The following is a 248,263-nucleotide window of genomic DNA, read 5'->3' on the forward strand; positions in this document are numbered from 1 at the left end:
AGAACAGAGGTACCCTCAGATTGAACGTGAAGCCTTAGCACTTGTTTTCGCAGTAAAGAAGTTTCATACATTCCTGTATGGTAGACATTTCTTGATGGTTACAGATCATAGACCACTCACGTACCTGTTAGGTCCGACCAAGAACATACCAACTCTGGCTGCCGCCCGTGTACAACGTTGGGCTATTATTTTATCAACATACAACTACGACTTGGTGTATAAAAAAGGCTCCGAGATACCCAATGCGGATGCGCTTTCACGGCTTCCATGTGGGAATAATTCATGTGATGACGACGAGGGTGAAGTAAATTTTTTTGCGGCCACGGATGAACTTCCGATCACTTACAAGGAAATCAGCACTGCGACTCGTTATGATCCCATTCTATCTAAGGTGTTGGACTTCACAATGCATGGTTGGCCAAACTCCACTAACGATGCACAATTGACGCCATATATCACCAGATCATCGGAACTCTCAGTGGACCGAGACTGTTTACTTTGGGGAAGGAGGGTGATAGTTCCTGAGCCGTATCGGAAAGAAATAATGATGCTTCTACATAAGGAACACCCAGGCGAAACCCGCATGAAATCTCTTGCCAGAAGCTATGTGTGGTGGCCTAATTTGGACCGTGACTTGGAAGGTGTGGTAAAAACGTGTAAAATATGTCAGACTACCCGGAACAGCTCTTCCCTAACACCTCTACAGCAATGGTCTTGGACGAAGCATTGTTGGCAAAGGATCCATGTAGACTTTGCGACCTTTGACACTAAGGACTTCCTTATTGTGGTTGACAGCTACTCCAAATGGCTTGAGGTTTTCCACATGAAGACAACCACCTCTAGCAAGACTATTGAAAAACTTAGGTCATGTTTCTCAGCCTATGGGTTGCCTTGTACCTTAGTGAGTGACGGAGGCCCGCAACTGACCTCTCAGGAATTCAACGATTTCTTAAGGGCCAATGGAATTCTTCATGTTGTCACCCCACCATACCATCCCGCCTCCAACGGTTTGGCGGAAAGAGCCGTGCAAACCACAAAGAGATCGTTCCTTCGTCAATTACTTGAAGATGACCAATCGAACAAATCTAGAACCCTTCAGCACCGTATAGACAGTTTCCTTTTTACTTATCGTAACACACCCCACACGATTACTGGAAGTACGCCAGCAGAACTTTTTCTAAGATTCAAGCCCAGAAATCACTTGAGTCTGTTAAAACCCCACCTACCATCCGATCTCAACAAAAAAATCATCAAGATTGAAAACACTTCAAACAAAAGAAGAGGTAGTGCACGTTTTTTTTGTGTGGGCGAGAAGGTGTTTGTGCGAAGCGTCAGGCAGGAGAAAGTTAATTGGCTTCCTGGGACAATAGTGGAGATAGTTAGTCCAGTGACATACATGGCCCAGGTGGACGGGCGGATACGTTTTGTGCATGCGGATCACCTGCGTCCGAATCTATGCAGAACAGAAGAAGAAGATGTAACTATTATACCCCTGCCTCAACCACAAATCCACCAAGAAGTCCTATCTAGCCCGGTCCATGACAGATCTCCCCAGAACAGACAGTCACTATTGAAATCCCCAGTGACTGATGTCATTAACCATCAAATCCAGAAGGAAGTTCAGCCTGAGAAAGGGAAGCTTATAGGCCCTCGTTCACCTACTGAGACGGTGCGTCGATCACAACGTGAGCGGCGTCCTCCAGTAAAATTTGATTTGTAATTAGAAGAAGAGCTCCTCCCATGTATATAGAAATATTTATTTTGGTTACTGTTTGAAGAAGAATTTTTGGTTACTGTTTGAAGAAGAATTTTTAGTTACTGTTTGAAGAAGAATTTTTGGAAATTATTTTAAAGTTAGTGGGGAGGAGTGTTATAGATCAAGAAGTTATTTATGTTAGTTATGATTTTGTTATATACGTCTTACATCCAAATGTTGCGAAGTAACTATATTTAGAAGGCCTAGAACCATGACGTCACCAATGGGACTGAACGAGGAGATCGACAGTTCAAGTAATGCAGCAGGTTAGTAAGCAAGTTGTTAAGTGTCTTCTCTTGTCTAAGTATAACTGCAATATTACTAACATTCAAGTAATACAAGTGTTAAGTGCTTAAGTGTTTAAATTACTATGTACTAACCAAAACTGAGTTTTCTAAATCAACTTACTTTTAATATTACAACTACGTACAACTCATTATCTTTCTATTAAATTAAAAATATTGTTCCTAATATTAACTATGGTTGGTAAAATAATACACCATTAGTACAAAGTTTTTTTATTATTTTTATTGTAGAGCGTTCTACCCTAAAGCTACAGTACACTATCACCGAACATTCACTCGACGGACAACTACGACTCCTAGTTCATTATGGAAAATAAATACTTTGTTTTTTTCATAACACACTGAAGATTTTTTTTAAGTACCTAATTATTTTTATATTATAAAAGAATAAAAACAGAATTGTCCTGATTTAAACATTGGTAGTAGTTTCTACGACCATCTGTTGTGGATGCTGTTGCTTTTGTTCCTTATCCATTTAAATAATTTATAAAACAGAATTTTGACATCTCGTGGTGAAATGATATTATTGATACTATTTTTTGCTTGTTTAAAGACCAGTCACATGTCTGTATGACAACAATATGTTTATTAATTGATATTGTAAGGTCTTACCTTAACAATCCTATTTCGTTGATCCAAAACTAATTTCGGACCCAAAGTATCGGAAGGTCCTTTTTTATCAGTTGGAGTCTAGGTTGACCGAATTTCTATTGTAGAATCCACCCGTTGTGTTCCGTATAAAGTTGTACAGTGGAACCTTGATAAGAAGACCCTCGATAACAAGTCACTCTTGATAAAAAGTGTCATTTTCAAATCCCCTCAAAATTATTATACCCCTAATCACATGTTATCACAAAAATTGATAAGAAGTCAACTTTGATAACAAGTCTTATTTTAAAATCCCCATGAGAGTCTTATTATCAAGGTTCTACTGTATTACATTTAACACATTAGAAATTATAGTCGACACAAAAATAGTACAACAATTAGGAAAAAAAACAATCCACAGGCTCAAATGATGAATATATATTTATCAAACTAATTAATAATTAAAGTTCTATAACTTCTAATTATTTTGCTTATTTCATATGGTGATTCAATGGCGTCTTTATCATTGCTTATCTCTGTGGATTGCTTAATGAACGCATTGCACTAATTTTACTTAATTATTTTAGATAGAACCTTCATTATTAATGTGGAGCATATTTTTGATATGTTTCTTGAATACAGTTTAATAGTGTAGAAACTTCATATAAAACTATTTAAGGAAGCTTTGAGCCTTGTATTTTCTTATTTGTATAGGCATGGGGCCTTTGTTATGAACATATCTAACGAAGCCAGCGCTAAGCCGTATTAGGATATTAGTTAACTACATCGATAGAATTTAGTGACAGGCATCAGATCGCAACCTAAGACCGGAAAAACTAATGTCGACAATGTTATCGGCTCACTGAACTAATTCGGCCATGAACATATAATTAGATAAAACATATATGTACTGTCAAAAAATGAATATATGTCTACTTTTTCGTTTGACATTTCATAATGTAGATTTATAAATGTTTCGCCTTAAGGACGTATTTAAATCCCAAGGTATCTAAATTTTTACAGTCATATAGGTTGTATTATATGATACCAGCGTTAAAAATTGTATTTATATTTTATGTCATTCCGGCAAGTTTCAGGAAAAAAATGTGACAAAAAATATATCAATATATGTATTGCGTTATATTGATTATGTTAGTCCATCAATTAGAGTACAATACCTCTTCTCAGAACAGCCCCAGTCCTTACCTACTTAGCGATGGAACTTGTTCTTGTAAGAAAAGTATTTTGTATTGCAGTTATAAAGGGAACTTTACAAAACTTACTATAAAACTGAATATTTATATTATTAATCCTGTAAGCGATATTTATAAATCAACATTTTGTGAGTTTGACAGCTCGCAGGGTGGTGGGAGAGGGCCCAAATTAAATGTCTTGGTCCCAGGGGTCGGGAAAAATAGCAGACTATGTCCAAATATACCAGAAAATGAGAAATGACGAAAAACATCTTCCATTAAAAATGCATTGGTATTGAAAAAAGTCTGCTTCGTTAACATTAAACGCGTGATTACAATTAATGTATTATCATAAATAGTAATTCTTCCAAAAATAAAACTAAATAATAATTAATAAGAATATGCCATTTTCCTTCAACATAACTCAATTTCCTTTGATAAAATCGGAATCTGTTTGGGAAATCTTGTTTTCGGTCATGGAAAATTATATTGTGTAGCCTTCAGTAGGGCAAGAGCAATCCCAAGAATAAAGGTATAAATTGAAGCACACAAGGGAAAATAAACACTTATTGAAAGAGTTACACAAAAATATTGTTTACAATGAAATTTTAGCGTAAAATGTTGTCTATTCCAATATCATAATTGATATTATTATGAATGTGTAAAAAGTGTGAGTTTAATATCAACTTGTTTGCATTAATGAAAAACAGCAACTACTGCTATGGAGCCACTAGTTTTTAAATTAAAAACATTTAGGTATTTTAAATAAATCTTAGGGAAACATTGGTATCACAGAAGAGCAAGAAAAAGCTACATGTCAGCGGTTGCAGGACAACGGTCGAGTAAGTAATCAGATTGTCGATACACGTTTAATTGGATTTCCGTTACTTGCCGTTTTCGAAGCCTAAATCGTTTTGAGTCTTTACCACTTGTGCTATAAAAGTGTTTCTGTGCGTTTAAAACTAAATGTTTTTATTGCAACTATATACACGATGGTGGTTATTTTATTTCAGTAAATTTCAAAATATCAAACTTACGTCTTTAAAAGAATTTGGAAAAAACTGTAATCTTGATCGTACTGATATCTTTATAATATTATGGAAATATTTTGCTATATTTCACATAATGTAAAAATAGATTTTAATAAATAAACTTTTATAATTTATTGTTTAGGATAATCCGAATGATGTTGCCACTGATGTTTATAGCGTTAAGTCAGTTTATTAAGTATCAATGTTGTATTAATGGGAAAGGTGATAGTCCAAGGTAATATGTGATTACTACAGCAGTGGGTTATCAATTTATAATACTTGCTGGCTCAAGAGACATATATTGTTGTCTATTGCTGACGCTTTTTTTTGAGAACGAGATATATCCTTCATACCTCATTGATTTATTATACCGACAAAATTAAACTAGCAATACCGATACTGATATACATAAATCCCACTAATAAATAATGCTAGGATATAAAATCTCAAGGCTGTGTTAGTAATTTCTTTCCCTCTAATTGGTTCCCGTTAATTAAATATATAATTTGTTGACATACAAATATTTTGCTTTGTCAATTTTATTATTTCTTGTTCTAGGAGAGGATTTATTTAAATGATATAAGGAACTACATTTGTTGACTACGTGTATTCGGTAACAATTTTAACCTTTAAAATCGCTATTTAAGAATATGTTATAGGATAGGCCATCCTTGGTACTGAAAAATGTATTCTAGTAAACGGTTTTAGCAATCAGACACATACTTTCTCCCATTATACAAAAGACAATAGACAGCAGACAATAGAAAATAGAAAATAGACAATAGACAAATTCTTTATTGAAATATTTCTAGAGAACATTCATGCGTCAGGTACAATTATTACAATTATTGTCAATAACAATTAGCAATTTCTGTACAGTAGCTTATTGTTTAGGAATTGATTTCCTGAGTAGAACGGCCCATAAACCATGTTGTCAGGTGCTTCTTGAACAGACTGGGGTGTTCTCTCTTAAGGTGCTCTGGTAGGTTGTTACCGTAAAGAGCACCTTTGTAGGATGGTTTCTGCTCGTACAGACTCAGATGGTGTTGTGGCAGGGAAGTATTGGCCGCATTTCGTGTGTTGTGCTGGTGTATGTCCCTGTGCCTTGGCCGCGCTGTTGTAGTGGTGTTGATAATGACTTCTCTTGTGGAGTGAAACTGGTGTGAGGATTTTACAGTTTTTGAAAGCATCTCGGCAACTGTCTCTGTAGTTTAGGTCGGCCAGGCATCTAATAGGTGTTTTTTGCTTTAGGAGTACTCTTTCCAGGTTGCCTTTTGATTTTCCACCCCAAGTTGCAATGCGATATCTGAGGTGGGACCCAAATAGAGAAAAAAAGACAATTCTGGCTACTTCTGGGCTGCAAGCTTGTTGATCCTACGTATGACGGAGAGACTTGAGCATAGCTTTTTGCAGAGCTGGTCTACGTGGGGTTTCCATGATAGCTTAGAGTGTTTTTTTTTTTTTTTTTGTAGTCCCGGTATTGTAATGTCTGTGTTGTTGCGTTTGGGGGTGAAACCCATTCAAACGGCTTTGCTTTCGTTTAGAACTAGGCCATTGGAGGCATAGTATTGCTTTGTTCTCTGGAGTTGTGTGTTGGTTTTCTCTTCCAGATTTTACATTGTTCTGTCCGCAAACGTGAAAAGCGTGTCGACTGCGTACATAGTGCCATGTCCATCTTCCCCAATCCATCTAGGTAGATCATTTGTGAGAAGAAGGAAGAGGACTGGACCAAGTACTGATCCAAGCTATTTCAACAGATATTTAAACCCATAACGGGGATTTAAAAATGATGAAAAAACAAATACTTTTTCAACAAAGAGAGTTAAATCGTCATTAGATGTCCATGAAGAGACTTATAACAATATAAATTTAATATCCTGATTTTTCTAAATTTATTATTTTGTATTGAAGCCCTCACTTTTTGTCATAAGCTAAAGATAAACGGTGAACCTCAATAAGATAGTTAGTATTTTTTTTATTTCAAATAAATATTTACTGGACATTTGATTAGCATAGACTTGAAAAGTATTTTTGAATTTGTTGTAACTGACTGTTCCATAAAGATGGAATACCTCTTGAAATATCACATTATCATGATTTCTTACATCAGGACCCTTCTGTCACAAGTTCTATGACCGTTATATTCGTTCATCCAAATATGAACCAGTGAAATGTGATACCATGTGTCACTTGAATGGTCACTGACTTCGTCCCTTCTAAAAATAAAAGGGATCAGCAAACTGAAACATACTTTCACCCATCTGCTTGAAATTAAAATTGTGTGTGGATGTGTTCTGCAAACCTCTAGTCAGATTTTGATGATTGTTTTGCGAGTACTATTCCATGAGATCTCCGTAGCGTATTTTAAATTCAGGTTTAATCAAATGTAAAATATTTTAGGTTGATCAGGATTAATAAAAAAATAATCTTTGATATTTTACCAAGCCATACATGAACATACATGTCTTTTTATAAAAGACATTTTTGTCCGTTTGATCCTTCTGGTTTGTTATTCCTCCGCGCAGATATGTGGTCTTTGAAGCAGTTAACGAAGTTCACAGTCTGTCCAATTAAAGGTAGAAGCTATCACAATCGTTCCAATTGATTTTGTAGATACCATACACATCTTAATAATAGCTTATGGAACAAGAATAATTATAACTGTGTCTAGCTCCAGCTATTGGAACATTAATTTCACATTTGATCCATTGCTATGCCAAAAAACTAGAAAGCAATATCATTCATAGTAATGGTCACTATAAACTATTTAAATGCACGCTTGGGGGTTTAAGTGACGAATATATGAAACCCAATTAGTAATTATTTTTGTCAGTTCCTGTTAATACTGTAGTACATCAGACGCTCAGGTGTCTTTGCTGATCGGTTTTCTCATCAAGAGTCGCTTTGTCTTCGTCTTTTACTCTTACTCCATCTCTGTCTTTCTTGTAATTACAACAGTAATTACCTAATTTCTGAGACTTACAGATTAAGCTGTTAGTTAAAATACATAGCTTACTAATCGCCTAAGTTCCAAGATACACAATTATGGTTCTTTTTAGGAAGGACTAATCCTTATATATAAAACTTAATTAAAATCTGTAATCGGTGTAAAATTCCATTTGCCGGAATCCGTAACAAACAGATAGTTAATAACCAATTTTATAAAAAGAAACTACGTTTTCAACATGAATTATATATAAAAATGTTATCCTATAATCACTAGCTCATGTTCTTAAAGTTAATGTTGTATTATTATTATTTATATCATTTGCTTATTGTTCAAATTGAACAGATTGTAAATTAAATAAAGTAAAAAAAAAATCTTTTTGACATGTGATGGACGTATGGTAGAGCTAGAGCTAATAAATACGCATTATTGACACAACCACGAAAAATAAGTATTAATATAAAAAAATCTGCATTTAAAAACGGCATGCCAATAGCATTTTATTTTACTAAGGCATAATGCAAACCTTAATATGATACTAGTTATAAGCTAATAGCATATAAATTATTTATATACTGTTAAAATGCGAACATCTTTCATAACCACCAAATAAATAAACTGTAATGGAATACAAACTTCATAATATACCTAAGCAGTTGTACAATCCCCCACCTTTCAATGCATAACAAGTATCTACTAAGTAAGGTTTTGTATAAATATATTTTTATTTTATTTTAAATGATTCTGATAACTAAAAATTACGCTTATAGCTTATAGGGGATGTTTTAATATACAGTAAACTAATAATGCTACTAAGAGACAGAAATATTTACTTTCATTAAAAATCTCAGCTTTCTTCACTATAAGAAACATTTTGCTTTAAAGTACTTCATAAAAACATACTACTTACTTGACTTCTCATCTAGATTCATAAGGCATAATAAATTGCCTTAAATTTTTTCATTTAGCACCGTGGAATTGGAAATATATAGTTCAGATATTAGTTACTTTAAATTCAAAATTACTGTGCTATTTATTAATGCGTAAATAAATATTACGACTTAGAACACAGTCAGGTGTGTCTTTAAAAATATTCGAGAACATGCAATCATCGAGAAATCGGATACGGATATAGAATATATTGAAGCGGAAATTTGGCTCACGGAGAAGTGCAAGCTTCTTGAATCAGAATGTGAATTAAATAAATATATATATATATATAAATGGATAGAACAATTTAAGTATATAAGATGATTGCTAAGGAAATTGATGTTTTTTTTATAAATGTATTATCATGCCTATAAATCTTTTACTTTACAGAGTTCTACAGTACAGAAACAATGTCACTATGAAACATCTACTGTCCTGAGACACATAACAAGTGGAGGCATTTGTAAACATAATGTACACATTATGATTAACTCAGTTGCGTTATATTTCAGATATTTTATGACCTATAATACGACTTTTATAATTAATTGACCATTAAATTTACGTTTTTGGTAAGTGATTGCTAATATTTGTACTGTATCTATTATCTATGTTTAATACACAATGAACAGAAGTTACAAAATTATACTGTATAGTGTAAGTAATATCCGTATAGCTTCAAACCTAATTTTTTGTTATTTATTTCGAGTAATTCGATTTTTTTCATCATGTTAAGAATCTAAGAAGGTTTTATCATGTTTAGGATTTCTTAAAGACTAACTGTTAACATTGGTTTCAATAAAATTTAAAACAAACCACACCAATATGTTTTAGATTTTTATTCTTATGATGTCTTTTGCCAGGTATGCTGGCATCATCAGACACATCAAGAAAACTGAAGGTTATGTTTACAATAATAAATTTTAAAACTGTCAAACAATATAAATGGTGGTTAAAATATAAAAATGTTTTTTTACATTTAGCAACAAATTTTTTTAAATTATACATGCATAAAAGTAATATCTGAAGTAAGTTCAACTACTTATAATTAGTAAATTTTGAATTGGGCCATTATCATTATTTACTAGATTGTCCATTTCATTTATGAATAATGATTCCCATGCGTTAAGTTCATTGGGCTCAGTTACATTGTTCAGTAGTTTAGTATTTTTAATGGAAATTGTGTGTCCGTTTCTGAACAATGATTTGCTATTGCGGATTTTTCGGGTCTCATTTTTATATGTTTTATGTGAGAGGTATTTTCTTTGAATTTAGTTATATTAATAAATTAGAATAATTAAGAAATGAAAAAAGAAAGAAACGTTTTGCCTTTTGAAGCAATGAATGGTCAAAAGCCTTCCTTCATATTGCGTGGCTTTAAAATAAGCCTGTTAAAATATGCCTACAATTTGAACACTTATTTTGCTATAAAAAAGTGTTTATACATATGGATACCGTCGTATAGCTCACTCAAAGTAAAAACAAAACGATACCTTGTACGTATTAAAGTAAGATTAGTCATGTTTTATACACGAGCAAATAATAGGTCAATTTTATACATATTAACTTATAGTTTAGGGTCTACAACGAAAGACATGGTAAAAAAATGTAAATTAGTAAAAGTATAATTTTACTTTGCATTGACAAAGCTATCAACTACCTGAACATTGGCTTGCTACCGCATACATGAATCCCTGTTTATAGTATATGCTATTAATTAGATGCAAACAGTTTGAATGATAATGAGTTGTCTAGCCAGGCTATAAGTCTTTAGTTATCATATACATGTTTACATAGGCCACCTCAGGATCCATAGGTAGGATTTGCTCAACAAGTTAAAATCTTTGAAATATTTTGTCATACCAAATACCATTGTGAAATAGGAATATAATAAATCCTAAGTCAAAAGCCTTCAACATTTTTGCCATTGAATAAAAATGTAATTTATAGTACGGCTAAACATAAAAAATTTTATTAGTTCAGAAAACAATACATTTAGTATTTTTATATAAGGCTATAACTCTTATGTAAAATGATGAATACAAGTATTATTTTATTCCTTAATTTGTAAAGACGTAACGTTAGCTTTGATGAAACTATAATATTGGCTGATTAGTTTAAACCAAATGAAACTACTTATTTCTCTAGAAGAGGGTTTCATGTCTCAAGCTATTGCAGGCTCTTGTTTACATTGTAACGCCAGTATCTCATATCGCCAAGTACGTTGGACTTTCTTTCAGACTACTGTTTTCATAAGCTTCATAAGTGCAAAACCGGATGTGTAAATACTATTGTCAAGTTTCTTATTGTACAAAAATTATTTGTATATTGGACTGTTATTAGCATAAAAATGGGATTTCCCTAAGATCAAACTTCTCAGGGGGTTTAAAGCGGGTATTTGGTAGTATACAATAACCCCTAATTGATAGGCCACTATGAGTGGATGGGTCACATTTTAGAATACAAATAATTATAAGAACATCATGGTGTTCCTACCATAAATTGATTGACTATTGGAAAATAAGGAACATACATTTCTAGATTATGATATAGTAGATATGAGTCAACGGCATAGTTCATGCATAAATATTTATACAATATTTTTGTTTTAGAGGTTGGCACCCTTTTAGCGAATTTCCCTATAGGGAAGTAGCTATTACCGTAGGTGGCACGTTAAGAACTAGACCCGGGACCGATTTACTTTTTTATACATATATAGATTTATATATATATATATATATATATATATATATACGTCCGTGAACGCGATAACTTGAGTAATTTTTGTCCGATTTTAATGAAATTTGGTTTAAAGGTGTAAAGCGGGATAAACTTGAATGAGTTCGCGAACCAGCATGATCGGACCATGGACACGGGGCTTTACGGGGGGTTTTATGGGGTAAAAATAGGTTTTTCTCACTTTTGACCCTCAAAACACAAAATTTCCCAATTTTCTTTAGACCTTTTTAAAGAGCTTAAAAAAACAAGTAATTTAGTATGTAAAGTATTTTTGTTCGGTTATTAGTAACGGAGAAAATAAAAAAAAATTGTTAATTTAAAATTCCCATGTTATTCTTATGGAGAATATTGTCAAATGTTGTAGTTTGCTTGTTTATGGATATATTTTGATCAAACTTGGCAAATTTTTTTTTTATTTTGTACTAAGCTATCAATATTTTACTCAAAAACACACTTTATTAGTTTCCTTGTAGCAGCAAACCTAGGTACTCGTTAAACCTAATGTTATTAAAATATATTTACCTACGACCGGTTTTTAAAGTAGCCATTTCAGTCCAGTTCTTAGAATTGAAAAGTTCCACTTTACAGCTGTTTACTTTCATATCCGCATAGTTTCATTTCATATCCGCATAGTTTTCTCATATCCACACAGGTAACGGACCAATGAGGTTCAAGTATTGAGAGAAAAGAATTAAAATTGTAATGCTTCGAACGTCAACTAATCAGCTGATCAGCTGATCAGTTGACCAATTTAATTGTTGATCCGACTTGTTCATGTTGATACTCGCGTATTCTTAATTAAGTTGGTGGAAGTCCAAAAATAAATGAAATATTTGCCGAATTGTACCTGATACAATATTATTTATGGTAAGAATGCTGCTAGCAATGTAATATTTAACGAAGTTTAACAAACACGTTATTACAGGAAATCAGCTGATTATACAACAAGTCGTTGCATCACTTTCAGTGGCAATGACAATACACGAAAACATAACCTCTCTAAAAAGTTATCAGTAGTGATTGTTAGTAATTAAATCCAGATTGATAGGTCTAGTAATTAAAAAACGGTCGTAGGGAAAGTAGTGTACGCAACTCGCGTTAATAGTCTTTACGACACTCGTAGAAGTTTTTAAGGCACTCGCCAAGGCTCGTGCTTTAAATTTTCTACTCGTGTCGTAAAGACTCACTTAACGCAATCGTTGCGTAAACTACTATTAACTGAATCAATTCAGATAAATAATGTGAATTCGCTTATTTGGCAGGTTTGCTGCGGCGGGGGTATTTTACTCTTGCATTTGCCCGTCCACATAGAATACAGATCTGTGCGTGGAACGTATCCAGCAAAGCAAGGGGTGAGCCGGTACAGTACAAAGGTGAACTGTACCGATAAAATGTTTTCGGCAATGACCAGGATCCGACCCACGACATCGCTGCCTTGGGCCCGAAGTCCGTGACGCTACCGACTGGGCCACCGACTCACCAAATTGCAATGATGTAATGTAATGCAATGATGTATTGAAATGATTGAGCAACACCAAAAATTCTAATTGTAAAATTAATTTCATTCCCAAATCAAAGATACATTTTTTAAATATCACTATGATGCGTAACTATACTACAAAACATAAAACATCTGTATTTTTTACCAAACTAGAAACACGCACAAAAACATAATTGCTGAACCTACTAACATATTGTGTTCAGGTTTTGTTTTTGTTTTTTGTTTTTTTACCATCCCATGTTACTGAGCTTTATAAAAACAAACAAACAAACATAAAAATAAAAAAAAACCTTTCTTAGAGTCATTGTTAGAAACTGGATTACTCTAAGGGATAGTAGGTTTTCCTTGCGGTAAAATATTTCAAATCTTTAAATTACCACTGTATTGTACTTTTACTTATTTTGGCCCTAGAGGACAACAAACTTTTCTCCGCTGTAATGTTGAATAATGTTACATTTCCAAGGAATACAACAGGTGAAACTTTTTATCTAAAGGTCCATAAAGGCAAGGAAATTTAATTGGCAACGATCCTTGTGATAAAAAAGGTTTTAGTCCTTTTTTTCTTTACAAATATGACAATGTAATTAATTGTTGTACAAAATTTTATTATAATCCAGCTTAACCTATCACAAAACTAACGTAATTCACAGACTCTATGATTTTCTTAATGTTTTAACTTAGTGCTATGTGTAGTGTATAGTCCAACAATGAATATCAGTTCATTATGATGGGTCATAATACATACTTAATATAGGTGGTCCAAATACCTAGTTTGCTGGAATATGGTAACACGAGAAAAAGTTTCTGTATATTATTGAAACATTTTAATCGTATAATTAACCTAGTTTATATACATAGAACATAGAGCTAGTGTCTTCCGTGTAGTTTCCCGGGTTGGAAAGGTCTTGCAGGCTTCCTAAGCTTTTCGTTAGCAGGGGTTTGAAGATACGTTACGCTAGTGTATGCCACATTGTGTACGCTACATTATTAATCAATCATACTACTGTTTTGCAGTAAAAGGCTAAAGTCCCATGTTTTCAACTTTTGCTAAAATAAAAATGAATATATATTATATACTTAATAGCTTAGGTCGAGTTGTTTTTAGTAATATGAACTAGAGTTGTATCACTGAGGGAGAAAGTTCAAGATCCACTGATGGTATTTGATATCGGGAACCGGAAATGAAATTCACAAGGGTGTGAAAACTAGCGGAATCGGAATATGAATTAATTATGACATCGTTAATTATGTAATGCAAGTTGTTTGACTTTATGATTAAAAAGATGATTACTTAGTTATCTGTTACACCAAAAATGCAATATAAACACGAGAAGTTTAATAGTTTTTAGCTGTTTTATAAATGAATTCTCTATAAGACAAAATGTTATACTTACCAAATTAAACTAACATTCAAAATATGCTTTCAATAACCTGAAAATATTTTTTAAATAACCTTTTTGAAACAATATTTGCAAAGAAGTTACCACCAAATGTGGTTGATTGTGTGTCCACGCACGGGGGGGGGGGGAGAAGATTTAACAAAGGAAGGCCAAGTCGAGAATTGATTACCGGAATGGTCTACTACTGGTCAGCAATAACCAATTGCTAAAAACCGAATTTAGACTGGACTTAGTGGATAACTGCGGAGAGGGAAAGATAGCGTAAATTTGTAAAACACGGCCGTGAGCTCAAAATTTACACTCTTCGCGCCCTTCTATCCTGACTGCCAACCCCACGAAACACGAAATGATCACACCGCTTGTCAGCAGACCAATCAGGCCACACATTCCATGCTATGACCAAACCCTCGAACATAATTTAGGAATTGATCTATGAAATACTTTGTGACATTCAACAAATATCCAATTAAATTGCATGAAATTTAGAAAATAAGTTGTAACACTCCTCTCATGTCCAATTGCCGATAGTAGTGGTATGTCTGAAAATTTACCAGAACTGTGTTTTGGTCTAATATTTAGGGAACTTTAAATTCATCAATGAAAAATTTCAGATTGCCTTACATATTGATGTATGTAAGCATTAGCAAAAACTGAAGACAGTGTCAATGACAAAATCTGCCTAAACTTAGTATCCCTTTACCACTTTACCAATAAAACCTTTGCAAATTGTAAATCGTCAACTACGTAGATTAGTTAGTTTATAAGCCAATATCGAACTATATTAAATAAACGACCAATTAATACATCAAAGTTTCAATGAAAAGTAGATCTGCAATTGCAACAATAAATAGATACATAAATAAACTGCAAAAACCTAGACTTAGTTTGGCGTTTGAAAGCAATGATAAATCATCCCCCGCTTATCACACTTCTGCAGGTTCTTTGGGCTTAAACAACATGTCCCTCTCGAATGTTTCTATCCTCTTTAAATGATAACCTAATCATCTTAGATAACCTTTTTTGTAAAATTTGAACTGCAAAACTATACAATTCAGTTATTATAAAACTTTCTTTGGAATTGGTGTGGTGTATTAATTGGAATCCTACTTGTTTAATCACATACTTAACACACAATAAAATAATATATACCTAACTATAATCGTCTAGCTAACGACTATAATTGTGTATGAAAGAGAATAATATTATTATATGCTTAGTTTCAATGCAATATAGTCCACAACGTTATTTTCTTTAACTATTCCAGAATGTTGAACTATAATTTGTTGGTCACCTTATTGTAAGTTAAAATAGAATATAACTATACATGATTTCTTACAAACAAAACATTCTATGATTTTCTAGCCATAATAAATCAAGCTATAAACTGTGCAAGAAAATGTCATGGCCAATCAAAACTATTAAAAAAATTTAATAGGAATGTTTTCAATCATAGCATTTACAGATATAACTAGAAATATTCAAAAATGTTTTTCTTAAACCTAAATGTCTACGTTTAAAGAGTAAAATTTTTTGTATTAGCTTTATAAGTTGGAAATTTATATAAATGGGTTGATTTGGCTTATTATGCTATCAGTTTCTAATCAATTACTTAAAGTTGGCCTGTAAGTTACTGTATTGCAAAAGCTATATGATGTACGTGCGTTAAAACGACATAGGGAAATACTTTGGTCGATTCAATTATTTACCATCACTTATGTGCTTGGCAGCTAATGTGTTGAGGGTTTGCAACCAACATTACAGTACATGGTTATTAATTAGTACCTTTTTAAAAGTTTTTTTATAGATTTATTATACTGGTTTAAGATAAATATATGTTTGCAAATGCGTGTTTTAATCATGCTAGTAAAGATATAGCATGTAGCTAGTTGCATGTTGTTGTATAATTTCCAAAGCTTAAGAGTGTCAATAATTTTTATTTTTAGAAAGTTGAGATATCAAATGTTGATATTGTTATTAAAATCTCATACTTTAAATAAAAGGTGATGTCAACTCTAGAGAGGTAAAAAAATAATTAAAATGATATAGGCCTAACTCAATAATAGTAGTTATAAAATCAGACAGGCATCTAGTTCTGAGCTCGATCTCTGATCTACAATACATGAAGAAAAATTCCTTTATTCACACATCAATTTAGAAAGATGTACATTCACACAAACTTATAGATCGCAATATTACAAACTTTATATAAAAATCATAACTATATTTTAGTTGTAAGTTAGTCTCACTTTTTATTCTTACACTTTGTGTTATGTTTTGTAGCTAAAAATATGTTGTTTTGATAAATTCATAAAACAATTATTTGCAAATACTTGTAGTTCAAGAAAAAATACACCTGTACTAGAAATGTTATATCATTATATTAAAATACTAAACCATAAATAAGGATGTACTTTAATCATGCTCAACACAAAGACTCTTGGAATCAAAGATGAATGCTGAAAGACTTGTTTCACATGGGTTAGCATAGGTCTACTTGTAGTGAATATTCTTTGAACTGGAATTGTATCGAAGTTCCCGAAGCACTTGGAAGCATTATCGGCTTCCCTCTAACCCTAACCATAAGATAATCTCAGAAGTCTTTTTTCAACGCCAAACTGTTCCTAGAAAACAATTCCACCCATAAACTTTTTACTTGTGTTTGTGTTTATGTGGGAGTTAGATGTTGTGCAAATTAAGGTTTATTTAACAAATTAGATAATTTTAAGTCAAAAAGGGTTAAATAGCTTTGTATGGTTCCAGGGTCAAGTAAACACAGACTTTACAATTTTTTTTATAATGAGTTTTATATTTTTTAGTCATTTTCTTGATAGTTTAAGTTATTGACTATACTTTAATAGGCTAACATTACATGCTTAAACAATGCCTGGATGGAAAGTTAGCAAACTTCCTTCAAAGAGCAAATTGAATAGAACTTATCTTGACTCCTAAAAATTTAATTCCTTAAATCCTAATTATCATTTCCGGTATTACCGTATGGTATAAATTATGGGTTTAGACCTATCATACTTGTTTTTAACTGCTTCCTCATACATTAGGTTTTTTTGTTTCTGTTTTGAAATACGTTATATTTATTTCAAAGATTATTTACAAGTTTAGGAGTTTGGCCAATAAAGTACGATGCAGTAATATTAATCAAATTGTAGTCAATTTATAACAGCAAGATCTGGCTTAGCTTCGATCTGACTGTTGAGACAGACTAAATGGCGGTTAAACGAAATACCCCTGCCGCAGCAATCCTGCAGACTACTTGGGATTTAATTTGTCTAATTGGATTTTTATTAAAATATTTACGTATGCCAAGCAATCATTACGTAAGCAATCATTAAATCTAATGTTATTAAAATGGGGAACCATTTTAATAACATTAGATTGCTTAGGTTTGCTGCTAACATTGTACTTTTAAGCTTACGGGGAAAGTATCGTCAATAAAAAAAGAAGAAATCCAAAACAATATTATTTTAACCAATATAAAACATAACACTGATTTTTAAAACTCAGTATTCCAAAATCATGTTCAATCCACACTAAATACTATAATATAAGTGGGCCTACACAGTACATTTGAAAAATATTATTTTATTCTTATACACAATAAAAACTTTTATGCCTCACAAAAAATTAAAAAAAGATTCTATAGTATAAACACATTAGATATTTTTGTAGAGACAAGACATTTTTTTTACAATTTAAGAATTTATTTTCCCCCATTTCATGTCAAAGGCAGTGACGAGAACTAAAGTAACTGACACTTAAGCCGTTGGAGAAACGTTTTTCATCACAACAACGGAAGTTTGATAAGATCAACAACAACGATTGCAGTGGTGATTCTTGCCTGCGTGATTTGCTTGCGTCGTAGTTCGAGTTGTATGCATGTTTTTTTTATCTTCTAAACGAGAATAACTTGATTGCTTCTCTTGTATTTTGTAGTTAACCAAATTGTTATTTTTGTACCCTTGGATAAATAAAATAGCCTTCTCTAGTCAAGACATACTTACAAACAATTGTCTGTACAAAACTTTGCATATGGAATAAACATGTAACTCACCAATAAACAGATTTGTGATTTTGTTAGGATACCCATAAATATAGCTTGAGAGAATATGAACCGGATTCGTTCTACAATAAGATTATCTGGACAAGAAATTACACTCACTTTGAACGTTAAACGGTGTTATGTAGGAAAAACAACATTTTATGAAAATGCTTATATTATGGTGTATTGACCTATAGACTTCAAACGAAATCAATGAAAATTATATTTATTATTAAAATAAAAAAGTTTAAAATTGAAAATTCACCTTTTTCCTTGCTACACAATCACAAAATCGTCATCACTATGATACCGTCAAGATTTTTTATAGCATAAACAGCCAGACATTTCAACATGAAGGGCATTAAATTTTACTGTCAAGAAATAACTATACTTATAAAAATATATATTTACACAAAAAATATCTTTCCAAAAGTAACGCCTGTAGGTAAACTGAGCCTTTGTATATATGGTAAAACTCCAAGAATAGAATTAGGCTAACCCTCAAAATTTTTCCTTTATTATTTCTTTTTCAACACATTATTATTTCTTTTTTCACATTTTGCTTCCTCGCTAATTTCAATTAGGTTAAATGTTATTGAAAATAGTTATAGCATAATAAAAATAATGTTGTATAAAATATTTGTACAACTCTATGCATTCCCTACACCAAACAAAACTTTTCTTTTGGAATTTTGAGTGACGGCAACACATCAGCATTTTCGTAGACTTAAGACATGTTTTACCACAAGGGCTTTGTTAGTGTCCCCAGGGTATCACAAGTTTTATGCTCATATATCTTTCATTGAGCTATTTCGCCCAGACAAAAAGATTACAAAGTATAAACTTTGACGTAAAATATTTTTCCTTTGCCAATGACAAAATTCTTTGAAAAGGTATATCATAAAATCCTAAATTTTTACATATTTTGAATTGCACAACGATAGTTCTTCTAACTAAGAACACAAGATCAATGACTACAAGCATTTTTGCTTCGTGAGGGTAATTAAAAGACTGTTTTAAAGTTCTAAATATATATAGTTTTACTAAATAATTACGTAGTATTATTTGCCAACATAGTGTGTATATTCATCGATGTTATGTGTAGGTAAAAACTAATACTTGTAAACTCAACTAGTAAGTAAATATTACTTGGCTTTAAAAACTCGTATAGTTATATGAAAAAAGAGCTTTACAAAATGTATATAATATAATAAATTGTTTACGACGGAAGAGTAAGATATCAAACCAAAAGCCCGAGGTTGCTTTGACAACCGGTCTAGTAATTTAATTGTTGAAGCGGTGTCTAATAATTGCATTTCCGATACTTGACATTTTCGAAGCTATCGTTTCGTCATTTTTGGAAACCCACTGTTCATTTCTGGTTAATTAATATTATTGAACTACAATAGGTGTTTAGGTTACCGGTATAAGGTCAAATGCAATTTGTTTTCGTAAGCTGTTAGGACAGATCCATTTGCAGACACTGTCATTAAGTCAAATACAATAGCAGCCTTTGAGTCGAGTTTAAATAAATATCTAGGCTTATTTATGTATTATAAGTTTAAGCTTTATTTTTCAATTCTTTGACAAACGTGAATGATATTAGGCTTTCGTTTGTATATAAAACTACGCAGAGCCCTCCTACCACCTATGAAAACCAGCCGCTGCTGTTTTAAACCACTAAGTAATGATGAAAAAATGGCACCAATCGATCTCTTTCAATATCCTCACAGTTTGAGAATAGCAGAAAAGTTAGGTTTTTCCAAAAGATTTGCCATTGCTCGGATAAATTAACCATAATTGCTTTTAAAATTGGGTTTTAAATTTATCGTACAATAATCTTCACAATCCTCATTAAATTTCCAAAGATTGACATTAAAAATGAACATCAGTGAATGTCATGTTTATAAATCATTGCTATAACCTAAACATTCTTATTTTCCTCAAAGTCAAATGAATTATTGGTAAATGGACAACGATGTTATAGGATTTAATATTTTTTAGCGATATAGGCCTATATAATATTACCTTCGCGAAATTTATTTTCTTGTATCAATAGTTACGTTTGGATGTTTTAAAGGTTTTAATTTGGAAGATTATTAATTTTAAATGTCATATTTAAGTACAAGTAATGGCTTTATCTCTAATAAATTGTAGCCAATAGCTTTTTTTCATATTTCATTAAGTCCTTTATTACAGATAAGATGTTTGAGAATATATTGCTTAACAATTGGAGGATGACAAATCAAGTTATTCCTTTTAACTTTTATTAACTAAGTTTGTAGAAATGTATTTCGTATATTAAGATCCACCAGCCACTAATACTATACATTTATTTTGATTCTTTCGCATAAACTATGCTAACTTTGATTTGTTAAATAGCCATACCGTACTTTATTTACTTAATAATAGTGTAAAAGGTGGTTTGAGACAAGAAACATTAGTAATTGGAATCTTCCTTAAGCAATATTTAAGGTTTTATCAAATTTACAAGGGAAGCCACTGCTCATGTATTGAAGTAGTTTAGTGCAAAAATGTAAAAAGTCCTGAGAAATGGTTTGTTTGAGCATATCGTAGCTTCTTTAGCACTGTGAGGTGTATTGAAATATTTCATTCGCTTCTGGCACAGGTTGATTTACTGAGAGATCTGAAATTGTTAAATTATGTTTGGTAATGCATTATTTTTATTTTTTGGCTATTTCTAAACCAATCTTAAATGAACTCGTACATTTAAGAATGGTTTAAACGCTTTAATATATAAAATTTTCTTTTAGAAGAAATATACAATTCCACTCTATGTGCTGGGTTTTGTCGCTTCTAGATTGTATTTCAATCTTATCCTTGTTGAAAAATGTATCTTTGTAATAACCATCTTAAGATGCGTATATTGTAAGTTTCTAACCATTGACGAGATTGTACTCATCGAGAAATTCAATATATACAAAAATATATTGCCCTAATCTTTATGCTTTTAAATCTTTTGTCAGAATTACGTTGATAAAATTAATCAAATTTACATATTCAACCCAAAACTTTGCAAACTCTGGGGACTCCAATTCTTTGCGGTAAAACATTTTTTTAGTCCACAAAACGAGTGATTTATTCGTAAAAGCATCCGAATATACGTTTAAAATGTTTTTGTATATCATAAAAACTTAGGGGTAACATAATACGCCAATAAACTGAAAAATTAAAAAAATATAATACCGCTGTAATGTTAAATTATACCTACTTTACTGGGAACTAGTGAACCTCCGGTTTTGATACAACCTGTATTTCAAAAATATTTTACGTGGCTCCTTCGGATTGGTTTAGTAGGGAAACATTTTTATTGTAGGACAAACGGTTTGTCTGAATTAGATTTTTACTGCTGTAATTGGCTTTCGGACCTTTTATGCCAACAAATAGAACAAGATTTGTTTTATAGCATAAATTTTTTTATTTATTTAAATTGCTATATTTAGTAGTTGTGAACAAAACTCATATTAAAAACTTGTAAAGAAAAATGTCACTTCGTTCCTTAATTTTATAAAACAAAACGAGCTTTTAAAAAACAATTTTACTGTTTGAAGAATTTAAACTAAATAAAGCTACTTCTTTCTCTGGAGGAGGATTGTGTGTCTCCAGTTATTGCATTCTCTTGTTTACATTGAAACACCTGGATCTAATATAACCTTGTACACTTGACTCTCTTTTACACTATCTCTTTAGAAGCTTTGAGGTGCAAATAGTGAGATATAAATACAAAAATTGAGAAATGTTACTTCATGAATAAATTAATCAAAATGTTATTGCCATATAAAAATATATATCTAATCAAATTAGTTGTTTAAATTATATTAACACTTACTTGTTTTAGGTATTAACTAACATGTACCTTTGACTACAGTATTAGGAACAGGTTCACCGACAAAGTTTGAAATCCACTTCGGATATTAGAGTTTGGGAACAGGAAATTTGACTTGAGAAGATGTGAGAACCCGTAGAATTAGAATGTGAATTATAAGGGAAATCGAATTGAACATCGAGTAATGCAGCTCGATTGATCTTATAATTTATCTTAATAAATAACAAACCTATTCGTTACAATGAATATTCATTAATATGATTCATTTAATAATTAATATTGATTTTTTAATTTAATATTGATTGTAAGTAAAGCAATAGATTTAGTAAATTGAATTTAGGTGAAGCTTGGACAGAATTGGGTAACATAAAACGTTAAATTGTGTCTTAAGGAATAATCCATGAAATTGAAGTTCATGTTGCTACATCCTTCTTATAATTGATTTTTTTATATTAAAACCCCATCTCTTCCTCGCATTAAATGACGCTTTAAAGCATTTATGAGCTTTTGCAGTATGATCAGTTAAGTACTAAAAGATGGTTAGTTGTTATAGTGATCTATGCAAGCTTATGAAACCAAATATAACAAATACAAATGGATAACATAAAGTTTAAGAAATGCCTTTTCACCCTACTTTTTCACTACACTTATTTTAATGAAATGAACGTGAACTCGTAGGACCACTCTAAGGAAAAGTTTGCTTAAAATGTGCAATGATAATATTACAATATGTAAAATAATGTTGCTAAACATTATTTCAGATCTAAATAGAGTTAGTAAGGGTAGCTGGTTGATCTAGTGGTTGAGCGTGGAGTTTCGGTCCCTGAGGTATATAGTTCAATTCCCGCCAAATAATCAATGGATTTAATCTAAGTGATAATGCCAACACCTATGCTAGCATAGAGTAATCTAAAACATAATCCAAGGCTATAGACTAGCGTCCTGGGGCAAGATAAAAACATGAGGGAGTAATAGTGTTTGGATTAATATTATTCAGATGAACACATACACATAGACAAGTAGAAACCTGAGCAAGCTGTTGCATTAAAGAGTTTAAGTGTTCTGTTTTAGGATCGCATATAAGTAGATAAATAAACTTTACAAGTTTGGCGTTTGAAAACAATTGTAAAAAGTTACACGCATATCACACTTCTGCAGGTCCTATGGTCCTAAAAACTGACTCTATATTGATCTAAAAATGTAGCATGTTTAAATGACAAATCTACTTATGTTCCTTTTTTTTAAGGAAAATCATCTCTAAATATATACATTCCAGTTTTGTATGATTCGTAGCATGCATTTAATAATAGAATGTTGTATTTACATACGTGTTGAATTCTTATTTCTGTGGATTGCGTGGTTAGACCCTTAATTCGTCATAAACTACTCGTAACGTTAGGTTTCTACAATATATGACTTGTCTGCGTTGGTATTGTAGCATATGCGTAATTTATTTTGTACATATTTAATTTTCATACGAATATTTGGACCCCACTCAGATGACCGTTAAGGACAAATAAATACGTGCTCACGTATTAGAGGGCTTTTGGTCACACGTAGATGGGGTAGATGCATGGTCCAACATCGGAGCTGCTCTTAATTGTGTTCGGCCGGTAAAATTTTAGTGTACTTATAAATAATTACTTTATATCTTGTTCAAATGCCTATGTGGCATATATCTTAACTATGATAATTCTCAATACAAAAGTAAAAATATAGTTGTATACTGTTATATGTTTTTTAATATATAATGTTTCTTAATCCTTCATTTTTATTGGTTACGGTTTAAGTTTGTGCAGCCTCTTATTAGAAACTAACATTATATTCTATTATTATACTATGCATAGGAATGAATACTCACCATAAAACACACAGATTCTTGAAAACCAAGACGCAAGTTGTAAGAAGTGTCTTCCATGATTTTATACAATTGTAAAGTTTCCTCTAGTGGAATTGTATCGTCGTTCCCAAGCACTTCAAAACATTATCGGCTTCCGTTATCCATAAAATCTTTCCAGATGTCTTGCTTAACACCAAATGTTTTTATCAAAAGATGTCACCCATAGCACCGTTGCATGAGAATTTTTATGGAACAGTTTAAGTATATGTTAATAACTTTAAAGTAATTAATTATGTAGTTTTAAATATATAATTTTCATTACATAAAAAAATTTAATTTTCATTCTATTTATTGAACATTTCTGTAAATAATCTTGAAATTTGTAATTATCTTGAAACCTCTTCAATCTTAAATTTGACCTTTTTAGATAAACATGTATTAATTTGTAAAGTAACAAACAGTGACCATTAGGCCATTAGGTTGACATTCTTAGGTTTCGTTAAAAACGTGGTCCAAGGATTAAGTTTGCATGTCTTACTAAGTTGTTTCATGTTCAAAACTTTGAACATTGAATGAAAATTAAGTTTACATTACTGAGCGAAATTGTTCACATGTTAACAAGAGCATACAATACACGTAAACTAAACGGTAGCTTAGTTTTTGCATAATATTTCCTACATGTCTATGAAGTTCCTCTTTATGTGAACAAACTTCAATCGGACACTTTAATTACCGTTACTTACTAAATGTATCATACATAATATTGTTTCAAAAGCCCACTTTTCCTTGCGCTTGATTCTCATTTACGAGCAAGGACGCTACTTTAGAATAATTAATCTTTAGGAACTATAAAAAAAACTTTGAACTGTTAGTTTTAAGTACAGCGAATTAAGTTTTACTCTATAGTTATTTTTTCACTTTCTAAGATAGCTTTGGTCAGTTAATTATTCACTACATTTGGTAGTTTCACTTCCTCGGTGGTTACAAAACTCTAAACACAATTTAATACTACGACCATTTAAGACTTGTACAGCAAAATACAACAAGACTCTCGCAAAGTCCTTAATCCCTTGAGTTAGAAACATGGTCCAAGGATTTTGTACACAATACACCCAACCCTTGTTTGGTTTAACAAAAGAGTAACTTTGTCTCTATACGATCTTCCGTATTCATGTTCATTCTCATTTCCCACATTATAATCTCATCCTAATTATAAATTAACCAGTCAAACATTTATTTATATAATAATATGTTCGAACATATTATATTTTTGATTTGTAAAATCGATAATTAAACTCTAAAGTTGCAATGCGTCTCTTTTTTTGTTAACACTTGGTATATATAGGCCTAACTGTTATAAGCAAACACAAATCACATTGTGTTTGAACCTTTTTTATATAAATAAAACATTTGCCAGGATATCTAATTGAATAAAATATATATTCAAAACCATAGGGAGGATGATTTAAGTGTTGTGTTTGATAACTTGAAATCCCCGGAGAGTGGCCTTGTCCAATGGTAGAACGAAGGGCTTGGGTTCTAAAGTCTGAGTTCGAATCGCGAAAATCCACATTGGCTTTACCTATGTATATGTAGTAAATCCCATGTCCCTATAGACTTAGCCGAATAAATGTGTAAGGTTTTGGGGTAGAGCTTAGGATTATCTTATGTATCCAAATGGGCATTATAAAAACAAAACTTAAAACTCCAAATAAAATAAAATAGGCAGGTGTATACGTTTCCTTCCTCATCATTTATTGAGATCAAATAAAGATTGTCTTAGGCAAATATTGCTAGAGCTACAACCAAAATTATTATTTAAAACTAAATACGAAAAGTTTTTAAACTTAGTTTACAGGATAAATGGCATTTGGTTTAATGCATTATAACCGAGATTAACAAGGCTAAATATTTACTACTTTTGATTAAAAACTAGACAAAATTAAATAGATATGTTTTTTAATAATTTAGCTACCAGAATTACTGAATTATATTTTTATTAAGGTTATGCACCTTCAGTCCTTTAAATTTATTGTCGGGTCACTGTGGTGTGGTGTTAGTTTACTACTTTCATTAAGAGGACTTTTTCAATTTATCCATAAAACACAATCAAATGGATTGTGTATACTACCTTTGCTTCGTATTTAACACTGGAATAAGGTCATCCAATTTCAAATTTTTAGTTCATTTAAAACACTTCACATTTATAATATTCCATTCTTCCTTAATTAACTCACGCTCGCCCGTCTATGGGCTTTGGCAGTTTCTGCTTGTGAGTTTTTACTAATATCAAAGATTACATATGCTAACGCAAAATAGATATTGCACCTTACGGCAAAATTGTGCCAAGTCGTTTTTGGATGGGGCCACCTTCACGTAGTTGGGTGGTCCCTCAACAGAGGCGCTGTGTCAAGTCTCGATCTGCATTACCATTCAAGTTCGGGTGAGTTCGGTAATGTTCGCGTGCTCGGGATTAACTTTTCTGTACCATTGCCTATTGACTCTGTACGCAACGCGCTCGCCGACCCGTCGTCATCGTATCTCTTGTTGAAAGCGCACAGCTATCATTAATGTACCATACTTAACTTTATCTTTTTACAAAAATGGCAGTTATTTAATTTAAAATTAAAGTGACCGCGTAACAAAGAGCTAAAGGATACTAAAGGTTTACTGATTTAAACATGAATTAATAAAAATCTTCAAAAATTGCATTCAGAGTGATATAATAAGCTTACAATGTTATATTAGTTTTTCTGCATTGAATTTTACGTTAGAGAACTCTTAACAATTTAGAAATTTATAAATCTTGCAAGTTTTAATAATTAGTGACAATTTGTGAGTTCGTCGACTTTTCTGTTTTCGGAATTTTGACCCACAAAGTTTGCTTCCGGATTTCTAGACTCACGCAATATCTTACTACTAACTCACGATGAGGAATGTATGGTTAGTCAACTACTACCTAACCATTCACTGGCTACTTGATCTTTTGAAACATAGCAAATATACACATAGTTTGTAGGAAGAACATTTATCTACAAAGATCGGCATTTGTTTTCAAACTAAGTATTATCTCGTCACATTATCTGGTGTTTTTTAAGTGCCGTTTGCAACAGAGCTTTGAAGAAAATGTAGAGCATAAGATATAAAATATAGATTTTAGATTTGGATTTTTTTTATACAACAAATCTTTCAACTGACGACTATATAAAATAAATTTAAGAACACATAGTTTTAACAACAGCGGAATATTAGTTGTACATAAATTAAAGAGGTTATCTTTACCACGTAAACACGATATTTAGGTTGGAAATTGGAAGTCAGTCTCAGTCAGTCACACTCTCGCAATCACACGAAAGTGAACTAACCCGAGTGACCCGACATCCCAATTTATTGGTATGGCCTGTTTTAAACATTATATTAAACAATAGGTCAAATACTTTGTACCGGAAGCCTGTAACTACATTTTACAACAACCATTCATGGTAAGTTCCTGAATCAACATTAAGGCATTGTATTGGCGTAGCCAGGTTTGGATTGGAGCGCCTTGGAGCAGAAATTGCCTAACCACCCCTCTCCAAATTTGAACCCCATAAATATATAGGCTAGGATACTCTATTTCCCTATTAGCGGTCTTCGTTTATAAACACTTAAACCACGATGTTCAACGTACGTCTATTTTCAATTGACAAAAAATTACAAATTATTGCATAACAGTGTTATGAAGGTAGTTAATAATATATTTCGGAACTCTATCATAACTGTTATCATAAGGCAGACTCTAAAGATAATGAGACATTGACAGTAGCAATACTGGTTAATTTATCGCTATGTGATGAAGGGGCTGCCGCGAGACGGTGGTGATCGTCTGTAGAGGCAGACTTAATGAGTGCAGACTGCTGAGTGACAACTGGTGTACATCCATAGTCTGTTAGTACTTAACTAGTGATGTTGGTACAGCTTCCTTTTTACTTCTCATATTATTTATAAAGCAGTTAGGTTCAAAATGCGGTTCACACACTAAACGTGAATGTAAAGCAGTGTCGGGAAGGCCTTGCCGTTTTTTGATTGCCGTGTTTGCCATTTATTACATAGGCAGCTACACTCGTCTTAAATACCTGGTATTGTTCATGAAAATATCCACATCATAATACAATTGTAATTCACAACACATAATACTAACACTTCTTCACTCTTGCTAATCCATCTAACAAACCTCCTGTTACTTACATAAGCAAAAGCAAACAACCAAAAATAAAGGTTAACCATAACAATAAATAACAACAACAAATACGTAAATAACAGCTGGTCGTGTCGGCAATGAAGTCTTAGGTTGTGAAGACATTCGCTAGGCTTCGCATGGAAATTGATATCACAAAAATGGCTTGGCTGCAATATCTATTTTGCGTTAGCATATGTAATCTTTGCTAATATCAACACGTCTAATCGTCCATGATAAGGCACTTTTGTTGTAATTATAAGTAAGAATGTTGTCAATGTAAGATAAATAGGGTTTTGACTTCTCTCGGTTTTATGAATTTATCATTTTCAATTATATAAATTTACTACGATGTTTGATCAATATTTTACAAATTAACACAATTCACAATGGTAGATGAACTATCGATGTATACTGTGAGCAAAATACGCATAATCCATCAAAGTCTTAGTAAGTGATTGGTAGGATATTAACATAAGACTTATAGCCGAATTTTAAGTGAGCCCCCAAGCCTTTAACACTGGTTTAGTTTGCGAAGAGTTAAAAGAGATAGATGTATACGGGATGCGGAGCGAGTGCCGTCCTATTCTTTGCCGTGGGGGTCATTAACTATCAAAACCGTAATTTAGGCACGAGTTTCGTTTGCCTGCATAGAGCGTAAGAGTGATTCAGGGGAGGGGTATTAGTGGAAGGGGGTGTAGTGGGCAGGATGTAACGGAGACCGGATACAGTTTCTTAACCGGGCTACCCTAAATCGATTAAAATATCTATTTGATTAGTAAAGCTTCATTGAATTTTCCCATAATCATCAAGTTTAATTAGGTGCGGTTAGGTTATAACAGTTTTATTCCATTCCTCAAGAAAGTTTTGCTCAACCTGTCCCCCTCCCCGGTAAATCTTTCCACCCCCATACGTGGAACCGCTCACTGATACCTGGCCGGCACTCACCCTGCCAAGCCTCAGGCTGTAAAATAACCGGTAATAAATGATATAATAAACAATGTATAGTAATATAATGTAATAATATAATGTATAATGTAATAATAAAAAAACCTGTAAAATAAACCTCGTCAAAGTTTTTAGGCAGACAATGCTCGGCCCTGCACTCGATGTCTACACACTAAGATCAGCTCTAAATCACCTACTTAATGTTAAAACTATACATCCTCCGCTCTACTTTAACTTTTTTATGTTTATAACATTTTTACTGCCAATATTAATAATGATAACTATAGTAATTAGTTATTTATTTATTTGTTAGAATTAGGATAATTAGATTGCTTTAAACATGGAATTCACATTTAATGGTGGTCTTAACTATGTTTTAACCATCCCTAACTTGGTGGTTGAAATTAATTTCTGGAGAAGAATTATATAATTTATTTTTATAAATAATATACTTTGTTTGAGTTAGTACTGATCATTCATTACGTAATGCGTGTGTGTTAACATGTTCTCATAGTTTGTAATAAATGTATGTTGATGTCATAGTTTTCATTCTTCATTAGACAGTATTTTTAAAACTACTACTTATCATACTATCATTTATTTATCCTACAAGAAAACTAAATTTCATGTTTTTCTTACTCTCTCAGTTTAACGCTCAAGTATAACCATTTTCCATAATATGACATAATATATTTAATATTGAATATTTTACCCAGGTAAAATGTCTCGGGTGGAATAAAGGTTTAGGAAATGGCAATTCCAACAATCCAATTAAACGCCGCATTGACAATCTAATTTCTTACTCGACTGTTGTCCTGTAACCACGCACGTTCTTTATGTCTTACTAGTGAGCGATAACAATGCTTTTAGAATAACACAATATTCTTGTTAAAACATCATCGTCCTTAATAATATTAGGCCTATATATTTTCTCTCGATATAAATGGTTTGTAACGACATTATTTTACTGTATACTTTGCTTTATACACATATAAAAACAGTAATTAAAGATTATGTCCTGTAAAGTTTTTTTTGTAAATAATTTTTAAGGCCTTAGTGAACGTATTTTGCCCAGGGAACAAAGACAACTAGTGACAACCTTAGGGACCCTCACGGTAAAACCGTTCTTAAGTTCATGAAGAGAGCGTATGTATGCGTAAGTTCATGAAGCGTAGAGGCGTATGTGTTGTCATGTACAAATACTTTATTTGAGTTAATGGTTGACTCTTATAATTTCATCAAGTTCTGTAAACCCTACATATTTGATCAATAAATTATCATAAAATTACATTTTCGAAAGTTGTTCATTTAAAGTTATGATACTTTTTATTAAAATAATTAATGAAATAATACTTTAATTTTGATTCAAAGCTGTAATATATCTTTAAGAGTATAAACTTAAAAGCGTGTTCTTTGTCAAGAAGAGAATTGGGTGTCGGGAGTACGGTAATTGCATTCTCTTGTTTACATTGTAACACCTGGATCTTGTACCTCCAAGTACATTCAAGTTTATTTTAACTACTTAGGTAATATTGTTTTATTCGCTCTGTAAACAGCATTCCGACATAAGAATTAGAGAAATTAAACTATAGATAGGTTAAATAAGACAATTATGTTTACATACGGTTTGACCCATTTTTTTATATAATACGACGTACAACAACCTCTAATGAGTTTTATTTCTCAATCTAACAATATGTGTTCAGTTCAAATAAAGAACATTCGCTCACTAGCTAATTGGTTTATTGTTAAGGCTACAGGCTAGAGTATTATATATCAATTCTGAGTGATTATGGTATTATAAAGATAAAAAAGTATCTGCATATAGAAAATATTTACTAGAATGGAAAAAGTTGTCTACAATTCTTATTAATAAAATATGTATAAGGGATTTGAATAAGACTTGACAATTTAAAAACTAATTTTATTTAGATTAGGTTTCTTTAAGTATGAAGTACATATGTAATTTAAAAACTAATTTTATTTAGATAAGGTTTCCTTAAGTATAAAGTACATATTGACTGGGACGGGTGGCGTCGTCCTGTAATCCAGCTACTAGTAGGTCACAAATTGTGGATATTTATAGGGATGCACTGTGGATGCGATGCTCCCTGGTGTGGATTAACGTCCGCACTAGTGAGTACTACGACTATCCGCAGTACTATCCTGATAATTAGACAAATTCGTAAACTACAAGGAAAAATGTGGTTCGGATTCCACTATAAACTGTAGGTCCCTTAGTTGTCATTAGCTGTATGGGCTATTAATTAACAGCTGTGTCTAAGGAACATGTCGGCCTTAGTCACTAACAAGACTACAAGATCGCGCCACTCATCCTACACTCATCCTTCAATCATATTTGGGTTAAAATACGCACATAGTGGCGTCCCCATCTAAAATAATTGATTGATTGATTGATTGATATAGATTATATAAATATTAGGGAATGATGTAACTATTTTGATTTTTAAATGCACATTATGCTATATGCATTTAAATAACATATTTACAATATCAAACTTGAGACAACATTAAAAACTACTCTGATGGTATTTCATTTTATTCAATTTATAAGTATCCTGCTTTTTAATAATAAATATCTTTCAACGACTAGTAAAACGTGTCAATTATCAATGTAGTACAAGAGAAATATTCTGATCAAAACTGAATATTTTCCGTTCACAAGAGGACCCCTCAGCCGGCAAGTCGAATTTCCTGTTCTAGATATCCAATATGCTTGGCATACTTCCCAGTGATTGCGAGTTACAGTAATATGGTTTTATTCTTACGTACCTAGCTAATTTTATAAATAAATAAATTCATATTTTAAACTTTATTTTCATACCTTGAACTTGTGATAGTATTTGCGACAAATTTGAATATGGTTATGTTTTATCAGTATTGAATACGTATAGTGGTTGTATTACGATTCAAAAATATTTCCAATACTATTCCCACGATTGGACTGTAAAATTTGGCAGGCCATTATTAATAATAATTTATTTTTATTTTTACGATGAATTATCAAAGAATTTCGAGTTTAAAAATTGTATCGTTCATGTTTTATAGTCAAACATGGTTTTAAAAAACCCCAAGCCGCAGCAAACCTGCAGAATTAGTCAATTTCCATTTGCCTGATTGCATTTTGCCTAGGGTTTCTGCTAAATGTAGGGTAATTAAGTGTTTATTTAGTAAAATGCCAATAGCATATTAATAATAAATACATTAGGCAATTTGATCAAATTATATCTATAAACAAGCTAACTACAACAGTTTACTTATTCTCCATATGAATAATATTAGAGTTTTACTTTTATTTTTTTATAATTTTATCCGTAATTGATTATTGTAAATAAAATCAATTTTATATTTGACCTTTTTTTCTCTTTAAAATAGTTTACAGATAAATTGACAATATTTATGCTTTGAAGGTCAAAGATTTGAAAAACCAAATGCTACACTATAATGCCTGTACCCATGATCTGATCAAACTAGTTCCTAAACTCATTCAACTTTATTCCGCCTTACATTTTTTTTAAATCGACGTATACAAATTTGAACGAATAGTGTTTTTGGCCTCTATGGACATCAAACTGTAAAAGAATATCGGTCCCGGGTCTAGTTCTTACCGTGCCCGAAAATAACTACTTATCTATAGGGGAATTCACTAACAAAATAATGTTTGTACAAAAAAGATTTAGACAATTTTTTAAAATTTTAAATCATCGAGAAAGCGATGATTGAGGACCCATTTATCACAAACATTGTCATAATAAAATTCTCAAGCAGGCTCCTTGCCATGGTGTACTTCTTTGAGAGTACACAGCTGGTTAGTTTTATGCAGGGATATCGATTGAAAACTAATGTTCAACTAGTAATAGTTTGTGCAATGGGCATGTTTGACACAAAATTAAAAATAAAGTCATCTCAAAGTGTTGATGCAAGATACTAGGAAAACAATTAATGCCAATTCAAGCTAGAGGTTTTATTACCATACAAGACCACTTATTATAGCTGGAGCTTTAAGTTTAGTTGATCTGCAGTTTGTACGAATAAATAAACTGTAGGTACAAGCTTAGTCTTAGTTTGCCGGTTGAAAGCAATGATAAATCATCGGTGCTTATCACACCTCTGCAGGTCTCTCTTTTCTAGTCCTAATCAATTATTACTTAATATGTATATAATCTTTACCTACGACGGTTTTTTTTACTAGCTCATATTAAATTTGAGTATATTATACTCCTTTAGCTCTGAACAAGATGGTAAAACCTGATTCCTGTAACAATTATGGTTCAAAAGTTATTGTAACCTTTGTGATTTTCCCCCAATAAACTATCAAAGTTACTCTCATCGCTTACCCATGTGCCGGGTTGATGACAAGTGTAAGCTTTCTTTAAGAATTGGTAATTAATTTAATTTGTTAGAGCTCGCTTGACATGAGTTTGAGGTACACAAACAATAAAACACTGACATTCTGTTACAAGAGGAATGTAATAAAGCAATTAAGAGAAAATAACAATTACAGAAACACTGAGTACAAATTGAGCTAACAAACCTTTGTAAAAACAATAATTAAAAATGGCAAAGGACCAGCAAAGAAAGGGTGTTTTAAAAGAAAGAACTAAACCCAATATCAAAAGATTGAAGTCAAAAGACTAGGGAGATGGAGTGTTTTAAAAAAAATGAGATAATAAATGAAAAGTATGAATTAGAAATATAAAAGTATATTGTTAAAATGAAATAAAATTTAAAGGAAAACTAATAAAACAAAACTAAGTTTAAACTTGAACAAACTCTCTCTAGGGAGAGAGATACAAAGGTTTAAAACATTCTCTTTTAATTATTTTGTGAGTGAGCAAGCAGAATTAGAATTCAAATAAATTATGATTACAATGGATTTAAAATGATACATACATATTTCATTTGATGTTACACAACCTAACTTCTGCCACTGAAGTGACAACAGGCCATGGGATCTAAATTTCACATTCAAACACTACACACGCGCGCGACACTTCAACGGAACATATTACGATTTTGGAGACTGGAGACTAACTCTAGAATTCTAGGAGACTGCCCAACTCTTCTTCAGGTAATTTAGAGGGTCGTGAAGATGCCGGAACCTCTCCGCCTATCGGGTGGTGATACGTCATACAGTCAGGGTCTTCTTACCGCTGATTGGTTTCTGTGAGTCCACGTGATTAGCACACGTGTCGATGCTTCCAGAAGTTTATTGACTTCTTTTCTGTCTCTGTCACAGGAAAACGGATGCGTAGCTTGCACTTACTTTAGGGAACAAGCCCAAACTGTCTGATCATTGGAAAAGTACAGTAAACAGGAAATGATGATTAAGAATGACAGCTACAGCGATTGGGTATTGAAAACAGGAAATAATGGGTTGAATTACAAAGTTCGGGAAGCTTGAGAAATATGAACTGAAATATGTTTTAGGGTTTCAGGAATGGTAAAGCAATGAAATGAAATTTTTAATTAAACTAACGGGAGAAAGTATGTATCAAATTGCTGATACCATTTATTTCATAAGGTAATTTTAAATTATTGTAAAACATGGTGTTTGCAACAAGATATAAAAGAACAAGAATCAATTCCTGTCTAATAACGATTTTAAATAATATCGACCCCTACTATCTTATCTGAGTAATATTATAAATGTGAAAGTTTGTGTGTTTGTTTGTTTGTTTGTTTGTTTGTTTGAAGTTCAATCACGCATAAACCACTGGACGGATTGGGCTGAAATTTGGCATGATGATAGCTCACATTCCCGATTAACATAAAGGCATATTCTTTTCTCAAAAATCCTTTCGGGCTCCGCCCCAGTGGCTCTGTATTTCCCCATGTTAACCTTATAAGTATTCATATTTAGAGGGAATTAAAGAATTTAGTCAGCTGTTTCAACTAAGAAAGTTTGTTCTATGATATACAAAAGCATAAAAAAGTTATAAGATTGACCACCAGGGTGCAGCACTATATTTTTTTTTGCATTGATGTAAACTGCTTATTTGAACTAAGCAGCAACAAAAAACTGTGATACGCAATGGGAACTGTCAAAGTAGGATTGTTTACAGTTATGTTATGTTTTTAAAGTCATGAATAATTTGTGATTTTTTTTGTGTATTTTTGATGATTTTTTTTTTTATTGTTTAGGTGAATTGGTATAACATTATGGCTATGGTAGATGTGTAATACTATTAGTATACCGTCAATTTAAAGAAGAAAACTGTATCAAACTCTGTCCTCCCCCATTGCAAATGCAAAGCTTGAGTATAACTGCAATAAGCATTTTAAACTTATATGCCAACCCCGTACGAAGGACGGGTACTCTGCTAGTAAATCTATATTTATAAAAGAGGAAGTTTGTTTATATATATATATATATATTTGAACGTTATGGACTCCAAAACCACTCGACAGATTGTAATGAAACGTTCAGGCATTATTAAACATTATTCAAGGATGGTTTGTGTAAAGTTTGGTGCAGATCCGTCAAAAGGGCTCCGCCCTAGAGGGTTTTGAGGGGTCCAATGTCAGACTTTTGGAACTACAATGTTTACAAATAACTATAATTTAAAAGCAAATGTTTACTTTCACCAACTGTTGGTTTGAATGGTCACAACATTCTGTATTAGTCATGATTTGGAATAGCGCCACAATATTTCCACGGAATGCATCACAGAAAACTATTTTACTTTTAGATAAATCCAAATATATTAAACCCCAATCGCAGCACACCTGTGCACTCAACAACGTTTAAATTCTCCCCTACTGTATTAAATATGTAAACATAAAAAGTAAAAACCTTTATCAAAGTAAAAACCTATATATTCATACACCTAATAAATATATAAGTATATAGATTGTAAGGAACAAATTTACCATTTAAAATAATAGTTGTTAGCGCAACAACGCGCGCCGGCTAACTGCTAGTTACATACTATATTGAGATGTAAATATTGTTTGACATTTTGATATAAAATTTAGTAGATACCATGATTGTTGTAAATCATATAGTAGAATTCTTTATACATTGTTTTCTATACGTATACACAGAAGGATTGAGGTTTACTCCAAGAGGAATTGTATCGTCGTTCCCTCAGCACCTAAAAGCATTATCGGCTTCCGTTAACCAAAAAATCATTCCAGATGTCTTTTTTCGCGTGAAACCTTTTTATCAAAATATATTAGCCACAAAAGCTGGGAATAAAAGAAGTTCAGTTCTTCATAATTTGTATTAATATTATTGTTAAAATTCTAATCAAACTATCACCCAAACAAGTTTTCTTAGTTGATTTTAAGCCTATATAATTGTAATGAATATTTCGAACAGAAGTTTGAACAAATTACTCAATGCTATGCGTTAAATGGATCATTTCACTAAAACCGCTGAACTTCTTGGTTCTGAAAATTACAAAAATACCTAACTATACCTAACTATTTGATTGGATTGTCGAAGCTGCCTTTAATACGATTTCCGTAACTCGACATATTTTGAAGCCACGTTTCACCTTGTAACGTGAATTACAAGTTTAAATTAAACAAATTATGTTAGTAAATGGAACAACACGGAATTTTAACGATTAGCTCAGACGTTTTCCTCAAATAATAATTTCCTTGGACCTTAAGCTTATTTATTATAACAATTTCCTTTCCACTAAAAACATTACCTTTGAGAACAAGATTCGAATAAGTATTTTGTTATTTTTTTAATATATTATTAATTATGTTGGTTTCCAGCAACAATAGGCCGTCACCCTTATTTTAAATTTGTTCATAGCATCACGTAGTATAAAACAGTACCTACTATTTTAGAGTGAAAACGGTTATTAAAGGGGAAATTGAATACAATAACACATATATATTGGGGTTTGGGCCATATTAATTGGGGTTTCAATTAGTTGTTGTAAGTGCATTAAAACAAGATTATAAAAAAGTTCGGTAAAATTAATATTATCTATATATATAAAATCCAATGTATGTTTGTTTGTATGTATGTTTGTTTGTTTGTCCTTTATGGACTCCAAAACCGCTCGACAGATTGTAAAGAAACTTTCAGGCATTATTAAGCATTATTCAAGGATGGTTTGTGTGAAGTTTGGTGAAGATCCGTCAAAAGGACTCCGCCCCAGTGGCTCTGGAGTTTCCCATGTTAACCTTATGAGTACTCATATTGAAATGGAATTAAAGAATCTTAACAGCTGGTTCAACTAAACAATTTGATTCCGTGATGTACAATAGCATTGAAAAGGTAATAGGTTTACCAACAGGGTGCAGCAATATATTTTTCTTAATTTATGACAACAGCTACTGTAATTTGCAACCAAAAGGTGAGTGAGCGTAGCGAACGAACTTCAACCTGGAGGCGAGTTAGCGTAGCGAACGAGCTAACCTGAAGGCAAGGGAGCGCAGCTAACGAGCTCCAACCTAAAGGTGAGTGAGCGTAGCGAACGAACTTCAACCAGGACGTGATTGCTATGCGAACGAGCTCATCTTGGAAATGAACAAGCATTGACATAAAAACACTTTAGGACAGGACGACGTCTGTCGGGCCAGCTAGTTACTTATAAAAATTATATTATGACCTTAAAAGATAGTGAGAATCGTAGGGTCTCTTCGAGAAGGTTCCTGACGCCATTTCCTACGAATCTTTTTGAAAACTTTGCCCATTTATAACTTTTTATATCACCATTATTAAGAAAACAAACAACTGTTGAGTTTTTGCAAATATTTCAAAAAAGCATTTTACTATTATTAGACTTGTCTTTGGGATATTAGTTTAACATCTGTTTCAATTACAATAATGATGCTATAAAACAAACTAAACAATATTATTTGAGATTTTATTTTTTTTTTCACGAATAGTAGGGTTGAAACGGTTGCGGTGATGTTGTATTTTCATGCAAAGCATTTAATTTATCTAATGACTTAATACAACTATTTACCAACAGATTTTGGAATAGATACAGTTTTACAAACACGACTAAAAACTACAATAGTATTTTTATAGCCTATTAAAGAATAATCTATATATATAAATGTATAACTATTATATTCGAGTTCTTGTATTAAGCTTACTTTTTCTTTGGTGTTAGTAAAACCTCAGAGAAATAAAACAAAAGTAAAACGTATGGACTCTAACATATTGCCGATTAAAGATATTCTTTACAAAGTGTCTTCTTCCTAGTGTAATTTCCTGTTTCAAATATGTTATATCCTTGTAGACTTTTAGATTACTATAATGAAATTTAACCCTTTATTCGCTTTATAATAGGCGAATATGAATAATTCTAAATGAAATATCAATTAAAAATATCCATGATTTTCAATCTCGTTCACCCGATAATACTCTATATCCATATTAAAAAAACAATTTTGACAAATACATTAAAATTTTATTTTTACTCTTTTCTATTTAAATATATATATTTAGTTTACGAAGATTCAGAGATAAAAAGTTTTAATTAAACAAGTAAAAATCTGTTTATGATTTTTTTTTTCAAAATTTAACATTTAATTATTAATTTTACTCTCTAAGAACTAAACAAGAGGTGGAAATTCAAATTGGATTGTCACCCCAACACTAATGCTCCGATACGTAGAGGTATAATGGCCTCTTCTCGAGTCCTCAACGATTATTGGAATCCGTTAACCACAGAATCGTGTCACATTCTCAAGGAAACCAGGTATTGGCTTAGGTTGTGTATAACGAAATTGGTAAGATTATTCCGTTATACAATTTTAATTTGTTAGAAATCATTATAAAGAAAAATCAATTCACCCTTTTATTTTTAGTTGCTTTTGAAGCCATGGAGCTGTACCTCTTTTATTCGGTTGATGTTAAAAATGTCAGGGCCTCAGTTCAGTCGTGGAAGACTATTAATGTGTCTTGGTCTTCGTCCTGACTAAAAGTATTAATCATTAACTAGCTTGTTAGCAATATTTCGAACATTGTATTTTTAGCCACAAATTCCCTCTCATTTGATGTCATTTGTAAACACTTTGATGAAAGTGTGTAGCTTGCGTTTACTCACACGGTACAGGGAAATGCTTTGGATCGTCAATTATTTACCAGCACTTAGCTGCTTAGTTGCCAATGTGTGCACCCTAGAGAACTAACAATGTTGTGCTTGTATGTTAATTACCCTTAGCTTAGCAGCTAGATAATAAATCTATAATATTGTATCACTTTCCTGTACGTGTATACTCATTTAAATGTTAAGAGTTACTCTAGGTAAGTTATAAGTGAAATTAAACAATGACCAACTCGCATTGTTCACATGTTTAACTCGCTTTCTAATAGTATATTAGACGTGATCGTCCTCTCAAAGAATTACATTACATTTTATTACAAAAGTATTATTTATATAAAGATGTTGTCAGGCTCTTTAAGATTTGCACTTGTCCATTCAAATAAATTATATTTTATTCTACATATTTTAAACAATACGATGTTCGTAACTAAAGATAAATGAGAAGTTCTTTGGTTAAAAGATATTTCATGTATTAGACATTTACTAAAAGAAAACACTTAAAAATGATGAAAATGTTTGTTATCTAGCTATCCAACCCGATCGATGGCCAAGCCACTTTCTAAATTTTCTACATTTAATTTGTGTATAAATAATCGAATATATTCAAATTCTACCGCCAAGAGATCTCACATTATGTGATATTTCATGTTCTTGATAGCCAATATGCTTAGCGGATATATCGGTGACACACATACAAAATAGTATGTAACATAACAAATTAATGAAATACAAAAAGGAAGTTCAAAAGAAGGATACATTCAATGTCTTAGAACTTTACTATCATAATATAGCTTTATAAACAATAATCATGTTTTTATATTATTATAGAAAAACATAGCTTCTAATGTTGAATGAATGTTGAATGAACGATGATTGTAACAAAGGTTAGATCTTTATTCTGTGCTACAAGACCCCATTCTGTAGAATGGGCACACTGATTATCTTATTTATAAATTTATTCCTTAAAAGAGCACACAATCTTCCTAGCAACTCTATTTTGGAGTACAAATTGAATTTTATAATAATATGTATTAATATTAGGGGCAACACAATTTTGTTTTCTCTTTTTTAACTAGAAGCATTTTGTAGGTCACCAGATATATTCAATAGTTTCAATAACGTAGCTGTGATTAAAACTTATTTGCACTTCATTACTGTAATAGGTCTGTAAAATATCTTTATTTAAATTTAAGATCAACCCACGTTTGGTTATGAAAGTAATTTGCCAGTTCCACAGTTTGAGCCCCTAAGAGTTACTTTAACACATTAGCTACCAACTATACTCATCCCTCAGTTACTGAGAAGTGTGACGGTCGGTAGGGAACGTGTTTGTGTTCCCCATCAACTATCATAAAATGAAAAACAAAAAAAAGAATGGAAATACGGCATACACTTTTGTGCATTCAATAATTTCCGAGGAAAGAAGGATAGCATTGTGCCATATTGAAATTACTTTTATTTCAGTGTCCAAAGTTAATTTTTGTATTTGATTTATTTTTTTATAATATTTCAAACTTTTAGCTCAGAGGTGTATATTTTTTTAGCATTGACAGCATAAGGATCCATATTTTAACAATAATCATTGCAATGATACATGGATAAGCACAATGCTTCTGTACGGTCTATTGATAGCATGTTAAACTACGTTTACTGTGATAATAACTATTCAAGAGATAAACAGATTTAAGTGCATTTAAATATGTATTAAATGTGTAGTAATACTATTTACTGACTGTGACTTTGCTAATACAGATTTTGATTAATTTCAAACACTAGAACTTAAGATTTAATATAATACTTTTTCTCTTTGTTTACTTGTACAGTCTTTTCTCATTTAGTATACATCATTTTACATTCATGACCCTCCTGTTTAGTAACAATGCTTACTAAACATATTCGATTAAACACTCAACTATTTAATAATGTCATGTTGTGATATAATAAATCTAAAGAATACGGTCCTTCTGCGTTTTTCATTAGAAAAGATTGTATGGTCAAATAAACAATTTATACAAACTATGATCTTTTTTCCGTTGCTGAAACTTTTAGCTGCATACTGTTCGATTACTAGACTTAGAATAACTTAGGGCTAACCTAATATTTTAAGGCATTTTAAGGCACTACTATATATTAGTGGGATGTTATAAAAAACTTACGTTAAAATGTTAGAGGGTTCTTACCAAATACGTATATTTGGAGGTAGAATCTAAGACGCTTATATTTTTCCTTTATATCTCTAACCATGCGTGGTGGTTACCGAGATGCAAAAAATATTATTTACTTAACCCCTTAAAAAATATAAAAAATAACCACTATATGCCAACTAAGCTAAGAAATATGTATCATATTATTTTATAGTTCTATTTGAACAAAATATTGCGTGTAAACTACATAGGCGATCTTTTTTATGGGCAAGCGTAGGGGTTTTCTTTTTCTTTAACTTAAACCGAACAATATTTAAAAATAAAAGAGCAGTGTAACTTGTTCACGTAAAATTTGAAGGAGGAATGGAAAAGTTACAAACGAGGAAAGTTTTCTTGTAATAATACTTTTAAAGTTCTTAACACCACGCTGTTACTAAAATGTTTCATATAACAGTTGGGTAATTTTGCCCTGAGAGGAAAAACTAAGACGAAGTATTTGGGATTAACATTTACAGACCAAATCCTCCTAGTTGAAATACGAAATATGCAAAAAGAAGATTTTCCTTTAGGGTATATTATTTTGTATCAAACGTTTACTGTTGTGTGGTACAGTAGAGCGTATTAGGTAAGCAATATAATTAGTTAACGCATACAAATAGAAAAGTAAATACCGTCTTGTGATTAAACAGTATAAGTGTAAAAATATTATAACTACTGTTATTTTAAGTTTTTTTGTGCTTTCACATAATTTGATAACACGTAGGATTCTGATAAAGAGGTTAAATAGAAAAGGTCAACCCTCGGAATCGCTGAAAGACACCATCGTTAATCATCATTAATGTAGTCATGTGTGTCATCGTTAATGTAGCAAATGCAAGTAATGATTTTAGTATTCTTCTACTTCTAAGGGTTTTTTAAAGACCTTTTAATTTATATAATTCCTTAATTCTTTAAAAATATGGTTACAAATTATGAATAAAATAAAAAGATAAAGAAAAAATAAATTAAAATAATAAGGACATCTCTTAAATGTTTTGCCCTTGTCAAACTTTTGCTTGAATAAAAACCATATACTAATGATTTCTTTGTGTTTTTTTACATAGAAGTGAAATGTATAAGAGTAATAAAACATATGTATGGCTATTTTACTCTATGAAATACAAAGACTGGAAAATGGCCGCGCTTGTAAAGGAAGCTCTTCCAGTCAGTAGTTACCAACAATGTTCATTTCCGCTTCACGAAGTCAGGATGCGATTTTATCCTGAACCCCTGTCACTTTCGGTTTCGTAGAGTATCCCAAGGGGATATTGAGAATATATTGGGTATGTTCTGTTGATATTGTTTTTTACGCCTTTACAAATAAATCTGTATTGACACTTCTAGAGCAGAGTGAATTTCCCGTGGCAAAACTATGAATGTTATCATATTGAATTATGTACTTAATGATAACACGTTGCATTATTATTGTACTTGAATGAGAATAATCTTCTAAATTGGTGCAAGGCCTATATTTGTTGCAGTTAACGGTCCCCGCAGTATCAGCTGTAAGCTTTTTCTCATTAAGACTCAAATGAGATTATTAATTGAATATTTTTATAGCAATGAATGAAGTTTGCATTTCATTGTCAGTTCGAGATGTTTACAATTAGATCACAGGAGGATTCAGTTGTTACTTAAAAATTATAAAATTTATCTATTTGAGGAACATTGTAATAACATTGTCAAGTTTTTCAATGAATACTAGGCCTAATTTGTCTGCCTCAAATTAGTGGAAAACTTCCAAATCATAGATAAAATATGGTCAATTGAGTAATAATCTTAAAACATAAGAATCATTATAGCCATGCGAAACGTTGGGTTACATGAAATATAAACTTGCTTTTATTTAGGTGTGATCCAAAATACTACATGAACTAAATATAGTATAAAATAATTAACATACTGAGCTTTTAACTGCAATGATTGATAATAATTATGAGCTTCTAGATTAATTAATTATTAATGCTTTGATTTTCTTATTGTTCATTCCAAAACTTAAAATTAAACTTGATAAAAATTTCTCAATCAAACTATTTATACACAAACTTGAACTTTATATTTCCATTATCAAGTTTAAAAATGATTTTTTTCAATTTCGGATTCATAAAAAATTATTATTTACGAGAAATATGGTTGAACAGTTTACGTTTAAATCTGTAATATGTAAATTATTCTATTTATACTTGATAATTTCTAGTTTTATTTTGGTTAGTATTTGGTTAAACTATACTCGTATTCAGCTCCCCTTCGACATTCGTATACTTATCCTGTATTTTTCTTTGCTAGTATAAAAAATCTATCAGAAATCATCATTACAATTATTTATTTGTCTATAATTTACTAATAGATATCAGTAAAAAGAATTATTAAATACACTTAAATTACCTATATAAATTGCACTGTTTATTTATTGATTATTATATAACACAATCATGTATTTAAAAACATTTCCTATATTTCAACATAACGTTATTTCAAGTCAAATCCTAATAGGTTTTTCATGTTTTGTCGCAAATATCTTTACGAAGGTTATTTTATTTAGTCAGTGCTTCTCTGTTGCAATGGCTGGAAATAGACTAGAGCTTCATGAAATGTTAAAAGTATAAAACCCTCTATTCCCCTAGGGAGCTTTAAAGGTTCCCTTGCTGTACACATGTCGTGCGTCCCGAATGGTCATACTCTATAGACTCTAAATATTGAATTGAAAGACCAAGTCATAGTTACTTATAACCTTGCTGTTTTATCAATCAAATAAAATATTGATACATGCAATAAATAGTTGTTGGATATATATGAGTATCTCAATCTTAATTGAACAATAAAGAAAGATTATTGGGCCTGGTTTCTAAGAAGAGAGTGAGAAGATTTGATTGGGAAACGAAATATAATATAAGATTTAAAATTACAATACACATCTTGAAATAGGGGAACTTGTCAGAGTAATACCAATAAACCAGATAAGCCTACAGTTACTTGACATTTGGGTGTGTTGTTGATATGGTGTAGATGTCTGGCGGCAGAGTAAAAAGCCCCTCACGTCAAATCAAGAAAAATATAGAATTAATTCTAAAATTTTATATTATACAATTTTAATTTTTTTTTTACTAATTGTACAATTTTTTATCATAATATTAAACTGTAATCACCTAACACAACCAATCAAACTTACTGATGATATAAAACAGGTATATAAGATAAAAATCTACTGAAGGCTTACTTATAATTTTTAATTATAAATTTACTTTGGAAATGTTTTACTATAAAATCAAACTGTCATAACCTAACCTTACAAACCAAACTTGTTGATATTAAATATAAAAAAAACATATAACATAATTGTTCTTTAGTTGACGTGAGGAGCTCTCGCACAGTGCCTGACTTCTTCGCAGAAGAGGCTTACATTGGCTTCTGACCAGGTGCCTGAGACGCCAGTCTAGGCACACGGTGTGACATTTTTGATGTTGACTCCACTCGGACAATTGAAAACTCGGACACTTGATATTTCGATACTTTTTTAATAATTTAATAAACTCGGACAAATGAAAACTCGGACAACTGATTTTTCTAATATTTTGTAATTTTTAACAAACTCGGACAGTTGAAAACTCGGACAAATGATGTGATACCGAATATGGTTTAAAAGAACTTTTATTATCAGAGTGAGTACTTCCTAATGATAGTTAATATTTTGAAAAGTCTTATCTAATATTATAAAAAATATTATTGTTGGATCTATTCATTTCAAATTCATTGCGTTATGAAATAACTCCACATCAACTTAAGAATTAATTACGCAATTTCGAGCAACTGGTACGCTATTTAATATATGAATGTGAACGAATAGTGTATTTGGCCCCTTGAGACATAAAAATGAAAAAGTAAATAGGTCCAGAGTCGATGTCTTACCGTGACATCAACCTTAATACCTACTACCCTATAGGCAAATCTACTTGGTTGTTTACAATGTAATATAAACTGCTTGGTTTAGAAAACAAGCTTTTGTATCTTTGAGATATAAACCTAATAGAACGATGAAAGGAGGATCTAGGTGTTACAATGTAAACAAAAGAATCCAATAACTCCCAAAGAACAATTCTCTTCAGACAGAACTCTGTTTTATTCGACTCAAATTCTATGAGAAACGTCACTGTTTTGTACAAACTGATACTACTTTTTAACGATTAAAAATAGTATTTTTACTTTTTTATTTAAGTGTTAATATTACCCAATATTGCTAAAAAAGTTTTCTCACAAATACAAATCACTTTTGAAACACCCTAATTACAAAAATATTTATATTATTTGAGATAATTAATCCCTTACTTTCATAAAGATTCTTTGTACTTAGACTTCTGACTTTAATGCCATTGAAAAGGGCCACATATAATAGTTAGAACAAAGCCAAATTTTGGAATAAAATGTAGCAGTACAAATAAAATAAGATGTAGCACTATACCCAAGACGAAATTCGTTCCTAGAAAATATTTTATATTTCGCTTGATATAAAAAATTGTTTTTGTAACATCATCGTTGTTTACATTTTTAGTTTGAAAACTAAGCTAAAACGTTAAGCTGTATTTAGTTTTACTGACGTAATACACATAAGTAATTTGGATTATAGTGTCATAATCAGAACAGTTTTCCTCTCGAGTATGTGCTTAAGCTTTATAAATTCAACTGCCATTTTTCAAGTTGGGGTAAATTTAATTTTTTTTATTTTTTTGTCCTAAGTGTGCTATTGACCGTGCTATATGACCGTTGTGGTATATTAGGTCGTGTCATATTGCATAGAGACTATAGTACGGATACTGTTTGATAAACATATACATATATATATGATAAATATATATATATTGATAAATCAAATACTTGGGGTTTTGTAGAGTCCTACTCTTTTAAAACGATTTGGCTCTTTAATACTTGGTGAATGTTCCGACTATCGCTCTGCGATTCCCTCCTCTAACACTGCGTCAAGGGGATGTAAAGCATACGTGCAATGTGTAGGCCAAACCAGATTTCGTCTGCAGGAATAGCATAGTATAGTAAATAGGCATAATTACTTTGATTTTAGATTTAATATAGGCCAACATATCACTTAAAAAGAAAAACGTATTTTAGCTAATTATAACTAAGCAAAATCTACCCTTGATACAGATGAAAATATGACCTTGAAAGGATAGAATTGTTTATTTCTAGGAACATCAAAACAAAGTAAAATCGTTAGGTCCAGGCCTTACCATGATACCTACAGTAATAGCTTTTCCATTTATGGGAAAAACGCTCAAATAAACCACCAATCATCACCTTTGCAAGCTAGAACCACGTAATATATGTCTCATTTTACTCTGTGCTGAAATAACTATTAAGCTCAATTCAAAATACTTCAAAATAAGTTATAAGTAAATAAATAAGTTAAAAAATAAGTTTCATTAATATGGCTCCTGGCACCATTTTTGATCAACCTTTTTTTTTGAAACACTACCCATTTCCATGTCATACTCATGTCTTCATTTGTAAAAAAAACACAACTGTTGAGAGTTTTTGTCCACCAACACAAAAGGTTAAAGGAATTGCCATTTTGATCAATATTTGGCAATACAATTTTAAACCTCACCTTTAAATTTTACTACTGTCTAATTACAGTAGCAAAATTTTAAAACAAATAAAATCTTGGGTTAATTTCTTTATTTGTTAATTTACTTGCGAATAATAAAGGCTAGTTTGTAACAGTTTTGATGGTATTATTTTATACCCAAACTCTTAGTCTCAATCATCTAATTACTTTATGCAAATATTTACTACATCACTTTTTGTAAAGTTCAGTTGTGTGAATAATATATACAATATAAATACTTTAACCTGTTATGAACACCAGTAAAAGAATTATGCAATGATTCAAGTAAAATGTCATTATCTTGGGATTTTGTCAGTGGTTAGCTTTTTTAACGACGAATAAGATTAATCAAAGTTTTAAAATTACATGAGTTTATACGAACAATTCAACCTAGATTCTTCCTTCCATATTTACATTTTGCATTTCTGGGCGAAGTCTTGGTCGTGTTAGCCAAACCCTTGGTTATTTCCACAAGTTTTATATAGCCTCAACTAAAACTGCCAAGAGCCTTATCTAAGAATAGTTAGGAGTGGGAAACTGAAATATTTAAGAACGTTTATATTAGGTATGGTATATTTAAAATATATATTTTATGTATGTGTGTTACATAAGTTAAGGCATGGCTGAATAAAGTAAAACTCAATTTAAACATCTTTGCTGTTTTGCAATACAATATGACTTTGGATTAAATAAGCCAAATATTGATACTGGTAAATATTCTTGCCCCCAGAGGGGAGGTAACTGCCCGGTGTTGGAACCGTCACTTCAGGAAGGCCACAGTTATGGACGACTAGGACTCCCAGCCCTTAGAGGAGCCCCCAGTGACATTCCTCCATCCAGGATGGTGGGGTATTTAGCCCTCAGAGAGTAATTCTCTCACCTACCTGTGGCTGTGGTTATATGGGCTTGCCCTGCCTGTTGTGTACGACTAACATTTTGTGAGGCAAATCCTCGGCTCTGGAAGTAGCCTCTTCCTGGGAGGTGAAAGACGGGAAATTGCTAAGCCCCCAAAGGGGAGGTAACTGTTCGGTGTTGGAATCAACATTTCAAGTAGACCATAGTCATGGACGTCTGGGAAGCGCCAGCCCCTTAGGGGGAGCCCCCAGTGACATTCCTCCATCCAGGTTGGTGGGGTGTTTAGCTCTCGGAGAGGTGAAAGTGCGCCTTCAATTCTCCTACCTGTGACTATGGTCCTATGGGTTTCGGCCTGCTTGCTTTGTGCGACCAACATTTTGTGTGGCAAATCCTCAAATTTGGAAGTAGCCTTTCCTGGAGGTAAAATCGGGCGAGTACCCGTAAGCTCACGGGGACTTTCCGCAGTGTGAGGGCAACGGCTGGGCTCACTCCATCAGCCAATCCCTGTCTCTGAGCCCAGAAGGTATGGTTATCTAGAGTGTGGGGGGTTCTCCATGGAACCTCAATTGAGTTAAGGATGTCGCCACCTTTGGTGGATAGGTTCATCCGGGTAGGTCCCACTTCTATACCTGCCTCCTTTTGGGAAACCCTGATGGCCCGGCAGTGATGTTGGGTTAGATGGGCAAATGAAGTAGATCGGTTGCGCTGGAATCAAGCCCGCTGGGGGTTTCTGGGGATCTATCGCCCTAGTTATCTCTGGTTTTCCAGTGAATGGGATGGCCTTGATCGGGTAGTGGTGTAAATAGGGGTTGGGGTTCCCCCGTCAGCTTGCTGACGGTCCCCTTCCTCCTGGCTTTGATGGCGGGTTCTGACCTGTCAGGGATTAAATAGGTCACGAGTGACGCTTGCACTATGTTGCGTCCATGGACTCCATCATGGTCTGTCGGGGTTTTGGCCCTGGGGGAACCCAGTTGGAGGCACGTAAGACCAAGTAACCGGTATCCCTGGTTAGGATTGAGGGGCAACCCTCTGTCTGAAGGGTTGCTTCGGCAGCCTGTGAGCCAGATGACCTTAAGTGTCATCCATGTCCATGGCGTGTCTAAGGTTGGTGCGTAAGCTCCGGCCCACACCATGGGGCCCGGGTTATGTTTAATTATAGGTACCAGGTTGCAGTTGGGGAGCTTTGGCTCTTTTGACACAAACGAACGAACGAACGAACGAACGAATGGTAAATATTCATAAGGAAATCATATGCATAGATTCGAGAATTACTTGAACGAAAGCCACTTGACTTGTATATTCTAAATAAAAAAACATGGGCTGTTTTGTATATATACGTTACATGATCATTTTCAAAAGGTTGTTGTAATAAAATAATTAAACCAGTTTATAATTTTTGTCTCAGATTGCAGAATAAGAACAATTAATTAATAGACTCGGGCCTCTTTCCCTTACGAGCGTAGTATCCTTTATTTAAAAAGACGTAGCGTAGTTTTAATAAAAGTACATATGTATCTACGTTTTTGTAGAGTACACAAAAATCCCAAATTACAGGTTCATTTCTATATAATCTATAACACTTCTGCGATAAAGAAATGTTTTATTTTGTTGTTACCAAAATAAGATGTAATTACTAGTTTGACACAAACAATTACACTCTTAAAACTCCTAGAGTTAAACAAGAGGTGGAAATTCAAATTGGATTGTCACCCCAACACTAATGCTCCGATACGTAGAGGTATAATGGCCTCTTCTCGAGTCCTCAACGATTATTGGAATCCGTTAACCACAGAATCGTGTCACATTCTCAAGGAAACCAGGTATTGGCTTAACATTTAAATATATATTACATCATTACAATGTGTGAAGTCAAAAATATTTTGTAATATTAAGATACTTTGAAAGTATTTTGTAAATAATAATTGAAAATTGTACATGCAAGCATGTTAAGAACAATAGATATAAATTGAAAGTAAAAATTAAACGTGGAAAAAAGGATCCAACTCTTGGAGTTACAAAATTGTTATACAGTTTTAAATCCTTGGTATTTAAGAGTCGTAGATGATTTAAGATTATTGGTTTAAACTTAATATAAGTATAACTTTATCTTAGGACTAATCTAACCATACCCCTTACATCCTTACCATGCTGCCTCTAGGACGACCCATCCACGTTTTCTATGAAGTTTTCCCATTGCTAATACAGACTTCCCTAAATCTACAGTGACATTTTCGAACAGCATATAAACACAAAATACTAATTATGTGTTGGCAAGTTAAAATATTTTTCTTTTCCTAATTAATTTAATTTGACAATATTATTACTGCCGTTTTGCTAAGAACTTTTGCCATTTAAATTGGAATAAGGTAATTACAATAAATCAACTATACAAAAATGTTTTTTTCCATTTTCCTTTAAGAGATTATGGGATTTATAAGCCACACTTCCTATATAGCTTGACAAGTGGCAACAAACCTACAGCCGCACTTCAGCTTACTTTTTCTACATTATGGTTAGGACGTGGTTGTATGAACAAATAACCCATACTTCTAACTATTCTTTGGTAAGCAAAGGCCAAAGACCTTACCAAACTTTATCAAGGTAAGGTTTTTATTCTGTGGCATGACTACTTGAATATGGATTTACATGTTAATCTTGGATAACGAACTAAAACAGAGCCATTTGTAATATAATAATGTGTAGGCATTTAAGTGATCAGTGGTAAACACATTTTAAATCAATTAGGAACAATATTAATGACATTAAACATTTACTTAAAAAAAACTGTTGACATACTTACCATTAAAATCTATTGAATATTTGATGACATTATACAGTATACACTATACAGCATTAGGTAGAATTTACTATTTTAAACAGCTGAGCATTGTGTTATAATTTCTTTTGTTGATTTTTGTACTAGTTTTTGAAACAGCTAAATTAATATTTATTATCTTTGGTTTGCAACTTCAAACCATAGGATGATCAAACTAAACAAATGATTGAGAACGGTTAAATTGAAAGAGTAATTCCCGCGAAACATCCATTATACGTAATGAATATCAGACAACTAGTTTCATCAATTAGATAAAAATTTAGTACAAAAAGTAAAAACAACAAACTTTAAAAATTAAGTTGTTTTGAAATCATGTTTAATTAATAAATTGATTCATATTGTCAGTTGTTTCATGATAGTTGTTTGTTTGTTCTAAGTACCTATTCCATAATAGCTATCTTAAGGTACGTTGTTTCGTTAATCACTACATGTTTTAAGTTAATTTAAACCATTTTAGTTTGGTTGGAGTATTTGGTATTTCATAAAAGGCTCCTAAGCCACTGCTACTTTCTCTAAGATTTAATTATAAGGCAGGAATTAATCTACATTCAATTTATATCTTAAAATGAATCAATATTCACAATCCAAATCTAGGTGATCTCACATCTCCGTAGGTTAAATTTCCTGTTCCAGATATCCAATTTCCTTGACAGATTTTTCAGCAATTTTATAATATAAAATATAAAAATTACTTCTACTCCAGAATATGATTTATTTATGGTTTAACATAACCTTAAAATGTTTACTAAAACAGTGTCGACTTCAGGTGCATATGTTAATTTATTTTGTAATCATGTTATACGTTTAAAACCAAATAGCAAAAGAAGAAAATGTACTTCTTCCCTAAGTCACAAAGCAGATTCAAATACAATAATAATAGATTTTATTGATTGTATGCATAGTTCTATGAATCAGACGCGTAGTTTAACTTTGAATGGTTGGAAGAACTTCATTAACACGTATGACCAACTCATACCTGAAATGTATAATTAGAGTCTATAATATTTCTTCAAAGAGTAAAATAATATAGCAATCAAAATTGTTTTGTTAGTAATATGTGATTTAAAGCTAAAACTTATTTAGATTTAGCATGTGTTTTAAATTTAGGAATAATAAATACGAGTTTAATTATCTTTTATATTCCAGAATAAGCCGTTTTGCTTCAATACAATTTTAATAATCATCATAATGCAGCTGAAATCACAGTTTTTTATAAATCCATTGCACGTCTAAAGTTGCTCTTTCACCCTCTTGTGAGTAATAAGCATTTTTATTCCCTAGGAAATAAGTGAGCTGTTATAATATGTTATAATGCTAAGTTATAATGAGCTCAGTAGTAAACTTTAAATGTAACCAATCTCATATATCGAAATTGATTGAAACATACACGATTGTAATAGACAACATGATTGAATCCCTTCCTAAAAAGCAGCTAATTTGCATTGACAAAATCAATAACCGGTTGCAAGTTGTCTTGAGAGGTTATCTTTACATGAAAAGTATTTTCGTTTTCTAGCTTGATTTGTTAAATCATGTTGCAATATGACTAAAATATAGTTCATCACACGGGCAAAAGGCGACTTTTCAACCCTCGCTCGTTTTCCCACCTCGGATTCGCCTCGATCGTCAAACTTAAATTCGAGTGGAAGAGTTACTTTACGCTCTAGTGACGAAATATTCTTTAACATTTTAGGGAAACAATTAGTTTTTGGTCACAACATGTATTCCAAACTTTCAATAATCTAGTCGTAATAATTATTTTGTAAATTTTTATTCCGTTATTTACAGGGAATTTAAGTTCATCCATTTTAGCGTGGATGTAATTTGCCAGTTTAAACTTATAAGTGGTATTTGAACTGAGGTCTTTCTGACTTACAGGTCTTACTGTCAGCAATGAAGTTATTTATGTTATAATTACAAGTAAAATAGACGTTCAATTGTATGCAGGTTTGCTACTAAACTCATATAAAAAAAATTAATAACTAATATTAATACACTGGTTCGATCTTGCTTATGGAGAGATAAAAACCCAACGATATTTTTTCAGAAATACCACTAACATTTTTTACATCGAAAATTGGAAGGGAGAATGGAAAAGTTGTAAACGAGGAAAGTTTCTTGTAATAATACTTTTAAAGTTCTTAACGCCGCTGTTACTGAAATGTTTCAAATAACAGTTGGGTCATTTTGCTCAGAGATGGTAAAACTAAGACGAGGAATTCGGAAGCTAAATGGATCGAACCATACTCATAAAGCCAAGCTCCATAAAACAACGGAATTGAGTACGTTCTTCAGACATATTAATTGGTTTAAGATAGGCACTCAGAAATTCTCGGTAAAATACCACGAGTTTTTTGAACCGAAATAATTATTAATTTATTTAAATTTGAAAATGTAAACATTTTAGCTTGTTAAAGCTAATGTTTGAACCTGCAGTAATTTTGACCGAATTGATCTGTATTGAACACGTTTCACCCATTGTCATTACCGAATAATATTTAAGAATAACTATTATTGTTAATGTAAAAAAGTAACTGAAAGGTTAATTCGACGAACTTTTTTAGAGGTTAATATTACGAAATATTGGTCACGCGATGTTCAATGTGTTGTGGAGAACATGAGGCGAAACTAGTCACCTCTTTTAGTGAAGGCTGGTGTGAAGCAAGGATGTTTGGTTTCTACCCTTCTTTTCACGATCGTCATGGACTATGTAATGAGAAAAGTGGAAGCAGTAAAAAGTACACAATTGCAGAAGGACATTAACGCCCGTTTGGGTAACCTCGGTTTTGCAGACGATATATGTATACTCTCCTAAAGAAACCAAGATGCCACTGGTAAACTTCATTATTATTGTAGTAAAAATGCATTTTACTTTATGAGATAAATACCATTAGAAAAGTGACATCTCCTCTAGAAAGCTCTAAAGCTATTTTTGCAGTTTCATGTCCTGTGTTTCTAAATAGTCTTAAACTTGTATTTGCATTTTATTCAACTTAATTTTGAATGTATTTTGGATGTATTATCAATTTTAACAACACAAGCATCCAAATTGACTTTTCTTGTAAAAGTATGTTAATCCATTGACAAAAGGAATTCAGCAAAAATTAGTGGTACTGTATAATGTAACCAAACCGTTGTTTGCTTGGTCTTCCCCTCTAAACGTGAGCTTTAATGCAACTCCGAACTATACTGTATATGTGGGTTTCCATATTTCAGCAAAAAGTACCATAGAAATTGTGTATGGGATGTCTAGTAGCAACAATACTTTTTTAATGGGCAAACTAATTGAGACATTTAAAAGTGCAGTTAAATATATTTCAGAGAATATACCGCAATGATATGGTTAAATTAAACTACAGGGTAAAAATTTTAGATAGCTATTTCGGAACTAATATGATTTGCTTATTACATCTATAATAATAAGCAAAATATCTTCTGATTACAATGATTTTGTTGATTGTATATTGTATGTGAGACGTCGGTTTTCGTAAAAAGTCAATAACGGGTTTCAACGATTAGAGAGAAAAAAAAATAATGTTTATCCCACAATTTATTTTATTACACATTATTACAATACAGATTTATTACTATTTTAGTGACTACATTAATAATTAATTATGATTTGTATTGAAATCAGTTTTTGTCTATTTTTGAATTATTTTTAACTACTACAAACAAGGCTTGTCCCCCGAGTTACTTTATGTTATATTTTACATTACAGGTAATAATACATTAAATTACAAACTTATCTTAAAAACAGACTTTCTCCCGGTGGATAAAATGTTTAGTAAATTAAAAGATACTTGTCATCTCTTGAATGACACTTGCTGGTAAAAGCAAAAGTTTTCTGTTCCTAAAAGTTCCAAATAAAGTATGTTTATAACGCAAACGAACGTGCACGTTAAGAGTTATAATATGATACGTTTTACCAACTTAATGCCTCCAATTTATTGAGCTTTTTAGATTTATTAACCACTTAATAGTTAGTAGTACAACACTAAATTATGATATTAAAAGTAATTATACTAAATTACGCAGTTTATATAGGTCCATTTACGCTGATTATTTGATCCAATGCTTTAGGTTTTATATTAAAGTAGGCCTATATTTTGCCTCGCAATATTAATCAGAGTTTAGCAAGTTAAAATACTTTATATTAATATAAATAAATAACCAACAAGAGGACAATACATTTTAGATAAACTTGTAGCAATACCCCTAAGAGGTAAATAGGTAAAAGTACAATGTTGTTTTCAATTATTTTCTATGTTTGTCTCTAATTGGTTTGTTCCTTTAAAAATAGTTATTTGTGCAACTAGTGAGAAAAGTGAGCAATTGACTCACTCGAGAGAAATCCTTACTCACGAGCCGTAGGCGAGTGAGGAATGGTTTCTCGAGTGAGGCAATTGTACTTTGAACTCGAGTTGCACATTATACTTTTCCTACAGTTACCATAAAACAAAAAAAATTGTGAAGAAACATAACCTATTTTTACACAGAAGTGAACTTTTAATATAACATTTAATGTGAAGTGACAAATACAACAGTACAACAGCTGACCAGCTGATTTACAGCCAGTGCTGCCAACGTATTTCGCGCGCATACGACGTTGCATGCATGTTACGCGCTCACTATTTCGTGCCTTCACGTTGCAAATCTGGAGTGAGACAAAGTAATTAGAGTGAGACAATGTTAACATTGTCTCACTGATGAGCGAATTGGCCACTTTGCTTTCTCAAATCAGTGAGAGAACATGTACATTGTTAGGTAACTGTAGGAAAACATATTTTTGCTACTTTGGTACAACATTTGTATGGTACAATCATACTCACATGCTGCTTAGTCACTTGTAGACCATATGTTAAGCTTGCTTACAATAAATAGAATAAAATGATGAAATAAACATAAAATAAATTAATGTTTTTAACTTGGTAAGAGTTAGCGTTTATAGGTCAGTGTTTTTTATAGATTGCAAAAATGATAATCCTTACATATTATAGTGATAAAGTTACACTCTTAATCATATAGTGATCTTTATGTGAAGAATTATTCTTAAGCATAGAAATCAGTGTACCCAACACATAAATGTGTTTGTACAATGAATTGGATTTGCAAGATTTAATGAAAGCAGTTGAAGACCAGCACTGTTTATATAAAGAATAGTTTTTGTTTCACTTTATCTCAAATGTTTGTTTGCGTTCTCCTAATGGCTCGGTGATACTGACAAAGTAGTCTTTGTTTATTGGAACAGAGAAGCGACTTAACCTAAATATATCTCTAACGTCCAAATAACAACAAATCATTGCTAATGTTGTTTATGGTGTTAACCATTACCCACAAGAACCTGTAATTTGCTAACTAATGTGCTTCGTACAAGGACTGATCAACGTTTTTAAGCATAAATAAATACATTATTAAATTGTAAAAAGTATACGTTTAGTGCTAATAAAAAATTTAAATACCCCCTTCAACTTTTGAATGTACATGATTACTTGAACAAATCTTAAGACACCTTGCAGTGTAGTGGAAATAAAATATGTTTTACTAAAAAGAAAGTTGGCTTATTATCTAAAGATTTGGCGTATTGTATTGAGAGGGAATTGTTGGAAGACAGGATACAAACTACTGGAAAAAGACTACTGCAATAACTACTGGCAGCATACAAACCGACAAGACGTTATTTTAGTTAGGCTATAAAATAAGGGAGTCAACAAAAACTATATTTGTACACCTTTGATGAGACCAAGAAAATGTTTAAGCTCATAATCAAACTATTGCTGTACTAAAAGATTATAGAACCTGCTATCCTTAAGGAATAACTAGTTAAATTCCTTTGTCAGCACCGAAGCTCTTTTAATACACCTCAAACTTAATTTTTGAGGTCTACTTGATTTTATTTATCATTATTGTTGTTATTGTTCAGAAAGGTGTGGTATACTTGTTTCACTAGATTGGATATATTTGTTCAAATAATGTAACGGGTAACTAGATTTCTATAAATACTATACATAGTATAGACATGTCTCTCTATAGTATGAACATGTGAATCTTATAATTGTACGTTATAATATAATCTAACAGGCTAGTTTTCATTTTTCAATGTGTCTTAATTAGATAATTTATTAGTGTTCAATATATGTTAACTTATCAGTTGAATTACAAAAAAATATCGTAATCTAAGCATTATTAAAACTATCACAAGTGTGCTTTATTTGTTTAATCAGTTATTTTTGATTGTAAGAATTATCTTTCACCCAACAACTAATTAAAAAAACACACAAATCACTCTAATACATAACTAAAAAGCACAATACCAGACCGATATTACCCAAAGGGACAGAGTGCATAATATTATTATAATATAATAGCCAATATAAACGTTTGGAAATGTTTTTGTTCAAGGATGTTGAGAAATGTTTTCTTTGAACATAAAGTAGCTTCTGCAGAAGTGTTTGAAAATATCTTATTCACTTCTGACACAAGTGGAGTTACTGAGAAATCGTAAAATCTAAACATAGTTTTGTTTTCAATTATTTACATAATATTTGGTAAAATAGCTCTTCATACATAGACTACTTAAATATATTATGTAAACCAAGTGAATAATTTTGCTTAGATTGGTTACAGTTTAAAACCAGTTACCAGTTACCAAATAACATCTACATTTAAACAGTTTATGCCAAACTTAAAAATTTAATATTGTCTCTAGAAATAAATATTTAATACAGCTTAACGTGAAATGTTTTCTTCATCAGCCTAATTACATAATTTAGTTATAGTAAAATGTAAAAAAGTGCTAGAAAAAGAAAATCACATAAGGAAACAACCAAAAAGTGGGTAATGTATATCCAGGATGATCGCTAAGTAAAGTATGCACGTGGAAAGGCAGGGTTTACTTAAGCCTTAGTAAGCCCTTACTTAGGGTTCCTTTACGATAAAACATCCTTTGCATGATAGAGTTGTTTGATTTCAGCATGCATACATAAAATATTTATTACTGATTGTCGCCAGAAGGAAATGCACTAGTAACTAAACGATGACACTATTTCGAACAACTCAAATTATGAAAATAAACCTGTAACCAATTATAAGTACTATGTAACTTTACTTAAAATATCGTCATATAATATAACATGTTTTCGTATATTTAATCTGAAGTTGGGTCAATTATTTCAGGTGACATGCCCTAGTCTTTATTTTATTTCTATTATTCTTTTGCTTCATATAAAATTTGAGGATTCTATATTACTAACTATATGAACTATAGCAATATGAACCATTATAAATGTAATCAACGAGCTGGTATTTATTTTTTTTTTATATTGATAGTCACATCTGTAGATAGGCCTACTACTTTATATTTCATAAATTATAATCCTTGCTTGATACTAGTTTTTCCAGTTTTTTATTGTTTTTTGTATATCATCTAAATATTGCACAATGAATTATTATAGAATAGATTCGAAAAAATCCGTAATATTTCGGTATCATTTAACGTAAACATACTTTTAAACTAAGATAGTTTATAGACAAACATAATTCGATATTTTGTTATGAAGTTTGATATAGTTTTAAAATGAGAATAAAGAACGTAGGTTATTTAGTTGAAGATTTGTAATAATAATTTCTTTGAACGGTTTATTTCTGCAAAGAGACCGTTGAATGGTTCTAACCGGGAAATAATTTAGAAGTAAGATCAAAGTAAGCTACTTGGATGATTCGTTCTTACTGGTTCTTACATTCTAAAATAAGGCTTAGGAAATCTTTGCATTTTTACTTATATCAAAGCCTCTTACTTTTGAAAATACAGCATAACATTGCAGTGTTTTAACATTGTATGCGTACTTTACGTAAGCTTACGTAGATTTATCTTTAGGTTAAGCTTGTTATATTGAAAATCTCAATGTCAAGCGTGCATAAAAACCTATCCATTTGTATCCTACATGAAAACATAATATGTGCATTCTTATTTTATGTAAAATTTACATTTTTGGACTTGTTTATGAACATTCAAAATTATTCTAGTTTTTCACTGTATGGACAGAAAAGAAAAAATCATAATGAGTAGCTTCACACTTAGGAATGCGTATCCGGTACTTTAATATGAGTACGTTTGCGTGTACAAACTGCTCCACCACTTTCCTCTAAATATTGTTTGTAAAATCTTAGTTTTAAGTAAAAAAAAATATATTTTATATAGGGTCTGTTCTTAAAGAGTCAGTTTTTGTTTAAAAATTTCAATAATTTTGTCGTCACACTGCAGCAAAATCAGCCGTCTTCGAAGTTCAAAGCATTACAATTTTATTTAAACTCTCTCAATCCTTGATACTCATTGGTCCACTACCCGTGTTGTTAAGTAAAACTATGCTGTTGTGCGAGTAAACAATGCTGTTAAGTGAAATTTTTCAACTCTAAGAACTGAACTGAAACGGCTACTTTAAAAAACAGCTGTAGGTAAACTTATTAATTTAACCGTCTTGACCTACAGATATAAAATCATGAAACTGTGTATATACTTTTATATTTAATCCTTTTTGTTTAAGATTTTATTTTATCATTGTATTAACTATAGTTCAGTTTAAAAGACGAATATATGACGAAATAACTAACCACGCGTTATACTTCAATGACATCGAGTAACAAAAAAGAAAATAAAATAGAGTCAAGAATAGGCTTAAATAGGTAAATGTAATCCTACTTGATGAAGATATAAACATGCCAAAACTAGCTTATACACATACAGATCTATAAAAGTATACGCCTATTTTAAACTCCGAGTCCCCAAGTAATTACTTAATGCAATTTATGAAATAAAACAGCCAGAGAAACTCTTTTTGTAGATTCAGTTGTTTTAGTAAAAGATCTAAACAGACACATTAAAATAAATTACCTAGACTGTTTTACTGTAATTTCTCGTAAAGCCTTAAAAGTTGAACGTCTCTGATGGATAAAGAATGAAAAACTTGCTAATGGATGAAGTTGTTGAGTAATAATACTTTGACAACTCCGTGACTTTGGTGTGTTTTGAACTTTTTAGACTTGTGACAACAATCCTTAGTTTGATCCTCTAAGTTGACAAAAAGTAAAGAGTTTATTGACGTTTCAATGTTTTCAATTTCACTAAGGATTTCCATTTCACCTTAAACCACCTATACATTTTCTTTATTTAGTAAACTTACTTATATATTTGAATTTGAATAGTGAGGTATCCATTCCGTTATTTTAAGTATCAGAGCCTAAAGTAAGAGTTGGACAGAGTTGGACAAGCGTTGGTTTGATGGTTGGAAACTGGACCCATATAGTCATTTATTATTGAGGATTTAATTGGTCCTGGCTAAATAAATGTCTGATTTTCATCAATAACAAGTCTACACAAATCATTTCATTTCATTCCACAAACACCTTTCATATATATTCAGCTTTAAATATTTAGCTAATTAATTATTATAGCTTTGTATATTTACTTTGATGTGCGTGGCTCTCTCAATGCTCAATGCTCAATGATGATATTTAAGTTTGATTTACCTATTCAGTTTAGCACAGAATGGATGCTCTTTACTCTTTACTTTCAGCAAATGTCTTCTGTATAAAAACCTATTATTTTAGGTGGTGTGGGCTCGACCTGGAATAACTTTACTTTTTGCTTTTCCAGGGGAGAATCCCTAAACCCAAAAATTCCATTTATTTAAATATTTTAGGACAGTTCAATAAGACAAATACGTCATGTATATTCAGTGTGTACATGTATACAGGGTGTTTTTTTTAAAACTTGCATCTTTATTTATGTAAAAACCGCAACAGATAGAAATATGCAGTTTGCGGGAATCATCTATTGACGTAGGGGGCCCAATTGTTTTGAATTCTACGTTACAATCACATTCCCCCCCTTTCCCCCCTGCCCCCAACCTAATTTTTAAAAATAGCAAGGTACCCCTTGTGACATATCAAATGAAAGAGCATGAAAAAAGAAAATGTTTGATGAAAAAAAATTGAAAATCGGTTCATAAATTTGCGAGATATTTCCCCGTCCCCCTCCCCGGAACTTAATTTTTTTTTTAATAGCAAGGTACCCCTTGTGAGATAAAAAATTAAAGAGCATGAAAAAAGAAAATGTTTGGTGAAATTTATTTTTCATTTGATATGTCACAAGGGCGGGTACCTTGCTATCAAAGAACAACTTATGGGTAGGGGAAAAGGGGGGGGGGGAATATCTCACAAATTTATGAACCGATTTTCAATTTTTTTCATCAAACATTTTCTTTTTTCATGCTCTTTTATTTGATATGTCACAAGGGAAACCTTGCTATTTAAAAAAATTAAGTTTGGGGCAGGGGGGAAGAGGGGGGGAATGTGAATGTAACGTTGAATTCAAAAACATTGTGCCCCCTACGTCAATAGATGATTCCCACCAACTGCATATTTCTATCTATTGCGGTTTTTACATAAATAAAGATGCAAGTTTTTAAAAAAACACCCTGTGTAAGTTCGTACATTCAACATGTTTGCTGCAGCGAGAGGGTTTTGTATTGTTAAATTTGATCCGAAAAAAAATTGAATATACTGGATTTTTTGCCCTTTTAGTTTATATAAGGTTTAGAGGGCGAGAAGGATACAGTACATTAATTTAAAACATCAAGACCTAATGGTGACCTAATGTTTTAATTTGAAATATTGAAATATTACTTATACTATTACATTATAAATTTGAATAGAGAGTGTAATTATTTAGAGTCGTGTTGCGTAAATGCATACAATCACAGATTCCAGGCAAAATGGAACTAAAGAACAAATAAATAGTATTAATAAAATTGATATGTTTTGTTATTAAATAATTGTTAAAAGTTTTATTTTGTTTTGCTACGGTTACTTAGTAGTTCATTCTGTTTAAAACTGGCATATCTTATTGTTAATATACAGAATTTTTTGATTGTTTACTTAAATATAAAATGGCCACAAAATATGGTATGCAAAATATAAATTAGTAGGCTATTTTTGGTACTTAATTAACGAAGTGATTATTGATCAGACTAATGCTAGATTAATGATTGAATGCTTAGATTTGACACTGAAATTCAAGATTTCCAAAAGGGTTTGTTTCGTTCTATATTTAACCCTTGCAATATGAAGTTGCAATATTGCTCGCTAGAGTGTAGCACTAACCAATGACATGATACTCCATGTAGTTTCATGCATCTCCGTAAGGTGCACCACTTTATTGTTTAACATTTATAAACATGTGTTAATCCCATGCTACTCCAAGAGGACATGTTTTCGGTACATTTTAACATGTACAAAATATAAATGCCAATTAATGTAAAAATATCAAAGTAAAACAATGGCCTGTTTGGAATTCTTCGCCGAAGATGGTTGGTTTCTTCACCTGGTTGGTTTCAGTTTGATAAATAAAAAAATAAGTATTTTATTAGTTTCTTAGATTGAACACTATTAACTAGCAATCTAGGGATTAACTAATTACCTAAACATTGAATAGTTTTGAAAAATGTTTTTCCAACAGATTTGGAAACAAATCAACTAAACAACAAAAGCAAGATGGCTTCCAAAAGTTAGAGTAGATTTAACAGTTCAACCTGTGAGAATAAGAATAACATGGACTTTAATGAGGAGGGAATATTTCAATTTTTACTAATTTATCACGGAGGTGAGGTGATTTTAAGTACTGTTAATTATAATAAGACTAGCAACAGTGCCCGTTGTGGTTAAATACAACGGTCTCTAGTAAAATAATGGTTATGAAATCCATACACCACTTTACTCACTAATATTAATTGTACAGTTTAAGCACATAACATTAGAATCACACAATTAACATAAGGAACACACTTTAAACACAAATGCAAATGGTTAACAACAACATTTAATCAAAGAAAAATTAATTAGAAACACCGAGTCGTGTTAGCTCTTCTACCCGACTGATTTTCATAATTTTGGCCTTAAAAAGGTATGGACGTACCGCAAATTTGCCATCAAGCATCGGCATTCATTTTGACGTATATTTCGAGTTATGCACAAACTGCCTCCCTGTACATTTCTTATGGGAGTTAAATTTGGTTTTTTCGAGTTCAATGTTTCGCAGGCTGGCGATGGTTTACAGGAGGGCTCTTCTACCCTCCCGATTTTCATAATTTTTTTCTTAAAGCTATGCAAGCACATATTTGTCATCAAGCATCATCATTAATTTATCTAATGTATTACTCGACGAAAGAATTTTTTCACTTCAATTAACGATGTATTCCAGCAGTTCTAATTACATTATACATTTTGGTCTAAAAACCTTAAGTGAAATACCAGCTCTCATTTTAGCTATTGATTATTAAGATTGGACTACCTAAAGCACACTGCTGAATCACGAATCAACAATAATTACAATGGTTTTAGTACCTATCTGCAATCAATGATACGTAACTCTATTTTTATTTAAGTTATTTTATATGTCTTTGTCCTAAAATACTTCAAAGGCTTTCACTTGAGGTATTGATAGTTTTAATCAGTTAAGTTCAAGATACTGTATCGCTCAATCAGAAAATATAAATTTGATTATATATTGAATATGGAATTAAGTTTTATAGATATATTTACTTAATTCTAATTACGTTATTCTTGTTTTGACCTAAGAACCTTCATTGAAATACCAGCTTCCATTTCATTAAAGCACACAGATAAATCACGACCAACGAAAATTGTAAAAAAAATGGAGTTATTTATCATCGATTTATAGCCAAACGATCTTGCTTGCAACCTCAACAGTACTTTCATAATTATTTGAAAATCTTCACAAATTAGGCTATCCAATGACCTATTAATTAATAAAATTGGTTCAGTAGAACTGTAGATTTAATTGTACAAAGCTTAACAACAACATCTTTAATTCAGTATTTTCTCACTACTATAAATTTGGAGGTTGCTTAACGTTTTTGCAAATAACTTTGAAATCTTGAGGAAATCGACAAAAGTGGAAGGTGATATTCTGAAAGAGAATAAAATTTCCTACAAATTACTATCATGTACTTCTTGAAAATATTCAATAAAGGCAGCCTAAAGTTGGCTACAAATATAAAATTAGAAATATAAACTTGGAAAAAAGTAGTTTTAAATGTATTATTTTTTTTTTTTTTTTCACCTCAAATATCTAATAAAATTAAACTTTCATAATTATTTGCAAATCTACACAAATTAGGCTTTCCAACGACCCATTAAGTAACAAAATCGGTCCGGTAGAAGTCTAGATTTAGTTGTACAAAGTTTAACAAAAATATATCTAATTCAGTATTTTCTCACCACTATAAATTTGGAGATCACTTAGTTTATTGCCAATATCTTTTAAATGGAGAGAAAATCGACCAAACTTAATGTGATATTCTGAAAGAGAATAAAATTTACTTTAAATAACTACTATGCATTTCTTTAAAATACTTAATAAAGGCAGCCAAAATCTGGCTACAAATAGAATCTTGAAAACAGAAACTTTAAAAAAGCAGTTTTTAATGTATCTTTGTTATTTTTTCTTTTTCACCACAAATATTTTATAAAATCACAATTTTATAATTATTTGCAAATTTACATGAGTTAGGCTTTCTAATGACTCATTAATTAACAAAATCGGTCCAGTAGAAGTCTAGATTTAGTTGTACAAAGTTTAACAAAAATATCCCAAACTCAATATTTTCTCATTACTAAAAATTCGGAGGTTGCTTAGATTTTTTGCAAATACCTTTTAAATGGTGAGGAAATCGACCAAAGTGGAGTTTAATATTCTGAAAGAGAATAAAGTTTCCTACAAATTGATACCATGCACTTCTTGGAAATATTAAAAAATGACAGCTAAAAGTCGCACGCAAATAAAAAGTGTGAAAAACACCGTTTTCAATGTATTTCTCATGGAAAACATGTTTTTTTTTTAACTTTTCACCATAAATCATAACAAAAACAAACTTTCATAATTATTTGCAAATCTACACGACTTAACCTTTCCAACGACCCATTAATTAATAAAATCGGTCCAGTAGAACTCTAGATTTAGTTGTACAAAGATTTTTAAAACTGAATTATATATAGATAGATATCTTGATAATGACACTACATTATGCCTATTCTCTGAAAGTCCTAATACTTACCTATAACAATTTTTGTTTTACTTTTTTTAATCTTAAACTCAAATGGTAATAAAACCAGTTAACAGAGGTGAGGATTAGTAACTTTGTCTTCTATGAAATCCTGAGAAAATTATGAGAATTTATTTTTTCTGATTGATTATGTCTAGATCAGTTGTTATGCAACATTTTAATATGAATCCAATTAAAAAACAACACTTCATAAAAAAAGCTTAAACTTAAAATTGTCAATTTCTGTAGGATGAATCATTTTTTTTTGTTAACAGACTTTACTTTGTTACCTAACTTATATTTTTTCTCTGGTAAGCATTAGTGATTGTTACAATAAAATAGTAAAATAAGTGTTTGTCTAGTAAGCATTAGTGAGATTGTTAAATTAAAATAGTTTAATTTAGATAAGGCTTGACAGAAAAGTTTGAAAAAAACTTTGTTCCACATTTTTGTATATAATAGATTATAGTTTCAAGAGGCCAAACAATTGTCATAGTGTAAACTGAAACCTGTCTTACTATGACCACTTTTTGTCATGTTATTGTACTTTACTTCATTATGCAATTAATTACTTTTTCATTCATAATTTCCTCATGTAAATTTTAACTTTAAAAACACCAGTTCAGTTTTTAAATTTTGTTCCTCATTTATGTATATAACAACCATTACCATATTGTTCACAGAAACCTGTCTTGCTATGACTAATTTTTCACATTATGGTAACTTTACTTCATTATGCAATTAATTTTTCATTCAGAATTTCTTAATGTAATTTTGTATCACTTTGTTTTTCACCATACAATGAATTTTAGTATTATTTCAGAATGTCCCATAACTTATTATTTACAACCCTAAGTACTTGTAACATGTTGTTAATTTACATAAAAATATTATTATATATTAAAAATTGACTTTAAACAAATATTAAATAATTTTGAGAAAAAATAATGGTGATTAATTTTATATTAATAAAATACTATTCCTTTATGAAAGCTTTCCTTGTTACTTACGGCACTCTATCTACAAATAAATACGTATATTACTTATATAACCGCCGTATGTACGACATGTCTTTTTATCATCATTTTATTTACTTACTAGTGTACCTGTTGCTTGAATTCGAGCAATTTCTAAGTATTACAGGTCTTATTTTAAAACAAATAACAGCCATAATTTCTGATGACTTAAAAAAAGAGTCGACTCAAAGATTATGAAAATACTCAAGATGTACATAAAAGATCAAGATAATCAACATTTCTTGTAAATATCATTTTTCAAAAGCTGATCTTGTTTTTCAGTGTTTTCTACAAATAGCCTTACTCATAGCCGCATTAAGTTGTCCATAATAACGAAAAAAACATTATTTCTGTTTCTTCTCGTTGGTGGTGTTCTATGACTTTCCTATGTTTCCATAGTTTGCAAATCGGTTCTTTTAACGATTACTAAGAAATGCAGCACAGTGTTAATTCAGTTTTCTTTTTTGTATATCAAGGCTCTCTCGCTTTTTTCCATTGTACTATTTATGCCAACCCAAATTCAAATAGTAAATATTTCATTTCAACTAACTCAGTAAATAACTCAGTAAGTTTGTACTTTGTAGCAAACTTTTAAATTAGCAAACTTATTGACTGTTTACAATTACGTTACAATACTATGTTCTTCTTCTCACTTTTAATATCTGAAAACAGCTGGAGTTTCATAACAATTTTTGTTTCCCATGTTAAGATCTTATGTATCTTATCGAGAAATACGAAACTTTAAAGGGCCCCAGGGCCTCACTCTCTAATTATTTCCCTAAAAATAAAGTTTCCTGCACAACTTCACGTTACGCCTTTTCCAATGACACCAAAAACATGTCAATCGGTTCAGTAGTTTTGGAGGAGTAATTGTCACAAAAAACCTGCTTGCGTATTAAATCTATACTAGTGTACATGTTGCTCTAAATCGAGCAATTGCAAATAAGTTATTTAAAAACAAATAACTTATTTAAGAAGAAATATAAGTCATAAATTTAGATGAGTTTAAAAGAGTCAACTCAAAGATTACGTTACTAATGATAATACTCATAACATACTTAACAGTTCAATATATCAACATTTCATGTAAATATTTTATCATTTCCAAAAGCTGATTTGGTTTTCAGTGTATTGTAGAAATGTTTTCCACTTATAGCCGCAATAGGTTGTCCATGTTGGTCTTTGTCAATGATAATGTAGGCTGCATGGTACCACTCATTGTCACCAGTAGGTTTGCAAATTTCAGTCTTTATTTTAGTAGCACCAAATAACCATAAGCTACCCCACCTGATTTTCTGCATAACCTCTCTGTCATAATTTTACAATTGACATATGTTCTTCTCACTTTTAATTTCTGACAACAGCTGGAGTTTCATAACAATGTTTGTTTCCCATGTTAATCTTATGGAGGAATACAAAAATTAAAGACCCCCAGGGCCTCACTCTTTAATTATTTCCCTAGAAAGAAAGTTTCCTGCACAACTTCACGTTACGCTCTTTCCAATGACACCAAAAACATGTCAATCTGTTCAGTAGTTTCGGAGGAGTAATTGTCACAAAAAACCTGCTTGCGTATTAAATAAGTAATAGATTTAATATCAAGAACAATCAAATTAACTTGCCACATTTATTTAACATGAATGTATCTATCATTTGGTAAAAATAAAAGTAAAATAGTACTAGAGGGGGAAAATTCAGCAATATAGTGAACTTTGAATTGAGTTTTCTCAAAATCCACTTTTTGTTAATTACGACACTTTGGGTTAGCTGGGCAGTGTAGGTCCCCAGTTTCCATTCGTTGTATGGGCTTGTAATTAATATCTGTGTATGGAACATGTCGGCCTTAGTCACTAACAAGATCACGCCACTCATCCTACACCCATCTCCATCCATAAAATACCTACATTTGTATGGTCGCCATTCCAGAAATTCAGACCAGTCAAGTTTGTTTACTTTCAAACACTTTCCATTTATAGAAAAAGATATAGTTGTACTCTAGCCATTTTGGATATCTCTAGTTTGAATATAAAAATAATGTCTCTGTAGTATCAAATACTGAATGAAGCCAAACTATCCTATACCTATTGGAGAATTCTAGAGGTTCTAGTTGTAACAGTATTGAAGATATCTTACCTTGTGGCATTTTATACTCCTTTCACATTCATCAGCAAACCCTTATCCGTCTCAAATCAGTCACATCAGGCTGACAGTGGATCTAGCCTATGTAACTGGTTGGTCACATCAGGCTGACAGTGGATCTAGCCTAAGTAATAACTGGTGGGTCACATCAGGCTGACAGTGGATCTAGCCTAAGTAATAACTGGTGGGTCACATCAGGCTGACAGTGGATCTAGCCTAAGTAATAACTGGTGGGTCACATCATGCTGACAGTGGATCTAGCCTAAGTAATAACTGGTGGGTCACATCATGCTGACAGTGGATCTAGCCTAAGTAATAACTGGTGGGTCACATCAGGCTGACAGTGGATCTAGCCTAAGTAATAACTGGCGGGTCACATCAGGCTGACAGTGGATCTAGCCTAAGTAATAACTGGTGGGTCACATCAGGCTGACAGTAGATCTAGCCTAAGTAATAACTGGCGGGTCACATCAGGCTGACAGTGGATCTAGCCTAAGTAGTAACTGGTGGGTCACATCAGGCTGACAGTAGATCTAGCCTAAGTAATAACTGGCGGGTCACATCAGGCTGACAGTGGATCTAGCCTAAGTAGTAACTGGTGGGTCACATCAGGCTGACAGTGGATCTAGCCTAAGTAGTAACTGGTGGGTCACATCAGGCTGACAGTGGATCTAGCCTAAGTAATAACTGGTGGGTCACATCAGGCTGACAGTGGATCTAGCCTAAGTAGTAACTGGTGGGTCACATCAGGCTGACAGTAGATCTAGCCTAAGTAATAACTGGTGGGTCACATCAGGCTGACAGTGGATCTAGCCTAAGTAATAACTGGTGGGTCACATCAGGCTGACAGTGGATCTAGCCTAAGTAGTAACTGGTGGGTCACATCAGGCTGACAGTAGATCTAGCCTAAGTAATAACTGGTGGGTCACATCAGGCTGACAGTAGATCTAGCCTAAGTAATAACTGGTGGGTCACATCAGGCTGACAGTGGATCTAGCCTAAGTAGTAACTGGTGGGTCACATCAGGCTGACAGTAGATCTAGCCTAAGTAATAACTGGTGGGTCACATCAGGCTGACAGTGGATCTAGCCTAAGTAATAACTGGTGGGTCACATCAGGCTGACAGTGGTTCTAGCCTAAGTAATAACTGGTGGGTCACATCAGGCTGACAGTGGATCTAGCCTAAGTAATAACTGGTGGGTCACATCAGGCTGACAGTGGATCTAGCCTAAGTAATAACTGGTGGGTCCTAACTGGTGGGTCACATCAGGCTGACAGTAGATCTAGCCTAAGTAATAACTGGTGGGTCACATCAGGCTGACAGTGGATCTAGCCTAAGTAATAACTGGTGGGTCACATCAGGCTGACAGTGTATCTAGCCTAAGTAGTAACTGGTGGGTCACATCAGGCTGACAGTGGATCTAGCCTAAAAAATAACTGGTGGGTCACATCAGGCTGACAGTGGATCTAGCCTAAGTAATAACTGCTAGGTTGACACAGCGAAACCTCATGATGGTTTAAGACTTGATCCGGCTGTCTTAGGAGTATCAAGCTCCTAATCTCTTTTGCGATAGTAGGTAAAGAACCAGCGGAGCTCAGTCATTAACAAAACTGTCACCTTTCACTTATCTTTACTTTGAAATACCCTATCTCTTGTATAGTATCTCAGTATAGTATAAATCTAAAATAATCAAGTTATTTTCACAAATTATACCCACCATTTTAATGCTAATAAACAGGGTGTGAAATTTAAAACCATCCATTTCTGTTGTTTACAAAGGTAAGGCTTTTAACACTTGTTCGTTCTCATTTCCCCGTAGGTTGGCCTTGCCAAATCCAATAAACACATTTAAAATATAGAAAAATGTCCCAAAAGAGCACAACTTGTGGGGTATGAACGCTTTTTGAGATATTTTCAAATGTAAACATAGGTTGTGTGATACATCAATTTAGGATATACTTTGGGGTGTATCAATTAAGGACTAATCACCCCGATAATTTTTGTATAAAAAAAGTTCATCTTTAACCATATTTACAGGGTGGGTCAACACGTTTAAAAAAAAAGACTATGAAGTTGTTTAACATATTATCCTAACCACTGATCGGAAAAGCACTAAATCTTTTTCAAGCTTATTGTTGACCTACTATTTAAAATAACTTGTAGTAAGTGAATTTTTCGTGTTATTTTGCAATTAAAAAAGCCGAAAATTCAAGACCTTTAAACAGAAATATATAATACATTTTATATGATTTGAAAAGTTCTTTTTAAACAAATATTTTACGTGTTTAAGTTTTCTTTCTATCTCCTACCATTAAACAATTGCAGTAGAAAAGCGTAATTTTGTATGGTAAAATTAACTACATTTCTGTGAAAACACTTTGCCATTTTCGCAACGATGTATTAGGATTCATTACAAATTGACCAACTACTTCTACTTGTGTCAGTTAAAAGCCTTACACAACATTTTATATGGAACGTTTTCAAATGAACACCCCTATAGCTGCTTTCTTTTAACACTTTTCATTTACTTACTTTACTTTACTTTTTTTCTAAACAATTTTGTAGAGCTTAAAAAAACAAATAATTTAGTATATTGAAGCGTTATTATGCGCCTAATTGTTACGAATAAAATTCAAAAAAAATTTAATTTTAAAATACCCATGTTATTCTTATGGAGAATAAGTCAACTGTTGTAGTTTGCTTGTTTATAAACACATTTTGATAAAATTTTGAAAATACATTAATTTCTTACTAAACTACAGTACCTTTAACATTTTAAATTAAAAAAAAAACTTTTTTACCCTCCCTGTTGCAGCAAACCTAAGTACTCGTTAAACTAATTACGATTAAATAGGGAACAAATGTGATATTTTTAAGGAGACATTTTAGTGTAAATCCAATCAGGAAAATGGAAATTCGCTAAGTCTGCAGGTTAGCTGTGGCGGGGGTATTTATCTATCGTTATTCAAAATTTGATTCTAAGGTGGATGTTATCAAAGCTAACAACAAATATTAATGAACCAACTACTGAATGGGTGTTAAATAAAAGAACAACAAGATCTTTTAATTATATTAAACAATGACGCTGAAGTATAAACTTCGGACAGTACATTCGATCCGCCATCTTGCATCAGCATAAAATATCAATCCTAAAACGCAGTAACGGAGATCTATGTGTTCATCAGAGGCGTATCTTGGGTTTTCACCAGTCATTAATGGCTTTAGGTGGCAGTGTGAGATGTTAACAAGATCAGAATTGTTTAATCTAAAGTTAACATTTTGAAACCCCTTACATTTAGCTGCAAATATCTTCAACTTTGTGTTTTAATACAAACTTTACATGTAATAGTTTAACAAAAGCAATGTGAAATAAATATTTTATTATATGGCCAGGTTAATAACAGCCCAAAATTAAAAATAAAGCATTTAATTAAGAAACTTTGTTCAAAAAAGTAACCTAAACCGGAGACAAAATCCCCAAGGGCTGGAACGAAATGGAGTGAAGAAAGAAAAGGAGAAAACTAACTTAGAAATTTAAAAAAACTAGACCTATAAAGGAATTAGTTAAACAATTTAACCATTGCCGAGCTTTTTCATCTCCGGGGGCTCAGCGTGAATAAATAATAGTTTTAAATATTTAAAAATGTTCCTCACACACTACCACCGTACAAGGTAAGACAACCACAGTTCACCTACTTCACTCTACATGCATACACCTGCTACACATACAGCCCGTACTATATACATAGAAACATCAACACTGGCCAAGGCCGCTAACTAACATGGGTTTCTACGAATCTACAGTAGACATTAAGCATATTCCTTCTTTCCAGCTAACCTTCGGACGATGTAACAAATACGCACTACCTTGAATAGAAATAGATTGATTATTCTAAGTGATCGCGAGCTTAAGTATTACAAGTCAGTATTACAAAATATTTGTAACATTTCTTGTTATAGACTCTGGCATCAACATCATTAATAGTTTCTTCACTATAAAACTATATTCACGTGACAACAATGGGGATTCTTCCTCCGTATTATTTAACAACCATTTTATTAAGTGGGTATTGTTTAGTTGAATATTCAAGATTGGTATTGATTATGTCGTTTATTTAAGAGTTAGTGTCTTAAGTTTATTACTGAAGCAATCTACTAGTACCATCGCGTACTTGGTGGAATGTACACGTTCTGTGTCATAAGTTTTTTTCCCTCGTACTGTTACCGGGATGAAAATATTCTTCTGAAAACTAATATATAAAATTCTTAACTCTGTTAAGTTTATTTTGTTGAATATAACAGTGAATGAATATATTTTCCTAATAATTAGATATTTTTCATCAACAATAATCTATTGGTATCATCAAATTCGAACGAACAAACAAACCAACCAATACTAACTAACATTACAAAACGTATCGTTTAACGTATCAAAGTCATTACTTACTAAAGTAATTAATTTACAAATATGTATCTTATCGGGCTAAGAAAACATTTGCTGTGGAAGCAAGATCTTACAAATCTCTTAACCTAGTTTGTAAACTAATTAAAAAATGCTGTATAAAGCTAAATAAATAAATGGCACCAATGGAGCCAACCGTTCCTAACTCTGGGCTATGACAATAACAACAGCAACATATTCATATCATGCAATCAATAATATACACTAATTCCACTCAACATTTCAGTTGATATTGTTACAAAAACTGCATTTAATATATTTGTACGCGAGTATTAATATTATGAACACAGTAATATATTAGAATTCCCTGAAATAATATGATCGCACATAATAAGAGAACGAATCTCGTAAAAAAATAAACTGTGAAACATACTTGTTAACTAATGTAATTAAAATTAACAACGACTATATTTTACCTCAAAATATCAATACTTAAAATGATTATTGACAGCTATATCCGTATCAAATTGAAACCAATATTAATTTAGCTTAGATAGATTTTACTAAGAATTACACAAATTCCAATAACCGCTCATATTACTGAGGGTATAAGGATACATGATTGGCTGATCTCCTTGCTAAACAAACATTTATTGAGAACACTTATTTTAATTGTGAGCAGGTAAGCGTAACTAATAATATTTCAGATGTCTTTATAAATGCACATTTAAATTCTAATTAAAGGCTATCTACATTGGAAACATTGTTTAGTGGGATGCTTTTAACTTAATGAAAAGACCACCGTAAATTTAGAAAATATTCTTAAACGAAATAGCCAAATTAAGGTTATTAACGGTCTACTGAAGATATCAATGTTTAACTCGTTAACGAATTTTATACAATTAAGTTTAAGAAGAGTATCATATTTGTGAAAACTGTATGCATATGTACAACATGGTGTAGTATTTCAACCAATGCCTATTTATCATCTGAATATGGTGTGATAATTTCAAATATTTATTGTTATAACTCACTGTACTATCGTTACTTTTATTAAATAATGCTGCCTATTAAATCAAAATTAAATGATAAGTGTTTAATGAAGTGAATTGCTGCATAGTTTTCTTTGTGAGTTTGACTAGCTCCTTTCTTAACCATTACTATTTGTCTATACATCCAGTGTTTGTTTTCTTGAATATCCATTAGAGAAATACAAATAGATTTACAAATAGATTTACAATTTGTTATATTTATAAGTACCTGCTCACAATATGCGTTAACACAACAATACATACATCGGTAACATATATTATATAAACTAGCTTTTCTAACACTGAACATCCTTCTTGCCAGTTTCTTTAGACTGGGTTATTATCTATGTACAAATTAAAAACATAATCAAACAAACATAACTAAATCAAAATGATGTGAACAAACGTGGTAAGATTTACACTGTGGTGGTTTTTATTTTTATTTTGATTAACTAGGCCTCGTGTTCTAAGGCAAGTAGCAATAAATAATTGTGGCTTTACATGTGACGAAATAATTTAAGCTCAAGATGGAAAAGAATGTGTGAGGTGATCACTTTAGTAAATATTCCTGATGAGGATAAAAGTTTAAAGATCTATTGTTTTATATTCGTGAACAAATTCTAAGCACTAACCGATAAATTAAATTAAACTATAATGATTGTATTAAACTTTTCTGGTTCAGGGAACTACATTAAATTTCGATTCTTGTTTTAACATAATCCATAGCTAATCAACATTTAGAGTCAGATTTTCTGTCGGTGTACTTTAATTAGTAAATTTTCTTTTCTCTACTATGCATATTTAGCAAGCTTCAAAAATTAAAAATTTATGTTTTCATTGTTATCGTCTAGATCCAATCCTTAATGATTATGGCATGCCTTTGTTAATGGCATCCAAAAGAAATGGTGGAATGTAAAATAAATTTGTTTCATTTAAACTGTTCATCCCTTTACGTGAATTTTATGTCATTTACTTCACTCACTACTAAGGGCATATCCGGGAAGGTTTATTTTGTAGTTAAACCAAAACTGTATTTTTGAAATCCAAGACTACCCTAACACAACCTATTCATCGATTGTTTCAGTTCGAATAGTAAAATTTAAAATAACCATTATTGTAATTGTATACAAAATTTAAACCATTAATATGATTGTACAGTAAAATAATCTATGATTTTCATAACGATAGCTAAATTTAACTGCGCAGTAAGATCTTTATCGCTTTTAAAGTTTATTTTGCCAACGTGCTCATAGCTAAATTCATGGGAATCGATCGTTCAGCTGCTGTGAAAACTCCATTGGTTATGTTTTTTCAAACTTGTAAATCTTACTACGCAGTTTTGCTATTAAAATACGTCTAAAAAAGCTAAATTATTCCTTCAAATGTCATTCAATATAAAAATATGTTTGTAATCTCCTTATTATCATTCTACTTCGGATACAAAATACTTACAGAAATTATATACAAATTATACTACGATTAAAGTACTCTCCTGGAGAAAAATATTAATAGCAAAGTAATATTTATTGTATAAGTAGAATAAAATGAAATTTTAAAACTGGTTGAAAATAATTATCGATGGGGATGCGCGCGCATCGCATAGTGGACGTGTAGTTAGTGGTTTCTCCGCTAGAATGCAGAGACGTCTTCAGTCTACCTTCCTAGCGTTTATTTTTTTGATGTCAGAATCGTTACAAACTCTGAAACAAATCGTGAATATTTTACCTTTAGTTGTTACTGTAAAAAGAGCGAGTTTTACTCCCACCTTTACCGTGTCAATATGTCAACGTTCTGTAAACGTGTGCCTGATGATTTGATCATAAAATTAATCAGTATTATGAACTCGTATTTAGCTGTAAAAGCAAACCATCAACTCTAAATATTTTAATAAAACACAATGAATTCTCCAGAAAATTGCGACTTGTAAAGTTGAATTTACAAATGTGAATTTCATAATATTTCAGATTAAATCGTGTTACCACAAGTGATGTTTCAAACAACAATGTTTTAATTTCACGAGAACTGTCAAACACGATATTGTTATTTCAGGACTTTCTGGTTAATATATTAAAAACCCATACCTTGATAGGTTAACCTTTTTTGGCAAATTTTAATCACATCGCTTGGATAATAAAAAAATACCATAATGCATGAAACTAGCTCTTCAGCAAAGCCTTTTTTGTTTTCTTTTACTGCCTATATTATAGCACAAAGTTAACGCTTTTAAATTCAATAAATAATACAAAAATAGCAAAATAGAATATTTATTCTGTGTGTTATTTAAAAACAAAACATGTTCGCTATACTTCCACACGATCATAATTCGTCCATCCAATTCAAATAAATTGAGTGAATATTTTACTGGTACATAGTTACTGGAATAGTTACACATTTGTACATCCGGAGGCTAAACAAGGAATTTTTATATCCACATATTTAAGCGTAATATCTACACTTTATATGCATGGTTATTTTTTTAAGTTGCAAAGACATTTCTCTATTTAACAAAGTACGTTTTCAAATACCGTACCTTTATATACACCTAAAATTATTTCAAACTGCTGAGAATAAAATAACAGGAGTGTTAATCTATGTATAAAAAATTGCATTTAAGCGTTCGATTCAATTCTTACAGGTCACTTCATTAAGCCCAGTCAAACAGAATAAAAAAGTAGTTCTTATATCTACCATAATCTATACATCTGTAAGATTTATGAAAGTATTAGCATATGAATTAAATATTGGATGGAGCATTTTTATATTTTAACATGAAGCCGCAATTACATAAAATACTTATATAGAAGTTATTTATTAAGTCAGGTCAGTTGATAGAATGAATGTTGGATATCTCCCCGGCTTCTGCTATGACAGGCAAGGGTACCTGATATACACTGTGTATAGTATAATTACCGTCGTAATTGACCATGCCGTCGCCGTCGAGGTCAGCCTCCTTGATCATATCGTCAACTTCCTCGTCTGTTAGCTTCTCTCCCAGGTTTGTCATCACGTGACGCAGCTCTGTCGACGAGATCAAGCCGTCATTGTTCTTGTCAAAAACCCTGATAAACGAATCGACTTTGTATTAATAAATGATAATAATGATACAACAGCGTATAGCGTTAAATCACAATCAATACATACTCTCATAGGCCTTTACGGATTCATATTACAATACAAAAAATTGTCTTTTTGAACATTTTAAGGGTAGAATTTTCTTGTTTGAAATCCTGACATAAAAATCTATTTTGAACTTCTAAGCATATCGATGGCTCAATAACTAATTGAAAATTTCTCCATTTGGGACCTTACGTCAAACACAGTAATCGAAAAAAATCGAAATCACTTTTATTATTTTTTAGCGAATTTCCCATATAGGGAATAAGCTATTACCGTAGTACTCATGGTAAGACCTGGACCCGGGACCGATTTATTTTTTCGTTTTGAGGTCCCTAGAGGCCAAAAACACCATCCGTTCAAATTCATATATATATATATCATATATATATATATATGTGTGTGTCCGTCAGTACGATAACTCAAGCAAAAATGATCCGATTTTGATGAAATTTGGTACAAACGTGTAAACCTACAATTATTCGATCGAGTTCGCGAACCAGCATGATCGGACTATGGGAACGGGGGTTTATGGGGGGTTTTATGGGGTAAAAATAGGTTTTCCCATTTTTTACCCTAAAATCACAAAAATTTACAATTTATTTCCAAACCATTTTGTAGAGCTTAAAAAAACAAATAATTTAGTATATTGAAGCGTTATTGTGTGCCTAATGGTTACAGAGAAAATTCCAAAAAATTGTAAATTTAAAATCCCCATGTTATTCTTATGGAGAATAAGTCAACTGTTGTAGTTTACTTGTTTATGAACATATTTTGATCGAATTTGGAAAATACATTTATTTCTAACTAAACTATTAACATAAAAAAAACACCTTTTTACCCTCCCTGTTGCAGCAAACCTAAGTACTCGTTAAACTAATTCTATTTAAATAGGGAATAAATATGATATTTTTAAGGAAGCATTTTAATGTGAAATCCTATCAGGCTAATGGAAATTCGCTTAGTCTGCAGGTTTGCTGCGGCGGGGGTATATTTACTGATATACTAGATTTACTTTTTTACTACGTCATTCATATTTTTGGACCACTAAAAATAAAAATAGTGATATCGTAAATGATCGAGACTTCCCCTAACCCTTGTGAGTAAAGTATACAATCCAAGAATAAATGGTTTTGATTAATATTGTTGGTAGCATATGAAAGCAAACTCAAGAAATTGTTACCTTAGCTTCTCAGTGTCGAGCTACTAAGTGAGTTACGGACTCGCCCAATTTGATGAAGATATCTATCTGGAAGACCTCCTTAAAGCGTTCCCTAAGCGTGTACATGCCCTATTTTCCTTTTATATCTCTAGAGGCATAAGATAAAAATAAATAATACTATACTTATCAATTATAACCCCTAAAGATTCTTATTGAGATCGAGTTTCCACTCTTGTTCTCCCACATATTCTTGTAGATAAAGTATTAAGTAAGTAAATAGAAGTGTAATCAAAACCAACCTAAAAGCCTCTCTAAGCTCGTCTTCACCTTCTGCTCCCTTCATCTTCTTGGACATCATTTGAAGGAACTCGTTGAACTCTATAGTTCCATTGCCATCCTGGTCTACTTCGTTCACCATGTCTCTCAGCTCAGTTTCTGTTAAAGTTTCATTATATTGATTAAATAAAGATGAGATACTGTAGGCCATTGTCACCATAGGCGGTCAAATTGTGGCCATAATCAGCTCATCAACGTAAAACGAGATACAAATATCCCTAAGATTAAATTAAAATATTTCTTAATATCTTAATATATCAAAATATATTACATTTAAATATTTGATCCGTAATAAAAGTATTCTATTTCATAAAAAATATACCATAACAATATGGTTACTTTTTAAATGTTATATTTTAATAATCTAAAAGGTACTGAAAGATTGCTCTGTAAGTAATAAACGAAGCTAAAATTACATATCATTTAAATTATTTAAGAGGATAGTCGTTGGTACAGATTTTTACTTAACTACCAACCACAAACCCTATCACCCAAAATTTTATTTTATAGGGGAAACAAAAAACCTAGGAGACATTATTTATTATAGTATTGTTATTTACCTTATATTAGCTGTACCATGATATCTCACCTCGTTGTAATAAAATATATTTTCTTAAAACACACAACAAGGAAGTTACTTTAAACACCTTTAACATCATGCAATCCCAATCAGGCTCAACAGTGTGTTGGTAAATGATAGAGGTAAATCAGACCTAAACAGTTTACCAAATAAGAGAACAAAGGGGCTTGCCTATTACAGCGGGAATAATATATTCCATGCATTACTAATGGCCATCAGTCACGAGCCAGAGTGTAGTGGCTCTACCATCTAGGTGCCATCTATCATTGGACGAGGTGTATGTCATTACCACCCAAACCACGGTTTGGAATTAATTATGTGTTCTATAAATAATGGGTGGGCATTAAAAGCTTGATAGTATTTAGTTATATTTACATTTAAAAGCCTTCTCTTGTATGTAAAGTGGTTGATGCAAACACTACATCACCTTTTATAATAGATAACTAACAATATTTTTGGGTTGAAGAAGAAGATCAACCAGTTAGAGCTTAACTATTTAGCATTCCTTCTTCTCTTTTTCGCACTCATTTACACACCGCGGTGTGTTAATTGCGCTTCTAAAACATTTAAATATTTTCCCTGAAAAGCCATACCCCTAATGTCTAACCAGTGACCATTCATACTTTCAGCCTGTCACTCAAATAACGATTATTCGTTTTTTTTTTTACTTGTCTACCTGTTGTCCTGCGAAGTATTATCCTATCTACCTTTTGGTAAGCATCCAAAATATGTAGCATTGCCGATCAACTTTGATTAATCCCTTTAGTCATCACCAGGTTCAATTTGAGACACAAACTTAAACAAGTGCAAATCCCATAGTGTTCCTTTTCATACCAAATTAGGCCTGATGAAAATTGGAGTGACTGTTTCAAATTGATCACCATTTTACTATATTTTTAGTGCATTTACTAACAATCTTTTTTAACTAGCCTTTTTAATTCAAATTTTGAAATCGAAAAGATTCATTTTACTGGGTTGTTTAGTTACTTTACATATTTAGTGGGGTAAAGTAACTGACCAAAGGAGTTAAAGAATCAAGAGATAATAAGTAAAATTGTAATGCTTCGAACGCCAGTTTATCAGGTGGTTACGACAAAGATGTCGACCTCCAATGAAAACTCACTCATTCTTCCTTAACCTAAATGCTGATTGCAGTACCTATTCCATGAAAAAGTAACCGAAAGAGTACGGTTAATGAAGCTTCAAAACCTTAATTTAAAAAATGGTCGTAGGTAAATTAGTTTAAGCAACTCACTTAATTAGACTTTACGACACTCGCCAAAGCTCGTTCCTTAAATTACTACTTGTGTCGTAAAAACTATCTTTACGAGATCGTTGCGTAAACTACGACTACCATCTTAAGTGTTATTAGAACGTTAATTAAAAAGTGTTAAAGGCGTGTTTTATTATATGCCTAAATTACATGAATAAACGGCTGACATATTTTGCTACTACTGTATAACTAATATTTGTAAAATGTAGTTTATTATTTTATTTTATTTTATTTTATTTTATTTTATTTTATTTTGCTTCCAACGGTCCAAACAAACCAATTTACAATTATTTTTTTTATATAATGCTTTCTCAATGTCCCTATAACTAAGGGTCAAGCCAAACATGCAAAGGGGCTTAAGAATCTACTTAATGAGAGAACTTGACAAGACAACAAGAACAACAACTAAAACCTGAGCAATGTTGACTAACAATGATAAATCTCTGATATTATGCAGTAATTTTGACGAAACATAATAAATCTTTGCATAATCTATCTGGTATACTACCTGAAGGTCGCTGCCCCAATGATCGCATGACCACTCCGAGCTCTGCCATCGTGATAGTCCCATCCTCGTCTTTATCAAACAGCATGAATGCCTCCTTGAACTCTGCGTGAAAATGAATCATTAAGAAAAATAGTTCCACCTTTGATCATACTACTACCGTTAAAAAAGTCTCATTCCCATATTAAATTCCAAAAGACATTTATAAATTACTGTATTTGCTATTTAGTATACAAGATACTATGGACACTTAAAAAACACTTAAACACTCAACAGATGGTAGAATAATCAATTATAATAAATTTTTTTACAGGTATGATTCGAACTTAATTTATAAAAAGTCCTATTAATTAAACCTCCACTCTGTCATTTGGAAATCACACAAGTACACTATGAGCACTATTTCTAAATTGACAGAGGTTTACATTATTTTTAAGCAAGAACTAACAATGTTTTGCATACATTTTTGACATGTTCCTCCAATGCCAGCCGATTTAAATACATGTCCAATACCTTAACTGGTTTAAAAAGGTCTTCCCATTAAAAATGTTGTTATTTAAAGCAAATAAGTGAAAAAATAAACTTGAATTCGTTCTACAAAAGAACCTACAAGATATTTCTAGTTTTATTTTTGCAAGGGACTTAGAAATCAAGCTACTGAGAAAGTGTTCTGTTTTAAATACTGTTTACCTAATTTTACACTTAAATATCTAACCGTTTCAAATCGAAAGAGCAAAGTATTTAAAGCGTTGCTTCTCTTAACGTCCTTATCAACCATCACAACGTGAAAAAGTAAAAGAGGAATTTAACTCAATTGCAGCAAACTTTATGACAGATTCTTGCAGCTTTTTTAATTTGAAAACTGTTCTGTTAAGATAAAACAGGATGAGTAACCAAATTTAACTGTACCACTACCAATAAATGAATTGTAATCATCCTATAATGTCCATCTTCTACGCCATAATATGAACTGACTATTTTTCATTTCACAAAATATTTATCTAAAGGATATGATTCAATCGGTCTTCCAATAGGATTTGTAATTGCGTCAGAAAAAGACAATAAGATGTATTCTTTATTTAACTTAAGATGTTTTCGTATATTTGTTTCAGCCATAAGCACTGGAATATTGTATTTTTAAATTGTTACATTTACAACTCAGATATTAAGTAAAATGTGTCTATATTGTGTTTTTATAAATTGAAATTGTTTACCCTACAACCCTAATCCAAATGTGAAAGTTCAATTATTTTAGACATCGTTGCTTTGGCACGATAAATAATCTATTATTATTAATCTTATATTATTTTATTATTTAACATCTTGTACACGAGCCAGGAAACATGTTGCAGCTTGCTAAACGAAAAGCATGATTTAATTTAAGACTGCATATGGCATTATTACATGTAGTAGAATATTGACACACTGTTCAGTGTAAATGTAAGATCCGCTAGAATATATCAAGCTACACTGAATACTTAGAGTACATACTGAACACTTTGCACTGAATACTCTAAGAATTATACTCTTTCCTTTGTTGTAAAAAGCAGAAAGAAATATGCTATATAGAAGAGTTTAAAAAACATTTTTACTAGTTTCTTTCAAACTAAAACTACTCCTTTTTATCTTTTCTGTTACATTTTTGTACTTACCGGCAACCTGGTCTTCACAAAGTCCATACTCCGACTGTAAAAAAGAAAACAAAATTAGAGTTGAACTAAAAACTTTATTTCATGTTTCAACTTGATCAATAAAATCCACTGGATGTTCATAACCAGCATTTGTTAACTATCGCATAAAGATATTTGGAGAAACAATTTGTAATAATGTACTGCTTAATTTGTAATAAACATTGTTGAAACCATTGGTATTGTTTCCGTTCGTTAAGGTTTAAAGGATTGTTATATAGAATTTTCTTTTTAATTAAGGCATATGGATCCGAACGGTTATCCCCCTCAGAAAAAATCGTTTGTGTATCTTTAGTTCATCATCCTTTGCATAAAACGTTTCTAATAGCCTAGTGATTTAGGATGTTAACGAAAAACTTTTACACTGTTTTATTTCCTTTTCTCTAGGTTCGTAACAATTTTGCTGGGAGACTGGATCGCGTGCATTTTCTCTATTCCGCCGCAAACGGTAATACCCGCCGTCCTGCAGCCGGCTCTTATCTATTATATGTCAACACAAGTATAAATATTTCATTTCGAAAACATTGATGGCGTGCGGGCTGGAAATGCGGTAAACATTGCGCCAGTTGCTATTGTATTGGCGTCCCACGATATCTGATCGTTATAATATAATCAACTGTCAAAACAAGAAATATTATTAAAATTGTGTAATACTCCCTTTTTGTATTGTTGAAAGGAAAACCTGAAGCATGTGCAAAACAAGAAATACACATCTTAACGACTGGACAGTTTTGAATGAACAAGAAGTTTTATGTTTCGAAAGAACCTACACTTTCACTTTCGTATGTGCATTTTGTGTTGGTTGCAGTTTATTTGAAACATCTTAAAACTAGTCCGTGTTACTAGTATACACATTTACTATGTTCCTAATAAATGACCTTGGCAAAAGAAAAAGGCAGTTACAGTCATCGAAAGACTCTTACTGATATCTAAACTCCTTCACAATAATAGTCATACATAGAATTGTGTTCACGTATCAAAATAATAATGGTAATGATAACACTCAAGAAATATCCTATTTTTTTTCATAAAACTTCTAATAAGGATTAAAACTGAGGTGTGAATGTTGGCATTGTATGCTTTAAAAAGCAAATAAAAATACACATAATAATAATAGTTAATATTTAAATTAAAAGGCTTTATTATGTTTATCATATTTGGTTACATTTCAGGGGGGCTAAATAGTAGTTGATATAATAAAGACTGTTTCATACAGTACTCCTTGAACTTGGTTATAGTCTAGTAGTTTAGTTAAGTGAGTTTAGACTTATTAAAATATATTAACAGAATGTTTTCTTCAATCAAATGTATTTTACAGGTCAACAAAATATGTTTTCTTTATTATCAAAGATACAAAGGGAATGAACAAACAGCTCATTATGGCACTACACTTATATCGTCCGGCCTTAGTGTAGTACTTTTAGCGTATCATTTAACAATATAAAGTATACAGTACTAGCTTATTTACAAACTTAATTTAATATGCTACGTGGTAATTTAACTGTTAGTGGTTTCGAAAAAGATAGTTCTTGATAGGCCATGTTTATAATGAAATGGTTCATGGAATCGGTTATTGCAAATCCAACCAAATATTCTACAAAACACAAAAGATCACAGCTAAATGTTATGAAAGCTTTAGAGGCTATGAACTTAGAAAATCTCTCTAAATGTCCATATAATTCCATGATATAAATAAGTTTTAAGTGTAATCATTTACTTTATAATGAAACATTTTTATTAGCCAGAAGAATGGTAATTTTCACTGTAGTTACAATCTTATCTATCAAGTCAAAAACATACCGAAATCTTCTTCTCTATATTGCTAGTAATTCTTCTCAGCCTTCTGTATTCTTTCTTGTAGTTCACAGACAGTTTGCAGTCCCCCATTGTTACACTTAAAGTTGAACAACCACAATTGTTTTGGATTATATCACAGTTTTTGAATCACTAATTTATTCTGTATGTTTTCTCGCATCAAGCTGCACCGACAATGACAACGAACATTCCGAAATATCACAGTTTGCGAAGGCGTGGCCCCCACTCGGCTCTTCGTCGTCTAAGAATAATACTTGATGATGAGACTCGGTTATTTATAGGCCGTTTGTCATCGTGTCAGATGTAGTGTGGTAGCCTCTACGGAATTACATATTGAAAAGGGAAACTTAACTATGGTAAACAAGAGGAAACATAATTTTCCTCTTTACTTTATGAGAAAATTGAGTATATAATATTTTTTATATGTTTTCAATCCATTAAAAATTTATACCCAGAATCAACATCTAAAACATTTGTAATTTATCTGGCCTGTTTGATAATTAATCGGTACTTTGTAGTTAGTGACTACTGCTGTTTACGTATAGAAATAGTAAATCTTCAAATCCTTGGGATTAGCGATAGATGACGAAAAAACTGCAGTCACTGTAAGTAGCATAGGTAGAATTGATTGATTTGTTACGTAGTAACTTATATTTCATTTTCTTAAACATACACGAGACATTGCCATTATTTACTGCATTTGTGTTTAAACTCTACTCACTGTTATAATAATATGTTGAATCAATATGATGTGATGACTGTAAATAAAAATATAGAAACGCGCCATTTTTGCTTTGAGGTGATTGTCAAATTGATACTCGAAAAGAATGTGTTGGCAAACAACGAAAAGATATCATGTTGCATTGCAAGCCACACACCAGACAAAAGGGCCGACATTTCTTTTGATTATCGAGGTAGAAAGAGACTAACGAGTTGGTGGTGTCAGAGATGATGAGAAAATCAAAAGCAAAACATTTAAACTTTGTATGAATAGTGAAAAGTAACTTTAAAATACTACTATATACCACATCTTTATCTTTTCCCTTTCAATGATGCCTTATGCATGTATAAATGCCTAGTTTCATTTTTTTGTATCTCCAAACAGGGTATGTTCTTTTTTCAATAAAATCTTCTAAATATTGTAAATCTTATAAGTATTTTTCACTTACGTAGAATTTACATAGCACGTGTTAGTAAATGATATGGGTTTTCATTCAATTGGATTATTTTGCAATATTTCTGCATAAAAGACCATTTCAAGTAACTATGTCTTATATTATAATTTATAATGACTAATTCTTATTAATAAATCCACAAACATTTAGGTCTGGTAAAGTGATTATACTAATCTAATAATCAAAATACTCGTACACAAAAAAAAAGGTTTTTTCCTTGAGATAAAAAAAAATTCTTTGTATTTATTTACAGACTTACATGTTATTGCATATACTGTATGTTCATGATGGAGATTTTAAGTAAAGTTGACATAGGGTTATGAGATTTAGGCTAAACTTTGATTATGCGATACGGAAAAGCCGTTATGAAAGGCTCATGCAATTCCTCTTTCTTAGTTCCTCTTTGAGCAAACAAAATTTCCAAAGTGAGATGGTCCAAGTAGATGAGAATCATTATGTTAGAGATTAACGAAGTATTGTAATATTAGGTACGTAACAAAATCAATAATTAGTAAACCGTCTGAGAAAAAACAGAGAGCTTAATCCGTGCTTACAAACATTCCTATTGTCCTAGAATTCAAGAGCGAATCTTACTCACGAAAATGGGATGAATGGAACAAGGGGAAGAGGAAGTTTAAGAGTCGTTACGCTAATTGCTAACGCCAAGAGTTACAAAATGGAGGCATGTTCATGACAAGGGTCTGCGCTAAACGGATGCGTCACGAAAAGGTAGACAGATAAAATAAACCCTCTGCTAACATAACTTGATAATTTTGATTTTTTTTAGAGGTTGGTGGCCTCTTTTAACCTTGCATTTGCCCGTCCACATATCTGTGCGTGGAACGTATCCAGCAAAGCAAGGGGTGAGCCAGTACAGTACAAAGGTGAACTGTAGTGATAAATTTTAGTGGCAGTGACCAGGATCCGAACTCACGACATCGCTGCCTTGGGCCCGAAGTTCGTGACACTACCAACTGAGCCACCAAATCACCAAAGTTTAAGATTTTACTATTAATATGTTCGAGATGGTAAATATATACAAAAATATTACATTTTAAATTAATATTCAGACATACTGGTCTGTCCCTATACTGAGAGAGCTAAACTAGCTTGCTATATTTCATTTTTTAAACATACACGAGACATTGCCATTATTTAATGCATTTGTGTTTAAACTCTACTCACTGTTATAATAATATGTTGAATCAATATGATGTGATGACAGTAAATAAACATATAAAAACGCGCCATTTTTGCTTTGAGGTGATTGTCAAATTGATACTCGAAAAGAATGTGTTGGCAAACAACGAAAAGATATCATGTTGCATTACAAGCCACAAACCAGACAAAAGGGCTGACATTTCTTTTGATTATCGAGGTAGAAAGAGACTAACGAGTTGGTGGTGTCAGAGATGATGAGAAAATCAAAACAACACATTTAAACTTTGTATGAATAGTGGAAAGTAACTTTAAAATACTACTATATAACACATCTTTATGTTTTCTATTTCAATGATGCCTTATGCATGTATAAATGCCTAGTTTCATTTTTTTATCTCCAAACAGGGTATGTTACACTAGTTGTTTTTTTTTCAATAAAATCTTCTAAAGATTGTAATTCTTATAAGTACTTTTCTTTTACGTAGAACTTACATAGCACGTGTTAGTAAATGATATGGGTTTTCATTCAATTGGATTATTTTGCAATATTTCTGCATAAAAGACCATTTCAAGTAACTATGTCTTTATAATTTATAATGACCAATTCTTATTAATAAATCCACAAACATTTAGGTCTGGTATAGTGATTATACTAATCTAATAATCAAATTACTCGTACACAAAATAAAACAAGTTTTTTTCTTGAGATAAAAAAAATTCTTTGTATTTATTTATTGCATATACTGTATGTTCACGATAGAGATTTTAAGTAAAGTTGACAAAGGGTTATGAGATTTACGCTAAACTTTGATTATGCGATACGGAAAAGCCGCTATGAAAGGCTCATGCAATTCCTCTTTCTTAGTTCCTCTTTCAGCAAACAAAATTTCCAAAGTGAGATGGTACAAGTAGATGAAAATCATTATGTTAGAGATTAACGAAGTATTGTAATATTAGGTACGTAACAAAATCAATAATTAGTAAACCTCCTGAGAAAAAACAGAGAGCTTAATCCGTGCTTACAAACATTCCTATTGTCCTAGAATTCAAGAGCGAATCTTACTCACGAAAATGGGATGAATGGAACAAGGGGAAGAGGAAGTTAAGGAGTCGTTACGCTAATTGCTAACGCCAAGAGTTACAAAATGGAGGCATGTTCATGACAAGGGTCTGCGCTAAACGGATGCGTCACGAAAAGGTAGTCAGATAAAATAAACCCTCTGCTAACATAACTTGATAATTTTGATTTTTTTAAGAAGTTGGCGACCTCTTTTAACCTTGCATTTGCCCGTCCACATATCTGTGCGTGGAATGTATCCAGCAAAGCAAGGGGTGAGCCAGTACAGTACAAAGGTGAACTGTAGTGATAAATTTTAGTGGCAGTGACCAGGATCCGAACTCACGACATCGCTGCCTTGGGCCCGAAGTTCGTGACACTACCAACTGAGCCACCAACTCACCAAAGTTTAAGATTTTACTATTAATATGTTCGAGATGGTAAATATATGCAAAAATATTACATTTTAAATTGATATTCAGACATACTGGTCTGTCCCTATACTGAGAGAGCTAAACTAGCTTGCTATTCTAAATCTGATTTATTATATTGTGCATGGCAATGAAAAATATTGAATAACGTGAAATGTTAAGCCCTGAGGATTACCTATAAGAATATGCTATATGGTCTCAAAAAGTCTAGGAAAGAGATTTTTTTACCATCGCAGAATACAAATAAGAGTTGTAGGCCTACTTAAAGATATACCTTTTGAAGCAAATATAAATAAGAATTTTTATTTGGATCATCACAAAGAAAAACACAGCCCCAAAACGATACCTCAGATGGTTAATCTCTTAGTCAACACGACGGCAGTTTAAAATCGCAAACTTGGACTCTAAACAAAACAAAAATGGTATTATTTGTAATTTCAAACGGCAACGATAGCGTAGCTATATTCAACAAGCTACAATCTCCCGTGTTTTGGCAAGGAATGACCTTTTGGGGTTGGGTTTGTGTCACTGTGTCCTCCTAATAGAGACGCTTAATTTAATCTACTCCTCGACTTATGCTCTCATTTAAGAACTCATCCTGCATCCTTGTATAAATTTCACATGTGGCGTGAAAATACATATAGACAGTTGTTAAAATATCTTTATGTTATAGTGCTTTTTGCATAGCTTCATCACGTCATCTGCAATGCTTGAACAATATAATGCCTTATCCAAATCAAGACTCTGTTTAGTCTTTCAACATTTCCTCATAACTCTTGCATTGCATGCTTTTCAAAGATTCATTTATTTTGCAATGCTATTTATACTTGAACTCTTCAGGGGGCGCCCACTAAAAGTGGGAAGAAAATCATAAACTTATGCATAGGTCAATATGCACATCAAAGTAAAGGTCTTATTAAGAAAATGCAATGCCGTAAATTTGAGCTCAAAAGAACAACTGAGTAAAAAATTGCAACCACTCAGTTGTATTTTTGAGTTCAAATTTTAGGCATTAAATTCTACTATTAAAGTTATTTCTAAATTCTTATTCAAGTTCTTACTTTGATGTGCATATCAACAAATCTTACATTTAAGATTTTCTTCTAACTCCTAGCAGGCCGACCCCCTGAAAAGGCAGCGTATCATTGAATAATGTGTAGGAATAATTTAAATATCTATTATTTGTGTAGTGTGTGCTAAGTTTTAAAGCTCTATCTTTATTACTTTTTGGAATATTTGACTGTCACGGGACGTTTTTCCACTCTGTATGGACAAGCCTGAAAATTTCACCTTCTATTTAAATATTTATTCATGCGTAGACCAATTGAATGTAAACTTGCATATGTGTAACTAGAAAAAAAACATGTATACCACTACGTAAAGAAATGCTATTTATCAAACTCAACAATATTTTTTAATTTTCATACTTGTAATAACTTACACAATGCTATAGTGGTATAGCAATCATAAACATGAAAAAAATCATATAATTGTAAAAACCTGTCCTTGTACAGGCCAATGTAAGTTTCCAATTAAACCCAGCTACATTTACACATTTATAGAGAATGTATTGCATGCTGTTGGCGCCGTTTACAATCCTGGAGATGCTTGTTTGCCAAACATAGTTGGTCAGTGGCCAATTTTTAACATTTGGGCCGATATTGTAAGCAGGGCTGTTCTGGACGCACTGTATCATTTGAATCACTTTGTTATGGTTTTATTATGGAGCATAAAAGCCTTGCCAAGCTGTATTGTTGTAAAACAATTAAAGGGATTTGTTGTAACCAAGGTTTTTAATAATAGTAAAATTTAATGGTTAATTTAGCATATTTCGTAGCTAGAGCCTAAAGTGACTCTTGGTTGAAAAGACACTTTTTGCTTGTGTGATGAACTATATTTTTCGTCACATTGCATCACTTTTTAACAAACTAAGCTATGCAATTAAAATACTTTTCTAAATATAACTATTCAAAATAACTTCTAGCTCTTCTTTAATTCTGCTTATGTAAATAAGCAGTTGTTTAGCAAGTGATTCAATAATTTCGTCTATTTCGATTTTGTTTCTGAACATTATACCGTCGGTATGTCGAACTATTAACAAGAATGCAACAATAAGCTAAAATCTTACCTAATAAATGAATCGATAAATAATTTTGATCCGTGTAATTGTTGAATTTGAAATTTACAACTGTTTACAGCAGCTGACTTTTACTGCCTAGGGACTAAAAAGGCTATTTACTCCCTAGAGAGTACAAATGCTACATTAGGCTTGCAACGCATATATAAAACGGCTTTGTTTGCAGCAGTATAAAACAAATATTTTCCATAACAGTTTAAAACCGTCTTACTCGATAAATATTTCTGATTAAAATTACCCTTAAATTTTTTTTAAGTAGGTTGTAAAGGTTATACATTTAAGGTTAAATAATTTCTCTAACATTATTTTTTCCTTTTTTTAATTTTTTTCTTTTGACAACTGTAGGCCTATACAGGGTGGCTGAAAAGTAACTTACATCCCCCCCCCCATAACTTTTCAACCATTTGAGATATTTGAAATCTGTTTGTGGCAACCTTCTTAGGTATGAGCGGCTACAATAATTACTGTCAATTTTGAAAATTTTGCTCTTAGGGGTAGTGGGGATAGGGGGTAGCTCAAAATTGTCAAATGACAAGTATAGTAGAATTTGGTATCATTTTACAGGTCTTGACGAAACATAATAAATAACATAAATAAAATAGAAATTGGACCATTAGTAACAAAATGGCAGCTAAAAATGATTAAGACAATGGTTATTAAAAGTGATTTTGTTATTAACGGTCCGATTTCTATTTTCTTTATGTAAATTGTTATGTTTCGTCAAGACCTGCAAAATGATATCAAATTCGACTATACTTGCTATTTGAAAAATTCGAGCTACCCCCTACCCCTGCTGCTCAGGGAATTTTTTTTTTAAACTGACCATTATTATTGTAACCCTTCATATCTAAACAAGTTGCTGCAAACCGATTTCAAATATCTCAAATAATTAAAAAGTTAAAGGGGGTGCAAGTTAACTTTTTGCCACCCTCATGATTATTTAGATTTGGAACGTTTTGCTATTTTGTTATAAGTGGGCCGATTTTGGGTTTCTTTATGTCAATGTTTATGTTTCGTCATTACCTGTAAAACGATACCAAAGACGAATATACTTGTCTTTTGAAAATTTTGTGCTACCCCTAAGGGCAAAATTTTCAAAATTTACCATAATTTTTGTAGCCCCTCATATCTAAGAGGGTTGCCGCAAATAGATTTCAAATATATCAAATGGTTGACAAGTTAAGGGGGGGGGGGTGTAAGTTACATTTCAGCCATCCTGTATATTCAATGAGTACGTATTTCCTTTGAAGGAAACAGTTTTTAAACTTTGATGTCAAGCAAAAAGTAGGTATTGTTTACCTTTCCCCTATGTTTGTACCAATTTTTTTCTGATCAAAAGTAAGAATATGAATAAGAAGATGCATTTTCGTGAACAAATAGATGAAAACCGTTTAATCTTTTTATCTACATTGCCACATTATATATGTTGCTTTTATATAGGTTGACTGTACAAATAAAATACATAATAATCTAAGAAGATTATATTGGTATTACTGACTCAGACAAACGAAAAGTAATTTATTGAAGATTATTTATTTAGTTAAATAAGTACAAGATGTACGTTTATGTGACTAGATATTGTGATAAATCAGATTTTCAAACCAACAACATTTATGATTTAATACCGTAAGTTATTAAATATTTAACTTATTCGTCAGTTTAGGCCTACATTCCGTATACAACATCGTAGAAACAATATTAAGATTTTACCAACATTCCCTATATTTAATTGAGTGACATAATCTTTTCTAAATGAATCTACATATTACTCTGCAAATATTTTATTCACATAAGCTAAATAAATATTAATTGACCACGTTAACATGGTACACCAGTTAAATCGTGTAGAACTTTGACATTCCATTTGAATCGAGGATGGTCTAATGTGGTTTTGACAGAAAGTTTTATTTTTGCATTTATAGAAAGTTCGTTCAGGCTGTAATAGAAATTCGAGGCTTTATGTATCAAATACCTGTCTAACTCGTCGCCCTATATACTAGCATGACAGGATCACACCGGATATTAAATATGATATTGATATATTATTTATGGTCTGTCAAATATTTACCATATTTCAATTCAAGTCTTCTTTATAAAAGGAATATATAAGGATGAGTTTGACATTTTAGTATATAATTATTGTATTATTATATAATTATTATGCATAATATATTTACATTTGTTTTTTACAACCAACATGATCCAGAATTCCATATAATCATTGGATCAATGAAATGTTATCAAAGAGTTGTACAAATTTATGTTGGGTTAGGCTAGAGTTAATTTGAGTACTGTGGAGATAATTTTTTTTTACCAAATAAATTAAGATGATATTACGAAAAATATATTTCTGCCTTCAAGAGCATTCCTAGGATTATTAGTTAATCTCTAAACTATTTAATTTCCTTTTTGCATAAGGTAATTGACTTTGGTGTTTGGAAATCAAATTTTAAGGAATTTGACAAATATTTCACACGTTTTTTATTGTAAAGGTTATGAATTAGGATACGGCATTTTAGTGCTTAAAAAACAGAAATATTAAATTTGCTAAAGCATTTAGCACAACCTGTCTGAGGATCAACTAGGTTGTCCAGTTATGGAAATGGTTAGCTTCGCTCAATTTGAATTGTTAAAAAAAATTACAATCAAAGTTGAAATTTATAAAAAAAAACTCCTTACACTTTTTAGCCAATATAAACATCAAATAGCATAGGTAACTTCTAAACAACAGTAATTAAGATGTTTTCTTCTATTCGAAGAAAGTGTATAGGAACTGATAGGGAATTTTAGACCAACAGTAAGTTAATACGAGTATATATAGTTACTCTAGCTTATTTAAATAGCCTACATAATATGCCAAAAGCTAATTTCTTAATTGAATATATAGGCCTAGCTAATTTAAGAAATTCACAAATGTTCCATTAGATAACTACTATTCGGTTGGTAATTTAATTTTTCACATATATTTTAAATTAATCAATTAGAAAATGAAATACTTATCACATTTTTATCGGAACGATTTCCTGAAAAACAAAAACTTAATCAAACTCAAAACAACCGTAATTTCTATGTAATTTCGAATCAAAAATCTTTTCAATTTACAAATAAGCTTGCATTACTACCCAAAGTAATTCACACTTTTTTATTTATCAAACCCACAGACGTAGTGATCAGAAAGCTAAGGAGAAGAAGGTCATTGAAAGGTTGTTGACGAGTCTTCACAAGTCACAAGTGCTTTTGTGAGGGCTTTATAATTGGGGACAGGAAATGCACGATTCACCTTCAATTTGCTACAAACATTCCACTTAAAATATTCCAATTAGAATGTTTCCCTTGGTCAAAAGAAGAGTCAGCCGATTTTAATTGAATTTATTCCCTAATCACATTTCAATATTGCAAGTTTGTATACTTCTAGATATGCAAGAAAATCTGTTATAGGTACACATAACCGTCACACATATCTGTCAGGTTAATGGAAAACAAAATATCTCACAAAGAAATATCTTGTGGTCATATATTTTTTAGACTATATTTTGATATCGAAACTAAAACAGCAGCCTTATGGATCTTTGAGGCAAAAACTGAAAGCTACTTTCCAAACTGGTTACAAGTGTTGGTACTTGACCTCACCATTTCACACTATATACCAGTTGACATATTCATTAACAATGGTGCTCTCGTCTTTTATGTGAATCGCTGACAAATAAAGAGGGATTGGGTTACCATGTACCATGTTTTTTCCAATACTGATCCTATGTTGTCATAAGTATTAATAAATAGCACAATGTGGATTTTCTCTGTTACCTCCCATTTTCAACCGTCCAATTTATCTCCAATCTTTACGATTGAGGTGTCATTTTATAGAACAAACAAGTTACAAGAAAGGTAAAGTCTTTTAGGATTCGTTCCTCAGCTTTAATTTGGTTCTAGAGTCCTCTAAGGCGAATCCAGTTCAACTGAATGACTTTCCTTTTAACGGAATTATATGTAAATGTGGATTGTATTAATAGCAGATCATTCAGTTAAAAATGTTTAACCGCAGTCATATTATAAACAAGAGATGAAACGTTTTATAAATGGTTTTTAAAATTTCCTACCTTTGGGAATAATAGTAAACCGATTGGGGAAGGTAATCACTATTTATGGTTTATATCTAAAATCTACGTAATAATTTACTGTAAATTAGTATTTTTATTCACCTAATGTCTTAGCCTAACATAACAAATAAAGGTAGAAGGGTATTGAATGATTATTTTGGCTTCCGAAACAATCATACAAATCTGTTAAAATGCCCAATTTTTTTAAAAAGGCGTGCATTATCATTTGATTAACGAGACTACAAACACTTGATCGACCAAACGGCAATAACGTCAATATAAAAAAAAATCTTTTAATTTGTGATGAACATTTTCGAAAAACTACACTAAAAACATTGTGCAAGTGATAGTTTTAAAGCTTAAAAACTGTGTTACGCTCTCTGTATTACATGTTGTCGGGACATAAAATCAGGACTTCAACCCAAGTTTATAAGTCATGTATAACAGACACTGCCAGTATTAGCCATGCTAAGTGAATATAAGCACCGTATGTCATTGTTTGGCAAATGATCAAACTTGACTAGCCAAACATGTGGCTTTTAGGGAAGATGTTATGACTTTACTCTAATATTATTCCAGAAAACACTGCCAAATGACACATATTGCATCTGATAAAGAACAGTACATGTACTAAGAAAGTCGTTTTTTAAGCGCTCTACTTGTGAGAGGTGTAAACCTAAGGCTCATATTGGTTGGTTGCTCAGTTTGTAGCCATTTGAAGCCAAGGATTTGATGCCACAGGCTCGGATCTTATCAGTAGGCCTACTACAGTTCAAATATTGTAAGTTACCAGATCATCCCTTACTTTGCTGAATACGGACAAACGCAAGGCTAAAGAGCCTACCTCTCGGAAAAACACATTTGCTTAGGGCTTCACAAACTACGGATTAAAAAAATACGTTAACATTTAACTGCATTCTGACGATAGCCATGAATCAGCACCAGCTGGTCTTCAATAGTAGTTACCTCCTACTGCTTGTATTGCTGCTTTCTTGTTTTCAGCCCTATGCATTAAGCATTGAATCATGTTGTGCAGTGATTAGTCATTGGCTTCGGCTACTGAACTAGCAGAATTTCCTACGTAGAAGTAAAACTTAATATTACATTTAAAAATGTGTATTCAAACTTACTAGATTGATGGTGACTGCCAGATCATGTTGTTGATGTCTCTGCCCCTTCTTGTTCTTTTGTTTTCCACTAGCTGCTTTGACTGGAGGGGGCGCTGGCTTCGGCTGAGTTTTGACTTGTCCCTTCTGTGCAGTTGGAGGTTTCTTGACCGGTGTTTGAGAGGATTTGGCCTGCGGCGTAGTCGCTGACTTCTGTCCGGCTGTTCCCTTTTGGTTGACATGACCCCCTCCGTCTGCAGGCTTGTTGCGTGCCTGCACAATAAATACTGATTAGTAATACATTAATCCTCTATTTTTATTTATTACGTTCCACGGTTGTTCAAGTACATACACGTTGTGCAATTTACTGTCAAAACAAGGAAGCAGCTGTCTTCAATTTGCCAAATCCTAAAATTAAATAGTGTAGTTCTTCCCTCGTACAATATTGGCTCAACCCTTGATTTACGTGTCCTATGTACATGTCTTCATGGCAAATGTGAACAGGTAAATGCAAAGACAGCAGCTGGATGTTAAAGACCAATTAAACCATATTTGATCAATCTTACGATTTTTTTCCAGTAACTTAATTTGAATAAATCGTGATCACCTAAGAGTAAAGAAAAAATATAAAAACAACACCACTTCCCATTGTAAAGTAAACGAGTCACATAATTTTTAGCCAACAATAAGCAGACTCATGTGATACTACACAGTTAGTTTTGGATTGGTTTTTTTTTTATTTATCGGTACGTAAATGTGAGTTTCTACGCTTACTATCAATTATACATGACTGCCTAGAATGCAAAAGCTGGAAAAAATGTATATAGCACGTAAGCATTGCTACAGTTACTATAAACTAACAAGATCCATGCGAGAATGTTTTCTTATTCTGTTACATAACCTAATATTTTTTTTAATCATTTGTATCTAATAACGGTTGAAAAATGTAATAATAAAGACGCGCGTTCATTAGGATTGAGTTGAGAGTTTAACTACAAATGGAACAGTTAAACTCTACTTCAGTGAAATAATGGTCAACCTATTCCACTTGAAACGTCTTTCTCGACTTAATCTTAAACTTAATTATTGTTGTTTTTTTTTCAAACAGCGTTCTAGACTACTTATAAGAGCCCGTGTATAAGCCTACTTATGTGTTGATTATATTGAGGGTACCATTATTGTACATTTTGAAAGGATGAATCTTTTGACTGATGTGGTAAGGAATTATTTGGAAGGGGAGCCCAATTCCCAAACATATTGGAAAATGTCAAGCGGGATCTTTGCCTAGCCCGCCCATCACAACAATGTTATTGATATCACAAATATTGTAATAGGAGAATCTGTCAGTATATCAATACTGATTAAAGAATAAAAACAGTATTAATGTAATATTATTCAATTAATTATTGGCCATGTAAAAATTAATTTCAATAATTTATATTGTTTCGCTAATGTTATATACAAAATAGGAATCTGCCAAAATATTTTAATTTTAAATTAATTTAAACGAATAGTATTTAGGCTTTTAGTGAGTTCATTTTTTATTAATCCAGTTATAAATTCAAATCTTGTCAAATTTACTTTTTAAATACTATATAAAATGCTAAAAAAATAATTTTTGGTCGTTGCACTATAATAATAGAAGGTTTTGAGTGTGTAACATTAAAGATTCATTCAAATTGGTTTAGACGATACAGTTTTTCAAACGTAGTAATTTTAAATACCACATCAAATTTTGGAAGTATTTAACAAACCTATAACATAAAATCTTATTGGGGTTTCTACTCTAGATTACGGCACATAGCCAATATTATTCTTTTACCCCACAAGAAGTAAACATAACCATCAGTCTGGCTTAAGCGTTACCTTACATTGAAGAACTGTCAGATCTTAGGTTTATAGAGTCCAAATCTAATGTCTTTTAACGTCTTATCAGAACACTTTTAACTTATACACTTTGTGTGTGTACCAGATCGAAGTAATGGTCTAAGTTACGTCTAATGCAAAGCCCTTTGACGTTGTGACTACCAACTATCAAACTTGGGCTATATCAAGTTTGAAACAGCTTGGAGAGTTTGGACACCAAACTTTAAGAACAGCACAACTTAAATGAATTAATTGTAGAACCTTAAATAACTAATAGGCTCTAAAATGATGAGGATCCTGGTTTTATTTTGTATTTATTATAACTGAATTTATATTTTTTTTCATTTCTCAATTTCAACTATGTCACTTTAATTTTTTTTTTTTATGCTGACTGTTTTACACAAAAAATTAACCTTTTACCTCTGCGACCTGTAAGGCCTTATTTACAGGTCGCAGAGGTAAAAGGTTAATTTTTTGTGTAAAACAGTCAGCATACAAAAAAAAATGAAAGTGACATAGTTGATTTAGAACTGACCCCCGCAAAGATTTAGAATATATACTTGAATTATGTTTACAATAAAATATTTTTCCTTCACAATATGATTTTTACTTATGTATCTTCTCGACACAGCAAGACATTAATATTCCAACATCAAAAGAGTTCGTGTTATAACAAGTCCAATCATTAACAGCCTTTATGTAGTATATCTTGCAATATTTTAAAAGTATAATAACATCGCTATTCCATAAATAATAAAATTATCTGTAGTTAACAACATTAACCAGCATAAACTTTAACCTACAAATATTTTTGTAATATTTTTGCTTGAAAACAATTTGTACATACAGCTATACAACGTTTTATGCTACGCTACAGCAGCTTTAAATTAGTAACCTTAGAAAGTTTTTATCTATTACTAAAACTAAATGTATGGATACAATAATACAACATGAATTTTAAAAGTGGTTTGTTTGATAGCTAGTAGTTTTTTGGTGTTAGTTAGTGAGTCAGATTTTTCTGCGAAAGAAAAGGGTCTTATTCCAGGTGCACCCTATATTTTAGGGATTTGAACCACTTTACCTTAAACTTTATTGTGAATTTCTTAAAATGTAATTTGAGGAGACACAAATTAACAAATCCAAAGTCTGTCATGGAAATTGCATTTAACTACGCTAAATCATTCTCACAGTCAGCCGCATTACAATACTGCAGTGGTTTCCAGCCACATAATAACCTCGATCTAATCGATATCTCAGTAAAAGGAAACTGCAGTGAAGACTGACCGTTAGTGGACACGATAGCCCCAACATAGCCGTACCTCTGTGCTGACAGCCATGACAAACTATCCCTTAGCACGCAGAACTGTCCTCACAAGAAACTCGCCTAACATAGGAGTTGCCGGCAAGCAACATAGTAGACTAGTTAAAACTGTGGGATAAACGAGACATTTCTTTGATTTCATTCTGTTTTAATAGCTGTACAGGTTGCAAAGAGTCAAAGACGCAATAGCACACTTTGTTTAAAAACACTTTTTTTGCCATCCATAACTTAAACATGCACATGCAGATACAATATCTTTCAATTTGTAATAAAGTAAATTGGTGGTGCTTCAACCAACATTTAAAAGCACGGAGCACAAATGAAATAAAAGTGAAATACTTGTAATATGTAGGCCCTACAATTTTGTTAAACCAACAATACTTTTAGATAGGACAGTAATTATGTCTTACATTAGCATGTAAAGGACTACATCTGTTGCAAAACGAATAATAATTATATACAGTTTTTAAATGTTAAAAGGGCTTTCTTTGTACTACTTTACTAAATCAATAATTAATATGTTTTATTAGCATTTGTGAATTATTTAAACATAAACCTGCTTTAGTTATATGTAAAGCTGACCAATTATTTTATAAAAGAACAACGAAAGTCTTAAATATAAATTTAGCTATAAGGGTGTTAAATGACTGTTGGACATGGTTTTGCTTATTTATTTTTTTAGTTATAGGTTTAAAAAGAATGTTCAAGAACCCATGGTTATTTTATTGGTGATTTTACACAAATATCACTGTATTTCAAATGTGTAAGAGTGAACAATTTTTGTTCATAAAACAGTATTGACGTGTTGAGTCCTAATATATAATGCATTTTTGATATGCCGTTTGTACAAATAAGATTCATAGAAACTGTGAGACTATATTGACTGTATGCCCTAACTTTTTTTCTCTTTTAGAAATCATCGTTTGTTAGAATCAATGGTTTGATGTGCTTATCCGGTGAGTTCCGCCATCTTGGATCCGCTTCCGCTTAGCTCGGCGTCTTACCGGAAGTTTCCGTTCGATTCCGTGATAACTCTGATAAGAAAGTCTTCTCTTAGTTAAATTAATTTGATTTCACATCATGTTGAATATAAGCTGTCATTACAAAAACCTAATAACAGTAGCCCGGTTAAATGTCAATCAGGAACTGTATTAACATTTAATTAGCCTAAAACGAGGTTCTGTATTTATTAGTTTGGATGCTTATAATCAGCATTAAATTGTGTAAAGAAATGCACGACGAGGTTTATATCGTAATATTCTTATCACTGTATTTCTTTTTATAATCTAAACTATTAGCTATCAGACAAACGTATCCAACAATTACTTGCACTTTTACCATTGACACATAACTCAAAGAATATAGCAAACCATTGTTACTTTGAAGAAAATAAAATTGTTTTAAATGTACAATATATTACACCAAATACTCCTTTTTTGGTGACAAGTGGATTTGTAAACCTATTCAGATTTATCATTTCAGATTAATTTTTATGGTTCATGAGCACTAAGTAATTCTCTCGAACGTTTGGTCATTTCGTACATTGTATACTTTACCCTTTCACCATAGCACCAGAGTAGTTGAAGATTTCAAAGATTTTTTTTAATAAACCAATAGACGTAATAAACAACTTAAGCATTACCGGTGTAAAATAGCATATTCCTTACGAACTTTTCTTCATCTGATATAAGAATTGCAAATCCATGAGAGAGAACATTTAGAAGGCTAAGCTTGCGTTGTGTAGAAATAAGCATGAATATTTTCCTTAGAGTATTATCAAAGTGTAACAACACTAATGTAACTATTTGTATTTGATAAATACCATATTTAGTTACTTATTTCTATTAGTTAGGAGAATTTCCCCATACATGTATTATCTTTTGAAACACCTGATTTATAATGTTAAGGCTAAACACCCGTCCGGTTTCTAAAAATCATTTTTTGTTGTTCACTAGTTGTTTCTTGTTATTTAACTTACTTTTAAACACATCGAACCAAACTAAACGATTTAAGCATTGACAATAGCTTGTTGAAGACAAACAGTAGACCACAAATTGCAACCTTATCTTGATATAAAATAGAAACATTTGGTTCAAACAGCGCACTCTAAACGTTATAAACGTGAAAAACATAAAGCAAGCATCAAATTTGACAGGAAGATGATAAGTTCACTTTCACTATTCAAATTCAATGCTATTGCTTATTTTATTATATGTTAACGATGTAGCAATCTCGTTTGTAAGCTTTGAGCAGTGAAAGCATTAGTTAAAAGGCGGAAACTTTCAATGATTTGCAACAAAAGCGAGTGTTTTAACGAGAGGTTGTTCAAATGTCATTGTGCCTTTACAAAAGTGGTTCAGTCCGTAGTTTTGCGATGCGCCACCAGACTGCGCTCGTTATGTCAGGCTAGTAGTCTGCGAATGGAAAACCATTTCCTCTTATTTTAGCTTGGCTTTTATTCACACTTAAGAGTACCACACTATTTGTTACTTGGTGCATGTATACTGTGTTAAGTATTTATTTTTTTAAACAAACATGGATTTTTGGATGTGTTTCAATTTTTATTAGGATTCGGTTGGTTTAAATTATAATTATTATGACAAACTAAATGTTAAACTTTTAAGTATATTTGTACAAATAAGTGTATTATTAACAATGGTTAAAGAAAGTGTGTTACAATAATTACAGCACATTACAAGTTTGATTATACTTATTGATTAACTGTAGGTGAAATTTTCAACAATTTTGTATCAACATTTCAATTTTAACAGGCCTTTTATAATAAAAATTATGGTATTTTTAATTACCCGTTAAGGTTAAGCCAAGTTATTTATTTCACAGATAGTTGTTTTCTTAAGTTCCAATATTTTATTTCCATTACGTATTACTTTCACATAATGTGGACAATATTTTAAAAATACAATTGACGTAAATAATTTCTGTCTTTGGCAAAATAATCACTTTACTCAGCAACTCGCAAAATTAAAGCCGATATAGAATGTTTATGTGTTGCTGATTCCTTGGCATTATGTACAACGATATTATATTCTAAGTTACTCAAATCTAGACATTATAAATAAAATGTCCATGTTTCCCGATTGTCTCCTAATACAAAAACTGCTTTACAGAACACGACAGGTCAGAATACGACAGGATAACATATCCAATAATTATATCACATCAAGGCATCTGCTAAAATAAAACTGTATATGCAACTATTTTACATTGTTAATGTTTCCTTTGAAAGCTAGTGCCCCCAGCTTATTTAGCTGCTAGGGTAGATCATAGAGCCTTCAGTAGAAAATCCTTTTCCACCCACTTCCAGCCAATCTTTTGAAAAGTGAAAATAGGCGTTGTGCCGGGGCTTGCGTTGAGTTACAACTAAGACTCTTGTTTGAGGGAAAGTCTGCGCCCCGCACACGGCAGCCATTACGGTATCCAACCACCCCACGAAATCCCGGAAAGGGTATGCGCGTTCACGCTTACAGATACTCAAAACAGTCAAAACCAACCAGATACCACATAGACTCTTTGCTAATATTTTTTGTTATAATTTAATTTTCTTCCAGACTGTATTCATTTAAGTACTACATTCAGAATAGGTAGGCTACTTTTCACCCACAAGTAATAAGATCTGCAGGGTTTTATATCTAGTTTATGTTTAGGACTAAATTTCAAATCTACTTGTACAATCAAAGTCATTATCTATCTAAACGAAAATATTGTTTCCAAATTACACCTCTTTTGGATAAAAGAATGATATAACTGTATTGTTATTTTTTGTTTTATTATTTTTAACTGCTTTTAACTAATTTTCATACCATGCAAACCAACTGAAAGAGTGTTTTATTTACATATAACTTAATTCAAAAAAAATTGGCTGGTTGTTTTAGGCAACAACTATTCATAATCAGTGAACAATATTTTGCTGTAAATCAGCTCGTTTTGTTTAAGCCAAAAGTTAATGTACTTCAGTTTCCTACCCTGAGCCAACAATGCATCCATGTATCAAATTTATTTCCGCCCTCGCTGCGAGAATTGGTCCAGATGATTTCCATTATTTGCCTATAAAAGCTCAATTGACCATCTAAAATTTGCTTTATGTCCCAGCCATAGCATGTACAGAGATGTTTAAATTGATGTTTATGGCTATTTGTTTACAAATTACTTAAACTAATCTACTCATACATGGCAAGCAGTTTTAAACCCTAAAGAAAGGGAGAATCGAGAATTATATAATAATATTAATAGGCTATGGTTAGTAATGGAGTAACTTCACTTAAGTAACATTTTAATTTGATATAATGTAGGGTCCCTTTTTGAATATCATTAGTGAAAATTATGTCTACTCATGTCATTTATACTTGTTACTTATTTAGGGTTTATACATGCAATAAGGTATGCATTTACTGTACATTCATTGCTATACAATGAATATAGCTAAACAATTTAGTTGAAAGGTTTAAAATGCTAACAAGAATAGAAAAAGAATGTATAGTAATCTTTAAATGCCATCTTAACAAATATACTCAATTTTACATAAAATTTCAATTGGGTTCACTGAAACTTTTCCACAATATATAAGACTAATGATTACTAGCACCACTTTTGATAAGAATGTTTTAGTTTGTTGTATTAAAATACTAACTAACTGTGCTCTACATGCTTTATGATTACCTTGAAAGTAAACACTGTATAATTTTTTTTATCATGTTTTTTTATCATTTTTTTTCTGGGCCGTCTCTAACACTACCTCTTACACATTTATACACTTTGCACTTATAAATTGCATATTTGTGTTAAAACGGGTTTAATACTTAAAGTCAAGAAACCACAGCTACTACACAACATGCAAACAAATTGTAAGATTCCCTAGATGAATAGGATAGACTTTGAATTGTTTTAGAGAAATTTTAGCAAATATTGGGAATAATCTATGTTTAAATTTGATTGCGCGCCACGATAAAATGTTCTAAAATGATTTAGTATGTGCGTATAACAAAAAAGGTATTTGTTTGTTTATTTTTATTACTCCAAGTTCTATAAAACTAATAGCAAGACTGTCTATTCTGAAGCGGTGTTTCACTACAAGCTTATGCTGTATGCACTAAATAAGCAAAGCATTTAATGAAATTACAATAAGTTTGTGGAGTTAAACGTTACGGTGATTAATGTGTTATAACGAAATATAAAAAAAAATAGGACACTACTATATATTTGTGGAGTCCATTTTATGTCACAAATCATTCAGACAAAGGATTAGTTGCAGACAGCTTTACCAAAACTAGGTTAGGGATTTGCGAGGCAATTATATTTAGCGTTTAAACTCGATTGAGTAAAATCTAAATATGACAAAGTTTTATAACTTTTTACATTTTATGTGACCTACTAGAGTTTTGTGCAAACTAGATTGGGGTTTTAAAACTAACATTGAATCTAATTAAATGTGATTCGTACATTATTTAATAAGTTATGTAGAAGTTGGCTTATTATTCAACTAGCTTCAATTATCTATTCATTAAAGAATAATGGTGACAATTTCAATTAAAAGAATTAAAGTATTAAATATGAAATTCAATTTAGCAAGGTCATAATTTTGTAGCGTGATCATTCAAAATGTTAAAAGGTCCGATTGACCAATATCTTTACACCTATCAGCGTTGTAATAAATGTATATCTTACAGCCATAGATAACATATTTGTCTGAATTTTTTTTTATGTTTATCAATGCCTTTTTAATTTTTTTTACTATTATAACTAACTATTATTATTACTTAAAGAAACCAACGCGCCCCTGATGTACATTTTAATCTGGTTATAAACAGTATTGTGAATGTTGGAGTAATGCGCGATGACTTTTTCATTACTCTAATACTTAATGGCAATTCTGTGTACAGTTTTGAACCATTAAAACGCTACTCATTTTTCTCCGTATCAAACTAGAGATATTTAGTCACAACTACACAACGACCCAGCACATATTACATTTTTAACAATTTCTTCTGACAAATTATCTAGCTGTTATCAAAATATAGTTTTTAAGTGTGTCGTGTAGTTATTAAGGATTGTTTAGTTGAGTTATTGAAATTCTCTAAGGTATGGAGTAATATTCCCGCTGGTTCAAAATGTATCGAATATTAAACTAAATTGCCTTTACTAATCCTTCATCCTGTTCTTGTGAGAGTAGTAAACAAGCTGTAAAGCAGATTTGTTTCCAGCCAAGTCTAGAGAAGATGTGAATAATGTATACCTGACTGACACTCGTAAAGCTACCAGTGCTTGGAGTCCTTGTCTGCAAGAAATAGATAGAAGAAGGAAGGCACGGATACACAAAAATAACTGGTTGGCCACTTGTCTATCACTAAAAACCCCCCTCCCAACCGATATAAAATGTACACTCAACCTAGCAGATTGGACCACCAATTGAGCTAGTTCAATCTGACTCACCGCTGGGCTCTTTAATTCCTCTACAAATACTTAAACAAAATCACAGAACACGATTCATATTTGGTGGAAGTGTCGATTTTATCCTTACTTAGTATACGCTACTATGAACTACTATAAAGTAATGTGAAAAACAATTCCGGGCTCGTGCCTAGCGTCCTAGGACAAAAAATATATGTATTTATTTGCACACACTCTGTTTTGTAAAAGTGGCCCACCCTTCTCAACCTTTGTTTTACAAAATAAAACTGCAAGAACTGAGAAATAAAAATGTTAATTCCAACCAATTCTATTATTTTCACATCAAACAATACTTTAAACTCTTTTGTTGCGAGATTGATACCAAGACAAGTGGTCAACGCGTACTACAAAGCTACATTGAAAGCAACAAAGGGGGAAGAAAGCTGTCCGGGTCAGTTCTTTGTTCTTTTTAATCTTTCCACTCAAAAGAACAGTGGCAAGATCTCAAAGACACTCTGCATTCAAGTAATTGCTGTGTTTATTTCGTTTTTGTTCTATCCCTGTAAATCCATTTTGCATATTTACTGTTTAAAACTGACTTGAGTAAATGTATATAGTCTTCAGCTTTATGGGAATTGAACGAAATAAGGGACATTGTGATATTAAAACTATTTAATATACTTATTAAACCGAAGATAAAAATTATCTTTGAATAATAAAGTAATATATAAACTTTCTAATCAAGTTTGTAAATAATGCACTAATGTTTCACAAACTAAAGAAAAGTTTGATGATTACTTCAACTATGATTTTTGAGTCTAGAGGTACTTTCATACATGTATTTCAGCTTAATGCGTTTATTTTAATTGGAAAGTTATTTACAACAGAATCCTTAAAGAAAACATTTGTAATTGTCTGGGAGTACAGTTTGCTTCAAACGCTTTTTAAACTTAGAATATTATAATTTATAAAATATTAACACGATAAATTTACAAATACCAGATATTTTCGCACGTATGTTCCACAACAAACATCTTCTTAACATCGGTTCGCTCTGCTATATTTTTTTTAAAAGGACAGCTTTCTTCAAGGAACATAACAATAATACCTTACATGGCTTAGGTGTGTTCAAACATAGGATTAACAAGTATATTAAGTTAAGAAGAAATTCACATGATTATATTGTTCCAACATCTAAGCTTATGCTAATACTTGCATACCTCACAACTAATGTAAACACAAAAGTAACACCAAATTGTTATTTCTGTAAACGTTTATCTACTAGTAGTACAACTTGGAATTTCTATTTTAAATCCATGATTGTATTGATACAGTAACAAAATACCGTTTACGTGAAATTTTCAAAAATTGCACACTTTTTGTCGGCTAATTATTCCATGTTATTTCATCATATTTTCCTTATTACATGTTAACTATACATTTTTAATTATTCATACACAACAAAAAAGCGGTTAAAACTAACTATTTTAGACCTTCTATTTAGCATAAAACAAGCTATTCATAATACGCAATGAAAATAATTTTAATGGAGTGTGCTTCGATTTTGAATGGCTTTACTTCTTAATTTATTCTTGAAAAAAGAATAACCTAAATTCAAAAGCCAGTAGTTTTTAATTCTAGACTCTCATTTTCAAGGTCTACAAAAGAAATAATAAGAAATATTTTTTGCACAAGTATTTTTTATATTAAATCGGTTCCCAAAATGTTAAGAATTAACTGCCCTCAAGATCTTGCGAACTTGAAAATATAGGAGTTGTTCCTAAACTAAAATAATATATAGCTAAAACTTGGCACTTAACATAAACCACATTGTTTATAAGTTTTTCACGAGTTTCTAAGAGAACCGTTTTTCTTTTTTTTTTTTTTTAACTGCTCTTTTAGTTTGAATGTACTGTATCGTGTAATCAGTTAGTTTATAGCATAAAAAGTTGACTTTATAACAAACAATTTTAATGATAGGCTTAGATTAAAGTTGTATTTGAAAAGTTCAAATATGCACATTAACTTATGCTTTTTTGAATTTAATAATTTATAACATGACTATTCTTATTAAGTTTTATAGCCAGTAAAATGGATGAACTACTCATACACTTACATTTTCATTGGGTAGCTCGTTGGTGTGTAGTTGTAGCTTTGAAAATTATTATCAAACACTGTATTAGGTGTTTTGCATTGTTTTAACGATGCATAAAATATTATTTTATATAGGTAAAATGTCAGCTTTTTTCCCACATTTACCAGGTACTAAATGTTAATAAAACGAGGTATTTGATTCTATGTTTTAATTACAAAGTAAATATTCAATAGTACTTTTCGTACGAAAATGCCCATTGATTATTTGTTTGTTTTATTATTGGTTTTACTCTTTGAAGGACATGTATAAAAAAAACTTCCCAAAACTTACTTTCCTCTCGTCATTAAATAAAATGTGAAAACAATTACAACCCTCAAATGTAAATTCAACAATTTTAAAGTTTAAATTTTTTCTGAGAGCTAAGCAATAAATGCAAAGTTTTCCAAACTACATTTTCAGGTCCTGATCGTTCACTATGGAACCGTAAAACATTATATCTTCCGAAATGCGGCGCCAAAATACAACTTGAACTGGAACCAAAACATCGCCATTACTCTTTGGAAAAATCACCTCCTTTTATCAACAACTTCCATTTCTTTTACACCATTTATGCTGTGCAAGAGGTATTGTATTGAAACAGTTTTTAGAGTTTTTGCTTGCATATTTTGTAAGCATATTGTGTAAAAAGTATTGTGTTTACTTTTACTAGTTTACTTAAATGTATAACACCGGGAACGTATATTGCTTGACACAATAAAAGTAACCATATTATCATTCATAGGCTTATACTATTGTAATCGTTACTCTCAGATATCTAAAAATGGAAACATGAGTCATCTGGTTTATCTATTGTTGGTGTATCCATGATTGAAATAACTATTTTTTATAGCTATAAATATAAATTGTCATTGCTGTTACATGTGGTAACAAGAGAATCACCTAATTAGGCACACTATATTATAGGGCAATAGCCTTTTATACTGCAGGGAACAAATGTGTGCAAGAAAATAATGCATATTATACATCTGGCCAAACATTTTTGTTTGTTGATTACTTTTAATAGTTCGAACTACAAATCCTTAAAATAAATTCCGAGATATTTCTAATAATTTGTATTTTAAAACATCGAGTGAAAATTGTTATTCAATGTTTATTTAGTCTAACATAAAATTCTCAGATATTCTTATAAACATACCAACAACAATTAATTCAACTGGAAATTTACCGTACGAAGTCATTCATGTACATAATTTGCCCATAATCAACTGTTCTCAAATAGGTAAAAATGTCCGTACTTTTTTCTTTATTAAATACCACCCAATCCATGCCATTAAATCCATACTTTAATGTGTTATTAAATACATACGAATCCATACACTTTACCTCATTTTACTGTATATAAATAGCATATATCACCACAAAATTGTTAATATTTGTAATTAATTTCATCATGGAAAAGGTTTTGCCACAACACTGTATGAAACCATATGGCAGTTACTTTTCAATAATTTTACTATTTGCTCGGTGAACCAAAAAGGTTTATTTGGTTAATGAAGAAAAATTGAGTTTACATTTATTTACTAATTTCGGTATTTAATAAAAACCTTCCTTAATATATTTTACACCTAAAAGAAATGAGTTGTTGTATTTAGTAATAAATTATCTTTCAACTAAACATCAAATCATGAAATCATATGACATGTTAAAGATGACTAAAATCAAAGTTGTTAAAAAAAGCAGATGGCGATAAGTTTTGATTTCTGGATTTATGGGTGCTGAATAATTTATCAATATGAATGGTGGTTTTTTAATGCATGAACAGCTGAGGGTCATAGTCCTCCTTAACTAATACACAGTTTTATTATTCTAAAGTCTTTACACTTGCTCAAGTTACAATAATCATGGATATACTTCATGTCTACACAATTCCCATTAAGTTATTAAAAAACTAACTTAATAAATAATAATGTTAAAAAAATAACTTAATGGGAATTGTGTTGATGTTTAGTTGAAAGATGTTTTATTACTAAATACAACACCTCATTTCTTTTAGGTTCGAAATATATAAAGGAAGGTTTTTATTAAATACCGAAATTAGTAAATAAATTTAAACTCAATTTTTCTTCATTAACCAAATAAACTTTTTTGCTTTAGTACCTTTTGATTAAGTAAAATTATTTGCAAAAAGGTACTCTTTCATCAGTAAATTGTGACATAAATGCCTTCGTTGATGGACAGAAAAGCTGTAAAGTTAAGCACCACCTCACAGAGTTGTCCTGGAAGGTACAAACTGGCGTCTCGACCTCATAGATTATGTACAAAGCTGCCCGGACGCTCCATTCTGCCAGAGTCATTGTTTCGACCTAACGTCGTTTTTATGGTAATGGAGGACTCAGAATTTATGGAAGTAATTTTGTTCTGAAGTAATTCAATTACAAGTGTACTGTGTAGCCTACGAGGGGGAAACTGGTTTTAATTTACAAAGGCATAGTCAATATGATTAATAAACGTAAAGAATATAGAAATTACACCGTTCGTCGATAAGATACATATAATATCACTTAAAAAAAAAACTCAAGAAAGCACAAATAGAAACACATATTTATTTATATCGTGTTTATTCAGAGTCAGTAGGATTAACCTTACAATGAAACAATGAATAAGTCATCTAAATACAGAAATAAGAAAACACCTTAGGGGTCGAATAAGGCTAAGCTAGTCAGGTTTGCCCCATTTTACAATTAAAATACTGTAGTAATATTTAAGCTATTTCTTATTCGAACTTGTTGAACTTGGTATCATCTGATACGGAATCGAGAATGCTAAATAAAAGTGTTCTTGACATTCTTTCGTAAAATCAGCTTTTTTATGTAAATTTAAAATACCCCCGCCGCAGCAAACCTGCCGACTAAGCGAATTTCCATTTGTCTGAATTGATTTTCAGTTAAATATATTTTAATAACATTAGGTTTAACAAGTACCTAGGTTTGCTGCTACAAGGAAACTAATAAAGTGTGTTTTTGAGTAAAATATTGATAGCTTAGTACAAAATAAATAAATTTGCCAAGTTTGATCAAAATATATTCATAAACAAGCAAACTACAACATTTGACAATATTCTCCATAAGAATAACATGGGAATTTTAAACTTACAATTTTTTTAATTTTATCCGTTACTAATAATCAAACAAAAATACTTTTATATACTAAATTATTTGTTTTTTTAAGCTCTTTAAAAAGGTCTAAAGAGAAATTGGGAAATTTTGTGTTTTGAGGGTCAAAAGTGAGAAAAACCAATTTTTACCCCATAAAACCCCCCGTAAAGCCCCGTTCCCATGGTCCGATCGTGCTGGTTCGCGAACTCATTCAAGTTTATCCCGCTTTACACCTTTAAACCAAATTTCATCAAAATCGGACAAAAATTACTCAAGTTATCGCGTTCACGGACGTATATATATATATTAGTCTATATATATATATATTTTGTTATTGTATACATCAATGAGGGCTACTTTAAATGTTACTAAGCAAATCAAAATACCACAGTACCCTAAAAACATTTTATTTAGAAATGAATAAAAATATGCACATTCTGGATATTGAAAATAAAGGTGAAAAAATGAATACAAAGGAAGACTTTTATATTTATACTCATCATATTAATGACAAAGACAATTTACTAAACTTGACACAAATTCAAAATCAAAACGTAATATTCAATGAAATTATACATCTTAAAGAAAACACCTCCTTCCCTTAATATAAAAATTATCACCTGTTCTTTAATAAGAAATATCTAATAATGTTTGTAAATAAAAGAAACTAATAGGTTATATACTATACTGTGATTATGGCATTAATGTCCGAAACATGTAAGTAATATAAAATAAAATGTTTTTAGGGTACTGTGGTATTTTGATTTGCTTAGTAATATATATATATATATATATATTTATATATATATATACATATATAAAAATTTGAACGAATAGTGTTTTTGGCCTCTGGGGACATCAAAATGAAAAAGTAAATCGGTCCCGGGTCTAGGTCTTACCGTGCCACCTACGGTAATAGCTACTTCCCTATAGGGAAATTCGCTAAAAAACTTAAAATTACCACCATTTTGAAATTTCAAGTTGAATGAAGATGAATTTTTATCCAACATGGATCTCTTCTACCTTAACATACATACCAAATTTCATAACGATTGGTTGAAAAGATCCATCCATAGTTTTGGTGGACAATTACACAGTATGGATTACTGAAGCATGTCAAAATACCCCACTTCAGTGTAATACTTGGTTAAATATTACAAACAGTATAGAAAACATTCAGCTAAGTGGTTAAACAAAAACAACATGTCAAGAAAAAGAATACATGAGTAGTGACAATAGGAGAAAGATAAGTCACTTTAGGCACGTTTTCCCCATAAGAATAACATGGTGAGCTTTTTTTGACCACTTTTTTAAAAATCCTGCTCTCGACCAATACACCCCTATATTAATGTTCAATACCATTGTACAACTCTATTACTATTTCAAATCCACATGCATTCACAAGTATATTCTCAAAATCATCAACTTGACAGTGCGAGGTTTGTGCGCGAACTCGGGTGCGCTACTGGCCTGTATTCTCGCTATCAACAGCGACACTAACGACAACACATCAAGGCTACTTCGGGTACCTCCGCCAAGGTTCGGTGAACCCACACGAGCAAGCGACGAAGCGTCCACACCACTGCAATTAATTATGCAGACAGACCAGTCTCAGGTGTTTTATTCAATGTCGAGAGGGGGGCAATGAAAGAGAGAGAGAACGCGGCGCGGGAGAGAGTGGTGACACATGTCTAGACAGGTTCCTGGCGCCAGACACATTGACCTGATTGATGTGATGACAGGTGACAGGTGTCAAATTAAATTTGTACTTTCATATTTTAATTTTCTCCAGAAATTGTTAAAATAAATTTTACAAATACACTGCAATTGTTAAAAATTATTTTATGAATTGTAGAGAATTCACTCGCTGGGAATTATATAAAAAGGCGGGGAAAACCGGTTCCTTCAGTCAGTCTCCTTCCGTTGCAGACAGCCATCTTGGTCTCTAGCTCCTCCTCCTCCTCTGGTAAGTTTTTTTGCACATGTGGGGCTGGGCTAGTGGAAGGCGTCGGCGCCAAGGACCTGTCTAGACATCCTACGCTGCCACGCCCCTGTCTCGGTAGCGAATAGAATGTCTGGGAGTGAGCTGTCTGCATAATTAATTGCAGTGGTATGGACGCTTCGTCGCTTGCTCGTGTGGAAATGACACTTAGTTAAGTGACTGCCTGTTTGTGTATTTATTATCTGAAACTTAGAGTATCTCTCAATATAATTGTGATAGTGAAACTTAAACATTTAAGTCCCAATTTTTGAACTTAGAAAAATTGTACAAAGTTTTTTCTTTAAAACTTACATTATTTATCTCCAATTAAACTTTGTCGTTTTTCATGTGACTTTTTACTATACAAAAATGTACTAAGTCCTGATTTGTAAACACTTAGCTAAAATTTCACTCACTGAGATAACATAGATAGTCCTTCCTATAGCACACACACTGTATAAATGTAGACTCAGCATTCTGAATTGCTAAAAAGTATTTTTTATTTACAAATTTAACTTTTAAGATTTAGTTTTGATTCTGAAAATAGCAATTGTCAAATCTTATTGTATAAAATTGTTTTGAATATTTAAATTTAGAATTCTGATTTAAATTATTATTTCTCATTAATTGAAGTTGTCAAAATGTAATTTCTACTAAAGAGTATTTCTCAATATAATTGTGATAGTGAAACTTAAACATTAAAGTCCCAATTTTTGAACTTAGAAAAATTGTACAAAGTTTTTTCTTTAACACTTAGAATATTTTTCTCCAATTACACTTTGTCGTTTTTCATGTGACTTTTTACTATACAAAAATGTACTAAGTCCTAATTTGTAAACACTTAGCTAAAATTTCACTCACTGAGATAACATAGATAGTCCTTCCTATAGCACACACACTGTATAAATGTAGACTCAGCATTCTGAATTGCTAAAAAGTATTTTTTATTTACAAATTTAACTTTTAAGATTTAGTTTTGATTTTGAAAATTGCAATTGTCAAATCTTATTGTATAAAATTGTTTTTGAATATTAAAATATATATTTTAAATTTAGAATTCTGATTTAAATTATTATTTCTAATTAATTGAAATTGTCAAAATGTAATTTCGACTATATAGAAGATGCCAACCTAGGTTTTTAGTTACATATATAAAATGAAGACTACATGTCAACATTGCTCTGCGTCGCTCTCCAAAAAAAGCAATCTGATTCGCCACTACAACTTAAAACATCAAATGAAGGTAAAACTGTGTAAAGTTTGTAATTTAATCTGTGATAGTAAAATAGCTCTAAAATCTCATATATTACAAACTCACAAGACTTGTAGTTTCTGTAAAAGAAATGTTGTTGGTCATTTTAAAAGACATGTAAATTCTTGCAACAAATGTCCATATACAATGATTAAATTTGTTGGTGAATCGATTAAAACTAAACTTAAAAATACTCTTCAGTCTTGTCCTCTGCCAATAAAATGGACTTTAGTAAGGAGAATCAAATTTATTAAATATACAATAGATCCAAATGGAAAATTAATTAATGAAAAAGAATGTATTGCGGATTTTAGAAGCCTTACTACCTTAACTATTGAGAAGAGAGATTTAAAGCCTCAAATTGAAAATTCACTTTTAAAGATTGATGCTTCTATACACAAATATCAAGCCAAAGGCAGTGGATGGATTTATGACCACACTAAATATTGGCAGTTGCATATTTACAAGTATAAGCCCCTAACTCCAAAGTCATATATCCCTACACCAAAAAGTATTCAATCTAAACATGCAGTTTTAAATATTAAAAATGCTGACAATAAATGTTTTCTTTGGTCAATTTTAGCAGCTTTACATCCAAGGAATTGTATCAATGAAAATGCTGAAAGGGTCTCTAGCTATGCACCCTACATAGGGCAGTTAAATATGATAAATATAAAATATCCCGTAAAAATATCTGATATAGAAAAATTTGAACGACAGAATAATATAAGTGTTAATGTATTTGGAGTTGAAGACCAAAAATGTATATATCCATTAAGAACAACCAAACTAAACAGTAATACTCATATAGATCTATTATTATTACAAGAAGGTCGTAAATCACATTACTGTTTAATTCGTGATTTTAATAGGTTAATGCTGCGGTCTACAAAACATAACAATAAGAAGTATTTTTGCAAGTTGTGTTTACAACATTTTTACACTAATGATAAATTAGAGCGTCATGTAACATATTGTAAAAACTTTGATGCTCAACGAGTGGAAATGTCTAAACAAGATACATTACAATTTAAAAACTATAAATATCAACTTAAAGCCCCATTTGTGATTTATGCAGATTTTGAATGTTTTATAAACTCAAACAACCATACTCCATCTGGATTTGCATTCGTTGTAGTGAGAGATTCTAAGATTATTTCTGAAGAGTTATATAGTGGTGCAAATGTTATGGATGTGTTTTTCAAAAGGTTATTTGAGACTTATGACTTCATTAAAAGTCAAATGTCGATATATATTCCTCTTGAAATGACCTCAGAGCAAGAGGCATCTTTCCAAAACTCAACGCATTGTCACATTTGTGAAAAGCCTCTATACTTTGATAGGGTGAGAGATCATTGTCATTCATCTGGCCGATACCGTGGAGCTGCCCACAATGATTGTAATTTAAACTATAAAGTAACAAAGAAAATACCAGTATTCTTCCATAACTTGAAAAATTATGATGGACATTTAATAATGCAACACTTGGGAAAATATGCAAAGTTAGATCGTAAATTAAATTGCATAGCCAAGGATATGGAAAAGTACATTTCATTCTCAGTTGATGATTTAGTATTTTTGGATTCCTATAACTTTCTGTCCCTTCCATTATACAAATTAGCTTCCAATTTAAATACATTTAGATTTATAGACAATCCACTACTACAACGCAAAGGTGTATTTCCCTATGAATATATGACAGGACCAGATAAGTTTGCAGAGTCTCTACCTCCAATTGAAAAATTTTACAGTACTTTAACTAAAGAACATATCTCTCCCATCGAATATGAACATGCAAAACATATCTGGACCCATTTTAATATAAACAATTTACAAGAATATCATGATTTATATCTTAAAACAGATGTATTGCTACTGGCTGATGTGTTTGAGACATTTAGAGACCTGTGTTTAAAAGATTATAAACTGGACCCCGTACACATGTATTCACTTCCTGGATTAACATGGGAAGCCTGTCTTAGAATGACTGGCATAAAATTACAATTATTTCAAGATATTGACATGCATTTGTTCATAGAAAGTGCAATCAGAGGAGGAGTCAGTATGATTTCCACACGTTACGCTAAAGCCAATAATAGATATATGGGTGAACATTATGACCCCAAACAAGAGAGTGTGTATTTAGTATATTTAGATTGTAACTCGCTATACTCCACAGCTATGTGTGAGACACTACCCGTGGATGGATTTCGTTGGACGAATGAGATAGACTACAAATATAATCAAAATGATGAGTTTGGATACATTTTAGAAGTTGATTTAAAATATGATAAAAGCTTACATGATTTACATAATGACTATCCATTAGCACCAGAGAAAATGAATGGCAAATTAATACCTAATTTAAATGACAAAACTAAATATATTTTACATTACAAAGCATTACAAAAATATGAGGAATTGGGTTTGATTGTTACAAAATATCACCGAATTTTAAAATTTAGACAATCAAAATGGCTTGCGCCCTATATTAATTTTAATATTGAAAAAAGAAAATGGGCTAAAAATGATTTCGAAAAAGACTTTTACAAATTGTTAAATAATAGTCTCTTTGGTCGAACAATTATGAATCAACGAAAGTTTCGTGATATATATCTCAAGGATGAGTCACTATTAACAAAATATGTCACTAATCCAAGGTTTGATTGTAGCAAAAAGTTTGATAACAATTTACATGCTATACATTTAAATAAATTAGTTGTAAAGTTTAATAAACCAATATATTTGGGAATGACCATTTTAGATATTAGTAAAGTAATAATGTATGATTTCCACTATAATTATATGTCAAAATTTAAGAATAAAAGATTTCTAATGACTGATACAGATTCTTTAATGTATGCTATAGTTACAGAGGACTTTTACAAGGAAATAGAATGTGACTTGCACTATTTTGATACCTCTGGATATAGTAAAGACCATTTCTTATACTCTGATAAAAATAAAAAAGTCACTGGCAAGTTTAAAGATGAATTAGATGGTCATATTATGTATGAATATTGTGGTTTAAGACCAAAGTTATATTCTTATATTCCTCTAAAATGGTTATATGAAGAAGACAAGCAAGCTTTAGAGGTCAAAAAAGCTAAAGGAGCTGATGGTGCCACAGTTAAACATCTCCTTAGACATCAACATTATTTAAACTGTCTTGCAACTGGTCAAGACTACTATGAGAATGTGACAAGAATTAAATCTACAAATCATCACCTTCAAACCTTGACCATGAATAAGAAAGTACTATCCTTTGACGATGACAAGAGGTTTATTCTAGAAGATGGCATCAACACCCTTGCTCTTGGTCATTATAAAATTGATCAAACATAAATCTATATTTGCCATTATTCTTCGACCTTTCTTTGTCTATTACAAAAAAGCCATATTTAGTTTTATCCCAACATTGATGACAGAGATTTTTAAATTGGTCAAATGAAAAGTCATTACCGACATGATTGTGATATACATGTTTTAAATTTAAATCATCTTGTTTAAATAATATTAGGAAATTTACATTATCGCGTAAATGTTTGTGTACTTTGCTATAAGATTGACACAAGTAAAAACAGTTAATATTTTTATGTCGACCCATTGAGAAAAATTGTGTAATATTTGGACTATTTATGTCATCAAATACGACAACTGACTGTGATTCGACATCATTTGGTGTGATTTCACAGTCAGTAAATGTGTGTAATTTTACTTCGTCACACAAACTAAATATTTCAATTATTTTTTTATATTTTTCTTGTTCTAAAGATTTTGATATTAAATATAAATTTGTAAATTTTAATCCTTCCTTTCTTACAATTAAATTATAAATTACAACTGTCTTCCCACTTCCACTTGGACCACAAATAACACATCGAATATTGGTAGGAAAAAGACCCAACTTCTTTGGTATATTTTCCTTAGTATGTACTATTTTAAATTTGTGTTTTTGTCGAATAAAAGACATTTTTTATATAATAAAAATGGTAAAAAATAATAAGAAAACATGTAAAAAGGGCAAAGGTTTATTCTTAAAGCCTTACAGGGGTCGAGGGTTATTGAATACTCTTATAAATAACCTTCCATTTCCACTTCACATACCATCATATCGCTACTGTGGACCTGGAACGAATATACGTGAGAATTTAGCTAAAAATGTACCTCCAAAAAATAAGTTAGACTCTTATTGTAAAGAGCATGACATATTCTACATGAATAATCCCGATACCGCTGCTCGGAACAATGCAGACATGAGATTAGCAGACTTAGCTTGGACTAGAGTAACGGCCAAGGACGCAAATCTTGCTGAAAGAGCAGCTGCTTATGCCGTGACAAATTTGATGAAGGCAAAAGCAAAAATGGGAATGGGATTGAAATTTAATAAAAAAGATGGACAACTACCAGCTGTTAGAGGCCGCAAAAGACGTGCCTCACTTCCGGGGGGTGTACCTAAAAAACGAGCTAAAAAATCTAAAACCAAGAGTAAAAGAGTGCGGAATAGTTAATTTAGACAGTTCATCTGGCACACATTGGACAGCATATCGTAAAAATAAAGATATTGTAATTTATTTTGACCCGTTTGGAATCCAACCTCCAAAAGAAGTAATTAAATATTTTGAGGGACATAAAATCTTCTATACAACTGATCAAATACAAGATTTAAATAGTTCTATTTGTGGAATTTTATGTTTATCATTCATAAAAAATTTTTGTTTATAAAAATGGATTCATTTACTATAACATTTTCGGGTACAGAGTCAGAGCTAAAGTCAGTGTTCTTTCCTCCCATAGAATTAAATGATGATTATGTAATTGGATTGGTAGATTTTCAAAGTTATAATTCTATATTTAATGTAAAAAAACCACTTAATACTTTAACATATTACAAAGTAGAGAAAAAAACATTACCAAAGGGAGAGATCTTAGTTGATGATTTAAACCGGTTATTAAATGGTAAACTTAAAGTTATAATAGATAAAAATGGAGAAGCATTAATTAATACTAAATCCAAACTTTTATTTAAAGGGCTTATTCCAAAATTAAATCAACTTAAAGGCAACAAATTAACCATTGGAGAAGGTGATGATGTTTTCTATTATGACCACAATGCTCCAGTTACAATAGAAATTTCTGAAGGAACATATGAGGTGGTTGAGCTTGCAAAGGAAATTCAAAAGCAAATTCCAAACTTTTTCCTTACAGCTAATAATAAAACTATGAAAGCAACATTACTTTCTAGCCATGTATTTGATTTTACAAAACCATGTTTAGGATCTGTTTTATTGGGATTTAAAGGTGTTTCTACTCCTGGTGTTCAGTTTGAATCCACAAATAAAATAAACATTAATAATGTAAATGTGATTAGAGTAAAATGTAATATTGCAAACGGGTCCTATTTAAACGGAAACAAATCACACACCATACATAGCTTTTATCCAGAAGCTCCTCCTGGCTACAAAATTATTGAAGTTCCAAGAAATATTATATATTTTCCTGTAAATAAGAGAAGTTTAGATGTTGTCAGTATTACATTTGCCGATCAGCATGACAAGGCAATTGACTTTAACGGAGAAGAAACTACAATTACTTGTCATATAAAAAAGATATGAGAATTTATAAGAATTTATCTATAAGTGTGCAAAATGCTAGGTTCCTAAAGTCAATAGGACTAAAGTTAAAATTTTCTATTAATAAAAATGGAAGATTTTCTAGACGTTACAGGGAAATCCCAATTCGACGATAGTGTGGTTAAAATTACAAATCACTCCTATGTTCCCCACAATACTTTGGCAATAAATAATTCTGATGAAATTCGAATATGTATTAATAATCAAGATTTGCTAACTCTCCCATGTAGGAGTTATCTGTATATTAAGGGAGAAATTGAAAATCATGATAAAGGTCATTTTATAAATAATGCATTTGCGTTCTTATTTGATGAAATTAGATACGAAGTTGCAGGTAAAGAAATAGACATTGTAAGAAACCCAGGAATTTCTAGTCTTATGAAAATATTGAGCTCTTACAATAAAACTACTAAATTGTCAAATGTGGCATTTGATTCTGACACAAATTTAAAAGATTTCCATAAAGGTGGTAAGTTTAGTACATGTTTGCCATTAGAGCTGTTAATGGGTGTATTTGAGGATTTTAATAAGGTATTAGTAAATGTCAAACAAGAATTGGTGTTGAAAAGATCCAAAAATGATTTGAATTGTATATTAACAACTGCTAGTGCTCCAGCCAGTGGCACTGCTGATATGATTCCCAAAATTACACTTAACTCAATTCAATGGGTGATGCCACATGTGACACCATCAGATGGGGAGAAGTTACAATTACAAAAGATGTTATTGCAAAATAAAAATTTGCAAATTGCATTTAGAAGTTTAGAGTTGCATGAACTTCCATCATATCCCAATACTACAAGACATACATGGTCAGTAAAGACATCTTCAAGTTTGGAGAAGCCTAGGTATATTATATTTGGTTTTCAAACAGCAAGGGATAATAGTGCACGAAAAAGAACTGATGAATTTGATCACTGTAAGTTAAAAAATCTCAAAGTATTTCTAAACTCTGAATATTATCCTTATAGTGATTTAAATCTCGATTTTGAAAATGGAGATGTCTCTAAAGCTTATGAGATGTTTATGAGGTTTAGAGAGACTTACTACAATACTATCCCAGATCCTATGATTAGTAGAGCTGAGTTTATGAAGAAATATCCACTAATTGTAATAGATTGTTCTAGACAGAACGAAACAGTGAAGGAAGGAATTGTTGATATTAAATTAGAGATTGAAACTGCAGAAAATGTACCAGCAAATACATCTGCATATTGTTTGATAATACATGATAAAGTGTTTGAGTACAATCCTTTGTCAAATGAGATAAATAAAATTTAAATAAAAGATGAAAAACATTCAACAAGAATTGGTTGACTCTGCAAATCAAATACGAGAAAAATATAGAGCTTTAAAACGTGGCAAATTTCTAGAGGCTGAAGAGAGGTTCCAAACATTCCAACCTTTAATAGAGCCATTACAAGAATTAAAAAAAATCGCCAAAACAGAGAGGCCTCGAATGGAGATACTCCCAATGACTCCATCTAGAATATCAATGATACCAAGATTACAACAATCCACCCCACAGAAATTAGATTTTGGTCTTTTAGCATCAGACTATTTAGGAAATTACCTCAGTAAAAGTAGTATGACAGACACTACATATGGTATTAGACGAGAAGCAAATAAATTTTTTATTGGAAATAAGGAAGTTGATATTGCCAATGATGATGTTACAGTTGCAAATAAAACTTACAAGGGGACAAAAGGCTTGTGGCAGTTGTTAACTTTAAAAGAACCTGAGGATTATACTCCGGCTGATTTGCAAAATTATAAAGAAATTTTGGAAGCTACAAATGGGCATTTAAAGAGTTACAAAGATGGTGCACCAATTTCAAGTAATAGACATACTAAATATCTTAATATAATTAAACCTCTATTTAAATCTGTTGGTGAAGGTTTGAGACAAGTGACTGGTAATAAAATAGACTATATTTATTGGGATGATCCTAATGAGCTTGTAGATAGGTTAAGACTTCTTTGGCTAAGTCGCCAAGCCGGTAACTCAGGAGTGGATAATGAAATAGATTCCATTATTGAGGAATTGAGAGAAAGTGGTATTATTTATTAAATAAAAATATGTTTATAGATAAATTTTATCGTTTATATAATCCATATAATAAGCCTGCAGAACCCAGGGCTAGTCATGAACCTACTTTAAATTTACAAGACGATAGTTGGAATGGTTTAAACCGTAAAATTGGTAATGTTAAAGATGGGGAGATTGTAGATGATGTATCAACTTTGGGACAGACATTAACTAGAAAAGGTGATGTCTTTTTACAAGGTAAAACTAAATATGAGTTTTTAGAATCTAAGAATAAAAATTGGAATGCTAAAAAACAGAAAATTACTAATGTGAAAAAAGGTGAAAGTTTAGATGATGTGCCCACTTTACAACAGACTTTAATACGTAAAGACGGTGGTACATTTGTACAAGACAATAATAATTATGAATTTTTAGAATCAGAGAATGGTGTTTGGAATGCTAAGAAACGGAAAATTACTAATGTGGAAAAGGGTGAAAGTTTAAATGATGTGCCCACTTTACAACAGACTTTAATACGAAAAGAAGATGGTAAATTTGTACAAGACGATAATAATTATGAATTTTTAGAATCTGAGAATGGTGTTTGGAATGCTAAGAAACAGAAACTTAGCAATTTGATGGAAGGTACAGATAGTAAAGATGCTGTGAATGTTTCACAAGTTCCAAAAATGGAAGCAGGCTATTGGGATTTTAATAATAAAAGGTTAGTACGTGTAAAACCCGCCGTTGATGACACTGACTGTGTTACAAAAGAACAGACTATAACTTTTGATAAAAAAGAAAAATGTTGGGATGCCAAAAAACAATTTATAAGGAATCTGCCAAAGGGGGAATATTTAGATGATATTTGTTTAATGTCACAAGCTATGTATTATGATGGATCAAAATTTGTATATGCAGGAAGAAAATTTAATTTGATGGAATACAATCCTGATTTATTAGTTGCCGACCCTACATCTTTGAGTGGATTTAAGTATATAGATAATAGACCTTATATACCAGAAAACTATGTATTTAAAAGAATGGAAGATAATCTATTGATTGGGGCTAATGGTAATATATTTACAGTACAAGGAAAGAGTGATGTTATAAAAAATGAATGAAATTGCATACGAACTTCATAAGCCTGCAAGAAAGAATTTCATTAGAAGATCTTTTAAAGTATTAGGTATAAACGAAACCTTACAAATAGATTTAATTGATATGCAAAACTATGCTAGAGAAAATTCTGGCAATAAATATATTTTAACTTTAATAGATACATTTTCTAAAAAAGCTTATGCTGCTCCGCTAAAGAATAAGACAGGGTTAGTGGTTACAGAAGCCATTAAAACCATTCTACCAAAGGGGGTTAAAAACATTCAATCTGACAATGGAAAAGAATTTTTTAATCAATATTTTAGCAAACTAATGAAAAACTTAAATATTAATCACTATCACACATTTTCTACAACTAAGGCTGCAATTGTGGAGAGGTTTCAGAGAACTTTAAAGAATTGGTTATATAGGGAATTTAGTGCTCAGGGGAGTTATAAATGGTTGGATTTACTTCCAAAGTTAATTCGAAAATATAATAATAAGGTGCATAGATCTATAGGAATGAAGCCTAACCAAGTGAATATTAAGAATAGTAAATATGTGCATGAGAGGTTGACTTCTAAAGTAGTGCAAGTTAAGAAGCCAAGATATAAGGTGGGTGATAGCGTAAGGATTTCCAAGTATAAACATGTTTTTAGTAAAGGTTATACCCCAAATTGGACAGGTGAGCTATTTACAATAGCAGAAGTTAAGAATACAAAGCCTGTGACTTATATCTTGAAAGATGAAAATGGCAATATAATCAGGGGAGGCTTCTATACAGAGGAGTTGTTAAAGACCAAATATAAAGACATGTATTTAATAGAAAAGGTAATTAGGAGAAAGGGTGATTTATTGTATGTCAAATGGCTTGGGTTCCCAAGTAGTCAGAATTCATGGATTTCCACTAAGGATGTCCAAGGGAGCACGCCATGAGCCGGGAGCATGTCCGTGCCATGGGTCGGGAGCGCGCCCGAGTTCGCGTACAAACCTCGCACTGTCAAGTTGATGATTTTGTGAATATACATGCGAATGGATATAGATTTGAAATTGTAATGGAGTTGTACAATGGTATTGAACATTTATATAGGCTTGTATAGACCGAGAGCTGGATTTTTAAAAAAGTGGTCAAAAAAAGCTCACCATGTTATTCTTATGGGGAAAACGTGCCTAAAGTGACTTATCTTTCTCCTATTGTCACTACTTACATGCCCAATGTATTCACAACAACAAGGAATCTTGGATACAATCCAGATGTTTATACGAGTGTTAATTTAATCATTCACTCTGTTATTTGAACCGTCATTACGTTTTATTCCCTATAACTCATACAACACAATTACAGAAGCTACACATCCAAGCAGGGATATTGGATGGTACATATATAAGGTTGTTCTAAATCCTTTAAAACGATTGTCCTTTATTTAAATATTGTTCTGGTGAATCCATTCGTGGCTTCATTGTCATTCGCATTACAAATTCAAAGCAAGTATTCATTTATGTAAGTAGGGTTATGCGGTGCTTGTAACATTTTAGACTAAGTGTTCGATTAAAATTATTTTGTTATATAATAGTACAGAAAAAAGTGTGATACACACTTCAGTATAACTACTTTTTTCATAGAAGGCATCCATCAAAGTAGTTAAATGTTATTTGAAAAGTAGAAGCTGGAGATTTCCTATAAAAAGGAATATAAAAAAACACAATAGCCGTTGACCTTTTTTAAAAATAGAAAACAAATTAACAATAGTGTATGTTAAAGGCAATAGATTTTGTCTTGGTTCAACGTATAACTTTAATTAGTAATAATAATAATAATTATTATAATAATCATAATTATATATGTCGTTAATTAATAATGGAAAACTCTATAATGATGTAACAAATTTATATAAATAAGAGTACTGACACAGTGGCCGGCAATAGTTTAGTATTTTAAAAAAAAAATATTTAAAATAAAAATGTATTTAATTTCCCTATGCAGCAAATATATTTCAACTAAGTGCGCTCTTTATCCTTCGACAACGAGACTATTATTCATCTTCACATCAATGAGTTGGGTTTGCAATGGGACTTATTAATTTCATTGTATTAATTTTCTCAATGTAAACCTATATTATTCATTTATTAAATTCAGCAAATGCCTATACTGTCAAGAAACATCAACAATAACTTCAAGTATCTTTGCTACTAAAATCTGAAGAAATCTATACAATCCTCAATTCTATGTTTTAAATAATGTGTTAAACTGACCGTCGGGCCTTGGAGCGTGTGTGAGCATACAAGTAGTTGAATGGACACTGAGCTCATTTACATATTATTTATATAAAGCCAGCCGGGGTAAGAGGCTTCATTGTCATTCGCTTTACATATTCAAAGCAAGCATTTATACTCTGGTCCGAGTCGCAATGCGCAAGATAAATTTACTTAGAGAAATTAACTATTTCGCCTACGGTTTTATTTATGGGTATTTGTACATGAAATTATATTTACTGTCGTAATATCATTACGAGCATAGGTAAGCGTCACTTACAATAAAAAGTCAATTATTAGCACTGTTTTCTTCAGACATTAAAAAAAAGATTCTCTGTTCGAAAGTGTTTAAAGTCAGCGGAGATCCAAGAACACAACTCTGCAGCAACAGAATCAGTGCAAAAGACTAGTTCAAATTCCTATTAGTTGTCTAAAAATTTATTTCATAATCGTGCAACTACATCTTTCACATGCAACCTTTCTGTTGGATGAGGGTAAAAAAGTCCACTAAACTTGTAGTTTCTGTTTTACGATTGATTTAAAAAGGAATATGTTTAGTTATATACGTTTACTTTTATGGCAGTACTCATTTTGCCTATTTATTACTTATGTTTGGGTAATCACAATACCTAAAACTGCAATCTATAGTTCCTAATCTTTACAAAACCAACACGGTAGCTTAGTGATAGCGTCCTGGGCTGATAAGGCAAGATAATGCTGTATTTTGTACCTGTGGTCACCACTAAATTTATTATCAAGTATACTAGCCATTATAGAATAATCGCATAGAATCCCTCCAAGTCAATTTCTACTAACTTAATTAAATAATTTTAAATGCTATTTATACAAAAACATTGCATTTATTTAGGTATGTAAGCTTAAATTTTCATTGGGCTAGGTAATAATAAATAATTTTTCAGTGGATTAAAGTCGACACGGTTGGCGCTCTCCATATATTTACATCTCGCAAGTTGATGATGACGCCGACACCTGTCTCAATGACAAAGATTGATATGAGTTTGCAACTAATATCTACCACTCGCTCATCTTTTGTTTGAATACTGTCATCATGGAAACGATTATTGGTTACTTTATCACTATAATGAACAATAGAGTTGTATAGTGATATTTAGTTTGTAAATTCTCTCAAGAAACCGTTGCAATATAGTGAATTTCTGTTTAAATTATCTCTTAAATTTGATCCTGTTTTATTATTTTGCTTTGACACCACCAGTTTTAACAATACCCCCGCCACTGCAAACCTGCAGACTAATTGAATTTTCATTTGCCTGATTGGATTTCCATTCGAATACTCCCTTAGAGCTGTCAGATTTATAATACAAGTTTAATGAGGACTTGAGTTTGTTGCTACAGGAAAGGTTATAAAGTGTGTTTTAGAGAAATATAGATGACTTAGTTATTAAATTAATTAAAGTAAATACTTTAAAACTTATTATAAATAAGTATTTGTAAAACGTCAATTAGATTATTGGTATTATAGCTTCATCTCTACAATGACAAATAGTCTATTCCCCTATTTTACTCTTCAACTATTATTATGTAAATCTTAATCAACGCCATCTGAAAATCAGGCATTAGATAAAAAAACATATACAGTATTCTATCTTGGTTACGTCATAACATAAAACAAAAGTCACTATGCAAAAACTCCTGAACCTTTCAAGTTTTTTAAATTTGAAATGAATATTAAATACCTTCTTCAAGACTAAATTAAAATATTAGCTTAAGCCCAAGCCCCAAAGGTTTAAGTTCTTGACTTTGAGTTCCTGATTGTGTAATGAGTATGTTTTATATTTATATTTTTTTAGTTTTGCATTTGATCCATGCAACAATGTCTAATGTTTTCAGCAATAATTGTGTTTCTCAACACCAACATTTTTATGCAATAGGTACTCATTGCGATATTTCTTACCAGAGGATGCATTGACACATTAACTTTAATGGGCAATGTTCGCAAACGTCTGTTGCATTTACAATGAACCAACGACTAAAAAAAAACTTGAAAATATACTTAATAATGTTTACTGGTTTAAGATTTTAAGTATAAAATTCATTATGTAGACAACAAAGGAATTGCAAGTCTCTAGCTATTTGGTAGCACCAACCAATGAATGGACTTAGTGTCTTCCAACAGAAATCAATTACTCTAGATGTTAATGGTCTTGTTTTCTTCTTGTTGTAGACATTGCGAACATATTCATTGCTAACTCATTTATTTAAGTGCTATCACATTGATATTTTACATTGCAATCAACAAGAAAATGTATAACATGTAAAAATACATTAACGTAATTCATATGTATACTTAACTTTCTTGAACCCACAAATATACGTGTTTTTTAATATTCTTTTTGGAAAAGAACGTTTACTATATATTTTACTATTAAAAAATGAAGAGCTAATTAATCATCACCATGATATTGTTAACTTGAATGGTAGAACAAAGTACACAGTATACTAATAGTAGTTAGATTGTCTCGTATAAGAGTAAACTAGGAAAACCCAAGTATTTAATTTGTACTTACATTTAATTATATAGCCTAAGTTTAAGTGTTCATTAGGGTTCTATACTGTACTAGTTGCTTTACTTGTGCTTCGCAACGGGATGAGCATTACACATAAGCATAACACAGAAGAACATTGCTGTTTTTCCTTTAGTTTAATTAAGTTTAATTTAATTCTCCAAGTAAGGCCTCGCGTTTTAAATAGCTTCAGATCGACTAGCAGATTAATAGTTTTAATTTTTTGTGTCAATTTAAATCAACCAAGCTAAAATTTAAAACTTTTTTGTTCTCTTGTAACTTTTGAACTAACAAGCGGAATTTTATCAGGAAACTTTTTTTCATAGGGAAATACTGGAAAAAGTGGGCGCCACACCCCCATTAAACAATCAATTAACAAACAAAAAAACAATTTTGTTTCAATGAAATATTTTTATTTATGCTTGCCCAACACTGGTTTCTTTTAAGCCAGCCCATGTTTCTCTTCGTTGAAAAGGTTTTACGTTTACTACCAACAGTTGTTTGTAATGTTAATTATGAATGTAAGGTAAGTGTAAAATAGAGTAATATTATAATGAATGCAATTCCCAAATACTCTATTAGATGATTTATCTTTTACCAGCTGGTAAACATAAGTTTCCTTCCAAAATATATGGTTCTTGTTCCAAGTAGTTAAACTAAACATTTTTTAAATGCAAAAGTACTGTGTTCAACATAGATTTTTATGTGAACAGTAGAACATTTAGTTTAAAAAATCAAAAGGTATGAAGACTAAAAGAAAATACCATCCCACTTTATATTTAAAACATACTGTCTCTATTTTAGCTCAATTCAGGAAAACGTTAACGGACATTTATAAACCAAACAAATTTAAAAAAGCTGACGTATATTCAACATTTTAATGTGGTAAAATTTGATCCTCAATTTATAGTCCGTGCTCTTTGGAGAGGGTTTGTTGAAAAGCTAATATTTATTCCAGCAAGTTTAACATCAGGGCCTTTTATTCAATCATTCGATTTTTATGTTTGCGATTTTCTCAAAACGTCGTGTTCCTTATTACCTTTTTATATAGATAGAATAAAATGTTTGATAATTTTACATTATCATCCACTTTGAGCTTTTGGTCAGGAAAGCTAAGTTATAATGGATCTGGTTAGACCAGCGAACTTTAGCCTAAGGCAGCTTCGGCGTGTTTAGATTAAATTTAGGGAGCTTTACTTCATAGCTTACATACTGGAAATGAAATCATCCGTCGGTCAGAGTATTTAAAATAAAGGTGTTTATGATATTTATTTACTAACACATATTATATATCTATTACCAAACAAAATAATAAATTAAAATATTCATTTCGAAAAGTTTGATTATACCAGTAATTAGGCCTACTAAAGCTGATCTGTGAAAATTAGGAGCCACAAACTATATATCTATACTGTATATCTTTTTTAACTTGAATAAGCGATTCAGTGTGATGAAATGCATTTGCACAGACTTATAATAAAATTTTATTTTCATAAGAAAATCTTTTCACGTAAAATCAGTATGCGAAGGGAAAAATTTACCTAATGTGTTCGGATTAACGGATTTTGTACCAGATCAATTAAAACGACATTACAGTACCTCCTTGACAGAAGATTGCGCTTAAATAAAAAAATGAAGTAATAAAATTTTATGTTAAACGACGAATAACAATAAAACTATAAAATGAAAAATTCTCTTAAATAATTGTTTCGAGAAAATAGAAAAATCTTACATTTCTCTTGCGAAGTGACGATGCAATCATTTGTACGTCTGACACACAGCAGTAGAGAAGCACTATTACCATTTCCCGGTTGAACTAGACCCTAATTTGCTAAATGAGATTATTTAAACGTCACATTTACCCATGGGGACCCCCCCCCCTCTAACACGTGTGGGGGAGGGGTAAAATCACTGCCTCATTCATAATACAAATCCATGGTTAATACAATACAATCGCAGTTTTTTTTGTTTAAATTTCTAGCTCGGTAATGTTAACAATGTAGATTTTATTTTAAAAATATTTTCTTTGTGGCTAACATTAGCGAAAATATTTATTGTAAAATATAATATCTGAGAAAGAACTGTTTAAAATATACCAAATTGGTTTTTTTCAGTTTTGTAAAGCAATTAAATCCATTGAATCTAACAATAAAAAACGTTTTAGTTTGTTTAAGACGTTATGTGAAATTCCAAGTTGTAATACTATAAGCTATAAGCAAATTTTAATTGTTTTATATTAAAAAATTGTTAAAATATTACAGTAATTAGTTACCTTGCTTTTGCTCCTTGGTGCGAAGTCCTCTTTAGATGTTTTCCTCCTTTTGTCCTTAAGGATCATACGAGCCGCAGCGAAAGCCATTGTTTTTGCTTTCGGAGATTTGTACGAAAGACAAGATTATGCGCGCACTTTTATAAATCTTTAGCTAACACTTGGGTCCATAAGTCCTATACATTCTTGTTAAACTAGAGTTCTTTATAATACGTCCAGCTCACTAGATAATGCTATTATATTAGTATGAATAGTATTTTAAATATGGTATGGTCATTGTCCAAGATTTAAAATCCTAAAATAAAACTCCTAATTCATAAGGCTAGAATGTGAATAACATAAAATAGTTAACTAAAACTAATAAAATATTTCAGCAAGTCTAATATTACAAACATAAAATAAGAAAAAAATGGAATTTCTGCAAAAATGTGCACATACTCTTATAAAATGTTTAGTTTTGTGTTGACAAATCCATTTTGAAACTTAAAACCTCATACAGATTTTTTTGTTTGCAGGTAGATTTACTGTATTTCAACGTTGATATGTTAACTTGTTAGGTAGTATTTTAAATTTATCAAGCTTTAAACCTTTATATATAAGTTTTTTGTTTTGAATTTGGGTTATTCCAGACACCTAAAAAAATTTCGATCAATATTTTCACATACTCAGTTAAAACCGTAAGCGAATTAAGTATGTGGGTGATTTACAGGTATATTTTTTTGTTACGTCGGTTGATCAAAGAGTTTCACCAATTTGTTCAGTCCCACAATTCAAGGAAATGTATTGCAATGTGTTGCTGTAGAAATGTTTCACAAATAGCCTTGGTGATGTATGATCTCGGCCGACCCGATATTCTTTGACCCTTTCTTGTAAAATATAAGCAATGTTGTTCTCGAATCACGAGATAGTTATCTTGTTTTTAACATGCATGGAAAGTGATAATCTGCACCAACATTTTTAACTAAACATTTTTGAAGTAGCACCCATGCTTAGGCCCCTTTCTTGTTTTGTGTTACGATTTTTCTAATTATTTTCTATTACAACAATTTGGATGCCAACATTGCAAAGACATTAGTGTGCAGATCAGTTAGTAAAGGCACAATACAAACTACTTCCTGGCAATACACCTTATCCGAGTCGAGTATAAGTATATGTAGTACCTTCAATACTGCATCTGCGGCCTGAAGGTAGAAAAGTCTCCGAATCGTCAGTAGTGTAACAACGCTTAACGACACGGTCCGAAGAAAGTAACTTACATTTTAGAATAACAGCATTGAAAGTTTAGGTCTTCATAAAAGGGTATGCCATTATAAGTTCTGCTTAAATTTACCAAAAACTAAGTTCTTGAAATACATTATATGCATCTTTATGTTTATTTAATATTTTATAATGTGTAAAGCCTATCAGTAGATACATAGGATAGCAAGTTTGCACCTCTTGTTTCCCGGAAGCGTGGGGCCGGATGTTGTGCTCAGCCCCCCAACCCCCTTCCATTTCCCATGCCCCCCTTTAGGGGACTCACAGGGTCGATACCAGGGCGGGCGGGGCTCGGCCAACTTTAGGCGCCAAAACACCCTCCTCTCCAACCCCTATCCTTCACCTATTTATAGACTGGTTGTTAGTTATATTTTACAATTTAATTTTTATAAATATTTTTCAAACGGTTATCTGTTGGCCATTAAAATGTCATTACAATCTTTGGCGTAATAAACTGTAAAACGTGCATATCAAATAAATTAGTATGACATTAAAATAATTTTATTGACGTAGCCTATCTTAAGTAGTAGATGTGAATTGCATATATTATTAGATACTACAATACACTATATCGTTATTTATAATTATTCAATATTTACTATGATTGTTCAGCTGTAATTTATCACGCAAAACATACCGTAGCAAAGTTTTTAGCGTTTAGCTATTAGCTGATTTCACATAATCAAATGAAATTGGTAAATTTTCTTTATGTTTTATAAATTTACCATCTTCGATCTTTAAACTCATTAGTTTTTGGCAAATCAGGCTTAAATGTTCAAAACTGAACAAATAGGGATTTTCATTAAATATGTAATACATATTATTAGTATTTAATTAATTATATGGTATTCTTTTTCCGATGAAATCGTGTCTTAACTGACAGGTCTCACGATTTAAAAAAGCAATAATGTTATTTGAATTGCAGAATTAAACTCCAAATTTGAAAGTTAAAAGGTTTTAGGCCTACTGTTCTTTTCTTTGAATCTAATTAAAAGGGAACGTTAATTTGTTACAAACATTAGGTATTTTACCAAATTTCTCAACTTTAATTCCAGAACCAACTGTAGTTAACAAAGGAACATCCATCGCAAAGTGTTATAGAAAAATTCCAAGCTTAAAATATTTAAGGGAATGTCGGTTTTAAAGGTATTCGTCCGCGGTCAATGTATATAGTTGAATTTCTGTCTTCAGGACTAGACCGAGATACAAAAGGGATAAGCATTATTATTGTACAAACTGTTTGACATAATTGTTTGATATAATCAAATTTCACTCCAGTACAAAAAACACTCGACTGGTGATGATTTAGTATCTTGTATTTAGTGAAACGCTAATGGCACCAAGTAACGAAGATGCGTTGTACCTTGAGCAGATCTTGACTAGGCATTCGAGTCCTCTATCATAGTTTTTGGAGTTTGTTAGAAGCACGGGGCTGTTAAAAGAAGAATTTACTTAACTTAAGTTATAAGTAAAATTCTATTTATTCGTTTTTGTCTATACTTTTTCCCACAAGACGTTAATTGCTAAAATTTTACTTTTTTTTTACGAGTATTGAAATATACTTTGTATCACTCTGTATACAAATAATATCCACACAGCTGAGATTTACTACACCTTTGGTTTTCCATCCATCAAAACATATGATTTTGCCTGTCCCAAACACCACTTGTCCTTTGGCATTATCTAGCTAGTGGAAATGTGTCACTTTTGGGTCTAGTATTGAAATATAGGCAACTATTAATGCACCAAACAAATAATATTACCGTGTAAAATTAAAGTAAAAGAACCATCAGGCTCCAACCACTCTTGCATTGCCAGTCAACCGCGAGGTACAAGGTACTATTACAAAATTAGACTATCGTTAACAAATATTTAACAAATATTTGCCTAACAATTTTAGTAATTTTATCCACTCAAAATCAAGTTAAATGTGAGACCTGATTAATAAAGGTTTATTTTCACACTTTCCTTGGCTGAACCCGTCTTGACCATGTTTTTTAACAATTCAATTCGTCCATTCAACTGAAAATGAGTAAGGGATAGTGCATACAACATTGTATAGCCTATGAAATGTTTTGGTATGAAGGTTTAGCAAAGAGATCTCTGTAATACAGAAAAAGAGTTCCTTGCCTGGAACATCTACGTGTTTCCTAGATGGTGAACTTCACGCTTTGCTTTGCTCCTAATTATTAGCAAACACTATTACTGCATGGCAAACCATTATTTGTGATTGGCGAGATTCGTACTCAGGCCATCAAGACAAAATCCTGCACTCTAACTACCAATTCGGCCAAGTCCCAACCAAGATGTATAAACCCAAATATTGTATTTCAAGATATTGAAGTCACAAAATCATTATAAAACATAAAATTACTTTTTCACTCTAATGTAATATAATTCTTTATTACAAACCAATATTTGTGATACTATTAAGTACAAGGAAACTCTTGCAACTATTTTCTTATATGTGTTTAACTTCATTTTTCACTAAAGGAAAACAGTAAAGCAGTTTTTAAAATCTTATTCCAAGATTGAGTTTCATGGAATTGAGCCAACTGTAAAACAATCAGACAAAAAGGGTAAAAGCTTTTGTTAATAAATAATTTTGGGATTCTGCGGCTTAACGGTTCAAAGGAGTAGCGTTTTTCTTACTACACAATCCCTTTCTCGTTTGTTAAAAGGGGTTATTGGGTCAAAAGAGATACACAGATTCTTTCAAAATTTATAAGTAATGCATGTATATTAATGTATTATTATATGGTATGAAACCAATTGACGTATGTTGTACTAATCTATTTAATAGTTTTAGATCTTAAGTATAATAAGTTAAACTTGCAGGAATGCCCTTTTATGATCCGTATTATATAACTTTAAAAAGTATGCTGCTAACATTTAGCATACATTTATCATAACGGTTTTTTATTCACGAAACAAAGCTTAATACTTATTTTATACAAAGTATGAAGCATTTAATCTATTTTTCTGTGTACATTTTACAATACGATTTTCCTTTTTGCAGATTTGGCCACACTATTACTATAAGACTTTTATGTGCAAAGTTTACAATTTAGTTGTGCTAGACTCTATTACAATTAATAAAACGTGATATGGATCCTTTCGATTAAAATGTAACATATTTGACCTAAAACCATTTTTTAAAGTAATTGTTTCAGTTCAGTTCTTAGAATTGAAAAGTTTCTCATAACAGCATTGTTTACTTTCCTAACAATATAGTATTACTAATAACAACACGGGTAACGGACCAATGAGGTTCAAGAATTAAGAGAGAATTAGTAAAATTGTAATGATTTGAACTTCAACTAATCAGCTGTTTAGGCCAATTTAATTGTTAAATGATGCAATTAGTGTTTTGGTACAATGTCACGTCGCATCACTGTCAGTGGTAAGGAGAGGTTATAAACGAATACAACCCTCCCTTAGAAGTTATGAGAAGTGATTTTTAGTAATTAAAACACCGTCGTAGGTAAAGTAGTGTATACGCAACTAGCGTTAATTGTGTTAACGACAGTCGTCGAAGTTTTTAAGGCACTCGTCATGGATCGTACCCTTAAATTTTGTACTCGTGTCGTTGACACTATATTTACGCAATCGTTGCGTAAACTACTATTTCGGTTTACAATAAAAATGGTTAAACAATCTTCAATATTGGAACTAACCTTTTAAATAATCTTGAAAAGAAGTGCTATCAAAATACACATGAAGGTACATATAAAATTGTTCGTCGAAAACTTGTTCCTGCAAAACGAATTGCAACAAACTGCATTTAACTGAAGTCACTATCAATGCAGTGAAGTTGAACCCATCTGTGCGATTATAATCGAATATCTTATGGTATATTTTGTAGTTACTGTTTTTCTTATTCATAAACTACTACTAACTATGAAATAATAGTCATCTTAGTAAAACCTACAGGTCTGCATGGCATTGATATTTCCTCAAATCATAGACATATCCTTTTTATAGGTTTATAACAATAAACCATCGCATATTTTCTATAAGTCATGTTTCGTGTGGCAGGGTATTTATTATTTTATAAGATAAGGAGGGGATTTAATGAAACCGCTGAATGGAATAGTTATACAGTACAACTAATAAAAAACATTCCTCTTTAAAAAATTGTATTCTAGTGAATGGAAAAACTAGTCATGCAAATAGAACAACAGTTCGAGAACAAGAGTTTTAAAACTTGTTGTACATGTTCTGTAATAAATTCGCATTTAATATGAAATCTTAAGTTTCATTTTTTAAATATAACATTCCATCTATCAACAATATTATTTCATATGATTCCCAAAAAAGTTTATTTAACGACTTTTCTCTAGACATTTGCGGTTAATCTATCACTATTATTTTAAGACAGTTTAAACGGTTAAATCGATTTTATTTGATTGATCATAGTATTATATTATTTATATGACTATTGAAATAACATTTATATCAAATGATATTGAAATAGTATGGGAAGCACAAAAGTATAAAAGGGTCCAAAAGACCAGGACTGGTGTTACGATCAATTTGCTGTTTTACGGGTCACCGCTCCTCCCCCCCCCCCCTTCAACTCACCCCTCCTCTCCGTTAACTCAGAGATTGCGATTTGAAAGTAGAAAAGGCTCTTTCCAATCACTACCCTTCATTTCCTTTTTCTTAAGCAAATGTGATTTCAGTTTTGGGTTAAGTATTATAATTTATTATGTTACATAGTTAATCAAAACTATTTTGATAATAGTCAAAAACACAGTTTTTGATGATAGTCAATAACACAGTTTTTGACGAGGCATCCGTAATTTTGAACACATTTTTAAATTCAAAATTTCTTACCATACTGTTAACATAATAAAATGTTCATGTGTTATTCAGTGGTTACAAGTTTGGGTTTATTAAGTGTGCAGGGGAAAATGTCGTGGCTGAAACCAAAAACAGACGAAACAATTTTTGTATTAAAATACACCAAACTAGAACCCAGAACACTTTCTAGAAAAAACATACGAATCATGCAGCCACCTTCAAATAAGAAGAAAAATATCACGACACATGGTAAATTGAAACCACTATTTAAATTATAGAAACAACCTCCAAAAAATCTCACCAGTTACCAATAACGCACTTGACTGCTACGTAACGAACCTAAACGTTTATCGCGTCAAAGCCGGCAAACTTATAAAAAATCTCTTTAACCATAAAGAAAATATCTGCTCAGCCTCAGGAAACTTATCCCAAATAGTTCAAATTACGAAGGAATTCTTTAAGCCACAATCCTCCAATGTAGAGCTGCTTAGATAAAATTTTTGTGGAAAGGAATGGAAATAAGTCTACAACCACAGTTTAGATAAACATATAAATAAATTAACTACTATGAGACAAACCAGACTAAATAATGCTAAAATCTCTTAAGGATTTATGATTAAGAAATTTACTTTTAAAATTTATAAAATTATCTCACAACTTAACTATCTTCAACGGGATCAGACTTCACAAAATAACATCTTTTAACATAAAATAAATGTGTGGCCGTAAAATAAGATAAAATAAGATTGAACAAAAAAATGTTGTACAATTGAATATTTTTCAAAAATAAATTAGAGGAATCCGAACCAAAATGAGGAAGGAAAGGAATAAAAACCAAAAACATCATAAATCTAACTAAAGTCTACAAATAAGTAAGCGCTTTCGATAAACCATTTGTAACTCACCCCTAGAACAAATAGAAAGTCCAAAAACGCGTGGTATGTTAAAATCCATTATATGTTATTTAAAGATAGCTTCACAAAATCCATCGATGAAACCCGCTGAACTAATGAACAGATAAAAATCAGTCATTATAAGAGTATGTATCTTGATTAACAAACTACGACAACTCAACATGTAAAACGCTACCATTGTTTGGATTATTAACTACTTTTCAGTAAATTGTTTATAGTTAAAATGTAAAACCATAAGTACATTTTAAGATGGACGAGGTCTCATTTTCAACCAATAATGGGATTTGTCATGAATAGATTTTAAAGCCCCTTTTAGCTAGAATATATATACAGGAAAAATTAATTTCATAGAGATATACTACTCAAGACGTCGGAACCACAAAAGAAACAGTTTAAACCTCAATTGTGGAACTGTTAGCTACATGCAAAAACTATTAGTTTGTTTACAGCTGATATCAACTTAAACTGGCAAAATCATACAGCCTATTTACCCGGTAAGGAAAATTCGTGAACATCACTTTCTAATATTAAATGCGTAGCCTAATGCGAAAATGTGCATGATTCATGATAATATGCAAAAGTATTTTGTGGAAATCTATTTCTCATGTAAAATCCATCCTAAGTGCTAGTCTGATAGATGTGGTGTGAAAACAATAAACTTCTTCTGAACAGCAAACATGATCGAATTTCAGATGATGAAGTTGAAATAGTATATTTCGTACCTAGGGCCGAAAACGAGGCTTTGCCGGCTCGAGATAGTTTTTAAGTTCGAGACGAAGTCGAGATAATCAAATAATCTATACTAGAGGACCCATGCTGCTCCGCAGCGTTAATATAAATATCAAATCTGAAAAATAATAAAATTTATGATATTTTGATTGTTTGTGTAAAGTCTTAAACTTAACAGATTCAAACGATCAAAAGCTCAAATTAAAGCCTTTAATTAACTCATTTGAGTCTAAAACATATAAAAAACGTAAACGATATACTGGAGCTATTGATTTACAATCATAGAAAAACCTTATAAAAATATATTTTATTTGGATGTTCACTGTTATTTTTTATGTTTGCTTGAAACTCGTCCAGTTTGAATAACTAATACAGTAGCTTAAATGCAAGCCAGTATTTCACTGAAGGTTTATAGACCAAAATATATAGGATATGGTATAATTATAAATGGTGAAATATAACTTCAATTGAAGTAAGAATTCGAATTTATCAAATCTATGTTTTTCAGTCGAGTAATACAGTAGATAAATATATGTCGATGCTTGATTTAAAATCTATGCCTGCATACTATCAATTTGAGACCTCAATCATGAAAATTGGTAGGGTAGAAGAGCCAAACACACTCGAAAAAGAAAACATTTTTTATATATATATATTCTAACTATCATTATATTTTTGTGTTTTTCTGGAACATTCTGTAATTTACAAGGGGCAAACACCTAACACCTTAAAGGACATGTCAATACGAGCACAAAAATGTATATTTCAAAAATTCACGCCAGGGTGGGGGGGGGGGGGTGGTATAGACCAGTCTCCGCTTTAATAAGTATAGATATATTCGTCTGAATAAGTTTTTCAAAGTTGAATGATTCGCATGATTCCTGACATTATGGATTAGTTTTCCCTAATCCTTCTTACCTTGATGCAACCACAGGTTGGGAAAGTATTGGAAGAAGATTGTACTCCGGCTACAAGAAAAAGCTATTAGAGCCATTTTCAGGACATCTTTTACAGTTTCGTTAAGTCATTTAAGAAACAATAAAATAACATTTACCTCAATATAAATTTTCAACTGCCTGCAAATTGTACATAAAAGTTAGATAATTTCCGACTCCAGCACTAACAAACACAATACACGCCACGTAGCAGACACTCCATCCGACACAAGAAGAGATCTTTGACAATAATTAGAGTACAGCGGAGTCAAACTCTACAATGGGCTCCTATCAACTTGACAATGTGGAACACGAAACACTGCTATTTGGGAGAGTGGTAATAGGGGTTTTCTAGGGAAAGCCTATTGCCACGTCAGGGATTTCATCCTCTTATTAATAGCTAAAAATAAAATAAAATGACAACTGGTCATAAAATTTAGTTTTTCAAGGCTTAAGTTTTCAAAGAAAATTTGGGCTTGTAAAGATGTTCATAAATGTAACAAAAACATGTGATATTTTTGCTTGAAATAATTTTAATATTAAAACACAATACCTCTAAAAGAGTTTGAAATAAAATATTTTGTTTTTTTTAATGATCTTTTAAAATGTATTACGTAAGTTCCTTTCAAGTAATGATAATCTATATCACCTACCCTTTGAGTTCTTCCAATGGTGCACACTGTTTAACCGTTGTGTTATGCCAGTCGTTCGAAAATCGCAAATAATATATGTAAATAATAGTATGGAAATACCGAGAGTACTGATAGTATGGATGCCGTTTTAGGATTATGGCTTACTGGTTTTTTACGACATATTACCGACCGCTTTATTGTGGATAACATCTTCTCTAAGTTGCGTTATTTTGTTTTTTTAGGAACAACAAATACCAAAAACCAAATTTTTAAAGAGGTATAATTATTTTAAAAAGTTTTTATTAGCTCGCTTTCTTGTCCGGTACAAATTTCGCAATCAATTTTTTTACTTAACAAGTTTTTAAAATTTATGGGGATCAAGTTTTAACTTAACAAACGAGTGCATATGATAACTTAAATGTAAAATCATGTGAAACTATGAATACGTTCCTATAAATAAGCTTTTTTAATTCGGTAAAATATATAATTTTTGAAATAATAAATTTCGTGGCAGAGCTTTATTCTAGTGCACGAAGTAGGTATTAAGTGATGTAAGTTTAGATAATTAAAAAGATAACCTCAATGATGAGCTATATATTGCGTGCGTTCCGTAATGAACCCTTGGCTGAAGTGGGTATTCGAGGGGGGGGGAGGGGGGTCAAGGTCACCATGAAACAATTACCCATTGGAGATTTGAGATTACCATTCAAATTATAAAGAGTATCGTCAATCAACTTTGATAGATATATCTCATATAATCAAAACTGGAAGCGCTATCTTTGTTTAAGTATACTTTAATTTATTTTTTTATAAATGTTGGTTGTTTATGTAAAGATATCGACTCAAAGCTTAATAGTAACACCCCCCATTCGACTTATTTAGTAGAAAGATTTTACTTTATTAATTTTTATTGATCCAAATAGGTTCATGTCCACAACTGTATCTAGAAAAAGCTTTTAATGAATTTTACTTATTTTAAAAGAGTAATGTGAGATAAATAATCAAATGAAACCGACACAATAAATCAGTAAAATCAGACATATTTTATACTCCATATTTTACAAGATTTGTTTTTAAGAATTACCTTGGACATTTTTGTACCATGTATAGCTTCTTGAGGTACAATCTAATAATTCAATTATACTTTTTTTTCTAGCAACTAAAGCCTCATCAAGACAATGCACATTTAACTTCCAAGCCATCTAGCTTTGGCGGTTAAATGGTATTGACATAAAAGATTTTAAAATGGACTATTGCCTCAACGTCTAGATCCATTTTTTTTTATTCAAATATATCACCGTTAAACAATCCTTAGATAATATGTGCTAATGTCTGATTATGTTTTCTCTCTTGTATGTGACGATAGTTTTTGTGGTAAAAATAATGCAATGGATAACAGTTATTTTCCTTCTACCATATTTCAACAAAGCTGATTTCCACAACGGAAAATTGAATTTTACTATCAAAATAATTTTTCCTCCACATCCCTGAGCTATAACATCGTGAGGAGAAACATTTTTCTATGCATAAACAAAGTTTTATCGACACAAATAATGGGATTAGATCTAGGTTGTTTAGAACAAGCCTTTCGCTATAACTGTTTGACCATCCGGACTGTACTTTTAACATAAACAATAGAAAACTAAATGTAAATGATTTGCAGACCCACATAAAAAAGTATACAGGGTAAGTGACACATAAGCTTTATTTTGGCATTCTAAAATAGAGGTTGATAACAAGGTTTATTTAAAGTAGGAAAAATGTAATAATTCAAGCACATGTTATATCATATTCATAGTTTTAACTAAGCCTTCTCAACTGCCACAGGAGGTCACGAGATTGAACATTAGCGTATTAAAGGTTTTAATTAGGTCTACTGGACGTTTCAGGTATTACCAATTTGTGCAATACAAGATACGGAGAGAACATAATATAAAGGTAGAGATGAAATTAAGTCGGCGTGACTCCAGAATCATTGTGTAGGGTAGCAGTTAAAGTATTGAGCGGCGCTTGCCATCCCCACCCTTATATTTTATCAACCCTTATCGTGTATTGAAACGTCGTTAATGCTATTGCTTGTTGTTAGCCTACACAATGGTGAATAGTTCTACTAAATAATTATATTAGTATCTAAATAATTATAGAAAATTTATGTCTCAATAATATGTATATTAATGTGTTATTTTAATCTAGGTTCACTTTAAATTATTAATTTGCTTATTGAATAGTACTGTACTTTAACCAACGTCACTAATGATAAATAATTAATTTAATACATAATATTATTACACGTGTAATCTGCAACTGGTGGTATATTAAGCAATAATAAGTTTTATTATTTTCAATTATTGTTAACACATGGGTATTTTGATATCGTTTGACAACAAGGTTTATTAACATTTAAATACACCCGCCGCAGCAAACCTGCAGACTAACCGAATTTCCATTCGCCTGACTACATTGACACTAAAATATTGCCTTAAAATTGTCAGATTTATATACTATTTAAATAAAATGTCTTTTAATGAGTAATTTTTTGCTCCTACAGGAAAGTTAGGTGTGTTTTTAGTGAATTTCCCATGTAGGGAATAAGCTAGTACAGTATTTAATTTATATAAATGTGGATAGCCAAATGTAAAATAAATGAACTTGCCAAATGTTTTCAAAAATGTGTGTATAAATAATCAACTACACGGTTTGTTTGTACTCCACAAGGATAACAAAAGAATTTGTTGATTTACACTTTTTATTTATTTTCTCTGTAACCACTAGACATACGACAACGCTTCAACATACTACATTATTTCTGTTCTTAAGCTCAAAAGATTTTTATGGAAAGAAATAGCAAAATCTTATGTTTTTAGAGTCAAAATGGGGAAATCCATTTTTACACCATAGATCCCCATACACCACTGTTCCATATTCCGATCATGCTGGTTCGCGGACAAGTTTAAATAAACGTAGGTACGAAATTTAATCAAAATTGGATAATCTCTGTTAGAGGTAGGCCTATAGCGCTAATGGAACTGAGTGAGTTTGGCCTATGGGGACCTCAAAACAAAAAAGTAAATCGGTCCCGGGTCCAGGTCTTACCATGAGACCTAAGGGTCTCACAGCTTATTTCAGTTTATTCCCCATATGGTGAATTCGAAAAAAGTGAGTCATTTTCAAGTAAGAAAATTTAGGTTTCATATACAGAAAAATAATAACGGTATCGTTTATAATACCAAATCTTAATTTTATTCCATCCAATTAAAGGATACAATAAAATTTTTTAAAAACAATTTAATTTTTATGCTACAACCTGTTGTTTTTAATGGAATTTATGGTAAATGATTTAGTATTGACTGTACTTAACTTTCCCTGTCACAGCATTTGTATCTGCGTCCTAAATTACCTTATAACCTTTTTTGGTTTATATTTATGTTTGGTTTTTTGGTTTGTTCAGTTTATTTTTGTTTTTGTTTTAATGATTTACCTTTCGCTTAACGCTTAGTTTTTGTATTGCACATTATTATTTAATTTTCAACGTAACAACAACTCAGAGTTTTTTGTAGATAAAAACTATAAGTTTGAATAAACAATTAAAATATTAAGCAGAACTTGCGAAACAGTTTAAAAATCATATAAAATCGTGACGTGTATTTTTCTTTAAATAAAAGGCACATAAAGGATAAATAATTACTAAATAAGTAATATAGTTGACACGTTTCTATAAATAGCGACCAAAGCTTTATTTAACCTCCCCCCTCACACATACACACACACACACACACATACACCAACACACAGTTAACTTAAATGAGGTCAACATACTGTAATAACTATGTTGTCTTAGAAAATAGTATTTAGAAAAATAACGATTAATGCTTACTTTTCTACTCAATTATCTGCTCTCAAAAGATTATATATATATATAAAATATTTAAATAACAAAAAAATCTTATTAATAAAACTAGCGAGGTTCTGTGTAGTAATATTATCGAAACCAAATACAATTTCTTTCACAACTAAAATGGGGTTGGAATGTTTAACGGGGTTTTACAAAATAAATTATTTATTTGTTTCACTTTGATACGATTGATGCCATCTATCTTTCTTCTGTCTTTCTTAGCGGGATTTAAAGTTGTTTCAAAATACTGATGTTTCTATTCTGAATTTTTAGTGAGCCGACGCAAAGCTCAGGTAAAGATATTTTTTACTCAACCAGTTATTTGTCGTAAAATAATTTGAAATTGTTTGAATTACGCAAATGTTTCTTCCTAATATCAAAAATAGTGTTTTGCAGCTTTTGTAGCTTCTACAAATACTAAAGCTGTTGTAATAGTATAAATTCAGTAGTAAAGTTATTTATTGTTATGCTATTCTCACAAGCCATCGTTCATTTTTTAACTAAACTTAATTACTTAACTTGGTAATTACTTAAACAAGTAGAAATCTCCTTTAAATAAAATATAAAAAAATATTTGTTTGACATTGGTCTTATATAAAATAACACTATGTCTTCATTTCTACATTCTATAAAGTGACTATCATTATTTTGATTTCGCCATTTGAGAGTGCCACTTAAGTTTCCTTGGTCATGTATTAATTAAATTTTTAACTGCAGATCTAGTTTTTAATCTGTAAGTAACTAGATGGGATTTACCAAAATAGTATTGTAAAAATCTGGACTAGAATAACTAGTAAAAAATCGTACTCAATAAGTTCATCGTCACGTGGGCCTCTCTCCTTGGTGTTACTTCCTAACAACTAATTTTGTATCAATTGTTTCAAACTGTGAAACCTCTATTTCAAAGTACAGCTACCCATGTATTACCTTCTAACAAAATTGATCTAGGATTATGTGAAAACGTACTGAAGAATGACAGCGTAATAAAACTAGCCGAACAAAAAATAGTGTAGTTTATTTGTATTACTCAAATATTACTTTTAAACTCAAATGTTAACGTCGTATTGTCTGTTATGCTAAAACTCCTAACGTATTAGTAATAAATCAATGTGATCGTAAAAATTTAGTAATCAAAATCTCGACATTATAAAACCGATGCACACATCGAACACGTAAACGCGATTTTTATTCTTGATTTAAAACTGTATTGGTAGAATAAGAACGCTTACGGTTAGTATTTTAAATTGAACTCGACAGAACAATCTGCAGGTAAAGCAGGTGAAACAGCGAACAAGTATTAGGAGAAATATCCGTGCAGTGATTCCGAAATCCAGCAATACCACCCTTATTGGTTATATTCACTACTTTACAACAAAGGTTTTCATCTCATTTACTGGAATTTTTACATTCATGCATTTTAATATTAAATATAATATTGTTTGAAATTTTTATTTTTACCATAACTAATTCTTATTAATCAAATTTTCTCAGTATGACCTATGCATGTAGAACTATGAGTAAACGGAGACAATGATATTACATAAACAAATATATCATTGCACGATAATTTTTTACAGGTCAAATAAATTGTTTATATAGTAATATTATCTTAAATATTGTATAAACTATAAATTAACAACTAAACCTTTCGTAAACATTGGAAGCACTGAACAGTATTCGATGTTACTGATATTTGCTATGATTTCACTTTATATCACCAAAAACAATGATTCCTTTATTGATTACAGTAATATAAAGAGTGATCAACACGTTATACAGTAAAATATTTTTTCTTAAATTTCCAGTTTATTTCAGACTTTTGGTAATATTGTTAGGGTTACGTTTTGTAAAAATTAAAGAATGGCATGGCTAAAACATTTTCAAAGTTCTTTAAGCTAAACAATAACATGCGAGCCTTGTTAAAGTAAAAATAGTTTACCAAGCATAATAAATTACCATTGACTATTGCAAAGATACTACTAAGCAGTGAAACAAATGGTTGTTATTTTAAGGTCTTGAATAAACGCCTTAACGATGACGTAGAGAAAAATCTTGTTGTTTTTTTTATACTCTTTTAAAAGATCAATGCGCTAATGAAGAGAATAATGATAAAGTTATATTTGAATTTCTTCTAACCTATTATCTTAAAAACCACCTTAAAACCCAATAGTTAGAAAAAAATACAAACTAATAAATGTAACAATGCCATTAATTGAATTGGTAAATCAATTAATTATCTCGTTACGTGTTTATTAACCTTGAATGTATTGGTATTGTATTCTGAGAAAAGTCTGTGAATGTCTTATGGTGTTTATTTAACAATTTTTTAACATAACGAAACCAACAATAAAGTCTGTAAATCTATCCTAAACATTGTTTATTGTCTCTTTTTGTAGTGAAACATGTTTTAACTGTTTTGTTTAAGTATTTGACTACCGATCAGTTTTTTCCAAATCAAACAATAAATAATATCTATAAATCAAGGTGTAAATATAATTATTCTCAATGGTTACATTGAAAGATTTAAGTGAAACGATTAATTTTACCATTTACATTTTTTTTCTTGAAATGTTTTGTGTTGAACTAAAATTCAATTCATCACCATATTTGGTATAGTTTACCCGTTTTTGTAAAATATACTGTCTGTTCCAATTGTATATTTTTACAATTAATATATAAGTACGTGGTGAAGAAATGAAAATAGTTCTAAAAAAATAAGTTCCTAACACGAAGCAGATCATTTAGTTATACTAATTAGGTTCCATGTGGTGACAACTCACCCCAACCTTAACAAATAGTAGAAACGTATAAAAGAAGATAGTAGTTAATCACAGAGCACAAAAGTAAACGAGAAAATAGACGAAAGAGTAGAAGGAAGAACGCGCAAGAAGAAACGTTATTATCTCTGGAGCTACGAAACCCGAATGATGTTGGGGTAGTGTGTAGCCGAGAAACCGAACGTGATCCGGGACAACACGAACATAGCCGAACATACACGGAAACGCCCGAATATGAACGAGCTGCATCAGCTGACTTATTAAACCCCTTATTAGTCAAGCAGGTATATCTCAGACCCCCATTTTTGAAACAGTCTAAAAGTTAATAGCCGTTTTATGCCTAGTCAATAAAGTCCCACATATTAATGAGTATTTGAATTGTAATAACGATAATGGATTAATGTGAAATATATATGATAGTTAATTATACTAACTGTAACCTATACAAATATTATATAATATATAAATAGTATATAAATACTAAGAACACACACTCTAATGCTAATTTGTTATTATAGATTAAGTGCAAAAGTAATTTATTTTTGATGGTTTCCAGTCATTCATTGGCCAATTGGCTGCTTTAATCTAGAATTATTTGCAGTAGCTTGTATGGTAAACTAATCCGTTGCTTAGGTAGTTACTCGTTTTTAGGTAGTTTTTCCTCTCTATAACCAAGATTATTGTATTCAATTTGATGTTGCTTTAACTCAGTTAAGAAAGTATCCTTTAATGTTGTCAGATCTCGTAGAGACATATCGTATATGGGACTTTTGTTGAGCTAATTAGGGAGCTAAGAGCACTGAACGCTAGCGGCACTGGCAGAATATTTATTGATTTATATTTAACTTTAATTTTATGGTTACCTACTGCTTTACACCAGCCACTTTAATTAATCATTTATAGTTCCTAGCAACTAACAATACTCGACGTAAATTCAGAGTATATTGGACTTTGTATCCTAATTAAATCACTCACTCACTTTGTTTAGCTTCTCTTTCGGTTATGAGTAAGTATTTTAACCAAACGCAATATGCTACTAATACTGTATACGATTAGTAGTAATGGTATCAAGTTTGAACATAGTAAGAGTAGATTCTTTTTAATATTCCATAGTAATTAAAATGTATCTATGTGGGATTATTTGTCATTATTTCAACAAAATTATAGTTTGTAGAAATTATAGTATATATTTCTTTCCTTAAAAAACTATCTCAAATGCTTCAAGAGACTTTTGTAATATAATACTTTTTATAAAATCTTATTACACCAACTTAAATGTGGTTTATTCTGTCAGATTATATTCTGATTAAATACTTTGCAACTATACTGTATCGGTTATAATGGCATTGTTCCCAAACTAAAATAAGGCCAGGAACAGTGTTTAAGAGGAAATGATGTTGAAATTGTGAGTACTGAAGCTTGTAGAACAGAATAAGAAACTAATTTAAGAAACTTCCAGGTTTGGCAATATTACCTCCACTAAGGCCCCCCACTCTTAAGTGGCTTCCACTCCTCCCCTCCAAACCACCTCAGCTCCCACCCCCCACCAAGACCAAGGTTTAATATTAATTCTGCTGTGATTGTATTTGCCCATTGCTAACTGTTCACTGGTATTGTTATCTTAGTAGTGATACCTAACCAGTGTTCATGAATCTAATGAAACTAGTGACATTTGGATTGAGCGAAAGACAATTGGCTTCATCATAATTGGTTACACTGTGACCTTATTGAATTTTAGTTAATTACATAGGTTGTCAAATAACTGGAATAATGATATATGAAATTTTCAGAATATAATAAGTGTACTTATACTACAAAATTAATAGGTGTAACAGAAAAATAGTTTACAGAATGTTTCATTCTAGGGACGATTCCTAAGTAAAGAGTATGGTGAATGACATTTTCAGTAACTCATTTTGTTTTATGTGAATATTGTATACAACTATCTTTTAAAACATTTAATTATTACTAATTGCCTTTTAACATTACTATATTCTCTATTTTTTGGAGTATGGAAAGAAGGAAGAACGAAGACATAAAGTTTAACCATTAATTATTGGTTAAATATTGTGTCATGAATTTGCAGTTCAAGTTAAGTTAGGTTTTCCGAGCATAAAAAGGTTTCTTTAAGATGAAACGTCTATATTTTATGGTGTATAAATAATGGTTCAAAACCTATCTAAAGAGTATCTCCACTTATTTATACACCATAAAAGATAGACGTGTCATGTTAAAGAAACCTTTTTATGCTTTATGAATGGTTTATGAATGGTGCTTTATGAACCTTTTTATGAATGGTTTTGAACCATTGAGTCACACAAACACGAATCGTTAAATCAACGTTAAACACATGATACATTATTGCTGATTGTAGGGATTTAAACCCAGCGCTCGTGGAGAAAATATACTTGCCTAAACCGATAAGAGACTCAATTACAATCCAAGATCAGTTGTAATAATTAACCATCAAAGATTATTTGCCTTTCTGTGTCCCTACGCTTGTTTCCAGATGAATTTAACTATATCCTTAGCTATTCTTACGATCATTTTAATTTTTAATATTTACAAGTTTTGGTTAGCGTTACACACGTAAAAGGTTTCCAGTAGACGTATTGATAATGATAAGTAAAAAATAAAGTTGTTATCTTCTTGACTAGAAAGGTTTTTTTGTTTAAGAGTATGCAATGTACATAGCCAAACGAATAAAATACTTAAGCAATATATATATATATATATATTTACTGACTACGTTACGCGTTGGTAATTTTACGAAAAGAAATACGCCTAATAACACTTGAAATAAATATTTTACACTTACACTATTGGTACATATAAATGAAATGTTCTGATGGTAGAACACGAAATTCTACTAAATATTCTTTCACTTCCTTCTTTAATTAGGTCTTTAAGAATTGCATAGACTACCCAAAAAGCGTATTATTTTTTAAAAAGATTTTTCATATAGTTCAAATAAAATGCTGCATCCATTCATAATTTTGTGTATTTCAATGGCTTTTCCTAATCTGCATCTTGACTTTCTGGTTAATTAAGAACTAATTTTTTTTACATCGATAGGCGTATATTGTGTACAATTTATACCAGTTTTATTTGTAATATTCAATATTAAGAAAAATTAATTAACTATGTTACTTTGTCATTAAGTTGTCATTTCCAAACTAAAAGAAATGTAAAAGCGAAATCTGACGTCTTTTTCATAAAAGTACAAATACCCCTCAAGGGAAATTTCTTGAAAGGTTTACAAGAGTCGAGATGGTTACAGAGACTCTCGTTAATATTACTCACCTTTTTGGTACCTGTAATGAAAATGTGAATTATCTTCTTAAAAACTCCAAAATATTTTGCGATAAAACTTTTAACTTTAATAGCGACACAACATTATAAGTGGTTTGCCTATAATTTCATATTTGTTTCTTTTAACATAGTTTTTCAATTGGTTAGTTACAAAAAATGCATTTTAAACAACAAAATTCTCTCCATCAAACCGGGACAAACCTCATGCTTAACAAGTATTAGGTATTAGCATAGCTGATCCTTAAGGTTTGTAAAACAATGAGAAGTGTGTTTAACTTTTAATAATTTTGAATATATAGATAATACTTTCCCGCCAATTGGAACATTCCATAGCCTCTTGTAATAACGGAAACGGATAACAAATATTATGAATACGAAGTAGATGGAATAATGTAAGGTAGGTAGTAACGTATTTGGAAAATAAATAAATTGGGGTTTAGTAGCTTAAAATGAGTTTGGGTTGAGATAGGAGGTTTGCCACAGAATTGGCAGCAATGAGACCATCTGGGGTTCTTTATCCCAATTTGTGGCTTAAACTACCCCTACTTTGCGGCAGCAACCAAAGCCGTTCGCTTACAGAGCTGTAGCAGGCAATATCTGAGATTTATTATATAGTAATTGCTTTAACCGTTAAATTTTTTTGTTTTAATCATTCATTGATTATTTATTGATTGATCATTCTATGATACTTACTTAGAAATGGGTTTCTAAACAATGATTTATAAAGGTTATGCAGTAAAAATACTGTGTTAAATGCTATAATTTACTAACTATAGGACTACTATCCACGTTAAAAGTCTACGATGGATTTAACTAGGACCGGGGTTAGGCCCGTGTCTTCAAAAATAATTCTTACGGTTTTACCCAAAAATGATTTTCTTAATTAATAAAGGTAGGTTTAAATAATCATTTAATCATATTGTTAAAGGAATTTTAATTTTAAAAGATGATAGAAAACTAAATTTAATTATTTCAATGTTTACAATGCTTAGATAAAAATATTTCTATGACACCAAAAAATAGAAAACTTATCATAGAAACTCAGCTATAAATATTTTAACTTGCTACTTAGAGAAAAGCATACTATTTTTTCGTGTTTTGGCTTTGTGTCTTACTAAACTCCATGATTATACTGTATGTTTAAAACTGTATAATTTGTTAAAGTATTACTTTTTTATCGTTTATATCGGTGAGTGACATAAAACCGTCATCGTATAAGGTGGTTGATTAAGTAAAAATCTTAACGAATTAATCGACAATTTATATTTTGTACTTGAAAACCAAATGGGGTTGCGTCATTTTAAAATAAAATAAGTAGTGGGGTTTTTATGTTCATATTATTATAATTACTGTTTGAGAGTAGAAATAACAAATTTTAAAAGCAATTATTAAAACATAAGAATACTACAATGCTGAGCTAATAAAACTGCTTTAGACTAATGCAATTTCCCCCCTACCATAAATAAATATGCTGTATTTTATCTTGTATAGATTTGCACTTTTTTAATCGATTATTAAAACGCAAAATCAATTATAATGAATTATCAATTGTTAATTGATTTTTGTCTAAAATATTTAATTAATAAAATTGAGTACTTACGTTAAATGAGGAACATTAAATTAATTATCGTAAGCCAATACCCACCTGAAAAGAAACAATGAATGAATATTAGGAAATTGTAGTATGAGTATGACAGATTACTACCAATCTTTCGTTTGTAGCCTTTGCATAATTTAGTAACTTTCTGCATAACTAAGTAAATTTTCATAACTTTTTTCTCTTATATGAATTATGATGAAAATAAATATTTCATTGTTTAAAAATAAACTCTACAAGTGTACATACAACATTGAGTTTAGGATTTTTGTGACTGCACTGCATTGTTGTGGTGACGAAATAAACAATGTCATTGCTAACCTTAAACTCCGCAATCAAAATACTAGCTATACTGTCAATTATTTTATAAATTTAATCAAATGGTTCATAACATTGTTTTTTGTTTATTTATAACATTTTACATGTAAGAAGAATTAATATAGTGCAGCCAATCTAAGGTTTAGTATCATTAGATAAAAATAAACTAAAACTAAATTTTCATCGTACTGTCTGGAAAACACCAATTTTCAGTTCTCGTAATCGTCCACAAATTTATTGATTTTGGATAACTTCAAACAGGGAACAAAAAAAACATTGTTAATTTTTTGGTTCGATGACCTCAAAGTTTGTTTGAAAACACTGCTAATAACACGATATGTTTGTAAACAATAGAATGTAAACATGGGTGACGACTTTGCATGACCTCAAATTATGTGGTATAATTGTGTAACAATTTGAAGGTTGTTTCCACAGTATGATTAAAATAGCTGGTTTACACACAAAACGAAAGTGTCTGTTTGGTACATAATCGCATTTCCAATCTCGGCGCAAAAATTCCTTACTAAAAGGAGCTACTAACTACTAGTGATGAAAACTACCATTTGTTTTAATCAGCTGTAATGCAAAATGAGGAAACGTCATTAGTCCACACTGTCCACTACCTTTTCTCACTCCTGATGATGACTGAGCAATGAAAATAGCTAGAAAAGTGGGCAAAGTAACATGCTGAGAAGTACTTGTTTTGCAAACTAACACAGTAACCAGAAAACCCTATTGTGGGTAAACAGTAAACAGTAAACCCTATTGTTCGTATAGTTATGGTTCTTAAGATATTTAGATTACACCAGTTACACCAGTTTGATTATGTTTCGCCATTTGGAGTAAAGGTACTTATTTAGCATACAGTTTAATGTCACTGCAGTATAACGGAATTATTTGTCCATAGGAAGAGGATGGATTTAAAAATACTATTGCTCCTAAAGTTTTTAAAATAGAAAAGTTTTATTGACATAGAAATGAAGTAAAACTTATGCTATTTTCAAAGTAAAATAAAAATACCTTTTTTTAAGTTTTGAAAATTACATCACTCAAATAGCGGCCATTGAAACGGACGCACATTTTTTTTAACTAGTCGAAAACGTTCCACTTTGTTCAGTAACTTTTCTTTGATTAGTTAAATTTGGCTCCTGCTTGTGGCCTTCAATTCTTCCAGAGTACGTAGTTTTTCTTTGAAAATACATGTCTTCAGATGACTCAACAGGGGAAAGTCACACATTGACAAGTCCGGTGAACGCGGTATGAAATAACACTCAAACTGCTGCCATAGAGGCATTGGCCGTGTAAGCAGTAGCCCCAACTTGTTGAAATCATATGTTATTGATGACGATTTTCTACCCTTTAAGTTCTGGAATGAAAAAGTCTCTTATCATGTTTACGAGTTCACGTATCGTGCAGGATAGTTAACAGTGACAGGAGTTCTTTTTTTCAAAGGGAGATGGACAATAAACCTCAAATTTTCCCACAGCACACTAAACTGTGTTCCATGTGTTTTTGTTTTCACAACTGATCCTTAAATTTTAATTAAGAAGCCCGCCTTAAAATTGTATAGTAACTGGCAACCAATACGAAGGTGGCGTCTAAAACATGGTTAAGCTCTTGACTTACCATGTTGACTTACCAATTTTTACAAAAGCATCGTATGCCAACATGCAATGATCTTTCGTCTACAGCAGCATAATGGTAACTAAATGGCATTGGATGTGGAGCTGAATGACCTTATATCCGAGTTTCTCCCTCCATCAGTCACCAAGAAATTTGCGATTCAAAAGTCTCAGTTTCCTGTGAACCACCCTGCACTTCTGAATATACCTGATTAGTCTAAATGCAAGACTAAAATGAATAAATAACTCCGTAAAATTGATTTTTGTTTTCATTTACTGCCTACTTAAAAGTAGATACTCAGCTTAAAATGAATATAAACTGTTTTTGGTATTTGTTATCTAACGTATACTACCCGAAATTAATTTTTGTTAGGACACATTCAACATCTCGATGAAACTAGGGTTTATATTGATCTGTGGAGGGTGGTAGAGAAGGTGTTCTCAGAGACATCTGCCGGACTTGCGCTACACTAAATACAGGGTTACCAATTCAAACACGAAATATCCCCTCAAACTCAAGTCTGAAAACTTCATTCATTCCACCCATTCAGTGTTTCCCTCCTCATAATTTATTAATGTATACTTGCGTAGCTAGGTGAAAACTCATACGAGAATTAAGTTCCAAATAACGTTTTATAATTTTATCAATTCCTGGTATTATTCGACAACGATAAAGAGGGGGAGAGTGGGTTTTTACAAAAGTAAGACCACACATAAGTATAATGAATTATTATAAGTAGTGATGTGAGAATTCAACCCTTACATTTACCATTTTTATAAATAGTATTAAATTAATATTAAACATTTTTACTTTTCAAGTTATATAATCTCACTTTATAGAATTTAAACTAGGTTTCATAATTTAAATTTTTAAACATAACAAAAGAAATAAAATATTTGAAATTTTTATGTAATCTTTATCAAGGTTTATTTTACTAAATTGAGTTTTCCTAGGTCATAAATGTATCCTCCGGGTTCAACGTTCAACGTTTTGAAATACTCGTTCCGGTTAGGGACTCGTATGTAGTGCTGAGAGAAAACGACAATAAATTTATAATTTAATTTCACAAATCAATTAGAAGCAATTCAATCGTTTAGCTAAAATGTACTCATTGATATCCGAGTTAAATAACTAGATTTGTTTTCCTTTTAACAATTTTTAATATTGAGGGGAACCAAGTTGTACAGTGTTTATTGACACCCTCATTTTAACAGTTGCAATGTTCAACATATATCGCCTCAAGTATTCATAATACACTAAACAAAGGCCGTTTAGCAATACTTTAATAAACATACGATTTTGGGCTAAAGTGGTATTATGGAAAATATTTACGAGAAACCTAAGGATGTGCCTTTAAACAAAGACCTTTAAACAAAAGTACATTAGCATGTGAAATATTTCTGGCCATTTACTTCTACCAAGAACTGCTGGTAATTTTATGTAGGGAAATGTAGCATTGTTAGGTTGGTAACGTGATCGCGCATGCGAAACGAAGTCTTTGTAGTTCCATTGAGGAGTTGGAGCGGTATTAAATAAATATTCTGCACAACCTCTCATACATGTTTGAGGTATCCAAAGTAGAATCACAACAGTTTACAATGCAATCTGGTATTAACATATAATTTGATATTGTGCCTGTAAAATATTTATCCTTAATGAAATATATTCATCCTTCCTTAAAATAATGTTCCTAATAGGTAAGAAATCTATTTTATATTTTCATAATTAAAAATTCCACAGTCTAGTAGTAAACTAATGCAAAATTTTAGGAACAACCATAACATGTTTAATTGGAAGTTTTAAACGTTCCAAAGATGCATTTTTGCCGAATAAAGTGCGTTTATTGTTGAAATAGTACATTAATTAATTGCTTAATGAACTCAAAGATTTTACATCAATAGGTAGCTTGTTTACTTATGTGTATTAAACAAAAATATGACAAAACTAATTCAATAATAGTTTCTCTTCATAATGCAAATACTGTTATTTTTCAAAAGTATATATTTTGCACAATCCCTAAATGTATTGATTTCGTTAAACTTTACCAAACGTTTTAAGTAAAATTAAAAAAAAGATTCTGTAGTAGAAATAAACTATGCAATTATGTGTTTATTTATTTATTTATTTATTCATTCATTTAACGGTTACAACCAATACAGTTAAATACATTGTTGTGCATGCTTAACAGTAACAAATCAACTGATCAAGAGTGAATACATGGACGGCTGTTCAATTATGTTAATACTCTAAATAAATAATAAGTGACAAAGATTGAGTGCAATAGAGTAACAATAAATAAATATTCTCAAAATAAATAACAACTAACAATGAAAAATTAACAACAGTGAGTAACAATTAATAAATAACAACAGTGAGTAACAATAATTAATAAAAAACAACACTGAGTAACAAATAATATATAACAACTCTTAGATAACAATAACCTAGCCAGTAATGCAATAAAATAAGTATAAAATATGTTCAAATCTATAAGTTAATTTACATAATATTTACCAACATGGATAGTTGAATATTATAACGAGGCTTTTATTAAAGTAAGTAACCCTGACATAAGAGTCTTTGCTTTTGTTTGTTTTATATATGTGGTTTAATGAAATAATAACAGCCAAAATCATTATAAATTCACAGGATTAGAACCCAGTGCAAGCACAAAGTTCAATCCATAGACCCTTGAGCATCCTAATAATCACTAACAACGTTATAATAGTTTACGCAACGATTGCGTTAACACTAATTACGCGATTTGCGTACACTTCTTTACCTAGGACAGTGGTTTTATTACTAGATATCACTACTAATAACTTCTAAGAGAGGTTATGTTTTCGTTTATAACCTCTCAATGCCACTGACAGTAATGCAAGGGAACATTCTACCATTGTACCAAACACTAATTGCACGGCTCAACAATTAAATTGGCCTGAACAGCTGATTAGTTGAAGTTCAAATCATTACAGTTTTACTTCTTCACTCTCAATCCTTGAACCGCATTGGTCAGTTACCCGTGTTGTTGTGCGTAAAACTTTGCTATTATGAAAGTAAACAATGCTGTTATGTGAAACTTTTTGTTCTAAGAATTGAACTGAAACGGCTACTTTAAAATACCCTCGCCGCAGCAATCTTACTAAGGTGGTGAGTGCAGAATTTTACTCATACATATTTTTAAAATAAAAATATATTCTATCCTAGATGACATTTCATCGGGATCCAAAAAAAGTGTACACTAGAAAATTAAGACAACTGTTAAGCTCGTAAGGTGTACGAACAGCGTGTTTATGAAATATTAACCTATACCCCAATGAAAATTAGGTCAAAATGGACTAAACTAATAAACAATTAATATCAATTTATGATCGACGTGTGGTATAAAAATCATCTTAATTTTAATAAACTGGTTCTTTCTTAAATCAATATCTCACGACTTAAACTCATAAAAAGATATTTTATCAAAGAAAAGTTTATAGATTAAATAATATCACTATATTCATAATACTCTGCCGCAACAGACCTGCAGAATAAGCGAATTTCCATCTACCTGGCTGGAATTCCACTAAATTATTCCCTTAAATTGTCAGATTTAGTGTCTATTTAAATAGCATTCACTTTGATGATTACTTAGGTTTGCTGCTACAGGGATGAAAATAGGGGGTTTATTATTGCAATATTAATAGCTTAGTATGAAGTAAACCAAATTTTTAAATTTCATTAAAATATGTCCATAGACAAGGAAGCTACAACAGTTCATTCATAGCAACAAAACTATATAAAAAATTACCAGTAACAGCTGTGTGTTAAAATAAATAATACAGGTAAATATTACAGGTGATTCTACAGGACTAAAATTATTTTTATGAAACATAATTTTACAGGATTGTAAATTTAAATTTAAAAGTCCTGTAATACAGGCATTGTATTACAGGGGTTTCATGAAACAGGCCCCAATCCTCGCCTTATTTGGATGATTTCTGAAAATCAATTGCCATCCTACTACTTTTTATAAACCTGCTACAGCTACTCTTAAAAATTTAAAATTAGACTTAGAGTATCACTTATTGCATTTACTTCTTCCCTCACTAACATTTCATTTCAACAATCAATAGATAGTAACTACATAAAAAAAAAAAGTATTTGGGTATTAGGAAATAGTATAAAAACAACACTTCTTAAAGCCATTTAATCTGAAAAAAGATATGAAGCACTAAAAAAAGTTTTATTGAAACAATGTTTTATCAATTAGGCCTACAATTAATTATTTATGAGTACGATTTAATCCGCCTCAGTATTGCTGGAAGACCTAGCTGCGCTGTTTGAGCCATGCGCTTTCCTATCTTCAATTTTATACGAGTAGTCTTTGTGCAATCCGTTTTGTGTTCCAGGAATATTGCCTCTTAAGAATTCTTTTGTTTTGTAATATTGTCCCTGAGCAGAGATCTGTAAAGCTTTGTTAAGTTGTGTTCTGTTCAATTATTAATACCACCGCAACGACTTTGACGAGTATATTTACTAAAGAATTGTGTTAACAATGGTATTAGTAGAATTTAAGTTAAAGAGCTATTATAAACAGGTCCTTTAGGAAATTAAAGGGGTTCCACGTTAAACGAAAATTAGAGTTTATTTACCAATCCGGTTATCATTTTTGGTTGCTAAATAAATGTTTTAGTGCTAGTGACAGTTGTATTTATAATGACCGTAGTGTATTGCTTATTTACGTTAAGCCCCATTTGAGTATTGTAGTGGTTTGAAGTATTAATTTAAATTCAAATGAACCAAATAGGAAACGAAGATTTCTTATTATTGTATCATAAAAGATTACAGATAGATTTTTTGCCGAATGACATGGTCGATCAGTCGATGTATAGTTAAACTCAATTATACTCGTATAATCTATTACACCAACTTTTGCATTTTGTATAAAATAACACTCATTACGAATATAGGGTTATTGGTATTTTGTCAAAATATATTTTCAATGGATAATTTCTGATAATCCTTACTTATTTATTATATCCCCGTAGTAACTTACCAAACCTAGTGTGAGAATCTACATTTATTACCTATTTAAATAAATCACTATTTTGATATCAGGCACATATCAAGCCGACTCCTAAACCTATAAGAATTATGTTTATAGAGAACTTGGTTCAGCTAAAGAGTCTACAAATACAAAACCATCATATTCAACAATGTAAGATTTTATCATTGCACTCATGAAGGGGTTTATCTTGCAATAAACCCTGTGTTCTCTCTTAAATATATTCAAGTCCATTCAACGGAAATAAACCTAAATCTTCTCGAATCATATTGGTCATTCATATTAGATTTGCAATTCAGTAAGGGCAAAACTAAAGTTATTCTTCTTTCCTTTTTAATTAGGCCTATATTTAAAACTTTTAGAAGATCAGTCATGAAATCACGGAAATTCTGAAATCACAAACGTGGCTTAGTAGGTCTATGATATATTACTGTCATAGGGGAGTGTATACTTCTAAATAACCTTCAATTGACCAAATTCTCCAACTAACCAATATTCCTTACTTTCTCAAAAAGATAGACAACATAATACTGTCTAAAAAAGGATCACAGAAACCATCACAAATAACGTGAATTATATCGTATTAATTTTATAGTAAATGATGTATTCCAATTTTATTCCAAGGATTCCCTGTGGTTCTAATAGAGTTTTTGGATAGATCGCTTAAATATATACAAACTAGCAAAACACCATACATATATTTCCCATTAGAAAATAATAATTAAAATTATAAATAATGTTTTCAACCAGTTAAAATCACATTTAACCACCTTCTCCCAGACGCGTCTCACGAAACTATTAAAACTGTTGAGACCCAGGTGAATCTTTAGTGTTAGATAATTTGTCGCTCATGATATTGTATTGTAGGAAGGGCGGAATAAGATTCTAGCACGTCAACCGAAGCTTATTGTGCATACCCCCCTTACCACTAACTAGGTAAGCCTATACCCGTTTCGTTGACCAGACGCAGAAGCTTATGACCAATGTTCACATATGGTTGCCCTTCTCCTATCGCTCATCACTCATGGTCAGTTTTAGTACATTTCATCATTTTAAATTTTACTAGTGGTCGTCCTGTGATCGAAACTCGACCAAAAATAATTAATGTACAGACTTCTCTAGTTTCTCCCCGCACTATAAATAAAACATGTGATTGGAATTTCTTCCATTTGTTTTGATTTTCTGTTCACATTTTGTTGTTATTTCGTCACCCTCATGGCAACCCATATGGTCCATGTTAAATTTTTTAAGTTTTCAAATTAATTTTTTGTGCTTATTTGTTAGCCTATTTTAATTTTTAAAGGCATTCTGCACATCTACAGGAAAATAGCTTTCCAACAGTATGCGTAGATTCTCCCTGCGATGCACACGAGCTGAGAAAAAAGGTTTTAAAGAAACATGCTTGCCTATTAATATATAGATAGATTATTACATTTTAAATATTTTTTTCCTTTTCAAATTTTTGGGCTATTAGTTATTTTTTTTTTTTTAGGGAACGATCGTTGGCCCTATGCAAGGAAGAGCTTTTCTTAGACATCATCATACCCCAATATCAATTTAATTAGCATTTGGGTCCAGAACTATTTCACTTTGGATCGAACCAGCAATCTTCAGGGCATTCACTATAACCACTTAACCTAGATAAAATTAGTCAATCAAGTGGTTTGTGCATTATCAATAGACTTGAATAATAACGAGTTTTCGAGTGTTTAAAGTATATAGCATTCAACAGAGAATTATAACAACTTATAACCAAGGTAAGGTTCCCTTTGCGTTTAAGGCTTTACACAAGTCGTGAGGATTTATCGCAAGGAGCGGTTTCAGCAGGTTTAGGGCGACTTTGAGCTTTACAAACACTATACAGCCAAGTTGACGTGTAAGCTGAACCCTTCTAATACTCCCTCCCGACGTTGCGGAGTTATTTGCTTTACCTCCCCTCCCTGCTGTTGCTCTTTTAAGGGAAAATATTCCCAAGTAATTATTTTACATGATCAGTTGTAAGATAATTAAAAAGCCTATTATATCAGAAATCATAACGTTTATGGAACTATTGTATTGGTTCTGCGATTGTTATATCGTTGTAAACGATCAAGCCAGCGTATATACCCACCCTGATGGCGGCGCAAAACGAAAAATGTAATAGCTCAGTTATTTTTATTGGATTTCCAATGTTGGGGTGTCATTGCGTTTGTCTTAAAACTGCCAATAAAATATCATCCTTGTGTGTTTTAATAAGATTAACGGTTTATAATTATATTTGTTCAAAAAACTAACACGGTCCTAATTTTGATTTTTACATTTGGAAATCTTTTATGTTATTTTAATAAATTAGTAGGACTAGTTTAAATATTCATGCGTATTTTAAAGTTCTATGTATTACGGTTATTAAAAAAACAATTTTTGAAAAATTCATAATGGTGGCGTTGTGAGTAACCATGACTTAAAACAGATTAAAATGTGATAATTGAATTTGTAACTAACCCAGAAATAACACCTTTTAAACCAGCAGAGAGTTACGAAACGCCCTGCACAACCTATTGAAATTTGAATTCCAGTTTGAATTATTGTAAGTTAACAACTGGTATTCCTTTTGGCCAACAAACAGTTTTGAACTTATTTACAATAGTTTACATATAATTTTGTTATAAACAAAACATCATTGAATACAACTTTTAAGAGTGTTGAAATAATTATTTTACAATCATCATTTATTAGATAAATTAAATGCTTTCCTAGTGTATTTGTCAAACATATGAGTTATTAACAAACAAAATATATTTTTTCCTTTTTTATGTTTCCATTTGTAGTTTTGGATCTTGTGTTGTTTGTTGTGTTGTCAATCACATCATAGTTTTGTAATAGCATAGCTTTTATCCATTGGCTTAGAAAAAAATTAAAATCGAGACCTGTTAAAAACTAGAAGTAAACTTGAATCTTAATCCAATTAAATGTTCCTATTATCAATGTTATTTTGAATCATTACGGTATTTTCTTTGTTGTATTTTGTTATATAATTTTAACTGGGTAGTGTATATATTTATTGCTACTTGAAAATTATGTATGTGGATTTTAGTGTGACCTAACAGTTTTCTTCTAGAAAGATATATGCATGCAATTTTTTTCGAGTTGTTAATTTTATGATGGTTGGAAGAAACATACTTAACACTGTTTTGTAAATTTTCTCATCTCCAATATATATTAAAGTAAGGTTACAGAAAGTTAGATAGGAACCTTACAAACTGCAGCGCGTCACAATTCTCCCTTGTTTAATTTCTCTCTCAACCGTGAATTCATTTCCTACGTCTTAAGTTGAGCTGAAACTTGTGCCCCAAGTTGCGCTATTCTCATAATTAACGTATTCCACGAATAACTTGAAGTAACTCTTAGGATATTTTTGGGTCTTTGGAAGGAAATTTGTTTCCACAAAATATAGTTTTTCAGGTTTTTTGTAGGCTACCACCTTAACTGGTTTATGCTGGTTCTACTTTTGAATGAAACTTGCCTAAAATTATGTGTATTACATTTCTTTATAAAATGTATATTAACAAGTATTGGCGAAATCTTTTCTTAAGTAAGCAAAACAAGAGGTAAACAATTTCATACAAATAGAAATATGTGTGAAAATCCCTTTTGTGAATTCTTTGCACAGCATGACGAAAAATAGAGTTAATTTCAAAGGCAAAGATTTATTTTCAAGCCTCGATCTTTTCCTAAACTAGAGCTGATACCAAAAATATTTGGTTTGGGCTCAGTAATAAACTTTACTATTATGCTATTATTACTAACTATTATGCAAAATATTAATCATAATTTCCTTAACTAATTGCTAATAATCGTGAGTCATTTAAAAATACAAAATTCATTACCTATCAAAATATGGATATTTAAGCTATAATTCTGCATTATTTTTTTTTAATTCATATTCAAATTGAAGTTTCAACCGTGTTGAAGTGCATTGTATTTGTAAACCCATTAAACTATATTTTATTAAAACAAAACATTGCTGGATTATACAGATTGCTACGTTGTATCTGCATGCATCATGAGTGTCATATATGATATTTTCATTCCGTCATATTTCACCTTTGATGTAAGTTTCCCACATAAGATCCAATCTGTTCCAATCTCCGTCGTGTGAGCCTTGGATTAATCAAACGTTGGCTTCTGAAGTTCCAATCACCAATTACAAATGTGTCTCAGTCACCGTTGGACATTCTCTAGATCAACGCTCCGGAGATAGACACACATGGGTCGTGATCAAGTAGTGTACATCTGAATAGCCTCTTATGGAGTTGTAAAGTAGTCGTTGATAATTCTGATATTTACATAATGTCTTAGTATGTTTGTTTTACCGAAAGATAAACTGTTATGAACAGTAAAATATTTTGATGAAAAGCCTCTATGACTCCCGGAAAATTAGTTTTTTTTACTGTAGAATTTTGTTCAGATTGTTTTGATTTAGAATACAACTGCTACTTTTTATTCGCAAGAATCACGGTAATTTTATTTCTTTGTTTTTAATTGAGCTAGGCTGAATTGATGGTTGTTTTTATGCTTTGGATTGTTATACTTTAACGACCGGTAAAATAATGTTGCATTATTTGTTGAATGAACAATATAAATTTAAACTGTTTATAAAGTTTGTCAGTATTCAACAACTTTGTACTATCTTAAATTCCTAATGGAATTACGGTTCCAAATGTGTACAGCATAAAAAGAATGACATAAAAAAATTTCCTTAGTTCGAAATCCAGTCTTATTAATGATTTTTATTTAATAAGTTGCAGATAGACAGAAAGATAGACAGATAGACAGAAATAGAGATAAGACTCGTTTCTGCTTCTTTAATGTATAAAACGTAAAAATAGCCTAAAAATATACAATTCTGACCAATGTACAGACAAAACTATAATTTTATTTATATAGAAATATGTTTGCGATATTAAATGTTTTCTTAAGTCCCATGGCGAATACGTGATGCAATATCAATTAAGGTTCCTTAATATTACATTATATTAATTAGGGTCATTTAATTTAATGTACAATTTTCTCTACTATATTTGAATATATTTTCTATTTTTCACAATGTAAATTTGTAATTTCTGATACTTTCTAAAATAAGATTTTTTTGTAATATGCTTTGTGTAATTAATTAAAGGTTCAAATCCTACTAACTGTTTAACGGAGTTGCTCAGTAAATTATATTTAATCTAGATATATATTTTAAAATACTATTATTTCGTAATAATTTGGTACAAAATAATATTTTATTCTAAATATATTTCATGGATTACTATAATGTCATTTGAAAATTGTGTTTCACTTGCATATTATCCTACTTAAAAGTATTGACATAAATATAATCTTTTAAAACTCACCCTTCGCATCACTCGGAGAGAGAATGAAGAAGTCTTCATTTTGTAGAAGTTCTAGGTAAGTCGAAGAGGAAAAGAACACTTCTACCTGAAAATTTAAACAAACCTTAATAAAACAGCATCAAAAGTATGTACAATAATAGTAGTGCAGTGGTCTTGAAAGAATTTTTTTAATGTTATGATTTAGTTGGAGGATTCAAATAGATAGAACACATGCTCGATGATGTTTAGTCTTATCACTTTAGTCTATTTTTATATCCGATGATTCAACTAAAACAGCAGCTTTGTAGCTCTTTAAGGCCCTGGATGTAAAATTAAAAGCTATTTTTCCAGATTGGTTAAAAGTACAGTAGTTAGAGACTACCTCTCTATTTCATCCATACCACTGGTTGACATTTTCATTAACAACGGTGATCTTGTTTTTCGGTAAAACGCTGAGAAATAAGGCCATTATAATACAGAGATAGACCAGAAACATACACCACAGACATAAAAAATAAAAGACCGTTATGAGTTATTACTTTTACTACGCTAACCAAATCAATTTGCAGATAAAATGTAGGTTTTAAATATTTTTAGTTTCACCAAATTGTATTGTGCCGTGTGTATGTGCTCAATGCTCAACGGCACTGTTTAATTTGTTGTGTGGTTGGTACTACTGGCTGCGTTCTGCTGAACGTTCATCGGCTGACATTTTGTGGCTCCCGTTTCTCAGACTTTGGGTTTGAGATTGTTCCAAGGCTACGGGGTTTTCTTCCGGAGGAGTTTTCTTTTGTGAACCCTGAAGTTTTTAGTTTCATAGATCGTTTCGCAACTGCTCGGAATGGAGCATTTCTGCGAGTAGAGTTTTCATACCACGGGTAAGTTGAATTCGCCAGGCCTAGTCCTCGCTTATTTAATTTTGTTTCATTTTTCACTGTTTCACTATTGTTCAGAAATGTTGTCATTTTGAGTCATTTTGATGTGTTTTGTACTGTTTTCTGAGAGTTTCGAGTCCACTAGATAACACAATGTGCATGCCTCGTTGAGTTAACTTGTTCAGTACAAGTGATATTAAAAGTTGAGCCAATTTTCATGTTTAAGGTTAAAAGACCAAGTTAAAGTGTTAACATCATTTCTGTGTAATTTTTTGAGTCATTTTGTGTAATTTTTGTGTTTAACTGTGAGCTGGTCTGGACCCAATTACATTAAAAGTTTCTAGGCTAGTTATAATTTTGGTTGTGCTAGTAACTTTTGCTAGCCTAAATTTTTGCTCTAGTCAGTTACAGTAGCCTAGCCAAGATAATAACCTTTTAATTTCCCATTTCATTTGTTCTCAAACTTGTGAATAAGCAAGCACATTCATGCACTTTTATTCATGTGAGATCATGTTACTATTCTTTAGAAAACCATGTTTGATTAGGCTAGACACTAGAACAGCTTTTGTAAAAATGTGGTCGCTGACTGCAGGTAAAGAGAATGTTTTACGCCCTTTTGATTTATTCAGGCCTAGTGCAAACTGAATATATGGACTCTGAGACATGTTAGCCCTAATTAGGCCAGGTCAGTGATCTATACTTTGTATCAGGGTTGGCGACTCCACCTGAAGCCTGCCACCATTAGTTGCTGACTGACTTAACATGAGCATTCTCCTGGACTGCACCGCTGAGACTGATGCGCCGTGCCACTGCCAGTCCTCGCACTGCCACTGCGGTACCTGCTGATGGAATTACCTACACATCTAGGCCTACGCCCACTCCGGCCTAATGCCGTGCTGCCATGTCTGGGGAGAGGCCATCCTGTACTCGGCCCTACTTCTACTTCTGCTTCCTGGATTTCAACAAGGTTTACGATCAGGTCAGTCCAGCCCTTTTGGAGAGTCTCATCCACCTGAAGAAATCTAACTCCACATCAACGTTTTCATTTAACTTATAAATAAAACCTGTAATCTTTTTACCTGCAATTTTATTAATTAGGCTTTCATTCTCTAAATTTAATTTAACTTTAACTTTCATTCAAATTTTTAGTTTCTACTCTTTTAATTCTGTTTCACACCCCTTGATTGAGGGTAAAAATTTTTTTTTCTCCCTTGACGGTTATTTTACTGCTTGGAATATATTTTTGGAATATATTTTATAGTCTTTGCGAGGCGACCACATTTGTTGATAGTGTAAATGTTTTCATGTTTGTAAATGTAAAAATTATTTATTTTAAATGTAGGCCTAGGGCTAAAGTAATTCCCTTTAAATGTTTTAAAATGATTTTATAAGGTGGCCACCTAACCTAACTTAAGTTAATTTGTTTTGAAAGCACATTTAAATGTTTTCGCTTTATGGCAATTTTAGGCCTAACTTGAATTTCAATTCTAAATTAAATTGTATTTTTATTAAAGAAATTTTTTTTAATATTTTTAAAGCTTGAATCATTATATCTTGGCTAGGGCAATGCCTATTCATTAATCGTTATTTATTATTGTTATTTATTATTGTTGCTTTTATATATACATATTTTTAGAATGAATAAATTATATTTGTGTCCAGCCAGCTCTTGTGTTGTCATTGTTGGTCCTCCACCTCAGCAATATTGTACCGGAATCCCACCATTGATTTTGCGCTTCCAAGGGCTTCACCCTTTGATCAATGGAGTTGGGAATTCGGTTACAGTATTATATGTTATTTACTTATCGCGCAATGATTATGCCGTTGGCAGTAACGATTTATATTTGCTTAATCCCAAAAAATGGTGTTGAAATGTCTGTATAGTATAAAATTAAATACCAGAGAATATTCCGATAAAAGGTTGAAGTACTGTACAATATGCTGGCTATGAACTATTTATATGTTCATAACAAAGAATAAACAAAGAAAATCGGAAAATATTCATAATAGTTTTGATGAAACTTTTCACTCAAACATGTTCAAATATTCATAGCTTAAATGATCATTTAAATCCAAATGGAATATTTTATGACAAAAAAATATTTACAAGTCATTGTTAGGAATATAGTTAAACATTACACATTTCCAATAAACTAAATCATTTACTATAGGAAAAATATTAAATTTAATACGACTGTAAAGAAAGGTGCAACACCAACGATTACTAAGCTGTAAATAGTGATGTGTTGAAATCTAAAAATTATTCTAATGTATTTTATTATATTTAAGCTATTCTAATACCTTTAAATTAATTTCCATATCAACATTTGAGATTTTCTTCTGACTACAATAGGACCGTCCCCCTCAGGAGGTAACTTATTACTGAATAATGTTTAAAAATGGCATTTGTGTTCAGTGACTTTGTACCTAGTTTTGTAGCTCTATCTTTATTAATAATTTATTATTTAACCATCCCTGGACCCTTTTTCCACCCTGGTTGATGAAAAAAAACTAAAATTTTAACTAAGAGTAGTCTTTAAAAAACATTGTATTTTTATAATCATACAAATGCAGGTAGAAACTTGAATTATAATAAAAAAACCGTGCATGCAGAGTGACTGTAAAATGTTGTTGCATTGTTAACTTTATGTTACATGTGTTTCACTCTGGCTATCTCATTGCCATCTGACTTATTGCAAACGCATTTTTAACCTCAGTATTTAAAATACTGTGAACGTGCAAATTCTGTTATGATCATTGTCTACGATAACGTTAATATTAATACAAACTTTTTATTTTACATTGACCAGTGTTCTAATCATATTTCATGTCCATTTTGGGTTAAGATGATAAAAATAATAAATATATCGTTTTACATATCAAAGAACTTGATTATACAACTTGGTGTTTATTATGCCTACAATTTCTTTCAGGATCATAAGATTCTTTCGTGTATCTATTCTAATTGTTTTAATACAGAAAACCCCGAACATAGTTAGCTAAACCAGGAAATATATTAATTGTTTTAATGATCCGTGTGGAAAGAAAACATATACTGTTATTTATCCCAACCATCATGGTTTGTTTAGTGTCAACGTCTAACGTCTGTATCTTCTCAGCAGTGTAACATTTGTCGACGGTCAATCGTAAAGATCGTGTTACCTTTATATAAAACATTTGTTCTACATACTTCATTAACTTTATAATTTACCTCGATAATGTATATTATGTAAACTGTATATTTTATCAAGTATTCATTAATAAAAAAAATATTCTCATTACGTTTCATAGCAATTGACAACTTTATAGTCTACACAAATTCGTTTTCTAAAACAAAATGTTTTTCCAGATAAAATGTTTGTCTAGTTTATGTCTTTTATAACCATGAATTTGTTGCAGTGTCACTAAATCTATTACTCATTATTTTATTAAGTTGAAAAATTACTAAAAAAATATAATGACAAAACTGTTTAAAAGGTGAAGTAGACTTAGTTTTAATGATGAAAATGCTATTGGTTAAATAATTTTATAAGTGCAATATACTATGGAAAAGTGCAAAGTTTTAAGGCTGCATAATCTTTTGCGAAGTATGATACAACTTATACTAAATTCCATTATAACCACTTCAAACATGTACAATTGAAAGCAACATTTGGATTGGTGCCAGAAGCTAGTACTATTAAATAAACAAGTTAATAAATTTCCTTGCGGAAACTTAACCAAGTTATATGTTAACGAAGGACCGCCTAAATGCATTCCTTAATCATTGTTTAGAATTTGTTAATTTCAAAAAATAATTATGAACACCAATGCTTTACATAAAAAATGGTGGGTATTCAACTTAACAATTTGAAATAAATATATCAATAGAATTAAACTTATTTTAATTGTTCTATTCTTGTCAAAGTTTTTTTTTATTTATTTTAGCTTGGAAACGCAATAGCTGTTTAGATGTTTTAGCTATAAATTGTATTTCATTAATCATCATGTCAACTTACCACGAATAATAGCTACTATGAATGTATAAGATATTCATTCCTTAAAAATATTGTAGTCAAATTTTAGGAAACTTAATACCTTTTATTATATAAAAAGAGTCATTGAAAGCTACGCTCTTTATTTTTATGATTTTTTACCAATCCACTTACTATCAAATAAAAATATTGATTTCTGTAAACATTTATGGTATTAAAAACTAATGTCATTAAAAGCTTATTTGACAAGGTATTCCACTGTGATGTAATAACATAAGACATTTATAGACATTTCCTCAATGCTTGGATGTGACAGGATCCTCAGATTCTTTGTATCTGCAATATTATTGGGTCAGACCTGTCCCAGGCATTACTGGTTATCTCTATGCTCAACAATAAACTGACCATGATGATTAGGTCACGTTTCAAATCTTGAATCTTGAAACTAGTTGCATAATATAAATGTAGACACATATAAATTATAATAATTAAATTTGTAAATAAAAATAATAATTTCAAAATACATAGCACTAGTTTTGTTAGATACCCCAGTTTTATAATAAGTATTGTTATTCAGAGATATAAGGTTGCTACTTTATTTCAAATTGTAATATGACAGCTGTAACAATTCAATATTTCCACTTATATTTTTCATAGATAATTTAATTTTCACCATATGTTTTTCATTTTATCTAAATGTCAATCCCTTTTCAAACCATTATATAGTAATTAATTGTCCATGCAGACCAATAGGTAATCAATTTAATACAATTTAATATAGAAATTTTCAAATAACATAATTTCATGTAAATATATAATAGCCTATAACTTTTGGAACAAAATTGCTTCAAATTCAATATAATTTTATTTAAATAACTTTTCAAAATTATAATTTAGCTCTATAGTAAATGAAATTTGTTATAATATATATGTGTGAACAGTGGCTTACAATTTTATGTGATTAAGTCAGCATTGACATATGTGAGTGCAACAATGCATCAGACCTTCATCACTTCCAATGGAGCTGAGCTAGTATGAAGATGTAAATTGGATACTACCTATTTTAATATCAAAAATATAAAAAAGTGTCTATACTTGAACCTAAATTAGTGAAATTCGATTGAAAAAGAACCGTCCTTATTACAAACATTAATAATTAAGTTAAAACATCAAGAAATTTTGCTGCGAAGGAGACATTGATTTGGTGAGATCACTCCAATAGACATTTCCCCTTTGGAAGCCATTAAAACATTTTTAGGCCTAACCTTTGGACCTTTGTACTCAAATTCAAAGTCAAGAAACTAATAGAAGCTTAATATTCAGAACTTTAATTAATCCAACCAATCTATAATTTGAACCTATTTTATATTTCAAACAAAATTGTAATTAGGCTATATAAAATCACAAGATTAAATTCAAATGCCGCTCGATCACCCCACCTGAGATAAAGATTCATGCAATAAATTATAACACCTGAACCTTTAGAACTATTGTAATAGGCTTAGCCTAAAGCTTTCATTATTAAATTCATTCCCCACTGATTGTAAACTTTATTGTGAACCCTTTATTTTCTTTTACTATCAATTTTGTATTTTAATAAATATATTTAAGTGCCGATATTGTACATGGAGTTTCCATTGTATTCTTAATTTTAAGGTTGATTACACAGCAGAAATATGTAGGTCTACTATCTATGGTACTAGTTTGTCACTTGGTCTTATGCAATAGGTAATATATTTTTTTCATAATAAGGTCAAAGGTTAGATTTGATTTATTATAAGTTCAAGTCAATGTGATTATGGACCTTGTCAAACTTGGCGAACAAAGTTGCATTTGTTCTATAACATCAATATTTCATCGGAAGAGAGATGTGTGCTTTTTAATTACGTTATTCGTATGGTGTTGGCTCTATGGTATTGGGTCTATGTATATAGTTTATTTACTATAGTAAATAATTTTAAAAAATGGGGCTATGTTTATTTAATTAATAATTTGTTTAAGAGTTGGTAACTGGTGCTATCTTTTAAGTACCGCAAACCTTTTTGAACGTAAAATCTTGGTTATAGTTTGGGCTAAGTTAAATATATTAGTATAGCATTTTTTGTATTGGTTGTGAGTGTGTTTGCATCAGATGTAAAATATTGTCAACGGACTTTATTCAACTAAAAAATTAAAAACCAATTAAATTAATGAACACGTTGTATTACTCAATGAAATAAGATTTCATTTTTGTTATGCCTGCAATAATTAAAACTATTTTTACTTATTGAGCTATTAAATAGTTATTTAGTAATTATTTTATTTATCACATTTCTTACTGCATTTACTGGTTGCAATAAGTACTCCCACAATAATCCGAGTATTAATTTCTTAGGCTGTTCCTGTAAATAAATTATTGGACCAATGTGGTTATGATATTATATACTGATTTGAATTAGTAATTTAGGTCAAGTAATGTATCTTGTTAATTTATTAAGCTAACGAATAACCATCTAGAAACAACATACATGCAAAATTAAGATTACCAACCAATAACTTTCAGTATACTTTACAAAACAGTATCATTATTACTAACAGAGAAGATTCTCAGGAAGGCTAATAACCACGCCCGAAGGGAGACATTATGCTTGCCAATAATGGCAACTCAAACAATAGACCTTGGCCCCAAGGTATAAACTGGCTGTGTTGGGTGCACACAATGCAAAACACCAACTATACCTCGTGTTATTATACCACTGACAATCGCCACTTACAATTGGTTTTATCTTCAGTTTAAAGTTTTGTTTGTTGTATTTTTGGAGTTTTGTTGTTGCTTTTTTTAATTTTTTTCATCTTGTATTGTTTAATTATCTCAAGTTTATAAAGAATTAAATTTGATAATCAATAAGGGAACATTCATTATTATCGATGATATATTTTTATGTATCGATATTTTATTTTTCGATCCGATATATCAATATTAACGAGTTGAAACATGCCAGCTGATAACTACGAAGAGTATGTATTGTTTAGTAACAAACAATAAAACAATGATATTTAAATTAAACTGTTCTAAGCTAACCTAACATAACTAACCAAAATTGCTGTACCATTTCAAAATTCCGTTTGATATTTCCCACATGCCTTCTCTGCTATCAAATAGAATTTTGAAATGGTGCAGCAAGTTTTGTTAGTTATGTTGTTAGCTTAGAAGAGTTTCATTTGTTAATCCATATATTATTTTTGCCTAAATAAGATCAGTCGTCAATTTGTAATTTAAATGTGTTTGAAGATACAAACACTGAAGGAATATGGATCGTAAAGGAAAACAAAAATATCGAATAAAATCATCGTTAATAATTAATGTTTCCTTTCAGAAAAGTACCTTAAATTTAACAGAAGATGGAAGTCCGGATAAGGTTGTGTTACAACTCAGATCAAAAACTGCAGCTAAATTGTTTTATCAACATAATTCGATTATGTCCAGAAGATGACTGTCTTTAACAAATCCAACGTGTAACACATCAACTTACCCGAAATATGACTCAGTTTTATTCCGAAGACGATTACATTTACAGAAAATGTCGATGTCGGATGCAAGTGTACATCTGTTCCCGACCTTTGTTTTGTGTTATCCTGGCAATAGTAGGCCATGTTCATTTAATTTATGTATTTTGTATTTTCTATAATACTAGGCAGTAAGATATCATAGGACACTTATATCTTATAAAACAGTCCTATTTAAAGCATTAGCAAGAGTATAGGTTCTACACCATGATAAATGTTCAATATCAAATTCTCCAAAATATATATTTTCTATTTTTACACTTTTATCTGATAAAGTCATCGACAGTGACAAGTTTTGTTTCTCTTTGTAGCCAAAGCTTTTAGGCGAGAACGAGTGCTGCGACACAGTGAACTGGTCTAGACAGGTTCTTTACAGCTAATTTTAAGTGCATCCTTTGATTTTGTCCCGTATTTATCTTCTCACGATTTTTTCCACTAAAACTCTATAAAATCTGTTCTGCCGTTGTACTTAACAATATTAACAAATATTTTGTTTTAACATGTTTGTGTTTGATGACACTAGTGTTATTTAAGTAAAATGTTTTTGTTTGAGGATTAGGATTTGACGTGTTATTGCATGCTTTGCTTTCCTCCAATATTTACAAAAACATCTAAATATTTAAAAATATACTTTCTACAACTATATACAATTGCTATCCAATACATTGTACACCGTTATACTAACAATACAATTTGACATTTTGTTTTTGAGTGTGTTTTATTTTACTATTTTTATTTTTACACAAACATATACATGTACATGTATACTGCGCGTTTTATTGGGATTTGGTAATTCAATTTAATTTACAAAATATTCTTTTAAAGTACATTATCAAACATACTGGTGGAGTGGTCTGAATTGAGTTAGTGGATTGGACTGGATTGAATTAGTGAACTGAACTGGATCGAGTAGAAAGTGATCTGGATTGAGTTAGTGGGCTGCACTGGATTAAGTTAGTGGAGTGAACTGGATCTAATTACTTGACTTTTAACTGCATCGAGTAGCAGGACTGAACTGGATCAAGTAGCTGGACCGAACTGGATCGAGTAGGTAGATTAAAAAGGATTGAGTTACTTGACTGAACTGGATTGAGTTAGTGGACTGAACTGGATCGAGTAAAAAGAGTAAACTGGATTAAGTAAGTGGACGGAACTAGATTGAGTTAGCGGACTGAACTGAATCGAGTAGGTGGAGTGAACAGCATTGAGATATCGGACTGAACTAAATTAAGTTAGTAAACTGAAATAAATCGAGTAACTGTACAGAACTGGATCGAGTAGGTGAAGTGAACTGGATTGAGTTATTGGACTGAACTGGATCGAGTAGACAAAGTGAACTTTATTAAGTAAGTGGATTGAACTGGATCAGGTTATTACACTGAACTAGTCGAGTAGAAAGTGAACTGGATTGAGTTATTGGACTGAACTGGATTGAGATATCGGGCTGAACCGGATTGAGATATTGGGCTGAACTGGATTGAGTAGCTAAACTAAAATGGATCGAGTAGGTAGAGTGAACCGGATTAGAAAAGTGGATTGAACTGGATTTTGGTAGTGGACTAAACTAGATTGAGTTAGTAAACTGCACTGGATCGAGCAAGTGAAGGGAACTGATTGAGTTAATGGACTGAACTAGATCAAGTAGACGGAGTGAACTGGATTGAGTTAGAGGACTGAACTGGATTGAGTTAGTTGACTGAACGGGATTGAGTTAGTGGATTGAACTGGATTGAGTTAGTTGACTGAACTGGGTCGTGTGAGTGGACTGGATTGGATCGAGTTAGTGGAATGAACTGGATCGAGTAGGTGGAGTGAATAGAATTGAGATATCAGACTGAACTAGATTGAGTTAGTGGACTGAACTGGATCGAGTAGGTGTACTGAACTGGATCGAGTAGGTGAACTGAACTGGATCGAGTTAGTGGACTGAACTAGATTGAGTTAGTGGACTGAACTGGATCGAGTTAGTGGACTGAATTGGATCGAGTAGGTGGGGTGAAATAGATTGAGTTGATGGACTAAAACGGAAGGAGTGATTGGGCTGAAATAGATCGAGTTATTGGACTGAACTTGATTAAGTTAGTGGACTGAACTGGATCAAGTAGGTGGAGTGAAGAGGATTGAGACATCGGACTGGACTGGATTGAAGTAGTGGACTGAACTGGATTGAGTAGCTAGACTGAAATGGATTCGAATAGTGGACTGAACCGGATTGAGGTAGTGGACTGAACTGGATCGAGTAGGTGTACTGAACTGGATCGAGTAGGTGAACTGAACTGGATCGAGTTAGTGGACTGAACTGGATCAAGTTAGTGGAATGAACTGGATCGAGTAGGTGGACTGAACTGGAATGAGTTAGTGGACTTAACTGGATTGAGTTAGTGGACTTAACTGGATCGAGTAGGTAGATTGAACTAGATTAAGTCAGTGGACTGAACTGGATTGTGTAGGTGGACTGAACTGGATTCATTTATTGGACTGGTTTGGATCGAGTTGCTGGACTGAACTAGATCGAGTAGGTGAAGTAAAATGGATATATTTACTAGACTGAACTGGGTCGAGTATGTGAAGTGAACTGGATTGAGTTAGTGGACTACTGGATTGAGTTATTGGAGTGAACTGGATCAAGTTAGTAGACTGTACTGGACCGAGTAGACGGACTGAACTAGATTGAGTTAATGGGATAATGGAACTGGATCGAGTAGGTTATTGGAAAGCTTATAAGCCTATCATACTACAATTATTAAAGTTAGATTTGCGCCATTACTATATTCATGAATTATTGAAACTGTAATACTTTCTATTATACGAACACACTTCATTAAATATGCCTTATCAATTTCAGAAAACATAAAAATACTTACATTTTGAAAGCTAAAAACCAAAATCTTTTTTTTTCGTTAACATACATTTGTTTATGAATAGTAAGTATGGAGCTTCTTAAGGAAATCTTACTCTTGGAGAGAGACATTATGCTAGCCAATAATGGTAACTTAAACAATAGACCTTGGCCCTAAAGTTGAAACTGGCTGTGTTGGGGTGCACACAATGCAAAACACCAACTAAACCTCATGTTACAATACCACGCTATTTGAAATTTGTTTGATCTTCAGATTACTGTTTTCGTCTTGTTCGTGGGTTTTGTAGTTTTTAACGAATTTCCCATAGAGACTAAGCTCTCATCGTAGGTCATCTTATAGTAATCACTCGGAACCAATTAACTTGTTCGTTTTTTAGGCCCTAGAGGCAAATAAAACCTTACAATCAAATGCATGTATATACTTACCTTTTATATAGGTGACATTTTATGAAACGTGTAAACAATGTTTACGAACGGGTTCGCGAACCAGTTTGATCGTACTATGGTAACGGTGGGTTTTTGGGGAGTTTTATGGGGTAAAAATTGGTTTTTCCCATTATTGACCCTAAAAAAACAAGATTTCACTATTTATTTCCAAACCATTTTGTAGAGCTATACAAATTAAATATTTTTGTATATCGACGTGTTGATGAATGTCTAATGGTTACGGTAATAATCCAAACATTTTAAATTTAAAATTTCCATGTTATTCTTATGGATAATAAAACATAAACTCATGGAGTTTGCTTGTTTATGGATATTATTGTAATCAAATTTGCCAATTTGGTTATTTCATTTTAGCTATCAACATTTTAATAAAAAATCACACATCAAACCTTCCTACCTAATACCTTTCTGATACCTTCCTTGTATCTAATTAGTACTAATTAATACTAGAGCTCTCGCCCCGTAGAAAACTCGACCAAAAGTATGTATTGTACAGACTTCTCTATTGTCACTTGTCTGTTGAGTCTGTTGTCTATTGAGTGGGCTCTGTAAATAAAACAATATGTGATTGGAATTTCTTCCATTTGTTTAGATTTTCTGTTAGATTAAGTTGTTATTTCGTCCCCAGCATGGCAACCCATAAGACCAATGTTAATTTATTTATATTAAATTAATTTTTGTGCTTATTTTTTAGCCTATTTTAATTAATAAAGGGATTCTGCACGCCTACAGGAAAATGTGTTTCTAACAGTATGCGTAGATTTTCCCTACGATGCATAGGAGTTGTGAAAAAAGATTTTAAAGAAACATGTTTGCCTATTAATATATAGAATAATGTTATTTAAATAAGAAAAATTTACGTCACTTTTTAAGAAATATTTTAGTAGAAATCCAGTGAGGTAAACGGAAATCAGCTTAGTCTGCAGGTTTGCTGTGGCAGGGGTATTTTTCTATTCCACTACCACGGGTTCATGTTCACATACCAATAACTAAGGGGTTTGGATACGTAACGACACCACGACCCTGTAAGCCTCAAATAAAGTAATGATTATATAGTTTGAGATTAAAACGGGCTTGAGCCTAATGTCCTAATGAATGTGAAGAAAGGACATTTGAGAAATACTGAAGACTATGATGTTGTAGTTAGGTATATTTTAGATCAAGCTTAAGTAGTTTAAACTAAATGTATCCGAAGAAAATTCAGACAATCGTTGGATAAAATAACTATCGTTAAGAACAATTAGAGAAGCTAGCACCTTTTTTAAGATGGTGGAGCCAGTCTTTCATTAAATCTAAGCCTAATAAACATGTCGTAGAATAAATAAATAGCAAAAATTCTCAAATAAATAGCATTTTGGAAAAATCCTTGCAATGAATTTAATACAATAGTTTTTGGGTTTTATAGGATATAATAATCAAGTCATTACTTAAATACAATGGTTTCTTTAATAATGACACTGGAAAATGTATGACGCCATATCAATTTAAAGAAATTGAAATAGTCTCTACACTTAATCGTTTTCTTAAACTAAACTTCGTTGCCTGATCAGGATGATAAGTGTTTCGACCTACTACGCGTCATGAAAACGATGAGAACGAGGCAAAAAATTGGTGGTGGAGGCACACAAAGAATAACAGCGAACTACTTAGATTTCAGTTGACGGGATGATTAGATTCTTTATGAGTTGCACATCAAACTAAGCATATGTTTAACTTTTTGCTTATACTTACTTGAGTTGGATCTCCGAAGACAACTTATTCAAAATGCTACGGATTGTTGTTCTTAATGAGAGGAACAACTTGATAAAATAGACGAAATCAAATCACTGAATAACCCATGGAGTATAAAGGGTTAAAGACGTATTTTGATTGTGAAATTCGTCAGAAATATAATTGAATTGTCAAAAACAGTTCGCTCTCTTGCCTACTCAACAAGCTCTTGAAGCTGCCGTTGCGTCAAGAGTCATTAAGTTTGGAAAACCATTTGAATTAAAATTTGTTTTCTATTTCACCAGATAATTCTCACTATTCTAATAATACATGAACTTTTAAAATGAGATTTAGTCCGTTTTACTTCCGGTTCCGCATTAATTAGTCCGTTTATGCAACTCTTTTATGATTCATTAAAAAAACCTCTATTTGCAGCAAATTTCAAATTGGTTGTTTTTACTAATGTTTGTAGGCCTATTCTTATAACATAGGCCTACATTTTTTATTATATTATTTGAATTTTAGTCTGTTCTAGTTTTACTCTAGAGTTAGACAAAAATAATGATTTTTGAAAGGTAAAGTTCTTTCCCGAAATAAGTATATGTTTTTTCACTGAGAGTGAGGATCTAAATAAGTGGTTGTTCATCATGTGTGTAGGGTATGCAAGAACTAAAAACATCGTCCAACAACTGCTAGGCAATGATAGTATCTCCTAAGGCACATCAGCACATGTGTCATCTTTTGTATTTTTACACGAAACCTTGAATTTTTTTCGTCAAACTGCAGAAAAAACAGCCGTTCTTAATGCATGCGTTGCGGGTCTAAAGTAGCATTTATCTCTCTATGGAGTAAAAATCAGTTGTTGTTAACAGTAGTAAATTGCAATTGTGGCAATCGTATCGATTGATTTGTTAGGTTAGGTTTTGGCCTATTGTTGTCTGTTGCTCGACATATCGAGGGTGTAATGTACTGTAACACATCGTAATAGACGAAATGATTAAATCACTTACTAAACAGCGGCTTATTTGTATTAGCAGAATTATAAACAAGCTAGAAGTCATTTTGAGAGGTTATCTTTACATTCAAATGATTTTGTTTTCTAGCTTAGTTTGTTTATTAATGCTGCAATATGATGAGAAATATACAGTAGTCCACCACACGGGCAAAAAGTTTCATTTTAACCCTCGCTCATTTTCCGACCTCGGCTTCGTCTCGAACGTTAAACTTTACCTCGGGTTTAAAAAAAATGTATTCATGCGTCATAACCTGTCAGTTAATCTTACGAAACGTTTGTTATGATTGAAAAAAAATATTCTTCAAAGTTGATATCCTTATGTATTCAAGGGTGGACGAAATGGATATTTATTAATGTCGAGAGCAGAAATGGAGAAACATCATGTATTATAGAAACATCTCAGGTTTTGTATCATCTAATACTCAGTCACACAGCAACTCAGGATTAGGGTTATGGATATTCTTTGGACAGCAAAGATATTTTTGTCTTGCAAACACATTTGTATAAGGTAAAAGCATATTATCTCAAAGAGCACTTATATTACTAGGGATCCTATCTAGTTATGGTTCTAAAATTAAAAAAAAACTGTTGATAATAGCTTAAATTTAATTACAACTAATACGAAGATTGATTCAATATTACTTGGATTGTTGGTCCCAGCGAAAGGTATATATTCATTTTATACTACTGTACTTTTGTTTACAGTAAACTTACACTTTTTTATTTACTGTGTAATACGCTTTTATTGTATATTCCTTTATAAAATAAACTACGAAAACAAACTACTCAAAAATCTGTGGGTTGTATCTTTGGTCGAATATGTTTTTTTGTATTAAAATCCCATGTTCTAGCAACACTATTGTAGTACCCTGGTAAAGTACACTCAGTATTGTTATACAACGAACAAACATAAAATAATAACACCAATTTATTGGAACATAAGGCAAGTAGGAACAGAGGTTTAATAATATAAGGTAACGCTGATAGATCTTGTGGAATACGAGTGATTAGTATCAGTCCAAACAATGCTGGTCTAAAACTCACTACCGGATATAAATTAGGCCAGTAGGGATTCTGTTATTTTTCGATGTTGATTCAGTGATATAATTGAATATTATTTTAGGGTGAATTCAAATTTAAACATATCTTAACTCGAATAGACATCCAAAAACTGATACTTGTTTGTGAAACATGATATTTAAATAATGTTTTGAGGGTTACTCACTAAGCACTTGGGAAATCTACGATATTTAAAATACCACTTTGAACCAATTTCATTAAGTGGCAAAAACCCAAACTCATGTTATTAGTTGCAGAAAAGTGCACTAAGTACCTACACAAAACACAAAGTAGTTGAAAAGACTATTCAATTTTTCAAGTACCTTGTTGTTAATTTATTTAAGTTATTTATAGCTATTTAGTTAAGTTCTTAATTTTCCCGATTACACGGAGACACTGAAAATTAAGCTCATACAAACTTTTGTAAGTTTACCTTTTTCATGTATTAGTCCATCTTTGGTCAGCAACATTAATGAACATAACTTGATTTTATTTTAGTTGAAAAGTAAATTTAACAGTTAAGTATTCTAAACGTTAATAAGTATTATAAATAAATTTAAATAACTTCTTTATCAGCATCGTACGTGTTATTAAATTGCATAAAAACAAAATATACGTCTAATAACACTTGTAATAATATATTTACACTTATACTGTTGAATCACAAGACGGTAAATACGTCTAACAGATTTAAAGATTTGAAGTGGTGATCGATTTCGATTGGACACTCCAATCATCATCAGACCCGATGGGCGAATGACAAGAACCACAATGGCGTGCTAATCGACGCGTTATATGTTTTATTAAGATATTTACAAGAAATGTTGATTATATCGATCTGTTATGAACATGTTGAGTATTTCCATAATCTTTGAGTCGAATCTTTAAAAGTCATCATAAATTATGACTGTTATTCGTTTGAAAATAACGTCTGTAATACTTAGCAAATGCTCAATTTTGAGCAACAGGGACACTAGTTTAAAATATTTTATGGATTTGTTGAATGTGTAAACCAAGAACCCAGAACAAGCAGCTTTACAAGGTCTACACAACTAAAATCAATTTCAAGTCTCTGGAGTACTTTTCTGGAACACCAACACACTGCTCCCCAAGCTGCATGCACTCAAGTTCCTTTCTCTCTCTTACCTCATAAAGCACAGAACAAATAATTGCTTATTTTCAGTAGTTATTCAGTTGGGTATCTCAGTATTGTCAAATTCATTAATTTTTATTCAATTATTTATAATTTTGCATGTGTAACGTGCAGTATTAAAACCACGTACTTCCTCAATCAATGAGGAGGTTGATGAGAAATCTTTGTAAATACACCATTAGAGTTTGTTATGTTAAAGGTTTTTATTTAGAAAGAATCCTTTGTTTGGAAATTTATGATTCTTCTACATTCAGCTTATTCTAGACGGATTTGGAGAAAACTTCACAATACCTGTAATTCACGGTCAGCACTGACGGGATAAGCTTGAATAGAATGTGATCTGAATAAGAATGAGCATTCCTAAGCAATAAGAAATATGTAAACATTTTTTCTTTAAAATATATGCATATCATATGATACCTAGTTATAATAGTAATATTATTTGTTTACACTAAATATTGCTGTACAAGTGTATGAAGACATTTTAATTTAGTTATTATAGATACTATTATTAATCCAGGGCTCGTAATGGAATGAAATCTGAGTCAAGTTGTATTTGTGGTCATACGCTAAATGCAATACGTTTCTGCATATATGTATTCTATGTATTTATGTTGCAACTTATCTTCAACAATAATACCATAACAATAACCTTTTTATTTTTATTAAATGTTAAATGTTATAAAATAATATTATTAACTTTGGATAACGCGAGAGGACTATTTAAGATTGTACATTCTACATTGTACATTGTCGAAAGTTGATTATTCTATCAAAAAACTATATAACCAAATATACATGTAATATTATATAGGAACAGAATGGTAAGTAATATAAAATATGTCAGATAGTTTTACTGTTGGGCAAGTTTATTAGATGAAATTGGATTTTTTTTTATTGCTAAACTTAATCAATTACATAACTGTTCAAACATATAGAACTCGTTTGCAGCTTGTTGTTTGATAAAAGGTATTAATGCAACCTACTATATTGCTGTGCCTTAGATTTAATAAATGTTTAATCATTGATGAGGAATAAGGGTTTTATTTTATTTTCTGTACAATACCAAATGGAATTATTGGGAAATCATGTACGAGGAACTGGAAATGGACTAGTATTATTGACTATTTCTATCACAGCAGCGTCTATTCTCCCCTTAAAAGTATGCCAAATCTTACAATCTATAATAAAATATTTAGTTTTTAAGTAATCTTTTTACCAAATAAATGTTTTGCATCAGTGTTTTAATCAACTGTCCTGTAGGTCGTTGCCAAATAGAAAAGTCCTGCAATTGACAGACCATCTGTCCTGGACAAATGCTTGGTTACCACTCTTCTTTGTTACATTACAATAACGTATTTCAATAGTGTTTCCCTCAGTAAATCACACTACAATTTTTTAAAGTTGATTGAAATATAAAGTAAGTAGTATACGAGTACAAATAATAAGGACTGAAAGACACATTTTCAGTTTATTGTCTAAGACAATAGCGTTTCATATGAAGGATTGTTTATTTTTTTATCAGGAAAAAGGTACATTTGAATATTGGGCATTAAAAACGTTTCATTATACTCATATATCAAAGTTATTTCTTCCTCCATAGTGTTTTACAGTATTTACATAAATTTAAACTCGTATTAAAATACATTTCTTTGCAAAAATAGTAGTACGATATTTTGTATTCACAGTAATAGTGTTATAGGCTATATAAGAAAATTGAGGAATTAGTAAGTTATGAAAAAGCCATTGTGTCTTCGATAAATATTTCTTACACTATAGTGTACACTATAAATATATTATTACACTAAAAGTGTGTTTCTTTACACACATGTGTGCGTGCACGCGCACACACTAGTAACGTTCCTACTAAAATAATTTTTATGGACCTTTTAAAACACCTCTGATGATGGAAAACTCTATAAACAACCTCGAACGTTCTTAGTTATGCCAAAGATTGAAGCTCAAATTTAAGTCAAAGCAACGTCCCTAAACTTATTATGTTCTGGGTGGATGTAGGCCTATTGCAAATCTTTCTTCACGGTTCAAATTTTCCATTTTAGTGAATTTTCCAGACGAGAATAAGCTTTTTTACCGTAAATTTTGTGGTAACACCTGGACTTGGAACTAATGTACTTTTTTAGTTACCCAGAGGCCAATAATAATATCTTTTATATTATACACAGATATCCGTTAGCAAAAAACTATTAATTATCCGATTTTGATATGGTTCGAAGGTGAAACACTGTGTTTATTCGAAAAATAATTTTGAACTAGTATAAGTAGAGTATGGTTGCGGGGTTTGAAGAGACAAAATGTGGTTTTCCATCGTTGACCCTCTAAACATTATTTTCGCAATTTGTCTACTCACAGTTTTGAGAGCTTAAAAACTTGTTTTAATAAATTGAAGCGGTGTTGTACTCATTGGATATAGAGAAAATGGTAAAAAATGTTAGATAAATAATTTTCATGGTATTCTTATAGAGACTGAGTCAAATGATTAAGTTTGCTTGTTTATGGATATAGTTTGATAAAATTGGGCAATGTTATTTATTTTATACTAAACGTTTCCTGTGGCAGCAACCCTAAGTACTCCTTCAACCGAATGTTATCCATGTAGGTAATAAATGTGATATGTTTAAGGAAATATTTGAGTGAAAATAGTCTACAAGTTTACTGCGTCGAGGACATTTCTCTTTGATAAAGTCATCGGCAGGGACAAGTTTTGTTTCTCTTTGTAGCCAAAGCTTTTAGGTGAGAACGAGTGCTGTGGCACAGTGAACTGGTCTAGGCAGGTTCTTTACAGTTTATTTAAGTGAGTCCTTTGATTTTGTTCAAAGTCTATCTGTTAGGTTACTTCACTGTACTTTGCTCTATGAGTTATTATAATCCATATTTTCTACCCTTATACTAACAGAAATATTTATTTGTATCATTATGCTATATGGGGTTGATGATAGTGTATTTTATGTAACCAAAACCAATTTGTTTGTAGATTGGACGTTTTAGGGCATGCTTTGGCTTTCACCAATATTTGTCTTTAAAAATAATTATACTTTCTAAAACTATATACAATTATTATCCATAACATGTTCTACTGCTGTGCAAAATAAATTTTGTATGAAAGTTTATTAATAGGGCGTTTTATAAGGTTTTGTAATAGTTATATTAAATGTACGCAAGATACTTTTAAAGTAATCAAATAATGAATTAAATTCCTCGTTGTATTGACGATAAAAATCAACACAATTTAGAAAACAAATGATTGTATAGAGTGACAATTAATTCGTACGACGACTTTATAACTCGAAAAAAGATGTCACAACCAAATTTGACATATAATTACTGGTAATTTTTTGTGTGCATGGTGATCGGGTGTCCCCTATGGGGGACGGCCCATAGAGAGGACGTTGAAAATCTAAAGCATAGGTTGATGGGTTGATATAAACATCGCATTAAAGGTTTTGTCAGATTAAAAAAATGACATTCATGACGCATTCACGTAAACAGTTTGATTGCGTGAAATGTGTTAATAAATCATCAGCATACCTTTAGTAACGTAATACGAACTTTACAATGGAAGAGTTTAACTGTCGAAGTCATTTGTATTAGATTAGAAACTTATGGTCTGCTTTTAAGTTCTACAGATTTGATATAATGATAGTAATAACACTTTAACAGTTCTGTTACATAAATGTCCAATGCGAATGTGTGGTATTGATTTTGACATCAGTTGTGAGAGGATGTGGATACATTCATTTAGCTCTCATCAAGTGACCACCACTAATCATTCGTTGTAATTGATTACATTACATACAATCTGACTTTACAGTGAACATATTACTGTTAAATTAAATTAAATTGTATACATGTTGTTTTGGTAATACGTTTAGTATTCGCTGTAACTTAAGACATTTTTTTATGAGTTTAACGGCAACCACTCTAATTATAAATTATGCATTCAACTTTTAAATATGCAGCGAAGTTGAAATAAACGTTACAAAATACACAACATGCTGATGTGTAATCGAAAACAATCATCTGAGGACCTTTGAACAGTTTAAAATGCAAGCGATTACCAAATGCATTAAATTCTCATTTTAATATGTTTCACAAAGGATTCAAAGTTAAAATATCCGATTTAATCTCTGTTCGGGCGACGAACGCCTGAGGGTATCAGATACAGCATTGTTATCTGCCAAGCACAAATGCCACTTTTACATGCAGGCGTTCGAGAGTACACGATCTTTATTTTGAAAAACTCGATGTGTGAATATAGGAGTCATACTTATAGTATAGTATTTTTTCACTATCCGAAAATATTTATTAAGTCAAGCAAGACAAAAGATTATGTTTATGTACATTATAAAAATAAATTAAAAATATAAAAGTGAACTAAATAATGCTGTAGCTTTATTTTGTAGGTTATTGTAGGTTATCATTCCTACTCTACCCCCAGGGGTTGCTATGGTATTATTTCCTGGAGCAACTCTCCAAAAGATGGGTGTATACTGTAACTGACTGAGCGCCTGACTGAATATGTTGTACAGATAATGTTGTTGTTCTGTGTATAGATATCAAAAACCTAGTGTAAGTCTGCAGTTGCCTAACTAAGTGGGATTTTGTTAATCTATTTTATTTTTTCAATCCAGCTGACTTCTCATTTACTAAACAGCTAATTTACTTTGCACAATAGCTTTTGCCTATTTCTACAGAAATAGTCCTACATCCAAAGGTAAAAGATTTACGTTTTTTTTTTATATTAATATGATATTAACAGCCATATAACACTGGTTAAAAACATTAAACTTGTATTTGTAGCGTAATAAACTCTCTAACATATTTCTTATATCTGTTGATTGCCAATTTCAGACCCGTATTCCAATACTGGGAACGTGAGATGCAATACATACCACATCGCTCCAGTACTGGGATGATTACCATTCCTGTCTCATGTTCCTTCTTTAACACGACCTAAGCTTCTTCTTCCCTTTGATGAATTGCTCACTTAGGTCAGCTTTAGTATCATCTGCTTCAATAATTTACAATATTTCAAGTAATATTTTCCATTACTATACATAGCAAAGAAATACTGCTGTATTGTTTTTGTGTTTATATATTACCATGTGTTGAAATATCAGCATAGAGTGCATCCTTGGTATCGGAGAGAGACCTTTTTTAATGACATATTCAATAGTTAGTTAATATTATTTTCAAATTAGAAACTACTGTTAAGTAAAAATCATTGTGACTTGTTTGCATAAAAATGTTTTTAAGTTGATTTTTATTTCGTTATTATTTGAAAATACTGTTAGAGCACTAAACTTTATTGTTATATTATACCCCCTTTATTCTAGGTTATTTCTGTATGTGTTGTGTCCGATTGTGTACAAATGCTAGCAGTTAGTTTCTAATGTTAGTTAATGCAAGTTATTTGTTCATAATTTCTGTTAAGTCCGTTAATCGTACATGATTGTGTATTATTAGTCATAACAAAATTTTCTCATACTTACTTTAACTTATTTGTAGTTATTTTGGATTAGTTATGGCTATGTTTGACAATTAATCTTTTTACTCGATTTGTTTATGTTAGGTTGGATTTTATCGTATTTAAAAATGCATTCACAGGTGTATTAAACATAAAAGAAAACATTTTTTCTTTAGAACAGAGGAAACTAAAAGTAAACTCTGTTTAGTAAGAACAAATATTTATAACCAGACGAAATATTAAAAATTACATGAATAGTGTTTACATAAAATACTGTGCATTTTACGTTTGCAATGCAATGTGATTGACTGCAATAATAAAATATTAATATTGTCAAATAATATACAAAAATCAACCAAATATTACAATAAACCATGAAGCAAACAAAGACATTATTATTATGTGCAACAACAGTTTTTTTTTTTTCGATAATTTGTTGTTGAGTACAATTGATTATTGATATACTAGGTCGTTTATTGTTGTTAAGTTTTTGTTAATCTTCATTGTTGTTTGAAAATGGTGTTATGGTTTTCAGTACTCATCGTTCATTGTTTGGTGTTTTTCTGTCTTTTATTCGTTAATTTGATTATTATGTTGTCATTCATTTAAGTCTTAGTTTGTATTTTTGTTTTCTGAGCGAATTCTTAGTCAAATGCATATTCTTGCATTCTTGTAAAGCATAAATCAATTAGCGTTTCTTTGTTTTCGTGCATTACACTTTTCTAGGGGGTTATGTAAAGACCCATATTAGATATTTTGATTTTTAACTATTATTCTCGAGTACACTGTAGAGGATGTTTAAATAGGTATACACATTCGAGAGTATTATACAAATAGATATATATTTTTTTAATAAATAAATATAAATAAAAATAAAATGCTTTGATTGATTAAGCGTTTTCAGTACAACTGCTTTTCAAAACTATTTTTGAATAGTTAAATAGTTTTAGAAGCAATTTAATATCATGCATGGATAATAATTAAAACCAAAACTAGAAACTGGTTTAAATGCATTAGATTCCCTAACTACTGGAAAAAAACTACAGTTTTACTATTTATAGTGAGGCATTATCAAATTTCATTATTTCGTTAGCTCAATTCCGTTTGGCTATATTATCTACTCTATTAAATTAACAAAATCTAACATGAATTCTACAACAATCAGCAAATTAAAAAACCTAATAAGTTATGTTTGGAAAAATATTCTCATCATGAAATGCGAGTTTAGTTTACTAGAACGTAAATCATTGACATATTTTCTTAATATTTTTAAGAAAATAGAAACTACTAAACAAAATTTTCATACGTGGTTTTAATGTTATAGAAATACGAGGGATTAGTGATCAAAAGAAGAAAACAATATTCAAAGTTAACAGTTGGTAGTTGATTTAACTCCTTTAAGTCAGATAAGTTGTGAGTGTATACTCAACGAACCCCAGGTATAATCTGTGTACAATGTGTATAGTACATATGCTGAGCTAGTGTGTACCCTACACTTGATTGATTATATGTCAACACTTCACATTAGTAGTAACCACGCATAGAATGGTAAAACTGGTACTTTCTGTATTGGCAGGAATCATAGTAACTTTATTACACGGGGCTTAGCTGAAAACGACCAGGTTTAATATGAAAATTCACTTTGCTAATGGAAATTCTTTCATTCTTTCAATAGAACATATTAGCTAGTGTCAGAGCCTAATCAGTGCCATTGAATCTGCACGTAGACGTGTTAAACTAAGAGTTACACCAATTCGTTGTAAACTAGCTTAACTATGTTTTACACGATTTATAATAATCGGTAATCTGGAGGCTATTATAGTTTAAATCATAGACTACACTTCTAATACGTTACTACATGGCTAATACATTAAAAAACTATCAATGTGACACTATATGTAATATAGTGTTTTCTTTTAGCGAATTTCCCTATAGGGAAGTAGCTATTACCGTACGTGGCATGGTAAGACCTAGACCCGGGACCGATTTACTTTTTCATTTTGATGTCCCCAGAGGCCAAAAACACCATTCGTTCAAATTTTTATATATGTATATATATATATATATATATATATATATACGTCCGTGAACGCGATAACTTGAGTAATTTTTGTCCGATTTTGATGAAATTTGGTTTAAAGGTGTAAAGCGGGATAAACTTGAATGAGTTCGCGAACCAGCACGATCGGACCATGGGAACGGGGCTTTACGGGGGGTTTTATGGGGTAAAAATTGGTTTTTCTCACTTTTGACCCTCAAAACACAAAATTTCCCGATTTCTCTTTAGACCTTTTTAAAGAGCTTAAAAAAACAAATAATTTAGTATATAAAAGTATTTTTGTTCGATTATTAGTAACGGAGAAAATTAAAAAAATTGTAAATTTAAAATTCCCATGTTATTCTTATGGAGAATATTGTCAAATGTTGTAGTTTGCTTGTTTATGGATATATTTTGATCAAACCTGGCAAATTTATTTATTTTGTACTAAGCTATCAATATTTTACTCAAAAACACACTTTATTAGTTTCCTTGTAGCAGCAAACCTAGGTACTCGTTAAACCTAATGTTATTAAAATATATTTAACTGAAAATCAATTCAGACAAATGGAAATTCGCTTAGTCGGCAGGTTTGCTGCGGCGGGGGTATTTAAGTATATAATTTTTATCACCCACCACCTTGTACAGTAAGTCCATCAGCTGTGCCATTCAGCTCATTTTATTTCATATTTTGTCGCAAAGTAAAAACTTATTCTCACTGTTAAAGAGGAAAATCAAACTCCCAAAGTAATTAAACACATCACTAGAATAAAGATCGAGTGGGGTGTTAAAGGGAAATTAGAATTCTATCCCAATTACGCCATTTGACAAAGCAAAGCTCTTATACCAGCTTGAAATATGGGGTAGTATTACACTGGTGAAATTTAAATTTGGGAACAGCCTTTAATAAGCTTTAGACACAATGTCAGAGTAGAAATGCGTTTTGTTACAGTTGGGCGAAAGAAAGAACTTTCCTCTAAAACTTTTTGTGAGACATTTGTGATTATAAATACTTGACTATTTATTTTTCATATTTATATTTAGGCCTATAGCTGAATATTTTTTTTCACTATTTTATTTTACCTTAAAATTAGCTCCAAATAATAAAAAAAAACTTTTCAATATGCTCAAAATAAAGTCAAGATTAGTTATTAATATAATTTGTTTATTTAATGTTAATTTATATTATTTTCATTCAATATTGCATTGATATGTCTACTAAGGTAGATTAAAAGTACAAAATATCACGGCGAAAACTCATCACCTACCACAGAAACACGGTTCAACTAACACAACTAAAATGGTCAAAACTAACACGGTAAAATTTAAATTTACAGGTTTTGAATTTATTGGTAACAATCATTTTCGATAAATGATTACCACGTATCATGCAGCTTTGTGGTCTTTGACAACATTGTTTTCCAATAGTTATGACTCGTTGACTCGTTCAGCATTGTGTGATTGGAAATTACTAACTTTGTTTTTGCGTATTATTGAAACCTTAATTTTATTGTTGGATTCCATATTAATCATGATCTGAGAAATGTTTACTAATTCGATTAGCTTATCGTCACTCCGAATTGTATGGTGTGAGAAATTCATGAAACGTATGATTTTCACCACAATATGTTCTAGAAGTCCGCTGACATGCTAAGTGTAAACAGATGGTGGCAAAGATTGGTCAAAAATGTTTAATTGAACCCCAATTGCTAGCATTTAAGTTTTAAAATTATTTTAACTATACGGAAAACTTTGAGTTTAATGTATTTTCAATCTTGCATCCAGTTGACACTTTCAAACAAGTACTATTAGCAAGAGATTTTACGTATCAACATAGCCCTAACTGATTGGTTGTACTTTTGAAAGTAAGTTCGAAATCTTAAAATGTTAGTTTTTTATTATTATATGATTCACGGACTTGTTTGAAATTCGTTTTAAAGTTGGCATAAATTCACCATCCAGTCCTGGCTCTTTTAGTTTGTAGTACACATAATATGACTGTATAGTGTGTAATAAATCATTTACTGTAAGTACAATAATGTAAAAGTCTGTGTTTGGATACTCTATGTGAAAATATTTAACCGCAGGGACTAAAACATGGGGTTCCTGGCTAGAGGTTGATGATGATTGGTTGTTGATGATAGATGATTGATGGTTTATGATTGGACACTTGCTAGCTATAGCACTCACCGGTTGAAAGGGAAGATTCTAGAGGGTGCGAGAGGAGCACAGATACTGAGCAACAGATCCTCGGCGTGCTGGGAAGTTGCCATGGTAACCGCCCAACCCGGCAACCCCACCCCTAACCAATATGTAAACCAACAATAATTGTATCCCTTTTTAGGTATTTTATCCCATTCAGAGATATTTCGAGGATGATAAAAAACTTGTTAGACATATTATTTATTCATTGGTTTAAGTATTTATCTTTAAAGATATAACATTTTAATTACCTACATTATTTTCTTTGTTGAAAGTCAATTACAAACCTTTGTGGGTATCGTATCCATTGAAAACTGAATACAGTTGTCCCTGCTTGTTAGGGTTCTTTTTGGCCCTGGATATGGAACAACATTTACTTAGTACTTTAGGAACTTCATCCAAAAACAAACTCCCTAAAGTCTTCGCGTTGTATAAGAACTATCCAATACTAAAGACCAAAAAGTTAGTTTACTATTCTAACACATGATTTTTCATTTAAATGTAATTTTACTGTAACAAAACACTTTCTAGTAATCGTGCAAAACACTCATAACAGTTAGTATCGTACACTTAACTAAAAGTTTTTTCCTTCCAAACTTTTAAAAACTTTTACTCCACCCACTCAAAGGTGTTTAAGGTTTGTATAGCCCTCCCTCCCAACATCTCGTTTAACTCTCGTGAAATGTCTTGCCGGTTCTCCTGTGAAGGACATCCTGCCGAAGGCAGAGTATATTACACAGATACTGTGGGTTTTGAGGACCTAACAACAGGTCAGAGGTCTATTATACATACGGTTCCCATGGGGAGTAAACTTAGGGCCTCTCTAAAAGATGACGCGTTATCACGCCGGCTGATACAGAACACAAATCGCACAGTGCTGTTCTGAATTTTTTGAATTCTTCTCATATTCTCTTTTAAGATACAAATGCCGTATGCAGGTTGCCAGTATTTAAATAATGGTAGAGTCAGTGATTGCACTATTTCAACCTTTGCTGCTTCTGGCAATAACCCTCTCTATCTATGCAATCCACTCAACCTGCCAATGGCACGCCGGATTGTCAGATTGATGTGGTCAAAAACGAAAGCTCTCTGTCTAGAGTGACGCTCAGATCCTTTACTTTGTCACTTGGGGGGAGTGAAAAAGCCCTTTAATATAATGGCTCACTCAAGGATTGTATAGTTTGCTATGTGGATTGTACTGAATGTATCACATTCAATGTGACTCCGTTCTACAGGGACATAGACGGCATGTAAGTCATCACTGATACTGCCGATGGCAAAGTCGGCTACATCTAGCCTGTAGGACAGATGCCCCATCTTTAGTTTTTAAGGGATCATCAGGCTTATTGATTAAAGCAGGTACTACTGACGCTTTAACTAAGGTGTTGATATAGTCCGCAAATTTGTCGAAAGGCAGCTTACTATAGGACCTTTGAGAAGGCAGTATTCAGATTGCTCTTAACTGTTTCATACTTTTTGTGTTCACAGTTTTAGGGAATGGTCTTATAATATTTTTTAACATTCTGGAGAACATCCCTTATATAAGTAATTAATTAGTTCATGAAATGTTTAATGGCCTTTATCGATAGGGACATACACGTTTCTCTCCTGCATTTGAAGGCACATTTTACACTAGGTATTTGCTTTACTTTTAAATTTTTTTTTCAGTAAATGTGGTTTAAAATTAGTTCGAATAAAAAGACTTGTATAGAATTAAACATTGAAACTAACAATGTTGTAACACAGAAACAGTGCTTAACACTTCAGCTAAAAGTACAAATACGACAATATATTGAGCAATGTGTAAATATGTGAAAAAACCCTAAGGAATTACAACTGAGAGCAATTTAAACCCTGCAACCCAATTCCACCTCATTGAATATTGGTAGTTTGCATTATAGTAATGGGTGTTTTGCTGTTCTGTAAATGTAAGTAAACAATGTTTATAACTCTTTCTGGCCATACATTTGGTTGGGTTACATTTCGCCATTATATTTATTTCCCGGACGTTTTGTTAGAATATTTTATTAATCTTTTTATGTATTATAAATAATAATTTAGATTAATGGATAAGAAAGAGAAATATGGTAGCACTGCCTAATTGAAACTAATAATAAGTTTGGAAGGGATAAAAAGTTAAAACTTGAAGAATGAAATATGAGAACCATCAATATTACTCAAAATTGTTCAGTCATTCAATAAACTGTACAGTACTAGCCAGCATAGTGTGCTTAACATTTATTTTAATTATGTTTAATAGCTAGAGATTTAACATTTTTTTTAGCGGATCCTTAGTAGGCCTATATAGACGGACAACTGACTTCTTCTAACAATGAGAATGTCGCAAGTTTGATTGATCAGTTATATACAGCTAGTATACCCAGCTAGTTAATCTATACAACTTGTTAATCTATCCATGATGGGCAACCAGATGAGGATGCAAGGGAGAGTAATGACATTGTTTAAATCGGCAAAACAGTAAAACTCCCTATTGATTATAAAAAAGCTCACATCAATTTACCTCGTTTTTTTTAATTTCCTTTGGCATGGTTCAATCAACTTTATAGAAGAATAAAGATAGCTCTATTGAAGTCCAAGGAAATTTTATGAAAAGAAACAATCATAAATTAAAACAAATGTAGCATCTGAAGTTCATAATATTTTGAACGTGATCAAAGACAACCTTTCATTACATATGTGTTGAGGAAATAGATTATGGAAAGTCCTAGGATTATGGATTTTCCTAGGAATTTTTCATCAAGTCCTTTCATTCAAGTATGTAGTAGATAGGTGTAAGGTTTTCGGTTTTCTCAAATATTCGTGTTCCTTATTACCTACTAGATAGATATATATATATTACAGCATTCGATTATATAGCTTTATGTTATGATCGTAAATTTAATACTGTACTAACTTATTACCAATAGTTTATACCACTCTTGGAGGGAAGGATTTCAAATTATTTAATAAAATCTTTTTAAATAATTATAATAGAATATCTATTATTTCATCATATTTTGATCTAATTCCGTCTTCGGCAAAGTATTTATCTAGCTCCTTAATAGACTTATACAGGGTGTCTCAGACCACCCGGCCGGCTTGTATAGCTCCAATATGAAAGCAAATGGAAACCTAATTGCAACTGGAACCCCCTATTTTGACCCCAAGGAATTCAGCTAAATTATTTTCAACCCCAAAAAAGCACCCGAAAGGGCAGATTTTGGGGGGTGGGGGTGGTTTTTGGGAAATTTTCAAATGTAAAGGGGGGTCGTGTTATACCTCTTTTTAAAGGTCCTTTAGTCCTGAGTGTTTTAGTGGAAAAAGATTTAAATTATCTTCATCCCTATTTACAGGGTGTTCAAAAACGTACAAAAAATAGACCTTTGAACTACTTTTCACTGTAAAGAGGTGGAATTTCGTGGGGGGTTCAAATTTTGATAACACTTTAATTAATAAATGAGCTTTCAAAAAACTCTGGTTTTAACCCTTTTGCTATCTTTTTGCTTATGTTACGCATTTTCAAACTTTTTGAAGTTTCAAAAGCTGTTATCTCAAAAATTTCAAATGGCAACATGGGTTTCATTACAAACCACATTGTAGCCCTTGAAATTTTCTATAATTTTTGTATTTAATGTTTTTTGGTATCTTCATTGGTTAAAGAGATATAGCGAAATTAGTGTATTTTAATGTTTTATTAAATGGTATTCAAAGTGTTTGCTGTTGTAAATGTACACGTCTAGGTCTCAATTAAAACTAATTATTTAAAAAAAATTAAAATACTACCCAGATTGTTAAACTTGGAGGATTAATAAAGGAAAAAACACAACTGCAAATATTCTTAGTTATTTTACAATTACAAAGTTCTAATAGTGCTTTGAATGAATAATTTGTTTGAATCAGCATTAATAGCCTACATACCGATGGACTTCTACAAATGCTTAAATTGCCTTCCATTTTGTTCCATGCCCCCAACTCTGTTTATGCACGTAGTACTTCTTCTCCACTATTATGGTACTGTATTGCTATTTTACTACCGCAGGTGCATTCACCTCTCGTACAGATCCAGTAAGTTCCTTATAATTTGTTTTATTTGATCAAACGTGACGAGTTTCACGCACACGCTCATTGATTTCATGATGATTTTTTTTATTTACTAGTAGCATTTATAGACGGTATTCATTCAAAGCACTATTAGAACATTGTAATTGTAAAATAGCTAAGAATATTTGAAGTTGTGTTTTTTCCTTTATTAATCCTCCAAGTTTAACAATCTGGGTAGTATTTTAATTTTTTAACATAATTAGTTTTAATTGAGACCTAGACGTGTACATTTACAACAGCAAACAATTTGAATACCATTTAATAAAACATTAAAATACACTAATTTCGCTATATCTCTTTAACCAATGAAGATACCAAAAAACATTAAATACAAAAATTATAGCAAATTTCAAGGGCTACAATGTGATTTGTAATGAAACCCATGTTGCTATTTGAAATTTTTGAGATAACAGCTTTTGAAACTTCAAATAGTTTGAAAATGCGTAACATAAGTAAAAAGATAGCAAAAGGGTTAAAACCAGAGTTTTTTGAAAGCTCATTTATTAATTAAAGTGTTATCAAAATTTGAACCCCCCACGAAATTCCACCTATTTACAGTGAAAAGTAGTTCAAAGGTCTATTTTTTGTACGTTTTTGAACACCCTGTAAATAGGGATGAAGATAATTTAAATCTTTTTCCACTAAAATACTCAGGACTAAAGGACCTTTAAAAAGAGGTATAAGACGACCCCCCTTTACATTTGAAAATTTCCCAAAAACCACCCCCACCCCCCAAAATCTGCCCTTTGGGGTGCTTTTTTGGGGTTAAAAATAATTTAGCTGAATTCCTTGGAGTCAAAATAGGGGGTTCCAGTTGCAATTAGGTTTCCATTTGCTTTCATATTGGAGCTATACAAGCCGGTCGGGTGGTCTGTGTATAGAGTATCAATGATATAGAATTAGACTACTTATCGTTTGAGTAAAATAAATACAGACTACCGGAATTTCACAATGCATAATCTGAAATATAACAATTCACAATTGTAGCCTAATAAAATATTCAGCACAAAATAATAAAAGTCCCAATGGTTTGACTACTATTTTTAACATATATGTTTTAAAATATTTTAAACCCTGTTATTATTAATTCTTATCTGATTTACATCTGATGCAAACACACAATCCGTATGCATACGTAAAATAGAGTGCTTTCTAAATTTGCAAGTATTTTAAACTTTCCAGAAACTGCTAATTGTATTTCAACCTGATATGTTTACCACATTGACCACGACATTTGCTTCGTGTCCACTAACACCACAGATATCTTCGGTAACACGAAGACATCGTTCTGCGGGCGAAATTTCTCTCCACTTTCTAACCTTGGATTCAAATTAATCTCAACCACAAGTGTATGATGTATCTCCCTCAATTTGTATCAACTATCTTGTTGAAGTTTTCGTTATATCAACAATTGAATTGGTTGTTTGGTTGTTTGTGGTAAGAATTAAATCTAAAGCTATTCAGAAGTATGCATGTGTACTTTTATCACTTTTTAAATTGAATCGGTGTTTAGTCTTCACTTCATTGTGTGTGGTCGAATATGGAAAACGTCCCGGGGCAGCTAAATATTAAAACAAGCTATAAGGAAGACATACAAAGCTTGGCACAAAGTTACTGGGCTTTAAAACGTTTTAACACATCATGCAGTGATATCCTACCTCCTCAGGAGAACGGACAAGTCAAAGAGGATTGTGGTCTATTGTCTATTGTGTCCATGTCTATTGTGGTTCTAAGAGTTCTAAGATTTAGAAGAAAATCTTAAAGGTAAGCATAGGTTGATATGCACATCAAATGAAGGTGTTTTTTAGTTATATACAATGCTACAAGTCCAAACTCAAACGGAAAACTGAGTAAAAAATGGCAGCCATTCAAAGATAGCTTGAATTTACAATTTCGTATTATCGAACGGCTGCCATTGTAGACTTAGTTGTCTTTTTGAGCTCAAATTTGCTGCATTGCATTCGTCTAATTTACCCTGATCGACATTTACATTGATTTGCATATCAACCTATGCTTAAATTTATTATTTACTTCTGACTCCTAGCGGGCCGTTCCCCTGAGAAGGCAGCGTAAAAATTTCATTAAGAATCCAAGGGATCTTTGAACGGATGTCATTTCTTACTCGGTTGTCCATTTGAGTTTGGGTTTGCGGTATTGTATTTTACTAATAAAGACCTTTAATTTCAAACTTTGCTTGCGTTTTTAATTTTGACTCCTAGAGGGCCGTCCCTCTGAGTAGGTAGCGTATCACTGCATGATGTGTTAAACCGAGTTTAATGCCCAGTAACTGTGTGCCAAGTTTTGTATATCTATCTTTATTGTTATTTTTAAATATTTAGCTGTCCCGGGACTATTTTTATGTATATTCGACCATTATTCAATGGAATAGTGTTAGTTTTTATGCCCAGTGACTTTGTACCTAAAATATTGGTCACCTTTCCGTATACAAAAAATAGCATAGCCTTTATATCCGTATAGCAAAACCTTTATTTTATTTTTTTATTCAGTTCTTAGAATTGAAAAGATTCACTTTACAGCATTGTTTACTTTATCAGCATTGTTTTGTTACTTTACAGTTTACAAGTTTGGACCAATGAAGTTCAAGGATTGAGAGAAAAGAAGTATATTAAAGTTTTAGTGTTTTGAACATCAACTTATTAGCTGTAAAGGCCGATTTAATTGATTATACAATGGTTTGGCAGTAATGTATGGGTAATGGATGGCAGTGTTTGGGACAATGAGTCCATGTATCAAATCAGTGGCAATGACAGGTTATAAACGAAAACATAACCCCTCTTGGACGTTATGAGTAGTGTTTTTTTTTTTTTTTTTTTTTCAAAAACCGTCGTAGGGTAAAGTAGTGTACTCAACTCGCGTAATTAGCCTTTAAGACTATCTTTAAGACCTTTTATATTTTTTTTATATAAGTGGACTTTGGTGAGTAGTGACTCGGTCGGTAGTGCCGCGGACTTTGGGCTCATGGCAGCGAAGTCGTGGAATCAGATCTTGGTACCTGTCACAACTTTTTATCAGTCCAGTTCACCCTTGTACAATACTGGCCCCTCTTTTGCTTTGCTGGGTTCGTTCCACGCTAGGCCTTTGTGGCCCATGTGGATAGAGACCATCAACCTCTTAAAAACTTACATTCTAAAGTTGGCTCCGAACCACTCTTCGGTATTATGACATTTCCAAGAACTATTGGTGATAAACGGGGCTTAACTCCAAGCCTGCATGACGAATACACCTCCCTCGCCGTAATCAATATACAGCGTAAGCCTCTCTAGTATATCTGCAGGGAAAAGTAAACAAACACTTATATTCACAGAAAGTCTGACGAGTAAAAAGAACAATTTTGTAACATCCAGTGAACTTTACGCCTCACTAAGATTATAAAAACATTTAAACCATATGCCTTTTTTATTACTATTTTTTCAGTAAAACATTTTTTACTATAACAATCGCTATTTAGGGTTATCTCCACATTTTTCCCCTAAGCTAGCTGTGGCTGTGATGTTTGATGTCGTAATTACAGTTTAGTAATTAGGTGTCAGCGCCAAGCCAGGCATGAATGCAATTTAATTAAATAATCACCTTGTTTGAAACTGGGACATAATAGAGTGTTTAACTGAGACACTTTCGTCACAAACATTCATGTATTAGGTTTCCCATAGTGTTATATACGGTTTATATATGTGCTCATTTTGATTAAAAGTGTTTAGCTTTTAAGCAACGTATTCCATTTTAATGAGTTTTTAATATTGTGGCAGTACCAGTAATCCTTTTGATTACAAATTATCTAGAAGAATCCGAACCATGCATTAGCACTGTGCTTGTAATTAAAAACGTTATACTAATCATCAAATAAAATATCTTATGTGACTTTTAGAGCAGGGCGTTCTCGGATACAGTAAAATTTCTTTTCTTGCGAGAGAATGATTATTTTCATTTTCTGATAGGTGATCTTACAGCATGTTACCATTATGTTACATGGGTTATAGCGATTTGTGATTAGTGGGATTTGAGCACACGTCCTTAGGATGGGAGTGCCCGCGCATATGTTCATCATATCAGTTGCACGTCATATTTGTTTATTATATTTATTATGACCTTAAGCGAGTTGTGGTGAAAATTCCTTTGTTATATTGCCCACACAGCTACAGCACTTTAACCTCAAGCTGGGCTATGCCGACAAAATTTATAATATATATGTAAGATTATCCATCCAATCATTTGAATCACCGCTGAATGAGTTGCAGGACACCGAGAGAGGTGGGGAAGCTACACTCTCCTGAGCTCGTCGTCAGTCGTCAGTTTTCTCGCGGCCGCCGTCGGGCAGGCACCTGTCGTGACGCTGCCGTTCTTCTGGTACTCTCGTAACGAGAGCGAAGGACTATTAATCGCTCCATTTTTAGAACCGGTAAAATTTTTCCTCCAGTAGTATCGTGTGATATTCTTGTTATGTGATTTGTATCTTTCAACTGATATTAAATTACTTATTCCGCTCAGTTAATATTTTGTGTTAACTTCACTACAATCCACATAGAACATAAGTGCGTTGATCTGGAATATTGTTTCCAATGCCTCCTGTGCCTCGTCTCTCGTCATCCTCCTACTGGATCCCGCCAAACCGTCGAATCAGCACTATGAACAGCACAGGTACCTCATCCAGCGCCGGGGACTCTGGGGACTCCAGGAGTTCCAAGGACTCCACTCCTCGTAACTACGTGGACCCGTGGGACCTGGAGAACTACGCCTACCTACGTCGTCACTGCGCCGACGCTGAGGACTCAGACCCTGTGGTATCCTTGTCTACCAATGGTCTCGACTCGGCACACTCAGACTTCTACTTCGTCCCGGCAAGACAACCTCTGGCTCAGATACCTCAGCCTTACAGGTAATCAGATAAGAACAGATGTTTACAACTCGCAGACCTGGGAGTGGATATGAAGCTACAGTACTGAAGGATGGCTGTTAAATGAATAAGATAAAAGCTTAGTTACTGTATTAGATCGACTGGCTCTTTAGCCAGTTACTTATTGAGACCACAAGCATAAAGAATTTGTTGTGTCCAATTTTAAAATCCTAATTGCTAGGCGAGCGCTATATCCACTCAGCTACTCAACTATACAGTAAAATGCATTGAGTGTTTGACGGAGATCAGAAATAAAAGAGATAAACAATGTGAATATTTGGTACTTTTACACAATAGTTATTAGTGTAACTAGTGTGGGAAGTGGCACTTTGCTGTAGATGAGAGAAATGTTTACGCACGAGCCGCAGGCGAGGTGGAAAGTTTCTCGAGTGCAGCAAAAGCAATTTGCGCTCGTGTTACATATGATATTTTTTCTACAGTTACTATAAAGCATAGAAATGATTCGTCTTTCCAACACTATACAACACGTGTTTCAATCGTCCACGCATTACGTGCCTAATAAAAATAAACTGTTTTATGTTGTTTGGTTGTAATACTGGAGTGCGGCAAAAGAAATTAGTGCGGCACAAGTAAGTAAATGCATCAATTAGCTATTTGGCGTACTAAAATCAGTGCAAGGAAGCCCACTTTGTCAGGTAACTGTAGGAAAAATATATTTATGTATCAAATACCAGCTTAATGAATCTCTATAAAGAAGTCCTGGCAGTGTGGACTAATTGATCAATAATTAGCAGTTCAAACAATATCTACTTATCAAGTTCCCCTGATTAACTCCTTTAATGGAGTAGGCAATACAGTACATTGATATTTATCTATTTTGCGTCTGATTCATTTTCTTAAATGTAACTCACTATAAAACCCAAAACGTATAAAAACTAGACATTTTCGTGTTTAAATAACATAATTTTTAGTTTGCCATACTTCGAAGTTATACCAATGCTTATAGACCTTGTTGATTATTGTAAAAGATAACCATAGTAATTGAATTTCAGACACCTTTGGTGTAATTTAAGTCATGTAAAAAAATCGGGACTATAATTGAGATATGATTATTAAGACTCATTAATACACAATGATACCTAGCACGAGGAAAACTATTTCAATTTAAGAGACAAATTAAATAATTACTTTTGCGTATTTTTGAGTTCATGGAGGGTAGTGACGAGGATTTTGACAATTTGTCGGCGATGTGAAGGCTATAACAATAAAGGGTTCGTTAAAATATGTCGTTTTATATAAGTTGAAACTCTGTACTAAATGTATCATAATACTATCATCACTTTTAAACTAATTAGTTCTCATAATAATTGAATGTAATTATTTTTAAATATACAGGGTGTCTCGGAACTGTCTGCCAATATTTTAAGGCATTGCTCTTGGGTAAGAAACATACCAAAATATCATATTTAAATTTTCCTGGAAGTCCTTAGTTACTCACACAGCCGCCATTTTGTTTTTTTCAGTTTTTTTTTCTAAAGTATGGTTAAACATACGAAATGGAAACTTTGCACAAACATTTATGACAACTAGCCAAAGCCACCAAAAAAGTTTGAAGATTTTGCAAATTCATAAAACAAAATGGCGGCCATTTAAAATTTTGTTTCTTAAATAACTCGAAAACCGTTGATTTTACCAAAGTTTACAAGGTTACTGTTTTTATGGCAATGTTATTACAAATCGATTGACACCTTATTCTTAAAGATCGGACGAGTATTAACTGAGATATGGCAGTTTTAGTGATACGTGACCGCTTTCAGCATGCGCTGCAACTAACCTCCAGCGGTCACGTATCACTAAAACTGCCATATCTCAGTTAATACTCGTCCAATCTTTAAGAATAAGGTGTCAATCGATTTGTAATAACATTGCCATAAAAACGTTTTTCTTGTACAATTTTGGTAAAATCAACGGTTTTTGAGTCATTTAAGAAACAAAACTTTAAACGGCCGCCATTTTGTTTTATGAATTTGAAAAATCGTCATAATCTTTTGGTAGCTTTTTCTGGTTGTCATACATGTTTGCGCAAAGTTTACATTTCGTATGTTTAACCATTCTTTAGAAAAAAATAATAACTGAAAAAACCAAATGGCGGCTGTGTGAGTAGCTAAGGACTTTCGGATAATTTAAATATGATATTTAGGTATGTTTCTTACCCAGGGGCAATGCCCTAAAATATTGGTAGAGAGTTCCGGGATACCCATATTGTAAATATTCTGTTAGAAAACGAAACAAAATAAACAAAACAACAGTAGCTATCTAAGGTAATTTCTCCTTAATTAATATGTTAGTTCCCAAATCAATTTCTAATTTTAACTGTAATGGCCAGTAATTTATTAAAATTCTCTTTGGATTCATAAACGTTTGGTGAACATGTATTCAAAGTGTCAGCCTACAAATGTGATATTGGACAGGCTCAAGTAGCTAAGAGGTGCATTAGGAAGATTGACATCAGCCAGGCAGGCTTTCACACTATTTACACTACACGAGTCAACAGAGTATCACATTTACATTTTATCCGAATACCTTAGGATTTCCTTATCCAAAAATGTAAACACTGGACGCTAAAAGAAGAGTCTTCCTACAAAGATGACGCAGTGTGTCAGTGACTGTTACACAAATCAAATACAAATTGTGTATAAGTAAATAAAGACAACAGAAAGAAGAAACAGATAGTCTGATGCTGAATTGAAATGCATTATAATAGGTGTTAAACAGTTTTATGGTGTAAAATTGAGAATTTTTAATCAAATAAAATATGATTATTTGCGATTAAAAGCAGGAATGGATATAGTATTTATTTCATTTGTTTTGATCAAAACAACTTTCCGGATCATAAAACAATCCTACAAACAATTTACTGGTAAATAATGCTATTGGCTTTCAATTACTCTAAAGGTACATACAGTTGAGTTATTTAACTAGAGAAGTTATAGTGAACTGTAAGGTCCACATTTGAGGTAAAATCAAAACAAACTGTCGTATCCATAAAACATACAATATCTAAATTTAAAAATAGACTTTCTACTTAACCCTCTTCTTTAATAAAATCATATAGAACATTTGCAGTTAGATTAAAATGCCTAATTCCGATATTATTCCAAATAGTCTAATAATAATCCGTCATTAAATTAGTGTCTCCGAACATAATCATCTAAATGATATAATATTACATTGTTAAATTAACTTTTTACATTTATCCTATTCGTTATATTGGGAAATAATATGTTTTTTATGACTGAGATGTAAAATAAACAATTAAGATTATTAGTGATGATTCATGTTTCGTTTGGATAATCATGAACACTCGGCCTCGTGGTCATTTAATTATGACGTTATTTAATAAAGACAGCTGGTCCATATCATGACCAAACAAACCTTGAAAACAACTACTATTAAAATACCTTACCTTAGAAATGAAATATATACCAATAGTCAACGCCTAAATAGTAAAAGTATATGTACTTTCTGTTTCTCATCTGTTTAGGCCTCGAAGGTCCTCACTGATGGTAACGGCTGAGGAAGCAGCGGCGGCTCTCATAGAGGAGGAAGACTTCTACAACCCCCGCTGTGAGATGAGACCTCCACCTTGTGTACACCAGGTGGCCAGACGGCACTCTTGTGCTCCTGCCATGACTGCCTGCACCGACCATCTCCTCAGTCTACATCCTGGTAAGTCCCTTGTCGTTTTATGTTCAGTAAGCTCTCATAGAGGAGGAAGACTTCTACAACCCCCGCTGTGAGATGAGACCTCCACCTTGTGTACACCAGGTGGCCAGACGACACTCTTGTGCTCCTGCCATGACTGCCTGCACCGACCATCTCCTCAGTCTACATCCTGGTAAGACCCTTGCCGTTTTGTGTTCAATATGCTCTCATAGAGGAGGAAGACTTCTACAACCCCCGCTGTGAGATGAGACCTCCACCTTGTGTACACCAGGTGGCCAGACGACACTCTTGTGCTCCTGCCATGACTGCCTGCACCGACCATCTCCTCAGTCTACATCCTGGTAAGTCCCTTGCCGTTTTATGTTCAGTAAGCACTCATAGAGGAGGAAGACTTCTACAACCCCCGCTGTGAGATGAGACCTCCACCTTGTGTACACCAGGTGGCCAGACGACACTCTTGTGCTCCTGCCATGACTGCCTGCACCGACCATCTCCTCAGTCTACATCCTGGTAAGTCCCTTGCCGTTTTATGTTCAGTAAGCACTCATAGAGGAGGAAGACTTCTACAACCCCCGCTGTGAGATGAGACCTCCACCTTGTGTACACCAGGTGGCCAGACGACACTCTTGTGCTCCTGCCATGACTGCCTGCACCGACCATCTCCTCAGTCTACATCCTGGTAAGTCCCTTGCCGTTTTATGTTCAGTAAGCACTCATAGAGGAGGAAGACTTCTACAACCCCCGCTGTGAGATGAGACCTCCACCTTGTGTACACCAGGTGGCCAGACGACACTCTTGTGCTCCTGCCATGACTGCCTGCACCGACCATCTCCTCAGTCTACATCCTGGTAAGTCCCTTGCCGTTTTATGTTCAGTAAGCACTCATAGAGGAGGAAGACTTCTACAACCCCCGCTGTGAGATGAGACCTCCACCTTGTGTACACCAGGTGGCCAGACGACACTCTTGTGCTCCTGCCATGACTGCCTGCACCGACCATCTCCTCAGTCTACATCCTGGTAAGTCCCATGCCGTTTTATGTTCAGTAAGCTCTCATAGAGGAGGAAGACTTCTACAACCCCCGCTGTGAGACGAGACCTCCACCTTGTGTACACCAGGTGGCCAGACGACACTCGTGTGCTCCTGCCGTGACTGCCTGCACCGACCATCTCCTCAGTCTCCATCCTGGTAAGTCCCTTGCCGTTTATGTTCAGTAAGCTCTCATAGAGGAGGAAGACTTCTACAACCCCCGCTGTGAGATGAGACCTCCACCTTGTGTGCACCAGGTGGCCAGACGACACTCGTGTGCTCCTGCCGTGACTGCCTGCACCGACCATCTCCTCAGTCTCCATCCTGGTAAGTCCCTTGCCGTCTATGTTCAGTAAGCTCTCATAGAGGAGGAAGACTTCTACAACCCCCGCTGTGAGACGAGACCTCCACCTTGTGTACACCAGGTGGCCAGACGACACTCTTGTGCTCCTGCCATGACTGGCTGCACCGACCATCTCCTCAGTCTACATCCTGGTAAGTCCCTTTAAGATTCAACATTACTAACTCAAGAAATATTTGAATGGCTGCCATTTTTTATTCATTTGTCCGTTTGAGTCCAACTTTTGGAGCTCAACTTTTATTAGTTTTTGAAATATGTAGCTGCGTCCAAGTCTTTTAAAGCGTTAATAATGGTCGAAAATATCCATTTTTAAGATTTTGTAACTCTGTGACCATTTACTTTAACAAGATAATGAATAGGAACAAAATTAAAAGAACCAAATTTTCTTAAATCGTGTCCTCTCCTATCGCAAACGCAAAGCAATAAGCATTTTATACTTCCATCCCCGTATGAAGGACGGGTACTCTGCTAGTATTTAATAAAAACCAAAAAATTTCCAATTTTCCAGCTATTACCCCCCCCCCCTTCCGCCCACGAACTAAAACCCAACGCTAAATATTTACCGAACATCATACAATATGTGGACAATACTGAAAAAGTTGGTGACAAAAGTGTGCTTTCACTTTGAATGTCCAGGTTTGGGTCTAATTTCACCGTACAGAAAAAAGAAACAGCTTACTTCAGCCAGTAAAACCCCTACAAAGATATTGACTTTATTGACAGCCAGTAATCCTATTATGTTAACAACTTACCTCGCTTTAGAAGTGCATCCATAGCACTTAGTGAAGTGCTAAACATCTAATGTCCAAGGTACGTTCAGTACGATATCCCTTCACCAGTACTTCCAGAAACATTCGTACCACTTTTTCCTTTCATCAGTGTCTAATTATTCAGAGCTTCATTTATGATGGAGATCCCCCAGCTTCATTATGCATTACTTTTCCCCACGCGAGTTTCTCGCCAGCCGCCGCCGGTCTGATACCGTTTGTCCCACCTGAGGCCGGTTAGACGAGACTTGATGATAGTGAGAGTGTCTTGCCGCTCGAGATTCAGGACGAGAACTCGTCCCTCTGACCTGACGCAACGCATCCTTCCTGTGACAAACATGGGTACAAGTTTTCCTTTACAGTCATAGTTGGTAACCTTGATTAGTGACTTATGGTACTGAGTTAGGTGAATGCCTAATTATAGCTTTTGCTTGAGGATTTTTGGTGGATTACAATCTTTGAATGTATTTTTTTGTGTGTGTTTATAAGAGGAAATCTACAATAGCAAGCCAGTTAGTTCTCCCAGTTAGTTCTTCTTTAGAAAACCAGAAACAGAAAGTACACACTGATCACACTAAACTCTGTCTTAAATTTATCCATAAGTATGTTAAATCTACAAGGGAGTATTTCTAATATATGGTTGTATGAAAATGTTTTCGTACTGAACCGCACTACAAGTGTTTACGGGAAAGAGTATGTTCGTATCATTGACTATAGTGGTTTATAGTCAATAGCTGTATACACATTGGCTTGGACTGTAGTGGGCAGATAGATGTAGTGACTTGCTAATATTGGTTGATCCTGAAAACCGAAGTGGACATCGGACATTTGAACTGAAATTAACGATCTGTAGTCTGTATATTATTGGAAATTAAATTTATTCAAATTCCTCAGATGTAAACTTGTAACTCTATAACGTTACTATTGAGGTATCTAAACTGAACCAAATCTCTAATATCATGCCTTTGTGTGTCCATCAGAGAATACAATAAAGGCCGTATAGGTACAAAATAGGTAATCTTCAGTTGTTTTAAAATGTTTATGTATAAAAAATTAAAATTTTCACACTTTGTATCTGTTGCCAACGTATATTTATTGCATGAAAAAGGCGTTTAAAATCACACTTTCAATAAATTTGAGCAACGAGAAGTTGTTATAGTCTATCAAAATATCTGCATAGCAAGGTGGACCTTTCGTATGATTTCCTCAGTTAAGATTCAGCACCCTGTGAGAGTTTTACAATGGTAAATGGAGCATTTCCTATTGAACGTGGCAATAAAATCAATTACAGTGACCAGTATGGCGTGTTTCATGGAGACAATCTCTAGCTCTTCTGACCTGGAAAAGAATCGTACCCAAAGTGGAACCCTGGGGGACTCCGACACGATCGTTGTGGTCCGATGGTTTAACGTTGCTAGAAGCTCGATATGACTTCTACAGCAGTCATACATTGAGTGAATTTCGATCCTTCTTTTAAACCAAACTAATGTGTGAAACGTACAGCTATTGTTTCACCATTTAAACTTGATGTACAACAGAATTTGTTTAGAGATATAGTGTTTAATAGAAACTAGTTGTTTAGTAGAAACCCGGTTCTACCCCTTTTAGGAGTTGTTGAATTAAAATCTGCACTCTGTGGAATAGAGTGCAACCCATTTTCTAAAGTTATATGTATAGATTGAGGTCTATTGGTTTGTTTCTTATTTTTTTCTAGCTCTGTATGGTGTGCTGCTAAGAGATTTTGGGAACTGTGTTAATTACATTCAATGCACTTTCGCATGGTATTTTTGAATCAAGATGGATGGTATAGTTTGCTCGTAAAACTCATAAATCTTAATAAAGAGATATTACTCATTTTTTTCAATATTTTCTTACGTTATCTACACTATTACTCCATTACATTTAATGATTTATATTTATTTTACAAGTACATTGTAGATGTTAAAATGGTGATGTTAGGCACATTAGTTTTTCAACTTCATAAATCAAGCATAATTTAATGTATTTTATCGCTTCTGTCACCTTTTTCGAACAGCTTGAAGTAAAATCGTTATAATATTAGATATGTATTACCGGCTAACACTTTGGATGAGCCAAATTTCTAATTAAACGGCACAAAAATGACATGGGATTGGAAACGCAATACTTTTTTTTAATAATCATCACATTTAATTACACGTTTTGAACTATGTCCTTTGCTAAACTTGAACTTCGTATTTAAATGTTATTTTACCGATATTAACAAATAATCAAGATGACATTGTAGTTGCCGATGGTTAGGGTTTAGGATGACCCTGAACTTGAACTACTTTCTTATTTTCTCTGTGCATTTCACACGCTCCTCGGCTATTTACACACACTTGTGTGAACTAGAGGCTGAGCGATAGTGAAACTTTAATAAAACAATTGTCTTGTCGTAATGTATCGTCAAATTAGTGTATCCATTTTGCATTTCTTAAAATTATAATACTCGACTCACTGAATATACTGTATAGAAGTTTATTATTTCTAACCCTGATTGCGTTAATTCTTCTACGTTGCCACTAGGGCATAAATCTAGTTGCACTCAGATTAGGTAAAAAATTATTAGTATACTAATTTATTTTGAACATTAAATTAATATGATATATCTTCGAACAATACGATCATTTTTATCAGTTAGTTTCTCTTGCTATCTACAAATGTGACCTAGGGGTTACATACTAGACTGTCAAATTCGTAATCTAAGTTACAAATAGTTATTGCTACCCTGCTTGAACTCATTAGACGTTTGTTGTTTCCGGCAATCGCTCGACTTTCTCCACAATCGCTTGATGGTTCCTGCCGATGTAATCAGTCACATAATTAGCAACTGTGGGTAATTAATTTCTCCGCTCCACTGCGTTTGGAACGTTTTTGCGCAAACCGTTTCCGTGGCTCCTCTTTTGTAACATGAATGGGTTTGTCAACATTCCTTCAGGCACAGCTGTCTAGCGGTTGGTTGGTCGCGAAATGGACAACACTCTTAATTTTAATGGTAACAGTCTATTAGTCCTCAGGCATAAACTACACATATTTGATCATGGTGGTGTCATGCAGGAATATTATAGGTGGCCATGTCAGTTAACCCTATCCTTACCTAAGCTAAATTACGCAATGGGCATTTGAAGGAAACGATTGTAAAATGTGTTAGTTGTATACACAGACATGAAACAGCTAAATAACGGGGTTGAAAACTCGCGATCTCGTCCCAACCATCACAAGGTTTGGCGTCCAAATTGGGCTGTATGCTCACCAGTAGGAAAAGGTTGATATCTAGGTTAGGGGAGTTGATTTTTTTCTCCCTTCATGAAATTTTATTTGCAAACATTAATTTTAGTGAAAGATATTGCGAATTTACATACAATTTTTGCCTGTATTTTATTGTGAACATATTTTTTTACACCAACACCAAGCCGAATACTTTAACCTTCAATTCTTCTAAGGATGACAGTGTCTGATAATTTCTTTAGGTTCGAGCATACCATAGACAGAATATTACAAATTTAAACAATTTAGTGATGTTTCCTTTACCACTCACTTTTCATACACACAACTTGCAAAATTGTAGTAAAATAGTCTATAGCGGCTTTAGACTATCACAGATCATTGTAGCTGAAATAAAGTCTATAGTTCTTTTTCGTTTTTGAATGGCTACACCATACCAATTTTACATTTCTCTACTTGTACGACCAACTCCTTGACATGTGATATGTTGAGGATTTGAAGTATTACAAAAGTCACGGAGGTGTGATATCGTGGGATGTGACGTGTGTAAAGCTTATTATGCAGATCTGCGTGGCAATCCTCTTCTTACCTCCTACCCACGATAGAATCTCAACTACGCACCAAAGTTCTGATATAGAGGCTCCTTTAAGGTGTAATATAAGCCTTGCTGTACAGTAATTAGGATTTGGACAAATCCAACTATACTTCAGCTGAACGAATTAATGGTTTTCGAACCACTTCCTTGGTAATTTAAGTGTATTTCCATTAACTACTATTATTTAATCATCCAAAAGTTTTCAAAAAACTACTTTAGAGGTACCTAAAAATATATTGATCCAATTCAAAACAATGCTCTTTAAAAAATTCTACTCTTCATCTAGTGTACTGGATTTAAGAATTTAAAAGTATGGCACTCTTTTGTATATGATAATGAGCATTCTTCTAAAGAAGTGAAAGATTCCTAGATACCATTTTATGATTCTTTTTAATATTTTTTATATATTTATATTTCTTGATGTGATCCTACATTTAATTAGGGTATACAATAATATTAACTGGAAAATGTTGAAATATTTTACTAACGTATCACAGGTTTACTTAGGAATATTTTTAAACCTATTACTTTATCATTAGTTGTTGACAAAAATATAAATTAAAATATGGTAATATCGAGAAAGAATAGGTCCTGCAGCTTTTTACTAATAGCTTTTTAGTATTATTAGCTTTTTTTATGTTATTAGCTTTTTACTAATATTTTTTTTTTTTTTACTTTAAATACAGCAAACTGCTGAAATCATTATATGGCAACGTAAAATCTTCATGAAACATACATACGTGACTGGTTCATTGGTTAGAGAGCGGACCTCCTGCTCTAGACGTCAGGTTCAAATCCCGCCAATCACCTATGTATGCATTTTAGATTGTACTAACTCCATTACTGAGACGGAGCCCTCCCTGAGTTAAATGTCCTCTTACTAATGAAACAAAAGAAAATAGGGCGCTCAGACCAAACTAAATCTTCTCTGCACAAGAGAACACCCTCCAATAATATCCGTGGAACACCTCATAGGTGTGATGAGGCATTTATGTTCTTAGAGAACAACTACCTATATACTCATAAGTCCAAACATAGCGATACACCCAGTTGTCATGTTTAGTCAGCATCAGCAATGAGGTTAATGTCACTCAACTGGCAGTAGCAATCCTCAACTCCCATGGTGCAACCAGCGCGGGAACATCTGATTCTTAGGTGCCCTCTTTTCTTTCAGGAGTTCCCACATCGCTTTCAATGGTTTGGTTGGGACACCACTTGAACGCAATTTTCACACCAGCTGTGTAGGCTATTTGTTCTTAAAACTTTTCTTTTACATATATTTTTTGTCTTTGGCAAAAATTGCAAATCAGATATTTGCTTTTGAATTTGAAGAAAGATTTTTATCAATAGGCCAAAATAAACATACTTTAATTGGTACGTGGACTTTTTACTAAAACAGCATTTAATTAACTCGCTCTATTGAAAAATAATCTACACGACCAATCTTGCATTTGCAGCTGCGTAACGAATTTGCACGTGCCTCATGAATTTCAACCGGATTTTGGAGAGGTTTTGCCTAAAATAACTGAAATTTACTGATTTATCTATTCATTTGACCTAGAATTTGATATTTATTTAAATTATAACTAAACTTGAACTATTCCTGACTTGAGGGTGATTCTGAGCTCAGCATATTTGAAGGTTGAAAGTTCATAAAATAAATTTAACAAGACAGTTTTTACTTTCAATTTGACAAATAAGTTGCTTCATAGTTTTTGTTTTAAGCTTATACAGTTCGAAGAAATATTTTAACATTTTTATTTCGTATTTCAATAAAGGTCCATCATAAGCCAATCTTTAAATGAAATATACAGAATATAGTTAACCTGCAAAACTTTACAACATATCCTCGGGCCTCGCTTTCACATATCCCACTGCAATTAAAACTCACTTTATCTTATTAGACAATCAAAACTATTACGAATGCCGAGTACAGGAATGAGAAAATAGAGACGTGAAGCAATAACGCGGAAAATGATGGCGCAAGAAGGTTGGCAACACACTATATCTTGAATTGGAGCTAGGTTGGCAGTATTGGGATCACCTGTCTTAATTGGACTATTGATGGTTCAATCCGTGTAGGAAGCCACCCGTTAGTTGTCTTTATTAGTTAACCATAAACACCATTATATTTTCTCACCTTGTTTTACTTCCTATCTGAGCGTGTGATAGCTGTCTTGTTAAATAGCGTGGAAATATTTATTCATCGAAGCATAAACTGCTTAATTATTCCTCAAGCCTTACAATTTATCACGCTACTAAACTGTTTAAAAATTAGCGACAGGTGATCTACAGTATTTGTATGATAGGCACATCAGGTATACCTTAGCATCTTCTTAAAATAACTTCAGTGCGATAATTCTAATTATATTAATTTATGGGTACACTTATGAAAATGCTGCATCAAATTTAAAACAAGATTTTATTGGTATTCACTATACAATGTAAGTCATCAAAACCAACATGGATACTTTTCTAACACCGTCGTGATCTTCAGGATACGTTTAGTCACATACTTAAGATGGTGTTGCATGGTTGTACTCAGAATATCCGAACTGTAAAAGCCTTTCTTTGCAGTTATTTCATATTTTCTATCGGGGCCAATACAAACAACAATCCATCATCGATTGATGTCCAAACGCATTACATATTTCACTGATTTGAGTTTACATGTTCTTATGCACCCTCAATCTGCGATGTAACTCCAATTGCCATTCACTTATACAAAAGGTTCCACAATTTTCTAGGATTATCGTATTTCGCCCCTCTCTCACTCCCAACACCGTTGACTAACCCTCGGCGTGGCCAATGGAGACCTCTGCCGTTGCTGCTGTTTTTGCAACCCACTCATTTCCAATTTGCACGGCGCGCCGTAGTGTCCACACTACGTTGTGTTGTTCGGATGTCGACCAGATGAGGTACGGTTTTGACGCACTTTCCACGGTTATAAGGCTTACAAAACACTTTCCACTTTAATATTCTCTTCAGAATTGTTGACAGGAGTGTGTTGGTACGGATCAGATTGGCTGAGTTGACGGTTTTTACTTAAAGAATGGGTCAGTAGAATGGATATATGTTTTATTTAGTTTTTCGAGAACTTCATAAACTAGATTTATTTTATTCATTCTAAATGTTTCAAAACATTCGTGTGGATAACAGTTCCGATTTAGTTTTTCATTCTTAAGATACCACTAAAATATCACTGATAGCCAATCACCGTAGAATCCTGTTTTGTTCGGTGGACTGAATAAAGTGAAGTTAGTCATTGTCTAGCTAGTGGTGATTAAAGAGATAAAATAGCAAACCTCTCACACCAATGTTTCTTTTTTTAGTGCTTCTGATAGAGTAAAAATATATTATATTCATAAAACTAAAAGTAACAACCAATTTCCCAATGTCTAGCGCTCATCAGGATCAAACCTCTAACCTTTTAACCAACTATTTTGATACAGTGAGAGCTAAATATTCTGGATTAGTGTAAAAAATTGGCAACTTCTGGTAGTAGTTGAGTAAAGGTCTCCAGATAGCAAGTGATTCGATCTAAAATTCTCTTATTAATGGTAATTCTTTGACAACGTGACCAGTACTTGTAATAAACTCACAAGATATGTAGAAGTGACGTGAATTAACCTTTTTATCCGTCCTTAAGTGCATATGCAGAATCTCACCTGTCATTCACATCAGAAGTGACCCATGCTGCTAATCATAAGACTGATTGGAAGAAATTAAACCGGTCACAACCGTTAGCGGACTTTCTCGACCAATCTTCTCGCACAATACTCGCACTTCGTCTCTTTTATACCCGTACTTCATCATACAAACAAACTATCTCGATCATCTGCTACTTTTACACCTATGAACATCTACTTTCTCCTTTCTTTGCGAACTACTTTGGTGTTCTGAATGAACGGAAGCACTCTCATATTATCTGTTGCATCACCTTTTTTTAATTGTATGGTTTTGAAGTCCTAAAAATTATTCTCAATTTCCTAGTAGTGAAAATGGAAAAACTAAAGAGACTGTAACAAATTATTTTCTTTGACATTAACTGGTCATCTCTATGCACCTTCGGTTTGCGCAGTGATCTAAGCATTGCGAACTAATTTTATGGTATAATTCACATAGACAAGCCAGTGAAGACTGCAGATTATATAATTAGGCGGTTGGTTTCGATCTGACAATGTCAAACTTGTCAGCCGAAGAGCTACATTGTTCGGTGAATTAATGAAACCTACAATAACACAATCATAACTATTAAACAAACCAAATTTGAAGCATGCCCTATTTTTCGTAGGAAAACTGTTGTATTGTTTATTTTCCTACTGAAGAAGATTTCAGTTTATTCCCAAACTGAATTTTTTTGCCAGTTTCAACCGATTCTAAGTGAATTTCGAATAAAAACTTTCCGCATTTCACCAAATATGACAAGGAACTACGGATCAATGCTGCATCATTATCAAACTTAAGATAGTGACTTGAGTTCTGGCATTACAGACTGTGTTAATGCATCTTCTACATCTACAGGTGTAGTTAAAAGGCACGCCCGAACGTGCAAATGCTCAATCCTGACAAGCCAGTCTTGGTGGTTTAAAACTGGACCCAGCTGTCCTGGATCATTGGGATTTGAGTGAATGGTTAAAACCATTCACACAGGCTAATGAAACAGCTGTTCTACAAACGCTGCACTAGATATCTTACTAGATACTGCATTCATCCTTCGCAAATATTTAAGTTGAAATTCACCTTTTGGGGTTCTTATCTCAATAGGTGATTAAAATCATTCCGAATCATCAGGAACTCAAATCTCCTGTAAACTCTTCCCTGCGTTATACTTCTTCTTTGTCTCTCCTCAGGTAATTGTGTGAACCAATAGATGATCGGCCAGGGAGAGATCAGCTGATGTTACGGTGTTTACGTGGAAGCTTCCACGACTTCCGGCGCCTCAGGGCAGTTATGATCCTGCTTCCGGCTCGTAGTGCGGAACATGGTCGTTTGACAAGCTCCAAGGAACAGATGCATCGCGTTTCTTTGTTTTGTGAAAGTGTTTTAGTTGTGAGTAAAAGTTGGCAGTACCCGTAGTCTTGTAGTTTTGGCACGGTGTGATTTATATTTGAGGTGTGTATCCATGCCCAGTTCTGAAATGGTTTTTATTACAATGTAATAAAATTTTATAATAACAATGGATAAATTAATCGCAACTATTACGAAAGTTCATTTAGTAGCATATTTAAGCTGAATATTAATATCCCGTATGTAGATTTGGAATGGAAAGATGTGATCTGAGTGTTATGTTGTGCGGTAGCTGACTTAGATAAACTCTTAATATAGTCAGGACCATTTTTTTTCTCGTATCTACGCCAGTGGCATTTTTGTTATGAAGTCATTTCAAACACTTTTAAGGGAAAGTGGTCCAAACCCAAAGTTCCCAAACCCAAATCCAAAGTTTTTTGGATGTGCCGGGGATTGAACCCCTTCCGCACCGAAATCCGAGATGGTAACCACTAGGCTAGCAACCTAAGAAGCCTAAGTATTAATACCAGCTTAGTATCCTAATGTTGTGAACTATCAAATGTTCTGACTTTTCTCAGGATTGAATCGATGACATTCTGATTACTAATCAAGCACTGTAACTTATTACCTGATGAGCTTCCCAACTAATACTTGTCTTACGTAAAAACCGTGGCCTGTTCAGCCAACCACATGGGATTATGAGAGATGTAAAAAAATCTTTAACGTAACCAATTTGTGCTGAGTCGTAAAGTATAATTTTTATATTCGTATGAATAAAAAATAAAACAATTTTGTTAGGTTAACTTTGCTTCACATGGCTAAGTCCAAGGTTTGGCACAAGCCTTGTTTGAGATCAAACATTGTTGGGTGGCTGAATGGTTGTGGTGCTCTCCTGACAAGAAATTCACCAGTTAGAACATCAGATTATTCAGTAGCTTATTGATGGTTTAAAACTTGACCCATTCTTAATCATTGGGGTTTGATCATCCAGGCTAATGAACCAGCTGATTCTAGTCTGTAATAAAGCCATTCAAATCGTTCAATCCATTTTAAACCCACCATGCGGTCATATTAAACTTAACGCGTCACAAATCAAGTGACTGTTTCGGTCGAATTCATTATTTACTATTTTGTGCCCACAATTTATAACATTATGAACTACTGAGAAAAGACCGGTTTCCAAACAACCTTGTACTTGACCTACGCATCACCCACGTTCAGTGTTGTGTAAATACAGTCAGTTTACAAGGAGGGCCCCCAAGAAGCCTCGTACTTTAAAGAAACTTCTGAATTGTTTTCCTGTTTATTGTATTTTACCGTAACCAACGTTTAGATTTCGTTTTTATATTTTCTATAAAAATAATTGTTGTATTTATTTTGTTTTAACCGTTGTGCAATCTGGTATTAAGACAACAAATCTGGTATTTAGAAGGAATTAAAGCCATCTTCCGTAAAGAATATCAGTTGAAAACATCGAAGAGTCGCAGTATGTGGTAGCTATCGTGTGACAACTGCAGGACCATGGGACAATATTGGAGAAAGTCGCACAATGTTCAGGACTGCTAAACTGAATTCGGCGAAAGTATGAGACTGGGCTCCGAAACATTCTCCATTGTACGTCAGATTAAAAAACGACACCGATCGAGCCGTAACGAAGCTTCTAAGTTCTTTTTGTGCTACGAACTCTGAAAAGCCCAACCTTATTGAAAACATATCCGACGCAGTTTCACAAATTCACGTGTTATTTACCATTCTTTTGTTAGTGAACTTCAAAAAAAAATTTAATGTTTATTAAATGCCTGTATGGTACATATGAATGACACAAGATGCATAATAATATAAATATCTATAGGCCCTACATTTTTTACGACCGTTATCAGTTAAATATCATTTGGGATTCGACAAACGCAATGAATATCTTACTTATTTCATTATGAATATCTCAAATAATACCAATGTTGATGATATTTATTATTGAAAAAAGTTAGGTTTTATAAGGAAACACCAATTCATTCAAATAAAAACGTATCATCTGCATTTCCCAATGTCTTACTCGTTCAGCTTTGCGTAATATAAAAGTATCGGAGGATTTTCTATAGTAAAACCACCAGATTTTCACGATCTCACGAAAATCAATGTTTTCAAAATACAGTTGTAGTCCGAGTACCTGAATAGCTCTACTTATTTAAACATTTTTCATAATATTTCATTATAACTATTTACGATTTTATAACGATTTTATTATAACACCATCGCGTACTTTTATAGTTTAAAATACGATTCTTGATATCATTTTAGCTAATCTAATGATAGATTCAGAGGCCAAATGTCAAATCACAGAATTGTTAATCTATTTTAACTGTTCATTGTAAAAAATTAAGGAAATGTTAAGAATGAAAACCGCTAGAGACTAGAGAATATCAATCAATTACCTTTCTGGCAATCACGACTCTGTGACGAGACGAAGCAATATGCAATGTAACCAGGAATTACACAAGGTATACAGCTTAATTGAGGTGCTTGCTTTGATGTAGTGATACATTGCGGTACTTAGACCTTGAGATTACATTGTTTTGTAGCCTAAAAAATAATTGATAAGTGTGCATAGTATAAGGAATAATATTAGTGCACTTAAATAATTTGAAAATGTTTTGTTAATGGTTATATTTCCATTCATGTCATCGAATATCAATTAGTATTCTAAAATGTGTTTAAAACACTCTTTAATTCAATTATTTAAGACAGAGAGGTACACTCTTGTGTGTATTTTAAGTTGTATATGAATTATAGGTGAGTGTAGAATTGAGTGAGGATCTATGTAGCTTTGTTGTACAGTAGACTGATACCAGATCCTTCCACTTATTAAGTATTACTAGGAGACCCATGCGCAATTTCCGCAGTTTTATAGGAGAAAATCTTGTTTCTGAGGCAAAATGAATCAAGCGCAATAGCCATTAAATTTTTAAGGTTATGTTTGTTTAAAACAGTAATTAGGTGAATGGAACAATTAATTAACAATAAATTTGTCAATTTTAGATTCACACAATTTTCCTCAATCAGGGCTACCACAATCAGGCCAATTGTAAAAAAATAGCCTGATAAAAATACTATTTTTTTATAAGCTATTTAATCTCTTTTCAAATAATTTTTCTCAGGATTGAAACTGCACCTTTTGAAATGATATTAAAATAAATAGTTCTTAATTATCACAAAAATAAACTGTATAAATAAACACAAACAGATTACAAAATATAATCTTCTACGTAACGAGAACAGATTAAACTAAAAACTGCACTTACCAGTTGGTCATAAAACCGTCTGCCGGGTTGACAACAATTGAAATTATAATGATAAATTCAACTACTCTCTTTATATTAATGGCTGTTATTGGAGGGAATCCCCCAAAACAGAGAAAATGCTCCTCACCTTAGTGATCTATCCTTGTTTCTAAATAGATCAATCTACAACTTCAAACCGAATTTATCAAATATTCGGTCGCGCCCGTATCTACTTAATCATCAATAGGTGTATAACTATTTAAATAGCTTGTGTCATTTAAATTGCTTATGCAGGTTCACCTTCTTCTGCAGTGAAACCCCTAAGCGACGTCATCTGTTTAGGCACCCACGTAACTGAAAGTGCCGTGCGTACGTGATTGACTATTCTGACTTGAATCGATTTCGTAACGGTTAAACGACAAGGAAATCGACAACTATCGATGACGATTGATTCCCTTCGTTCCACTAGAGCTTCCTTTTCCGGTTCTTTATACATGATTTAGATGAAGATTGAATATTTTCATGCAAGAAATTGAATAGTTTTTAACGGCGTTTTTTTATTATAAATGGGACTTTTGGACCTGTAAAAGGTTTAGGAGAAAACCGTATGTATACTGGTACTCCTGTATCTGGCAGCACAAATTGTTCAGTTTACATCAATAAAAAGAACCTATGTTGAATGTTCTTGCGAAACAATTCGTGGTTATAATCATTGACATAAAATTAAATAGTTCTCAAAATGGGGGATTAAAAAGAAGCTTTTATAGTATGGTCTATAAATTGTTCTGGCTTAAATATGTATGGTTTCCTTTCTTCTGTGTTCATGTTTTAACATATTTTGGAAAACTTGTTTCACTAAATAAAACCCCGAATTCAGCCAATCTAAGCTAAATAACTAGATATATTTATTGTTAACAACGAATTTGAATATTTCATAAATAGTGGCTGTAGTGTTTCATGTATATAGGCCTACTTGTATGTTTAATCTTTGGGTAAATCACACGACAAATTACTGTCTCCACCATATATATGCAATGTGTGAGCTGAAATGGACCATCAAATAAGCTAATGTAGAACAAATGATGGCAACATTGAGACGTAATAATCTATATATATAAAAGGCAAAGCCCTCACTGACTGACTGACTGACTGACTGACTCACTCACTCACTCACTCATCACTAATTCTCCCACTTCCCATTTACCTAGGAGGCTGAAATTTGGTACACTGATTCTTTAGGCATTAAATAGGAAAACTAAGTGGTTTTTATTCTGATCGGACTCTCGGGCTCCACCCCAGTGGCTCTGGAGTTTCCCATGTTAACCTAATGAGTACTCATGTTAAATGAATGGAATATATGGAATAAATGAATCTTAACAGCTGTTTCAATTAAACAAGTTGGTTCTGTTCTATGATGTTCAATAGCATTAAAGTTACAAGGATTACCAACAGAGTGCAGCACTATTATTTTTTAAAATATTTGACAACAGCTAATTTTAAACCAAAAGGTGAGTGAGCAAAGCGAACGAACTTCAACCCGGGGGCGAGTTAGCGTAGCGAACGAGCTAACCTGAAGGCAAGTGAGCGCAGCGAACGAGCTCCAACTTAAAGGTGAGTGAGCGTAGCGAACGAACTTCAACCAGGACGTGTGAGCGCAACGAACGTGCTCCAACCTAAACGTGAGTGAGCGTAGCGAACGAACTTCAACCAGGACGTGATTGAGCCATGCGAACAAGCTCACATATGAAGTTAAACGGGGCAAAGCCCGCGGGTACAGCTAGTTATGTATACAAACGTTTACGTGTTATAGTTAAAAATATATCAATCTGTTGCATAAAAAAGAAGTCAATGATAATTTTTCGTTTAGTTTAAAAAAAACACACACATGTGATTTTAATTTTACTCAAAATTGATTTAGTTGTGTTTTATTTGTTGTTTTTGATTTTAACTCAACTGATTTGTTAAAAAAAAATAATGAGCTTTTTTTATTTTTAGGTTTGATAGAAAGAGCCAAAGTCCGCCAGATGTCAACTACCAAAGAGCCTCCTCCACTTGTTTACGTCTACCAAACACCTCGTCAGAACAGAAAACCTTCCAGGCAGTTCAGGTACAGTTGAGAAATCTATAATGGTAATTACTATCTTATTTGCTTGGTTCATTACAAAAGGTTTGCGACATATGGATCAAATATTAAAACTATGATAAACGAGTTGGTTTATGGAGGTGAAGAATATAAATCCTTAAAAAGCAGAAAAGGTATTAACTGTTGCAGAGAGAAGATGCTGTACACAAGGTTTTAAAGGTCTAGGAAAATCAGCTGATTGGGAGATGAAGAGAGAAGTTCCCGGGGAAACAAAAAAGGAGTGAGGAAAATGCAGGCATAGAAGAAAGTCGAAAAATGAAAGAGAAAGGACGAAGAGAACCAATTCATATAATAACCTCAGTGGACCCACTGTAACGTCAAATCAAATCAAATCATTTTATTGGGCCAAATTAACAATTATACATACTGTCAAGAACATATGAAGTCGAAAGATCAATTGAATGTGATGGTTTTGGTATCGGATGATAATGAGCTCATGAAAAACAGCCAGATTTGCCTGGTACAGAGAGAAGGTACTGAGGGCTTGTAGATTGAAGAATCGGCTGTTTGGGAGATGGGAGAGGATTCCTCAAGGGAGAAACCGAACAAGCTGATAACACTAACCATGGACGGGATGGGGAGAAAAGGCGGAATTAGAACGAAGTACGTAGTATATATCTGAGACATACAGAACTGAGGAGAGCTTGTGGAAGACTAAACAGTTAAAGGCCTTTTGTAGCATGCTCTAAGACCAATCACAACACGTAAAACTGTTGTAAATACAAATACTACCAATTTGTCTGGATTTGTATCACGTAAATATAAAACACCACTGTTATCTACGAATTATTATGACTTAGCCATTGGAGTCCAATTTTGCTCAAAATACGAAGATAGAATACGTGTTTCAACTAAAACTGAATATAACTAATTCTATACAAAGAACAAATTTATATGAAACACATCTACACTGCTGGATAAATGATTAACATGGATCCCCTATATTGAGTTGTAATTGGCAATAGTTTCTGATCAGAAGGTGTTATTAGCTCATTCAGGATTACTATATTGAATCACCAAACCAAATTAAATGGGATGGTTCGGAAACCCAAAATCTGATTTTTATCATTTAATATACATCCGTATTGTATTGAATGTGCGTAGTTTTGCATTTAAAACCTGGCTTTTCAGTTTATTTTTAAAAGAGTGTGAAGGTTTGCTGTTATGGAAAGTTTGTCTATCCATACGTAGTTATTACATTAATCTTTTATCCAACATATCTTTTTTACGTTATGTGGATTAATTTTAGATTTGAATAATTCCTTGATTTTATAGGCCTATATAACCCTAATTTTCCTGAAAACCAGATCGTAACTGTGGAGTACTTGTGATAGAGACGTTTATATTATATTATTTAATAAATACACTATACAATACTTATTCCTAATCTTTTAAATTTTTGTTACTTTTGGAAGATTTACTTCAATTTAACAATGTATTTCCAGCAATATTCGAGTTTTCTTAGTTATAGTTCTAGTTATAGTTATAGTGCTTAGTTATAGTTCTTAGTTCTGAGTTTTCATATATTTATTTCAGAACCTGTGTACACTTTTTAACAGGAATTAAATTATTCCTATTTTAATTGTATTGAAAAAACTGTTTGTGTTCAAAACATTCCATTTTCAAGTTAAAAAGACCGTATTAATATACATAACTGAAATACTGTTTACTTAATATAAAAATAATCCTTATCTTATGTCCTTATCTCAATGCACCTCGAAAATATCTCGGACAAATAAATACACCTTTCATTATGTTAATAATTGATACAGGAAAAAGTTACACAGCTAAAATATGTACTAATAATGATTTTTATTATAAATTTGTGTATTTGTTTAAATAAATGTGTTTACTTGGGCCACTGTATATAATTAGCTATACTATGAAGGGTTAAATGGGTTTGTGCAATGGATAATTTATTCCTTTTTGCACTTAGCTTGTTTCAATTTGATTCTTTATATGAAGGTGTAGGCCTAAAGCCATTATCTTAACAAAACCCTATTACAAAGACTATTCTATTGTTTAAAGAACAGAAAACAGTAGGAAAGAAATACAGGTAATGGTTCTTAAGATTTCTTCCTGTTTTGAATCATTTAGTTGAAAGACGTTGTCACGAGCTCGTTAAAAAGATAATTTGCCTCAAACAAAAAACGACCGATTTCGTCTAATGTAGAGAAAGGAAAGCAGTGTGTGTTTCTTTTCCAAATAATTTGTAATATAGTTAATAAATGTACACGTGGTTAATCGCATCTCTCGTTCTAAATGTAAACAGCAGCTTAGTTTTCGTAACAGGACAGAGCAAAAGAAGAAACCTGTGTTAGTAAGTTAGACCTTGAAAAAATTAGAGGTTGAAGAAGTAGAGTACGGTGTGGAGTTTCTGGCTGTAAATAGGTTAGCCAATCTTTTAGAACTTCAACTTTCTCTGGAAGCTGAAGAAGTCACCTATAACACAGGTGTAGGTATTCTTACAACGTCCCAAGAAAGGACAAAGCATATTATTAATCTTATCAGGTTACGTGAAGTAAGTCATATCCCATTTACCACGCTTTTACACAGTTGTCCATAAAACGTCTCCATCCAACTACTTAAACATCCTTATCAAATCCCTTTTAAAAACATTAAATACAAAAAATCAAAACCATAAAAAATCTTAAAACTCTTAGATAATCTACAGAAGAATGTTACATAATGCAATATTTTATTCAGGGAATTTGAAGGCTATTTTCAACCAAAGATAATAATCATTTGAACACACTTTGAAATTCTCAACGAATGTTTCCCCTTAAATAATAGTTAATACCCCCCCCCCTTAACTGTCAATCCGTTTTTTACGGTTTTTTAATTGATACAAACATTGAAAACATCCAGAATATTGTACTTAGTAGTAGGCCTACTATTATTTTTGCTAAACTTAAAGTTCAAGGCAATGAGTAAAAACGGTTAATTTAACCTACCATTTAAATTTAGACAAACCCCTTAAGATCGCCTCCTTGTGTCCTGCCACCTTGCTACGTCAACCGTAGCACCTGTCCCCAAGGTCCTGTCACAGCTGATTGTTTTTCCTGACCTACTAACACCACCTTGTATACTCGCACACCGTACAAGGCACACGTAACCGGCTGAATGAAAATTACCGAGAGGTATTCCGGTCATGTCGCCTGTGTTATTGACATAGTTACGTGGCGTCTGCTGTATCCAGCTTGACAAATGTTGCTCTTCTTCGGAATAAAAACCAAATTGATTTTATTTGGTAGTTAAATATAGCTGAAAATATAGCTGTAATTCGTTTAATGGTGGTTGAGTCCGTCATGATTCTATATTTTTTTAGAAAATAACAAAAATTTTTAACATCAATAATCTTCTACTGCAAGCTATAACCACATAAAAATAGAGTAGGGATTTTTATTCTCCATTTTTCATTTAATTGTATAAAAAGTTTTAAATGTAACCACGAATATTGATTGATTATTGAATTTGTAATATACAGGTAAATTAAAAGAAGGCGCAACTGATCTACTTCTATCCTAGGAACACCCAGTAACTATTTGAAGGTTCTTTTAAGCACAGTTGTCCTTGATCATTAGGATTTTAGGTTCCTGAATCTTGAACAAATAAATGGCCTTATTATTCACCTCCCTCAAGTAACGGAAATAAAATACTTGGGCATGCACTTAGATGCAAAGCTTAATTGGAAGGCACATATCTGGACTAAAAGGCAACATCTAAATTTAAAAACAACTAAAATTAATTGGCTTCTTGGATCTAAATCAAAACTCAGTACACAAAATAAATTGTTACTGTACAAAACAGTTTTAAAACCAATTTGGACTTATGGTATTCAGCTTTGGGGATCAGCAAGTACCTCAAACATTGAAATTATTCAACGTTACCAATCAAAATTATTACGTAAAATTGTCAACGCTCCTTGGTTTGTTACCAACAGAACACTTCACAATGATCTTCAAATTCGAACAGTAAAAGAAGAAATTACAAAATATAGTGAAAAATACATTATAAAATTGGAAAATCATTCAAATCATCTTGCACTTAATTTATTGGACAATCGCAACACCATTTACAGACTGAAGCGACATACGATATTGGACTACCATTCAGATTCGGCTAAGTGTTATCAAAATTCTCTTTGTTTGCTAGTGTTGACGGTGGTCAATCACTAGCTCATGTTCTTCAAGTGATTTTTGTATTACTATTTACATCATTTGCTTATTGTTCAACTTGAACAGATTGTAAATAATTAAATAAAGTTAAAAAAAAAAAAAAAAAAAAAAATCAGTAACGTAGCAACACAGATCATTGTCAATTCTATGATTACCCTTAAGTATTCATGTTCAGCTTTAAGAAATCAACTAAGTTTGGATCGTTTTCAAAGTAATGACTGGTTCATTTCCTGAAAGCATTTTCCACACGTATGGAACAACAGCAAATTAATTCGAATAGAACTTATTTGAATTACCCACTCATATATTGCACTTCGGTCGAAATTCTATGTGTTTTCTTATTTTTGAACGAACGATTTAAGGAAATCACAAGATACTATAATTTACAGTGATTTGTGCTTTCAGTTTGGCTTGAAAAAAGTCGATGTATGCAACAGAAATCAATGATTAACATCAGCGCACTCGGTCAGTGGTGCAATTAAACTTCTCAATTCATTATCAATGGCGACAAATTTAACGCAGGGATATAAAGGAATATCCATAGTGAAGTTGGGTTAGGTGGCAGTGACTTGGTAGCTATGAACTGCTAACTTTTAACCGTATTTTCATCTATCTAGGAAATAAGATGGACGAGGAAAGCTTTCTTAGTATCGCAGAACTACTCATAACATGTTTAGAAGAACTTTAATTTATTTAATAGTGATAAATACTTAACTAAGTTTGTTTGTGGTAAATGTAGGTGATTATATAAATGTTGATACGTTCACTCTCCCAAGAGAACAATCATATAGTTTAAACAACGTAATCATGTAAGCGAACCTAATCCTTGCTATAAAGGAGGCTCTGGCGTTGAGAAAGGATAATCCTTTAACAGCCTTCTACTAATCAATAAACCCATCCAGCAGGATTTGCATAATGGAAAGTAACACATCACAATATAGTTCATAATGTGTTTATTGTAAGCTTCATGTCAGCAGAAAAAATGTGTGTCTATGTTTTATACTAGTCACTCTACCTGTGCTTCCCAACAACGGGGGGGGGGATTATGTGTTATTTTTTTGAGTTCAAGTAAAAAAGTTTCATACTTAACCATTCACTATAGAAACTAAATACAAAGCTATTCAACTTCCAATAAATTCATTGATTAGGGAATTTAGAAGCGAATTTTTTTTCTCATTACCGTAGGACTAGGCCGGCCGGTGGCGTGACGTCACCACACTACTTGGCGATCTTGTAATGACGCCTATAATAGCATATCCTATTATAAAGGAGGCTATGCTATTGGTCATAATAACGAAATTCATCAGTACAGCTTAGTTAAAAGAAAATGTCTTACTCAATAAGTTGTGTGTCAGAGTAAAATGAATGACTTCGTCGAATTAAATAGAAATAGTGCAAATGTAAATATTATAGTTTATTTAATTAATTGTCATCATTGACACCAATAAAGCAGTACACCTTGAAATCTTAGACGTTCACAAGGCGTATACTTAGTATTTTATAGTATAGAACATAAATATGCCTATATGTTGGATGGGTTCACTTTTGTGTAAAAGTTTTGTCCAATCAATGAAATAATTAGACCGAAGAAATACCTATGGGCATAGAATTTAATTGATGAGTAAATTAACGAATAGGTAAATCTGAATTCCAAATGTATGCAGAGAATCTTTTTTGCGTTACTAGACGATTAGTTTAGTTCATGAAGGTATCTAAAAACGAGAAGCCCGTGGGGTCGAACTCTGATTGTATTATTCAAAAGCAGTTTATAAGTACTGTACGTGTATAAGCTATTTTTGCATCACAATTATTCGTTCAGTAATTTCTGAGATATTATGTTTGGAAGATTTCAGCTTCACATTACAATATTGGCATATTCTCTCCTTGAGTGATTTAAGGCTGAGACATGCTCCGGTTATCTAAGTAAGTAATTTAAATTCAATACTCCGTAGCAGACATCCCTGAGTACTTATAGAGCCATTTTTTTAAAGCTACATCCTGCTGGACCTAAGATTAAAATGCTAACGGGGGACGTTTTATAATCTAAATATAACGAAGCGGATTTTAAATTTTCTTCAACTGCAGTTTGCCGCTGCACGTGCATGATCTAGACTAGTGATAGGGAAGCTAAGATGTAGAACGGATGGATCTTCGACCGAGTTTTATAGAAGTGGTCAAGTAACGGCAACGACGCTGACGAGCCTCTAAGTGGTCCGGATATCATCAGGATCTTGTGACAAACTACAGACAAACTATGATACACTTCTGGGAAACATAATAAATGTTGCTTGTGTAGAATCACAAATACTGGGTAAAAATAAAATACAGTGTTTTATGATCTAGACTACATAACAGAGTTTCTTCTCTGTTAGATTAAGAGGCATTATTTCAAGCAACATGTTTATGGCCTGGATTTTAGAGAAATATCGTTAAGTAGAGCTAAAACAAGCAAATACGACACGTTTTGGTGCTGTTTGTATAGGAAATGTCCTCTTTTCTGTGGAAAATGTGCCCACAGTCAGTGATCGTAGGGAATAATAAATAGTACTAACCAAGGTACCAGCTGATCTTAGTCAGTAAATACCTCGTTGTGTTGCCTCGTTTATTCACACAAATCTTTCACTCGTTGTTTTCTTAAAATCATTACCTCTCTAGTGGGTGTTCCAAAATCTAATCCAACTAATAATCTACGAATTGGTTGGATAACAATATTAAACAAAAGGTACACCACACAAACCCATCCTCAAAATATTCTTCAGCTGTCCATAATGATAACAAATCTATCAGATGTGTATTTCAACTGAGTGAAAAGTATATTACAAACTGATGTAAACAGTGATTAAATGAAGTAATTGGTAGTTAAGCAGCTGATAAGCTAAGTTCCGTCGTGGTTCTTGGGGAAGAAAGCGAAACAAAAAACACTTCCTACTAGCGCCGCGCCGTCACAGTGTTCGGTCAGACCAGAACCATGTTATGTTGAGTGACGAAAGATCCAAGAAATCGTAGATAATGTCCCGGTGCTGTACCAGGTTGATGCAACTTATGTAAGCTGTACCAAATAAATAGATAATCAGTCTACTTAAATTATTATACGTAGAATAAGTATTACTAGAACATGTGAAACCAATAATAATCTGCAGCCAACTGACCACCCGTTGTTTTACCATTGTATAATTTTAAAACACAATCTACATCAATTTATAATGTTCAGCAGAATTGGTAAGCGAAATTTTACTTGATAGTCTAACTAAAAAATGGCTTTTATTAAAAATCAGGGGAAACTTTTGTTTTCACTGTATACAAATTCAACTACAACGGAATGTATTATTTAAATACGCTATTTTAATTCACTTTAATTCATGCATTGGATCACACACTCCTGTTCTGCTTGTACACATATGTCCTACGACACACACTCTCTTACACACACACATACACAACCTCTACTTTCTCCTGACCTTGGTCCTCTCACGTATCACGTTCCACGCTTATTACAGTAGTTTGTTGCTCTTTCATTCATCAATTACGTGCCAGTTTCTTCCGTACTCGTCCTCGCTGTAACAGAGACAGATGACGCCCAGCTGTTAGAGATCGGACTTTCATTCGTGTCATTTAATTTCAAGCTCCAATTTTAATCTGTCGAGTTCTAGTTTCAAAGTATGAAAATACGTATTTTATGAACCAACAATCGATATTCCATTACAAAAATTGTTGATTATATGGATCGATTAGTTGATGCTTACAATTCACATTTCAACCATTAGAAGATTTTTGTTATTAGTTCGAATTTATAAAGTTTATTCGATGAATATAAGCCTAAATAATATGATACCTATGTATAAATACTATCTGATACCAACTTGGTTTAAATCTGAAGAGTACACGTTTCATTTGAAATCAACAAGGGTAGGATTCTTAAATCTGAAATGGAGCATATTTCATCCAATCCACAACATCACAGCTTTAGAGGTACAGTAATTATACCATATCACTATCTTAGTTATGTTACAGGGAATACATCCAGCCAATCTCCACGTCGAGTGAGGAGACGGAGGAAATGTACGACGAATTGTTGTCTTTAGCCAGGAGAAGAAGACATCAGCAACACCAGCCAAGACACTTCGGCCTCAGCACATTCGGCCACCTCAAGATAGACTACTCCTGCAACTGGTCCAACCTGGACAGATATATTGCTCATGTGTAGAGGCCCACACTGGTGAGTGGCAAACAAGGTTAAACAAAGGTATTTGGTGACTTATCATTTGATTGATAGTCGACCACACAACTGTCAAAAAAATTTGTATTCGTTAATATGTATTCAATTCAATTTCTTTTAGGCATTCTTATCGACAAAATGATACGTGGGGTGATTTATACCACTTGTAATTATTGACTTAATTTAAATGTTGGTTATTTGCATTTTGAGCAAGTGACATGTTGGCCAAATTCACATTGATGGCACCAGTTACAATATAGCCGGATTGGGTAGCTAAGTAGTACAGTGCTCGTAGAAGGTGTCAATCCTGAGAAGGGTCGGTAGCTTTTTGTTGTTTTAATCTGAACCCTGATGTCAACCGAGTGTGATTTTTTAAACAAAAATGGGGTTAGTTCGTGGCCTAGTTTTAACCTTTGTCAGAACACACAGGCATGTTCGGAGAACCATTGAAAATAGTAGAACCGCGTAGAACATATAGATCAAATCAAGGGGGCATAGCAATTTGCTGGTACAGAACAAGAACATATAAACCAATATGAGTTAAGTTGAGTATAAAGTAGTCTTGTATTACTGACTATGACTACCTGTTTCTTTTGCCAAGACCATAGCCAAATGATCAAGGACACTTGGGTCCAGTTTTGACTTATCAAAACGATTCTGAACACTCAGTATCGAACCTAGGCTAGCTCACTCATCAGACCCTGTCAAGACATGTCCAAGTGTCTTGTGCGTTTTCTATCGACGTTTGTTCATCTTATATCCCAGCTGACACTTCCTCATCTATGCTCCAAGTCCTAATTTCCCTGTCAGCGCCTAAGCAACAGTTACAGTTCCTAGTCCAATTTCACTGCACCTGCCTCTCACTCTTCACTTTCTAGACTACACCGAACACCTCTCACTAAGCTGCATCTGACGTCACGTCAAAGTCACCTGATGCTTGAGAGGAATGCTAGGCGCATTATTCTCCGATTTAAACTATTCAATACTAATATAAATATATACGAAATACCCACTTATGGACTTAATTTACATAGCCATTTTTGCTACAAAAGATTAAGACACTAACAAATAAATCCCGTTTGTAAAACTATTTAAAACAATATGATATTTGGGTTACATTTTCATCACAATCTATATTTTATATATGAGTCCTTAAATAAACTATATATTTATATACACTATAAATATCAAATTAATATTTACTTTGTGTGTTCTAGGTGTGGCCATTGTGGACTGATGGGTTCCAAAGACGTCTGCTACAAGGTTTTCTGCTTTTTCGTCTGAAATAAGAACTTGCAGATATTGAACACAATTAATGTGCAACTATTTTTAAATAAGGTGTATTATATTTTTGACCATGTGATAAATGTATTCCCTGTTTTGCTTCTTAACTATTGTCCCAATACTGTATGTTATTATCATGTAAATATGGGATATATATATATATATGTTATATAATTATAGAGACATTGTTTGGTTGTCCATTGTGAATCCTTTGTTTTTATACCTTAATACAGATATCAATCCATTCATTTATAACCATAAGTGTATAGCTGTCATAAACCCAGCTGTAATAACTTTCTATTAATAGTCTGTTGTGGCTCATTTGAATTTACCATATTTGTTTATATGATAACAATAGCATTTGCAATTATATTTGTATTTCTTCTATGTATGTTTTCTTCATAACATTTTTCATTCCTATGTTGTTTTAAAATATTAGTTTTGTAAATAAATATACATTGGTTTTAAAATTTTTTTGTTAACCTTTTTCCCGTGAAGTAGACATAGCATATATTTTGAAGGTTTGGTAAGTTTTAAAACAAACAATATTTTAATAATTTAGTTGAGTCACGGAAGAAGATTGTGCCATTAAATGCATCTTTCCTTACGAACCATTTAATTCATGTCAGCTGAAAGAATAAAACATTTATTGTCCATCCACTATCTTATTATAAACCCAAAAGAGAACATTTAAGTTGTTAGTGAAAAATGAGACACTAAATCAATTATGTTTTATTTTGGGTAGAACCCAAAATAAAAATAAAACCAATATAAACAAAGTAAAAACAATATAAAAAATAAAATAAATAAAAATATATAATAAAAATCCAATAAAAACAAAATAAAAACACCCCAAATAGAACCTAAACAACTGACTTTGAATAGTTTCAAGTAAACTTCTTATCCTACTATAAATATGCAGTATACATACAGAAGTTTAACATTAGCACATTCGTTGAGAGAACCATTCAATTATGTTCATTATGAGTAAAAATACTGAATTAATAGGTTTCCCCTACAGATATGTGAATGAGTTAATACATTTTGGTGTAAATAAACATTTAATTTAATTATTTCATCATAATCCAGTTTTTCAGCTTCAATTTTGTCATCGTCAGACAAATGACGAAGTGTAGTAGGCACTGAACTGTGGTATTTAGTAAACAATATTTAGATTAAAAATCAAAGTAAATAACATCCAACTCATTGTTGAGACTTCGCTAATTTCACCTATCAATATATTTCGACCAAGTCGTATTTCATAATAATTTAACAAGTTGAGGTGAAATTATAGCATTTACATTCCATACTTCAAACATAATTTAAAACAAAAACTCTAACAATATATTCACAGTTTAAATAACCATTAAACATATTAAATATAGTCTACTCGATCGTTTGAAATTGAAATACTCAAATAAATACAAACATAATATTGCAAAACTTCCCTGATTAGGAGTAATATGATGTTATTCAAACGTCATCATTAACTATAGCATTATAAAAGCTCAGTGCTCATAACTATCCAGGTTCCATTTAAAGTTTAAATAGAAACCAACTACCTTCATTTAGATTACTGTTTTATTCGTTAACGGGTTCTAATTTTTTTATTTATATTCATTTATACAATCACAAGTGAATAGGTTTCACTTTATAATACGTTATGTTTTTAATAGTTTAACATTTCCATTTATTATACTAAATTATGAAATGGGGGTATTTCAGAATGCTCAAGCCCCTCTAGGAAATAATATCTAACACTGTCCATAAACATAATAATTTATAAAATTAGAGTCTTACAACGTCTAAGTCTCATAATTTCTAAGTCTTTTTTTGCATCAACCGTGACTGATTGTTTCACATTTTGAGATATTCCTATATTCTAATATTCCTGGGTATTTTTAATAGTGTTTTAGCGAATTTCCCTATAGGGAAGTAGCTATTACCGTAGGTGGCACGGAAATACCTAGACCCGGGACCGATTTACTTTTTCATTTTGATGTCCCCAGAGGCCAAAAACACCATTCGTTCAAATTTTTATATATGTACGGGGGGTTTTATGGGGTAAAAACTGGGTTTTCTTACTTTTGACCCTCAAAACACAAAATTTCCCAATTTCTCTTTAGACCATTTTAAAGAGCTTAAAAAAACAAATAATTTATTATGTAAAAGTATTTTTGTTCAATATTAGTAACGGAGAAAATTTAAAAAATTGTAAATTTAAAATTTCCATGTTATTCTTAAGGAGAATATTGTCAAATGTTGTAGTTTGCTTGTTTATGGATATATTTTTAACAAACTTGGCAAATTTATTTATTTTGTACTAAGCTATCAATATTTTACTCAAAAACACACTTTATTAGTTTCCTTGTAGCAGCAAACCTAGGTACTCGTTAAACCTAATGTTATTAAAATATATTTAACTGAAAATCAATTCAGACATGGAAATTCGGTTAGTCGGCAGGTTTGCTGCGGCGGGGGTATTTTAGAGTTTCTCTGATATGCATAATGAGCTTTTTATTCCTCTTCCACATTGTTTTATTTATGTTTTTGTGAAGGGTGGTAGAATGTGGACATTACAAAACGCTCCATTATAAATTAAAGTCACATTTCATCACTTAACGTTAATCTTCCTGACATTACAAACAACCTGTCGTCACTAAGTTACCATTTCTCTTACGTTAACTTTCGGCGTTTTTGGTTACAGAACTGTCGTAAACTTGTTTTAATGCGTTTATTCAACTTGAAACATTTTCGATGTATTCTATTCCCACTTTATTTCATTATAGTGTGTAATTATTTAGAGAATACATTTATAGGTCACAAACTTTTCATTATATTTGCATACACACAGAATCACACCTGACATAATTCTGTTACACATCTTAGGCTCATAATTACTTTTTTCAAGACATGTTTTCGTTCAAATACCCATTATGTCCACATCACAGATTAATTAAAATAAAACTAATTGTCTGACCACGGGCGTAAAACAAAAACACTGCGTCTAACCAGTCTAACCTTTTCCAATAAAAACAATATTGTTTCTGACAGTTTTGTTTGTCCGAAAAACGCTTTTGGCGTTGAGTCTGAAAATAAATAGTTTGTCATGTTGTTATAAAACGGAATTACTTTTTAGGAACTATTATGGCCATTTACCCTCAAGCATATTCAGAGTTTTGATTTTACAGCTTATATCCAATAAAATTATTTATATAAAAAATATTATAAATAATAGTTTGAGAACCTTTAACTAAATAGCAATTTAAGAGTGGATTTTAAGCCATCAAAAAACAATAATTCTTCAAGCAACAAATTTAGTCATCGAACAATCCAAATTTACAGCTCTAGCTCCTAGATAGATTTACTAGATTTACAACAAAGTGTACATTTTGTTTTTGTATTTTATATTTATGCTAAGAAAATATTCACTGTACAGAACTATTAAGGCTTAACACAAGTTGTTAGCGTTTTATGTTGCATCAAGTACCTCAGTGACTCAAATCAAGGTAGAAATTGTCTAAAACTGGTCCATGCAAGGGATGTCTTCTTCAATGTCCAAAGTTAGTTATGTTAGTATTTTCCCACTAAAAAAGGGTTTAAGGGTTTTAGGAAAGTAAATATGAGAGTACTCTTCGCAGAGCATCAATCCCTTCCGTTGTATCCTCTTTGACAGGTAGCCCATTATGTGGCAGGCAGCGGTAAGTCAGTTTGCCGTGTTATCTCTTCGTGTATTGGGTGTCAACGAAGCCAGGGGGAAGGACCAGCTCCGTGTAGTGGTTGGTCTGGCGGAAGCCTAGTGGTGGGGCGGAGCCCCTGACGATGGTCACCTGTTGTACCGGAGGGTATGGAGGCGACAACGGACCTGTCAGGTCTTCTACCATCAGGTCTCCTGGACTGCAACATCAGAAGTACGACGTAAGTTTATGGGACACAGACTACCCAGTGTGGTAAAGTTGAGGCAAACTGGATAGTGGAACAGGACTATGACTGGAGTGCTGCTATTTGGAAAATATACAGTTGGTTTCAGCATTGAAAGAATCGGTTTATATTCCATTAAATATTTTTATAGGCTTTATTTTATAGGTGCAGTATATGTTTAGAAATCAAATATTGACAGCCAAATTGACACACTTTTTTGTATACCAAATTAATTATTAAATGAAGTAGTTATGGATCAATAAGACACAAACGACATAATAGACTAAAGTTAGGCAAAAGTTCTTGTGATGTTAAAGCTTCAGTTGACTTCATTTTGGATAACAAACTGGTACATATTACTGTAGAAACGTTTGATGATATAGACATTGACAGTTTTAACGATCCTGGGGTTGTTAGTGTTTGCACAAAACTGCACAAAATTTGTGTAAACTGCCCTTTGACACTGCCTCGCTATTCAATCCTCTTTCTACGGTTGCATAACACTAAAAATTGTGAATGTAAAAAATAAATCCTTACCCTCAAACTCTGGACTCGCTTGTTAACGTTATCATTCAACAGTTTTGGGCAATTTTCACGGATTTTAATGAAACATCGGTTACGTTGAAAACAATTATTTCCTTGAAGCTATATAATAATTATAAATCTTATCACTTATTGCACTCTGGCCTCACAACTATCATGGAGAATTTGCTAATGTTCTAGTAGAGCATGACTCACATTAGTCAGTTAAGTCTGTTAGTTTTAATTTTAAAATCTGTATGAAACAGGTTAGTTCATAAACTGTACTTGAGCATACAAACAAAATTTAAACACTTTTAAAGCGTACAGTTCATATAATGTAGGCCTACTGTGCCACTCTGCTGGTTTAGTAACTACGTATTTCTTGATCGATTCTAAAAGCATGTAAACTTTCGTAGATGTTACTCAAATTTGTAATTGTGTTTAAATTGAATTGAACGAGAGGAATTCCTACTGACATCTGTAGTAAGATATGTGACATAAAAAACGTATGACATGCCATCAATTAGTTCTAAGGTATCAATAGTGAGTAATATTACTCTACAAATTATATTCATATTTCAGTAAGACACATAATTTATTTTCAATGCGACATCAACTAAGATATAGGCCTACACGCTATGCTTTAAAAATGCATCAAATGTGTCAATTTCACAACTTACTTCACTATGAAGGCCAGAATAATGACGAAAAAATAAATTATTTGTTCAGATCAGAATAATCGCGTAATATCGAGTTGCTATCAATCATATTGTGAGCTCCCTAATGACCCAATATCAATTAGCTAGTAATCTATTAACAATACGGCAATAAATACTGCCCTGAATTATTTCATTTTACTTTAATTGATTCATTAGTCAGAACAAAAAGCATTGAAGAGTTCTCTTTCGTATTTTTTCTTTCAAAACTAGTTCACTTCTATAACTCGTAAATTACCTAGGAAAAGGCTAGAATCCATAAAATATTATGCCAGAAAAAATAATGGAATATTTTAGCTAAGCATAATAATCTTTTCAAGAATAACTTATGAGATTTTCTCAAATATAAGTTCTGTAAATTTTATTTCCAGTAGAATAAGTTCTTAATATCACACACTACAGCTCCTGGAGGTGGTATAACAGACTGCAGAGTAGGTTTTTTGGTGTGTTTTTGCTTTTTTGTGATTTTTTTGGTTGGGGGGGGGTGGGTTAAGAGACCTAGACACATGATTAGAGTGTCTCATTATTTATTCTGTGTAGGCATGGCATGATGGTCCCACATAAGTTGTAGGCTAAGTTATAGTTTAATTCGTACCTAGGGCCGAAAATGAGGTTTTGTCGGCTCGAGATAGTTTTTAAGTTCGAGACGAAGTCGAGAACTTAAATCGATCGAGAGCTGCAAAACCATTTCGGTCCGTGGTACGAACGCTATTTTTCACCACACTATACCCTATTACCACTATTCACCACTAACATAATGCACTCTGATAGTCAACACAACTACAACTTTAAGGTTATGTGAAAAAATAATTTGAGGAATCATCAATAATAAAAATAAATAGTTGCTAGGCAACGGTGACAATAACACAATTCTATTGCAATGCTATGGATTTTGATTGTGTATTTAAAATTCATTCATGTTTTAAGTAAGTAAGCGGACAGCTGATTTTGCGGCCCCGGGCTGTAAAAACCTGCTCGGCGCCCAAATTACGATGACAGCTGGCATGGCCAGCAAAACGTAACTTTCAGCCACCAATTAACGTATGTAATACAGCCAAAAACATCATAGTGTGGTGAAAAATTTGTTACGAACCGATTAAGACCGCAGACCAATCATGTGACTGTGTCTAAAACACAAACGACCCACTAGTCCCTACAAATGCTGCAATGTAATTGGTTTTTAAATATTTTGTAACATTGGAATAAAATAACATAGCGCTGACTTAAGTAAACATAATTTCTAAGATTATCACAGGGTAGACCCTTATGAAAAAGTTTATGTATGGACCACGCTCGAGCGTGGTATTTGTGCTTTAATTTATCATGTAAAGGCGTTGTTGTTGAAGAGGAAGGGGATTGATCGTGGTTTATAGGTAACAATTTAAGGTTTGTTGTATCCATCCTATTTTCAGTTTTATAAAGCAAGGCCATGTGAGATATGCTTATAGATGAATCACTCGGTTGTTGCAGTGCAGCTCAGCCTCCGTTTGCGATTCCCGGTTCCCTGCATGGTCATCTTAGCTAGGTAACAACTTTAAATTGGAAAATGTATTCCGAGCATTTAGGAACTGCCACCCAAAAATATATGCAGTTGGGGAATCGCGAATTACAAACGAAATGCAAGCTGCATCATCATTCTAAAGAGATCAAAAAATGCAAGTGATCACAAACTAAGTACTTTATTGTCCACCACAACTGGATAAATAAAAAAACTCATGTTTTCACCAATAAACAGTGGCCTCCTGTCTTTTCTTCACAACTAACTACGCAGCTAAAGATATACATAAAAAGTCATTTACTACACTCCACCCTGTAAAGTTTAAGCAATGTGACTGTCTACAGCTTACTTGGCGATGATGGCCGTTGCCCTGTGAGAGTTCTTCTTGTTGTACGAGAGGTGAGGTTGTATGATGCCCTCTGGATCAGTCTCCCCGTATCCCGAGGCCAGCGACGCCGACGCCGCCGTGGCGCTGCACGACGCGTTGCGGATGCGGATGAGATTATGGCGTCGTCGCTTGCACGAACCGGCCACATAGGAGGCGAAAGACATGAACACTAGCAGACCCACCAGCATCACCACGAGCCTGTGTAGGGACGCAGTTAGGAACAGTTTGCTTACATTTTGATACACGGTTTGTTTATTTGATCTTATTTGGATAAAATAGTCTGATTGAACTTAAAACAATAGTTTGGACAGTTATTAACAAACAGGTTGGTTCGTTATTGGTACGTAGTTTGATCAAACTTTGGCATACAGTCTGGTCTGATTTAGGCTCAGAGGTTGGATTTGGATACATAGTTTGAACCATGGTTTGAACCAGTTTTTGAGAAGTAGACTGATTCGATTCGATACATGTTTCGGATGGTTTAGAACCAACTGATTGATCAACTTTTGGCACGTTTGATAAAAGGTTGGAACCAAATTTTATTTAATGTAGTTGATCCTTGTTGATCTAATTTTAATTAGGCTAATAGTTTGATCCCATTCGGACACTTGGTTTGGAAAGCTTTGGAGAAACGAGTTGGTCCAACTTTGGCACAAGTTTTGTCTAATCCTACAAATATTTTGATCAATTTGTGGACAGACCTTGATGGGCGTTTTACTAACTATTTCATCCAATTTTTGGTACATAGTTTTATTAAATCTGGATTGGTAAACTTGAATATTTTGGACGAATAGTTTGATTTTAGTTCTCTAGCAATGACAAAAATAATTTGGCAATAACACATTTTTAGCTGCTCACAAATTTATCCAATTTAGAATCTTGGTTTATACAGTTTGAACAATTGATTTTCAGTTTAGCACAGTGTTAACACATAATTGTATCCCGTTTCGGAAACACGGTTAGTTTGGTCCTACAATTTAAACACTCTGATAAATGTTATACTGTCAATATTTTGTTGCTCCAATGTCTGTATTATGTATATGTCAATACTTTTGTAACATTTGGACACGGTTCACTCCTTATTGTCACATAATTTGATCCAATTTGCATTCTTTTATCTAGCTTGGACGCATAATTTGATGTTGATTAGACTCATAGCATTGACTATTGGATACTGAAGTAGACATCCCATCTATGTATATAGACCTGCTGTCGCCAATTTGTTATTAAAAGAGTGTGAGCAAGTCACAGAATGCGCCAGTGCCTAAAGTTCAATTTTCTACCTCATTTTTCGACCAAGTTGACGGGTCATAACAGTTGCTATAGCTCACAATTAGTCATTTAACTTGGTAAAAATGTTTGTGTACCTGTCAACAGAAATGAGTACTTTGAATCAGCACAATCTGTCGGTGGCTCACATCAACTACTAATAATTTTGATTGAAAAACTGGCTATATAGGGGTTGGAATGTCTAGTTGTATTAATAGTCAAAGCTTCAAAGGTCAAAGGTTCAACCAGTTTACACTCACATGAAGACAGACTTCTTACGTTTTAAAAAGTATACATGTATATTAGTAAAAGTCACATAATATATTTTATGATCCTTACCAAAAATACCAGTTTGTCCATAAGTCTTTCTGGTGTCTAGCCACGATACAGCAACTGCCGTAGCAGCAAAGGCCATTAAACTTATGGCATCTGCAAAAGTTTCCATATATTTATATACCATGGTATATGTATATGCCATGCAAAATATTTATTTATATGGGTTTTATTACTGAAAAACTCTTGACAAAACCTCTTGATCCATCATCTACCCACCTGAAAATTATGTTAATCAAATCTGCTGAACCTTTACACAGACGGTGAAGAAAATTTCACCAGTGGCCGTAAAACATAATGTTGTTTACACATTTACAGTGTGAGCATCCCGATTTTCTTTCGTTGTCACACTATAAGTAAAGCAACAATGAATGAAAGGGTGTGCTTAACACATCAATTAAACTATGCCATTTTAGTAAATATTATGCCTGAGGCTATTAACACTGAGATTTTGATGTGGGAACCTATTCTTGTGCAAAAACCCGTAGATTGTTTGGACCACGTTGCACGCTTGGTCAACATGGCACTGTTCCAGATTGGAAAATAATGGTGAACTGGGTAAAATTATTTAGGATAAACGCAAACCTTAAAAATAATCGGTGGGTGTCGCAAATCTCTTTTTACACCAGCAAATGTTGAAAGAGTGCGAGTAGCAGTAACTCAAAAGTCCAAAGGGATTTGCCAGGAATCTTTTGTTGTTGAAAGCTTTACGTTGGCTCCTCTTTTTTTTTGGGGGGGGGGGGTTATTCTAATAAGTTACTTGAAGTTCGAGATTCCTCAAAGTCATCGCACAGATTTGCTTGAACCGAAGCTAAGAATTGTCCAAAATCTAAAGTGATTCCTGAAGAAATGCTGGAGGAGTATTTTATGGAGTTTTCAAGTGACTAAAAAGGAATGTCAAGTAAGACAAGGACGTCACTTGCGGGTTTTTTTCAAGAAATTGAAAAATGACTTTGTTAAGTTAATATGGCAAAAGATAACCTGTGTTTTGATGTGCTATTTATATACATAGGGAGAATATTCTTGAATTTTTACTACTTATAAATTGTGGTGCTTTCATTGCCCCCCCCCCTGTATTATTTTATTCGGTTGTATACTAACTTCAAAATTACAGTAGTGAAATTATACATTAATACTGATAAGAAGCACTACAATCTTGTGCGTACAAAAATCATGATGTATGCAATACTATGACGCACTCGATAGTTACATTGACGTGTCATAAGTACTCGGCTTCTGCTAGTTACATAGTATTATATGATTTGTCTATAAGATATGATATGATTTATAAACCTCTGGCTTTTAAGTTAGTTGAATCTCGCAAGTGAACTTAGGTGTAGCTGTGTCCGGCTTTGCCCCACTTGAAACTTGAGCACGCAACGGAAAATGCCACTTACGGTACTAGTTGTGAAATTAATATATGGATAACCTCTCCAATAGTTTATTTCGTACAAAGATTATTTTCTAAAAGCATCGACTAGTAAGCTATAAACTACTTACTCTGGGTTTTTCGTAAGGTTGTGTATCAGCAAGCTGCACTCTAAGTAGCTCATTCCCATAACCTGTTGACTGGTCACGCCTGAAAATTATATTTCATTCAATTTGGTCGTTCTTGGATCTCTCTTTTATTTGCAACTCCTAAATGTTTAAGATTTAATAAGCTAACTTAACAAGTTGTCTACTAGCTTTCACACTCCTCTGTTTGAGGACTCTTATGTGACCTGGTGGTGAATGTGTTAACTGATGAGGTTTGTTTTACGTGACATCCAGTCAAAAGATATTCTGTGTAGTTATTGTTATGGACTTAGTGACTACAGTGGTTTCATAGTCCAAACTCTATCATCGGGTTATAAACGTCAAGTTAATTGGTCCAATGGTGGTCCCCCCCCCCTCGATGTTGAAGCCGTCATGATTTTTTTGGACCCGATGCTCAGACCTAATTATTATTGTACCTATCTCTGTTATTTTTCATTCACTATGCTGTAGAAGGTAGGACAGTGGAAGAGCAGAAGTACTATTCGTGATATAATAGTCTCCAGCGTATTATGTGTCATATTTAAATCATGCCAATCTTAACTAGTTCGATGATTTACTTATGATTACTAAACAGATGCAAATTGTAATCACTGCAACTACACAGGATCATTTTACTTATGCACATGTGAAATAATCCTCAAATGCTTATTTCAAAGTTTTAGAGGCTATCCAATATTATCTAAAAATAATACTGTATATCTAATGCGGCCTTGGGGGCTAGCTATCCCACACTGCAAAGTTCAGGTTCAGTTCAAAACAAACCCCTCAAATTAGTATGTTCCTTCTTTTTTCTTAACATGGTAAAGCAAGTACCTAACACATGTTTAATCTCTGTAAACAATCTCTGAATAAACAAAAAAGTTCTAATTTAAAAAACAAAAACAATGCCAAGTGGTCTGTTGACCTTTACTAATCGGGCAACCACTGGCTTCAGACCTAAATTTTCATTTTCTTGCGGAATACCTACCAAGTTATAATTTAGGAATCTACTTCGTATTTCAAGTTGAAGACATTAAAAATTGAAATAGTTAAAAAATCTAGTATTGTCAGAAATCTCGCATAGGGAATGAAGATAATTTTTAACTTGGTATTCCGATTTAAAATATTCCTTTATGTTCGAAACCCATGTTTGCCTGAAGGAAAAACGCTATTACTCGGCAATACTCTAGGGATTTTCTAATTATCTGTTCAAGCCTACTCCAAATGTCTACTTGATCTTATCTATTGTCTAATCTACTCACATGTCTGCTGGGAAGCATGCCGCTGGGCAAGAAATGTAAGGAAATACAGGTTCAGATCAATATCCAATGTTTGATGTCTCTAGGCAACAGACGACAACAGCTGATAGTGTTGTTTGTTTTATCACTTCACTGACTTTTTTCAGCAACGTTTACTGTGTAGTTCAATCATCCCTTTAAGATTTATCAGGGGGTTTCCACGCTTTCATATTACCTATCCTAAACTATCAAAACTCTAATTTTACAAATTAAATAAGCGGGATTTCAATAGTAACAGGATACTGCATCCATTCTTCGTTTAAGAAATAATACAGTGTTAAACGTAGTGCGCTAGTATCATAAAACAACTCAATAGTTCAAACTGTCTCATAAACGTTAGCATATCGCAAATTAAATTCATGTACAGACAATTATCATTAAGGGGATGAAAGATATTATTTACGTTGTTCATATATTTACATATCGATCCTCTTTTGAGCACATAAAATACAAACAAATTACAAATAAATTCATAATATTTATATTTAATTGCGTTATATATGTTGAATATTATATAAAATAATATATACTAGTGGCAAGTAGGGACGTATGTCCTTGAAAACCTCAAAATGTAAAACACCTTATTGTAATGCAATTGAACAAACTACGAATCAAATTATTTATTTGTCAAGATGTATATCCCTGTTCACCATATCTTTGTGTAAAAAGGTATCTCTGTTTTCTTTTTAGACATTGACTGTTTACAATTAACATAATGTTCTTCTTCTCACTTTTAATTTTTGACAACAGCTGGAGTTTCATAACAATGTTTGTTTCCCATGTCAATCTCGTGGAGATATACGAAACTTTAAAGGGCCCCAGGGCCTCACTCTCTAATTATTTTCCTAAAAAGAAAGTTTCCTGCACAACTTCACATTACGCTCTTTCCAATGACACCAAAAACATGTCAATCGGTTCAGTAGTTTCGGAGGAGTAATTATTGTCCCAAAAAACCTGCTTGCGTCCTACTAGAGGTCGTCCAATGGTCGAAAACTCGACCCAAAATATGACTGTAGGCCCCCTAATGTACGTACATCTTCTCTATTTTCACCTCACGCTGTAAATAAAACATGTGATTGGAATTGCATTAATTTGTTTACCTAACCCGCCATGTTAAACTTCCCTATCCTAAGCGTGATGTATACAACTTCCTTACTTCTCGAGTGATGTAAAGTATCAAAAAACTCACTCGGTGATGTAATGAAACCCATTTAAATAACATTGAGTGGATAACTTAAAAAATATAACTCTATGGAGCCAACGACGTTTAACGCTAGAAATCAGCTGTGTGCTTGAATTTTATTGTTATTGTTATGTTTTGGAGAATTTTCCTAACCTAGCTTTTGTTTGTAAATGAACCTTACTGTTATAAGATGAGTGAAATGGGTAATGAAAAATATTGTTCGTAACCTCCTGTATATTGTCGGGTCAGGTAAAATCTTGTACGTTACACGTTACGCAAGAGCGTGTTTACATCACTTAGGTAAATTATGCAACTCGCTTCGCTCGTTGCACAACTTTCACCTGCGTGATGTAAAAACGCTCTTACTACACTTGTAATGTAAATAGCTATTTGATATTCTGTTAATATTTGGTTATTTCGTCATTAGCATAGCAACCCAAAAGGCCCATGTTAATTTTTTTCAAATTTAAATCTATTTTTTGTGATTTTTTTGCCTATTTTATTTTATAAAAATATTTTGCACATCCACAGGAAAATTTCTTTCTAACAGTATTCGTAGATTTTCCCTGTGATGCACTCAAGCTGCGAAAAAAGGTTTTAAAGATACATGCTTGCCTATTAATATATAGATAAGTTCTGCACATCCACAGGAAAATTTCTTTCTAACAGTATGCGTAGATTTTCCCTGCGATGCACATAAGCTGAGAAAAAAAGGTTTTATAGAAACATGCTTGCCTCGTTCTATATCTTTCCGGTTCAATATATACAAATGGATTAACGAGGGGCCCCTGAACAAATTGCTCATTTCAATAATTAATAGGTCTCTAAACTTGTTTGCGAGACGAAATAAAAATGCATTACCATTCAAAGTATATGTTCGTTTCAGACAGCTTTTAGGCGAATAAAACTACTAATTTACAATAAATTAAACTTTTTGATTGTAGATAACACCATAAAGAGTCATTTACTTACCTCAATCAGGTAGAAATCATGATACAACTAGCCTGTATAAATATGCTAATTCTGTAACACGCTGTGCGCTATGAATTCACTTTCATAGACTGTTCCGTCTCTTGTTTTGCATGTTATTATTAGGAAGGGGGTTTCCTATGTTAAATTAAGGAATTGAAAGGTAGTAAAAGTTCATTCAGCGTGCGTGGGTGTGTGGATGTGTGTAGAGCTACAAACCACACCTGTGGTCTAATTTTGATCAAATTTGGTATAGGGTTATCCATGGTACTGTATCTAACAGATATTTTAGTGAATTTCCCATATAGGGAATAAGCTATTAACGTAGTACTCATTGTAAGAACCCGGGACCGATTTACTTTTTTCGTTTTGAGGTCCCAAGATCTTTTAAATTGGTTCACAATTGGGCTACAATCAGTAAGAACTAAGCCCCTTGCCTTTGACTCTTGAGTTATATGAATTCTTCAGGTAGGTTTATGGTATGTAGTCTCAGCCTTTGACCAAGATAATACTTTGATGAAACCACTAAAATGAATACAGGAGAAAATTGACCGCAAGATTTTTATTCCAAAGCAACAAGAAACCCAAAACAGTACCGTACTGGACAATAACTGAACACATTAAAACAACTGAAACTTGAGTTATATTTTAAGTACACAGAAAGTTTTGAAATAGTTAGCAACAGGCATATTCTCTTAGTTAACGATTCCCCTTTTCCCTGGATTAACAGAGAGATTCTTATCTGAATTGGGTAGAAGTAAAGAGACACCTTCATTTTGTATAGGCCTACCCTTTGTTGATTCAGAATCTTGATAAATACAAGTTTCACTCCAGAGTACATGCACACAGGCTATTGAGAAGGTTCGTGATTGTACTTTTGGAAATTCGTATTTATTGAAATTAGTTGTGATATTTTACTTTAAATTGACGTATGGACATAGATTGATTAGTTTTAACATATTATTGAGTGAAAAGTGAACAGATATTAGACCGTAGTGGTGAGGGTGAGATGCCAAATTTACACCAGAGTTTACAACAACGTGTTTAATACTTTTTATTCTATCAAGCTTTAGTTAGAAACTAGTTGCTCTGCCCGTGCTTCGCTACGGGGTGAGAATGCAGAAAATAATATTTTGGTTTTACTTTAAGATACTATAATCTAATATATAAAATTCTCGTGTCACAGTGTTTGTCTGCAAACTCCTCCGGAACGACTTCACCGATCGTTATGAAATTTGGTGTGTAAATTCTGTAGGTATGCGAATAGGAAGTAAACTATTTCCCGTTTCGAAATTCTTAAAAGGGCTCCGCCCCAGTGGCTCTGGAGTTTCCCATGTTAACCTTAGGAGAAATGGAATTAATGAATCTTAACAGCTGTTTCAATTAAACAAGTTGGTTCTGTTCTATGATGTTCAATAGCATTAAAGTTACAAGGATTACCAACAGGGTGCAGCACTATTATTTCTTTTACATTTATGACAACAGCTAATTTGCAACCAAAAGGTGAGTGAGCGTAGCGAACGAACTTCAACCTGAAGGCAAGTGAGCGCAGCGAACGAGCTCCAACCTAAAGGTGAGTGAGCGTAGCGAACGAGCTCCAACCCAAAGGTGAGTGAGCGTAGCGAACGAACTTCAACCAGGACGTGATTGAGCGATGCGAACGAGATCATCTTGAAAATTAAACGTAACGGTACTTTCTTTCCATCGGTCAGTCTTAGGGGAAACCTATAACTTAGGCGATACGAAGTTCGCCGGGTCAGCTAGTATACTATAAAGAACAGTTACAACACACTTACCAGGAAACATATAGGCAAAGGCTCAATCGTACATATTGATTATTTAAATGAATATCTCTTAATGTATTACAGTACCATCATTTTATATAGTGTATATAATTTAAAATATATGCAAAAGTATAACTTATTGACCACATGGCACTAAGAAACAATTCTCCTTGTAAACAAATTAAATTAAATAGCAGAACAGCATTTCTGACAACAGCTGGAGATTCATCACAATGTTTGTTTCCCATGTTAATCTTATAGAGAAATACGAAACTTTAAAGGACCCCAGGGCCTCACTATCTAATTATTTCCCTATAAAACAAGTTTCCTGCACAACTTCACGTTACGATCTTTCCAATGACACCAAAAACATGTCAATCGGTTCAGTAGTTTCGGAGGAGTAATTGTCACAAAAAATCTGCTTGCGTATTAAATAAGTAAATAACTAGTGTCCCTGTTGCTCGAATTCGAGCAATTGCTGGCAATATTACAGGCGTTATTTTAAAACGAATTTCAACCAAGTCAGCATGTACTGTACTGTTAAATTAGCAAACTTATTAACTGTTTATATTAACATGCTTTTCTTCTCACTATTTATTTCTGACAACAGCTGGAGTTTCATAACAATTTTTGTTTTTAGCGAATTTCCCATATAGGGAATAAGCTATTACCGTAGTACTCATGGTAAGACCTGGACGTGGGACCGATTTTTTTTTTCGTTTTGAGGTCCCTAGAGGCCAAAAACACCATCCGTTCAAATTCATATATATATATATATTTATATATTTATATATATATATATATATATATGTGTCCGTCAGCACGATAACTCAAGCAAAAATGATCCGATTTTGATGAAATTTGGTACAAACGTGTAAACCTACGTTTATTCGAACGAGTTCGCGATCCAGCATGATCGGACCATGGGAACGGGTGTTTACGGGGGGTTTTATGGGGTAAAAATAGGTTTTTCCCATTTTTGACCCAAAAAACTTAAAATTTTGCAATTTATTTCCAAACCATTTTGTAGAGCTTAAAAAAACAAATAATTTAGTATATTGAAGCGTTATTATGCGCCTAACGGTTAAGGAGAAAATTCAAAAAAAATTGTAAATTTAAAATTCCCATGTTATTCTTATGGAGAATAAGTAAACGGTTGTAGTTTGCTTGTTTATGAACATATTTTGATCAAATTTGGAAAATGTTTTTATTTCTTACTAACTATTAACATTTTACAAAAAAAAACAATTTTACCCTCCCTGATGCAGCAAACCTAAGTACTTGTTAAACTAATTCTATTTAAATCGGGAATAAATGTTATATTTTTAAGTAGACATTTCAGTGTAAATCCAATCAGTCAAATGGAAATTCGCTTAGTCTGCAGGTTTGCTGCGGCGGGGGTATTCCAATGTTAATCTTATGGAGAAATTCAAAACTTTAAAGGGCTTCAGAGCCTCACTCTCTCAGTATTTCCCTAAAAAGAAAGTTTCCTGCACAACTTCACGTTACGCTCTTTCCAATGACACCAAAAACATGTCAATCGGTTCAGTAGTTTCGGAGGAGTAATTGTCACAAAAAAACTGCTTGCGTATTAAATAAGTACTAGTGAACCTGTGCGGCTCAATGCCCCGCAAAATAACATAGGAATTTAGAAAACAAACTCATCGTGTTATATATTGAGTCGACTTCGAAAATTAAATACAGTAATAATATAAAGCCTTAGAAGGGAAGCAGTCCAGCCATTTTCTGGCTGTATGTGTATTATATTTAGTAAATTAATAAGTGTTCAAGTTCATGTATGTTATAGGCAGCGAGCAAGGTTATAGGGTAAACTTAGTTATTTTTTAAAGATTTTAAAAATACATTAACAAAACATTTTATTATATCCAACCAATAGGCCTATGTAGCCTATTTTGAGGGTCATAAAAATGCTGCTTGAAGAAAACACGCTTTTAAAAATAAACTTTAAAAAACAACATTTTTTTCACAAAAGCACTTCCATGAATACTACGATTTTAGTCTTAAAGGTACCTTCAGGAAGATTGCCCTGGTCAGAGTTACTGTAACGAATATGCGCGTATCCTATTAAAAGATGTAGCCTTACTTAAAACAACATATAAGTTAATATAGTTGCTAATGACTGAAATTGGTCTGGGTAGAACCATGCTGCTCTTTAATTATACAGTGCTTGTGCTGCAAATGCCAAAGATAAGAGAAATTAGCATCTTTCCATTTTAAAAGGTAAGTTTTTTTTTTAGATGGGCACATTTTTATCCTCGAAATCCAAATATGTCCCCACTCACTTGTTCCAGTTAAGACTTTACATTCTATTATGCTGTTAACCGTTCTGATCACATGAATCCTTGTACCATTTATGAGGCCCTTTTTGATGTATTAATATTCCTCATCAATAAAACCACTGCCCCCTTTTATTATTATTCTAATCTGTGTCTTGGCAATCCACTGACCTCTATATTAAAAAAAAAACTCAGTTGGATTTTCTAGAGGGGTGTCTCCGCCTTCGTCTGTTTTCGAGGACCCACTCTTCTTCCCCTTGGCATACTGACAATTAACTTGTCAAGTTCATGTAGTAATTCATTAATACTGTTGGTTTATAAAGAAAATTAGATAAAAGATACTTGGCTTGGTGCTTTCATAACTGCAAACTCAAAATACACCCATAAGTAAAAAAGAATCAAGTTATTGGTTAAAAAAAACTATTTTTGTGTAATATCACTATTCATATGAAGTAGATGATTTGTTTAATTTGTCAATCAGCTGTTTAGTTTCAAATGAATTGATAATGTCAAAGATTTGTGATTTTTAATACATAAATTATTATAGTAAAGTTTTCTAAATCATGGTATCTCAACTAAATTTTACTATTCCCAGCATTAAAATAAAGTAGTAAGGTCCATTATGGGTAAACTTTAAGGTACACAATCCTTGATTGAAATGTAGTATACATTAAGAGTCATAATACAAAGCAATTATTATGTAGTAGACTTTGACTATTTTCAAGTAACAAACATATGTTTCTGTAAATAAAAATTATCTCCCATGTTATCCTTATGGAGAAATACGAAACTTTAAAGGGCCCTAGGGCCTCACTCTCTAATTATTTCCCTAAAAAGAAAGTTTCCTGCACAACTTCACGTTAAGCTCTTTACAATGACACCAAAAACATGTCAATCGGTTCAGTAGTTTCGGAGGAGTAATTGTCACAAAAAACCTGCTTGCGTATTAAATAAGTACGAGAGGTCGTCCAGTGGTCGAAACTCGACCAAAAATATGTAATGTAAACTTACTCATTTCTCTATTTTCACCCCACACTGTAAATAAAACATGTGATTGGAGTTTCTTCCATTTGTTTTGATTTTCTGTTTATATTTCGTTGTTATTTCGTCACCAGCATGGCAACGCATAAGATCCATGTTAATTTTTTCAAATTTTTAAACTCATTTTTTGTGCTTATCCTTGAGCCTATTTAAATTTATAAAGGGATTCTGCACACCTACAGGAAAATAGTTTTCTAACGGTATGCGTAGATTTACCCCAAGATGCACACGAGCTGAGAAAAAAGGTTTTAAAGAAACATGCTTGCCTATTAATATATAGATAGACTAGAGGTCGTCCAGTGGTCGAAACTCGACCAAAAATATTTAATGTACAGTCTTCTTTATTTTCATCCCACACTGTGAATAAAACATATGATTGGAGTTTCTTCCATTTGTTTTGATTTTCTGTTTATATTTCGTTGTTATTTCGTAACCAGCATGGCAACCCATTTGATCCATGTTAATTTTTTCAAAATTTAAATTCATTTTTTGTGCTTATTTTTGAGCCTATTTTAATTTATAAAGGGATTCTGCACATCTACAGGTAAATATCTTTCCAACAGTATGCATAGATTTTTCCTGCGATGCACCCCAAGTAGCACAAATATGTATATAATACATATAATTTACCTACCGGCATGGTATAGCTTTTGTATACAATCTGTATAGAAATGTATACAATACAGATTGTATCTGTAAATATGTCCCACCTAAATATGTATTATTTGCATATTGTATAAGGATCCAACTACAGATATGATACATATTATACATCTGTATATAATCTGTAAATTTTGATAGAAATTGATGCATACCTTAAATGTATAAAATACATATTTTATACATAGATGATACATATTTGATACCATATTAATAAAAAGTGGCTCAAAATACAATTGTCATAAAAATCAATATATAAAATTATATACATTGATTTTTACTAACAGTTTTCTTTGAAGGCATTTGTTATGGGAGGTGAACTATGTGTCATGAGGGTTGGTGTGTTGTATGATGGTAAAACAATATTTTAAGTCTTCATTAGAAATATGTGTTTTGTGATTTGTCATGTAAATACCTAATTGATCTAGTTAAGGGACAACCTACTGCTGTTCAGTAGTTTCATGTGAAGCAGGCCCGTAGGACCTCGGGGTACGGATCACATCCGAAGCTCCTAAGGTGAACCAGAGGGGCCCTAGTGAAAGTCTAGAAGGGGAAAGAGCACCTATTACAGTTACTACATCATTACAATACAGTATGCAAAATGTAATGTTATATTGTTGGTGTAGGCTAGCTATTAGCATTTATTTTCATATCATAATCAAACCAAAGAATGAGAGAATTATGCAATTTTTGTAGACTTCCTTAAAAATGGTAGCAGCCACAAAAAAACAAATGATTTTACCTTTAAAGAATATGTGTTTTAATGAAGTAGGGAAGATAAAGAATATGGCAACTACCTTAACAAATATTAGACCAAGACAGCTTTAAATTTTTTTAATTATCGTACATTGAAGATTATTTGAGAAAAACTTATTAAATTACCTTGTTGAGAATAGGTACCACTTAACAAGCATTTTGGATAGTGCATTTATCTATACTTATTTAATACGCAAGCAGGTTTTTTGTGACAATTACTCCTCCGAAACTACTGAACCGATTGACATGTTTTTGGTGTCATTGGAAAGAACGTAACGTGAAGTTGTGCAGGAAACTTTCTTTTTATGAAAATAATTAGAGAGTGAGGCCCTGGGGCCCTTTAAAGTTTCATATTTCTCCATAAGATTAACATGGGAAACAAAAATTGTTATGAAACTTCAGCTGTTAACAGATATTAAAAGTGAGAAGAAGAACATATGTTAATTGTAAACATTCAATAAGTTTGAACAAACATTTACTGACTTGGTTGAAATGAAATATTTACTATTTGAATTTGGGTAGAGATATTACAACGGAAAAAAGCGAGAGAGCCTAGATAAAATGATATAATCTGTTATGTACATCTTGAGTATTTACATAATCTTTGAGTCAAAGACATCAGAAATTATGACTGTTATACGTTTTAAAATAACACCTGTAATACTTAGCA

The 248,263-nt window shown here is 32.2% G+C and overlaps 3 protein-coding genes across 8 annotated transcripts in view; 1 reads left to right on the forward strand and 2 right to left on the reverse strand.

The window, feature by feature from the left end:
* Window positions 1–1,720, forward strand: part of LOC129003294 (uncharacterized protein K02A2.6-like) — a 4,754-nt gene extending 3,034 nt beyond the window's left edge. The window contains exon 2 of the mRNA XM_054431584.1: window positions 1–1,720. This exon is cut by the window's left edge and continues 193 nt beyond it. Within this exon, the coding sequence (XP_054287559.1) occupies window positions 1–1,720 (1,720 nt within the window).
* Window positions 1,721–71,161: 69,441 nt separating this feature from the next.
* LOC129002537 (neo-calmodulin-like) lies at window positions 71,162–188,660 on the reverse strand. 6 transcript variants are annotated; one of them, XM_054430408.1, is made up of 9 exons: window positions 145,021–145,150; window positions 129,079–129,298; window positions 104,613–104,654; window positions 95,200–95,448; window positions 82,161–82,194; window positions 80,512–80,613; window positions 78,114–78,249; window positions 76,449–76,597; window positions 71,162–75,238 (listed from the first exon to the last, which is right to left on the reverse strand). In XM_054430408.1, the coding sequence occupies exons 2-9, from the start codon at window positions 129,163–129,165 to the stop codon at window positions 75,207–75,209; spliced, it is 831 nt and encodes a 276-aa protein (XP_054286383.1). In that variant the 5' UTR covers window positions 129,166–129,298; window positions 145,021–145,150; the 3' UTR covers window positions 71,162–75,206. The 6 variants fall into 6 exon arrangements, with proteins under 6 accessions (XP_054286383.1, XP_054286384.1, XP_054286385.1 ...); XM_054430409.1 differs by having other exon boundaries at window positions 129,079–129,370; XM_054430410.1 differs by having other exon boundaries at window positions 129,079–129,397.
* Window positions 188,661–230,879: 42,219 nt separating this feature from the next.
* On the reverse strand, window positions 230,880–237,665 carry LOC129002001 (uncharacterized). Its single transcript, XM_054429480.1, has 4 exons — window positions 237,591–237,665; window positions 236,097–236,186; window positions 234,450–234,686; window positions 230,880–231,340 (listed from the first exon to the last, which is right to left on the reverse strand). Exons 1-4 carry the CDS (start codon window positions 237,647–237,649, stop codon window positions 231,163–231,165), a joined length of 564 nt encoding a protein of 187 aa, XP_054285455.1. The 5' UTR covers window positions 237,650–237,665; the 3' UTR covers window positions 230,880–231,162.
* Between the last annotated feature and the right edge of the window lie 10,598 nt (window positions 237,666–248,263).

This window comes from Macrosteles quadrilineatus, unplaced genomic scaffold, assembly GCF_028750875.1.
Source record: "Macrosteles quadrilineatus isolate MER2022 unplaced genomic scaffold, UCM_ALF_1.0 Scaffold_9__3_contigs__length_116548681, whole genome shotgun sequence".
In the NCBI taxonomy this organism is placed as follows: Eukaryota; Metazoa; Arthropoda; class Insecta; order Hemiptera; family Cicadellidae; genus Macrosteles; species Macrosteles quadrilineatus.

Excerpts from the sequence above, each read along its gene's own strand:
- LOC129002537 (XM_054430408.1), bottom strand. The coding sequence starts at position 129,165 with ATGGCTTTCGCTGCGGCTCGTATGATCCTTAAGGACAAAAGGAGGAAA. Across the intron at positions 104,655-129,078 it reads CACCAAGGAGCAAAAGCAAG|ACAAGGACTCCAAGCACTGG; the intron begins GTAACTAATTAC and ends TATTTCTTGCAG. Across the intron at positions 78,250-80,511 it reads ATTGGGGCAGCGACCTTCAG|AAACTGAGCTGAGAGACATG; the intron begins GTAGTATACCAG and ends AAACTTTAACAG.
- LOC129002001 (XM_054429480.1), bottom strand. The coding sequence starts at position 237,649 with ATGGGAATGAGCTACTTAGAGTGCAGCTTGCTGATACACAACCTTACG. Across the intron at positions 234,687-236,096 it reads TGGACAAACTGGTATTTTTG|GCTCGTGGTGATGCTGGTGG; the intron begins GTAAGGATCATA and ends GTCCCTACACAG. Across the intron at positions 231,341-234,449 it reads GCAACGGCCATCATCGCCAA|TCCAGGAGACCTGATGGTAG; the intron begins GTAAGCTGTAGA and ends CTGATGTTGCAG.